The 283,725-nt window shown below is 40.1% G+C and overlaps 3 protein-coding genes, 2 long non-coding RNA genes and 2 other non-coding genes across 12 annotated transcripts in view; 4 read left to right on the top strand and 3 right to left on the bottom strand.

Annotated features, from left to right (window-relative positions):
* The window catches only part of LOC132539460 (uncharacterized), a 10,081-nt gene extending 874 nt beyond the window's left edge, over nucleotides 1-9,207 (bottom strand). The window contains exon 1 of the long non-coding RNA XR_009550761.1: nucleotides 9,084-9,207. This is a non-coding gene — a long non-coding RNA (uncharacterized LOC132539460). The remainder of the gene's footprint in view (nucleotides 1-9,083) is intronic.
* RCBTB1 (RCC1 and BTB domain containing protein 1) overlaps nucleotides 1-57,681 on the top strand; it is a 77,882-nt gene extending 20,201 nt beyond the window's left edge. Inside the window, exons 3-14 of one of the 3 annotated variants that reach the window (XM_060194862.1) lie at nucleotides 9,189-9,358; nucleotides 10,269-10,419; nucleotides 18,250-18,416; nucleotides 22,447-22,605; nucleotides 27,734-27,841; nucleotides 28,221-28,363; nucleotides 31,692-31,882; nucleotides 36,031-36,157; nucleotides 42,058-42,209; nucleotides 43,551-43,681; nucleotides 56,112-56,275; nucleotides 57,381-57,681. In XM_060194862.1, the coding sequence (XP_060050845.1) occupies nucleotides 9,233-9,358; nucleotides 10,269-10,419; nucleotides 18,250-18,416; nucleotides 22,447-22,605; nucleotides 27,734-27,841; nucleotides 28,221-28,363; nucleotides 31,692-31,882; nucleotides 36,031-36,157; nucleotides 42,058-42,209; nucleotides 43,551-43,681; nucleotides 56,112-56,252 (1,596 nt within the window). In that variant the 5' untranslated portion in view covers nucleotides 9,189-9,232 and the 3' untranslated portion in view covers nucleotides 56,253-56,275; nucleotides 57,381-57,681. Of the gene's footprint in view, nucleotides 1-9,188; nucleotides 9,359-10,268; nucleotides 10,420-18,249; nucleotides 18,417-22,446; nucleotides 22,606-27,733; nucleotides 27,842-28,220; nucleotides 28,364-31,691; nucleotides 31,883-36,030; nucleotides 36,158-42,057; nucleotides 42,210-43,550; nucleotides 43,682-56,111; nucleotides 57,163-57,380 lie in introns of those variants that run through there. The other 2 variants (XM_060194863.1, XM_060194864.1) reach the window with 2 other exon arrangements.
* Nucleotides 13,128-13,259, bottom strand: LOC132539697 (small nucleolar RNA SNORA17). Its single transcript, XR_009551025.1, has one exon. It is a non-coding gene; the product is annotated as a small nucleolar RNA SNORA17 (small nucleolar RNA).
* Nucleotides 57,682-63,633: 5,952 nt separating the features above from the next.
* On the bottom strand, nucleotides 63,634-155,162 carry SETDB2 (SET domain bifurcated histone lysine methyltransferase 2). The gene is made up of 24 exons (XM_060194869.1): nucleotides 154,844-155,162; nucleotides 148,996-149,355; nucleotides 142,547-142,672; nucleotides 127,023-127,088; nucleotides 121,067-121,163; nucleotides 113,438-114,001; nucleotides 108,759-108,875; nucleotides 108,022-108,191; nucleotides 104,184-104,391; nucleotides 99,950-100,049; nucleotides 97,777-97,870; nucleotides 94,315-94,667; nucleotides 91,824-91,912; nucleotides 90,991-91,073; nucleotides 80,576-80,697; nucleotides 73,901-74,014; nucleotides 70,121-70,254; nucleotides 69,528-69,568; nucleotides 68,481-68,549; nucleotides 66,534-66,586; nucleotides 65,737-65,791; nucleotides 65,339-65,470; nucleotides 64,946-65,017; nucleotides 63,634-63,747 (listed from the first exon to the last, which is right to left on the bottom strand). The coding sequence occupies exons 2-24, from the start codon at nucleotides 149,009-149,011 to the stop codon at nucleotides 63,635-63,637; spliced, it is 2,988 nt and encodes a 995-aa protein (XP_060050852.1). The 5' UTR covers nucleotides 149,012-149,355; nucleotides 154,844-155,162; the 3' UTR covers nucleotide 63,634.
* Nucleotides 76,228-110,021, top strand: LOC132539461 (uncharacterized). The gene is made up of 3 exons (XR_009550762.1): nucleotides 76,228-78,008; nucleotides 78,053-78,163; nucleotides 109,175-110,021. It is a non-coding gene; the product is annotated as an uncharacterized LOC132539461 (long non-coding RNA).
* Nucleotides 155,163-155,280: 118 nt separating the features above from the next.
* On the top strand, nucleotides 155,281-264,867 carry CAB39L (calcium binding protein 39 like). Of its 4 annotated transcripts, none has more exons than XM_060194865.1 (12): nucleotides 155,281-155,359; nucleotides 170,038-170,111; nucleotides 189,356-189,578; nucleotides 199,940-199,999; nucleotides 200,732-200,873; nucleotides 204,087-204,251; nucleotides 216,391-216,509; nucleotides 225,434-225,602; nucleotides 234,806-234,865; nucleotides 236,237-236,302; nucleotides 242,131-242,274; nucleotides 262,488-264,867. In XM_060194865.1, the coding sequence occupies exons 4-12, from the start codon at nucleotides 199,977-199,979 to the stop codon at nucleotides 262,665-262,667; spliced, it is 1,068 nt and encodes a 355-aa protein (XP_060050848.1). In that variant the 5' UTR covers nucleotides 155,281-155,359; nucleotides 170,038-170,111; nucleotides 189,356-189,578; nucleotides 199,940-199,976; the 3' UTR covers nucleotides 262,668-264,867. The 4 variants fall into 4 exon arrangements, with proteins under 4 accessions (XP_060050848.1, XP_016042803.1, XP_060050849.1 ...); XM_060194866.1 differs by lacking the exon at nucleotides 155,281-155,359 and adding an exon at nucleotides 164,708-164,846; XM_016187317.2 differs by lacking the exons at nucleotides 155,281-155,359; nucleotides 199,940-199,999 and adding an exon at nucleotides 155,427-155,586.
* Nucleotides 214,234-214,383, top strand: LOC132539563 (U12 minor spliceosomal RNA). Its single transcript, XR_009550913.1, has one exon. It is a non-coding gene; the product is annotated as a U12 minor spliceosomal RNA (small nuclear RNA).
* Nucleotides 264,868-283,725: the final 18,858 nt, after the last annotated feature.

Here is a 283,725-nt window from a genome sequence, read left to right as displayed (position 1 = left end):
GGGGTATGGTGTCACAATGGGAAAAAGGACTAGAAAGTTGGATCAGGGAAGAGAGTAGCTCCCAAACATGGGGTAAGTATACAAATATTGTTAACTGATGTGGTCCAGTGGGTGGCACAGTAGATAAAACACTGGGTTCTCAAGCATGAGGTCCCGAGTTCAGTCCCTGGCAACGCATGTTCCAGTGTGATGGCTAGTTCTTTCTCTCTCTCCTCCTATCTTTCTCATTAATAAATGAATAAAATCTTAAAAAAAATAAATATTGTTAACTGTAAACCCCATTGATCTGATCTGGGGCCCATAGTCAGCACAAGGGCCTATGTAACCTCTGCATCCCTGTAGGTGTGAGCTCACATTCCATGGTCACAGCTAGGAACATTCCAGGCTGCGCCAATTTCAGGACTCATCATCTTTAGGTGATAGGCAGAGTATGCTTTTGGAGAATGGAATATTCCCTACCATTATTGATTCACATTGAGGGCCAGGTCCAATAGGGACTCACAGAGGGTCCCATTATGTTGTTCCTGATGGAGATGACCAGTGACAGTGGTGAGAGGGATCTGTTAGATTTCTAGGCCCATCATGTCTGTATGGGAATCCCAAGACTCCCAGACTAGTGCCCCAGGTGATGGGGTGGACTTCTTTTTCTCTTATTGAGCTTTTAGGTCAGCAGAAGACAGGTGGGGAGGTATAAAGACCCTCTGGTGTCATGAGTCTTTGTATCAGGTACATTCTGGCTAGAACGGGCTTGATAAGTGTGAAGGTCTGTATGGAAACCACATGCTTATAAGTTAACCTTGAATTTCTCTTCTTTCTTTCTTTTTTTTTTTTTGCTTACAGGATTATCATTGGGGCTTGGTGCACTAGGAATACACTGCTCCTGTAGGCCCTTTTCCCCATTTTCGTTGTACTTGTTGTTATTGCTAGATAGGACAGAGAGAAACCGAGAGAGAAGGGGATGATGGGGTGAGAAAGACACCTGCAGAACTGCTTCACCGCCCATGAAGCAGCCCCTCTGGTGGGAAGCTGGGGGCATGAACCTGGATCCTTATCTGGTCCTTGTGCTTTGCACCATGTGCACTTAACCTGCTGCACTACTACCCACACTGCCCCTTGAATTTCTATTTATAGTATTATTTGATATTGAGAGCATTACTTCATCAATAACAGTTTTCCTGTATTTTAAAAATTGTTATTTTTTAAAACATTTATAAACATGCTCAAATACATTTTTTGCTAGGCCAATAAAACAAAACCTCTCATGTTCCCTTAATACTTAGTTCCTAGGGAAAGGAAAAAAATGTGCTCTTAAAGGAATCAAAAGATCAATTGCTAAATTTCTTCTCCAATCTTACAGTTTTTAATGTAGATTTCTAAAATTGGAAGACCTATGTTTGTCTTTTTAAGTACACTTTCAGAGTGTATGTCACTAGGAAAAAAAAAAACATTTCAGGTAATGGGATATTGATTCTGTAATGGACACAGAATAACTCCATGGGAATATGACTGTATTTTCCAGTGTCAAAGAAAATATGGAGATCTAAGGGGGTTAGCATAATATCTTCTAAAGGTGTTAAACTCATTTCTAATTTCTGTTATACCCTTGCTTTTTTCTGTGTATAGAAAAAGTTCCGTGATTAAACTACTAATACAGAATGAGTGATAATTCAGGTTAACTATTTAAGTGCTATTTATGAGAAACTTACTTTCTAAACAAAATAATAGTTTATAGAATGTTGTAAAAATGTACAATTACTGGGTTGCCTCATGACACTTTTTTGCATCGAAAAACAGGAAAATAAGTCATGATTTTTTGAATAACCCAATACTTTACAAGTATCTATTTAATACAACTGACATACTATTTGCAACTTATTAAAAATATTTATTTTGGACAGAGACAGAGAAACTGAGAGGGAAGTGGGAAGAGAGAGAGTCATCTGTTAACACTGTTTTACTGTTTGTGTGTGTGTGTGTTTACATGCACACTCAGTGCACCACCACACAGCCCCCACAACTTATTTTTATGATTAGTAAGCTATAGAAGGGTCTATCTGGAGTCAGGTGGTAGCGCAGCGGGGTAAGCGCACGTGGCGCAAAATGCAAGGACCGGTGTAAGGATCCCGGTTTGAGCCCTGGCTCCCCACTTGTAGGGGAGTCGCTTCACAAGCTGTTAAGCAGGTCTGCAGGTGTCTATCTTTCTCTCCCCCTGTCTCCCCTCCTCTCTCGATTTCTCTCTGTCCTATCCAACAACATCAGCCACAATAATAATAACCACAACAAGGCTAAAAAAAAAAACAAGGGCAATAATAGCCTCCAGGAGCAGTGGATTCACTGTGCAGGCACTGAGCCCCAGCAATAACCCTGGAGGCAAAAAAAAAAAAAAAAAAAAGGATCTGTTTTCATAGCAGTTTGTTTGGTCTAGTTTGAATATCTGTATATGCTGGAAAATTTTACAAAGGCTATATATATATTTTTAGACATTGCTGGAGCTCCACTGCTACATACCAATTTCTTTAGATGGAGACAGGAAGACAGAGGGAGAAAGGAAAAGAGTACAGTTCCAAAGCTTCTCCAGTGTGGTGGTTTTTTTTTTTTTTTTTACAAGAGCAGTGCTCAGATCTGGCTTGTAGTGTGGGTGATTGAACCTGGGACCTTGGAACCTCAGGCATGAGAGTCTCTTCACATAACCGTTAGGCTATCTACCTTTGCCCAGTGCCAGTTCTGAAGTTGGGTCATACACATGGCAAAGTAGGCACCCTCTCGTAACTGTTAAAGCTATCTCTCCCATACTCATTAATTTTGGAAGCATCATATGTTTTGTGACCTATAAGTGATGTTATAACTTAAGTTTAGCTGAACTATGCTTACTTTCCTCTAAATGAAATTCACACAATTAGGACAAAACTATTTACTTAATTATTAGATAAATTGAGACTATCTAAATATCAGTCTTCTTGCAATAGATTATGTTTCTGACTTAGTGCTTGTCACAGGATTCTTAAATCTTATGTAGATTTTAATATTTTAAAAAATATTTTTACTTTATTTTAATGAGAAAGAGATATTATAGATGGAAAGATACAGAGAGGGACAGACAGACCAGAGCACTCTTCAGCTTTAGCATATGGTGGTACTGGGCATTGAACCTGGGACCTCAGAGCTTCAAGCATGAGGATCTTTTGCATAAACTCTATACTATTTCCTCAGCTCAAAAATTATGTAAATTTTATAATAGACTAAATCTAATGTCTAGTGATTCTAGCTGTTTTCTATTTTTGGAATTGTAGTATATATACTTTATAATTTTATGATTGAAGGTTAAATGTTGTGAAATTGTTAGTATAACATTCTTTAAGATTTCTTTTATATTTATTTATTCCCTTTTGTTGCCCTTGTTGTTTTATCGTTGTAGTTATTATTGATGTTGTTGTTGTTGGACTTTTTAAAAAAAATTTCTTTATTGGGGAATTAATGTTTTACATTCAACAGTAAATACTATAGTTTGTACATGCATAATATCCCCCAGTTTCCCCGAACATTCTTTTTTTATATTACTTCTTTTTTAAAATTTTATTTTTGAGAGAGATTCAGAGAGAGACACACACAGAGAGAAACACCAGAGCACTGCTCAGCTCTGACTTCTGTTGGTGCAGGGGATAGAACCTGAGACTTAGGATCCTCAGGCATGAGAGTCTGTTTGCATAACCATAATGCTATCTCCCTTACCCCTTAGTATAACATTCCTTTTAAAAAATATTTATTTATTCCCTTTTGTTGCCCTTGTTTTATTGTTGTGGTTATTGTTATTATTGATGTCGTCTTTGTTGGATAGTACAGAGAGAAATGGAGAGAGGAGGGGAAGACAGAGGAGGAGAGAAAGATAGACACCTGCAGACCTGCTTTATAACTTGTGAAGCGACTCCCCTGCAGGGGATTCAAACTGGGATCCTGACGCCTGTCCTTGGGCTTTGTGCCACCTGCGTTTAACCTGCTGTGGCTTACTGCCCAACTCCTAGTATAATATTCTTAACACTAACAAAAGTGTTGCCCTCTCTTCCCCCAGGTAAATTGAGGAAGTAAGCATCTCACTATAGTAACTAGTGAGGATAGTGGCAATTTTGAGTTTATTAGAAAATTTTGTTAGTTATTACATTGTGTTATTTTAGTAACACATGCTGAAGTTCAGGACTCTGTTTTTTTTTTTTTTTTTTTTTTTTAAATCTTTATTTGTTGGATAGAGGCAGTCAGAAATTGAGAGGGAAGGGGGTGATAGGGATGGAGGGAGGGAAGGAGGGGAGAGAGAGAGAGAGAGAGACAGACAGACAGAAAGACAGACACCTGCAGCCCTGCTTCACCACTTGTGAAGCCTTCCCCTACAGGTGGGGACTGGGGGCTCGAACACTGGCTCCTTGTGCCCTCAACCAGGTGCTCCACCACCTGGCCTCAGGACTCTGTTCTGTGTGGCACATACATAGCCTATCTAGGTTTTAACATGGCCACAGAACTTCTCAGAGACCTTTTCTCAGTGCTAAGGAAACCCTTCATGTCATCAACTCCCCAGACTGAGTACAATGTAATGAAGGCATGGTTTGTGCCTTTGCTATCTCTATAGCACAGGGGTTCACTTACATGTACTTGTGGACTCTGTGGGGAAAAGTAATATTTGATCTCTGGAACCTGCCTCTCACTGTTTTTTGGAAGAGTAGAGGATTAGATGACGTTAGTTTTTGTTTGTTTTTTTCCTCTAGGGTTATCTAGGCACCTTTTTTTTTGCACCTTTTTCTAGGGTTATCTCTAGGTACCTTTGGTACCTTTGCTACAAATCTACTGCTCCTGGAGACCATTTTTTCCTTTTAAAATTTTTTTTTTTTTTATTATTGGATAAGACAGAGAATTTGAGAGAGGAGAAGATAGAGAGGGGGAAGAGATAGACACTTATGGATCTGCTTTACAGCTTGTGAAGCGACCTCCCTGCAAGTGAGGAGTTGGGGGCTTAAACTTGGATCCTTACATTTTGTACTATGTGTGCTTAACCTAGTGTGCTACTGTCCCCCCCCCCATTTATGAGTTTTTTTTTTTTTTGCCTCCAGGGTTATTGCTGGGTCTCAGTGCCTGTGCCATGAATCCATTGCTCCTGGAGGCTATTTTTTCCCCTTGTTGTTTATTGTTGTTGTTGCTGTCATTGTTGGATGGGACAGAGAGAAATTGAGAGAGGAGGGGAAGAAAGAATGGGAAAGAAAGATAGACACCTGCAGACCTATTTCACTGCTTGTGAAGCAACCCCCTGCAGGTGGGGGGCTAGGGACTCAAACCCCTGCTCTGGTCCTTGTGCTTCACACCATGTGTGCTTAACACTCTGCTCTGCCTCCCAACCCCCTTATGAGCTTTTTTAACCAGGCAAGTATAGATGAGGCATATTGCAGAACACAATTTTTTAATTGTCTATTTTTAAATTTTAAAAAAAATTTATTTTCCCTTTTGTTGCCCTTGTGTTATCGTTGTTGTAGTTATTGTTGTTGATGTCGTCATTGTTAGATAGGACAGAGAGAAATGGAGAGAGGAGGGGAAAATGGGGGAGAGTAAGATAGACACCTGCAGACCTGCTTCACTGCTTGTGAAGCGATTCCCCTGCAGGTGGGGAGCCGGAGGCTCAAACCGGGACCCTTATGCTCGTCCTTGTGCTTCGTGCCACATGTGCTTAACCCGCTGCACTATCACCCGACTCCCTAATTGTCTATTTTTAAAAGTTAGAGGTGAGGTGTATTGCATCAAAGTAAAAGACTTTGGGGTGGGTTGGGGGAGATTTCAGGTCCTAGAACATGATGGCATAGGAAGACTAGAGGTGGTTGAATTGTTATGAGGAAAATTGAGAAATGGTCCAGGAGGTGGTGCAGAGGATGAAGCATTGGACATCCCAAGCATGATGTCCTGAATTCAATCCCTGGCAGCACATGTACCAGAGTGATGTCTGGTTCTTTCTCTCTCTCTCCTTCTATTTTTCTCATTTATTAATAAATCTTTTAAAAAATAAACTGAGAAATGTTACACATGTACAAACTACTGTATTTTACTGTTGACTGTAAGCCATTAATCCCCCAATTAAAAAAACAACAACAGGGGTGGAGAGAGCATTTAAATTTTTTAAAATTAATATTGGGTAGAGACAGATTGAGAGGGAGGGAGAAATAGAGAGGAGGGAGACAGAGACACCTGTCATTCTGTTTCACTATTCATGAAGTTTTTCCTCTGCAGATGGGCACCAGAGGCTTGAACCTGGATCCTTGTGCACTATAATGTGTGCGCTTAAAGAGGTGTGCCACCACCTGGCCCCCTAATTTATTTTTAATTGAGAGAACCAGAGCGCCACTCTGACATAGGGGATGCCAGGAACTGAGCTTGGGATCTCTTGCTTCCATGCCAATGCCCAACTCAGTGTGCCGCTCCCCAGGCCCCTTAAAATTACTTTTAACATTTGAATAATTTTAAAAACGTGGTGGGAGTTGGGCAGTAGCGCAGCTGGTTAAGTGCACGTGGCATGAAGCGCAAGGACCGGCTAAAGGATCCCAGTTCGAGCCCCTGCAGGGGATTCACAGGCGGTGAAGCAGGTCTGCAGGTGTCTTTCTCTCCCCCTCTCTGTCTTCCCCTCCTCTCTCCATTTCTCTCTGTCCTATCTAACAACAATGACATCAATAACCATAACAATAATTACAACAACAAAAACCAAGGGCAACAAAAGGGAAAATAAATAAATAAATATTAAAAAATAAAATAAAAACATGATGTACATTTGTAGGGCAAAATAAAATTAGAGAAGTTTAGCCATTAAAGGGAAGGGTTAGTGTTCTTTGTGAGAAAGATGGGCAAGAGGGTTGAATCTTGACTGCCAAATACTGCTTTGTAACCTAGGGAAATCATTTTTTAAATATTTTATTTTAATTCTAATGAAAGCTACAGAAAAAGGCACAGAGAAGGATCAGAATACTTTTCAACTCTGTCTAGTTGTAGACCCTCAGGTATGAAAGTCTTTTTGTAGGGGCCCAGGCGGTGGTGCACTTGGTTAACTGCGCACACATTACAGTGCGCAAAGACCTGGGTTCCAGCCCCTGGCCCCCACCTATAGGGGAAAAGCTTCATGAATGGTGAAGTTGGGCTGCAGGTATCTCTGCAGTTGTTTCTGCAAGTGTCTCTCTCTGTCTCTTTCCCTTTTTTTTTTTTTTGCCTCCAGGGTTATTGCTGGGACTTGGTGCCTGCACTAGGAATCCACTGCTCCTGCAGGCTATTTTTTCTCTTTTGTTGCCCTTGTTGTTTATTGTTGTTATTGTTATCCCTGTCATTGTTGTTGGATAGGACAGAGAAATCGAGAGAGGAGGGGAAGACGGGGGTGGGTTAGGGCTGGGGAGAAAGACAGCTGCAGACTTGCCTCACTGCTTGTGAAGCGATCCCCCGTAGGTGGGGAGCCGGGGGCTCGAACCCATATCCTTACGCCAGTCCTTGAACTTGGTGCCATGTGTGCTTAACCTGCTGCGCTACCACCCGGCTCCCATCTCTTTCCCTCTCTATCTCCTCTTTCCCTCTCAATTTTTCTAGCCAATAATAAATAAATAAATAGAAGTATAATTTTAAAATAAAAGTCTTTTTTGCAGAACTACTATGCTCTCTTCCCAGCCCTCTTGGGAAACCATTGTAGCTTTGAATTTTGTTTCTCATCTACTAAGAATGGATTATGATCTTTTCTTTACAACAGTACTATATTGTGAAATGAATGAAATGTGTATGAAGCAACTCCAGCACAGCATACTAAAGATCAATGTTAGTTTCTTCTTCCCTGCACTGTATTTCCTTTGCTTGATTGTGTTGCTAGAAGTAATTACTTGCTTTGTTAGCACTACTGCTTTTATTCTCATTCAGATGTTGTCTTTATTACATCTTGGACATAAAATTATATATTTTCATACAACAGATTTTTGCGAAACCCAGGCTCAAGTAGGCAAGTAGTGTGCCACAGTGGTTGATTAAAAATAGACGTGTCAAGCCTTCAGCGATACTTTTTCTTTTATGATGGGTATGGACTTGTACAGTGTATTCTGTGGTTTTTATATTAACTCTTAAATTATAAGTCTTTAGAGAAAGAGCTTACAAAATAAAGCTTCAAGTAATTTAGCAGTTAGTAAAACAGTTTATATAATGAGTCATCATTATGAAAGTTAACTTGATTTTATTTATGTTTTTCCTTTAGGAGATTAACCAATTAATTCAGTTACAGAATTGCCTGTAACTGAATAAGTGTACTGTCTGTAAATTAATTGTATGATTTTGAATGGTATTCTCCCTGTACATTATAATCTGAATTGTGGTAAATCTTATACTTCTAGCTAATTTAATGATTGTTCCCTTTCCCTCTTGCCCTTTTAAATTCAGATTCTTTTTTTAAAATTACTATTTATAAAATGGAAATATTGGCAAGACCATAGGATAAGAGGAGTACAATTCCACACAGTTCTTAACCACCAGAACTCCATATCCCATCCCCTCCCTTGAAAGCTTTCCTATTCTTTATCCCTCTGGGAGTATGGGCCCAGGATCATTCAGATTCTTTATAGGATAATATTGAATTTTGAGGGGTTTGGGTGGTAGCGCAGTGGGTTAAGTGCATGTGGCACAAAGCACAAGGACCCTGGTTTGAGCCCCCAGCTCCCCACCTGCAGGGGAGTTGCTTCACAAGCGCTGAAGCAGGTCTACAGGTGCCAATCTTTCTCTTCCCCTCTCTGTCTTCCCCTCCTTTCTTCATTTCTCTCTGTGCTATCCAATGATGGCAACATCAATAACAACTACAATAAAACAAGGGCAACAAAAGGGAATAGGTAAATATTAAAAAATAGTAATAATTAAAAAAAAAAACTTGAGTTTCACCCAGTTAGCTCGTTTATGCCGAATTATCTGCTATTTGGCTGCATTTAAGTGTGTATGCAACAGTTAGGCACCGACTTATTGTGGGCAAAATAAACAACTGGTTCTAATAGAGCTTTCCTCCTATTACAACAGGTCCAAGTATGGTGGTAGAGGAAGGATTGGATACTTACTGGGGAAATCATGCAGTCCATTTAGTCAGAGGTGGCATAGCATGGTGTAGGATCAGCTTTTGCTGAGTGGCATTGACTTTTTTCTTGAAATCCTCTTTGTTACAGCGATGATATTGGCTTGCTTATAGGAGTTGCTGGAATCCATAGTCATGGTGGATGTGGGAAAGTGGCCTATCTTCACTCTCCTCTCACCTCAGGAAATTGCATCCATCCGGAAAGCATGTGTCTTTGGAACCTCAGCCAATGAAGCTCTCTATGTTACTGACAACGATGAGGTAAGTTTGTTTGCTTTGAGGGCTTATTTTGGAGTTGGGTGTTAAAGTGTGTAGTTTGAAAATGAAGAAAATTTGGGGGATAAAGAGAAACTGCAACTCAGGAAGACTGCATTTTTATTTTTGCTTTTTCAGTTTCTTGATTTAATGCCTCTTTACTCCTTTAACCCTTTGAATTTCATAGTAAAGCTAAATCAGTCTTTCTCTCTCCTTCCTTCTTTCCTACCTCCTTCTTCCTTCCTTCCTTTACTTTATTTTTTAAATAAATTTTTTATATTTATTTATTAATTTTCCCTTTTTGTTGCCCTTGTATTGTTGTAGTTGTTATTGATGTCATCATTGTTGGATAGGACAGAGAGAAATGGAGAGAGGAGGGGAAGACAGGAGGAGAGAAAGATAGACACCTGCAGACCTGCTTGACTGTGAAGCAACTCCCCTGCAGGTGGGGAGCCCAGGGCTCGAACCGGGATCCTTATGCTAGTCCTTGTGCTTTGTTTCACTTGCACTTAACCACTGCGCTGCCGCCTGACTGCCACCTTCCTCCCTTTTTATTACTCCCAGGCTTATCCCTGGGTCTCAGTGCCTACATAAAGAATCCACTACTACTCCCAGGGGACAATTTTTTTCTTTTTTTTTTAACTTAAAAAAATTGATATGATAGAAATTGAGAGGGGGTGGAGGAGAGGTAGGGAAAAAGAGACATTTGGAGTGCTGATTCACCCACCACCTGTGATGCTTCTCCCCAGCAGATGGGAAATAGGTTTGAACCCAGGCCCTTATGCACAAAAAGGCTGAATTTTTCTGAGCAACTTTGTCAATCTCATTCCAATCTCCTGAGCTGACAAACTGAACTTCAGTGTATATTCTTTTCAGGGCAAATTAGGCTGAATGATTCGGAACTTTTGTTTTCTAGGTCTTTGTAATTGGACTGAACTATAGTAATTGCCTAGGAACTGGAGATAACCAGAGCATACTTGTACCCAAAAAGCTAGAAGCCTTATGTGGAAAAAAGATTAAAAGCCTTAGTTATGGAAGTGGACCACATGTTCTTCTTAGCACTGAAGGTAAAGGGAGTGGGCAGGAGGACAAAGCCTTCTTTTTAGTTTGTGGGGAATGCTAACCTTGAACCTCGGGCCTCTGTGACTCAGGCATTGTGCTATCTCAAATGGAATATACTTCTTTAAAAAAAATTGTGTGGGTCAGGTATAGTTGTATAGTGCACTAGCTACCATGTGTGAGACCTGGGTACAAGCCCCTAGTCTCCGCATGCAGGGAGTGAAGCTCGAGATTGATGTGTTTGTATTGCTACTTCTGAGTTTTCAATTTTAGGTTATCCTGACCTTTTATAAAGGCAATTAACTGAACCCTTTTCTCCATTGTCTTTCCCCTTATTCTTTGAATACAGTTGTATTTACACCTTGTAAATATTATTACTTAAAACTATTGTAGCTGAGTCATCTCCTTTCTTGAATAGTTATTAATGTTTTCCTGAGGTCCATTGACATCCATCTCTTTCCATCTGTCATTGATGTATGCCCAAGTCTTCTGCAGAGCAGTATTGCTTCATGGTGCATTGTCTCTGGGCCTCTCTGCCCTGTTTCAGGCTGGCCTCATCACTCTATACTCACTGAACAGGAGTCAGTCTAGAACTTCATCATAGTCCAACTCCTTTTTCTTTTGTCCTTTTTGGATTCTGTTTTTTGGATCTTATGACTTTGTCCTTAGATTAACCCTCATTGTATTGCACGCATCCTAAGGAAGGGCATGTGGAATAAATCTTTAAGACCCTGTCTTAAACTGTCTTTATTTTCCCTTGAAATTGATCAGTGGTCTAATTGAGCTTAAAATTTTGGCTGGAAATCATATTTTCTCAGCATCTTGAGGATATCAGATTTCTAGCTTGCTATTGGGCCTTGCCATTTTAGAGATGCTTTTTTTTTTTTTTTTGTCTTTAGAAGATTTAAGCATCTTTGCCACTCCTCTCTGTCCCTCTGCATGGCTTCACTGGGGCTATAGCTATATACCTACAGAATGCCACTGCTCCTAGCACATTTATTTTCTCCAGATAGGGTGACAGACATGGTGAGTCTGATAGAGAGGAAAGATAACTACAGAACTACTTCACCACTCATGAAGCTTCTTCCCCTTACATATGGTGTTCCCAAGTGTGACCAGGGGCTCAAATCTAGATCTTGTGCATGGTAAAGTGTGTACTCTACCAGGCAAGCTATCAGTATTGGCCCTTCAATCTAGAAATTGTTTATAATATTTTATGGATAATTTACCTTTCATCTCTGTTCTCTTTGGATTTGTGTAGAAGGAAGTTAGAGATTTGGGACTAGTCTTTCAGTTTTTATTTTTTCTCATATTTGCTGTCTAACATAATTTCCTCCAACTTTAGCTTTGTTGCTCTTGCTGAGGCGTCACTGTTTCAGGCTGACTTTCTTAAGTAGAGAGAGAGAGACAAAAACAGAGGGAAGGATAACACCACCACAGTACTGAAGCTTCCTCTGGTGTCGTGGGGACTGGAGTCAAAGCTGGGTCTTGCATAAGGCAAATCAGGCACACTATACAGGAGAACTGCTGGCCCTCTTCAGCTTTATATTATAACCCTTTTGTCAAGTGTTATATTAGCATTTCTGTTGTTGCAGTTCCAAGTGATCTCTTTCCAGACCCTACCTTTATTTCAAGGATTGAACATCTTTTCTTTGAGGCTGTTATAGGTGTGTCTAAACCCCCACCTCCCACCCCCAAGCCCTCCAGAGCATTACTTAGCTCTGGCTTGTGGTGGTGTCAGGAATTAAACCTGGAGCATAGGAGTCTTAGGCATGAAGACTTTTTGCATAACCAATTATGCAATCTGCCCCAATTATAGGTTATTTAAAAAATATTTTTATTTTCCTTTTTATTCTTTTTAAATAATATTTGTTTGTTGATTTTCCCTTTTGTTGCCCTTGTTGCTTTATTATTGTTGTAGTTGTTGTTGTTATTGATATCATCGTTGTTGGATAGGACAGAGAGAAATGGAGGAGGGGAAGACAGACGAGGAGAGAAAAACAGACACCTGCAGACCTGCTTCGTTGCCTGTGAAGCAACTCCGCTGCAGTTGGGGAGCCAGGGGCTCGAACCTGGATCCTTATGCCAGTCCTTGCGCTTTGCACTACGTGTGCTTAACCCACTGCCCTTTTTTTTTTTTTTATACAAGTCGAGTTTATTTTCAAGTTTTACGAAGTCACTTTACGTTTACTTTTGGGGACCAAATACATCCCCTCCCTCCCAAATTCATGAACTAGGAGAGTAATGGGGGAGTACACAGTGCTGTGAGGCCCTGAGTTTGATCAGCTGTGGATCCCCATGATTTGCATGAACTCCTCTGGAGGATGCAGAGGAGCCTTCCAGCATATTCCTGGTTGGACTCTTGGCATCTGCTACAAGACTGAGGATGGTGTACTGGTCTGTTTGGTAAGGTCACTGTACCATTTGGTGATCAGATCTCTTAGATGATCTACTAACACCATCTCTGGATGCTGGGCTGGTTGGTAACCTGGGTGTGGACAGAGGTCAGACATTCCATAAGGTCATTGTCACAGTCACTGTCGCCTTGAATAGTGAGCCATCACTCTTCATACAACAGAGATAAACACCAGACTTCAGGTCACAGGGTCACTGTGAGATTTGAGGACAGATAGGAACTAAGGAAGAATGAGAGCTTTTATAAAACAGGATTCAGGTCGCCAGTAAACACACAGTAACAGGTGGGGGTGCTGTGTTGAGGGTCAGACTGTCAGTCCACCCAGTGTCTCATAAGTCAGAGCACTGGACGTAGACAAGCCTCTCTTCTCTCTGCCACCTAATGACACACATGTGACACAGCAGTCACATCTGTAATGCCTCTAGGGGCAGGTATTTTTATTTTCTTTATTATTGGACAGAGAGAAATTGAGAGGAAAAGGGGAGACAGAGAGAGGGAGACAGAGATACCTGCAGCACTGCTTCACCACTTGTGAAGCTTTTCCCCTGCAGGTAGGGACCAGGAACTTGCACTGGGATCCTCGTGCAATGTAATATGTGCACTTAACCAGGTGCGCCACCACCTGGCTCCTAGGTTATTTTTTATTTATCTTCTGATCTCAGAGTATTGTCTTCCCGCTCCTTCCCCCAGGCATTTTGCTTCTCTGTTTTGTGACTTATATGTTAGAGGTTTTCTTTCAAAATTTGGTGATCCTTGGTTGGCTGTTTATTGGTAAAAGACTGGCCACAGTATGCCCATTTTTAAAAATTTATTTTTATTAGTGATTTAACACTGGTTTACGAAATTACTAGATTGCATAGCTGTAGTTTCATCACTCTATGTGTGTATATCTCACCATGCCAGCCACCCAAGTTGCTATGTCCTCCACCCTTCCCTCTTCTTCTTCTAGCGTTTGCCCTTCTTTCGTAGCCAGTCAACAGCGTCAGGTTGAGCCTGATGTAAAGTTTCGAGACCTCCTTTGAATCTGGAGAGGTGGCAGTCGTTGACGAGTTCCATCGCTGGGGAGCCAGAGACGACCCGAACTGCCCCTGTGGCTACAGACAGACCCTTCCCTCTGATAACCATCACAGTAAAGTCTAGGAGACAGTATGGTTATTTTATTTCTGTAATTTTATTTGCTTTAGGTATATCTTTTCCACATGAGCAAAGCCACACAGATTTTTTCACCTTTTTCCTAGTGCAAAAGCTCTAGTTCTATCAATTTTGACCCTAACAATATAATGCCATCTTTTTGAATTGCAGAGTAGTATCCCATTGATTGTATATCCTGCAAATTTTTAAAATATATTTTAAAAATATATAACAGAATATATTTTAAAAATATATAACAGAGACCAGAATGCTGATCAGTTGTGGCTTATGGTGGTGCTGGGGATTGAACCTGGGATTTAGGAGCTTTTGTGACTAATCTAGCTAAGAACATTACCTTCCCATACTTCCACCGGGACTCTGCGTCTGCACTATTTCACTGCTTCCTGTGGACTATTTATTCTTTATTTTTGTTCCAGATAGAACATGAAAAACAGGGAGAGAGACAGAGGAGGTGGAGAGACACAGCACTGCTTCACTGCTCATGAAGCTTTTCCTTTTTGTGATGTTTTCATTTGATGGCTGGGGCTTAATTCCAGATCCTTATACACATTAAGGTGTACGTTCTGCTGGGTGAGCTCTCTACTGGACCGTTATGTATTTTTAAATTAATGTTTTTGTGCCTTCTATGTATATAGTATGAGTAATATTCCTGGGCCACAAGATATTTCTGTTTTTATTTAAAGGTTGTCCATAGTGTTTCCATGTGTGTGTGGGGGTGTCCCATATGCTACGCTCACACGTGGAAAAGATATAACTAAAGCAAATAAAATTGCAGAAATAAAATAGCAACCATACTGTCTCCTAGACTTTACTGTGATGGTTATCAGAGGGAAGGGTGGGGGACATAGGACCATGGGTGGCTGGTGTGGTGAGATAAATACACATATAGGAGTGATGAAACTACAGCCATGCAATCAACCACCAATGTAACAAAGTTCCTTTTTCTCCATAAACATCTGCCATTTCCTATGTTGTTGAAGTAGGCCATTCTCAAAAGTGTGAGATATGGTATCTTGTGGTTTTAATTGGTGTATCTCTAGAGGTAAGTGATCAACTTTTTTTTTTTTTTTTTTTTTTTTTTTTTTTACATGTTTCTAAGCTTTTGTATGTCTTCTTTGGAGAAATGTCTATTCAGATCGTTAACCACTTTTTTATTTGGTTGCTGATTCTTTTTTTTTTTTTCCTTTTGTTTCCCTTGTTTTTATTTTTTGTTGTCGTAGTTATAATTGTTGTTGTTGATGTCGTCGTTGTTAGGACAGAGAGGAGTGGAGAGAGGAGGGGAAGACATGGGGAGAGAAAGATAGACACCTGCAGACCTGCTTCACTGCTTGTGAAGTGACTCCCCTGCAGGTGGGGAGCTGGGGGCTCAAACCAGGATCTTTACTCTGGTCCTTGCGCTTCACACCACATGTGCTTAGCCCAGCCTGCTGTGCTACAGCCCGACTCTCGGTTGCTTATTCTTGTTGAGATGTTTCTTTATGTATGTTTTCTGTCAGTACTCTGTCGGTATACTGTTTTTTTCTTCAGTATATTTTTAATTATTATTGGATACAGAGAGAAATTGAGAGAGGGAAATGGAAAGAGACAGAGACATCTGTAGTCCTGCTTCACCACTCATGAAGCTTATCCCCTGTAGGTGGGGACCAGGAGCTTGAACCTTGGTCCTTGCACACTGTACTGTGTGCACGTAACCAGGTGCACCTCCAGCCCAGATGTGTGTTCTGTTAAGTATTTTTTTCTTAAAGTTTTTATTGGGAGTCGGGCTGTAGCGCAGTGGGTTAAGCGCAGGTGGCGCTAAGCTCAAGGACCGGCGTCAGGATCCCGGTTCGAGCCCCCGGCTCCCCACCTGCAGGCAGGTCCCTTCACAGGCGGTGAAGCAGGTCTGCAGGTGTCTGTCTTTCTCTCCCCCTCTCTGTCTTCCCCTCCTCTCTCCATTTCTCTCTGTCCTATCCAACAGCAACGACATCAATAATAAGTACAACAATAAAACAACAAGGGCAACAAAAGGGAATAAATAAATAAAATTAAAAAAAAAATTAAAAAAAAGTTTTTATTATTTATTTATTTTAATGAGCCATGCATAGACACCCACAACACCTGAGAGCACTGATGAGCTCTGACCTGTGGTGGGGCTGGGATTTTAACCTCTGACCTCAGAACCTCAGGCATGAAATTCTTTTGCATAAATGTTATGCTGTCTCTCTAGCTCATAATGTTTTCTAATTGCTAGGTTACCTTTATTTTTTTCTTTGTGGAAGTTTCTTTTGCTGTTAAAATATTTTAAATTTGATGTCATTTTGTTTTAGTTTTGCTTTAGTTTTCACTTGCCAGTGGAGGTGAGTCTCCAAATATGACTCTAAAGTTATGGTCCTAATATATTTTAATATACTTATTTGGATCTTTTTAATTAAAATTTTTTCCCCAGTTTGTTGCCCTTGTTTATTGTTGTTGTTGTTGATATTATTGTTGTTATTGTTGCTGTCATTGTTGGATAGGACAGAGAAATCTAGAGAGGAGGGGAAGAGAGGAGAGAAAGATAGACACCTGCAGACCTGCTTCACTGCCTGTAAAGTGACTCCCCTGCAGGTGGGCAGCCGGGGGCTCGAAACGGGATCCTGATGCTGGTCCGGGCGCTTTGCTCACTTATTTGGAATTTTGTGCTCATGAGTAGGTCTTGATAAGTGCTGGATTTCACTTTAGGGAGATAAGAACTGTTTGTGGAGCTGGGTGGTTGTGTACCCTGTTAAGCACATGTGTTATTTATGTGCAAGGAACCAGGTTCAAGACCCCAGTCCCCACCTACAGTGGGGAAGCTTTATGACTGGTGGAGCAGTGCTGCAGCTATTCTCTCACACACACATACTCTCTCCCCCTTCCTTTCTCTCTAACTCACCCTCCCCTCTTGATTCCTGTCTATCCAATGAAGAAATAAGTATGTAAATAAATAAATAAAACCTGTTGGTGATGCTTCCAGTTGCAAGTGTGCCAATTTCTGTAGGATGAATAGTCCATTTTTGTCCTTCTGCCTGTGTATCTCTCTGTATCTACCTGCCTGTGTATCTCTCTCTCTGTATATCTATTTACATCTATATCTGTGTCTACATATTGTTTTTTTCCTAGGAGGGAGGGACAAAGATAAAATAAATGGGCTTCCCTCCAGTTTTCCACTCACTACAATCTTCACTGTTCCTTTCAAAGCCTCTGTGAGCTCAGGGCCTTCTGGCCTTTTCTCTTTGTTGTGTTACGTAGGGGAGGAGAGGGACACAGGTTTAAGTGAAGGGGGAAGCTGGAGTTCAGTGCAGTTACAATAAGGAATTCACAACAAGCAAATGTTTTCTATGAGTCCTTTGTCGTACCAGGGTTGGACTGGTAAGACACGTGGTGTTTTCATGTGGTAGCTGGGGGCTTAATCTCAGGTCTTTGTACACAGTATAGTGTATGCTGTGCTGGGTGAGCTATCTACTACATATGAGCCCTTTCTATATATTTTAAAAATTAGCGCTTTTGTGTCTTCTTCATATATGCTGAGTGGTATTTCTTAGACATTATAGTTGCCATGCTTGCATTAGTAAGTTAAGGTATTTCATTCCCCAGAGGAAAATATGAGAACACATGACTTTGGGATTTATACTCTTGGATCTTAGGCATGCTTTAAGGAGAAAATGATACATACAAAGATAACTCACAATAGAAAAATCGCTTCCATCAGAATTCCAAAAGGATAGTCTTTAGAAATTTTCAGCCTGATTTCATACCATTAAGTAGTCTTGTTTGGGAGAAACTCAGATTTTCATATGTAGTGTATACAAAACCTATACCTCTTTCCTCTTGCAAATAGTATATGTGCTTTTTGAACTTATCTCTCTCTCCCTTTCTCTAAAGGGCTACATGAGTTAGTGTTTTGGAAGGAATAAATTTTGTACAAATAAACTTTGACTTCTGAACTTGCTAGTAACAAGTCCATTTTTTTATACTTTGCATGTGTACTTTTTTTTAAATCCATCAATGATTATTTTAATAGGAGGGCGCATTGTGAAAGAAATCACAATTGGTGGGGGGGTAGATAGCATAATGGTTGTGCAAAGAGACTCTAATGTATCAGGCTCCAAAGTCCCACGTTCAATCCCCCACCAGCAGTTCCCTGGCAAAAAAAAAAAAAAAAAAGGAAATCACAATTGGAAAACAAGTTGTGCAAAAGTCTGGGGAAGAAAGAACAGGGGTTACCATTTCTTCTTGGAGTTGATTCTGTGTGTGTGACCATCTTGTGTAGATGGAGTTGTTTATGCCTGGGGCCACAATGGATACAGCCAGCTTGGGAATGGGACAACTAACCAAGGCATTGCTCCCATTCAAGTCTGTACCAATCTCTTGATCAAGCAAGTGGTTGAAGTAGCTTGTGGCTCACATCATTCAATGGCTCTGGCAGCTGATGGAGAGGTAAGTGCCCCACTTTTATTGTCTATTTTTAGCTTGTGATGAAATACACATAAAACTTCAGTGAAATCAAACACATTTATATTGTATGACTGTCACAGCCATCCAACCATAGAACTGTACTCATTTTACAAAACTGGAAGTCATCAAACTCATCTCCTCCTCACCAGTGCCTAGCAGCCACCACTTCTACTGTCTGCCTGGAAACTCGACTGTTCTAGATACACCACTAGAGTGGAATCATACAGCATTGCCTTTTTTTAAAAAAATCATAATGATTATTTCATCCATTCAATAAAAATTCATAGAGCATCTACCATATGCAAGTTTTGTGGTAACTATAGATGCCTAGCTATTAAAAAAGAAAGAAACAAATTGGAGGGTGGGGGTAGATAGCATAATAGTTATACAAAGAGACTTTCATGCCTGAGGCTCTGAAGTCCTAGGTTCAATCCCCTGCACCACCATAAACCAGATCTGACCAGTGCCCTTGTGAAAAGAAAAAAGAAGAAACAAATTGGATTTGAATCTTTTTTTTTTTTAGAGCTTTTTTTTAAAAAAATTATTAATGGATAGAGACAGAGAGAAACTGGGAGGGGAGGTAGAAATAGAGAAGAGAGACACCTGCAGCCCTGCTTCACCACTTGTGGAGCTTTCTCCCTGCAGGTGGGACCATTGGTTTGAACCCCTATCCTTGTGCATTGTAATGTGTGTACTTAACCTTGTGCACCACCACCTGGCCCTGGATTTGAATCTCTTAAGAACTGCAAACATCAATTAGTATTGTCTATTTTTTGTGTCTGTGATATGCTTATTTTACTTAGAATGTTTTCAAGGTTCATGTTGTTGCATGTGTTGGAATTTTCTTCCTTTTTAAGATTATACTTTGCTTATTGTGAGTATAGTAGTTTAAGTGTGTAGGTAAAAACGTAGTGAGGTGGCCCAACGGTGGTGCATCTGGTTGAGTGTACATGTTAGTGTGCAAGAATGTGGATTCAAACTCCCAGCCCCCACCTGCAGGGAGGAAGCTTCATGAGTGAAGCAGGACTGTAGGTATGCCTCTGTTTCTCACCCTATTACCCCCTCCCCACTCAGTTTCCCTAGGTCTATCCAAAATAAATAAGTTATAAAAAAAAAGTGAAAATAGTGTCTTTGTAACATATGGTTAGTACCACTTGAAGTGACAAAAGATTTCACTCAAGATAGCTGAGGCTTCTTGTTTGTTTGTTTGGTTGGTTAGGTTTTCTCTTTGTCACCTAATTTCTCTCTGGTTCAGTAAACAGAACCATAAAATAGGAGTAGAGCAGATTAAATTAGGGGTATTTGTGTGGGAAGAAGGTAGGAAGTCTATTTTATGTATGTTCTAAGGTGCCTATGACTTCAGTGATTTTTGCCTGAGCCTGATAATTAACATGCAGGTGGATGAAAAAATAATTGTCTGGGTATATGGTGTCAGAGTTGAAAATAGGGCTAGAAAGCTGGATTAGGGCAGAGTATCTCATAAACATGAATAAAGTATAAAAAGACCATTGACTAACCCCATCAATAAGCATAGTTTTATTTATTTAAAATTAAAAAAATTTATTTATTTTTGAGAAAGATGTAGACACACACACACACAGAAACACCAGAGCACTGCTCAGATCTAGTTTATGGTGGTGTGGGGGATTGAACGTGGGATTTAGGAGCCTCAGACATGACAGTCTATTTGTATAACCATTATGCTGTCTCCCCCACAGTTTTATTTTATTTTATTTTATTTTGCCTCCAGGGTTATCGCTGGGGCTCAGAGTCATATCCACTGCTCATGGAGGCCATTTTTCCCATTTTGTTGCCCTTGTTGTAGTTGTTATTGTTGTCAAGCTGTTGTTGTTGCTGCATAAGACAGAGAGAAGTCAAGAGAGGAGGGGAAGACAGGAGGAGAGAAAGACACCTGCAGACCTGCTTCACCGCTTGTGAAGCGACCCCCTGCAGGTGGGGAGCTGGGGGCTTGAACTGGGATCCCTAGGCTGGCCCTTGTGCTTTGTGCCATGTGCGCTTAACCCACTGTGCTACCACCCAGCTCCATTTTATTTATTTATTTTTCAATTTTTTAAAAATTTAATCCCTTTTGTTGCCCTTGTTTTATTGCTATAGTTATTATTCATGTTGTTGTTGTTGGATAGGTCAGAGAGAAATGGAGAGAGGAGGGAAAGATGGGGAGAGAAAGATAGACACCTGCAGACCTGCTTCACTGCTTGTGAAGCAACTCCCCTGCAGGTGGGGAGTCGGGGGCTCGAACTGGTATCCTTATGCCTGCGCTTAACCCGCTGCACCACCGTCCAACTCCCCCGTTTTATTTTTTTAATAGGATAAGTCTTAGCTTTATCACATTATCCATCCCATCACAAATTCTGTTTTATAATTTTTATTTATAAAATAGAAATATTGACAAGACTATAAGATAAAAGGGGTACAATTCCACACAATTCCCACCCCCAGAACTTTGTATCCAGTCACCTCCCTTGATAGCTTTCTATTCTTTATCCCTCTGGGAGTATAGACCCAGGATAATTGTGGGGTGCAGAAGGTGGAAGGTCTGGCTTCTGTAATTGCTTCTCCCCTGAACATGGGTGTTGGCAGGTTGATCCATACTCCCATCCTGGGGCAGGGATTTGGGGAGGCAGGACTCCAAGACACATGACGGGGTCCTCTGCCCAAGGAAGTCAGGTTGGCATCATGGTATCATCTGGAACCTGGTGGCTGAGAAAAAGTTAACATATAAAACGAAACAAATTGTTGACTAATCATGAACCTCAAGGCAAGAATATTGCAGATGAAGATTTGGGGGTCTCCATTTTTGGAAAAAGCTAGTAGGTCTATTTCAAGTATATTCCAAGGAGCCCATGACTTTACTAATTTTTGCCTAAGCCTGACATCTAATATGCAGGTGGACCAAAGTTATTATCTGGGGAGATCCTGTCATAGTTAGAAAAAGGAATAGAAATCTGGATCAGGGAAGAGAGTAGCTCTCAATTATGGGGAAAGTAGATAAATATTGTTAACTGTAAACTCCATCGATTTGATCTGGGGCCCATATTCAGCATAGAAGCCTATGTAACTTCTGCATCCTTGTAGGTCTGAGCTCACGCATTCTGTGGTCACGGCTAGGAACATTGCAGGCTGCACTAATTTCAGGACCCATCTTCCTCAGAGAATATGCTATCCAACCTCCCTTTGGAGGATGGACCATTCCCTACCATTGTTGATCCACACTGAGGGCAAGGTCCTATTGGGGCCCACAAAGGGGTCCATTATGTTGTTACTGATGGAAATGACCAGTGACAGTAGCGAGAGGGATCAATAAGCATAGTTTTAAAAGGCTTGGTTTTAAGAGACTTCCATAGAAAATAAAATATTTGTGTTCTAAGAGTTAAGCAAATTTTTCATATCAGCATTAATTTATATATCATTTCCTACTGATGCAGAATAAAAAATATAATTGCTATAATCATAGAGGCAACTGAGCATACTGGGGAAGAACACAGCTAGATTGGGTTCAGTTCCACTCTCCTTGCTTATTATTGTGGAACTTCAGACAAGCCACTTAACACAAAGTGTTTCTACATTGTACATAAAATGGGGATGATGACTGTATGTACTTTGGTGTCACCATATAAGATTACTATGAGATTTAAATAGGGTAATGAATGTAGAGCACTAGAGCCCTTTATGAATGTTTTTTAAAGTTTTATTTATTATTAGAGACAAAAATTGAGAGGGAAGGGGGAGATAGGGAGAGAGACACAGACACAGGCAGCTCTGCTTCACTCATGAAGCTTTTCCCCTGCAGATGGAGACCAGGGGCTTGAACCTGCGTCCTTGCACACTGTAGTGTGTGCGCTTAAACCAGTTGTGCCACTGCCTGTCCCCACCTGCCCCTTATACCCCCATGAAATTCTAAACTCTGGTTAAGTAAGTCAATCATTTTATGATTGTTTCTTTCTTAAGTATCATTTTTCACACCTCCTGTAACCCCCCTTCTCTTTTGTAGGTTTTTGCCTGGGGCTATAACAACTGTGGTCAGGTGGGATCAGGATCTACAGCAAATCAGCCAACTCCTCGAAAAGTTACAAACTGTTTACATATTAAGAGGGTGGTTGGCATTGCCTGTGGTCAGACATCCTCCATGGCTGTACTGGACAATGGTGAGGTAAACTGTCTCTGTATTCCCTTTTTCTCTTATTACCTCTTCTTTCATGAAGTGTGTGTATTAGATCACGAAGGATGTTTATTCTTCAGCATAAATTTAATAGCTTGTTTCATTTTTCTGAGAGAGAAAGATAGAACAATGCTCAGCTATGGTTTGTGGTGCTGTGGGGATTACGCAAGACATTTGAGCCTTAAGCCTGAAAGTCTTTTTGCGTTACCATTATGCTATCTCCTCCGTCCATTGGGAGTTTCCAACCCTTCAGCATAAAAATTTTAAATTCCAAGATTTAAAAGCAACTAAAGATTCTGGTGTAAGTGTTTAATGTCTAAATAATCTGACAGTTGTAGTTATTTGTGATTTAATGTAATGGAGTAAAACATTTGATACAGGGGCTGGGCAGTAGTGCAGCGGGTTTAGTGCACATGGCGCAAAGCATAAGGACCAGCACAAGGATCCTGGTTTGAGTCCCTGCCTCCTCACCTGCAGAGGGTCACTTTGCCAGCAGTGAAGCAGGTCTGCAGGTGTTTACCTTTCTCTCCCCATGTCTGTCTTCTCCTCCTCTCTTGATTTCTCTGTCCTATTCAACAACAATGGCAATGGCAGCCATAGCAGGACTAACAAGGGGAACAAATTGGGGGAAAAAAAAGTGTGTGTGTGGGGGATCAGTCAGCTCTCTTTAAACTTAGCTGATAATGTTTATAAGTGGTCAGTGACTCTAATGGATGTGAAGTCTCTGTGTCTACCTACATCTGAAATGCTTTTTCCTGAGAGGAAAAACAACTTACACAGGCAAAGATGGTAGTTACTTAAAAAAATAAACAAATAAAAACTTTCAGTAGTCTGCAAGGTGGCGTAGTGAATAGGTGTTGGACCCCCAAGCCATGAAGTCCAGAATTTGATCTTTGGCATTCAGTGTGCCAGAGTGATGCTCTGTTCCTCTTTCTCCCCCACTTTTATTAATAAATAAACCTTAAAGATAATCTCACCGCCCCTCTAAGGACTGGAAAGGCACTATAATGGTTATACAAAAATATTCTCACTAGGGGTCGGGTGGTTAAGTGCAGGTGGCGCAAAGTGCAAGGACCAGCGTAAGGATCCCGGTTCCAGCCCCCGCTCCCCACCTGCAGGGGAGTCACTTCACAAGCGGTGAAGCAGGTCTGCAGGTGTCTGTCTTTCTCTCCCCATCTCTGTCTTCCCCTCCTTTCTCCATTTCTCTCTGTTCTATCTGGCAACAATGACAACAATAAAAATAATAAGGCCAACAAAAATGGGGAAAAAAATGGCTTCCAGGAGCAGTGGATTCGTAGTGCAGGCACTGAGCCCCAGCAATAACCCTGGAGGCAGAATAATAGTAATCATCATCATCATCTCACCTTTTAGTGACTTCTGTTAAGTGGTCATCTTTGAACTGGTAATAATTCCTGTAAAACTACTTGGAGTTCAGCTTAAATGGACCTGTGACTGTCATTGTGTCTTCTCCACAAAAATCAGAGATACTACTTTGGACATTCTGCATTGGCTTCCTGGGGCTCCTCTGCTCATTGGTGTTGTTGCTTTTTTTTTTTTTTTTTTTTTTTTAGTTATTTATATGAGAGGGAGAACGGGAGAGGGGGGAGGAAGAGGGAAAAGGAGAGGGAGAGGGAGAGAAAGAAAAAGAAATGTGCCAGAGCACTGCTGAGCTTTGTCTTACATTGGTGCTGGGGGATTGAACTTGGGACCTCAGAGCCTCAGGCATGCAGGTCTTTTGCATAACCATTATGCTCTCTCTCCCCACCTCCCTTAACTTACTATTTGAATCAATGCTGACATCATCTTTGACTTGAGTCCTTGGGATGGCCATGGAACAGCCTCCATTTCAGTGTTGTTCACGTCTCCATTATTATTTTTTCATTTAAAAATAACTAGACCTTTTAAGAAAGGGAGGAAAAGAAAACATGTAAAAAAGCAAATATCTTCTTTCCAGTCTTGTCAATAGCTTGATTTTACATCCTTTTGTATATTTCTCTTTTTTTAAATTTTATTATCTTATTTATTGGATAGACAGCCAGAAATTGAGAGAGGAGGGAGAGAGACCAAGAGACACCTGTAGCCCTGTTTCACCACTTGTGAAGCTTTCCCCCTGCAGATGTGGACTAGGAGCTCAAACCTGGGTCCTTGTGCATTGTAACCTGTGTGTTTAACCAGGTGCTCCACTGCCCAGTCCCTTGGATATTTCTCTACAAATAAGGATATCAGGGTGAGAATAACATCCTTTACAAAAAAAAAAAAGGATTATGAAAAAATGTATTACTGTACCTGGTTTTCTCTGCTATTTTGCACCTTATTCTTAAGCACCTACTTACAAATATATGTTTCGCCTGAGTTCTCACACCAGTTCTAACTGCTTCTCATATCATGGCTGCTTAGTTGTTCTTGTTTGACTCATTTCTGAAATTCTACTGAGGGGCATTGCAATTTAAAAAATTTTTGTTTTTTTGCTGTTATATACAGTGTTGCACTGGTTTTCTGTGTAATAGTTTGACTTATCTTTGTACACTCATGCAAGTGTTTCTACAGAGTAGATTTCTAGAAATAGGACTTCTAGATCAAAGAGTATGCTGTTAGAATTCCTGATATTAGTGCTAGGTGGAGAGCACACATCCATTTTTGTTTTATTTTTTTAACCAGAGCATTGATCATATCAGGTTTATGGTGGTGCGGGAAATTGAACCTGAAAATTTGGAACCTCAGCCATAAGAGTCTCTTTGCATAACCATTATTCTCACCAAGAGCACACATATCCATCTATGCATGAGTTTCCTGGTTTAAGCCGTTGACCACCATATGAGAACACATGCAGGGAGTGCATGAGTGGTCAAGCAGTGCCGTGGTGTGTCTCCTTCTCTCTGTCTCTCCCTCTTGATATCTCTGTCTCTGCATTTTCTAAAAAGAAAAGGACCACCAGGAGCAGTGGACTCATGCCAACACCAAGCCCCAGCAAACTTTTATAGCTATTGCCAAATTTCTGTACAGACGGTTCAGATCTGTTATATGTTTGACATTGAAAGGACTTTAGCTATTTCTTGCTAGTTTGTAGTTCATGACCCTTTTTTCCTGCTGTGGCATTGCCTATGAGACAGGGTGCTACCATACAGCTGGGTTTCTCCTTTGAATTTTACCTTTGCTCTCTTCCTGGTCAGTGCTCTTCCCTATGTACCACACTGGTTCTTCTAAACCTTTTAACTTTCCTCTACATTAATATCTATGAGCTTCCACATCCTCTTTTCATCTTTTTCGTATTTTTCTTCTCATTCTTTACTATCTTGGCCCTGCTGTCACTACTTTGGTGTGAACCTTCACCAGAGCTCACCCATTTATTGATGAGAAGTAAATAAATTTATGTCCTAATTGTTCTCTGGCTTCTAATCTTAACATTTATTTACTTACTTACTTGTAATGAGTGTGAGTACTGGGGCTCTGTGCCTACATGATGAAGCAACCACTCCTGGTGACTGTTTTTTCTTTCTTTTACTTGATAGGACAGGGGAAAAAATTGAGAGAAGAGAGGGAAAAGAGAAAGAGAGACACCTGTAGCATTGCTTCATTGTTCATGAAACTTCCCCCTGCAGTTGAGACAATCTGTACTCTCAACAGGTGTGCTTAACCTGCTACACCCAACTCCATCAATCTGTACTCTCAACTGGATCTACTACTGCTTGGCCCAGGCCTCTAGTCTTACATAACGTATTTACCCTTCACTTTGTGGCCAGTTTGATTCTTTCAAAATACAAGTCTAACCATATGACTTTTTATTTGGAAATATTTTAGTGGACGCTTTGTAGATGTATTCTTCTCTTCCTGGTGTATTTATTTTTATTCCCCAGGACCTTTGCTTCATTGCTTCATGGCATCTACTTTCCAAAATTTGTGCTGCTGGGCCCATTAATTTTCTTTTTCTTCTTTTTTATCTTTTACTGTCCCTCTTCCTCCTCCTTTTTTCCCAAACCAGGTTTATCACTGGTGGTCAGTGCAGGCACTATGAATCTGTGGCTCCCAGGGGCCACCCTCCTCCTCCATTTTTTATTGGATAAAACAAGGAGAAAACTAGTCATCTGCAGACCTGCTTCACTACTAATGAAGTGTCTCCCCCCCCCCCCTTTTTTTTTTTTCTTTTACCAGAGCACTACTCAGTTCTGGTTTATGGTGGTGTGGATGGATTGAGCCTCAGGCATGATAGTCTTTCTGCTTAATCACTATGCTATCTGCCCTTACACCCACTCATTTTCTGAACCTACCTTCAACACATTCTGTGCCCTCTACCTGAAGTACCTTCACCTCTGCTTATCTGTCAGTCCTGTTCAAATGTCTGTTCCACTTTCTGAAGTTTTCTTGCCAAGGCTTTCCTCCCAAAGATAATTCCTTTCTCATCTCTGCTTCTGTAGTTCCTCAGTTATATCTCTGTTTTAGCATTTGCCACCAGGCTGCAAAAAAATTGTAGGTGTTTTTCTTCTGTTGTGACCAGGTCTTTTACTATATCAGTGTCCTGATATATAGTAAGTACTTTATAATTTCATAATTATTAGTGACCTTCAGTTTCTCATGTACAAAACAAGAATGAGTGATCTTCTCAAAGTTATATACTTTATAAATTATTGAATAAGAACTGATGCTACAGGGTTGGGGAGACAGCATAGTGGTTATGCAAAAGACTTTGATGACTGAGGCTCCAAGGGCCTAGGTTCAATGCCAAGATGCTACCATAATCCAGAGTTGATCAATACTCTGGTAAACAAATAAGCAAAAAGTTATCTACATTCTGTTATTCCCAACCCCAAAAATTATCGGTATGGAGATCAGCGGTAGGTTCATGTAGGTTTGGGAAGTGAAAAAAGTATCTGGTTTGTCTAGAGGGCTGCATTTTTTTGATCTCTTGCCCATTAGTAGCCCTCTTAAAAGTCCTTTCTTGGGTGGGGGAGATAGCATAATGATTTTGTAAACAAACTCCCTGGTTATAGGTTTAGGCCCCCTCACTATCATAAGCTAGAGCTGAGCAGTGCTGTGGTAAAAAAAATAAATAAATAAAATTATAACAGTAATAATAAATCAGTAAAGTTAGATTTTAAAATAAGAGTTTCTTTTTCTCTCTAAGGTGTATGGCTGGGGTTACAATGGCAATGGCCAACTTGGCCTGGGAAACAATGGCAATCAGCTGATTCCTATCAGAGTGGCAGCTTTGCACAGAGTGTGTGTGAACCAGGTATGTGTGCTGAGCTTCTAGCTGGTGGTCCCCATCTTATCCTTTCCTTTACTGCCATGGAGGAATATGAAGAGATTCATTCCTCAATAAGTCTTTTCCAATGATACCCTGTGCCTTCATTGTACACACTGAATACTTCATTCTCTAAACTTCTATGGTGGGAAGGAACACCACGGTGGTGACTTGACAAGAAAGAAGGTGACTGGAAAAAAATCCAGGAGTTCCAGATTTAGGCTCTTCTAATGCTTTTTTAATGTTCCAGAAAATTTCAGTCCACATCTGATGATGAATTGGCACTCAGCAGAATCTGGCTGTAATCTTTAAGTAGATGTTTCCCCCGCCCTTCCTGTTTGTGGTAACCATTTAAATTTACTTGCAGATTGTCTGCGGCTATGCACACACTCTAGCACTAACAGATGAGGGCTTGCTCTATGCCTGGGGAGCTAACACATATGGGCAGTTGGGAACTGGCAATAAAAATAACCTGCTAAGCCCAGCACACATCATGGTGGAGAAAGAAAGGTAACGTGGCTACACCATGTTTGGGAAATGTTTTGAGTGTTGTGGGTTTGGGAATGTGTATGCTATAGCTGCTGGCTGTATTGTGTTTGGGATTGTGTAGGTGTTGTAGGTTTGGGACTGTGTATGCTAGAACTGTCGTGTTTTGGCTTTGTAGCTTTTCTGTTTATTAACATTCTCATTTTTAACAAGAGTTGAGTGCCTGCCAGAATGAACATGAAGTAGACATGATTCCTAGGCAGCTTTCTAAAACAACCCCCTGAAATTGATAAGCAGTGATGGCATCCTAGAATATATCTTACATTTTTCCTGTTGCTTACTTAGTAGGCAAGTAATATATGCAGGCTGTAATCATGTGGAAATTCAAAGTGTAGCATAAGCTTTTCCTTTTAGTCAACAACTTTTAAAGAAACAAAATCTGCTCTTGGAAGCATATTTTACTGATTAGACTTAATGTGTGTCACTGGGATAGAACCTTAGTGTTTTTTTCAACCAAATTGTGAAATCTTTCACTTTATTTTAGAGTGTTGAATTCTGATTCTGGGATCCTGCTTAGCAGGCATACTGTGAAATTCAGTAAGTTTGACTTTATATCCACTGTGACTGATATGTTCAGAGTTCATCACTCCTAGACCAGTGTTTACCTATCCATTGAGTGTCCAGAGCTCTGGCAGGGGATGGCAGAAAAAAAAAAAACTGTTAGAAAATGGTGTATATATACATGTAAATGTATTATATATAAATATATATTTTAAAAGAATAGTGTCTGAAGACTAATTTTTTTTCCTGCTATTTTCTAATCTCCCAAAACGGCCAGGGCATTTTGTCAGTGTTTACTTTCCTCATTTACTTTTGTGTATCATCCCCTTTTCCAAGTTCCTCAAGAGTGTCCACTCTATGCTAACCCAGAATGCATGTAAGATAAGAACTAGTTCAGGCATGCAAAAGGGAGGGACACTCTAACTCTGATCTTTAAGTTTTGTCTGCATAACACTTGGCAACTGATATTCCTTAGTCTATGGCTATTTTTTTGTGTGTTGCAAGTATAAAATTTTTTTATTGGAGGGATTAATGGTTTAAAGTAAATACAGTTGTTCATACATGTATAAAATTTCTCAATTTCTTAATAAAAGAAAAAACTCTTACTCCCAGCCTAGGTCCTCATCCACCATAATGTACCAGAACCTGAACATTGCCCTCCCCCTCTGAGTTTTTTAATTTGGTGAAATACACTAAACCCAGCCCACATTCTACTTGTGTTTTCCTTTCTGTTTTTATTTCTCAACTTCTGTCCATGAATAAGATCATCCCATATTCATTCTTCTCTTTCTGGCATAAGTCACTTAACATGATTCCTTCAAGCTTTGTTCAAGATGAAGTGAAGGTGACTTCATCATTCTTTTTTTTTCTTTTAATATTTGTTTATTTATTCCCTTTTGTTGTCTTTGTTGTTTTATTGTTGTTGTTATTGATGTCGTCATTGTTGGATAGGACAGAGAGAAATGGACAGATGAGGGGAAGACGGGGGAGAGAAAGATAGACACTTGCAGACCGGCTTCACCACTTGTGAAGCGACTCCTCTGCAGGTGGGGAACCCGGGCCTCAAACCTCGATTATTACTCTGGTCCTTGTGCTTTGTGCCACCTGTGCTTAACCCACTGCGCTACCACCTGACTCCCAGACCTCATCATTCTTTTTTTTTTTTAATATTTATATTTATTTTTCCCTTTTTGTTACCCTTGTTGTTTTCTTTTGTTGTACTTACTATTGTTGTTGATGTTGTTGTTGTTGGATAGGACAAAGAGAAATGGAGAGAGGAGGGGAAGACAGAGGGGGGGAGAGAAAGACAGACACCTACAGACCTGCTTCACTGACTGTGAAGTGACTGCCCTGCAGGTGGGGAGCCAGGGGCTCAAACCAGGATCCTTATGCTGGTCCTTGCACTTTGTGCCACCTGTGCTTAACCCTCTGTGCTACCGCCCGACCCCTGACTTCATCATTCTTAATAGCTGTAGTATTCCATTGTGTACATATACCACAGCTTTCTTAGCCATTCATCTGTTGTTGGACACCTGTTGCTGGATATTACAAATTGTACTGCTGTGAACAAAGGTATTCACGGGTCTTTTTGGATGACTGTTTGCTTCCTGAGGATATATCCCTAGGAGAGGAATTACAAGGTCATAGTGTAGGTCCATTTTTAGCCTTCTGAGAGTTCTCCAGACTGCTCTTCACAGGGATTGGGCCAATTTACATTCCCACCAGCAGTGCAGGAAGGTTTCTTTACTCCCCAACCTTCTCCAGAATTTGTTATCATTTCTGATGTATGATATTCTTTTCCTCCAGGGATGTCACTTGGGCTTGGTGCCAGCACTATGAATCCACTGCTCCTGGAGGCCATATTTTTCCTTTTTTTTTTTTTTTTTAATAGGATAGGACAGAGAGAAATCAAGAGAGGAGGGGAAGAAAGGGGGGGGGAGAGAAAGATAGACACCTGCAGACCTGCTTCACCGCCTATGAAGCAACTCCTCTGCAGGTGGAGAACTGGGGGCTCGAACCAGGATCTTTGTGTAAGTCCTTGCTCTTTGTACTACGTGCACTTAACCTGGTGCATTACTGCCCAGCCCCATGTGTGACATTCTCAAAGGAGTGAAGTGTTATCTCATTGTTTTTCTTTGCATTTTTGATAATCAGTGACTTGGAGCAATTTTTTTCATATCTGTTAGCCTTTTGATCTCTTCTTAGTGAATATTCTGTTCATATTCTCTCCCCACTCTTAGATGGGGTCATTTGTCTTTTTGTTGCTGAGTTTGGTGATACATACATGCTTTTTGTCTGATGTATGACATATAATGTTTTCTCCCATTCTGTAAGGAGTCTCTTTGGTGGTGGTTTCTTTTGCTGGGCAGACCTTTTCAACTTGATGTAGTTACATTGGTTCATTTTTTAAAAATTTTGTCTTCCTTGCAGTTGGTTTTTGTCATTGAAGATACTTATAAAATTTAGATGGAAAAGAGCTGCCAATATTTTCCTCTAAGTTTTTGATAGTTTCTTGTCTAACATCCAAGTCCTTGATCCATTTGGAGTTTACTTTTGTGTGTGGTGAAATGTAGTAGTTCAGTTTCATTCTTCATGTTCCAACCTACTTTTCTCAACACCATTTGTTGAAGAGACTCTCCTTTCTCCATTTAATAGTTTGAATGCCCTTGTCAAAAACTAATGTTCATAGGTGGGGAGTGGGCAAGCATGAACTTTTAATTTCCCTTGTGTGGCATTCTGTGGTCTTCTTTGAAGAAAAGAAGTGATGTGATTTTTCCTTAAAATTTTCCAGGGTTGTAGAGATTGCAGCCTGCCACTCCTCACATACCTCTGCAGCCAAGACGCAGGGCGGCCACGTCTACATGTGGGGCCAGTGCCGGGGCCAGTCAGTCATCCTGCCTCACCTCACCCACTTCTCTTGCACAGATGATGTGTTTGCCTGCTTTGCCACCCCTGCTGTCTCCTGGCGCCTCCTATCTGTAGGTAAGGAAACTCAGGGCTGTGTACTGCCAAAAGTACCCATTGGTACTAACAGCATATCACTTTGCCTGTTATTTGCTAGCTTTGGGTTCTTGTAGATATAGAATGTTTTATTTTCTCCATTAGCTTTTATAAATTCCCCATTAGGTCATGCAATTTATTAACTATTAATGTCATGAAATATTATATGGACTATTAAATGGGAAAAGGGGAGTCTCTTCAACAAATGTTGGAAAAAATGGGTTGAAACATGCAGAAGGATGAAACTGAACCACTATATTTCACCAAACACAGAAGTAATTCTAAGTGGATCAAGGACTTGGATGTTAGACCAGAAATTATTAGATACTTAGTGGAAAATATTGACAGAACTCTTTTTTTTTAAAAAAAATTTTATTTATAGAAAGGACACACCGACAAATAACAAAGGATAAGAGGGGTACAACTCCATACAATTCCCACCACCAGAACTCCGTATCCCATCCCCTCCTGATAGCTTTCCTTAGGCAGGTCCTTGCGCTTCGCGCCACATGCACTTAACACACTGTGCTACCGCTCGACTTCCTCCCTGATAGCTTTCCTGTTCTTTATCCCTCTGGGAGTATGGACCAAGGGAAATTATGGAGTGCAGAAGGTGGAAGGTCTGGCTTCTGTAATTGCTTCCCTGTTGAACATGGGCATTGACAGGTTGATCCATACTCCCAGCCTATCTCTCTTTCTTTCTTTCTTTTTTTTTTTTTTTTGCCTCCAGGGTTATTGCTGGGGCTTGGTGCCTGCACTACGAATCCACTGCTCCTGGAGGCTATTTTCCCCATTTTGTTGCCCTTGTTGTTGTGTTTGTGGTAGTTGTTATTGTTGTCATAGCTGTTGTTGTCGTTGTTGGATAGGACAGAGAGAAATGGAGAGAGTAGGGAAAGACAGGGAGAAGGAGAAAGATAGACCTCCTGCAGATGAGGAGCTGAGGGCTCAAACCGGGATTCTTACGCCGGCTCTTGTGCTTTGTAGCCTGTAGCCTGTCTCTTTCTTTCCCTAGTGATGCAGGGCTCTGGGAAATTGGGGTTCCAGGAGACATTCTTGCCCAGAGAAGTCCGGTTGACATCAGCTTAGTATCTGGAACCTGGTGGCTGAAAAAAAGAGTTAACATATAAAGCCAAACAAACTGTTGACTAATCATGAACCTAAAGGCTAGAATAATGCAGATGAAGAGTTGGGGGTCTCCGTTTTGTAGGTAGTAGGCCTATTTTAGTTATATTCCAAAGGGCCCATGACTATACTGTTTTTTTTTTTCTCCCTGAACCTGATACTTCATATGCAGGCGGATCCAAGTTATTGTCTGGGGAGATGATGTCATGGCTGGAAAAAGGACCAGAAAGCTGGATCAGGGAAGAGAGTAGCTCCCCAATATGGGAAAGGTGTATCAATATTGTTGACTGTAAACCCCATCAATTTGCTGTGCTCTGGGGCCCATATTCAGCTTAGGAGCCTATGTGACCTCTGCATCCCTGTAGATCCAAGCTCACATTCTGTGGTCATGAGTAGGAACATTCCAAGCTGCCCCAATTTTAGGACCCATCTACCTCAGGTGGAACATAGAGTATGTTGTCCATCCTCCCTTTGGAGGATGGAACATTCTGTCAGATCTCTTTTTCCACATAAATTTTAAAGACATCTTCAATGAAATGAGTCCAATTACAAAGAAGACTAAGGTAAGAATAACCCTATGGGACTACATCAAATTAAAAAGCTTCTAGGGGGTCGGGCGGTGGCGCAGTGGGTTAGGCGCACGTGGCGCAAAGCACAAGGACCGGCGTAAGGATCCCGGTTCGAGCCCCTGGCTCCCCACTTGCAGGGGAGTCGCTTCACAGGCGGTGAAGCAGGTCTACAGCTGTCTATCTTTCTCTCCCCCTCTCTGTCTTCCCCTCCTCTCTCCATTTCTCTCCTATCCAACAATGAACAACATCAACAATGGTAATAATAATAACCACAACGAGGCTACAACAACAAGGGCAACAAAAGGGGTTGGGAAAGCTTCTGCACAGCAAAAGAAACCAATACCCAAACAAAGAGATCCCTCACAGAATGGGAGAAGATCTTTACATGCCATACATCAGACAGGAGTTTAGTAACCAAAATATATAAAGAGCTTACCAAACTCAACAAAGAAAACAAATGACTCCATCCAAAAATGGGGAGAGAACATGGACAGAATATTCACCACAGAAGAGATCCAAAAAGTTGAAAAACACATGAAAAAATGTTCCAAGTCTTTGTCAGAGAAATGCAAATAAAGAGAACCATGAGATACCACTTTACTCTTTTTTTTAAAGACTTTTTTTTTTAAACTTTATTTATTCCCTTTTGTTGCCCTTTTTTATTGTTTTTATTGATGTCATCATTGTTGGATAGGAAAGAGAAATGGAGAGAGAAGGGGAAGACGGGGAGAGAAAGACGGACACCTGCAAACCTGCTTCACCTCTTGTGAAGCGACTCTTATGCAGGTGGGGAGCGGGGGACTCAAACCGGGATCCTTATGCCAGTCCTTGCACTTCGCGCTGCATGCACTTAACCCGCTGCGCTACCACCCAACTCTCACTACTTTACTCTTGTGAGAATGTCATACATCAGAAAAGGTTGCAGCAACAAATGCTGGAGAAGTTGTGGGGACAGAGGAACCCTCCTGCAGTGCTCGTGGGAATGTAAATTGGTCCAACCTCTGTGGAGAACAGTTTGGAGAACTCTCAGAAGGCTAGAAATGGACTTACCCTATGACCCTGCAATTCCTCTCCTGGTGATAGATCCTAAGGAACCCAACATACCCATCCAAAAAGATCTGTGTATACCTGTGTTCATAGCAGCACAATTTGTAATAGCCAAAACCTGTAAGCAACCCAGGTGTCCAACAACAGATGAATGGCTGAGCAAGTTGTGGTATATATACACAATGGAATACTACTCAGCTAGTATACTACTCAGCTGATTTCGGGAGTCCGGCAGTAGCACAGCGGGTTAGGCGCACGTGGCGCAAAGTGCAAGGACCGGCATAAGGATCCTGGTTCGAGCCCCTGGCTCCCCACCTGCAGGGGTGTCACTTCACAGGTGGTGAAGCAGTTTTGCAGTTATCTACCTTTCTCTCCTCCTCTCTGTCTTCTCCTTCTCTCTCCATTTCTCTCTGTCCCATCTAACAAAGACAACATCAATAACAACAATAACTACGACCACAATAAAAAACAAGGGCAACAAATGGGAAAATAAATAAATATAAAAAATATTTTAAAAAATGGTGATTTCACCATTTTCAGCTCATCTTGGATAGAGATTGAAGAAATCATGTCAGAAACAGAAGGATGAATATGGGATGATCTCACTCAAAGACAGAAGTTGAAAAACAAGATCAGAAGAGAAAACACAAGTAGAACTTGAACTGGAGTTGGTGTGTTGCACCAAAGTAAAAGACTCTGGGGTCCTGGATAAGGATGACAGAGGATCTGGGGGGGGTGTGTGTGTATTGTCTCTCTCCCTCTCTCTGTCTCCCCCTTCCTCTCAATTTTTGGCTGTCTCTGTCAAAGCAATAAAGATATTAGAAAATTAAAAAAGGAAAGTTGTATTTGGCTTTTCCAAATATTTTCTTTTTAATACTCTGAAATTAATTTTTCATATAAATTATCTCTTTAATAAAATTATAATAGGATTGGGAGTTGGGCGGTGGTGCAGCGGGTTTAGCGCAGGTGGTGCAAAGCATAAGGACCAGTTTAAGGATCCCGGTTCAAGCCCCAGGCTCCCCACCTGCAGGGGGAGTTGCTTCACAAGACTCTTTCTCTCCCCCTCTTTGTCTTCCCCTTCTCTCTCTATTTCTCTCTGTCCTATCCAACAACAAAATCAATAACCATAACAATGTTAAAAAACATTGTTAAAAAACAACAAAAGGGAAAATAAATAAATATTAAAAAATTAAAGTTAACAAAAAGAAAAAAAAGAAAAAAAAGAAAATGTCATGACACATCTTTGCATACAAAATCATAAAGAAAAATGTCATGACTTAAAAAACATATAATAGGATTATCTGTTACACTATCAATGATATTTTTGAAGTATTTCAAGGTGTTAGTATGTTTCCTGGGTTTTTATATTAATAGTGTATTCATTACCTCCAGAGCATGAAGACTTTTTAACAGTTGCAGAATCACTGAAGAAAGAATTTGACAGTCCAGAAAGTGCTGACCTGAAGTTTCGAATCGATGGGAAGTATATCCATGTGCATAAAGCAGTTTTGAAAATCAGGTATTTTTGCATGAGCTTTGAGGCATCAATAACTTTACTTATTTGCAATCTGCATTTCCTTTTTAAAAAATATTTATTTATTCCCTTTTGTTGCCCTTGCTGTTGTAGTTATTATTGTTGTTGTTATTGATGTCATTGTTGGATAGGACAGAGAGGAGGGGAAGATAGAGAAGGGGAAAGAAAGACACCTGCAGACCTGCTTCACTGCTAGTGAAGCACCTTGTGCTTTGCACCACATGCACATAACCTGCTGAGCCCAACTCCCCCCTCCTTTTTTTTAAAATTTTTTTATTTAAGAAAGGATTAATTAACAAAACCATAGGGTAGGAGGGGTACAACTCCACACAATTCCCACCACCCAATCTCCATATCCCACCCACTCCCCTGATAGCTTTCCCACTCTCTATCCCTTTGGGAGCATGGACCCAGGGTCATTGAGGGTTGCAGAAGGTAGAAGGTCTGGCTTCTGTAATTGCTTCCCCGCTGAACATGGGCGTTGACTGGTCGGTCCATACTCCCAGTCTGCCTCTCTCTTTCCCTAGTAGGGTGTGTCTCTGGGGAAGCTGAGCTCCAGGACACATGGGTGGGGTCTTCAATCCAGGGAAGCCTGGCTAGCATCCTTATGGCATCTGGAACCTGGTGATTGAAAAGAGTTAACATACAAAGCCAAACAAATTGTTGAGCAATCATGGACCCAAAGCTTGGAATAGTGGAGAGGAAGTGTTAGGGAGGTACTCACTGCAAACTCTAGTGTACTTCTGCTTTCAGGTATATATTTTGCAGTAGTTTATGGATACGTGTGAACATAAGCTCTCTCTCACAGAAACTGGTGTATATCTAGGTTTTGGGACTTTGTTAGAAAGTGAACCACCTGAGATGAAATTAGAGTGTACTATGAAAGGAAAGGTCTCACCCGAGTAATGAAGCTGAAGGGTTGTCATTCCACACGTGAAGTGTCTGGACACAGTCTGAGGTGAAGCATGTTGAGGAGGCAATCGTTGCGTTGGTTAGGTTGTGATCAGCGGATGCGATATTATTTGATATGGATTGGGAGACGCATACAGGAAAGTGGGCCCTATCCAAGGGTTCCAGGACTGGGGGAAGTAGGGGCTATAGAGTGGAGATGTGAGGTTCCTGCTGTCTTAGGGTTCAAAAAGACAATGGATAGTTAATGTTATCATCACATTATTTGGTAATTGGGTTAACTTTGAAAAGTCCTTTTGTTATGGTTTGCTGTACAGTACCCAGTATCTTGTATATAGCTGTGCGATTGGATGCTTCTAATCTACTTGGCCTAGGCTGGGAGTGGGTGGGAGGGATGGGTCACAGTCTTTTGGTGGTGGGAATGGTGTTTATGTACACTCCTAGCAAAATGTAGACATATAAATCACTAGTTAATTAATATGAGAGGGGGAAAATCAATTGTATGTCTCAAAGTTTTTCAAAACACAAACTGAATCTTTTTAATATTATATAGGCTGTATTTGATTTGCGGACTCTCTCAAAAGCCTAGACCAAGTGGATTTTTTTTTTTTTTTTTTTAACCAGAGCACTTGCTCAGCTCTGGCTTATGGTGTAGGGGATTGAACCTGGGACTTCGCAGCATCAGGTATAAATCTCTTTGCATAAGCATTATGCTATCTATATTTTACTTATACTTTGCATAAGCATTATTCCCTGTATTTACTTGTTATTCCACAAAATGGGAAATGATAAATACCCTAGGCAGTGGAAATAGCACAGCTTAATACTTTTTTTTAACCCGCTGCACCACCCAGCTTAATACTTTTATGAGTAGTATCAATCCATTTATTATGAGGGAATTTGCTTCTGTGTGTACCCTTTACCTCCAAAAATGTACCTTTCAAATAAAAGGATAATGGATAGTATAAGTGCTTATATTGTTTTTGAAATGAAGGATGTTGTGAATACTGATTTCTAGTAAAACATTTGTTACATAATCAAAAAAAAAAAATCACAGAAGATTGTCTAATGAAATGGGTCTGTTCCGGGAGTTGGGCAGTAGCACAGCAGGTTAAGCGCACATGGCACAAAGTGCAAGGACTGGTGTAGGGATCCCGGTTCAAGCCCCTGGCTCCCCACCTACAGGGCAGTCGCTTCACAAGCAGTGAAGCAGATCTTCAGGTGTCTCTCTTTCTCTCCCCCTCTGTCTTCCCCTCCTCTCTCCATTTCTCTCTGTCCTAATAATGACAACATCAGTACAACAACAATAATAACTCCAACAACAATAAAAAGACAAGGGCAACAAAAGGGAAAATAAAATAAAAAATTAAAAAAAGAAATGAGTATGTTCCCAAGCAGAAAACATTAATAGGAAAGCTGGATTTCTGCAACAAGAGATAACTAATTCTCAAACAAAGGAAATGTTCTGCAGGTAGAATATATAGCAGGCTTTCTTTGTGAGAATATGTGAAAACTGTACTTATTAACTGGATTGTTACTCATTGAGGCAGTCATTCCATAGAAAGAAACTCAAAAATCAGGACGTAGAGATTAAGCTGACCATTTACTTGTCTTAGGGCAATTTAGGTAAATGACTTTGTATAAAACATTTTTGGTAGCCTGAGCACCCAGTGGTTAGAGTACAGAACTTACATGTTTGGGGCTCTGGATTCAGTCCCTGGTATCGCATATATTGGAGTGATGCTCTGGTTCTCTGTCTCTTTTTTCATAAATCTAGTTGGAGAGTCATTTAAAAACAAAAATGTCTGAAGGGAACTGAAAAGCCATATGCTGTTCTTTTTTTAAAAAAAAATCTTGTTTGGGAGTCGGGCAGTAGCGCAGCAGGTTAAGCGCAGGTGGCGCAAAGTGCAAGGATCGGTGTAAGCATCCTGGTTCGAGCTCCTGGCTCCCTACCTGCAGGGGAGGCACTTCACAAGCGGTGAAGCAGTTCTGCAGGTGTCTGCCTTTCTCTCCCCCTCTCTGTCTTCCCCTTCTCTCTCCATTTCTCTGTCCTATCCAACAACAATGATATCAATAATAACAACAATAACTACAACAATAAAACAAGGGCAACAAAAGGGAATAAATAAATAAATATTTTTTAAAAAGTCTTGTTTATTTTAAACTTACACAGACACCCAGAGCACTGCTCTTTCTGGCTTATAGTGGTGCTGGGGATTGATTTTGTAACTCCAGAACCTCAAACATGAAAGTCTTTTGCATAACCATTATGCCCTGCTGTTTATTCTTTTTTTAAAATTATTAATTTTTAAAAAAATTTATTTTCCTTTTTGTTGCCCTAGTTGTTTTTCCTGCTGTTTATTATTATTATTTTTTTAAGATTTTATTTATTTATGAGAAAGGGGAGAGAGAGAAAGAACCAGACATCACTCTGGTACATGTGCTGCCAGGGATTGAACTCAGGACCTCATGCTTGAGAGTCTAGTGCCTAAGCCACTGTGCCACCTCCTGGACCACTCATGCTGTTTATTCTTAAGTGAATAAAATGTCTGCTCCAACTTTAACTGAAAAGATACACTTGAAATGTTTTTATCCCTGTTTAGTTTTCTGATGTTTTTTATCTGCTACTCCATGACTAGCCAACTATTTCTGTCTAATTCTCAAATCAAGTAAATTCTTAATGTGAATGAAACCATTCTTTCTTCTGGTTGGATTTTGAAAATGGTGTATGTGTGTGTGTTTATTTTATAGACCAGAGAAATTGAGAGGTAGGGGGAGATAGGGAGAGATGGAGAAACATCTGCAACACTGCTTCATCACTCACGAAGTGTTCCCCCTGCACATGAGAATCAGGGCCTTGAACCTGGGTCTTTGTGCATGGTAATATGTGCACTTAATCAGGTATGCCACTCAGCCCCTTGTGTCTATTTTAAAAGGATTTGAAAAGATGCATTTTTTCCCTTAAAATTCATTTTTTAATTCTTTTTTTTTAAAGTTTCTTTTTAAAAATTATCTTTATTTATTGGATAAAGACAGAAATTGGAAGGAGGAGGGGAGATAGGGAAGAGACAGAGACACCTGCAGACCTGCTTCACCACTCGCAAAGCTTTCTCCCTGCAGGTGGGGACAGGGGGCTTGAACCCGGTTCCTTGTGCACTGTAATATGTGTGCTCAACCAGGTGCACCACCACCCGGCCCCCTTAAAACTTATTTTATTAGATAGAACAGGGAAATTGAAAGGAGATTGGGCTGGTAAACAGCATAGTGGTTATGCAAAAAAGACTTACATGCCCGAGGCTCTGAGGTACCAGGTTCAGTCCCCACTAACAGTACAAGCTACAGCTGAGCCATGCTTGGGGGTCGGGGACTGTCTCTCTTTCTCTTATTTTACTTTACTTTTCTTTCTTCTTCTTTTTTTTTTGCCTCCAGGGTTATTACTGGGGCTTGGTGCCTGGACTACAAATCCACTGCTCCTAGAGGCCATTTTTTTCCCATATTGTTGCCCTTGTTGTTGTCGGTATTGTTATTGTTGCCAGTAATGTTGTTTCATAGGACAGAGAGAAATCGAGATAGGAGGGGAGACAGAGAAGGGGAGAGAAAGACACCTGCAGACCTGCTTCACTGCTTGTGAAGCAACCCCCCTGCAGGTGGGGAGCTGGGAGCTCGAACAGGGATCCTTACGCTGGTCCTTGCACATTGCACCATGTGTGCTTAACCCACTGTGCTCCTGCCTGACCCCTCTCTTCTATTTTTCATTGAAATAAATAGACTATTAAAAATAAAAAGAAATAGAGGGGGAGAGAGATAAACATCTGCAGCACTGCTTCACCATTCATGAAGCTTTCTTGCCCACTGCAGTTGGGGACTGTAGGCTTGTGCTTGAGTCCTTGCACATGGTAGTGTGTGTGTTCAACCTGGTGTGCCACTCCCCTAGTCTGAAAAAAACTAAAAACAATCTATATACTATAAGGAAATCTAATATTCAGAAATCTCTCATGCAAGTGGATTTATAGTTGTGAATACAATATAAAAAGCATTATTATTATTTTTTGGAAAGTGTTGACTTTCCAGTGAAAGTGGTTTTGTAGAGGAATGGGTTTGGGAGGAGAGAAAAGAGCACATGGCAAAGCTAAGGATCAAGATATAAGTGATGATTACTTGGAAGATGCATAAAAAAAGAAGAAAAATTGTCATGTGATGGAGCCCAGTTCACATTCAAAATAGTTGTAAAAATACGTTGATTACATTAAATAATAAAATCATTTAGGTGTAAATGATGCTAATATTGGGTTGTCAGAAAAATGATGTATTTTTTTACGCTATAATGTATTATGACTTTTTTGACAGCCCAATATATAGTCGAGTTTGAACTCTTATTTCTGAATTTAATTTCATTGTTTAAAACACGAAGCTGTAGCCAAGAAGATAGTCTAGTGGTTATGCAAAAATTTTTCATGCCCAAGGCTCCTCAGTCTGAGGTTTTATCTCTGGCACCACCATAAATCAGAGCTGAGTTGTGCTCTGGTTAAAACAGAATAGTAAAATGGATTGCTGTACAAATCTTTATTATGGAGCTAGTCTGTATCACACCTGGTTGAGTGAAGTATACAAACAATGTGTGTTTATCTGATTTTTTAAAAAATTATATTTATTTATTTTCCCTTTTGCTGCCCTTGTTTTTTATTGTTGTTATTGATGTCATCATTGTTAGATAGGACAGAGAGAAATGGAGAGAGGAGGGGAAGACACAGAAGGGGAAAGACAGACACCTGCAGACCTGCTTCACCGCTTGTGAAGCGACTCCCCTGCAGGTGGGGAGCCGGGAGCTCAAACTGGGATCCTTATGCCGGTCCTTGCGCTTGGTGCCATGTGCGTTTAACCTGCTGTGCTACCGCCTGACTCCCTATTAATCTTTTTTAAAATCCGTGTTTATCTGATTTTTATCAACTTCAGCAATTTATTCTGTTCTGCCTTAGGTGTGAACACTTTCGATCTATGTTCCAGTCTTACTGGAAGGAAGACATGAAGGAGGTGATAGAAATAGACCAGTTTTCTTACCCTGTGTACCGTGCCTTCCTCCAGTACCTCTACACAGATACTGTTGATCTGCCACCAGAAGATGCTATAGGTACCAGAGCTACCTGGTCAGAAATATTGGATTGTCAGAAAAGTCATGACATTTTTCTCTTTTGCCTCCATGGTTATTGCTGGGGCTTGGTGCCCACTATAGAGCCACTGCTCTTGGTGGCCATTTTTTCCATTTTTTATTGGATAGGACTGAGAGAAGGGAGATAGAGAAAAGACACCTGCAGACCTGCTTCACCCCTTGCGAAGCGACCCCCCTGCAGGTGGGGATCCGGGTTCTCGAACCAGTATCCTTGTGTGCGTCCTTGCACTTCGTACTTTGTGCACTTAACCCAGTGTCCCCATGTCATATTTTTCTGTTTTTCAAAGCAAAAGTATGACATGACTTTTCCAACAATACGTGTTCTTATAGTCTTACACTGTTGAAATTTAAAACATTTCAGGGTTATTGGCTGTTGCTTGGCTTTAGAAAAAGACCTGAACAAAGTTTCTTTAAAAATAGTATTGCATAGTTGTCATGGTTAGTAATTATGGGCATAAGTTTATTTTTCACTGTGGACATACCTTTATTTATTTACTTTTGTTATAAATCCAATGCTCCTGGCAGCCAATTTTCCCCTCTTTTTTCCTTCTTTATTTGATAGGACAGAGAGAAATTCAGAGGGGAGGGAGATGTAGAGAGGGAGACACCTATAGACCTGCTTCACTGCTTGTGAAAAGTCCCCCCTGCAGGTGGGAAGCAGGAATTTGATCTCAGGTCCCTGCACATGATAATGTGTGCCACAATCCAGCCGCTCATACCTTAAATTTTAATACTGAAGTTTAAGCTGCTTTTGAATTGAGTATATCATTTGGAAACGAGGGGAGTATCCATTTCCTATTTACTATGTAAGAAGTTAAGTAAAATGCATATAACATGTTTTTTAAAAATTTTTTAAAAATATTTATTTTCCCTTTTGTTGCCCTTGTTATTTAACATTGTTGTGGTTATTGATGTCGTTGTTGTTGGATAGGAGAGAAATGGAGAGAAGAGGGGATGACAAGGGGAGAGAAAGACAGACACCTGCAGACCTGCTTCACCACTTGTGAAGTGACTCCCCTGCTGGTGGGGAGCTGGGGGCTGGATGCTGGGATGCTTATGCCGGTCCTTACGCTTTGCGCCACGTGTGGTTAACCCGCTGCGCCATCGTCGGACTCCCATAACAGATGTTTTGGAGATTAGGGAGGTAGGGAGTGAAAGAGAATTTAATAAAAATCAGTCATATTCTCCAAGAAACTTGCTGACTTATCTATGTCACTTCAGCTACCAAATTGAAGTGTTTATTAATTGTTAGAAATTATTTGTCTTAACTTGATCTAAACTTCCCACACTTTTTACTTTTAGGTCTTCTGGATTTGGCAACATCTTACTGTGAAAATAGACTGAAAAAACTTTGTCAGCACATTATCAAGCGAGGAATTACTGTCGAGAATGCATTTTCATTATTCTCTGCTGCAGTGAGATATGATGCAGAGGTAACATAAAACAACAAAAACCCAACTACCCTTAGCTCCCTGTGTACTTGTTTCCCCTTTTTTCTTGCATGAAGCCACTTCTATGCAGGGAATCAGTGAATTTGAATGATAGTTAAAAAAAAAAAAAGGTAGAAAAATCTGGTTTTACTTTGCAAAACAGTTGTCCTCTACTTTCATTTTTTACTACGTTAAACTGAGGTTCTAACAGCTATATGGCCAGTTGAAATAAAAAAATGCCATGCCTAATTGGACTAACAGGCAGTATATTGTAGTTTCAGGGATTTTTTTCAGGGTTGTGTAGATTAGTTTTTAAGACCCAAGTCTGTCACAAGTTAAGGATGCTATATGATTTATATAGTTCTGCTCTGAAATTCTGTCATAACTCAAAACTACTCGTGGAAGAACTTGCTCTCGAACTTTTTTTTTTGCACTGGGTGAAATTCTTAATCTGGATTCACTGGAGAGACTATGAATGGATGGAATTCTGGGAGTCTGAAATTTTGTATTTTGATACATGCACACGAAGTTAAGAAAGAAGTATCATATTGTAATATCCCACTGAACAAGAATTGTGTTCATCTGTGTATGCTAAAGTTCCTGGAATGTAGAAGGCACTGAGTGATGAATGTTTGTTGAACTGAATAAAGATTATACTACCTGAAGGGTGCATTAGGATAGTGAACTAAAGACTGTTATGGTGCGTTTCAAAAACTAACAGAGAATAAAAGGTGGAGAGATAGTTAGCTTTGGGGTGATAAGGATGTCTAGCTGAGGTTAAATGGCACAATCTGTTCTTACAGGTATATTGTTACTATTATGAGGAACAATGCTTGATCTTAGGGGGTTTATGAAACATTTACAAAAATGTAAAGTTGTGAATCATTGAGTGTGGACAGACTTCTTCTTTACTTGAGGATCAAAATCAACCACTAGGTTTTGCATTCTCAAAATATATCCTGTTTTTATTTGATATTATCAATATAAATAATTGGTAAGATCAAATTTAGCTGTTTTTGTCTTTGGTGGCCTTTTCAACAGATGGAATGGTGAACAAAGTAAACTATTTTTTTTTATTTTTAAAAACAAAAAAATATTTATTCTATGATTATTGGGTATAATCTACATATATCAAATAGGTCACATTTATTATGTTGTTCAGATCTATATTTTTTTTCTTTTCTTTTTTTTAAAGGATTAATTAACAAAACCATAGGATAGGAGGGGTACAACTCCACACAATTCCCACCACCCAATCTCCATATCCCACCCCCTCCCCAGTAGCTTTCCCATCTCTATCCCTTTGGGAGCATGGACCCAGGGTCATTGAGGGTTGCAGAAGGTAGAAGGTCTGCCTTCTGTAATTGCTTCCTCGCTGAACATGGGCGTTGACTGGTCGGTCCATACTCCCAGTCTGCCTCTCTCTTTCCCTAGTAGGGTGGGTCTCTGGGGAAGCTGATCTCCAGGACACATGGGTGGGGTCTTCAATCCATGGAAGCCTGGCTAGCATCCTGATGGCATCTGGAACCTGATGACTGAAAAGAGTTAACATACAAAGCCAAACAAATTGTTGAGCAATCATGGACCCAAAGCTTGGAATAGTGGAAAGGAAGTGTTAGGGAGGTACTCACTGCAAACTCTAGTATACTTCTGCTTTCTTACTTTGGTGCCATACTCCAAACTCAGTCAATTTCTGCATTGTGTTTCTACTTCTTCTTTTTTTAACATGCATAACATTCCCCAGATTCCCATTTAACAATACAACCCCCACTATTTCATTCATCATTTTTCATGGACCTGTATTATCCCCACCTACCCACCCACCCCAGAGTCTTTTACTTTGGTGTAATACTCCAATTCCATTTCAGGTTCGACTTGTGTTTTCTTTTCTAATCTTGTTTTTCAACTTCGGCCTGAGAGTGAGATCATCCCGTATTCATCCTTCTGTTTCTGACTTATTTCATTCAACATGATTTTTTCAAGGTCCATCCAAGATCCGCTGAAAACGGTGAAGTCACCATTTTTAACAGCTGAGTAGTATTCCATTGTGTATATATACCACAACTTGCTCAGCCACTCATCTGTTGTTGGACACCTGGGTTGCTTCCAGGTTTTGGCTATTACAAATTGTGCTGCCAAGAACATATGTGTACACAGATCTTTTTGGATGGATGTATTGGGTTCCTTAGGATATATCCCCAGGAGGGGAATTGCAGGGTCATAGGGTAGGTCCATTTCTAGCCTTCTGAGAGTTCTCCAGACTGTTCTCCACAGAGGTTGGACCAATTTACATTCCCACCAGCAGTGCAGGAGGGTTCCTTTGACCCCACACCCTCTCCAGCATTTGCTGCTGTTATCTTTTCTGATGTGTGACATTCTCACAGGAGTGAAGTGATATCTCATTGTTGTCTTGATTTGCATTTCTCTGACAATCAGAGACTTGGAGCATTTTTTCATGTGTTTCTCGGCCTTTTGGATCTCTTCTGTGGTGAATATTCTGTCCAAGTCCTCCCCCCATTTTTGGATGGGGTTATTTGTTGTCTTGTTGTTGAGTCTGGCAAGCTCTTTATATACGTTGGTTATTAAACTCTTATCTGATGTATGGCATGTAAAGATCTTCTCCCATTCTGTGAGGGGTCTCTTGATTTGGGTAGTGGTTTCTTTTGCTGTGAAGAAGCTTTTTAATTTGATGTAGTCCCATAGGTTTATACTTGCCTTAGTCTTCCTTGTAATTGGATTCGTTTCATTGAAAATGTCTTTAAAATTTATGCGGAAAAAAGTTCTTCCAATATTTTCCTCTAAGTATCTGATACTTTCTGGATCAAGTCCTTGATCCACTTGGAATTGACTTTTGTATTTGGTGAAATACAGTGATTCAGTTTCATTCTTCTGCATGTTTCAACCCATTGTTTGCAACACCATTTGTTGAAGAGACTCTGCTTTCCCCATTGAATAGTCTGGGCCCCTTTGTCAAAGATTAGATGTCCATAGGGGGCCTCATTTCTGGGCTCTCGATTCTATTCCACTGGTCAGTGTATCTTTTCATGTTCCAGTACCAAGCAGTTTTGATGACAATGGCCCTATAATACAGTGTGAGATCTGGGAGTGTGATGCCTCCAGTTCTGTTCTTTTTTCTCAAGATTGTTTTGGCAATTCTAGGTCTTTTCTGGTTCCAGATAAACATTTGTAGCATTTTTTCTATTCTCCTAAAAATGTGCTTGGGATCTTGATGGGGATAGCATTAAATTTGTAGATGGCTCTGGGTAGTATATTCATTTTGATGATGTTAGTTCTTCCAACCCATGAACATGGAATATCTTTCCACTTCTTTGTGTCTTTTTCAATTTCTTTGAGTAGTGACTCATAATTTTCAGTATACAAGTCTTTCACTTCTTTGGCTAGGTTTACTCCTAGATATTTTATTGTTTTTGTTGCTATAGTAAAAGGAATTGATTTCTGGATTTCAATTTCTTCTAACTTAGTGTTTGCATAGAGGAATGCCACTGACTTTTGAATGTTAATTTTATAGCCTGACACCTTACTGTATTTCCTGATGATTTCCAAAAGCTTCTTGCTGGATTCCTTAGGTTTTTCCATGTATACAATCATGTCATCTGCAAATAAGGAGAGTTTGACTTCTTCTCTTCCAATCTGTATGCCTTTAATTCCTTGCTCCTGCCTGATTGCTATGGCAAGAACTTCCAACACTATGTTGAATAGTAATGATGATAGTGGGCAGCCCTGTCTAGTACCTGGTCTGAGGGGAAATGCTTCCAGTTTTGCACCATTGAGTATGATGTTGGCTGTAGGTTTGCTATATATAGACTCCACTATCTTCAGGAATTTTCCATCTATTCCCATTTTTTGTAGTGTTTTGATCATAAAGGGATGTTGTATTTTGTCAAAGGCTTTCTCTGCATCTATTGATATGACCATGTGGTTTTTGGTCTTGCTTTTGTTGATGTGGTGGATCACATTGATTGATTTACGTATATTAAACCAACCTTGCATGCCTGGGATAAACCCCACTTGGTCTTGATGAACAATCTTTTTGATATACTGCTGTATCCGGTTGGCTAGAATTTTGTTCAATATTTTCACATCTATGCTCATCAGAGATATTGGTCTGTAGTTTTCTTTTTTGGTTGTGTCCCTGTCTGCTTTTGGTATCAGGGTGATGTTGGCTTCATAGAAGCTGGCAGGGAGTATTCCAGTGTCTTCAATCTTCTGGAAGACTTTTAAAAGTAGAGGTATTAGTTCTTCTTTGAAAGTTTTGTAGAATTCATTTGTAAAACCATCTGGTCCAGGACTTTTATTTTTGGGAAGATTTTTGATAACTGTTTCAATTTCATTAGCTGTGATGGGCCTGTTCATGTTATCCACTTCCTCTTGACTTAGTTTTGGAAGTTGGTAGGTATCTAGGAAATCATTCATTTCTTCCAGGTTCTCTAGCTTTGTGGCATATAGTTGTTCATAGAAGCCTCGCATGATACGTTGAATTTCTGCAGTGTCTGTTGTGATTTCTCCTCTTTCATTTACTATCCGGTTTATTTGGGTCTTCTCTGTTTTTTGTTTTGTGAGTCTGGCTAAAGGTTTGTCAATTTTGTTTACTCTTTCAAAAAACCAACATTTACTTTCATTGATCTTTTGTATGGTTTTCCTATTCTCAATGTTATTTATTTCTGCCCTAACTAGTGATTTCTGTCCTTCTGGTTGCTTTAGGATTCCTTTGTTGTTGTTCTTCTAGGTCTTTAAGATGTGCAGTCAGCTCAACAATTTGTTTGGCTTTGTATGTTAACTCTCTTTTCAGTCACCAGGTTCCAGGTGTCATCAAGATGCCGGCCAGACTTCCCTGGATTGAAGACCCCACCAATATGTCCTGGAGCTCAGCTTCCCCAGAGACCCACCCTACTAGGGAAAGAGAGAGGCAGACTGGGAGTATGGACCGACCAGTCAATGCCCATGTTCAGCGGGGAAGCAATTACAGAAGCCAGACCTTCTACCTTCTGCAACCCTCAATGACCCTGGGTCCATGCTCCCAGAGGGATAGAGAATGGGAAAGCTATCGGGGTAGGGGGTGAGATATGGAGATTGGGCGGTGGGAATTGTGTGGAGTTGTACCTCTCCTACCCTATGGTTTTGTTAATTAATCCTTTCTTAAATAAAAAAAAAATTAAAAAAAAAAGATGTGCAATCAGGCTGTTTATTTGTGCCTTTTCTTGTTTCCTAATGTGTGCTTGTATAGCTATGAACTTCCCTCTTAGGACTGCTTTAGCTGTGTCCCAAATATTTTGATAGCTTGTGTCTTCATTTTCATTGAACTCTCAAAACATTTTGATTTCTTCCTTGATTTCCTCTTTGACCCAGAAGTTGTTAAGAAGTGTACTGTTGAGCTTCCACATTTTGGCACTGTTACTAATCTTTTGTTGATTGTTAAGTGTTAGTTTAATTCCACTGTGGTTTGAGAAGATGCTTGGGATGATTTCAGTGCTCTTGAATAGGCTGATGCTGTCTTTGTGGCCTAACATATGGTCTATCCTTGAGAATGATCCATGTGGATTTGAGTAAAATGTGTATTCCAGTTTCTTGGGATGAATGACTCTGAAGATGTCCAATAGTTCTAGTTTATCTATCTCTTCATTTAGCTCCCTTATGTCTTTATTGATTTTCTGCCTGGATGATCTGTCCAGTTGAGAGAGTGGGGTGTTGAAGTCCCCTACTATGATTGTGTTACTGTTAATATATTGCTGTAGCTCTTTCAGTAGAAGTTTGATGTATTTAGATGGCTTCTCATTGGGTGCATATATATTAATAATTGTTAAGTCCTCTTGATTGACTGATCCTCTGAGCATTAAGTAGTGTCCATTCTTATCTTTTTAAATCTTATCTATTTTAAAGTCTATCATGTCAGTTATGAGAATAGCTGTTCCTGCCCTTTTTTGTGGGCCATTGGCTTGAATGATAGTTTCCATCCTTTCACTTTAAGTCTGTGTTTGTCTTGTTGCGTTAGGTGAGTTTTCTGTAGACAACATATTGTTGGGTTGTGTTTTCTGATCCATCTTCCTACTCTGTATCTTTTAATAGGTGAATTCAGGCCATTGACATTTATTGATATCAAAGATTGAAGATATTTTAACGCCATTCTTGTAGAGTTTTAGAGTGTTTTGATATATGTCCTACTTGTGGTGGTCTGGTTGTTTATAGGAGACCTTTCAGAACTTCTTTCAGGGCAGGCTTGGTGATGGTTGCTTCCTTCAACTGTTGCTTGTCTGAGAAGGTTTTGATGCTTCCATCTAGTCTGAATGACAATCTAGCAGGATATAGTATTCTTGGCTGAAAGCCTTTCTCATTGAGCACTCGATAGATATCTTGCCATTCTCTTCTGGCCTGTAGTGTTTGTATGGAGAAGTCTGCTGCTAATCTTATGGGTTTTCCTTTGTAGGTGACTCTTTGTTTCTCTCTTGCAGCCTTGAGGATCCTTTCTTTATCCTTATTCCTTTCCATTCTAAGTATGACATGTCTTGGTGTCTTTAGGTCTGGGTTAATTCTGTTTGGGACCCTCTGGGCTTCTTGAATCTTTGTCTTTGGTGTTGTCTAGACTAGAGAAATTTTCAGCTATTATGGCCTGGAGAATGCTTTCTTCCTCTCCTTCTCTTTCTTCCTCTGGAATGCCAATAATGCGTATATTGTTTCTTTTGAAGTCATCCCATAGGACTCTGTTGTTGTTTTCAGCATCTCTTTATCTCTTTTTGAGGTCTCTTACTTCTTTTTTAGTTGTCTCTAATTCATCCTCAATCTTTCTAATTCTGTCTTCAGCCTCATAGATTCTATTTTCTCTGCCCTCTACTGCTTTCTGGAGTTCATTTATTTTGTTGCCCTGCTCTGATACTGTTTTAGCTTGTTCAGCTAGTTGCCTTCTTAGCTCAGCGATTTCAGCTTTCAGCTCTCTAATAACCATGAGATAATTAGAATTTTCTTCCATATTCTCATTTGTTGTTCCTGCATTTCTGATTACAATTTCAAATTCTTTACTCACTCCTGTTATTATTTCCTTAGCTAATGTTTGGATGTTGAACTCGTTGTTTTGTGCTTCACCCTCTGGAGGACTTTTAGCTGGACTCTTGTCCTGGTTCGAGTCTCCAATATTTTTTCTTGTTGTTTTAACCATTTTATATATTATGTTATGAGTTCCCTTTATCAGTACTTTTCAAATTATTGATCACTATTGCCTGGATTGACTTGTGTCTAAGTAATTTAATTAAAGGGTTTACCGTGGTGGAAGTTAACAGTTTTTTTCAATCCCTGAGTTGGAGCTCAGTGGTGTAAAAGCCTCTTTTTTTTTTCTTCCCTGTAGGCTATGGGTGCCTGAGGGCTTTTAAACTATCAATAGGCTTCTTCGCTTAATCACTGACTCCTGACCAAGAGATAAAGCAGGGGGTGGCAGAGATAATCCAGTGGTTATGCAAAGAGACTTTCACAGCCCCTCAGCTATGCCATCGAGGTATAGATCTTCTCCTGAGTTTCCCGGTTAGATCTCTGTCCCCTGGTGTCTCCCTCCCTGTTGCTGCTCCAGATTCTGAAGGTAGTAGCAATGGAGACTCAGAGTTGCACTTGGTGAGTCTCTGGGGAGTCCTGTCCTCCCATAAGCTGTCCCCTTGTTGTGGAGCATACTGGAGGTGGTGTCTCCACTGATAAACTGTTGAACTGTAAGCAGTCACTTAATCTCTCCTTATGCCCCTCTCTCCTCTCTGTCACCAGCCACGCGTGTTTGTACTCACGGGTGATTTACTGGGTTCCTGTGGTCATTCTAGTCCTGTCTTGTTTAGGTCCGGATGGTCTCCTTTGGTATTCCTAGTTGATCCGGGAGAGGAGAGGAGAGGAGAGAAAGCGATCTGCTGCTCGTAGCTCCGCCTCCGGAAGTAGAATCCAGATCTCAAAGTAAACTATTTCTGATAGAAAGTGGAAGTACAGTTCTCTTGGATGCTGTGAACTATATTGGAAATGCTAGTACACTAGATCACATCTCTAATCTATGACAACATTTTAACATGGTCAAGACCAGTTCCCTCTATTTGGTGATTTTTACACTCTTCTCTGTGTTTGTCCAGAATCTCCTCACCAAGAACAGTCTCCATTTTCTTGAAGTTAGGATTTTACTGACCAGAACGTTTCAAAACCATCTTGCAAAAACAAATACCTAATCTCTCTAGCTGCTTGAAAAAATTTTCACTTTCAGCTAAAATCTACCTAAGAAATCCTACCAACAAAGTCTTAAGCCACTTCTATCTATGCCATCTCTTCATTTCCTTTACTAGTTTTCTTTTCCTTTTTTTTTTTTTTTTTTTTTTGCCTTCAGGGTTATTGCTGGGACTTGGTGCCTGCACTACAAATCCACTGCTCCTGGAGGCCATTTCTCATTATTATTTTTTTTGTTGCCCTTGTTGTCATTATTATTATTGTCATTGCATTGTTGGATAGGACAGAAAAATAGAGGAGGGGAGACAGAGAGAGGGAGAGAAAGACAGACACCTGCAGACCTGCTTCACCACCCGTGAAGCAAGATACATGGGTTTTAACCGGGATCCTTATGCCAGTCCTCACGCTTTGTGCCATGTGCACTTAACCCACTGAGCTACCGCTCAACCCCCAGTTTTCACTTTTTTGGTACTTAAAAGTTCTTTTTTAAATTTTATTTATTTATTCATGAGAAAGAGAGAGAAAGAACCAGACATCACTCTGGTACATGTGTTGCCAGGGATTGAACTCAGGACCTCATGCTTGAGAGTCTAGTGCCTTAGCCACTGCGCCACCTCCCGGATCACATAAAAGTTCTTGATTTGAGACCACAGATGTAGTTGACTCTCCAGAACCACACCAGTGTGAGCATTTATAAATATATGTTGAATGAATGCATTTGAAACACCTCATATAAAAGTATGCTTTTAAAAAATGTTTAAATTTTTTAAAGATGCAAACATGTAAATCAGAAAACCACACAAAAATCCAGTCTAGAATCCCTCAAATATTTCACATTAAGGTATAAAAATTGGAAAACATAAAACCCAAAGAAAACCACTTTATTTCTAGACAGAACTGATGGAGGAGGTTCTGGTTATTTTCAGAATGTGCATACTGATTAGAATAAATTAAACATCTGGATTGAGTTTATAAGTTATTTCAGAATAGTAGTTTTTTTATTCTGATCTTCCTGGATAATTATTGCTAAATTTGATATTATGATTTGTCTCCAAATCACTTTATAACAGTTACACCAAAAAAAGTTGTAGACATCTTTAATTTCTAAAATACTCATTCTTGATTTTACATCCTACTTAATTATTTCATGGACCTTGAGGATACACATTTCTGTGAGGAAGTTGTTTTTCTTTCTCCAACTAGTCAGTTGGCCATTCTCGTGCTTGGAAAAGATTTGTACTGGCAGAATAGCTCACTAGGTTAGTGTGCAGTTTGTTGTGTATGACCCAGACTCATGCTCAGCCCCCAACACATTGAAGGGACTTTTGGTGCTGTGGTCTCTTCTTCTTCTTTTAATATTTTAGTATTTGTTTTATATTAATGACAATACAGAGAGAAAGACCAGAGCACTGCACAGCTCTGGTCTATGGTGGTACTATGGATTGAACCTGGGACTTTTTTTTTTTTAATTTCTTTATTGGTGAATTAATGCTTTACATTCAACAGTAAATGCAATAGTTTGTACATGCATAACATTTCCCAGTTTTTCATATAACAGTACAACCCCCACTAGGTCGTCTGTCATCCTTCTTGGATCTGTATTCTTCCCATCCCTCCACCCCAGAGTCTTTTACTTTGCTGCAATACGCCAATTCCAGTTGGAACCTGGGACTTTTGAGCCTCAGGCTTAACCACTATGCTGTCTCCCTAGTCTCTTACTCTCTATCTAAATAAGTAAAGTAGAAGAAAATATTTGTTTCAAGTCCAGCAGTTCTGTTATCATTGTTTTATTGAGTAATGCTGCATTTTCTTTTCTAGCTAAAAATCTGATCACTTACAGAATGAAGTGAATAGATCATGCAAGATCTTAAAGTATTTAAGAGTTTTCTGAAGAATGCTTTTCTAATTCCTACAGAACAGGCAGGCAGACTCGGGGCATTGGTTGCTAAATATGAATCAGCTTTGGCTTTGCCATTCTAGGGCTTATAAGAACAAATTAGTAAATTCAAGTTTCTCTTTCAATGCTTCCTTTTCTGTATTTCAAACCTTAATCCAAGGTTGAATCAGATAATTCAATCTTAGATTATTTCCAGTATTCTTAAGACTTTTAGTGTTAAAAATTATTGAATACTGAGGAATGTTATTAATTCCAACTAATTGGAGGAAAGGGCAAGGCAGCACGATAGAGCTAATTTTATAGGTAGTGGAACTGACTGGTAATTGGAAGAACCATTTTTTTGGTTGTTGGAAAAGTCATGACATATTTTTCTATGCACAAAAGCACCATGATATTTCCAATAGCACAATATACACTTGGACTATTAAAAAAGTATTATGGACTACTTAATATTTTAAAGTTCTCACCTGATACATGCATTAACGTCCATCACCCTTCCCCCTATGCTACCTACCTCCTGGGTCACTGTTTTTTATTTCTGATAATTAAAATTATACTGACTTTTCTCTAGAACAGTTAGCCATTTGGTTATAACACCAGCTGTGGTTTTTCTTTGATATTGTGAGGAATATTTGAATTTAACACTTTATCATACATAGAACATTCATCCCACTGGGAATGTCTTTTTGAAAAAATAAGGCATCCAAGCCAGGGAAATGGTTGGAGTTTACACATGGACTTTTATGCCCAAGGCTCAGATGTCCCAGGTTTAATCCCCAAGACCATGATAATCAGAGCTGAGCAGTGCTCTAGTCAAATGAAACCCCACAGGGTCAGATTGTGCTAACCTTTTAAAGTCATTATTTATTTATTTATTTTTTGTCTCCAGGGTTATTGCTGGGGCTTGGTGCCTGCACTACGAATCCACTGCTCCTGGAGGCTATTTTTTCCCATTTTGTTGCCCTTGTTATTGTGCTTGTTGTAGTTGTTATTGTTGTCATAGCCATTGTTGTTGAATAGGACAGAGAAATGGAGAGAGGAGGGGAAGACAGAGAGGAGGAGAGAAAGATAGACACGTCCAGACCTGCTTCACCACCTGCAAAGTGACCTCCTGCAGGTGGGGAGCCGGGGGCTCGAACTGGGATCCTTACACCTTACATCGGCCCTTGTGTTTTGCGCCATGTGCGCTCAACCCACTGCGCTACCACATGACTCCCTAAAGTCATTTTTAATGATCTGAAAACTGCCGGCAGCTGACACACACATTAGCTGTGATTACCTCTTCTTGATTAAATTCCAGTCATCTTTCAGCTAGGGAACAGGACCCTGTATGAGTATTTGTTTGCAGTGGTCTGTACTGAAGGAGCAGAAAAGGGCTGTTTTTATGCTTGTGTTGACCTTTCCTATGCTACCAAAAGTTCTCACTTCATGATGATTGGAAATATAGAACTGAAACCCTACAGATCTAAGTGCTGAGTTTTTGCTTTGACAGAACCTTGAGTCTTGACCACTGTAGCCAGCCAAGTTATAAAGCAAGCTACTTGTGAGAAAAGCTTTGTGCGATTGGTTTTTACACACTTGTCTTTGTATACAGTCCAGGTACTTGACTGATTTAATGATTATGTCCCAGCATTTGAAAGAACAAACTGCTGTGGAGTTTTGGGGATGTGTTGACAGGCAGAAATAGATTGGTTGTTATGATATACCACATATATTACTTTCCTTCTGAATTTTGATATTACTTCTATTTGTCTGGTTGGAAAACCCAATCTCTGGATGTTCTCTGGATTGAGTGAATCACAGTAATGAAAGTTGTGTTATTCTTTAGAAATGTAGGAACTTTTTATTTGTGAGAGCATGAAAGTGAATTTATGATCTTTAGGCATTTTGTTAATTTTTTTTTCTTTTTTGTTAATTTTTTTTAATGTGCCACATTAAGGTGATCTTTTTTTTTTATTTAGGTTTCTCTCTTCTCAAACTCAGTAGCCTATATTTTAATTCTTTTCTCCTTAATATGGTAAAACATATGATAGGGACTAAAGTTGCTTTAAGTGTTTTAAACACACCCTTTTAATATGACTATGATAACCATGAGGAACCTTTCCCCCATAGACTGTATGTAGAGGAATCAGATTTGAGGTAGGAGAACCAATGTTTTTACTGTGTTGTAAATGGTATATATTTTACTGATGTCTACTTGCAGTTACTTGCTAGTCTGGTCTGAGGTTTTGGGTGTCAAATAGTCTTTTCTTGGGGAGGGGGAAGGGTTTGGAAAGAAGTAATTCAATCAAAGTTAATAAAAAAAGGCCTCTTGTTTTTATTTTTGTTGTGTATGTCCAGGATTTAGAAGAATTCTGCTTTAAGTTTTGCGTCAATCATTTGACAGAAGTTACACAGACTGCAGCATTTTGGCAAATGGATGGTCCTCTGCTAAAGGAATTCATTGCTAAAGCCAGTAAATGTGGAGCCTTTAAGAACTGAAGCCCAAAGCTGCTGGGGTTTGTGTGAGTGCTCTGGGGCAAGGTGAAGGGTGAAGGTCTGTCCTTTACCCTCTCCCAGTAATGTAATTCTGCAGGTAAAATACAAAAACAAATCAGGTTCTCCTCCCTGCCCCCCCATATCTGAGACACTGGATCTATTACTTTCCTGAACAACTTGTTCCAGATGTGTGTATTTAAAATATGACCGTAGCTTTGGCTGGAGGGTTGTAAATGGGTGAGTGTTTAGCTGGCTGGTATTTTTGGCTTTGATTTTTACTAGTGGAACGTAAGAACTTGAAAGGAGGAATTTGTGGCTACTCTCCTGATGTACATGGCTACAAGCTTTTGATGCCAGAAGTTGGGATAGTCTGAGTTGTGAGAAGGGAGACCCCCACCTTGAATTAAAAATGCTGACTTGGGGCTTGCATTAGTTGCTTAGTTCAACAGCCTTACTGTGAAGGAATAATTGTGGTGACTTAAAGTTTTTGTTTATGCATTTGCACTATTGATGTCTTTTTATAGCTTCAAGATGTATCAGAATACTCAGTATCTGTCAGGATCCCTAATAAGAGCTAAACTGATTGAAATAATTATGTAAAGATGAATTTCTAGATTAGCAAAGAATTCTTTTAAAACGTAAGTGCATAAAGAGTAGTAATTTAGTACTTTGAAAAGTTGATAAAGTCTATTTGGATAAAGGTGAATATTTTATAAATATTAGAATCTCTACTATCCAATAGTGTTAAGATAAAATATGAAAACTTAAGTTAAAATTTAAAGTTGTCCCCCTTTCCCTTATAAATACTAATCATGAGAGGAAAATGATATATTTTGTATGTTCCTGCCTTCCTAAGTTAATGATTACTAAGTCATCAGGTTTGGTGTGTATTAAAAGCAATTTTCTTATAGGATTTAGTGGGATTTATCTTATTAGCTCCTTTATCTAGGCTGGAGACCAGTCAAAGATTAGTATATTTTAAATCTTACCAACTTTCTCCTTCATTTTTCTTCTTTTAGTTGTGCTAGATCTAATATCCAGTACAATAAAATTTTAAAAATATCAAAATTATGATTTCCCTAGGAAATTCCCATTTAACAGCATCTTTTCAGGGTGTTTTTTTTTTTTAAGGGTGAAGTGGTCTGTTTATGCAACATGGGAGGTTAGAATGCCTGCGAGTTTCATGTGCACACATGGAGCTTGCTATAAGAACAAAGATTTGCTCTGCTCCAGTTCCCAGTTTGATTTCCATTTTTGAATCCTCCTTTAGTGAACTCTTCTCTGCTTGGAAGTCTCACATACATAATTAAAGAGGAGGGGAGAGATGCTCTAGCAGTGTTTTAAAATAAGCTTGGAGTTGGGGGTGGGGTGGTAGTGCAGCAGGTTAAGTACACATGGTGTGAAGCACAAAGACCAGCATAAGGATCCTGGTTCGAGCCCCTGGCTCCCCACCTGCCAGGAAGTCACTTCACAAGTGGTGAAGCAAGTCTATAGGTGTCTCTTTCTCTCCCCCTCTTGAGATTTCTCTCTGCCCTATCCAACAACAACGACATCAGTAACAACAATGATAAATAACTACAACAGTGATAAAACAACAAGGGCAACAAAAGGGAAAAAAAGTTGCCTCCAGGAGCAGTGGATTCATGGTGCAGGCACCGAGCCCCAGCAATAACCCTGGAGGCAAAAATAAAATAAAATAAAATAAAATAAGCTTGGAGGGTAGGCAGGAGTGAAATGGTTATTAGAATGAGGGTCCAAAAGATAGGAATTCCTTGGTAGGTGAAATACTGTCCTTCAAATCCTAGTCCTCCACTCTCCTGCAGTTTTTTTTTTTTCCAAACTATGTTGCCAGAGGGCTGGGTGGTGTCCCACCTGATTGAGCACACACACTAGAGTGCGTAAGGACCAGAGTTCAAGCCCCACTCCCTACCTGCAGGGGGAAGCTTCATAAGTGATGAAGCAGTGTTGCAGGTGTCCTTCCCTCCCTTCTTTTCGTCCCCATATTCCCTTCCCTCTCAGCTTCTCTGTCTTAAAAAAAGTTTTCAGGGAGTTGGGTGGTAGCGCAGCGGGTTAAGCGCACGTGATACCAAGTGCAAGGAACAGCGTAAGGATCCCAGTTGGAGCCCCCAGCTCACCACCTGCAGGGGAGTCGCTTCACAAGCAGTGAAGCAGGTCTGCAGGTGTCTATCTTTCTCTCTCCCTCTGTCTTCCCCCTCCTCTCTCTATTTCTCTGTGTCCTATCCAACAACGATGACAACAATAATAACTACAACAATAAAAAACAAGGGCAACAAAAAGGGAAAATAAATAAAAAGAAAGGAAAAAAAAAAGTTGTCATGATGAAGCCCAGTTAGTTACTAGACTAGAATGAGTTCTGCAAAAATACCTTTTCTTTTGGTTGATCACTGTACATTAATTTATTAGCTGTGATGGGTTGTACTTGTAATGACTGTGCTGTGCACTTACAGTTCTGGCAAGACAGGAACTTCAGTAATTTACTGATGGTCTTACTTGAAAAAACTTTACCCAAAAGCACAAAGAAATCATCTCTATAGATGATTTATTGACTCAGTAGATATTTACTGAATTGCTAATAGCAGTAAAGAATCAACCCTCGTTAGATAAATGAATCATTTATCTAAATATGTATATAGTAAAGAACATAGGAATAAGTACTTATCTTTAATACTCATATTTTTCTATTTTAAGATTTTTATTTATTGATTTATTAGAAATGATAAAGAACCAGACATCACTCTGGTACATGTGCTGCCGGGGATTGAACGTAGGACCTCATGCTTGAGAGTTCAATGCCTTATCCACTGTGCCACGTGGTTTTGTTTTCTAACAATACCAAGAAATAATGAATACTATTCTTAGAATTGCTTTAATTAATCTGGTGTAATAATGAAAACCAGAGCATTCATATCTCTTCAACTACTCCTACTTTTGAGCTCCTTATTGGAACAGTGCTTGATAATCTAGAAAATAGGCTGTATATATATATATATATTTTAAATAATTTCTTTATTGGGGAATTAATGTTTTACATTCAACAGTAAATACAATAGTTTGTACATGCATAACATTCCCCAGATTCCCATTTAATAATACAACCCCCACTATGTCATTCATCATCTTTCATGGACCTATATTCTCCCCACCCACCCACCCACCCCAGAGTCTTTTACTTTGGTGTAATACTCCAAAAAATTAGGCTGTATTTATATAGTATTTAGAATAACATGTTAGTAATCTGTTAAAAGTCATATAGAGGTTTCTCCCCCATAAAAAAAAATCAGTAATATGTATCCTTAAGGAAAATTAGGGCAGGGAGATAGCATAATGGTTATGCAAAGAGACTGTCATTCTCATGCCTGAGGCTTAGATGTCTCAAGTTCAATCCCCTGCACCACCATAAGCCACAGCTGAGAAATGCTCTGGTATAAAAAAAAATACAAAAATAAAAGTAAGACATACACAAAAAAGTAAGAAAATTATAGCAGATGCTGCACTTGGGTGAATTTTTCAGGTGTTATGCTAAGTGTATTCATCAAATCAGAAATACTGTATGATTTAATTAATATGAGACTCCTAGAGTAATTAGATTGAGACCATGTAGATAGTTGCTGCTAGGAACTGGAGTTTGGGGGTGGAAAATGGAGACAATGTTAGCACAATACGGTAAATGTACTTAATGCCAATGGAACTGTACACTTAAACATGCTTAGTATTGTCAACTTTTTTGATAGGACAGAGAAATTGAGAGAGGAGGGGAAGAGAAAGACACCTGTAGACCTGCTTCATTTGTGAAGTGAACCCCTTGCAGGTGGGGAGCCGGGGGCTCGAACCAGGATCCTTGTGTGGGTCGTTACAGTTTGTACTATGTGCACTTAGAAAAACCAGTGCTGTGATTTTTATCAGGTAACATACTAAGAAAATAGGTACAGCCATAAACATGTCAACTGTTTTCTAGCTACACACATCATAAAAGTACTCTGGCTTTGTTAACTGTTGAAAAATTGTACAGTAGAAAGAAAAGATCTGGAACTTTTGTAATGCTTATAAATGAAGGGACCAATAGAGTTCCTACCATTAAGGAATGTATAATTAGGAAAGATAGGTTTAAGCATTACAACTATTCAAAATAGAGAAAACCTGCTAAAGTCAATGTGAAGCAGTTCTGAATTTGTTTCAGTGATGTTGGGGAAACAAAGGGTGCTTTTTAGCTCATTTATAATACTAGGTATGTGGCACAAGAACAGAATTGGAGGGGTATAATGGTATTTCTAGAGTTTACCATAGTCATGCTTGTTCACCAGAGCCATATTTTTATTATCATCATAATGTCACCATTGTGATAGGACAGCTTTTTTTTTTGTACAGAAAGACAGAGGGAAAGATAGAATAGTAGTGAAACTTTCTTCAGTGCCATGAATACTGGGCTAGAACCTGAGTCATGTGCATGGCAAAGCTTGTACCATATCCAGGTGAGCTATTTTGCCAGTTCATAATCATATTTTGTTTGGAGAAAGCAAATCAGGCTTCTTTATAAGTGACAAGGGAAGGAGGGTATGTGTATTTGAGAACATTTATTTTCCATGGTGCTCTATACTAAGAAGTACACTATCTTTCTTGGTGTCCACATTTCGTACTAGAAGGCAGGCAGAATTAGGCTAAGCTACATTGAGTAACTAAGGCATGGGTGGGGAACATCCAGCTTAAGGGCCCACAGACCATGAAATTATTTTGTCTGGCCAAGGAAACCATACATAAGATTTTATTTTACTGGAGCTGCTCAACTCTGGTTTTATGGTGATGTTGGGGATTGAGCCTGGGACCTTTGGTGCCTCAAGCATTAAAGTCTTTTGCATAACCATTATGTTATCTCCTGACCTACTTTTTTTTTTAAATATTTATTTTATTTTATTTATTCCCTTTTGTTGCCCTTGTTGTTTTATTGTTGTAGTTATTGTTGTTGTCGTTGTTGGATAGGACAGAGAGAAATGGAGAGAGGAGGGGAAGACAGAGAGGGGGAGAGAAAGACAGACACCTGCAGACCTGCTTCACCGCCTGTGAAGCGACTCCCCCGCAGGTGGGGAGCCGGGGCTCGAACCGGGATCCTCATGCGGGTCCTTGTGCTTTGCGCCACCTGCGCTTAACCCGCTGCGCTACCGCCCGACTCCCCTGACCTACTTTTTTAAAATTAAATTAAAGATTTTTTTAAAAAGTCCTACTTTTAAAGTTTTTTTTATAATTATTTTCCCTTTTGTTGTCCTTGTTTTAGTTAATATTGTTGATGTTGTTAGATAGGACAGAGAGAAATGGAGAGAGGAGGGGAAGACAGAGAGGGGCAGAGAAAGATAAGACACCTGCAGACCTGTTTCACTGCCAGTGAAGTGACTCCCCTGTAGGTAGGGAGCCGGGGCTCGAACAGGGATCCTTACGACGGTCTTTGCACTTAACCCTCTGCGCTACCTCCTGACTCCCAAGTCCTACTTTCTGTTTATATTTATTTTCCCTTTTGTTGCCCTTGTTTTTTATTGTTGCTACAGTTATTATTGTTGCTGTTGTCATCGTTGTTGGATAGGACAGAGATAAATGGAGAGAGGAGGGAAAGACAAGAGGGGAAGACAAAGTTAAGACACCCGCAGACCTGCTTCACTGCCTGTGAAATGACTCCCCTGCAGGTGGGGAGCCGGGGGCTCGAACTGGGATCCTTACGCTGGTCCTTGTGCTTATTGCCCTCTTCCTCCTCAATTTCTGTCTCTACCCAAAATAAATAAATAGGGGTCGGGCAGTAGCGCAGTGGGTTAAGTGCACAGACCGGCGTGAGGATCCTGGTTGAGCCCCCGGCTCCTCACCTGCAGGGGAGTTGCTTCACAGGCGAAGCAGGTCTGCAAGTGTCTTTCTCTCCCTCTGTCTTCCCCTCCTCCATTTCTCTCTGTCCTATCTAACAACAGTGACATCAATAATAACTAGGGCAACAAAAGGGAAAATAAAATTAAAATTTTTTCCTTATCCTATATTGAAGTATTTTAATACAGTGAAAGTACCTGCTAGCTCCATTGCAAATTTGCCCAATATTACTTATAACTGCCAAATAGACTACAATGAATGACTGAATAAAGTCAAGTCAAAAGTTAGGTAGGGTATTCTTTAAGTGATCTTGACATCAGAACTGTTGTTCCAGGTAAGCTTTTGCTAGATGTCACATCAGCAGGAAGCAGGAGTTACATTACTCATTTAGACTAGGGAAAACATTCAGTAAGTCTGGTATGGAATCTTTGTTTCTGTAGTTTTTTTATTAGGTGTCCCAGATGGTTTGAATGTATATTTTTGTCCTTCATATTATGGCTTGGACTGTCATTAAGACAAGAATGGACATGTTCTTTTTAATCTATATTGTATTCAGCATTTTTTTTTTTTTTACTTTGTGCCAGATAGCATGCTGGGGACTAAAATCAAACTCATTTTGAAATCCTTGTATTATCACATAATTTACTATATCACGATAATCAGTACTATGGTAAAGTATTAGAAATGGGGCAATTTTTAGGAGTAGGACATATTATTGGGCATAAAAACTTAAATGTGTATTAAATTTAGAAAAGTTATTTGAGCTATCTTTCCTTTCATATTCCAAGTCCAATTATGATTTTGAAGATACTGTGCTGGATAGGTCACGTATTTTGTCATGTATACATGGTCCATGAGGGGCAAAGGAAAAAATCTTTGTGACAAGAAGGTAGCTAAATCTGGCACAGAATATTCAGACAATATTACTGAGGCATTGTGGGCTGAAACTAGTCTCAAAAGCTATAAGAACAGCATATGCATTTGTTGAACAAATACTTAGAGATGTGCTCAGGGCTGGGATTGTGATGCTTAGCTTGTGCTTTGGTCAGGAGTGATGTAAACATGAGACAACAGGCTGTACTGAGAAGTGATACATAGGGAGAAAGTGTTCTGATAGGAATAGGAGCAGTGAGTGATGTGCAGGGAGTCTGGGTACAGGAGCACCTGGAATCAGCATGGAAGAAGAATGGAGTCAGTGCACCAGCAAGAAGACGGCGGCGGTGGGGGGGACTTAGAGAAGACTGGGAGAGATATGATTGATTCAGAGAATATGAGAAACATTTTACTGGGGAGCCAGCATAACGGATACAGAAATTAACATCCCTGGTTCAAAACCTCTAGCACCACCATAAGCCTCAACAGTGCTCTGGTCTCTTGAGAGAGAGAGAGTAAAGGAAAGTGGGCATGAAATGGTCAGGATGAATGAGACAAGGAAGTGCTAGTCTTGAATGTTTCCTTCAAGGCTGCTTGCTGCTATGCCTCATTCAGGAAATAGTAATTTGTTAGACGACAGAAGATGTAGACATCTAGCTATTTCCTTTAATAGAAGACAAACTATGTTGTATGTCCTGAAGTAGCTCAATCTCTTCCTCCAGCTGCTGTTGCCTTTCTTTAGATTGATGGATTTTATTATTAATTGCTATAGGAAAAAAAAATCAGATTTCAGGTTATGCTGTTTTATAAATCAGAACTATTTCTCACCCTTTCTATGTGCAGGGGCTGTGGAGGCAGCATAGTGGTTCTCCAAATGACTTTTCTGCCTGAAGCTTTGAGGTTCCAATTGCCAGAGCTGAGCTTTGTACTAAAATATATTTATTGGATATAGAGAGACACCCACAGCATTGCTTTCCCCTTGCAACTGGGGACTTGAATGCGGGTCCTTGCACAGTGTAACATGTGCTCAACCAGGTGCACGACCACCCCTACATATAAAATCTTTACCATCATTCTGTATTCAGCTATAACTTTTTCAGAGTCTAGCATTATCCATTTATGGTCAGAATGTCAATGGTAAGGGCATAAATCTTTCTTAAAAATCGTCTTTATTGGATAAAGACAGCCAGAAATTGTGAGGGGAGGTTTCTCCCTGCCCCCCATAAATCTTTCATTAAAACTTTGTATCTGAAAACTTAGAATATAGTGAAAACAGAACCTCCCTTTATAAAGTTTAAATTAGTGGTCTGGGAGATGGCATAGTAGATAAAGCATTGGACTCTCAAGAATGAGGTTCTGAGTTCACATACTAGAGTGATGTCTACTTTTCTCCTCTCATTAGATAAACTTTTAATTTTAGTCTTCATCTAATGCTAAAAGCAGGCACTATTTCCGCTAGCACCCTTCAGGCATGAAAGTCTTGTACAACCATTATGGTCTCTCCCATTTAATGAGGTACATACAGTGGTGTCAAAAAGCTCACTTCACAAGCTTTTTGTGCCTTTGAATTTGATGTTTAGAACTGCATTAGTAATGTGTAATAACAACAAATCACACCAGTTTATGTGAAGTTCCCACTCCTGGGCAGAGGATTTGTGGTGCAGGCACTGAGCCCCAGCACCAAAAAAGAAACAACATATTTTGGAGGCATCTTTTTAATAGTGGAACTGTCACTTAATAAATAATAATTGCTACTTGATAGAAAGTTGTGTGTCTTTTAGAGTGGTATATTTCCCACCAGGGTTATTGCTGGGCTATGGCACATGGCAATATTTGTATTCTACTGGTGAGCTACCACTGGAACCTTGTTCTTATTTTTAATGAGTTTATCATTATAAAATAGTGCAGTAAAGACAAATCACTAATTGAACTACCTGTAAATGACTATTCTAAATAGTACTGACCTGCTTGAAGATTTGCAAACGTGTCTTCAAATAGTCTATATTCAAAAATTGAAGTCCAGATTTCTTCATAGTCTAGAAGAAAAGAACTTTGAATAACTTAAATAGGCAGACACACCTCATAGAAAGTAAGGAAAAATTGAGCAGTCTTCTGAAGCCTGAGTGTCAGACAGCAGACATCAACCAAACATTAAAATTACATCTGTACTTGTAGAGACTTATAAAGATAAAGGGTACACTTTACTAAGTTGGTAATTCATGTTACCTTAAATAAAATGTTCTATAAATAACAGAAAACTTAGATTTTTGCATCTTAGGAGGTAGCTAAGATCGAGCTCTAGCAACAAGTATGAGTGATGCTCCAATAAATATCAAGAGAAACATGTATTTCAATACCTGAGTCAGAAGCAGTCTCATCCATGAGTCTTTTCTGAGTTAAATGAAGTTTGTCTAATATTTCTTCAAATAAAACATCCAGAAGTCCAGCTTTCTTACATTTTTTAAGAAAGTCAGCTTTCACAGTAGTGCCTATGAATGAAGAAATGCCATCTTATGCTATCTTCCCCAGCCCTGGCTTCTATATTAAGAACAGTCTTTGTAATAAGGGAACAGCCGGTGGCACTCAAGTTACCATAAACAATACCTGGGTTCAAGCCCGCAGTGCTGCAGGTTTCTCTAATAAAATGAATACATTAAAAAAAAAAAGTAATAGGAACACCCCAAATTTAGAAAAAGAAATTTAAATAACATAGGTCGTTTTTTGTACATCATATATGTAAAACTTTATAGCAAACCTGCATGTCTTCCTTCCTCTAATTTCTTAGAACATCTGTTAGCTGTAGCAAACTGCTAGGAGAGAAAAACAAAATTGCATGACATTTAGTTTTGCATAAAATGAAAAGCAAACTAAACTGCTGCCCTACATTCGTATGTAGATATCTACAATGTAGTTTTTTTGTAAACAGTAGTAGGTGGGAGTTGCTGAATCATATCAATATGGTTTCTATAAGATAGGCCTGTCAAGAGCAGTGGAATTGTGTAGATAGTAAGCCCTAGTGGCAAAAATGGGGCAGGAAGAGCCACCTAACAGTAACAGATTGTATGGTGGCTGGGCTCACACATGGTACAGAGTACACTTTCTGGTGCCACCCCCCTCCCTTTTTTTTTTTGCTTTATATAAGATAGTTCTCAAGAAAATATTTGCCTAAGCAAGGACACTTAGCTACACTGTTAGAGAGCCTTAACCCCTGGAGGTTATGTACTTGCTCACCAATGACTATCATTTCACCTGAAATATATAGTACAGTTACATCCATGCATAGATAGCATTAAGACGTTCATGTTTGAGAGACCACGTTCTAGCCAGAACTGACTAGTGCTCTAGTAATAAAAAATTTAAAGGGCCAGGCAGTGGTGCACCTGGTTAAATGCACAAAGACCCAGGTTCAAGCCCCTAGCCCCAAGTGGTGAAGCGATTCCCCTGCAGGTAGGGAGCTGGGGGCTCAAACCTGGATCCTTGTACTGGTCTGTATGCTTAGCCCACTACGCTACCGCCCAACCCCCATTATTAATGAATAGTTAAGTCAATTACCCATATATGAGTGTCTGGTAAAAATGTTTTTCTCCTTCCTCTTTTTCTCACTCCTGAAAAATGAGATAAAATCATTTCAACATCTATAAAGTAAAACACTGATGCTTGATCACATAAAATCTTATATGTTAAAAGTTATTACAAAGACTGGGGAAAGGTAATAATGTAGTACTTAAGACAGTCTTACAAAAATGAGCAATTGAGTCTAAAGACTCAATGAATTAGCATATTAAAACAAAGGACTTTGGGAACATGGTACATAATCATACTCATATGTGCACTGTAAAGCATTAAAAGAAGCCTCTGGAGAGCAACAGGAATGAAAATACAATAGGTCAAAACAAAGGAGTGGAGCCCAAGTGGTGGTTCAGAGAGGATATGCCTTCCATGCATGGAGCCCTGGCTTCCCAGTACTATGAGTGAAACCAAGGACCAAAGTGTGTGGCACTACACAGATACTCGGTGTCTCTCAGAGTGTAGAGGGAAAAGCGGACCCAGGAAGTAGCTCAATTACATTGCTTATGCATCAGGCCTTAGGTTCTTTTTTCTAGAGCTGCATTAATAAAGGAGAAAGGGATACACTTAATTTCACTTGCAAAATAAATATATACCCATCAGATTACTAAAGACAAAGCATTACAAGGTTTGGGTAATGTGTCCTGCTTATGTTGCCATTTGGGGAAATATGATTAGACAGTGTATTATCATTCATAATCTTTGACCCAGCAGTGTTACAGAACATACTTGCATAAATGCACAAAGATGGAGAAAAAGGTTACTACAGTTAAATGTGCTACACAAATAACCTATGTCTGACATATAGATATTAGTTCAATTGTGATTCAAACATAAAATTAAAAAATATGCATCAGTAAGATGTTTCCTTATCAAAATGCTGATAAATGCTACGATTTAAAAATAGTATTTCCTAACAAGCCACAAGAATAATTACTGTTGCCTGAGGTCAAGTCAGTAGTGCATCTGGTAGACAGTAGACAAGACAATGTACAAAGACCCAAGTTCAAGCCCTTAGTTCCCTCCTGTAGGCAGGAAGATTCACAAGTAGTGAAGCAGTACTGCAGCTGTCTTTCTCAATTTCTTTCTAAAAAAAAAAAAAAAAAGAGGTGGGGGGGAGTGTTGGCTATTACCATAAAATGACAGAGAATTAAGTCTTTTATTTTTATTATGTTTATTTATTTATTGGAGAGAGACACCTGCAGCCCTGTTTCATCACTCCTGAAGCTTTCTCCCTGCCAGTGGGAGCTGGGGGCTTGAACCTGGGGGCCTTGCTTATTGTAATATGTGTACTCAACTACGTCTACCACTAACTGGCCCCAATTTAAGTCTTTTCTAAGATTCTGACTTCAGTCCATATGGAATAGTCCTGCTGCTGGCAAGACACTGCTGTTCTACAGGTATACAGAGGCCATTCATGAATGGATATGTATCTTAGGTCCAGTTAGCCAGTGCCAGTATAGCTTTGTGGGCAGGAGAGAGACGACCAGGAACTCATGGCTGAGCTGGGATGCAATTCAGTCAATCAATCTCCATTCATTAGAAAATCCTTTCCTTTATATCTCCTGAGGCAGAAGTGTCAGGAAAAGGAAGTACATAGGATAGGGGGTGGGGAGAAGGAAAAAGAGTGCGAACTAGTGGGGATTAAACAAGTGTGGGTCTCAAACAAAACAATGATTATGTAAATAGACCACAACGTTAAGCAATGCAAGCAAACCTAGCATGATGATCAAAACAGAAGGGGTATTAGAAGCTGACCAACATTAGCCAGGATCCAATTTCCTTAATTAGAACTAGAAAGCAAATCATGCACTTTTAGGGAAACTGAGTCTAGGGAATGTGAATCATTTTATCAGTTTTTGCTTATGGAAAAAGCCTGGCATTCTCTCAAAAAAGAAGCAGTTACAAAAGTCAGTTTTGTTTTTTTTTTACCGTGTCTTCTTGGTTCTGTCTTCTGACTTCTATGAAGATGGAAGCTATCAGACGAAGGCTCTGCTGACTCTAGTTCACAAGACAAGTTAGTTTACTACATTGCACACAGAAACTAACCATTTCGTAAGTATATAAAAATTTTAATTCAAAGATTTGTATTTTAACTCAGTGAGGCTAGAAAATTATACCATGTTTTATCTAAATGTTTACCTTTATTTATACTTATACTTATTTTACCAGAGCATTGCTCAGCTCTGGGGATTTAATCTGGGCCTTTTGGTGCCTCAGGCATGGAAGTCTTTTTCCATAACCACTAAGCCATCTCCCCAGCCTAATGTTTGCTATTTTTTATATGCATAACATTTCCCAGTTTTCCACATAACAATACAACCCCTACTAGGCCCTCTGTCATCCATATCCAGGACCTGTACTCCCCCCACCCCCCGCACCCCAGTCTTTTACTTTGGTGCAATACACCAACTTCATTTCAAGTTCTGCTTAGTGTTTTCTGATCTTGTTTTTCAACTTCTTCCTGTGAGATAATGTTTACCTTTCTTGAAACTCACTAAATAACAGGCCAGGATGTAGCTCACTTGGTAGCATACACCTAGATGCATATGAGTCCTTGGGTGGTGGAATGTTGCTGTGGTTCCTTCTCTCGCCCACAAAAAAAAAGGGGGGGGGCAGTGGCATATCTGGTTGAGTACATGTTACAAAATATATGGAATTGGGCTCAAGACCCCAGTTCCCACCTTCAGTGGGAAGCTTCAAAAATGACTAGTGCTGCAGCGTTCCCTCAGTTACTCTCTAACCTATCAAACGAATAGAATTAAAAATAACCTGGGATGACAACAAAATAACTATAACAAGGGCAACAAAGAGGGATAAATATTTTTTAAAAAAAAACCTGGGAAAAGAAGTTGCTCAGAATAACATATGCCTGAGGCCCTGGGTTATTCCCCAAGCACCACATTCAAAACAAAACAACACAATAAATGAAATATTACAAATATAAAGATTAAAAAAAGCTCATTTTTAATGACTTACCATTTTGAGTGTCTTCTGGAGCATGGGTTGGACATAATATGCTGAAAATACACAATTTAAAAAATTTTAACTAGAATAAAATGTCATGCATTGATTTGTACAGTAACAGTTTTCTTTTTTAAACGTTATTTGATAGAACAGAGAAAAACTGAGGGGGGAGAAAGGGAGAGACACCTGCAGCATTGCTTTATCTTCCATGAAGCTTTCTCCCTGCAGGTAGGGACCAGGGTTTTGAACCTGGGTCCTTGGGCATAGCAATATATGCACTTAACTAGATGTCCCATCACCTGTGTTCCCTCCCCCACCACCCCATAAGTTTTCTAACAACCGCCAACTCCATAGATCTTAAGATTTGATCTGTATGAGCCTAGAATTATCAAGGTCCTAGGGAAAAAGCCTATGGGAAGATTAAAACCAAAGTCAACCATGTTTATTTTCTTCCTATGTTTAGGGAAGGTGTGAATTCAAGCTCCTAGCCATTCACCAGCACCACCTTCCAAATCACATTCCTACTTGAAAATTAGTTGTTGTTTTTTTTAATTCCACCCCTTCCCACCTCCACCACAAGTAACTTTGAAATTGTTATTTAATACTTATAAATTCCTCGATATCTATCACATTGTAGAACTGCGCAGGCTTTCTTGGCACAGAAATAGTGGTAGCTCCTAGGGCAAACTGGCACATCACATCCCACTGTGGCTCCTTTCATACCACAAGATGAGCATCTCTGCAGAAGAACGGAGTTTACTGATTAAGTACTTGCTTTCCATAAACTCTGTTCAAACTTTAAGTTAAACAATGATTAAATGCTATTTTAAAAAGTTTTAATGTCTTCGGCTATGCACAGTAGGCTCTTATATTTGGCCACTTATTTTGGTGTGGATAGTTTTATAATGAGTTGATAAAAGCAGAAAAAATTTAAAATTAATCTCTCTGTTAAGGGAGATAACATAATGGTTATACAAAAAGACTTTCATGATTCAAGGTCCCAAGTCAATCTCTGGCACCACCACAAGCCAGAGCTCAGCAGTGTTCTGGTGAAAGGGGCAGGTGGGGAGGGAGAAACCTTTCTAAAAAGTAGGATTGGCAAAATTGTTAGTGACAGTGCCTGAAGTAAGGGCAGCACCTAGCAGTGCCAATAAGAGCTGTGTGATGGAAAGGCATTCACCTCCTTTCAGACCAAGATTCCTCTCTGGGGTAGATAGTGATTACTTTATAGAATCCTTGTTGAGGTAAAAGTAAGATGACATGTCTAAAGCCTCTTAGAATGTATAGTGATAACTTTACAGAATCCCTATCGAAGTAAAAGTAAGATGACATGTCTAAAGCCTCTTAGAATGTATGGTTAAGTGCACAGACTGCAGTGCACAAGAACCCAGGTTCAAGTCCCTGGTTGCCATCTGCAGGGGGAAGGCTTCATGAGTGGTGAAGCAGGGCTATAGATGTCTCTCTCCTCCTTTTCAATTTCTGTCTGTCTCTATCCAATAAAAATAATAACAGGGGGTCGGGCCGTGGCGCAGTGGGTTGGGCGCATGTGGCGCAAAGCGCAAGGACCGGCGTAAAGATCCCGGTTCAAGACCCCGGCTCCCCACCTGCAGGGGAGTCGCTTCAAGGCGGTGAAGCAGGTCTGCAGGTGTCTGTCTGTCTCTCCCCCCTTTGTGTTCCCCATCTCTCTCCATTTCTCTCTGTCCTATCCAACAATGAACAACATCAAAAATGGCAATAATAATAATCGCGGCGAGGCTACAACAAGGGCAACAAAAGGGGGAAAAAATGGCCTCCAGGAGCTGTGGATTCATGGTACAGGCACCGAGCCCAGCAATAACCCTGGAGGGGAAAAAAAAATAATAATAAAAGCTTTCTGAGAATGTGTTTTGGAGCCAAAAAAAAAAAGTCCTGAATGACAGCTTTTTTTTTTTTTCTTGTTTCAATGTATTTGATCCATTATAGTGACCATTAATCTGGTATTTATATAGGAGAGATGGTGGGGAGTCTAAGCCACAATCAAGCATGACCTGTCTCAGGCTCTGGCAGAATATTCACAACTATAAACTGATGCTTGAGGGGCCAAAGTCTCAGGTTCAAACCCCTACACCACAAGCCAGAACTGAGCAGTGCTCTAGTAAATAAATAAATAAAAATAAAGTGAACCTTCATATTCCAAGATCAGCAAAACCAACAATACAAAAAAGTTTTTTGCTTTAAAAAAAATTTTTTTTTATCAGGGCAGAGAGAACAGGAACAGCTTCACCACTTGTGAACCTTCAAGTAAGGACTGGGGGCTTAAACACAGGAACCTGCTTGTGGCAATGTGTATACTCAACCAAATGTGCCACCATACAGCCCCAAAGGTTTAAAAATAACGCCAGAATGGGCAGTACACATCTTACAATGTGTAAGGACCCAGTTCAAGTCAGGGAGCTCCCAACTGCACAGGGAAAGCTTCAGAAGAAGTGAAGTAGTGCTGGAGGTGTCTCCATTTCTTGTTTCTTGTTCCCTTCTTTCTGTCTCTATCCAATACATAAGTAAATAAACACCTCAAAAATAGGAGAAAATTCAGAGTTTTCTAGAGGCAGAATTTCAAATTAGAACTCAAAGAATGGGAGGGCTTGAATCTGACATGTGCACTTAACCAGGTGTGCCACTGCCCTGCCCTCTGAACTTTCTGTTTTGCAAGGTGTATGGCAAAAAAGAAAAAAAATCTTTCGGTGGTGCCAGAGCCTTGTACATGAGACTCCACTGCTCCTATGTTGAGTATTTTGTTTTTAATTTTTATTATTGGATAGAGACAGAAATTGAGAGGGGAGAGGGAGAGAGGAAGAGAATCAAGACACCTGCAGCCCAGCTTCACTCGTGAAGCTTTTCCTCTGTAGGTTGACGGGCTTGAACCTGGGTCCTTGTACACTTTAATGTGAGCATTTAACTAGTGCACCACTGCTTGGCCCTGGTTGAATTTTTTTTCTACTGTTTATTCCCTTTTGTTGCCCTTGTTTTATTGTTATTGATTTGATGTCGCTGTTGGATAGGACAGAGAAATCTAGAGACGGGGAGAGAAAGAGAGACACCTGCAGACCTGCTTCACCACCTGTTAAGCGACCCCTCTGCATGTAGAGCTGGGGCTCAAACCGGGATCCTTATACCAGTTCTTGCGCTTTGCACCACATGCGCTTAACCCGCTGTGCTACCACCCGACTCCTGGTTGAGTATTGCTCCACTATCTGTGACACTTCTGGTATTATGATGGCCCATTCGTTGCCAGGGCTCACCCCAGGACCCCATAGATAGTAAGACAATCTCTACCAGGTGAGCTATCTCCCAGTCAAGAGAATAGCTGATTTTGAACACAGGAGGACATAATGGATGGTGGAACCTTAATTATGCAAATGACACTTTTAAGCTATGGAATCAACCTAACTTTAAGCCGGTTTTCCCTCTGAGTGAGAAAATAGGTTATTTTGTTAAAGCCAGCCTAAGCTAGGATTCCTTCTACTTACAATAAAAAGTATTCTAGTGGGAACGGGGTAGTAGGTCAGTAGGTTAAGCACACATGGCACAAAGTGCAAGGATCCCAGTTTGAGCTCCCAGCTCCCCACCTGCAAGGGGGTTGCTTCACAAGCAGTGAAGTAGGTCTACACAGGTGTCTTTCTCTCCCTGTTTCTGTCTTCTCCTCTCTCTGTTTCTCTCTGTTCTATCCAACAACAGCAGCAATAACATTAACAACAAGGGCAACAAAAATGGGGAAAAGTGGTCTCCAGGAGCAGTGGATTAGTAGTGTAGGCACGGAGCCCCAGCAATAACCCTGGAGGCAAAAAAAAAGTATTCTATCCATATCTCTTCACTGAAGAAGTATGTTACTTTAAAGTCTTAAATGAGGGCTGGGGAGACAGCATAAAACCCATGAAAAAGAATTGATTCCTGAGGTCCTGAGGTTCCCAGGTTCAATCCCCAGCGCCACTGGTAAACCAGAGCTGAGCAGTGCTTTGATCTGTTCTCTATGTATCTCCCTCTCATACACACACTATTGGATAGACACAGAAATTGAGAGGGGAGGAGGGAGTAGAGCGATACAGAGAGACACCTGCAGTTCTGCTTCACCACTTGTTAATCTTTCCCCCTGCAGATGGGGATCAGGAGGCTTGAACCTGGATCCTTTTACACTGTAATGTGTGTGCTTAACCAGGTGCACCACCGCCTGGCCTCTTATTAAAATAAAAACTTAAGTGTTTGTGTAATCCTAGTTTTCAATATAAGTCCTCTAATTCTTTTGGCTCTCCATGACACATTTCTATTCCTACTTTATCAAATAGATTCTTCAAGCTAACCACTGACATTCTGCTATTCTTGTATTTGTAATAAAAATCATTTGTACTTACCAGCTTCCTTCCTCTAGAGATTTCTTTCTGTACAGATTTCACATCAAAATTTCGGTCATCAGTACTGCTGGGTTCAGCACGGTCGTCACATTCCACAAGTGCAGAAGAATACAGCTGCAGGTTGGGGAAAGAAAAGACTCAAGAATTTGTATAAATAACCATGCTCTGAGTTGCAAGTCAGAAAGTGCTACCAAATGCTACTTACCAAAGATGCTTTCAGCTTGAGGGAAGGACAGCTGTGGAGACTGAGGAGACCACAAACCACCCAGCTTTTCTCTGGCAATGAGTCCAGCCCCCCATGTTTTATACTGTACAAACCTAAGCCCCAATGGCTAAATAGTCCCAGCTGGGGCCTGGTATACATGTTACTAGCAATTAAACTCAGGTCCTCATGATTGAGTTTACAGTGCTAGTAGGACTTCCTGTGAATCCTGATAAACTGATTCTAAAATTCCAAGTGTATGTCCAGTGAAGAAGCAATTACAGAAGCCAGACCTTCCACCTCTCCACTCCATAAAGAATTTTGGTTCATACTCCCAGAGGGATAAATGTTAGGAGAAGATGAATAGAGGGTACTGAACTCCAATTCTATCAAGACCTGGACAGAGAAGACTGGGGGGGGGGGGGGGAGATAGAAGAAATAGTAGGTGTGACCTAGGAAGAGAAGAGGGTTCGGGTGATAAAGTTATTGTGGGAGACGGGCGGTAGGCGGTAGCGCAGCAGGTTAAGCGCAAGGACCAGAGTAACGATCCTGGTTGGACCCCTGGGCTCCCCACCTGCAGGGGAGTCGCTGCACAAACAGTGAAGCAGGTCTGCAGGTGTCTATCTTTTTCCCCCCCTCTGTCTTCCCCTCCTCTCTCCATTCCTCTCCGTCCTATCCAACAATGACAACATCAATAACAACAACAATAATAATTACAACAATAAAACAAGGGCAACAAAAGGGAATAAATAAATATTAAAAAAAAAGATATTGTGTCCTTGAGACAAAAATAGAACTGGAGATTATGCTAAGTGAAATAAGTAAACAGATGAAAGATAATTACTGTATGGTTTCACCAGTGTGTGTGTGTGTGTGTGTCCATGGTTATTGCTGGGGTTCAGTGCCTACACTATCCACTGCTCCTGGAGACCATTTCCCCCATTTTGTTGCGCTTGTTATTACTGTTGGATAGGACAGAGAGAAATGGAGTGAGGAAGGGATGATAGAGAGGGGGAGAGAAAGATAGACACCTGCAGACCTGCTTTATTGCTTGTGAGGTGATCCCCTTCAGGTGGGAAGCCGGGGGCTTGAACTGGGATCCTTACACCAGTCTTTGCGCTTTGTGCCATGTGTGTTTAACCCAGTGCATGTGAAATCTAGAACTGATATACATTAACTTGCAAACAAAGAAACACAACAATAAAAAAAAAACTTTCTAGATTTTTGAGAAATATGGTGGTTATCTTTGGAAAGTAGTAGGGTAAGAACACAGAACCTTGATGGTGAGTGTGCTGTGGAACTATACCCTATAATCTTACAATCTTGAAACCTACTATTAATCACAATAAAAAATGAGAGGGAAAAAAAACACAAAACTATGGTCTGGGAGATGGCACAGTGAGTAAAATGCTGGACTCTCAAGCATGAGGGCTAGAGTTTGATTCCCAGAAGCACAAGTACTAGAGTTATTTTTATCCCTCCCCTATTTCCTTTTCTGGTCCAGACTGAAGATTGAAGCATGATTTCTTCTTCCTCCTTAAGCAATCTAATATGTATCTTAAACTCTCTATTATTATTACTATTATTACCTCCAGGGTTATCACTGGGGCTCAGTGCTTGGCACTACAAATCCATGTCTCCTTGTGGCCAATTTTTTTTTTTTTTCCATTTTCTTGGATAGGACAGAGAGAAATTGAGAGGGTAGGGGAAGACAGAGGCGGGAAGAGAAAGACACCTGCAGACCTGCTTCAACCACTAGTGAAGCAACCTCCCTGCAGGTTGGGGAGCCAGAAGCTTAAACCAGGGATTCTTGCACAGGTCCTTGTGCTTAGTAAACAAACAATTAGATCCCTTCCTAGGAGGTTGACTCTGGCGTCAGGCACAAAAAGAAGAGTTCTGACCGTATAGGCATATCTCAAAAAGTGGGCATCTAAAAGCTTTCCTATTCTACCCCCAAGACCAAGAGTTTTTCTCTGGCAAAAGTTATATTTTTAGGCTTAAAGATGATAGAGGACTGGAGTGATGCCTGATTCTATTTCTCTCCTCCTATCTCTTTCATTAATAAGATTTTTTTTTTTTAAAACCCAGAGCGCTGCTCAGCTCTGGCTGGTGGTGGTGTTGGGTACTGAACCTGGGAGCTTCAGGTAAAAGAAGGATCTGTTTGCATAACCATTATGCTGTCTCTCCTACTCAAAATCTTAAATATAGAAAACAGTTAAAGCAATTAAAGCAGTGTTCTACCAGGTCAGGAACATACACAGTGGTCAGTAATGTGTGCACAACAAATCATTAGCACAGTTAAGTGTGATATTTCCAGATAGCCTAGGTGTTTAATACACTACCCATCTTTCTCATTCTATCCATTGTCCTTCAGTGGGCATCAACTTTGTAATAATTGCAGTTTATGGATTTTTTTTTTTTTTGGGACCAGGAGGTAGCACAATAGTTATACATATCCTATACCACTGGAAGGTAGAAAAGAAGGTACATAGTAGAGAGACTTATAAAAGATGGGCTATTAGAGCCCTGTGTCTCCTTATAATACACCCATACTCCAGGTCTGGAAAGCAGATGGCTTTTATTGACTAGTGAAAGACTTAAGAACCAGATTGTGGGAGTTAGATGGGTTAAGAAGTGCAGGTGGTGCAAAGCGCAAGGACCGGTATAAGGATCCTGGTTCGAGCCCCTGGGCTCCCCACTTGCAGTGGAGTTGCTTCACAGGAGGTGAAGCAGGTCTGCAGGTGTCTTTGTATTCCCCCTTTCTCCCCCCCCCACACTTCTCTCTGTCCTATCCAACAATGACAATATCAACAATAACTACAACAACAATGAAAAACAATAAGGGCAACAAAAGGGAAAATAAATAGTAATAAAATAATAATAAAAAAACAGATTGTACAGGTCTGTCTTCCACAGTGCTGAATAGTTATTCAGCAGAATCTATGACCATTCATGGCTCAGTGGCATAGACCTCAAGGATGCTTTTTGGGCTTGCCCCTTTAATTCTTATTGTTTGGATCTATTTGCTTTGGAGTGGGAGGACCTGGAGACGGGTGCAGATACAGTGCAGATGGACTGTATTCCCACAAGGTTTTGCCGAGTCACCCAACCTATTTGGACAAGTTCTAAAGGAAATTGTAATCAGTTTCCAACTCCACCTATTAGCCAGTTGTTAAAACATGCAACTAATTGCTAATTTCAGGCTTAGGGAAGAACTGGCTCACTGAAGCAACAATTCTATTGCCTAGTTTCTTGGGAGAGAAAGGATTGAAAGTGTCCAAAAATGAATTATAATTTCTAGAAAAAGAAGTCAGATACCTCAAGGTAGTCATCATTCAAGGAAAACAGAAAATAAACCTAGAAAAAATTTTTTGGCATAGTAGATCTCTCCCTCCCCAAGATAAAAAAAGGGAACTTAGTTTCTAGGGTTAATTTGATACTACAGAATTTGGATAGAAGATTATACAAACAAGATTAAACTGTCATATCAAAAATTGCTAGAAGATGAGCCAGATGACTCCTGATGAAATACAGGAGTAAAGATTCTTAAACAGGACCTAATAACTGCCCCAGTTCTATCCTTGCCCTCCCTTGAAAAACCGTTTCACTTGTTTGTGACTGTCGACCTAGGGGTTGCATTTGGAGATCCTTACTCAGATTTGTGGAGGACAAAAAAAGCCAGTAGTTAACTTGTTGAAGATTATGGACCCCTTCTCAGGGGGGTGGGCAGAATGTGTACAAGCTATTGATGCCACCACCCTCCTGGTCAAAGAGGGCTGTAAACTCACCTTTGAAGGTGTGCTGGTGGTTAGTAACCCTCACTATGTTAGGTTTATGCAAAACCAAAAGGTAGGCCAATGGTCACTGACAATTGTGGGGGGATGAGCAGTAGCAGTAGTGTGGCGGGTTAAGCACATGACTGGCTACGGAAGAAGGGCAAACGCTAGAAGAAGAAGCACATGTGGCTTGAAGTGCAAGGACTGACAAAAGGATCCCAGTTCAAGCCCCCAGCTCCCCACCTGTAGGGGAGTCACTTCACAGGTGATGAAGCAGGTCTGCAGGTGTCTATCTTTCCCTCTCTCTGTCTTCCCCTCTTCTCTCCATTTCTCTCTGTCCTATCCAACAACAACAACAACGACGGCATCAATAATAACAATTAAAAAAAGAACAAGGGCAACAAAAAGGAAAATAAATATTTAAAAAAAAAAAAAGAAAATTGTGTAAGTGCAGCTCACTTGCTATGGAAGGGGGACCAGACTGAAACCCTAGACCTGACACATGACTGGCTAGATGTGACAGAGTACCAGATCAAAGTGAGACTGGATCTGCATTAGGCTCTGTGGGGCTGGGAGGAAAGGACACAACAATGGTATATGGATAGCTCCTCCAGGTGGCTGAAGGGAGAAGACACATGGTATTGCATGGTATCTCTCAAGCAGAGGGATTACCCAGCCGTTGAATGAAAAGAAGTAAATTGCCCCACACCTATGGACATCTAATTTTTGACAAGGGGGCCTAAACTGTTTTAAAAAGGAATTTGTTGTTGCTATTATTATTTTTCTTTTTTTTTATTGGGGAATTAATGTTTTACATTCAACAGTAAGTACATTGGTTTGTACATGCATAACATTCCCCAGTTTCCCATATAACTATACAACCCCCACTAGGTCCTCTGAATCCTTCTTGGACCTGTATTTTACCCACCCACCCACCCACCCCAGAGTCTTTTACTTTGGTGCGATACGCCAATTCCATTTCAGGTTCTACTTGTGTTTTCTTTTCCGATCTTGTTGCTATTATTTTTAACCACAGCACTGCTCAGTTCTGGCATATGGTGTTGTTGGGGACTGAACATGCTACAGTAGCACCTCAGGCTTTATAGTCTCTTTGTATAACCATAATGCTATCTACCCCCGGGGCCTAAACTAGTAAATGGAGAAAAGATAGTCTCTTCAACAAATTGAGAAAAGTGGGTTGAAACATGCAGAAGAATGAAACTGAACTACTACATTTCACCCCACACCAAAGTAAACTTCAGATGGATCAAGGACTTGGATGTTAGATAAGAAACTATCAAATACTTAGAGGAAAAAGTTGACAGGAATCTTTTACATCTAAATTTTATAGGCATCTTCAATGATATAAATTCAATTGCAAGGAAGATTAAAAACAAAAATAAACCAATGGGACTACATTAAATTGGAAAACTTCAGCAGAGCAAAAGAAACTATCACCCAAACAAAGAGACTCCTTATAGAATAGGAGAAGATCTTTATATGCCATACATCAGACAGAAGGCTATTAGCTAAAATATAAAGAGCTCACCAAACTCAGGGACAAGAACAAAAATGATCCCATCCAAAAGTGGGGAGAGGATATGAACAGAATATTCACTAAAGAAGAGATCCAAAAACATTTTTAAAAAATGCTCCAAGTCATTTATTGCCAAATTGCAAATAAAGACAATAAGATAATACATTTCACCCCAGTAAGAATGATGTCACACATCAGAAACAACATGAAGGCAAAGAATCCCTCCTGCACTGCAGGTGGGAATATAGATTGGTCCAACCCCTGTGGAGAACAGTCTAGAGAACTTTCAGAAGGCTAGAAATGGACCTACCCTATGACCCTGCAATTCCTCTTCTGGGGACAAATCCTCAGGAACCCAACACACCATACAAAAAGATCTGTGTATACCTATGTTCATAGCAGCATGATTTGTAATAGCCAGAACCTAGAAGCAACCTAGGTATCCAACAACAGACGAGTGGCTATAACTCAGCTATCAAAAATGACGAGTTCACCTTCTTCACCTCATTTTGGCTGGAGCATGTAGGAATCATGTTAAGTGGTATAAGCCAGAAAGAGAAGGATGAATATGGGATGATATCACTCATGGACAGAAATTGATAAATAACAACAAAAAGAGAAACACAAAGGTAGAACTTGGGTTTGGTATATTGCACCAATGTAAAAGGTTCTGGCGTAAGATGGTGAAGGAGGACTCAGGTTGGTGGTAAGAGTGCTTTTTAAAAACTGAGAAAAGTGGGGCCAGTAGTGGCGCACCTGGTTAAGCACACACATTACAGTGTACAAGGATCTGGGTTCAAGCCCCTGGTCCCCACTTGTAGGGGGAAAGCTTCATGAGTGGTGAAGCAGGTCTGCAGGTGTCTCTCTGTCTCTCTCCCGCACTATTTCCCCCTCTCCTCACAATTTCTCTGTCTATTCAAAATAAATAAAGATTTAAAAAATTAAAAAAAACAGAAAATTGTACACACGTACCAATAACTATTTACTGTAAACCATTAATCCCAATTAGAAAAAGAAACTTGCCTTACTAATCTATTGTTGTCTACATGTCTTTCCATTTTGGCAGATGGCCCTTTTCTAATATTTTGTACTCAAAAATACCTTTTATATATCTTTATTATGTTTTCCCCTACAAGTACCCATGGTTTCAAGTAACTTACCAAACAGTTTTCATGAGCAACTACATTCTCTGATTGTGCAAAGTACAGAATACCACAGTCGAGGCCTTTGGGGCAGAATGCACATGTCTTTTTTACCATCTTTTCTGTAACCTGAAAGACACCTGTAAATAACATCTCTGATGAAAAATGGAGTTTCTTGATTGTCATAATTCTTCCACCAATTTTTCCTTTTATTTATATTCATTTTTAAAATATTTATTTTCCTTTTATTGCCCTTATTTTTATTGTTGTTGTAGTTCTTATTGTTGTTATTGATTGACATCATTGGATAGGACAGAGAGAAATGGAGGGAGGAGGGGAAGACAGAGAGAGGGAGAGAAAGATTCCTGCAGACCTGCTTCACCGCATGTGAAGCAACTCCCCTGCAGGTGGGGAGCCCAGGGGCTCGAACCAGGATCCTTACACCGGTCCTTGTACTTTGCACCATGTGCGCTTAATCCACTGCGCTACCACCCAACTCCTCTTGCACAAGTTTTAAAGAAAGCATGGTACTTTTTTTTATGAGATTATCAACTTCCTGGAAAAAATAATCAAAATCCAAGTAGAAAAGCAACTATATTTTTAATGGCTTAAGAGAAAATAATTATATTAAATACCTAAAAATTGTATTGCTATGTGGAAAACTGAGAAATGTTATGCATGTACAAACTATTGTATTCACTGTCAGATGTAAAATGTTAATCCCCTAATAAAAGAAAAAAAGAAAGGAAGAAAGAAAGAAAAAGTCAGTTGGATGTAGTGAAATCAAACGTGTGAGACCTAGGAGATGGAAAAAAAGGTGTGTGTTGGGAGGGTGGTAATAGCCAAAATTTTTCCAAAGAAGTGGAAAAAAAAAAAAAAAAAGAAAAACCCTAAATATGAGGAATACCTTTAAACAAGAAACATGAATAGGAATTTAAACACAAGACTCTCAGAATACTATCCTGTTAGTATTAACTATCTATAGTTAGAATACTATCTATAGTTAGCTTTCAATAGCTACAATTATTGTTATTATAAATTAGAAAAAACAAATAATGGTGTATTCAATAAGTAGTGTTTCTTAGAAATGGACTACTTGTGGGGCCAGGCAGTAGCACAATTGGATGAGTGCACACAGTACAATGCACAATGAACTGAGTTCAAGCTCCTGGTCTCCATCTGTAAGGGGAAAGTTTCTCAAGCATTGAAGCAGTGCTACAGGTGTTTCTCTTTTCCTCTCTACCTCCCTCATACCTTTCAATTTATCTGCCTTATCAAGTAAATAAACATAAGAAAATCGGTGGTTTGGGAGATGTTGCAATGGATAAAGCATTGGCAAGAGGCTCTGAGTTCCTCATAGCACATATACCAGAGTGATATCTGGTTCTTCCTCTTTCTTCCTGTCTCATTAATAAATAAATAAAATATTAAAGAAAAATGGACTGCTTGTTTCTTTTCACTCATCTCCCAAAAACTATTTGGGAGTATTTGTATAAAAATCATTGAGCTGTGCACTCTAAACCAGAGCTGTCCAACAAAAACAGAATGTAAGTTGTGGGCCCTCATAAGACCTTGCACCCAACATAGATCAACAATGGCAGAGAATGTTCCATCCTCCAAAGGGAGGATGGACAACATACTCTATGCTCCATCTGAGGAAGATGGGTCCTGAAATTGGGGCAGCTTGGAATGTTCCTACTCATGACCACAGAATGTGAGCTCAGATCTACAGGGATGCAGAGGTCACATAGGCTCCTAAGCTGAATATGGGCCCCAGATCACATCAAATTGATGGGGTTTACAGTCAACAATATTGATATACCTTTCCCATATTGGGGAGCTACTCTCTTCCCTGATCCAGCTTTCTGGTCCTTTTTCCAGCCATGACATCATCTCCCCAGACAATAACTTGGGTCTACCTGCATATCAGATGTCAGGCTCAGAAAAACAAACAAACAAACAAAAAAAAACAGTATAGTCATGGGCCCTTTGGAATATAACTAAAATATGTCTACTATATACAAAATGGAGACCCCCCCCCCCTCAACTCTTCATCTGCATTATTCCAGCCTTTAGGTTCATGATTAGTCAACAATTTGTTTGGCTTTATATAATAACTCTCTTTTCAGCCACCAGGTTCCAGATGCTACCATGATGCCAACCGGACTTCCCTGGACAGACAACCCCACCAATGTGTGCTGGAGCCCCGCTTCCCCAGAGCCCTGTCCCACTAGGGAAAGAGAAAGGATGGGAGTATGGATTGACCCGTCAATGTCCATGTTCAGCAGGGAAGCAATTACAGAAGCCAGGCCTTCAACCTTCTGCACCCCACAATGACCTTGGGTCCATACTCCCAGGGGGATAAAGAATAAGAAAGCTATCAAGGAAGGGGATGCGATACGGAGTTCTGATGGTGGGAACTGTGTGGAGTTGTACCCCTCTGATCCTGTGGTTTTGTCAGTGTTTCATATATATATATATATAAAGTAAGTTGTGGGTAAAGCTTAAGCATTTTTTCCCCCCTTCTGTTTAACCAGAGCACTGCATAGCTCCCCATTGGAGCTGTGGTACAGAGGAACTGAACCTGGGTTTTTGGAGTTTCAAGCATGACAGTCTTTGTATAATATGCTACCTACCCCCCTACCCAAGTTTAAACATTTCTAGGAGGGGCTGAGGAAATAGCATAATGGTTATACGTACAAGATTTTCAAGCCTGAGGTTCCCATATCCTAGATTCAATCTGTAGCCCCACCTAAGTCAAAGCTGACCCATATTTTGGATTAATAAATGAAGGGGGAAAAAAAAGTGAAACTAGTTTTAACAGTTTTGTTTTTTTGTTTTTAAAAGGAGCTAAGTTTGGCACTGACTGATGATTGGAATAGAACTTGAGACCTCAAAGCCTCAGGAAGGAAAGTTTTTTTATAACCGCTATGCTATCTCCCCACCTGAAATTATTTTTAGTAATTCATTCAACCCAAAATATTGTCATGTCAAAGTTTAGTCAGTATAAAAATTAATTCATTCTTCGCACTGCCTCATTCTCAATGCAGGAGGTGACATTCTGACAGGATGTTAGAATGCTGTCAGTTCTACTCCAGAGTGGTTTAGGTTTCCTGTCATTTCAACTATAGTCCCAATAAGTTTACTATTATTAAATTTATTTGTTTTGTGGAGTCAAGCATGACTGTAATACTCTGGGTCCCTTTTTCACTTAGACAAGAGAAGGGCGGAGGAGAGGAGACACCACAGCATCAGTATTTCCCTCAGAGCTATACATACAGCACCTCCCTTGTGGAGTTGGGGCTCAAACCTGAGCTGTAAACATGGCAAATCAGATATCCTATCTAGTGAGTTAACTCTTCAATCCAAGAAGAGTATTTTAAAAAACTCAATATATTAGTTGGGAGAATAAATGGGCATTTACAGTAAGAAAATACTGTAAGGGGAAAAAATGAGAAGATCCAACTTAAAACCATAAAGGCATAGCTAGGGCAACACATTAGATGGCCACTTCAAAAGAAAGATAAAGTGCAGAGAAGTGGCTTATAACCTATGATTATGACTATGTAAAGTGGCATTTGCACTTCTCTAGTACTGATGTCCCTCATCTATTTTTCCATTGGGTTAATCACTTAAAAAAAAGATTTTAGGTTCAATCCCCTGCACCACCATAAGCCAGAGCTGTGCAGTGCTTTGGTATTTCTTTTTGTCTCTCTCTCTCTCTGTATCTCTCTCAAAAATAAAATAAAAGATTTTATCTACTTCATATGAGAGCAAGAGAGAGAGAAGCCAGAGCACCACTCTAGTTCTAGTAGTACTGGGGATTAAACCAGGTCATTCATTACTTACTGATTTAAAAGAGCCTTTCATATATTCAGGATATTAATCCTTTTTTTAGTCATATAAGCAGTCTCTTTAAATATTTTATTTGGTTAGAGACAAATCAAGAGGGAAGGGTAGATAGGCAGAGACAGAAGTCTGCAGCACTGCTGCACCACTTTTGAAGCTTTCTCCTTGCATTTGAGGATTAGGTGCTCAAACCCAGGTTCTTGTACCTGATAACATGCTCTCAACAAGGTGTGCCACCACCATCTGGCAGCTAGGCACTTTTTAAAAAAATAATTTTATGTTGTTATTTTTTAGTATCTTTATTTATTGGATAGAGACAGCCAGAAATCAAGAAGGAAGGGGAGATAGAGAAGGAGAAAGACAGACCCACACCTGTAGCCCTGCTTCACCATTTGTACAGGTGGAGACCAGGGGCCTGAAACCGGGTCCTTGCGCACTGTATTATATGTGCTCAACCAGGTGCGCCACCACCCGGCCCCGGCAGTCTTAACTTTAGTGCCATCCACAGTGCTCCCAAAGTGGTGCTGAGTCTCAACCCCAAGGCCTGGTACATGGTAAGACACACCTTCGACTGAGTGAGCAACCTCTCAGTTCCCTAGTCTCTTCTCCTTTCCTTCTCAGTTCTAGCTCATGGCAGTATAAGGAATTGAACCGAGGACCTTCCATACCTCCAGCCCCTAACTTATTTCATAATTGTTACCACTTACTTAAATTCTCCTTTCTATGTTTAATTATTACATAGATTCTTGGGCTGGGGAGGTGGCATAATGGTTATACAAAGAGACCTTCCTGCCTCAGGCTTTAAGGCTCCAGGCTCAATCAACTCCAATACCACCATAAGCCAGAACTGAGCAGTACTCTGGTCTCTGTGTATCTTATCTTTCTCTCTGTATCTCTCATTAAAAAAAAGTGCTTATTTAAAAGTTCTTTTTCTTTCTTTATTGGGGGGATTATTGGTTTACAGTCATACAGTAGTTTGTACATGCGTAACATTTCTCAGTTTTCCACATAACAATCTGACCCCCTCCTCCCAGGTCCTCCTCTGCCATCATGTTCCAGCACCTGAAAACTCCCCCCCAACACATTATTATTATAATGGTGCAGTACATTAAAAGAACTTTCAAACTGGATGTTAACATTTGTAGTGGATGTGAAGAAATGTGAAGTTGGACTCCCCAAATTCTACGGTATTGTTAATCAATGTAAATCACTAAATTTTAATTGAAAATTGTAAAGCACAGGTTAGGTAGCATAATGGTTATGCAAACAGACTCTCCTGCAGGCTCCAAAGTCCCAGGTTCAGTCTCCTGTAACACCATAAACCAGAAATGAGTAGTGTTCTGGTAAACAAACAGCACAGGTTAAAAAAATTAAAGCACTGTGGTCCAGGAGGTGGCGCAGTGATAGAGCTTTGGACTCTCAAGCATGAGGTCCTGAGTTCGATCCCCGGCAGCACATGTGCCAGAGTGCTCCCGGCAGCAGGGGAAGCGCCACAGATGGTAAAGTGGTGATGTAGTTATCCACCCTTCCTCTAGAATAAATAAAAGTTCTTGTATTAAGTATGCGTGAGGTCCTAGGTTCATTCCTAGTACATTAAAAGAGAGTGAAAATGGCACAAAGGTTGACACACCTTGTTGAGAGCATCTTATCAGGCACAAGGATATCAGACATAGCAGTGTGAAAGGAGACTGCCCTGCCTTCATTGTCTTTTACCTGATCCATTTTTTTTGGTAATTTCATTTCTCTACTAGGACACTACTCCATTCTTCACATTGCTGCCATAGTAATGGATCTAAAACGAACATCTGCTCATGCTTTTCTCCTGCTAAAGATCTTTCTTCGTTATCTATAGAATATAAGTCATGGTCCTTAGATATTTAAATAAGCATATACATTTCTTCTACAAATGAGAAGACTGTATATTGTTCAAGAAATACAGCAGAGAATGAGAATTTCATACCCCAGTAGTAAAGAGATCTCAGGTTTTATTTTTTTTCCAGGTAGTAAGTGCTATAAAGAAAAATAACCCTGCACCACAAGCCAGAACTGAGCAGTGCTCTAGTAATAAAAAAGAAAGAAGGAAAGAAAAAGAAAGAAAAGGAAGCAGAGTAATGAGGGGCAGGAGATACTATTTTAATAGAATGGACAGGCAAGGCTGTAGAAAATACCTTTAAGTAGAGATTTGAATATGGTGAGGAAGTGAAGAATGCAATGCAAATAAAGACCCTGGAGTGGGCACAGATGTAACTCTGAAAGTAATGAGAAACCAATGGAGGATTTTGAGAATCACACTTAACCTTTTACTTCTCAAAGGTGATTTTGGCTGCCATCTATGATTTTTTTTTTTTAAATTTTTTATTTAAGAAAGGATTAGTGAACAAAAGCATAAGGTAGGAGGGGTACAACTCCACACAATTCCCAACACCCAATCCCCATAACCCACCTCCTCCCCTGATAGCTTTCCCATTCTCTATCCCTCTGGGAGCAAGGACCCAGGGTCGTTGAGGGTTGCAGAAGGTAGAAGGTCTGGCTTCTGTAATTGCTTCCCCGCTGAACATGGGCGTTGACTGGCCATCTATGATTTTGCCTGTCTGTATGAGAGGCTAGAATAGAGGTCAGGAGACCAAGAACCCATTCAGAAGATACTGGAGGTGTGAAGTGATCAAGGTGGAGATATATTCTAAAGATAGAACTCACTGGCCTTACCAAAGCATTGAACAGAAATTAGGAGGTAGGAGAAGCACAACAGGATGAATGGAAGATGATAGGTGGGTTTACAGTAGGGAAAACCAGTTCTCTTAGGGACATATTTGAGATCCTTTTAGGCACTGATATAGCTGGTTTATGGATCTAAAGTTCATAAGGTAAAGATCAGTATGCAAGTTCACTTGTAGTAACTCATCTTGCATTTCTGCCCTGTGGCTGTTCCCTTTTAACTGCATCATCAGCCTATTCTGGAACAACCTTTTATGCCTTTTGACTTCTGGAAGACTTTTTTTTTTTAATCGTAACAATGCTCAGATCTAGCTGAGGATTGAACCTGGGCCTCTAAGCCTCAGGCATTAAAGTAATTTGCATAATCATTTTATGTCCCCGGCTCTAGAGTTTTCTTTTGAGAGATTAGATTACTTTGCATGGTGGTGGAGGAAGACCTAGGCTAGGGGGTGAGTGTTTTGCAGAAGATGGAGATTTTACATATATCAATAACTATTTACTGTAAACCATTAATCCAAATAAAATGTTAAAAAATAAAAATTAAAAAAGATTAGAGCATACTGATATCAATGCCATTTGATATCTCATTGATATTAAAATCAATCAAAAGATGTTGCTATAAATGTTTTGTTTTGTTAAGGATGACTGGGTTTGAACGTAGGGCATGCAAAGCATGTTTTACACCAAGGTACTGACTCAGGTATAGCCCTCAGAGCCCCTGTGGGATTGTCCCCCGGGGTAACAGAGGGAGCACTGCAGGTTTGGGAAGCTGTTAAGAGTGGTTTAGGGTGTTCCCTAGGCTTTCCAGCCCCTAAGTCACAGGAACTACAGACCCACCCCTTCCAAGAGGAGCAGGTCTTCCGCCCGCCCTCAGGCACTTACCAGTAGGGTAGGGGAGATTGGGTGCGTCCTGGAGCTCTTCCTGGAGTTCGTTCCTTTTGCTGCAATGGCTCAGCTCCAGACTGGATGGAGGCGGCGGAGGCCCCGAGGAATCCATGAGTATGCTTAGGCCTCCAGGCTGCTTCCGAAAGTTCACTCTCAGCTGCAGTTTCGTTTTCCGAGAATCTGCAAACTCGACTTTCCCCGCCCAGGTGAAAGCCCCAGCCCAGGCGCATCCGGGTTGGCTGCCGACAGAGCTCTCCTTTTAAGGGGAGCCAGCGGTCAAATCTTGCGACTCTGAAGCCCCGCCCCCTTTTAAACCCTGCAGCTTCCCCACCAAACTTCCAATTTCCCTCTTCCATTGGGATCAGCAACGAAATAATAGCTCTTCTGAGGATTTACCCACTATTTTTCAAAGCTATCACACTGGGTTTGGAAAATATGTGTATGAAACGGACAGATTAAAACAATTCTAGTCGCCAACCTTTACTTAGAATCCATGGGGTACATAGCACCATACAAGACAAGGTTTTCAGGGTAACAAATAATGCATGTAGATGAGGTGGTATAAATGTATACAAATTACAGTTAAAAACAAGTCATCCTGGAGAAAACATATATAATAGCAGGTGGTAAGGTTGGCGCCTGAGGCTCTGAGGTTCCAGGAGTTAAACAGTGCTCTCATTAAAAAAAGACAGAGTAAAAGAAATAATACCACCTCCCTAGCCATGATTTTAAGGTTTTAAAGAAAAAGGCAAATTTGGGACAGCAGAAAAGAAAAGCCTGAAAAAGAGCATATCAGGAGCTATCATAGCATGTGGGGTGCTGGACTTGACAAGCTTGTGGTCTAGTGTGATATCCTGGGCACTGAGTGTGCCAAAGTGAAGCTCTGATTCTCTTTCCATTACTAAACAATTAAAATTATATATATAGAGAGGCAGAGAATGAGTGAAATGGCTCCAAGCTTCCTTCACTGTGGGGGTGGGAGGTGAAAGGTGGGCTTGAACCTGTTGAACCTGGGTAGTACACATGGCAAAGTAAATAGCACTAAGTGAGCTATTTCACTAACCCCCAAATTTTTTTTTAAAAAGAATAATTTGATAATCTTGACAAGTACAAAAATATACTACAGAAGCAAGTCTACATATGTGTGTGTGCGCGAACACACACACACACACACACACACACACACACACACACACACACACACACACACACACACACAGTGGGAGACTGACCGACATGCAGAACTTGCTTCACCACTGCAGATGGGGGCCAAGGCTTGAACCAGAACCCTGCATCTGGTAACGTGTGCTTGCTAATGTGTGTACTCAACAGGTGCACTACCATCTGGCTTCAAAAGATAAAACATTAAATGAAAAGTATGAAAAAATTTCCCTGAACTGATGGACAGTTTTTAGATTGAAAAATTTTGCCAGGCACCTAATATAAGGGCTGAAAATGGATTCTTCCCAAACAACTAGGACAAAGACAATGCTGTAAACTTCAACAGAGATAATGATTATATATACAAAAGACAAGAAGGAGTGGGGTAGATAGCCTAATGGCTATGCCAACAGACTCTCATACCTGAGGCTCTCAGGTCCCAGGTTCAATCCTCCACACAATAAACCAGAGCTAAGTAGTGCTCTGGTGAAAGAAAGAAAGAAAGAAAGAAAGAAAGAAAGAAAGAAAGAAAGAAAGAAAGAGAAAACAGTATCATATCTAACTTCCAGCAGCCAAACTAGAAGCCAGAACAGTAATCCAGTAAAAGTGTAAAATAACATTTCAAATATGCAAGGTCTCAAAAATCCCTCTCATATTTCATTTTCAAGAGGAAAAGAATGTGCCTTATCAACTGTGGGCATAAACTAAGGGAAAGGGAAATAATGAGATTTAACTAGAAACAGTTTCCAGATCAGAGGAACAAAAGGAATCTCTAAGATGCTGACTGAAGATGAAGTGCTGCTGGTCTCTCTATCTATGTATCTTTATCTATACCTATATATATATTTTTCAGTGTGGTGGGGGCTGCCAGGCCTGAACCTGGGTCAGATATATGGTAAGACAGAGCACTATCAAAGTGAGCTATTATGCTAGCCACTATTTTTATTTAACTTTATGGGGGTGGGGGAGAAGCACTGTTCAGCTATAATATGTGGTGTTGGGGATAAAACTTGGGGCTTCAGGCATACATGTCCTGTACTCCACTACTTAGCTATCTCTCCACAGATTACTGGGTTACAAGTAATAAGCTTTTCTAATTTGTATTAAAATATTTAGAAGGGAGAGTAATTCACAGTGGTAGCAAATGAGAGCTGCATGAGAGGTCCAAGACATGATCCCTGACACCACTAATAGCCAGAGCTTATGGTGCTCTACTTTTTATTTTGTTTTTAAATAAGAAAACTGTATTATTTTTAAAAAATTCAAAAAATTTAAAACAATATGCATGAAGTTAGTTTTTACATATTCCTCAGGCAGGCACTGTTGCCTACCTTATGGCTCATAAGGGTAAATTATTTTCCAGTAGCTAGCATAAGTTTTGTAGGTAAAGATGTGGAGTTTGACCCTTTCAGGGCATGAATTCAAAGATAGTTACAAAATCAATTAAAAAAAGCTGAATTCTATCATGACATTTGTCTCTCTTAATATCTATTTTACAAATAAGTTACAAACTTTATAGTGTCATTTCTTATAAGATATACACTTTCATCCTACTCATGTAAAGTTAAATAGAATTAAGAACAAAGATAGCCTAAGCATATGAAAATGCCCTTATTTTGTTTCTAGCATTTCTGGAGTCATGCAAATAAAATCCCCTACAACAAGAATAAACTGAGAGGAATTCTCTTAATGGCTCACAACCAAAATTAATCCACTGAGAATGAGATTTTGTAGGGTTCTTATTTCAGCCTGATAAGTTAATTTCATGAACAGGCATCAAGTATACAACTATAATGTTTTTTTCCTGCACTTATTAACCCCACACTGGCAGAGAATCTCTTTTTCAGGTACAGTTCCAGCTTCATAACCATAATCCCATGTTAGTTCTGTTCTTGCTTTCACATACCTATAAAGCAGAAATTTCATATTAACACTGATCATTCTCACAAATATGATTCTTTTCCCCAACACCCACCAACTACTAAAATCTTAAGAAAGAAGAAACCTATTAAGACCCATGCAGAAGGAAGTACATTTTGTAAACAGCAGAACCTAGTGATGTGATGAGGCATTCACTGTGGTAATTCGGGGTAGTTCTACCTTTCTTGTTCTTTTCCTTCACCTTCTCCCTCTCTCTAAATATTTTATTTGTTGACTGATTTTTAGATAGAGACAGAAGTTGAGAGGGAATGAGAAGATAGAGAGGGAAAAGGAGAGATACCTGCAGGATTGCTTCACTGCTTGTGAAACTTCCCCATGCAGGTGGGAACTGGAGTCTTGAGCCTGGGTCCTTGCACATTATAACGTGTGCTTACTCATGTGGCTCCTCTTTCCCTACCCCCTCATGGTTTTATTTATTCAGTATTGAGAGAGAAAGAAGAGAACCAGAACATGATTCTGGCTCATGTGACAACAGGGATAGAACTTGGGACCTCATGCTTAATAGTCTAGTGCTTTATCCACTGCACTATCTCCTGGCCACAGTTCAAACTTTCTAAGAGGAACTAAGAATTGAGGATTCACTACAAATAGTTTGAGAAAATTGGATATTCTAGGGGATACCAAATATTAAGAGGTTATACTGTTTTGCATTTTTCTACTGTTATTTTGAAAGTCACAATTTAAAAATTATGTTATATAAAAAAAGAATTCAAACCTGTTGGTGAAGAACGCAACCAGTGGAAATTTCCTGTCATGTGTTTCTACAAACACATTTTGTACCAAAAGATTTGGGCAACAACTATGCTGTTTAAAAAAAAAATCAGAAGTCATATATTAGATAATATATACAACTTTGATGTCTTAAAAAAAGATTTATTACAAAAGAGAGAGCATGCAAGAGGAAGTAGTGAGAGGGAATCAAAACAATAACCCTACTTTGGCATAATGTGGTGCATTATAATGTAAAAACAAGCTAGGGACTGGGCAGTAATTAGCTCAGCGGGTTAAGCACACATGGCATGAAGCCCAAGGACCCCTGTGAGGATCACAGTTTGAGCCCCTGGTTCCCCACCTGTGGGAGGGGTCACTTCACAAGTAGTGAAGCAGGTCTGCAGGTATTTCTATCTTTCCCCTTCTCTGTCTTCCCTTCCGCTCTTGATTTCTCTCTGTCCTATTCAGCAACACAATAACAATGACAACAATAAACAAAAAGGGTAAAAAATAGCTCCAGGAGCAGTGGATTAGTAGTGTAGGCACTGAGCCCCAGCAATAACCCTGGAGGCAAAAGAAAAAAAAAAGCACCAGAGAAATTGCATCAGACTTGCATCCACACTGTCTCTCTCTCATACACACACACACACACACACACACTCTCTCTCTCTCTCTCTCTCTCTCACTCTCTCTCGCTGACTCACTCATACATAATAGGAGTTAAGATAGTAAAAGTAGACAATAAATTGGATCCACTTGCATATCAGATGTCAGGCTCAGGAAAAAAAAAAAAAAACTAGTATGGTCATAGGCCCTTTGGAATATAATTAAAATAGGCCCGCTACCTACAAAACAGAGACACCCCCCCCAACCTCATCATCTGAACCATTCCAGCCTTTAGGTTCATGATTAGTCAATAATTTCTTTGACTTTATATGTTAACTCTTTTTTCAGCCACCAGGTTCCTGATGCTAAGACGATGTCAACTGGACTTCTCTGGGTAGACGACCCCAACAATGTGTCCTGGAACCCTGCTTCCCCAGAGTCCCACATCACTAGGGAAAGAGAGAGACAGGATGGGAGTATGGATCAACCTGTCAATGCCCATGTTCAGCGGGGAAGCAATTACAGAAGCCAGACCTTCCACCTTCTGCACCCTATAATGTCCATTGGTCCATACTCCCAGAAGGATAAAGAATAAAAAAGCTATCAGAGGAGGGGATGGGATACAGAGTTCTGGTGGTGGGAATTGTGTGGAGTTGTACACATCTTATCCTATGGTTTTGTCAGTATTTCCTTTTTATAAGTAAAAAATTTTTTAAAAAAGATAGTAAAAGTAAAAATAAAAGGGAGTCGGGCAGTATAGCAATGAGTTAAGTGCACATGGCACAAAACGCAAGGACCAGTGTAAGGATCCTGGTTCGAGCCCCCAGCTCCCCATCTGCAGGAGAGTCACTTCACCAGCGGTGAAGCAGGTCTGCAGATGTCTATCTTTCTTTCCCGAGTCTTCCCCTCCTCTCTCCATTTCTCTGTCCTATCCAACAATGATGACATCAGTAACAACAATAACTATAACAATAAAAAAGAAGGGCAACAAAAGGGAAATATTTTTTTAAAAAAAGTAAAAATAAAAATATTCTGATAAATGTATTAGGGTTTTACAGAAAATCACTGAAAACACAGTAAAGCACAAAATTTTTTTTTTTTTAACAGTAAGAGGCATTTCAGAGTAAGACCTATTATACTATTTAAATCTCAAAATAAAAACTTATTTTATGTTTCATTGTGATTTTCTGGAGATAACAAATCTAAAAAGACCTTTCAATAAATAATTTCCTTATATACCATTTTTGTGAGATTTTTTTTAATTTAAATTTATTCACTTACTTGATAGAGGCAGATAGAAAGAGGGATGGGGGAGATATGAAGAGACAGATACCCACAACATTTTTTCATCACTTGCAAAGCTTTTCTCCTGCAAATAGGGTCCTGGTGCTTGAACCTGGGTTCTTTTGCATTGTAACATGTGTACTCAATCTGGTGCGCCACCACCTGGCCCCTAAATATCATTTTTGTTTATTGTGTGTTAGGGTATCTGTAGACAATTTATATATTTCATTTAATCCATACAACATCCTATGAGACAGTCATCATCTCAACATCATAGAGGTCCTATCCTTCTAATACATGGAGAGGGCAAGATTATACAAATGGAGGACCAGCATTCTAAAACACAGATTTTGTTAAGAAGTATAGGGGGAAAAAGTTGTTAGGGGCTGGGCAGTGGTGCACCAGGTTGAGTGCAAACACTACAATGCACAAATTCCCATGTTCAAGCCCCCAGTCTCTTCTTGCAGTGGGCAAATTTCACTAGCAGTAAGGCAGTGCTACTGTAGGTGTCTATGTGTCTCCTCTCCCATTCTCTGTACTATTAAATAAATAAATAAAAGTTAAAGAAAGTGCTTGGAAATGTGAATTTTAGCCCATATACTCACATTAAGGAAGCGACCCACATTTCCTTCTTTTCTAGCATCCAATAAAAATACATTCTCTTTACTAAATTTTTCTGGAGAATCAGATGAATTATTCTTGTTTTTACTGAACAACTCTTCATCACAAAAGGCCTGCTGGTTTTGACACACTGGAGACTTTTCATCTTGGAGGCTTTGGACTTGAATTTCAAATTCCTTTTCAATATTCTGATTACTCAGTGTTGCTTGGCTATTACACCTGCTCCTTGGAGGAGTCTCTTCTCTACATTTAGTTATGTCTATAACATTTGATTCAATCAGCAGGCTGGCTTCACAATTTTCAACTTGATTTGAGTTAGTGTCCACTAATGAACATTCTGGAAGAAAAGATTAGTAAGCATACTTGGCTGAGGAATAGAAGTGAGATTAGCAGTACTTATTAAATGTTATTGATAGTAGTTACAATTATGAAGTTAAGATATTCACCTGACCCATGATAAAACAAGTGGGGTACAAACTCAGAATTGCCTGCTTCTTTGGGTGGGGATTAATGGTTTACAGTCAACAGCAGAATACAGTAGTTTGAACATGTGTTAACATTTCTCAAACTTTTCCCCATAACAATTTAAGTCCCTCTAGTTCCTCCTCTGCCATCATGTTCCAGGACTTGAACCCTCCTCTCCCTCAACCCCAACTCCAGAGTCTTTTACTTTGGTGTAATACACCAACTCCAGTCCAAGTTCTGCTGTGTTTTCCCTTTTGCTCTTGTTTTTTAACTTCTGTTTTTGAGTGAGATAATCCCATATTCTGCCTTCTCTTTTCTGGCTGATCTCACTGAACATGATTCCTTCAAGCTCCTCCAAGATGAGGTGAAGAAGGTGAATTCATATTTAATATCTGAGTAGTATTCCATTTAAAAAAAAAAAGTGGTCCAGGAGGTGACACAGTGGATAAAGCACTGGACTCTCAAGCATGAGGTCCTGAGTTCAATCCCTGGCAGCACACGTACCAGATACCTCGTTCTTTGTCTCTTCACCTATCATTTTTCATGAATAAATAAAACCTTATTAAAAAGAAAGAAAACAATGCCTTTTTATAACCTACCTTCTTTTCAATTTCAATCTGCAATTAATGTATATTCAATTCAGGTGTAGTAGGATGTGTACTTAGGAAGTGCTTCAGAAGCTTAAGACACCAATAAAAGGTCAGAGAAAACTTTCAGTGGCAATAACTGACTATTGCCATGAGTTTGTTTTTTTATATTTATTTTTAATTTATTTATTCCCTTTTGTTGCCCTTGTTGTTTTATTGTTGTAGTTATTATTGTTGTTGTTGTTGGATAGGACAGAGAGAAATGGAGAGAGATGGGGAAGACAGAGAGGAGGAGAGAAAGATAGACACCTGCAGACCTGTTCACTGCCTGTGAAGTGACTGCCCTGCAGGTGGGGAGCCGGGGTTCGAACCGGGATCCTTATGCCGTGCCATGAGTTTTTATACACATTAGTGACTTTTCCTTTTTTTGACTACAGGACTAACAAACATTTACAAACAATAATACTTCAGGAGAAGAGGAATTATTTAAACATTTTATTATCTGATAGTGGATTATTTAAAAAATATTACTATGTCAGGTGGAGTTTATGAGATATTTATTGATTTAATTTTTTTTTTAATTTAATTTTTGCCAGAGCACTGATCAGCTCTAGCTTGGTGGTGGGGGGACTGAACCTGGGACTTCGGAGCCTTAGACATGACAGTCTCTTTGCATAACCATTATGTTATCTACATCCACTCACAAAATCACTTATTTAAAAATGTTAATTGTGCCACACTGAAATATTATTTCTTGTGATCGGGGAGATGGCTCACCAGGTATTGTGCAGGGTGGACTTGGATATGGGAAGACCTGAGTTGAATTTCCAGAAAAGCATATGCAGGAGTAATGAATGTTCTGGTCTTTCCCTCATATGCACACATGAAAAAAAAAAAAAACTTAAAAAATTTAAAATTTATTTTTAGGCGTTTTATTCACTTTAATGAGATACAGAAAGGGAGACAGATCAGAGCACTGCTCAGCTCTGGCTGATGGTAGTGTAAGGATTGAACCTAGGACCTCAGAGCCTCAGGTATGAAAGTCTTTTGCAGAACCATTATGCTGTCTCCCCAGCACTACCCCCAATCTTAAAACATTTCTTTAAAATTAGTATTCTTGACTTAATCATGAGTATAGGAAAACATTTATATCATCCCCTATAACACATAAAAGTAAATCACACATAATCTCCTTTCTCAATAGGCCTTTACTGCCTTGAATTCCCCTTCATCTATCCTTTGAGACCAGGTAAAGTGTTGTGGGAGTAGATGCAAAGGCAGGTCAATTCTTTAAAGAGTCATCTCTTAGTAATGCTTCCCCAGTGGTTTATATAGAGAAATGCAAAAGTACCAAAATCTCTATTTGTCAGGTTATAGTATTATCTATAGTAGAATTGTTAACACTAACAGACAAGTACTCACTCAGGGTAGTAGGATTTTTTATTTTTGCTTTGTCCTCTGAAGCAGCCTTGCCTAGCGTACTGTAGAATGATGGGTCTAGATTTCTACTTTATTTATTTATTTTTTCCTCCTCCAGGGTTATTGCTGGGCTCGGTGCCTGCACCATGAATTCACCGCTCCTGGAGGCCATTTTTCCCCCCGTTTTGTTGCCCTTGTTGTAGCTTCGTTGTGTCTACTTTATTTTTTTAAGCAGAGTACTGCTTGCCTCTGGTTTATGGTGGTGTGGGGCTGAACCTGGGTCTTTGGAGCCTTAGGCATGAGTCAGTTTGTATAACCATTACACTACCGATACCCCCACCTCACCCCCTGCCTATTTTTCTAAAGTAGTCCCCCAAAAAGTTAGAAAATGTCTGCTTTGGAATATGTTTTCCAAGTCACAGATACCACTGTGGACTGTGTAGATTCAGCTATCCACCACCTCCACCTCCATTCCAACCATCTATCAGATTACTATTAGCGGGCAGGCCAGGGGCCATCAAAATGCTTTTGCAATGGAGCCAAATAGTAAATATTTTAGGTTCTGCGAGCCAGATTGTCTCCTGTTGTGACTGTTCAGTGCTGTTACTATATCATGAAGTATTCACAGGTGATGTGTAAATATGAGTATAGTGATGTTCCAACAGGTCTTTATTAAAAGATACTGAAATTATAATTTTACAGAAGTTCCAAATGCCACAAACTATTCATCTCATCTTTTCCAGTTATTTAAAAAGGTTAAATATTCTCTCATCTCATGAACCTTAAGTAAATAGGTAGTAGGTTGGATCTGGCACACAAACCACAGTTTGACAACCTCTGGTCTAGATAAATAATGAGATTTGGAGTAAATGAAGGATGTTTATTATGAAGTCACAGATAAGGAGTCACTAAATATTGAGCAAGAGGTAAAAAGAGTAGAATATGTAAATAATAACAGAGAAAAAGAAAGCCTACTTTTCATTTCCTTGGCTCTAGGATTCAGATATACTTGCACTGGTTTAAATCCATCATAATCTTCTGAGGGGACAGAATCAGAGGAGCAAAATTCCTTAAAAGAAAACAAGGAAGAGGGCTTTACTTTTTATAGGTTAAAAAAAAAAAATTAGCAACTAGGTCTCTTTCATTTAGTGTTAGTCTTTATAATCTGTAGCAACCAGTTTGAGAAAATCTCAAAAGTGGTACAAGGCCTGGTCCAGGAGGTGGTGCAGTGGTAAAGCTTTGGACTCTCAAGCGTGAGGTCCCAAGTTTGATCCCTGGCAGCACATGTACCAGAATGATGTCTGGTTCTTTCTCTCTCCTATCTTTCTCATTAAAAAAAAAAAAAAAATTAAAAGAATTTTCTCTTAAAAAAATGGTACAAGGAATCTTTGGAATGATGAGACCTTTCTTTCTAGGTATTTTAGTAAGCTATGACTATAAAGACTATAAAAACTGTTGAAACATTTAGTCATAAAATTCAAATATATCTGCATTTATCCCTCAATTCTGATACCAGAATTTATATTTAGCTTCACCCAGAAGATATACAAAGCTAAAACAGCCTTTGGCTAGTTTTTATTTATAAAAAGATTAAAGAAGTTACATATTTATATTCATTCTAGGCAGTAACGTCACTTTCAATGGCTATAAGTTCTAAAAAAAGGAATTTGAGCATAATGCTTATCATACAGTAACTGGCCAAACTATTGGCTTGTCAGAAAAGTTATGATGTAGTTTTATATTGAACCCAATCTTAACCATTATTACTATTATTATTATTCAAGTACTTAAATAGTAGACACTTATTGAGCATTTAGTTGGATGTCAAGCATTGTTGCTACACATTTCTGATGTTTATCTCACTTATTCTCAACTCTGACATAAATACCATTATCCTCAATTTTATAGAGAAAACAAAACATGATGATGCCACTCAGCTAGTAAGCAGCAAGCTGGAGGTTAATTCCAGGTTCTATATGCCCATGACCTAAATTTTTCAAAATTCTGTGACATGTTAAGAGGTACCTACTATACCTTACTAGAAAGAAGGCAAAGTCTGCATATTACCTAGGGCAGAGTTTTTATTTTTCATCAGTAAGATTGGTTGTGAACTGCCATTTGATTGCCTCTGTTTTCTGTCCTGCCTCTAAATTACTAGCTGGTCTCTTCAGTTCAAGCGGAAAAAATTATCTTCAGAGACTATTATTAAAATGTTGCTTTCTGGAGTCGGGCAGTAGTGCACTGGGTTAAGCTCATGTGGCGCAAAGTGCAAGGACAGGCATAAGAATGCCGGTTCGAGCCCTCAGCTCCCCTGCAGGGGAGTAGCTTCACAAGTGGTGAAGCAGGTCTGTAGGTGTCTTATCTTTCTCTCCCCCTTTGTCTTCCCCTCCTCTCTCCATTTCTCTCTGTCCTATCCAACAAAGAAAAAAAATGCTGCTTTCTGGGCATGGGTGGTGGCACACCTGGTTGAGCACAAACATTACCATGTACAAGTTCATGAGTTCAAGCCCCTGGTCCCTACCTACAAGTAGGGAAGATTCATGAGCAGTGAAACCATGTTGCTGATATCTTTTTGTCTCTATCTCCCCCTAAACTCTTTAATTTCTCTCTGTCTTATCAAATAACAATAAAAAAACTGTTGCTTTTTGGATGACTGGTTTCATTAGGCTTTATCTCTCTTACTTAATTTTTTTATTTTTTGCCTCCAGGATTATCACTGGGGCTCAGTACCAGCACTACAAATCCACTGCTCCTGGAGGCCATTTTTCCCATTTTGTTGCCCTTATTGCTGTTATTGTTATTGCTGTTGTTGTTGGATAGGACAGAGAGAAATTGAGAGAGATGGGGAGTCAGAGAGGGGGAGAGAAAGACACCCGCAGACCTGCTTCACTGCTTTTGTGAAGCTACCCCCCTGCAGGTGGGGAGCTGGTGCTGGAAGCGGGATCCTTACGCCGGTCCTTGCACTTGGCACCATGTACGCTTAACCTGCTGCACTACCATGTGGACCTCTTATTTTATTTTTAAAATTGTATTTATTTTTACTGGACCACTGCTCATTTCTGGCTTATGATAGTGCAGGGGACTGAACCTGGGACTTTGGAGCCTCTGGCATGAGTGTCTCTTTGCATAACTGTTATGCTATTTTTACCATTTTTTCCCCATTGCGTTGCATATCAGTTGTCTTGGCTTTTGAGCTTCTAATGACTGAATGATACTGAACTCCTGAAATGGGCTTATATTTCATTTCTCTGCAAAGGAAAAAAAAAAAAAGCTTTATTGTTATTAAAATTTTTCTTTACCAGACCTTTAAATACAGATATTTAATTATTAGTTATTTACACATAACAAATCACTAGAATTAATTTTTTTCCAGAGCATTGCTCAGCTCTGGCTGATTCAAGGGACTGAACCTGGGACTTTGGAGCCTCAGGTATGAGATTCTCTTTGTATAACCATTATGCTATCCACCTCCCCCCTACCACCACTAGAAATTAGCCAAAGTAATAATATCTATTTCTGCTACCCAGGAGGTGGCACAGCTGATGAGGTGTTGGACCCTCAAGCATGAAATTCCAAGTTCAATTTCCATTACTAAATGTGCCCGTTTCTGGTTTTCTCTGTCCTTGTCCTCCTTGCTCTCATTAATAATCTTCAAAAAAAAAAAAACAAAACAAACCTATTACTGTGTTTCACTAGAAATAAAATTATACTTTAAAGATAGTGAGGGCTTGATGAAGGAATCCCCACGTGAAAGGGGAAAGCTTTATAAGTGGTGAAGCAGTACTGTAGGTGTCTCTTTTTCTCTCTCCTTATCACTACCTGTCTGTTTATCTCCCATCAAGTACTAACCAGGCCCAACCCTGCTTAGCTTCCAAGATCAGATGAGGTTGGACATGTTCAGAGTGGTATGGCTGTAGATCCTTTCTATCAAATAAGTAAATAAAATTAATTAAATATTGTTTTAAAAATGAAGGAAGTCTATTAGAAGCTATTTAAATAAGTGATAGAAAATACCAGGGTGCCGAAAAGTCATGTTACATTTTCCTATGTAGAAATACATCATGACTTTTCTGACAATCCAATAAAAATAAGTGCAGATGTCACTCATAAAGAGGCAGTGTTTGGGGCTAGGTGGTGGTGCCCTGGTACAGTGTACATGTTACCATGCACAAGTACCCAGGTTCGAGCCCCTGGCCTTCACCTGAAGGGGGAAAACTTTGTGAGTGGTGAGGCAGTGCTGTAGGTGTCTCTGGCTCTTATCACCCTCTTCCCTCTCAATTTCTGGTTGTCTATATCCAATAAATGAATAAAAGATAATAAATTTAAAAAAAAGAGCCAGTATTTATCCAGTAAGTGGCTGATACCAAATGTCTATACAGAACTGGTATAGATCTACAAAAGAAGCATAATGGTTATGCAAACAGGCTCCAAGGTCCTAGGTTCAATTCCCCACACCACCATAAGCCAGGGCTGAGCAGTGCTCTGGTACAAAAAAAGTCAAAGAACTAAACAGATTTTTTTTAATTTAAATTTTGTTTTTAGCATTTTTTATTATATTCATTTATAGAGAGACACCTGCAGCACAGCTTCACCACTTATGACGCTTTCTCCATGCAGGTGGAAACCAGAGGCTTGAACCTGGGTCTTTGCACATTGTAACATAGTGCTCATCTAGGTGCGCCACCACTTGCCCCCCATTTTTTAAAAAATATTTATTATTGGATAGAGACAGAGAGAAATTGAGAGGGCAGAGGGAGATAGAGAAGAAAAGAGACAGAAAGACACCTACAGTCCTGCTTCACCATTCATGAAGGGACCAGGAGGCTTGTACCTGGGTCCTTGCACACTGTAATGTGTGCACTTAACCAGGTGCACCACCACTTTGTCCCCAGATTGTTTTCTTTCCCTCTCTCTCTCTCTTTCTTTTTTAAAGATTTTATTTATTTATGAGAAAGATAGGAGGAGAGAGAAAGAACCAGACATCACCAGAACCAGACATCACTCTGGCACATGTGCTGCTGGGGATCTAACTCAGGACCTCATGCTTGAGAGACCAAAGCTTTACCACTGCGCCACCTCCTGGACCACCCAGGTTGTTTTCTGAAGAAGAAATATAGTGGCCTGGTAGAAGGCACAGTGGATAAAGCACTGGACTCAAGCATGAGGTCCCAAATTCAATCCCTAATAGCACATGGACCAGAGGAATGTCTGGTTCTTTTCTCTCTCTCCTTTCTCATTAATAAATAAAATATTTTAAAAAATAGAGAAGAAATATATATGGTCCATAGACACAAATGGAGCCACAGCTCCATTTCATGAATCATTAGAGAAATGCAAATTAAAAGTATACTGAGATTCTATCTCACACCTGAGAGAATAGCTTATATCAACAGATTAGGAAATGACAGATATTGGCAAGGTCTAGAGAAAAAGGGACTCTGATATATTGTGGGTGAGAATGCAAAGCGGTCTATACCTTTTGGAAGACTGTATGGAGAGTTCTTAAACAAATATAAATGGGGAGTCGAGCAGTAGCACAATGGGTTAAGCGCAGGTGGCGCAAAGTGCAAGGGCTGGCGTAAGGATCCCAGTTCAAGCCCCCGGCTCCCCACTGCAGGGGAGTTGCTTCACAGGCGGTGAAGCAGGTCTGCAGGCATGTCTATCTTTCTCTCCCTGTCTTCCCCTCCTCTCTCCATTTCTCTCTGTCCTATCTAACAACGGCAATATCAACAACAACAACTACAATAACAACAAAAACAAGGGCAACAAAAGGGAAAAAAAAAAAAAAAATATATATATATATATATATATATATATATATATATATATATGGAATTATCCTATGAACTAGCAATTCCATCGCTGACTTCCTCAAAGAGTGGAAGCAGCCTAAATACCCATCAAAAGATGACTGGCTAAAGAAGTCCTGGGATACATATTCCATGGAATACTACTCTGCAATAAAAACAAACAAAAAAAAGGTATTTTGTCCTTTGGGACAAAATGGATGGAAATGATGTGATCAGGCTTAGTAAAATAAATAGATGAAAGACAAATACTGGATGGTTTCACTCATATGTGGAATCTAGAGAGCTGATATATATATGAACTTGGGAGAAAACAAAACAGAAAGAAGTAAACTGTTTCAAAAACTTGTGAAAACTGTTGTGGTTATCTTTGGGAGGTGGAAGGGTAGGGTCACAGAACTTTGGTGGTGTGTATGGTGTGGAACTATACACTGTAATCTAACAATCTTATAAGCTACTATCAATCTCAAATTGCAAAAAAAAAAAAAAAAAGGACAGGTATTTTCAAAATACTAAGGTGTTGGGAGTTAGGCAGTAGCGCAGTGGGTTAAGTGCAGGTGGTGCAAAGCTCAAGGACTGGCGTATGGATCCCAGTTCCAGCCCTTGGCTCCCCACCTGCAGGGGAATCACTTCACAGGCGGTGAAGCAGGTCTGCAGGTGTCTATCTTTTTCTGCCCGTCTTCCCCTCCTCTCTCAATTTCTCTCTGTCCTATCCAAAAACAGTGACAGTAACAACAACAATAATAACAACAATGATAAACAACAACAATAACAACAACGATAAACAACAAGGGCAACAAAAGGGAAAAATAGCCTCCAGGAGCAGTGGATTTGTAGTGCAGGCACTGAGCCCCAGCAATAAGCCTGGAGGCAAGGAAAAAAAAAAAAATCAAACAAACAAAAAAGCCCCTAAACAAACAAACAAAAAGAACCCAGAGGGCTGGGTGGTGACGTACCTGGTTGAGCACACACACATTACTATGCATGAAGACCAGGGTCTAAGACCCTGCTCCCCATCTGCAGAGGGTATATTTCATGAGAAACACATCTGCAGGTGTCTATCATTCTTTCTCTTTCTCCTCCCTCTCAATTTCTCTCTGTCCTATCAAATAACAGACAGAAAAAAATAAATAAATAAAAAGCAACACCCCCCCACACAATATAAGACTATAGTCTTAAAGCAGATTAACTAGATTGTAAAATCTAAGTGTTCTAGATTTCTTAGTGTTAAATGTAAGATTGTCAAATAAGTTTATTGGTGTATTGCACCAAAGTAAAAGACTCTGGGGTTGGTGGGGGGAGAATACAAGTCCTGGAAAAGGATGACAGAGGACCTAGTGGGGGTTGTATTGTTATGTGAAAAACTCAGAAATGTTATGCATGTACAAACTATTGTATTTGCTGTTGAATGTAAAACATTAATCCCCCAATAAAGGAAAAAAATTTAAAAAATAAGTTTATAAAAGATGGAAAGTGTAAAAAAATGGAAAGAAGTAAGAAAGCAAGAGAGGAAACAGAACTACTCTTGATCAATAATATAATGAATCTTGATTTGGTTCCTAAGATTTTACTTACTTTGGAGTGCTATTGAACTTATGTACAGACTCCTCAATTTTAGTATCTCTCTGTTGTGTTTCTAATCCCAATGAGATAACTTCAACTTCACAATCTGCAACTTCTATTTTCCTCTTTTTTGAAACAGTCTTTTCCATAATATTCTCTTCTGTTCCATTTTTATCAATAGCATCAGGTTTCTCAGTGTTGGATCTGCTTAGTAATCTTCCTAAAAGAAAATGTAAGAAGTTAGATTTGTACTGGGTTTGGTGCATTGCACCAAAGTAAAGGACTCTGGGAAAGGAGGGCAGGGAGGGGGTTTAGGGTGGGTTTTGCAATCCTGGTACATGATGGTGGAAAAGGATCTAAGCTGGCGCTGAGAGTGTTTTGCAGACACCTATCATGATGAGAAATTTTAACCATGTGTCAACAACTGTACTGTAAGCCATTAACTCAGCAATTAAAAGTAAAATGAAAGAGTTTAAAACCAGGATTAGGAGAGTAATATAATAATGACTTGGATGGTGCTGTTTTGCCATGTATGCAACCCAGGCTTGATCCTACCCCCACTGCACTGGAGAAAGGTCTGGTGCTACGAGTTCTTCCCCCCTCTCTGAGATAGTCAGCCCAGAGCAGCGAAGCCACAGCAGCAAATAAAAGAATAATTGTTAAAGCAACAAAAGGGTTCTTTTAGCAAATGTATACCTATAAAGTATATACTATTTCTAGAATAGATAAACTGCAAAAAATGGTTCATAATATGATGTCATATTTGCCAATATGTGGGTTGGGGGAGGCATTTGAAAGAAGCCACTTTTTCTTTCCTTGCCACTAGGGTTACTGCTAGGGTTCAATGTCTGACAATGAATCAGTAACCATTTTATCTTTATTTTTCTTTCTTTTTTCTTTCTATCTTTCATTTGATGGGACAGAAAGAAAATGAGAATGAAGGGGGAGATAGGGAGAGAGAAAGAGAAACATCTGCAGCACTGCTTTACTGCATATAAAGCAGGTGCGGTCTAGAGGCCACAGTCTAGAACTGTAGCCCTTGTGCCTGGTAGCATGTGCAGTCTACCAGGTGCACCATTGCAAAGTAACATAAAATAAAAATATAGATCAAGGGTGGGGGTAGACAGCATAATGGTTATGCAAAGAGACTCATGCCTGAGGCTCTAAAGTCCCAGGTTCAATACCCTGCACCACCATAAACCAGAGCTAAGCAAAAATAAATAAATAAATAGTAAATCACTAATAAAAATAAAAAATTAGGTGTTTTTGGTATCAATCAAGAAAATTAGAGAGGCAAACTCTACAAATTACATCCCCCCCCCCCCCAGTGCAATGCTCAGCTCTGTCTTCAGTAGTGCAAGGAATTGAACCTGGGACCCTCAAGCATGAGAGTCTGGTTGCATAACCATTATGCTGTCTCCCCCAAATTGCAGATTTTATATCCAATTAAAACGGTTTTCACAATTTAAGATCTATGTTCTTTATATAATGTGACTTATTTTTTATAACATTTATTTTATGAAAGAGAATATAAAGAGAGACAGAGCAGAGTACTATTCTGGCATGGCTGGTGCTAGTGGTTGTCTCTGGGGCTTCAGGTATGCAAGTTCTGTGCTCTAATGGACTAAAATAGCTCCCTGGCCCTAAAGATGTTTATATGTTCTAGTCTATATTTTATGTATTTTCTTAAATTCTTTTAATATTTACTTATTCCCTTTTGTTGCCCTTGTTTTATTATTGTAGTCGTTGTTGGATAGGACAGAGAGAAACAGAGGAAGGGAAGACAGAGGGGGTAGAGAAAGATAGACACCTGCAGACCTGCTTTACCGCCTGTGAAACAACTCCCCTGCAGGTGGGGAGCTGGGGGCTCGAACCGGGATCCTTGAGTGCTTCCTCGCGCTTTGTGCCACGTGGGCTTAACCCGCTGTGCTACTGCCCGACTCCCATTTTATATATTTCCTTTCAAGGTTTCAGCTATCAAGTTAAAATCAGCCATTGGCTCAGGGATACCCTAAGTACATTTTCTAATACATAAGGTAAAAAAGTAAACAAACAAACAAACAAACAAAAACAGTGAGTCCGGCGGTAGCGCAGCGGGTTAAGCACGGATGGTGCAGAGCGCAAGGACTGGAGTAAGGATTCTGGTTTGAGCCCCCGGCTTCCCGCCTGTAGGGGAGTCACTTCACTGTCGGTGAAGCAGGTCTGCAGGTGTCTATCTTTCTCTCCCCCTTTTCTCTCTGTCCTAACAACGACGACATCAGTAACTACAACAATAAAAAATAAATAAATAAAATAATGATATTTCCTGAACACCACCTGGCATTTTAGAGGAAGCTGACATTCATCAAAGATTCTGATAAAGACAGATGAATATCTAGGCAGGTTATATAGAATCTATATCTGTTAATTGGCATGTGGCAAGGATTCAAGTATGACTACCATGAATTTTGAAAATTCCTACCCTAAGTGAACCTGAATTTGAAATGAGGATGGTTGCTCTGATCCATGTTCTCTACTTGCCAAGACTCAGTCCAACATGCTTCCTTTTTTTTTTTCCTTTTAAAAATTATTTATTTATTCATGAGATGGATAGGAGGAGAGAAAGAACCAGACATCACTCTGGTACATGTGCTGCTGGGGATCGAACTCAGGACCTCATGGTTGAGAATCCAATGGTTTATCCACTGCGCCACCTCCCGAACCACAACATGCTTCCTTTAGGGGGGCTCTAACAGTACTGTTTCTCTAGTCTTTTTCACTGGTTGGTGTACTAGTAAAGATAGGATTTTTGGGAGCCAGGTGGTGGTACACCTGGTTAAGCACAGACATTAAAGTGTGAAAAGTCCTGGGTTCAAGCCCCTAGTTCCCAAGTGCAGGAGGAAGCTTCATGAGTGTTGAAGCAGGGCTGCAGGTATCTTTCTATCTCTTTTCCCTCTTCCCTTTCAATTTTGTCTCTATCTAAAAGTAAATAAATAAATTTTAAAACTTAAAAAATTTTTTTTTTTTTTTGGCTAAAAGTCTAGGGGAAAATAAACAAAACTATTCAAGTCTGAAGTTATTCAGCTTGGGAAGTATGGCCCGAAAGACTGAGTAATGCAGAAGTGAAACACAATGGTTATGAAGTTTCACTTAGAATGTGGGCTTTCTTGAGTTCCTGAAATGGACTAAGCAGTTTAAAGTCATTGTCTAAATCAACACAAGCAGGTAGTAATTAATAAATCAACTTGTTAAATTCTCATAGTTCAGAAAATGGAATTAAAAAAGGGGCTTTCTGGCGGTGGTACACACATTACTATGAGAAAGGTAAGGGGTTCAAGCCCCTGTTCCCCACCTGAAGGAAGGAAGCCTCATGAATAGTGATGTAAGTATGCCAAGTTTCTCTCTCACCCTCCCTCCCTCCTTATCTTTGCTTCCCCTCATAATTTCTCTGTCCTATCCAATAAAATAGGGGAAAAAGGGGGGGGGGGCACTGGGAGCAGCAGGTTTGTGGTACCAGCACCAAAAACCCAGCAATCTTTACCTTAGCAAGTTACCTAGTCTTCACACACACACTATATATATATATATATACAGAAAGAGAGAGATGGAATTTATCTTACTCTAAAACATCTATAGTTGTGGCAACAACAACAAAAACTACCCCAAAAGTACCCCACACAACAACTCAAGTTTTATGTATAAGCTTTTCTTTTCTGGACTATCTGGTACCTACTAAGGCATTTCATTCCCAGTCACTTGCTTTTCTTTAATGCAACTGTGTGTCGTTGTTCCGATTCTTGCTATGTTAATGTCAACTCAAAATTCATAAACGCAGACTTTACTGTAATTTGAAAATAAACCTTTGATTTACCTGAATAAATGCAAACAAATGTTCCCCTGTCAATGTCATCTAGGCAGCGCACTCCCCATCCTTTCTTCTCAGTTTTGAATACCTGAAGCCTCAGTTGAGGTCCATGCTGAACAACTCGGTTTTGACACATCTGTCGATTACATTTGCACAGCAGGCTGCATTCATAAATACTGCCAATAAAATATGCAAGAGAAAAAAGTCACCCTAAATTAAAAGCAAAAACAGTTTATATTGCTACCTCACTAATAATCACCAAGAGTGACAGAATTAGAGTGAAGGGTCTTAATGCTACGTTACTAGGTTCTCATGTAGTTTCAGTATTTATAAGCTACATGATCTTGAATGAGTTACTTAACCTCTCTATGCTTTAAGTTTCCATTGAAAAGTGGGAATTACACAATCGGGCTGGTTTGGTGAAGATTAAACGAATCTACATTTACAAAGTGCTTGAGACAAAGTCAGGCACATACTCACTTTTGAAATATCTAGGAATACCTAGAAAAATATATCTATGGAGAAAAGTGATAGAGGGGGAAATTAATGTGTACATTCTATATGATATGTGTGCTATCTGATTTCTATTTGGAAGAACAAAATGCAAGTTCATATTTCTTTTACTCCTTTTGAGTTTTGGTCTAAGGAATTAAGACTTAGCAACACAGATAATAGTCCACAAAAATAAATTATGCACTTGCAAAAATACAAGTACCCTACAAGAAACCCTCAAAGTTACTTACCCAGATGGTACATGTCTCTGTAGTCTTTTATATTTATATCCAGTGGTTATTTCATTATTTGACAGAGGGCAATCCTCTGCATTTCTTAATGTCATTTGAAGACATGCACATTTTGTTCTAGAAGCAAAACAATAGATGGAGAAGTCAGAATAAAAAAGTTCTAAGAGTGGAGGCTAGGTGGTGGTGCACCTGGTTGACCACACATGTTACAATGCATAAGGACCCAGGTTCAGGCTTCTATTCAACAAATAAATAAAGATAACTAAAAAAAAAAAAAAAATTGGGAGTCGGGCTGTAGCACAGCGGGTTAAGCGCAGGTGGCGCAAAGCACAAGGACCAGCGTAAGGATCCCGGTTCGAACCCCGGCTCCCCACCTGCAGGGGAGTTGCTTCAAAGGATGTGAAGCAGGTCTGCAGGTATCTATCTTTCTCTCCTCCTCTCTCCATTTCTCTCTGTCCTATCCAACAACGACAACAACAATAACTACAACAATAAAACAACAAGGGCAACAAAAGAGAATAAAATAAATATTAAAAAAAAAGAAAAAAAATTAAAAAAGAATTCTAAGTTAATGTCTGTTTTCTTTTTCTCCCACCAGTATTATTGCCACTGTTTCTTCACATTCCTCTGCTACTAGCAGACTTTTTTTTTTTTTTTGCCTCTAGGGTTATAGCTGAGGCTTGGTGCCTGCCTGCACTACAAATCCACTGCTCCTGGCGGCCATCTTTTTGCTGCTATTGTTGTTGTTGGATAGGACAGAGAGAAATTGAAAGAGGAAGGGAGGAGAGGGGGAGGGAGACAAAGATAAGACACCCACTTGTGAAGTGATCCCCCTGCCGGTGAGGAGTCAGGGGCTTGAACCGGGATCCTTGTGCTGGTCCTTGTGCGCTTAATGCGGTGCACCACCACCTGGCTTGCAAGTTTCTCTCTCTCTCTCTTTTTTTTTTTTTTTTGTCTTCAGGGTTATTGCTCTGGGGCTCAGTGCCTGCATCACAAATCCACTGCTCCTTATAGTCATTTTTTGCTCTTGTGGCTGCCGTTATCATTATTGTTACTGCTGTATTTTTTTTTTTTTTGCCTCCAGGGTTATTGCTGGGGCTCTGTGCCTTCGCTATGAATCCACTGCTCCTGGAGGCCATTTTTCCCATTTTGTTGCCCTTGTTGTTTATCATTGTTGTTGTTATTGATGTCGTTGTTGAATAGGACAGAGTGAAATGGAGAGAGGAGGGGAAGACGGAGAGGGGGAGAGAAAGATAGACACCTGTGGACCTGCTTCACCACCTGTGAAATGACTCCCCTGCAGGTAGGGAGGCTGGGGATCCTTATGCTGGTCCTTGCACTTTGCACCACGTGCACTTAATCCGCTGCACTACCGCCCGGCCCCATTATTGCTGTTGTTATTGTGGGATAGGACAGAAAGAAATCGAGAGAGGAGGGGAAGACTGAGAGGGGGAGAGAAAGACACCTGCAGACCTGCTTCACCCTCTTGTTTAGCGACCCGTGGGGAGCCAGGGGCTCAAACCCGGATCCTTACGCCAGTCCTAGCGCTTCACGCCATGTCTGCTTAACCTGCTGCGCTACCACCCGTCCTCTGTTACTCCTCTTTATACTTTTTAATTTCTCTTATCTAATGCAGCAGCAAAATTTGTCTTAAATATGTATATAGTACAACTTGACTATATATGCATATCTGCAAATACATGTATAATATATCCTCAAAAAATTTTTTGAGGGCTAGAAGATGACTCAGCAGTAGAATGCATGCTTTGTGTACATGAGACACTGGATAAAAATATACAAAAAGGGGACAGAACAAATAGGACATCATATATAGCAGTAAAAGTGCTTTGGTCTCAAGAAGAAAAGAAAGAGAAAAAAGGTGGTGAGATTGGGGAGTCAAGGCAGCAGCACCTCAGTAGAGAACACACCTTGAATACATAGGAACCTGGGTTTGCAGTACATTGCTTAATAACAAAACAAACACTAATAGAACAAACACATAAATAGTGGAGTGGTTCTCTGGCCCTACCTCAATCTCTCTCACTATCTGAACCACAAGTCAAAAAATAAAGAGTTACAGAAGGTTAGAAATGACCCAGTAGTTTCTCTTCTGGGGATATATCCTAAGGAACCAAGCATATCCATCCAAACAGATCTCTGTGTACCTATGTTCATAGCAGCACAATTTGTAATAGCCAAAACCTGGAAACAACCTAGGTGTCCAACAATAGATGAGTGCATATTGGACTACTCAGCTATTATAAATGAAGAATTCATCTTCTTCACCTCATCATGGATAGAGTTTGAAGGAATTATGTTAAGTGAGATAAGCCAGAAAGAGAAGTATGAATATAGGATAATCTCACTTGTAGACAGAAGTTGAGAAGCAAGAACAGAAAGGGCAAATACAAAGTAGAACTTGCACTGGGTTTGGTATATTGCCAAAGCAAAATTGGGGGGGGGGGGTTGCTTCAAGTCCTGGTGCATGATGGTAGAGGTGGACCTAGGCTGGGGGTGAGAGCGTTTTTCAGAAAACTGTTAAATTTTATACATGTACCAACAACTGTATATACTATAAACCATTAATTTCCCCAATGAAAGTTTTTAAAAACTTAAAAATTTTTTCAGTGATAGCTTTGGCAATGGTGCACCTGGTTATCATGCAAAGGACCTGGGATCAAGCCCCTAGAGCAGTGCTGTAAGTTTCTCTCTCCCTCTCTTCCCCTGCCCCATTTGTTTCTCTACCAGAAAAACAAACAAAAAAAAAACAAAAAACAAGGCCACTAGGAATGGTCATGTAGGCACCAGTGATAATCCTGGTGGCAATAAATTTCAATGATTTTCAAAGTCTTAATATATTGGAATATGTTTTAATTTTTTAAAATGAAATGCCAATGTTATGATCATGGGAATACTAATTACAAGCACCACGAGCTTTCTAAATAAGAAGGAAATGTAAGATCAAACTATCGTACCAAAGTAGTTAAGACATCAATTCAAATTCCAGCTATTTAGTTTGCTATGACCATACAATTGGCTGCCCAACATCCTCTTTTGTGACACTGATATACTATTATCCACTTCATGGATTTTTGATAAGATTAAGTAAGAATGACACCTATGATCTCTGTATTTGATCGCTGCATAACAAACACAGAGTGGTGTGCCATTCACAACACCTCCAATTCAAAAGACACTTCCTAAAGCTGAGTAAAGTAATAGCTCTGAAGAAAACCGATGAACAAGAGAAACATTAAAATAGCAGTTATTGATGGAAAATTAGACGTGAAGTGGAAAACTGACCCCAAATTTAGTGTCATAGAATTTTGCAATATTGCATTTACAAATATTTGAATTAGAGACCTAAAGAAGAATGTTCTAGTCATCAATGGGCTGTTCTTTATTCTCTGTGCATCTTTCTTTATCTGCAACAAGGAGCTCTGCAACAAGCTTGGTAGTAAGAGCTGTTCTTTGTGAACAGAGAGCACTGGAAACAAAATTCACTTTTAAGGAGATTCTCTTCTTAAAGTGTATTATTCCCATTTTAGTTTTTTTTAGTTGCTGTCACAAAACTTTACTAGGAACACTGCTTAAGCTGAGAATAGGTTCTCAGAAAATGTGTAGCCCCAATATGGAATAGACATTGTATACCACAACCCTAATATTACCCTCAACCAACAGGTTCCAATTCTCCTTCCATCACCATTGCTAACCTTTGTCAGTCTGCATCTCCTCTGGTGATAGACAGATTACATAACTTTACCAACAACCCACTGTTAACCACTCCTAATACTCTTCCTCTGTACAACTTTCTTTCCACCAGACTTGGTTTTGAATGGAGTTTTTCTAGCAACTCCGATTAGAGCAGTCCAATGAATTGTTCTCCCAGCCAAGACTGAAACCATTTTTCAAAACAGATCTGGAGACCAACCTTGGGTAGGAGACATACTACCCTGCCTTTATCCTTCCTTCCTCATGTTCTTTATTTTTATTTTTTGTTTTATTACCTTTATTTATTGAATAGACAGGCAGAAATTGAGAGGGGTGGGGGAGACAGGGAAGGAGAGAGAAACACCTGCAAACCTGCTTCATCACTTGTGAAGCTTCCCCCCTGCAGGTGGGAACCAGGGGCTTAAATCTGGGTCCTTGTGCACTGTAATTTGTGCACTCTAGCAGGTGTGCCACACCCAAGCCTCTGTCCTCATGTTCTTTAGTTATTTATTTCAGTATTATTTCTTTGATCTTATTGTGAATAATTACTGATATTAAAGTTTGTTCTAATTTTTAAAAAATATTATGTAAGAAGATGTATATATAACATTTGTCATAATGTCTGGCACTGTTTTATGGCATTGGCCATAATTATTGAAATACAATTATTAAAAAAAAGGAAACAGTCATCCTTGGAAGACATAATTTTCAAATAACTATAGCATCTGACAAAAAGTCTTTTCCCTCCCAGAGCAAAACTCAACTCTGGCTTTGGGTTGTACTGAGACCTCTAGCAGGCAAGTATTATGTGTACTGCAACCCCTTGTCTATTGCTAGCCGAGGGTGCATTTTCGTTTTAGTTTTTTGGTTTAACAGGTTTTAAACAAAGACATAAATTGACACACAGCAGGACAACTACCACAACATTCAGAAGATTGTTTTTTAATGCCATGTCTTTTTCTACTCACATGTCTACGCAGCCCTCAGAACAGTCACATGAATCATTAAACATGTTGGAAAAGCTGTTTAGATAATATGATCGCGGCCACATGGTCTTTCTGTACTTAAATTGTGGAAGCTTTCTATTGTCAACTTCATTACAGAAAGAAATGGGTACTGATTCCACTCCATTGCTGATATCCACATCAGAAACAATTTCTTCTTGCTTTGGGTAATTCCGAGTCAATTGGACATAAGTATTGAATGAAAAATTATCTGTAAATAAAAAGTTACACTCTGTCTCAAGCAGATAACGAAAAACTTCCTCCATGTTTCGTAGACTCTTTCCACAAGGGGTTTTATAACTCACATGGAGTGCTAAAGAATGAGAGTTTGTCTTTGCATGTCTTCTTTGGAAGTGGTATTTGATTGGTAGCTGCAGAGGGTTTTCTTCCTTAAAGGTTACTGGTATTTTTATCAGACAGGTAGCAGCACAGTCATGACTTTGGTAAGATAATTTCACAGATGATTCTTTTCCTTCAAAGTTTGCTACTTTATATTCCAGAGGAGGAACTTCCTTACTTTTTGTAGATCTGTTTAAAATTGATTATTTATTAGTATCTAAAATTTATGTTACAAATTCCAATTTAAAAAGCCACTGCATACTAAGACAAAAAATTAGTTCCTAATTTTAAGAAGGAGTTACTTATTAATGAGAGACAGGAGAAGAGAGAAGAGAAAACCAGAGCATCACTGAGGCACATTTAATGCCTAGGATCAAAGTCAGACCTCATGCTTGACAGTCTAACTCTTTTATCTGCTGCACCACAATAGTTATTTCCTATCTTCTTCTTTGACGACACTATAATAAACCAAATCCCGAAATAAACATTTTACCCTGTTGTAGAGCCATATATGTCCCCATCTCCATTCCTGCCATCAAATGTGGAATTTTTTTCTAGCACCACTTCTTCAACTCAATTTTGACAGTATCTACCTATAGTCAGCACCAGATATAACAAGTAAAAGGGCTTAGTCCCGTAACATTGTCCCACTTCAGGTGCCAAATACAAATCCCAGGCTATTCTTTTTTTTGCCACGAGGGTTATGGCTGGGGCTTAGTGCTGGCACTATAAAGCCACTGCTCTTGGTGACCATTTTTTCCTGCTCCCTCCCAATTTTATTGTATAGGACAGAGAGAAAATGAGAGGGGAGAAACAGAGCGAAAGATAGACATCTGGGGCAGGGGTAGATAGAATATAGTTATCCAAAGAGAGCTTGCCAAAACAAATTAAAAAAACCAATCCAAGTGTTTGGATTTCATATTAAATTAAATATTTAAAGGAAATACCTTGAGACCAGGTAGTGGTATATTCAGTTGAGTGCACACATTACTATACACAAGGACCTGAGTTCAAGTCCCTGGTCCCTGACCTGCACGGGGCAAGCTACAGGAGCTACAGGTCAGTCAGTCAGCCAGTCAGTCTCCCTCTCTCTCTCCCCACCTCTCAATTTCACTCTGTCCTATTGAATACAAGAAAAATAAAGTATTAAAAGGAAATACACTGAGTTTTATCAATGTATAGAATGTGGGTGCTGAGGGCTGGGCTGTGGTGCACTTGGGTGAGCACCTGTGTTATATATAGTGCACAATGACTCAGGTTTGAACACCCAGTCTTTACCTGTGGGAGGAAAGTTTCATGAGCGGTGAAGCAGGGCTGCATATATCTTTTTCCTTCTCTACCTTTCCCTCTTAATTTCTGACTCTATCCAATAGATTTTTTTTTTTTAATTTTTTTTAATATTTATTTATTTATTCCCTTTTGTTGCCCTTGTTGTTTTATTGTTGTAGTTATTATTGTTGTTGGATAGGACAGAGAGAAATGGAGAGAGGAGGGGAAGACAGAGAGGAGGAGAGAAAGATAGACACCTGCAGACCTGCTTCACCGCCTGTGAAGCGACTCCCCTGCAGGTGGGGAGCCGGGGTTCGAACCGGGATCCTTATGCCGGTCCTTGTGCTTTGCGCCACCTGCGCTTAACCCGCTGCGCTACAGCCCAACTCCCAGATATATATTTTTAAAGGTGGGTGTTAATTTGAAAACTATTCTCTACCACATTCAAAAGTAGTTGGTATTGATTTTTTCCCCCTTGCCATGGTTTTTTTCCCCTGGGTCTTTGAGTCTGTGTGAATCTACTGGTTTCTACAGACTTAATTTTTAGATAAAGAGATACAGAGCGGAGAGACATCACAGCACTGTTCCACTCGTTCTGAAGCTTTCTCCCTTTGTGGTGCTTTCAGTGATGCCCAGGCCTCACAAATGTACAAGTGTGTGCTCTATTAGGTAGATCATTTCCTCGTCCTCAGTCCTATTTTGAAGAGCTGTTTTTTTGGGGGGAGGCAAAAATGGTTGCACAACTGGTTAATACAAGTTGCAAGTATACAAGTATACGGACCTGAATTTAAGTTCCCAGTCCCCCACCTGGGTCCCCACCTACAAGGGGAATGCTTCAAGAGCAGTGAAGCAATGCAACAGGTGTCTCTCTCTCTCTCTCCTTATTTCTCCCTTCCCTCTCGCTGTCTCTCTGTCTCTATTCAGTAAATGATAAATTAATTCATTAAAAAATATTGTTTGGTATGTGTTAAGTTTTTTTAAATCTCTCATTGACCTATTTCTTTCTGCCAACCGCCACCCTGTGATCTATTTCTATAAAATAACAGATATCTTAGGGAGTCGGGTGGTAGCGTAGCAGGTTAAGTGCATATGGCATGTAGCTCAAGGAATGGCATGAGGATCCTGGTTCCAGCCCCTGGCTCCCCACCTGCAGGGGAGTCGCTTCACAGGTGGTGAAGCAGGTCTGCAAGTGTCTTTCTCTCCTCCTCTCTCCATTTCTCTCTGTCCTATCCAATGACAACAACAATAATAACTACAACAATAAAAAAAACAAGGGCAACAAAAGGGAATAAATAAATATTTAAAAAATAATAGGTCTCTTAATACTCTTGACTAGTATAAAATTTTTGATTCATATCATTTTAATAATAGCTCTCTTGACTAGAATTGCTAAAAATTTAGTTAGCATTATTATCCTCAATAGTAATATTTAAACATAGCATTATGAAGCATGAACTCTCTCTTTTTTAAATGATTATCTTTATTTATTGAATAAACTCATGAAAGCTATGAATTTTCTTCCTTAAGGCATACTATCAATGGGGACAAGTGGTGGCACACCTGGTTGAGCACAGATGTTACAGTGGGTAAGGATCTGGGTTCTAGCCCCTGACCCACCTTCACCGGTAAAGCTTTGCAAATGGTGAAGCAGGGTTACAGGTGTCTCTCTCGCCCTCTCTATTACCCCCTTCCCTCTTGATTTCTGGCTGTCTCTATCCAATAAATAAATAAAGCTTAATTTTTTCTTTTAAAAAAGCATACTATTAACATAATTAACTCTCTATATGTATATGTGTTAAAATATTTTTATTTTTTTTTTACACTATGTCTTCCCCAATCTTAAGCTCAAATTTGGCTCATCTTTTGGACAACAAGAAAATGTTTAAGAGAATTTTCTAGAAAGGTACTTGAATTGGCAGAGCATAAAACTAGTGCTGGGGGGTTGGGCGACAGTGCAGTGGGTTAAGTGCTCGCGGTGGAAAGCGCAAGGACCGGCTTAAGGATCCCTGTTCGAGCCCCCGGCTCCCCACCTGCAGGGAGTCGCTTCACAGGCGGTGAAGGAGGTCTGCAAGTGTCTTTCTCTCCCCCTCTGTCTTCCCTTCCTCTCTCCATTTCTCTCTGTCCTATCCAACAACAAACGACATCAACAACAACAATAATAACCACAACAAGGCTACAACAAGGGCAACAAAAAGGGGGAAAAATGGCCTCCAGGAGCAGTGGATTCATGGTGCAGGCACTGAGCCCCAGCAATAACCCTGGAGACAAAAAAAAAAAAAACCCAAAAAACAAAAAACTAGTGCTACTACAATTTATGTTGTTTCCTTTTTTACTTAATACAAAGTAGTTATACCATAGCTTTTTAAAAGCTAGTTCAACTTTTACAATAAGTAGAATTGGGAGTCGGGCGGTAGTGCAGCTGGTTAAGTGCACATGGCGCAAAGTGCAAGGACTGGTGGAAGGATCCTGGTTAGAGGCCCTGGCTCCTCACCTACAGGGGAGTCGATTCACAATCATTGAAGCAGGTCTGCAGGTATCTCTCTTTCTGTCCCCCCTCTGTCTTCTCCTCCTCTCTCCATTTCTCTCTGTCCTATCCAACAACAATGACATCAATGACAACAATAATAATTACAACAATATAAAACAACATGGGCAACAAACGGAAATAAAAAACTGAGAAAAGCCAGATTTAAAAAATATATATGTAGAATCACAAAACATGATACTTATCTTAAAAAAAAACAGGCAGAAAATTCTGAATTAAAAAATGTCTTTGAAGAGTTAGATACAACAGGAAAAGCAAAAATACTTAAAATTTTTTTTTTATTGTTGTAGTTATTGTTGTTGTTACTGATGTCATCATTGTTAGATAGGACAGAGAGAAATGGAGAGTGGAGGGGAAGACAGGAGAGAAAGACAGACACCTGCAGACCTGCTTCACAACCTGTGAAGTGACTACCCTGCAGGTAGGGAGCTGGAGGCTTGAACTTTGCTCCATGTGCGCTTAACCCGCTGCACTACCGCCTGACTTTCCAATACTTCTTTTCCTTTACAGAGTACTGTTCAGTGCTGGCTTGTGGTGCAGGGGATTGAACCTGGGACATGGAGCCTCAGGCATGAAAGTCTGTTTACATAACCATCATGCTATCTACCCTCCGCCCAAAATATTTTTTAAAAAAAAAACAAAAACATTAAGACAAACAAACAAAAAAAACTTGTGGTCTGGAAGGTGGCACAGTGGATAAAGCTTTGAACTCTCAAGCATGAGATCCTGAGTTCGATCCCTGGCAGCTCATGTACCAGAGTGATGTCTGGCACTTTCTCTCTCCTCCTATGTTTCTCATTAATAAATAAAATCTTAAAAAAAAAAAAAACTTGCAGTATACACACACACACACACACACATATATATATATTCTTAGTTGTGAAAAAAGGTAGTCTTCTCTTGCTACAATTGGGATGAAAATGGAGGGAAACATGGTTAAGTGAAATGAGCTAGAAAGAGAAGTGTATGATCTCACTCACAGGTGGAACTAAGAAACAAAGGAAAAAAATACAGTGAAACTTAAGACTACTGGTGCTGTATTGTATCGGAGCTAAGAACTCTAAAAGGGGAGGAACTAGGCTGGGGGTTAAAGTGTTTTGCAGAAAACTGAGATTTTACCCATGTACCAATAAGTGTATTTACTGTGAACCATTAACACCCCCCCCAAAAAAAAAAAAAAAAAAAACCTCTAAAGGAAGGGTAAGTTAAGATGACCTTAGAGGAGTGTGGGGTGGAATAGACAGTGGCAACTTGGGTGGGTGTATATTATCATGTGAGAGGACCTAGGTTCAAGCATCAGGTCCCCACCTACAGGAGGAAAGTTTCACAAGCAGTGAAACAGTGCTATAGGTCACTTTTTATCCTTATATCTCCCCTCTGTCAATTTCTCTGTGTCCTATCAAATTAAAAAATATTAAATATTTGAAAAGAGGAATTTGCGGACCCTGTTCATAATAGACTTTAGTTAGCAACAAGAGTGGTGTACAGATACCAATCACAGGGAGATAAATAACTGTACCCATGGGGAAGTTAGTATAATGGTTATGTAAGAAGATATTAATACTTGAGGCTCCAAAGTCCCAGGTTCAATCCCTCATAAACCAGAGTTAAGTAGCACTCAGCTAAAAAAGGAAAAGAAAAAAAAAAAGAAAAAAAAGGGAAAGTAAAAGTCAGTCAAGTTTTGGGGAGCTGAGTGGCAGCACACCTGGCTGAGTGTACAAGCCCCTGGCACCCACATACATTGGGGATGCTTCAAGAGTGGTAAAGCAGTGCTGCAGTTGTCTCTTTCTATCTCCTCCTCCCTTCTCATTTTTTTCTATCTCTACCCAAAATAAAGTAACTGCACTCATGTGACAACTACTGTCTTATAAATCATTATTTTCCCCAATAAAGTGGCTAGAAAAAATATCTTTGATCTTTAGATTTGTTTTCTTTGTTGACTATTAAAAAAGAAGTTTTCCCTCTATGATTCTAAGTCTCTTTTGTATCTGTATAATGCCTATCATATGGTGGCTGCTCATAACAGAAAAAGTACAATAAATTAATTTGGAATCTACAACTTTAAAATTTTTTTTTTTAATTTTATTTTATCAAAGCTGGCTTATGGTGGTGGCGTAGGGGATTAAACCTGTGACTTTTGGAGCCTCAGACATGACAGTCTCTTTGCATAACTATTATACTATCTATCCCAGCCCTTTACAACTGTTATTAATATAACTGTGTTTGTGTGCCTCAATTAATAACATAAAAAATTCCCACTTATATTCATTACACAGGCAAAATATGTTCATTTCAAGCCCATTTTATGGGTAGGAGGAAGGGTACCTTACTTATACATATGAAGATACATTACTTCAGAAATTAGTAACTAAAACAAAACTAAAATTACTACTTTTTTTTTTTTCCATTGGAACTATGGCTGGGGGGCTCTGTGCCTGCTCAAGGAATCCACTGCTTACTGCAGCAATATTTCTTCCTTATTGATTGCAAGAGAGAAATGGGTTGCGGTGTAGAGGGAAGAGAAACATCTGCAGCACTCTCCATCACTTATGAAGCTTCCCTTCTGTAGGCAAGGACCAAGAGCTTGAACCCAGGTCCTCACATATGGTAGGTAATATGCATACTCTATGGATGCACCTCAGCCTGGCACCTAAAATCTGTAATTTCTAAAACTTTTGATAGAAAAGGATCTTCTAAAGAATTTATCTAGGGGGTGGTAGATAGCTCATTCAGCACTGAGAAGAGTCCACACTTTACTATGTATGAAGACCAGAGTTTGAATCCCTGGCTACCACATGGGAGCATATGCACAGAGGAAACGTCATCAGCTTCTTCTGCATGTGAACATGTAGTAGTGCCTCTCCTCCTCTCTCCCTCTGCCAAAAAAGGAAATTAGGGGTAGTGGAATTGTGTAGATGTGGAACCCCAGTGAAAATGCTGGAGGCAAAAGCAAAACCAAACATAACACCCAAAGATATTAAGCAGTTTACCTACCCTTTTATGAAATGACTATAAAAAGCAAATCTCTTCCTGGGAGTAAAAGAATTTACATTTCAGACAAGCTGTCTAGAATACAGCATGTATTCCTTGCATGGATGAGACTTTTGAGTTTGAACTCTGGCACTAATGTGGCAAGTAATGCTCTGATCTCTATCCCATAAAATGAAAAACAAAACTAACAAGAAAAGTTTTAAAGAAGTGATTAAAGCATCAAAGAAAAGGACTCTGGGAAAGGAGGAGAAGGGAAGGGGTGGAGAGGAGAATGGGGTCCTGGGACATGATGGTGGAGGGATACCTAAATTGGGGGTAAGAATATTCTGCAGACACCTATCAAGGGAAGATGAGATTGTATCCATGTGTCAGCAATCATACTGTAAGCCATTAACCCAAGAACATAATATATATAAAAGAACATATATAAATTTAATTTATATACATACATAAATACACGTTCTTCTGGAAAGGAATCTTTACATGATGTAGAAGGCAATGAACTTGCTATGTCTTCCTGTACATTCTGGGCCACTGAGATATAATCTACATGGAAAAATACATGAACATGAGTAATAAGAACACCAATTAAAAAATCATTCACTGCAACATAAATAGTATGTTTATCAAACAGAGATACATGAAGCTCTTAGATCTACAAATATGTTGAGTCAAGGTTGAGCCAAATAAAACCTGATATATCTATATCTACACACGCATACACATATTTCTTTCTTCTCCTTTTTTGTCCTTTTCCACATGAGCACTGCACAGTTCTGCCTTATGGGGTCTCAGACATCAGGCATGGAAGTCTTTTGCATAACTATTATGCTATCTTCCTCAACCCTGATATATTTTTAAAACTATTAATAAAATAAGGAAAATGCATTAAAATAACTTAGGATAAAAGATATTACTAGCAGAAGCTAACATAGTTTGACTTCATCTGAATTAGGTAAACAAATATTGTTATTTCTTATATTTTACAGAAAACATACCTTTCAAAAATATGTATTTTATTTACTACTTATTGGATAGAAACAGAGAGAAGTGGAGAGGGAAAGAAAGAGAGGGTGGGAGGAAAAGACAACTGTAGCACTACTTCACCCCTTGTGAAGCTTTCACCCTGCAAGTGGGGACTAGAGGATTAAACCTGGGTCCTTGCTTATTGCAACATGTGTGCAAAACTAGGTAGGCCATTTCCCATTCCCATTCCCCAATTTATTTTATTATAAAGGCAGAGACAGAGAGAGTGAAAAAGACCACAGCACTGAAGCTTTCTTCAATGTGGTTGGTGCTGCATTCAAACTTGGGTGGAGCACATGGCAAAGTCTTTTTTTCCCCACATCCAGAAAATATAACTCTTAAAATTCAATAAAAGGAACAGGGTTGTTGCTAGTAGAGCACATACAAGGACACAGGTACAAGCCCCTGCTTCCTACCTGCAGGGGGCTTCACGAGTAGTGAAGCAGTGCTATCAGTATCTTTTTTTTTTTTTTCTCTGTCCAGCTCTACCACCCCACCCCTTTCTCTTAATCTCTATCAAAAAAGAAGAAAGTAAATAAATGGTCACCAGGTGTGGTGGAGCTATTGCAAAGGCACTGTTGTCATATACAGTGCTACTATTCAAGCCCAGGGCCTTATGTCTGTTAAGCATGTGTTTTACCTTCTGAGTCACGTCCCTGACTGGCTTACATTTATTTTAAGTTATTATAAGTTGAAGTGACATAATTAAGGCTGCCTTGCTTAAAAATCAAGAAATTAAAGAATACTGCTGGTAATAAAATAAGTAATTCAGTGAAAGGGCAAAAAATGGACATTTATGAATCCTTTATTTTCTCACTGTTCTACTACTGTCTGTTTTGGGATAGATGGGAAGGATAATTGGGAACTTCTTGTCTTTTCATATTTCTGAGTGTTTCCTATATCTTAAATTTAATATAATTTTACTAGTGATTTAATAATGATTTACAGGCTTATAAGATTACAGGGAACAATACCACACCAACAAAATTCTGTGGCCTCTCAGTCCCATCACCTTCATAATACTCAATGATTGCTCCCTTTTTTTCTTAAATTCATGTTTCAATTATTTCACTCATATTGAACATATGAGTGAAGCCATCAGGTGGTGTCATTCACCTCCTTATTTACTTTACTAAGCATAATCAAATCCAGTTCCAGGCATTTTGTCCCAAAGGACACTATATCATTTTTTATAATGCTATACTTAATTATATAATTTCTTATCTCTTCCTTTTGTGGCTATTGTTACTTGATAACATGGCTAGAATACAGAAATAAGCTGAAATTTAATGAAGAAAGATTTCCTGGGGGCTGGGTGGTAGCACACCTGGTTGAGTGCATATTTTATAATGTACAAGGACCTGGGTTTGAGCCCCGGTCCCCACCTGCAAGGGAGAAGCTTCACAAGGAGTGAAGCAGTGTTACAGGTGTCTCTCTGTCTATCTCCCTATCACCCCCCCCCCTTAATTTCTGGCTGCCTCAAACAAATAAAGAAATACAATAAAAAATAATAAAAGATTTCTTGTTCTCACTATGAAAAAAAAAAGGATACAATATTCTGTTTTAACTTAAGGAATAAAAAAAAGAGAAAGTCAGAAGACATCATTTTGGCACATATGACATATAAGATGGAGTTCAGGACCATATCATTTTAACTCCAGTGCTTTAGACACTGTGTGAACTCCTGGGTCATTTGCCTTAGATTTTTCTTTTCCCCTCCAGGGTTATCAATAGGGATCAGGGAGAAAAACAGACACCTGTCAACCTGCTTCATTAATTGTGAAGCATTCCCCCCTGCAGGTAGGGAGCCGGGGGTTTGAGCCGGGATTCTTGTGCGGGTCTGAGCTCTGTACTATGTGTGCTTATCCCAGTGTACTACCACCTGGGCCCCATTTTTTTTTTTTAATATTTTTTTTATTTTATTTATTTATTCCCTTTTGTTGCCCTTGTTTTTTTATTGTTGTAGTTATTATTGTTGTTGTCGTCGTTGTTGGATAGGACAGAGAGAAATGGAGAGAGGAGGGGAAGACAGAGAGGGGGAGAGAAAGACAGACACCTGCAGACCTGCTTCACCGCCTGTGAAGCGACTCCCCTGCAGGTGGGGAGCCGGGGCTCGAACCGGGATCCTTAGGCCGGTCCTCGTGCTTTGCGCCACCTGCGCTTAACCCGCTGCGCTACAGCCCGACTCCCCCATTTTTTTTTTAATGTGTTTTTCCAATAAAAGGATTGACCTTAATTTAAAAAAAGTGATTCTTACTCTGCCTTGTATTACTAACTTCACAGACTAGTCCTATTAAAAAGAAAAAAAAAAAATCAATGATGACTCCCCTAAAAGCAAAAAAAAAAAGAAAAAGAAAAAAAATAAGCCAAAGGACAGTTTCAGTTATAATCCAAGATTACCCTGGCTAACAGCAAATATGTTTGATTTCAACTGAAGGATACAGTGAAAAGTTGGCTTAGAGAAAAGATTTGGGGGTGGGGGTAGATAGTATAGTGTTTATACATAAAGACTCTCATGCCTGAGGCTCCAAAGCCCCAGGTTCAATAGATTAGGTTGGTGTATTGCACCAAAGTAAAGGACTCTGGGGTGAGGGTGGGGGAGTGTTCAGGTACTAGAATTGGAAGAGAACCTAGGTGGAGGGGTTAGACTGTTATGTGAAAAAATGAGAAATGTTACACATGTACCAACTACTGTATTTTACTGTTAACTATAAGTCATTAATCTCCCCAAATAAAGGGGAGGGGGAAAATAGATTTGGGGGCTGAGTGGTGATACATTTGGTAGAAGCACACATAACCTGAGAGGACTCAGGTTTAAGCTCCTGATCCCCACCTGCAAGGGGAAAAAACTACAAGAGTGGCGAAGCAGTGCTGCAGATGTCTCTCTCTCTCTCTTGTTCTATCTCTGTCACACCCTCTATCAAAAAAAAAAAAAAGAAAGAAAAAAATTGTCACTGGGAACAGTGGAGTCTTCCTGAAGGCAGCAGGCACCTGAAAGATAAGCTTGGTGGCAAAAATACATATTATTTTAAAAAATTATACGTGAAAATAAATTTTGAACAAGTTTCTTTTAAAAGAGACTTAAAATTGTCAATATTTAGCAATATTCACTAAAATTTAGCAAATGTTTTACTATCTAACACTTTAGAAAATTGCTGATCGATTACAAATTATAGGACAGTGATTCTCACAATGTGACTCCAATTTTTATTTTCTTTTAAAAATGTACAATATCATATGGTCTGTTTATTATCACTTCCACACAATTCCCCATACTTATCTATACCCTATACTTTCTCAACTACCATGCAAGAATGGGACACTTCGTGCTTCAGTAACATTCTGCCAAGTTTGTTAGTACTAAAGAAAGCTGATATCCAGTCACTTTTAGTATTCCTTCATTTTTTTCTTTAAGTCTGGTATATTATCTTTGTTCCCATACTTCTAAAATAAATTTGTGAACAGTCTATATGAGTGGAAGCTTAGCAATAACTGGGAAATTAAAAAAAATCCCACTGAATATATTCTACTAAAATATATCATCTGGGGCCAAGTGGTGGCACTCCTGGTTGAGCACATGTTACACTGTTCAAAGGACTGTGGTTCAAGACCCTGGTCCCCACCTGCAGGAGGAAAGCTTTGTGAGTGGTGAAGCAGTGTTGCAGGTGTCTATCTGTCTCTCTCCCTCTCTAATACTCCCTGACCTCTCTATTTCTGGCTGTCTCTATCCAATAAATAAATTAAGATAATTTAAAAAGGAAAATTGAAAAAAAAAGTTTTTTAGTATTGTTCCTTACATAATGTGGGTTTATAGTCAGGTTTGGATTTTAAGAATTCTATTTGTCCTTTTAATAATATTTTGTATTTACTTATTTATTGGATATAGAGAAACAGAGGAATGTGGAAGACAGAGATGGAGAAAGAGACTCTAATACTGTTTCACGATATTGAAACGTTTCCCCTGCATGAGGGATCAGGGGCTTGAATCTGGATCCTTGGGCAAGGTAATGTGTACACTCTCACAAGTGCACCAATTCCTGGCCCCTATACTTGTCCGTCTAAAGGAGAATATGTTTTATTTAATTTTTATGTTTAATTTATTTTAATTTCTTTATTGTTAGCAGGGTTACTGCTGGGGCTTGGTGCCTGAACAACAAATCCACTGCTCCTGTCAGCCCTCCCACCCTTTTTTTCTTTATTTGTTAGGACAAACAGAAACTGGGAGGGAAGAGGGAGATAAGAGTGGGAGAGAAGCAGAGAGACACCTGCAATATTTGGTTCACTGCTTGTGAAGCTTCTCCCCTGCAGTTGGGGAGCAGGGGCTCAAATTGGGGTCCTAGCACATGGTGATATGTGCATTTAACAGGGTATGTCACCACCAGGGTCCTTAAAGGAAAATATATTTTATTATTATTATTTTGTTTCATGGTTATTGCTGAGGCTCAGTATCTGCACTATGAATCTACTGTTCCTGTGACCATTTTTTTCTTCTCTGATATTTTGGGGAAAAAAAGAGAGAAATTGAGAGAGGAGGGGAAGATAGAGGGGGATACATAAAGATAGAAAGACATCTGCAGATCTGCTTCACCACTCGTGAAGCAACCCCCTTGCAAGTGGGGAGCCAGAGGCTCAAACTGGTATCCTTGCACAGGTCCTTGTGCTTCATACTATGTGCACTTAACCTCGTGCACCACTGCCCGGCCCCAGGAAAATCTATTTTAAAGAAGACACAGATTTATTTATTCTTTCCTATAAGTCTTAGTATGATGCATATTTCCTATCTCTGGACTTTTATTTAATTTTTTTACTTGTTTGTTTATATGATAGAGACAGAATAGTTGGGGGGGGTTGATAGCATAATGGTTATGCAAAGAGACTTTCATGCCTGAGACTCTAAAGTCCCAGGTTCAATCCCCTGTACCACCATAAACCAGAGGTGAGCAGGGCTGTGGTAGCGAGGTAGAGAGAGAGAGAGAGAGGGAAAGACCTACAGTCCTGCAGTCCTGCTTCACCACTTGTGAAACTACCCCCACTGTAGATAGACTGGGGCCTTGAACCTGGGTCCTTGTATACTGTAACATGTGTGCTCAACCAGGTGTGCCACAACATGGCCCCTAAAATATTTTTTTAATGACTGATTTATTTAGTTTGTGAAAGAAAAAGAATGACAGAAACCAAGCACTGTTATCATATACAGTGCTACTATTCAAGCCCAGGGCCTTATGTCTGTTAAGGCATGTGTTTTACCTTCTGAGTCACGTCCCTGACTGGCTTACATTTATTTTAAGTTATTATAAGTTAAAGTGACATAATTAAGGCTGCCTTGCTTAAAAATCAAGAAATTATAGAATACTTTAGACTGGGTTTAAGTGTACATACCTTTTTTCAGTGTGGAACTGTTACCTATCGTTGCTTCCTTCACTAGAATCATTGCTTGAATGTATTCTGTTAAATGAAAAACAGAATAACAACAATTAGCATCAGTATCACCTTTATTCACTGTGCTAAGCATCTTATCTAATCTATCTCAATCTGATGTTTACAACTCTGAGAAGTTCTTATGATTATCTACACTAAAAACAAGAAATTGAGGATTCTATGTTAAACTACTTATTTCATGTCATTCTGCTAGTAAATGGTAGAACCAGAATTAAACAAGATATTTAGGGTGGAAGAGATAGCATAATGGTTATACAAACAAGACTCTCAGACCTGGGATTCTGAGGTCCCAGGTTCAATCTCCCACACCACCACAAGCCAGACCTGCACAGTGCTTTGGCAAAAAACAGACAAAAAAAAAAAAAACCTTGAAATATATCTGACTCATAAACACATAAAGGGAAATATTAAAATGAAAAATAGTGCTAAATTATTAGAAAAACATACCATAGATTAATATCATAAAATATTCCAAAAGTATTAAGAATAGTCTGGGAGCAATCAGGCAGGTGGCTCAAGAGGTAGAGACATGGATTTCCTTGCCTTATGAGGTTCCACATTTAATTCCTGGTACAACATATTTCAGAGCTGTGCAGAACCCCGGTGTTTCTATCTTTTAGCAAAATAGCTCACTTGGGTAGTGTGTCTGTTTTTGCCATACCTGTAACCCATGTTTTAGTCTGGCCCTTACCATGCCAGAGACTATGCCATTATACCTCTTCCCCACTACTTCCTACCCCTATTTCTCTTTCAAGCTAAAAAAGTTGTGCAGGAACAGTGAAACTCCAGTGACAACAACATTTTATAAGTATTTTTAAATTTAAAAATTTTAAAGTACTTTAATAATTTTTCTATTTTATTTTTCCTTTTTTGCCCTTGTTGTTTTTTATTGTTGTTGTATTGTTGTTGTTGATGTCGTCATTGTTGGATAAGACAGAGAAATGGAGAGAGGAGGGGAAGACAGAGAAGGGGAGAGAAAGATAGACACCTACAGACCTCCCCTGCAGGTGGGGAGTCGGGGGCTGGAACCCGGATCCTTAAGCCGGTCCTTGCGTTTTGAGCCACGTGTGCTTAACCCGCTGCGCTACCGCCCGACTCCGAGTACTTTAATTTTTAAAGTATTTTAAAGTATTTTTAAAAAGCGATCTCCTTGAGAAGATGTAGCCAGCTGGCTGGAGAGATAGCATAGTGGTTATGAAAAAAAAACTTCCATGCCTGTGGCACTAAATGTCCCAAGTTCAATCCCCACCACCACCAAAAGCCAGAAAGGAGCAGTGCTCAGGTTAAATAAACTTAAAAAAAGGGGTGTGTGTCTGTGTGTGTGGCTATACAGTAGCAACAGCCACGTTTTCTCTCATCAACTAGGAAAAGCAACGAAAATCACCTGAAAACTCAAGAAAATATGACCAGGATCTCTCCAAAAACTCACCAAGCCACAGCTGAGTACAGACACATGTGGCTTGTGGACAGAAAAGGGGTGAGGGAGTCAATTCCAGGATTAACAGCCATACTCACAGATAGCTGGCACCAGACTGGGACTTTGGTAGGTGCACCACTTCTGGATCCAAGTTAAAGAAACAAATATTTAAAAAAAGGAAAATCATCTAAGCTACAACTGAGTACAGATACGTGTGGCTTGTGGACAGAAAGGGAGTCAGTGATTCCCAGGACTAAAAACTACGCGATGACAGGCACCAAATTAGATCTGCGGCTGAAACACACCATTTCCAGGTCTGAATTTTAGCAACAAAAACATTGTTAAAAAGAAAGAAAACCGGGAGTCGGGCTGTAGCGCAGCGGGTTGAGCACACGTGGCGCGAAGCTCAAGGACCTGCCTTCATTAAGGCTCCGTTCGAGCCCCTGGCTCCCCACCTTGCAGGGGAGCCGCCTCACAAGCGGTGAAGCAGGTCTGCTGATGTCTTTCTCTCCTCCTCTCTGTCTTCCCCCTCCTCTCTCCATTTCTCTCTGTTCTATCCAACAACGACATCAATAATAACTACAACAATACAATAACAAGGGCAACAAAAGGGAATATCTTTTTTTTAAAAGGCACAAAAAAAAAAAAAGATCTCCTAAAAACTCACCAGTTTACAACCATGACTTCTCCAGTCTCCATTGCTGTTATTGCTGTTGCCCCAGAGAGGGTGGAACAGCAGTAGGGAGACCCTGTATTGACATCAAGGTCACAGAGCCTGCTGGTAACTCAGGATAAAGTCTCCCCTGCCCTATCAAGATATACAAGGAGATCAAACACTTTAGCCACAGCACCTCCTGCTGGCACAATAATAATAATGTCCACACTAAATGAGGAAACAGAAATACAGACAGCAATGACAGGACCCCCAAATGACCAGACAGACTCAGATCTAGAAAAAACAAAAAGATGGAGATAAGAGTTCAGAAAACTTCAAGAAAGTAAAGTTAAGCTTCAAGAACTCAGCAAGTATTTTACAAGAAAATTATAAAGTACAGAAAAAAAAAATCCAAACAGAACTGCAGGACCTAAAAGGACACTTTGAAAACAGTTCAGGCTGAGGTAAGACCTTGAAAGTAGACTTAAGCTGGTAGAGAAAAGAACAGCAACCCTAGACACAATCACAACACTGTGAATTTAAAACTCTTGGAGAGGAAAGGTTTAAGAAAAAATGAAGCGGGAGTCAGACGGTAGAACAGCAGGTTAAGCGCATAGCACAAAGCACAAGGATCCCAGTTTGACCCCCAGGTTCCCCACCTGCAGGGGAGTCGCTTCATAGATGGTGAAGCGTCTCCCCCTCCTCTATTTCTCTGTCCTATCCAACAACAATGACATCAATAACAACAACAATGACATCAATAACAATATAACAATAAAATACAACAAGGGCAACAAAAGGGAATGAATAAATAAATATTTAAAAAAGAAAAATGAAGCATTACTCTACAAAATAGCAGAGTCCATCAGAAAGATGAAATCAGAGTTATTGTAATCTCTGAGGGAGAAGAGAGACAGAAAGAATTAGAGAATATAGTAAAAGAAATTTTAGCAGAAAAATTTCCATATCTGAGCAATGTTAAAAATATAGAAATCCGATAAGGTGAATGCACACCTAAATGTATGAGTCCAAAATGATTCACACCAATGATATATAAATGTAAAACTATACAAAACCAGGGACAAAGAAAAATTACTGCAGGCAACCAGGGAGATGAAGAAAGTCACATACAAAGGTAGAACCATCAGGCTTTCATTACAAATCCTAGAGGCAAAGAGGAAGTGGAATGGCATATTTAAAGTACTAAAAGGTAAGAATTGCCAGTTATTGTTATGTGATTGTTATGTGGATTGTTATGTGAAAAACATAACAGAGATTGTTATATGGAAAACTGAGAAATGTTACACATATACAAAGTACTTACTGTATTTTTACTGTCGACTGTAAACCATTAATCCTCCCAATAAGAAAAAAAAAAGAATTGCCAGTCACAAACTTTGTATCCTGCTAAACTAGCCTTCAAATATGAGGGAGAATATATAATATATAAGTTTTATTCAAGCATTCAGAAACTGAAGGAATTTGCCACAACCCTGCCTAGCAAGAGTTACTACAAGGAGTTTAACATGAAGAGAAGCAGCAAAGGAATCCCAACTTTTAAAATTATTATCAGTATTAGAATAGAACTAGGAACACAACAACAGGTAAACCGGACTCAGGAAAGGGAAGAGCAAAATAGAATGACACATACCAATGTTGGTTCACCAAGGCCAAATTGAAAAAGGCTTTTGTAGATACCGTTGTTTTTTTTTTGCCTCTAGGGTTACCACTGGGGCTCGGTGCCTGCACTATGAATCCACTGCTCCTGTGGCCATATTAAAAAAAAATTTTTTTTTGGATAGAACAGAGAGAAGCTGAGAGGGGAGGGGAAGATAGAGAGACAGAAAGATAGATACCTGCAGACCTGCTTTACCACTTGTGAAGCAACCCCCTGCAGGTGGGGAGCAAGAGCTTGAATGAGGATATGAACCTTATATGAGTTCTTGCACTTTGAATTATGTGCACTCAACCCAGTGCACCACTGCCTGGCCCCTGACTATTCTAGGTATTGTAAGTTAGACATAATATTCAAGATAACAACAAAACTAAATATAGCACAAAGACAAATAGAAAAAAATGTACACAATAGATAAGACCATTACAGAAAATCATCCACAAAATAATAAATAGAAACAAACAGAAAAAGAGTCAACAAGAACATAAAGCAACCTTGAATCAAAACCTTGAACGGCTATAGGCAAACCTCTTTTATCAATAATCACCCTAAATGTTAATGGCTTAAATTCACCAGTCAAAAGATTCAGAGTCACTGAGTGGAATAAAAAGCAAGACCCATCTATTCTGTGTCTCCAGGAAACATACATCCAAAAGAAAGACAAACAGAAGCTCCAGGTGACAGGCTGGAACAAGATATTCCAAGGCAATAATGCAAACAAAGGGCAGGAACAGCTATTTTAATATCCTCGATTCCAAATTGGGTGGTGCACCTCCTAACAAAGCCACAGAACCTAGATATACATCAGGGCCCATGAGACAGAACACGTGCACACATACCCACAGTTAGTGGAAAATATACACCTAAAAGCAAAAGTTTACAGTGATCCAAAACAGCAAGCAAGTAGAAAGACCTAAAAAAAAAAGACACCATAAAATGATATTTACATATACTTTTCCCATATTTGGGACATATTCTCTGCCCTGATCCAGCTTTCTAGTCCTATTTCCAACTCTGACACCATCTCCCCAGACAAGACCTTTGGTCCACTTGCATGTTAGCTGTGAGACTCAGGCAAAAATTAGTAAAGTCATGGTCCCTTTGGAATATACCTAAAATATACCTACTAGCTTTTTCCAAAATGGAGAGCCCAAAACTCACCCACTATATTCTTGCCTTTATGCTTCTATTAAAAAAATTGTTCTGCTTTATATCTTAGTGCTTTTCCAGACACCAAGCTGCAGATGCTACCATGATGTCAACCTGATTTCCCTGGACAGAAGACCTCACCAATGTACCCTGGTGCCCCACCTCTCCAGAGCCCTGCCCCACTAGGGAAAGATAGGGACTGACAGGGAATATGGATCAACCTGCCAATGTCCATGTTCAGCGAAGAAGTAATTACAAAAGTCAGAACTTCCACCTTCTGCACCCCATAATGATCCTGGGTCCATACTCTTAGAGGGATAAAGCTTTCAAGTGAGGGGATGCGATACAGAACTCTGGTAGTGGGAACTGTGTGGGACTGTACCCCTCTTATGCAATGGTCTTGTCAATATTTTTTATTTTATAAATAAAGTAATAACAATAAAAAAGGAAATCAACCACCAAAAGAAACAAAGAAATACATCCAAACTATGGAGACTAAATAAATAGTACACTTCTGAGTAATACTTGGGTCAGTGAAGAAATAAAAAAAAAGTAAATAAAAATTACTTGGAGGGGTGTCAGCAGTAGCACAGCAGGTTAAGTGCAGGTGGCGCGAAGTGCAAGGACCGGTGTAAGAATCCCGGTTTGAGCCCCCGGCTCCCCACCTGCAAGGGAGTCACTTCACAAGCAGTGAAGCAGGTCTGTAGGTGTCTGTCTTTCTCTCCCCCTCTGTCTTCCCCTCCTCTCTCCATTTCTCTCTGTCCTACCCAGCAACGACAACATCAATAACAACAATAATAACTACAACAATGAAACAAGAGGGGCAACAAAAGGGAATAAATAAATAAATATTTTTTAAAAATTACTTGGAGAACAATAAAAATGAAGAGATCAACTATCAGACCCTGTGGGACACAGCAAAAGTTGTCCTAAGAGGAATGTTTATAGCAATACAAGCCCATATTAATAAACAGCAAAGATCTCAAGTAAACTACCTAACTTCACAACTGAGCCAACTAGAAAAGGAGCAACAAAGAGGTCCAGAAGTCAGCAAGAGGAATAGTCAAAACGAGAGCAAAAACTAATGAAATAGTACCCAAAAGATTAATGAAACAAAGAGCTGATTTTCTGAAAGAATAAATAATAGAAGCAAATTACTGGCTACACTCACAAAAAGAAAGCTATGATAAAAAACAATCAGGAACAAGAGAGATGAAATTAAAACTGAAGATGGGGGGATACAAAGGATCATACATGAATATTATGAGCCTCTCTATGGGAGTAAATTGGAAAACCTAGAAGAGACAGATGTACTTCCACTCATACCACCTGCCAAGCCTAACCCAAGAGGAAGTGGATAGCTTAAACAAGCCAAACTAAACTAGTTTAGAAATTAAGTAAGTAATAAAAAAATCTACAAAAGAGTAAAAGTCCAGGCACAGAGGGCTTTACTAACAACATTTCTAACACTTCCAAAGAAGACCTAACACCTGTTCTCAAGGTATTGCAGAATACTGAAGAAGGGCAACACTACCAAATATATTCTATGAAGCAAGCATCACTTTGATCACCAAAGCAGGAAGGGATTCTATCAGAAAAGAAAACTATAGACCTATACTCCTGATGAATATTGATGCAAAAATCCTGAACAAGACAAATCAAATCCAACAACATAGCAAGAGAATAATTCACCAAGGCCAAGTGGGATTCACAGCTGGGAAACAGAGATGGTTCAATATCTGCCAATCAATCAATGTAATTCATCATATCAACAAAAAAGAAGATAAAAATCATATGGTCATATCAATTGATGCCGAAAAGGTATCGAACAAGATCTGACACTCATTTATGATAAAGGCCCTCCAGAAACTGGGAATAGAAGGATCATTTCTCAATACACTAAAGACTATTTATAATGACAAACATACAGCTAACATCATTCTTAATGGGGAATAGCTGAAAGCTTTCCACCTAAAAATCAGGAGCCAGAAGGATGCCCACCATCTCCACTGTTATTCTACATTGTTCTTGAGGTCCTCGCCAATGCAATCAGACAAGAAAGAGGTATGAAAAGTATCCAGACTGGAAAAGAAGAAATCAAACTATCACTTTTTGCTGATGACATACCTAGAGAACCCCAAAGACTTCACCAAAAAACTACTAGGAATACTAAATTCAGTAGAGTAGCAGGATACAAAATCAATACACGTAAATCTGTGGCATCTTTGTATACAAACAAGGAGTCAGAGGAAAGGGAAATGAAAGACTCAATCCCATAGGACCCCAAAGTGATAAAATACCTTGGGGTGAATCTTATGAACAAGGTGAAGGACCTTTAGAACAAAAACTATTAAGACATTGCTAAAAGAAATAAAGAAGGACACACAGAAGTAGAACATTCCTTGTTCCTGGATTGGAAGAATAAACATTATTAAAATGACCATTCTACCAAAAGTAATCTATAATTTCAATGCAATCCCTATCAAAATTCCAACGGCATTTTTCAAGCAAATTGAACAACTTGTCCAAAAATTTGTGTGGAACCACAAAAGGTCAGAGACTGCCAAAGCATTTCTGAGAAATAAGGAAAAATATGGAGGTATCACACTACCCAACTTCAGTTTATACTACAAAACAACAGTAATCAATGCATCATGGTAATGAAATAAAAATGGTTAATTGGATCAATGAAGCAGAATCAGAGGCCCAGAAATGAGCCTACATATATACAATCACCTAATATATGACAAAGGGGTCCAAAATCATTCAATGGGATAAAGAAGGTCTCTTCAACAGATGGTGCTGGTGAAATTGGACAGCCACATGTAGAAAAATGAAACTAAACCACCACCTAACATTATAGATATACCAAAGTCAAATCAAAATGGATCAAAGATCTAGATATTAGGCCAGAAACACTTAAAATTTAAAGAAGAAAATATTGGTAAAACTTTGCAGGGACTTTACATCAAATATATTTGGAGACTCAACCTCCTGGGCATAGGAAATGAAAACAAGAGTAAATAAATTGGATTACATGAAACTAAAAAGCTTCTATACATCAAAAGCAAACCACACAAGGTTAACTAGGCAACCAAGTACATGGGAGAAGATATTTGCATATCACAATCAGAGAAATGACTGATATCAAACATCTACATAGAATTGGTACAGAGCTACAAAATAACCCAATAAAAAAGTGGGTCAAAGAACTAAACAGTTTACTAAAGAGATACGCATGGCCCATATACACTTGAAGAAATGTTCCACTTCACTTATCAGAGAAATGCAAATTAAAAACTACATTGAGACATCATCTCACACCTGAGAGAATGGCTTACATCAACAAATCAGGAAATGACAGGTGCTGGAGAGGTTGTGCAGAAAAGGGAAATCTGCTTCATAGCTGGTGGGAATGCAGACTGGTATGGCCCCTTTGGAAGAGTGTATAGACAGTCCTTAAACAATTAAAAATGGAATTACCTTATGACCCAGCAATACTATTCTTAGGCATTTATCCAGTGGACACTCAAAGCATTAATTTGAAGGGACATATTCAACCCTATGTTTATAGCTGCATTATTCACAATAGCCAGAGTGGAAGCAGGCTAAATGCCTATCATCAGATGATTGGCTAAAGAAGTTATGGGATATACATTCCATGGAATATTATTCTGCAATCAAAAAAGATATTGTGGGGGTCAGGCGGTAGCGCAGTGGGTTAAGCGCACAAGGCGTGAAGCACAAGGATCGGTTCAAGCCCCCAGCTCCCCACCTGTGGGGTAGTCGATTCACAAGTGGTGGAGCAGGTCTGCAGGTATCTATCTCTCTCTCCCCGTCTCCCCTCCTCTCACCATTTCTCTCTGTCTTGTCCAACAATAACAGCAATAATAGTAACCACGACAAGGATAAAGCAACAAGGGCAACAAAAGAAAAAAAAAAGAAGACTCCAGGAGCAATGGATTCAGGCACTGAGCCCCAGCAATAACCCTGGAGGCAAAAAAATAAAAAAATAAAAAAAGATGATATGTGTTCTTTGGGACAAAGTAGATGGAACTGAAGGTGATTATACTTAGTGAAATAAGTAAAGAGATGGTTTCACTCATATGTGGAATCTAGAGATCTGATTTACATGAACTTGCCAAAAAAATAAAAATCTAAACAAACACAAGCAAGTGAACTCTAAGACTTACAAAAACTATGGTGGTTATCTTTGGGAGGTGGGAGGGTGAAGGTACAGAACTCTGGTGGTGGGTGTGGTGTGGAACTATAAATTGTAATCTTACAATCTTGTAATAAACTATTAATAACAAATAAAAAAATAAGGTTTCTATTTTTAAGTCTTTTAACTTTTTTTTTAATCTCCAGGGTTATTGCTGGGGCTCGGTGCCTGCACTACAAGTCCACTGCTCCTGGAGGCCTTTTTTCCTATTTTGTTGCCCTTGTTTTTATTGTTGTGGTGGTTATTATTATTATTGTTGTTACTGATGTCATTGTTGTTGGATAGAAAAAGAGAAATCGAGATAGGAGGGGAAGACAGAAAGGGGGAGAGAGAGGAATCCAGCAAGAAGCTTTTGGAAATCATCAGGCAATACAGTAATGTGTCAGGCTATAAAATTAACATTCAAAAGTCAGTGGCATTCCTCTATGCAAACACTAAGTTAGAAGAAATTGAAATCCAGAAATCAGTTCCTTTTTCTATAGCAACAAAAACAATAAAATATCTAGGAATAAACCTAACCAAAGAAGTGAAAGACTTGTATACTGAAAATTATGAGTCACTACTCAAAGAAATTGAAAAAGACACAAAGAAGTGGAAAGATATTCCATGTTCATGGGTTGGAAGAATTAACATCATCAAAATGAATATATTACCCAGAGCCATCTACAAATTTAATGCTATCCCCATCAAGATCCCAAGCACATTTTTTAGGAGAATAGAAAAAATGCTACAAATGTTTATCTGGAACCAGAAAAGACCTAGAATTGCCAAAACAATCTTGAGAAAAAAGAACAGAACCGGAGGCATCACACTGCCAGATCTCAAACTGTATTATAGGGCCATTGTCATCAAAACTGCTTGGTACTGGAACATGAACAGACACACTGACCAGTGGAATAGAATTGAGAGCCCAGAAATGAGGCCCCACACGTATGGACATATAATCTTTGACAAAGGAGCCCAGACTATTATATGGGGGAAGCAGAGTCTCTTCAACAAATGGTGTTGGAAACAATGGGTTGAAACATGCAGAAGAATGAAACTGAATCACTGTATTTCACCAAATACAAAAGTAAATTCCAAGTGGATCAAGGACTTGGATGTTAGACCACAAACTATCAGATACTTAGAGGAAAATATTGGAAGAACTTTTTTCCGCATAAATTTTAAAGACATTTTCAATGAAACGAATCCAATTACAAGGAAGACTAAGGCAAGTATAAACCTATGGGACTACATCAAATTAAAAAGCTTCTTCACAGCAAAAGAAACCACTACCCAAATCAAGAGACCCCTCACAGAATGGGAGAAGATCTTTACATGCCATACATCAGATAAGAGTTTAATAACCAACATATATAAAGAGCTTGCCAGACTCAACGACAACAAATAATCCCATCCAAAAATGGGGGGAGGACTTGGACAGAATATTCACCACAGAAGAGATCCAAAAGGCCAAGAAACACATGAAAAAATGCTCCAAGTCTCTGATTGTCAGAGAAATGCAAATCAAGACAACAATGAGATATCACTTCACTCCTGTGAGAATGTCACACATCAGAAAAGGTAACAGCAGCAAATGCTGGAGAGGGTGTGGGGTCAAAGGAACCCTCCTGCACTGCTGGTGGGAATGTCAATTGGTCCAACCTCTGTGGAGAACAGTCTGGAGAACTCTCAGAAGGCTAGAAATGGACCTACCCTATGACCCTGAAATTCCCCTCCTGGGGATATATCCTAAGGAACCCAACACATCCATCCAAAAAGATCTGTGTACACATATGTTCTTGGCAGCACAATTTGTAATAGCCAAAACCTGGAAGCAACCCAGGTGTCCAACAACAGATGAGTGGCTGAGCAAGTTGTGGTATATATACACAATGGAATACTACTCAGCTGTAAAACATGGTGACTTCACCGTTTTCAGCGGATCTTGGATGGACCTTGAAAAAATCATGTTGAGTGAAATAAGTCAGAAACAGAAGGATGAATACGGGATGATCTCACTCTCAGGCCGAAGTTGAAAAACAAGATTAGAAAAGAAAACACAAGTCGAACCTGAAATGGAATTGGAGTATTACACCAAAGTAAAAGACTCTGGGGTGGGTGGGCGGGTGGGGAGAATACAGGTCCATGAAAAGATGATGAATGAAATAGTGGGGGTTGTATTGTTAAATGGGAATCTGGGGAATGTTATGCATGTAAGAAAAAAAAAAAGAAGTAGAAACGCAAAGCAGAAATTGACTGAGTTTGGAGTATGGCACCAAAGTAAGAAAGCAGAAGTATACTAGAGTTTGCAGTGAGTACCTTCCTAATACTTCCTCTCCACTTTTCCAAGCTTTGGGTCCATGATTGCTCAACAATTTGTTTGGCTTTGTATGTTAACTCTCTTTTCAGTCACCAGGTTCCAGGTGTCATCAGGATGCCAGCCAGACTTCCCTGGATTGAAGACACCACCAATGTGTCCTGGAACTCAGCTTCCCCAGAGACCCATCCTACTAGGGAAAGAGAGAGGCAGACTGGGAGTATGGACCGACCAGTCAACGCCCATGTTCAGCGAGGAAGCAATTACAGAAGCCAGACCTTCTACCTTCTGCAACCCTCAATGACCCTGGGTCCATGCTCCCAGAGGGATAGAGAATGGGAAAGCTATCGGGGGAGGGGGTGGGATATGGAGATTGGGCAGTGGGAATTGTGTGGAGTTGTACCCCTCCTACCCTATGGTTTTGTTAATTAATCCTTTCTTTAATAAAAAAAAATTAAAAAAAAAAAAAAAGGAAATAAATATTTTTAAAAAATTAAAAAAAAAAAAAAAGAAATTGACTGAGTTTGGAGTATGGCACCAAAGTAAGAAAGCAGAAGTACACTAGAGTTTGCAGTGAGTACCTCCCTAATACTTCCTCTCCACGTTTCCAAGCTTTGGGTCCATGATTGCTCAACAATTTGTTTGGCTTTGTATGTTAACTCTCTTTTCAGTCACCAGGTTCCAGGTGTCATCAGGATGCCGGCCAGACTTCCCTGGATTGAAGACACCACCAATATGTCCTGGAGCTCAGCTTCCCCAGAGACCCACCCTACTAGGGAAAAGAGAGAGGCAGACTGGGAGTATGGACCGACCAGTCAACGCCCATGTTCAGCGGGGAAGCAATTACAGAAGCCAGACCTTCTACCTTCTGCAACCCACAATGACCCTGGGTCCATGCTCCCAGAGGGATAGAGAATGGGAAAGCTATTGGGGGAGGGGGTGGGATATGGAGATTGGGCGGTGGGAATTGTGTGGAGTTGTACCCCTCCTACCCTATGGTTTTGTTAATTAATCCTTTCTTAAATAAAAAAAAAATAGTAATAATAATAATAATAATAAAAAGAAAGGGGGAGAGAAAGATAGACACCTGCAGACCTGCTTCACCACCTGTGAAGTGAGGTCCCTGCAGGTGGAGAGCTGGGGGCTCCAACTGGGATCCTTAAAACACCACATGCACTTAACCTGCTGTGCTACCATCCGACCCCCTTAAGTTTTATATTCTACAACCAACACAAACTGAAGACAGAAGAGGAAGGAAAAAAAAAACCTCTTGAATTGTTGAACCAAATGTCTTTATTGAATGTGTAAAATTGAAGACTTTTATTTCCAAGGTATTAATATATAAAGAATCAGAATAGGACACATATTATATTAGTGTTTCATCCCTACTCGGCTGACCCCCACCAGGGGCGTTCCAGAAAGAGTGGCCAACAAATATATACAAAGAGCTTAATCTCACAATAAAAAAGTCCCTACCCATTATCCACCAAACTCAGACAGAACCCCTAAGAGACAGAGAATGATCTCTATCAATAACTAAATAACTAAAGAATGATGAAAGATTGCTGGGAAATTGTGCAGATGCAGTTACATCTGCCATGGTGTCCCCTCAGGCTATTGCTAGTTCCAGCGAGAGTTGGGACATTCTCGGAGTGCCTGTTCCGCCATGCTGTGCCCTCAGGGCATTGTCTATTCCCTGGCAATAGTTGCAGTGCTCTGGTTACTCCTCCCCCTTCCCATTCTCACAAGTTATTATCCTACCCTGGAGTGCTATGGTTACTCCTCCCCGTTCCCATTCTCGAGAGAGCTACTCCCATAAAAGCCCTTCTTTTTCTGCACCTCGCTCTCTGCTGGCTCTGCTCTTCACTTCGGTGTTTAGACACAGGAAAGGTTACTGCGTGAGGCGGCCATTTTTGCTACCTCCATGTGACCCAACCTGCTTCTCTCTCACCCAACTCTGAGGTGCCAGCGCAAATAAAGATTTGTGTCCCCTCTTCGCTCTGGATCTCCTCTCTCTCTTCTCCGCGGCGCAGCACGACAAAAGATGTGTTTGAAGTGTTGTTTTTCTGTTGCTACACACCTAGACAAGATTGTGACCTTAAGAGTATCCGGCCAATGAAGAAACTGAGTAGGAATTTTACATTGGAGAATATCTACTTGGTTGTTGTCTCCAGCCAGTGTAAGCCAACATGGTGGACCCAGGCTGATTCTGATTTTGCAGAATCAGAATGTTTTGCTTCTTGCCTTTCCTTCCGGGTTCTTGGGGGTGAACAAGTAAACTTATTTCTAACAAATGGAAGCCTTGTGTTCAGAAGATTGGTAGGGCAAATGCTATTTTTTTGGTCTTCAGAACCTTTTTATTTATCATCTAACCAATAGAGCAAGCTAAATTCACTTTAAAGGCCCACCTCATTACAACACAACAGGTTAAAACCTGAACATAGGACTGAGGTTAGTCTGTCCTCCGAGTTGACCAAACAAGTGTTTACACACAGGTGACCCATTAAAAACTGATTAAGCAGTGGTCTGGGAGGTGGCGCAGAGGTAAAGCTTTGGACTCTCAAGCATGAGGTCATGAGTTCAACCCCCAGCAGCATATGTGCCAGAGTGACGTCTGACTCTCTATTTTCCTATCTTTCTCATAAATAAATAAAATCTTTAAAAAAAAACAACTGACTAAGCGTGCTGCACCACCTGCCTAGAGTCTTCATAGAGTCTGGTGGAGCAAATGCTATTTAAAGCAGAAAAAAACTTATTAATGGGGGGCCAGGTTAAGCGCACGTGGCGCAAAGCACAAGGACCGGCATAAGGATCCCGGTTTGAGCCCCCAGCTCCCCACCTGCAGGGGGGTCACTTCACTGGCGGGGAAGCAGGTCTGCAGGTGCCTATCTTCTTTCCCCCTCTGTCGCAATTTCTCTCTGTCCTATCCAATAACAGCAATGACAACAATAACAAGGGTAACAAGGGCAACAAAATGGGAAAAATGGCCTCCAGGAGTAGTGGATTCATAGTGTAGGCACCAAGCCCCAGAGATAACCCTGGAGACAAAAAAAAAAAAAAAAACCCAAACGTAGTAACAAATAATTACATGTATTTTTATATTAAGAAAAAAAAAGTGGGGAGAATATGGGAATGTTATGCATGTTCAAACTATTGTATTTACTGTTGAATGTAAAACATTAATTCCCCAAAATTAATTAATTAAAATTACTTAATTTTAATTAAATAAATTTAAAAAAAAGAAAAGGAAAAAAAAAGGCAGACAGGGAGGGGGAGGTAGATAGCATAATGGTTATGCAAAGAGACTCTCATGCCTGAGGCTCCAAAGTTCCAGGTTCAATTCCCCCACACCACTATAAGCCAGAGCTGAGTAGAGTTCGGGGGGGTGGGGGTGGGGGGGGAAAGGAAGTCTATTCACATAAAAAAAAATTAAAAAGAAAGGAACCAATATTAATGCTGGGGAGACAACAAAATGGTTATGCAAGTGACTTTCATGGCTGAGACTCTGAATATAAGGCATAATAATGGTATGTAAAGAGACTCTCAAGTCTGAGGCTACCAGGTCACAAGGTTAAATCTCCTGCACCACCATAATGCAAAGATGAGCTCTGTTAGGAAAGTTTAAAAAAAAAAAAAAAAGGAATGCAGGCAGGCGCAATGTCTAGGGCAATACATAAAGTCCCAAGTCAAAACCCTAACATCACATCTGAGTTATGCTTCATTCTCTCTCTCAATAAAACCATTTTGAAGAAGAAAAACAAAAAAACACTTTTTTCTCTATATAGAAGCAGAGCACATAAAAAAGTATTTTTAAAAAGTATTTCTTTATTATCTTTATTTATTTATTGGATAGAGACAGCCAGAAATTGAAAGGAGGAGACAGAGAGGGAGAAAATCAGAGAGATACTTGCAGCCCTGCTTTACTACTTGTGAAGCTTTTCCCCTGCAGGTGGGGACCAGGGGCTTGAACCTGGGGCCTTGCACAAGGTAACATATGTGCTCAACCAGGTATAAACAGAACTTTTCTATCAGTAGGTGACATACCTTTACTTGTGGCAGACCCATCTTTAATTTTTTGTTTCAGTGACCGCAACACATTTTGTACTTGTTCAAAAATAAAATCTATTTTTCCATCATCTTCCAGTTTCATCCAGAAAGTTTTTGCATCACCTGAAAGAAAAATAATTGAGCAGTGTAGAAATTCACTAGTTTTTCCAAAACACATGACAGAAAACCTACTTGATTTCTATATGAATTCAAGATTTAATAGGTCTATTACTTTCCTTAAGGAAAAATATTTTAGCCATTAATTCCTTAAGATATTTAGATACTGAGAACATGAGCTAAGCATCTCACTTATTTCTGCAAATTGAAAAACATGTTGAAAACTTTAGTGACACTTGACTTTCTTTTTTTTATATTTATTTTCCCTTCTGTTGCCCTTTTTTTTATTGTTGTTGTTGGATAGGACAGAGAGAAATGGAGAGAGGAGAGAAAGATAGACACCTGCAGACCTGCTTCATCACCTGTGAAGCGACTCCCCTGCAGGTGGGGAGCCGGGGGCTCAAACTTGGATCCTTATCCTGGTCCTTGCTTTTGTGCCATGTGCACTTAATAGTGACACTATTTCTTGACTAGAAAACTGAAGAATGACTATTTCTACCAACTGGCTGGTAGAAGGCATAAGTATACATGCCCCCACCCTTTGAAATCTGAGGAATTTAAGTTCCACTAAGCATAGAAATAGATGGCCTTAGAATAAAACATCTCAAAATTACTAAAACAAAAATCTAACAACATTTTTAAATGTTTTACATTAACTTTTATTTTTTTGTTGTTGCCCTTGTTTTTATTGTTGTAGTTATTATTGTTGTTGGTGATGTTGTAGTTGTTGGATAGAGAAATGGAGAGAGATGGGAAAGACAGAGAGGAAGAAAGAAAGAGAGACACCTACAGATGTTTCACCACCCGTAAAGCGACTCCCCTGCAGGTGAGGAGCCGGGGGCTGGAACTGGGATACTCACTCCAGTGAGTATCCTTGCGCTTCGCACCATGTGCGTTTAAACCACTGTGCTGCCGCCATCCCCACACACATTAATTTTTAATAACACAGAACAAAATGTTTATCTTTCACAAGTCATATATATGAGCCTATATCAAACAGGCCATGGCCGGTGCGCCGCTATGTTCCATCACTGGGGAGCCAGAGACGACCCGAACTGCCCCTGCGGCTACAGACAGACTATGACCCACATAGTCAACGACTGCCACCTCTCCAGATTCAAAGGAGGTCTCAAAACTTTACATCAGGCTCAACCTGATGCTGTTGACTGGCTACGGAAGAAGGGCAAACGCTAAGAAGAAGAAGAATGCCTAGCAAGTTAAGTCAGCCCCTTAGTCAATACCTTTTAAGAAATGTAATCCTTTCAAAGATGAAAACAAAAATATGATGAGGCAAAAAAATAAAATGGCAAAACTTAAATATCATACTTGGATCATGCTTAAAAGTGACAAATGTTTAATTATTAGAGCCTTTTATTACACTTTAGGAGCTACATTTAAGAAGCTACTAGGAGGATTTAAGTAGAGAGCTCAATAAATATTTTAAAATATAATATATATAGTAAAATATATATGTTATTTAATAAAGATTAAATCCAAAACCTCTGCATTTGGCAATAAAATGAAAATCTTTGTAAGTGGCTTAGGCTGGGCCTGGGGAATAGTGCAACCAGTTGAGTGTACATTATCATGTGCAAGGGCCCAGATTCAAGCTCTAGCTCCCCATCTGCAAGGGAGAAGCTTCATGAACAGTAAAGCAGTGCTGCAGGTGTTGTTCCCCTCCCGACGCCAATTCCTTTGTCTTAATAAAAGAGAAAGGAAGTTAAAAAAAAAAAAAAGGCCACTGGGAGCAGGCAGGGATGAAGCCCCAGCCAGCCATAACCCTGATGGCAATAATAAGAAAAGAGGCTTAGGCCTCAGAGTCCTAGCTCTTCCTGGCAAAATCACCTTAACCAAAGGGGACCACTAACTAATTAGGGTTACTGTGACTACAACAGTCTCAGGAGAGACTGTTTCCCTGCTTACACTCTGGTCTGCTTTGCGCTGCACAAGACTAAGTTTACTTTTAATTCTCTTTATAAAATTCACACAACTTTCCAGCTATTAGAATAAATGCAATGTAAGAGAAAAAGAGATGTCAGTTAGGTGCTATGACATAGAAGGCCTGTGTGCCACACTAAGCAATTTCTTTTTTTTTTTTAATTTATTATCTTTATTTTATTTATTCAATAGAGACAGCCAGAAATTGAGGGAAAGGGGGGTGATGGATAGGGAGAGAGACAGAGAGACACCTGCAGCCCTGCTTCACCACTTACAAAGCTTTCTTTTTCAGGTGGGGACTGGGGGCTCAAACCCAGATCCTTAGACATTGTAACATGTGCACTCAACCAGGTGCACCACCACCCAGCCCCAAGAATTTCATTTATATAAGAAAGGCTATTGGGAGTCTCTCAAGATTTTTAAATATTATTTATAATGTGGTGAGATTTCTTAGATCATCCAGTGGGAAGGAGGAGGCTGAGAGAGATTTCTAAGTTTCTTACTCGGGCAACCACGTGTCCAGTAATGGTATTCACTGGTGTGGGGAATAAAGGTAGAGGGGCAGTGAGAAATTCAAACAGGTGAATAATCTGGATACAAAGACTTCTGAGTAACAGCAGGTCTAGATATACAAATTATGAATTTAACTTCACACAAATACTTGCTGGAACCACAGAATATGTATATATATATATATATAGCAAGAAGAGGGTATTCTGTAGATTAACAACATAAACTTAAAGCAAAAAATACAACTGATTGTTATAAAGATAACTTACCGATATATAGCTGTCTTCAATCTTACTTGGAATAAGTCTTTATAAATAGGTAATGCTTAAAGCATGAAAAGGTAGGAAGAAGTGGATAAAGGATGTAAAGCAAAGAATGGTATGACAATAAGTTTTTAAAAAGACTCTCTTAGATGCATTTATATAATTAAGTAAATGTAGATATCCTTTTATATATAACACATTTAAAAGTATACAGTTCCCTTTTTAAATAATGCTATTTTCTCTCTAGTACTTTTTGTTTTTTATAAATTTTCTTTATTTCTTTATTTGTCCCTTTTTGTTGCCCTTGTTGTTTTATTGTTGTAGTTATTGATGTCATTGTTGGATAGGACAGAGAGAAATGGAGAGATGAGGGGAAGACAGAGAGGGGGAGAGAAAGACATACCTGCAGACCTGCTTCACCGCCTGTGAAGTGACTCCCCTGCAGGTGGGGAACCAGGGGCTTGAACCAGGATCCTTACACCGGTCCTTGCATTTTGTGACACGTGTGCTTAACCTGCTGCACTACCACTCAACTCCCTCTCTAGTACTTTTTAATCTTTGCTACATAGTCTTGCTTTTCTCATCCTCCTTGTCCTATAAAAAGGATATAAAGACTTGAGGTTAGGGGGCCAGGAGGTGGCGCACCAGTTAAGTGCACACATTACAGTGTGCAAGAGCCCGTGTTCTTTTATAAATAAATAATAAAAAAAAATGTGTTCAAGCCTCTAGTTCTCACCTGCAGGGGAGGAAGCTTCATGAGTGGTGGAGCAGGGCTACAGATGTCTGTCTCTTTCCCTCTCTCTATCTTCCCCTCCCCTCTCAATTTCTGTCTCTATCCAATAATAAGTAAAGATATTAAAAAATAGGTAATGCTGGGAGTCGGGCGGTAGCGCAGTGGGTTAAGCGCAGGTGGCGCAAAGCACAAGGACCTGCCTAAGGACCGGCCTAAGGATCCCGGTTCGAAGCCCGGCTCCCCACCTGCAGGGGAGTCGCTTCACAGGTGGTGAAGCAGGTCTGCAGGTGTCTGTCTTTCTCTCCTCCTCTCTGTCTTCCCCTCCTCTCTCCATTTCTCTCTGTCCTATCCAACAACGACAACAACAACAATAATAACTACAACAATAAAACAACAAGGGCAACAAAAGGGAATAAATAAATAAAATAAATATTTAAAAAAAAAATAGGTAATGCTTATCAAAAACAATGATCTAAGTTCATTTACTAGATGAAAATTTATGAAGCACTTAAATACACTGACAATGACCTGGGTATGTAAATATAATCCTTGGGAGTGTGGCATCTTTTTAAAAATATTTATTTACTTATTTATTTATTTCCTTCTGTTGCCCTTGTTTTATTGTTGTAGTTATTATTGTTGTTGTGGGATAGGACAGAGAGAAATGTAGAGAGGAGGGGAAGACAAAGAGGGGGAAAGAGAGACACCTGCAGACCTGCTTCAACTGTTTCACCGCTTGTGAAGCGACTCCCCTGCAGGTGGGGAGCCCAGGGCTCGAACCAGGATCTTTATGCTAGGCCTTGAGTTTTTGCACCACGTGCGCTTATCCCATTGCACCACCTCTGGACTCCCTATAGATCTTTTCTTTTTTTTAGCTGGTCTGTAACAGTGAGTCCCTGGTGAAAAGAAAAATAAACTAGCTTGATGTAGTGTATTCTCTGAAAGAAAGTGCCACACTCCTAAGGATTATATAAATGCATCTACAAGAGTCTTTTTAAAAACTTAGTCACACCATTCTTTGCTTTACATCCTTTATCCAATTCTTCCTACCTTTTCATGCTTTAAGCATTACCTATTTACAAAGACTTATTCCAAGTAAGACTGAAGACAGCTATATATCAGTAAGTTATCTTTATTAACAATCAGTTGTATTTTTTGCTTTAAGTTTATGCTTTCAGAGAATACATGGAAAGAAAGAGACAGGCAGAGAAGAGACATCACAACACCAAAGCTTCCTCCAGTGCAGCAAGTACTGAGCTCAAATCTGAATCACACACAAGGCAAAGCAGGCATACTTTCATGTGAGCGGCGAGGCGGTTCAAATCTTTATTCCTCCAAATGCCCCAGAGTAGGGTGGTAGCACACCTGGTTAAGCCATAAGGCGCCAACTGCAAGGGCTGGCGTCAGCCTCCTGGTCCACACATGCTCCTCAAGGCCGGAAACCAGAAGCCCCAAGTCAGAAAACAAGTGGCTTGACAATGCCATACATGGTTAGGAAAGGGGTGGAGAAAGGTAAAAGGGGGCTGAGAAAGGTAGGGACTTCCTTAACAACTGTTGCTAGGGGCTTAACTGGTAGGATTAATAATATACTATGGGGAAATAGGGAGGAGACCTTAAGTCATTTGTTAGACAAATCAGAAGATTGTTATGTAGATAATAAAAGGGCAGGCCATAGGATTAAGGAATGCAGGGTGGAGCAGGGGTAGCTGGCTTAATGTTTTAAGGAATGCCGGGCTCCTGGAGGCAAAAAATGCAGGGTTTCTGGAGACAGAGAGTAGCTGACAGGGAAGTGAACACTGGGATCTGTATTTTCTCCCCAGCTCTACCTGACAAGAAGGAGTCTGACAGGGAGATTCGTTTCCTCAATTACCTATTTCTCAATGGGAAAAGCCTCACCACGCTCAACCTGGTTCTCACAGTATTCCCAGAAGACAGTGAATACAACAGCAAACTATTCTTAATATACTGAGACATAACTTTTTTTTTCCTCCCTCTATCATTGTTATCTGATGATAAACAAGCATCGGTGAGTTAAAGTGGTGAAGACCTGCAGACCTGCAGGTGCCTATCTTTCTCTCCCCCTCTCTGTCTTCCCCTCCGCTCTCCATTTCTTTCTGTCCTATCCAACAACAACAATATCAATAACATCAGCAACAATAAAAACAAGGGCAACAAAAGGAAAAAAAAAGCTTATTAAACACTGATTTAATAGTTGAGGCAAACAATCATATGTCAGGAAATTGTGAGGAGCCTCACAAAGCACCCTGCATTTTTCTGCCTCCTGGAGCCTGGCATCCTTAAAACATTAAGCCAGCTCCCCCTGCATTCCTGATAATATGGCCTATCTACATAATCATTTTTTTGCCTGAAAGATCCCCACCCATTCCATTCCTTTGATCTATCTTCTTTCTATCCTCAAGACCCTCCCTGCTTGCAGGGTATTATTAATCCTACCAGTTAAAACCCTCGCAACAGTTGCTAAGGAAGTTCCTACCTTTTCAGCCCCTTTTGCCTTTCTCTGCCCCCTTCCTAGCCATTTCGTTTCCAACTTGCCACTTCCGGGTCTGCCCTTTAAAAGCCTTGGCTCGCTGATCAATAAAGAACTGCATTGCCTCACTGCCACAAGTCTGTTCCTGAGTGAGTAGCAGCCTAGGCTGGCTCCGGTCAAGTTCTCTCCAACCCAGAGAGTAAGTGCCTGGGAAGAGGCACCCTCACACTAGCCCGGCAACCATAAAGATCGTGAAAATAGTTGGCTACAAGAGAACACTAAATTCTTTCTAATTTAGAAAAGTCACTTGCAGTAGAAACCTTTAAAATGTCATAATTCAACTCCGTTAAGTATATTCAATCTTTTAAATAAAATTTAACAATAGTTTTCAACCTACCACTTTTTTCTCCCATCTTTTGGTGTCGTTTATGAACATAAAATTCTTCAATATTAATTTATCAAAGAACTGAATGACTCTGATTGGAGAATATATGTGTGAATCCAACTGCAGCATCTATGAAAGCTGTAGTGCTCAGAGAAAATACATCACCGATACCATTAAACACCCAGTATTCTTTGATGAGTTTTCAAATAGGAACTGTGGCTGACGAAACTTTCAGAAATGATTATTTGTCCAAACTGTAAGATGTCCATGTATCTTCATCAAGTATTTATAGCTGTATGAGATCATTGATAGTATCTTTTTGAAAATAAATAAATCAACTTCATCTTTTGGTCCATAAGTACATGAAATATTCTGTAAGGAAAACAGCAAAGAATGGTATGTATTTGTATAGAATGAAATATATAAGAAAATGAGATTGTTATAACCATTGCACTTTTAAAATGAAAAATACTTAAAACTAAAGTAAAATGAAACACTTATTATTAAATATTATGAGAATTAAGACTTAAGACAGTGCTTGTCTCATACAAAACTCTCAATAAATGGTTGTAAATATTATTTGATATACAGACTTAAATTTTTTGGATTTCAGCAAATATAATTTTCATTAACTTTATTGATAGCATATGCAGCAATCTCCAGCAGCAATTTCCAGCATGTAACATATTTTCTCTAATATGATTTTTAAATGTCGGTATAATGTACTTTATATATTAAAGATATACCATTGGACATTACTGGATCTATTTTTTTCTTATAATAAAAATGTTGGAATACACTTTATAAAATCTGATTATTTTAATACAGACACTTGGAGGAGGAATAAATTGGTCACAACTACCTCAAGATGTTAATGCATGGGGGTTGAAGAAATAGCATAATGGTTCTGCAAAATGTTTTCATGCCTGAGGCTCCAAGGTCCCAGGTTCAATCCCCAGCTCTACTATAATCCAGAATTGAGTAGTGTTCTAGTCTTTCTCTCTGCATCTCTTTCTTATTAAAATAGAATAAAACAAATGTTTAAAAAGATGCTAAGATATGACAAATTCTGCTTCCATTATTATACCAGACCTACAGAAATGTTTTAAGATTTTTTTAAAAACTAATAATATATAGTTACACTAAAAAAAAGAAAAAGAATTCTCTATGGACTGAGTTTATGTGTCCTCTTTAGGGAAAGGAAATAGGTAGGAAGCTCGCCAGATAATGTCAGCCATCATCACAACATGGCTAAAGGAGGAGCAAAATCCTCTCTTAAGAGAGGAGTGCATAACCAAGTCATCAACCATCTGGGAAAAACTACATCACAGAAGAGACTTAAGGCCAACAAACTAATGAACTTACACACTTAAGATAAAAATTCACAGCATCCTGAAATAAATTTGTTATTGTTTTTAATATCCTCAAAGAGTTAAAGAAGAAATTCTCATTCATGAATGAACATGCAATTTAGAAAATAACAATTTAGGCATTTTGTATATAAAAACATTTGGGGGGGCTGGGTGGTGGTATCCCAGGTTAAGCACACATGCTACAATGCTCAAGGACCCAGGTTTGAGCCCCCAGTCCCCACCTGCAAGGGGAAAGCTTTGCAAGTGGTGAAGCAGTGCTGCAGGTGTCTCTATCCTTCTCTATCACTTCTTTCCCTCTTGATTTCTGGCTGTCTCTATCCAATAAGTAAATAACAAAAAAAAAAAAAAAAAGGTTTATTTAAAAACATTTGGCGAAGGTCCAGGAGGTGGCACAGTGGAGAAAGCATTGGCTTCTTAAGTATGAGGTCAATCCCCAGAAGCACATGTATCACAGTGATGTCTGTTCGTTCTCTACTCTTTTTCATAAATAAAAATTTTAAAAACAACAGCAACAAAAAGGAAAAGTTAATCTAAAAACATTTGGCGAATAAACTCAATAAACTACAGGAGCCGGGCGGTGGCACACCAGGTAAGCACACAAGGATCCCAGTTGGAGCCCAGCCCCCCACCTGTAGGAGGGTCACTTCACAAGCAGTGAAGCAGATCTGCAGGTGTCTGTCCTCTCTCCCTATCTTCCCCTTCTCTCTCAGTTTCTCTGTCCTATCCAAAATATCAAAAACAAACAAACAAAAAAAAATGGCCGCAGAAGCAACAGATTAATAGTGTAGGCACTGAGCCCCATCGATAATCCTGGAGACAAGAAAAAAGAAAACTCAATAAATCACAGATTTAGAATAAACTGAATAGATAGCAAAGCAAATGTAGAAAGACCCAGTTTGGTAATCTGGAAGACTGAATTGAGATGTACAGTTAGAACACAGAATAAGAAATAGAAAGGGAGAATGGAGGAAGACTACATAATGCTTATACAAAGAAACCCTGACACCTGAGTTTCCAAAGGCTCAGGTTCAATCTCTGCACCACTATAAACCAGAGCTGAGCAGTGCTTTGAGGGGAAAAAAGAAGGAGAGAGAGAGAGAAAGAAAGAAAGAAAGAAAGGAAGAAAGAGAGAAAGGGAGATAGATAAAACAGAGAATGGAGAGGTAAAAATAACCAAGAATTTCTTAGAACTGGAAACACATTTTATTAGAGGGGCCATCCCCTGAAGGCTAAGAATTAAATAACAACTCTAGAGTCTCAAGGATATGAGAGCCCACTGTTCTTTTAAATCTCAGATAAAGATAGACAGATGAGAGAATTTATTACAGAAATATTCACAAAGTTTAATATTCAAACAGTTATCAATTTAAAATTCTAACTGATAAATGGAATAATTATCTCAGCTGCAGAAAAACTACAGTCATTTCAATAAAAATGAACAACTTTGCCTGGGCAGCAACACAACTCAGCTGAGAGCATGTTACCATATGTAAGGACCCAGGTTCAAGCTCCAAGTCCCCAACTGCAGGGTTGAAGCTTCCTTAATAGTGAAGCAGTGATGCATGTCTCTCTCTTTATCTCCTCCTTTCCCTTCTCAATTTCTCTCTATCCTATCAAATTAAAAAAAAAAAAAGAGAGAAAAGGAAGGAAGGAGGGTTAACTGCTAGAAGCAGTGGATTTATTGTGCAGACACTGGTGGCAAAAAAAAAAAAAACTATTGGTGGTGGTAAGGGAAGGCACTTAGGTTAGAAATAAAACAAAACCTTTATATATATATATATATAATTCAATAGGACAGAGAGAAACTGAGAGGGGAAACGGAGTGAGAAAGACATCTGTAGACCAGCTTCACTGCTTGTGAAGTATCCCCCTCGCAGGTGGGGAGTGGGGGCTCAAACCAGGCTCTTGCACATGGTATGTGCACTTAACTGGGTGCATCCGGCCTCATAACACTTTTTTAATATGATAAAGACTTAAAAACCTAACAACAGAGGGCTGGGTAGTGGCACAATCAGTTGAGTGCATACATTCCTGTTCAAGGACAGGGTCCTGGGTTCGAGTGGTTGCTCCCAACTTACAGGAGGGAAGCTTCAGAATACACTAAAGCAGTGCTACAGGTGTCTCTTTTTCTATCCCCCTATCTATCTCCCTGTCCCCTCTCCATCTGTCTTAATTAAAAAAAAAAAAAAGGAAAAATGGCTGCTAGGAGTGAATTCACCCTGCAGGAAGTGAACCCTGTCAATAACCCTGGTGGCAATAAAAACAAAAACATAGGGGGGCAGGTTAAGCACACATGGCACAAAGCACAAGGGTTGGCATAAGCCCCCAGCTCCCCACCTGCACGTGGTCACTTCACAAGCGGTGAAGCAGGTCTGCAGGTGTCTATCTTTCTCTTCCCCTGTCTTATTCAACAACAAACAACGATAAACAACAAGGGCAACAAAAGGGAAAAAATAGCCTCCAGGAGCAGTGGATTCCTAGTGCAGGCACAGATCCCCAGCAATAACCCTGGAGGAAAAAAACAACAACAATAAAAAAAACCACCAACCTAGCAACAAATATTATATAGTCAATAATGAAACATTGAAAGTATTTTTAAAAAATTTTTATATTTATTTTCCCTTTTGTTGGCCTTGTTTTTCATTATTGTAGTAGTTATTATTGTTGTTACTGATGTCGTTGTTAGATTGGACAGAGAGAAATGGAGAGAGGAGGGGAAGACAGAGAGGGGGAGAGAAAGACAGACACCTGCAGACCTGCCTCACGGCTTTTGAAGTGACTCCTCTGCAGGTGGGGAGCCAGAGGCTTGAACCGGGATCCTTAAGCCGCTCCTTGCACTTCGCATCATGTGTGCTTAACCCTCTGCGCTACCCATCTACAATGTGCAAGGACACCAGGGTTTGAGCAGTCCCCATCTTCTGGGGAGGCTTTGCAAGTGGTGAAACAGTGTTGCAGGTGTCTCTATATTTCCTACTTTATTACCCCCTTCCCTCTCAATTTCTGCCTGTCTCTAGACAATGAATAAAGATTATAAAGAGATAAAATAAAAAGTATTTATTAAAGTCAGACAGAGGACAAGAACACTTGTCACATCTGCACCTGCTCTGTATTTTAGTTTTAGAGAGGAAAATCTATAGGATAAACAAAAACTAACAAAAACAAAGTGGAGAAAATATAATACAATTTAAGTAACAGATAGTCAAGGAATGACGATGGGAGAATTGCACTGCAGTTTATGGAACAGACACCAAAAAGGGTCTATAGGTTCAATCCCTGGGACCACCTTAGCCAGAGCTGTGAAGTTATGGTTTAGTAATATATTTGGGGGGGAGGGCTGGAGGAAGAAAGTGAAAGGGGCCAGGTCAATCAATGTGGTGGGGGCTAGGCTCAAACTTGGGTCACACACCTGGCAAAGTAGCACACTATCCAAGTGAGACCAGATCTATAAAAAAAAAGTGAGGAGGCAGGTGGTGGTACATCTAGTTAAATGCTTACATTAAAATCCACAAAGACCCGGGTTCAAGCCCTGGTCCCCATCTGCAGGGGGAATGTTTCACAAATGGGGAAGCAGGGCTGCAGGTGTTTCTCTGCTTCTTTCTCTCTCTACCTCCCCATCCCTCCCAATTTCTCTCTGTCCTATCTAATAATAAATAAAGGTTAAAAAAAGATTTTAAAAAAGAAGTGAAAAGAAAACTACATAAAAAGGCAGCGACAGACACTGGAGTTTTTTTTAATTATGTAGATTATATAACATGAAAAACACATAAAGGGTGCCTTTGGTCATTAAGAATAAAACCAGGTGGTAGTGCAGTGGGTTAAGCGCAGGTGGAGCAAAGCACAAGGACAGGCATAAGGAGCCCGGTTAAAGCCCCTGGCTCCCCACCTGCAAGGGAATCGCTTCTGCAGGTGTCTATCCAATGTCATCCCAAAAAATTTTTAAACCGGTCCAGGTTAGTGGGGAGTTAACACAGAAGTTATGCAAAAAGACTTTCACGACTGAGGCTACTAAATTCCAGGTTCAGTTCCTAACTATACCAGTATCGCTCTCAACCATGAGTCAGACGCACTTATAAATACTTTTTAAGTACTGCAATTAATCTGACAAACGTGTGGGGTAAATTAGCAAACCTTTCTCCTAAAGGAGAAGCTAGAGGATGTCACATTGCGAGTGGCTGGCGTAGTGGGGGAGGGGAGACCAGGCAACCCAGTTTCAGAGTTTTAAATCATCCCATTCTATCTTCTCAAAGTTCTCTGTTCTCTGGTGTCAACTTATTAACATACAAAATTCACAGCGGGCTTCCACCTGGCGAAGAGCAGCCACACGCCCTTCGCTATAAGCACACGCAGACCTAGCGCAGGGCCCCGGTCGCCGCTCCAGGCAGGAGTGGAAGGGGGGAGGGAGGGGAGTGCGGGGGGCCGGGACCACCGGCTCGGGCGGCCTCGCGACTCCCGGGTCTCGGCCCGGCGTGCGGCGGAGCACCACTCACCGCTGCGTCTCGGCTCTCCTGCCCCGCTGCGCCTTCCGCGCCTCCCGCCCGACCAGAAGGCGGAGTTCAGGCACCTTTTCCCCGCCCGCCGACGCTCCGCCACGAGACTCCACCGGGGGCCGAAGGTGCCTTCAGACGGGCGGCCCTTCACCACCTACTAGACCTCACGGACCAGTAACCGCAGAACTTCGCCTCTACCGGGGAGGAAGCACAGCCCGGCCGACGACTAGGCCTAGCTAACCTGAGCCCCGCGAGGGAGGAGTCAGGCCCCGCCACTCCCCGCCCGCTCTGGCCCGGAGCCCATTGGCTGTACCCACACACACCTCCCCCCGCCTCACCCAACTCTCAGAGATCTCGAGCGCGTATTGCCCGCTACGCTGCGGCACGGGAGCGCGCTGCCTCCCCGATTGGCTGTCAGCGTTCTCGGGCTGTCTCGCGCTCTCTAGCGGGGCCAATGGGAATGTCCGCGGTCCAGAGATCGCCTTCGCTGGAGTGGTGGCGCAGCTGTTTCCTCCGGTAAGTGTTTGACTCCCATGTTGTGTGTGGCTGGGGGCTGAGAGGCTGGGCGACTGGAACCTTCCTTGGTGGCTCCAGGTGTGAAAGGGATCCTGCAGAAAGAAACTTGGCAATTTCTCACTTGCCTGGAAGGGAAAGGTCTCCCCGGCCTGAGTCTCCTCCCTGCCTGGAGGGAGTGATGGACTGTGGTCGTCATCTCAGGCTGTGGTTTGGTCGTCGTTGTGGGGGTGAGTGTCTGGGGTCCAGGGAGCTGTTGCGATCATCTTGCTCTTAGAAAGGTCCCGGCCGCCAGCGCCTCTTTATTGACAAAGGAGGTTGGCTCGTGGATCGCCTGACTGAGAAAGGGACAAGACGGGCAGTGGAGGGGGGCTGGGAGGTGTCTCGTCGCTGACTCCGGGTTCGACCTCGATGTCTTCCTTTTCTGTTGGCAGCGGGGAGGCTACCGGTGCTCTCTGTGGGCGGCCGTGACCCTCGGGCTGGGCGGGGCCGGGCCGGGCTGACGGGCGTGGAGCTCCGCGCCGGGCGGTTCTTTCACCTGTTCGGAGCCAGTATTCCTGAGAGGGGAAGAGGCGGTCTTTGCTGAACCCTGGAGGTGAAGCAGATTTAGTCTAATCTTGATTTTTCTGGTTATGACCTGTTGAAAACAGAAATACCCAGGTCTGTCGGCTTGTTTCGTCATGCGGGGTGTGGGGGGGAGCTCCCTAGGGCCTATGATGCTGCAGCCCGAGACCTCATGAACGGAATAGTGCATGTTCTATTGAGTGAGCTATATATTGGCCACTGAATTTTTCCCAAGACTTATTTATTTATTAATATGAAAGAGAGAATGCCACATGGGAACATGGTGCATGACACATACTGTGATGTCATTTACCCCGTCTCTCTCATCATTAAGCTTAAAAAAAAAAGTCCACAAGGAGCGTTGTAGTCTCGCAAAGCTCCGATGGCAGGGAGAAAAAAAAAAATATATATATATATATATATGAACAAAACTACCGCAGTTTATGGTATTCAGCTAATCAGTGAGACTGAATGCCTGAATCAAGAAAATGTCCTTTGTTAACCACAGAATGCGTGAAAGAAAAATAGGGCATTAGTTGGCTTATTTTACAATCTTTTTCATTCCTGCTGCTTAAACTGCCCTTTTTTGTGTGAGTGAACACCAGTAAAATTTGTCAAATTCTACTCAGTCATTTACATCTTTCTCAGCTTCTCCCCCACCCATCCCCTTCTTTCTAGAGCGTTACTCAGCTCTGATTGGTGGTGGTAGAGAATTGAATCTGGAGGTTTGGAGCCTCAGACCGGGAAGTCTTTTTGCATAACTGTTATGCTACCTCCCTGACTCCTCAGTCTTTTATATAGTAAGACCAACCCTTTTTGGTTAAAGTTGGAGTTGGGGAGACAAGCCTCAGGTTCTGAGGCCCAAGATTAAATTCCCCAGCACCACCATAAGCCAGAGCTGAGGAATGCTATGGTGTATCTATCTATCTATCTATCTATCATACAATTAAAAAAAAAAAAACCCTTTGAAAATTGGTTAAATATAGTTATCTTCTTAGTGACTCAGATTTAAAACTTATTTTTACCTCCTCCTTTGTCCAAGTATAAATAATTCCTACCTTTATTATGACTTTTCATCATTCTATTCTTGCTGTCACTTTGTGAAGACCCTTCCCTTTACTTTTTTTGAAAAACAAATTATGTTATTTTAATGAAAGAGAGAAAAAGAGGACTAGAGCACGACTCAGTTCTGGCATATGGTGGTGCTGGGGGTTGAACCTAGGGCCTCAGGGTCTCAGGCATGAAAGTCTTTTATACATTCTGATGTCAGCCTGACCTCTCCTTTACTTAAAATGTTATACCTACAATTAGATTCTTGTCAAAATTTACACTCCAGGGTCAGGCAGTGGCATACTTGGTTGATTGGAGGACCTACCATGTTTAAGTACCTGATCCCTACCTTCTGGGGAAAAGTGTCTCAGGTATCTCTCTCTCAACTTCTTTTTTTTTTTTTTTTTTCCCCACACAATTCCCACCGCCCAATCTCCATATCCCACCCCTCCCCCGATAGCTTTCCCATTCTCTATCCCTCTGGGTCTCTCTCAACTTCTGTCTCTATCCAGAATAAATAAATATTTTAAAAGTTGAAAATATTCACACTCTAATGAAAGTTCATGCCACTTGGAATTTATTAGCATACAAGTTTGGTCACTGTGAAAAGAACTGAAAAATAATTATAGCTAAATAAAAATAATTAAGAGGTTTTTATTTAGTGTTGTTTTGGTTTTTTTTTTCCCCTATGTAAAAGTAAGGGCTGATAAGGTGATTTTATTTACAATTAGAGACAGAAATTGAGAGGGGAGGGAAAAATAGGGAGAAAGAGAGATACCTGCAGCCCTACTTCACCACTCATGAAGCTTCCCACCTGCAGGTGGGGGTCAGGGGCTTGAACCCTGGTCCTCCAATAGTGTAATGGGAGCACTTAACCAGGTGCACCACCGCCTGGCCCCCTGGGAAGGTAATTTTGATGCATAGTTGTTTGGTGCCCAAGTTCCTCTCATGGTCATCATGCAGCTCCCTCTTGTGGCAGAAGGCTTCACATCCTGCATATACTTTAATTACAGGCTGAAATGTAGAGGGCACAAATGTTTTCATTATAGTCGGAGTAGGATTTTATTCCATACCTTAATTATTTATTTTTTTTACCAGAACACTGCTATCTTCCCCACCTCATACCTTAATTATTCAAGTTATCTTTATATTGTCAGAAAAGTTTTTGATTGACATTATCATTATTTCTATTGTGATTTCATGAACTGTTGATCCTTTTGTTATGTTCCTGCAGATATATTTGGGAGGAAAAGGTATGTAGCTTGTGATGCTAAAATGCTATGTGTATGGCTTATAATGCCATTGGGAGACCAAAAGACTACTTTGTAACTTCCTTTTCCCTCAAAAAGAAATGATTCACACTAATCCAAATTATTTTCTTTTGAAAACTTCTGATGTCTAGCTCAACTTCTGCCATCTTGAATAATAGGTTTCATTCAGCCACAATCTAGTCTGACTCTATATTTAAATTCTTTGTTTATATTTACTTTGTTTCTCATAGTCCTTAAAAGGCAGGTCATCTTCCTGAGTCTGGTAACACATATTTTCCTGCAGTTAATATTGGATAAACGTTTATTCATTTGAAATATAGTTCATACTTAGAATAAAGAGCTGGAGGCTAGGGGAGACAGCAAATGCCATTCATTTCTGAGGCTCTGAGCTCCCAGGATCAATCTCTAGCACTACCATAAGCAAAGCTAAGTATTGCTGTGGTAAAATAAAATAAAAATAAGGAATGATAAGCCAGAGCTGAGCAGTGCTCTGGTGTTTCTCTCAGTCTCTCTCTCAAAATAAATAAATAAATAAATAAAATCGTTAAAAAAAAAGTAAATAAGGGGCTAAGTGGTGATCACACAAATTACCATGCACAAGAACCTGGGTCTGAGCCACCAGTCTCTACCTGCATTAGGAAGCTTTATAAGAGGTGAAGCAGTGTTTCAGTTGTCTCTCTCATTCCTTATCTTCCCCTTTCCTCTAAATTTCTCTTTCTATGCAAAATAAATAAATTTTAAATAAAATTAAATAAAAATTACTATAATTTGGAAAAAAAGTGAAAATAAGGAACTTAGTGGGAATGTCAGAAGTATACCTATCTTGTTTTACATGTAGAATTTGACTTTTGGTGCTAGGAAAGCTCCAGTGCTGTTATGTTCCTGTCTCTTTTTCCTCTCGTTCTTTCTTGTTCTATCAAATAGAGACAGAGGCAAAGAGAGAGTATTAAGAAACCTTGGCACCAAAGCTTCCTTCAGTGCAATGTGAGGTGAAATTGAACCTGAATCACACACATGGTGAAGCAGTGCACTATTTTTTCTGGCGCTGAATTTCTGTATCACCCATGTGAGACCCTTGCTTGACAAAAATAAAGAACAGGGGAGATAGCATAATAGTTATGCAAACACACTTTTATGCCTGAGGCTCCCAGGTCCTAAATTCAAACCCCAAGACCACCATAAGCCAGAACTGACCAGTGCTCTGGTAACAAATAAATAAATAAATATTAAAACATAATGTGTAAATTAATTGAGAAATATTTTGATGCCTGGAAAACATTCCACTTTGCCAAGTGTGTTACCCAGGTACAAGCCCAGCTTCTACTACATTGAAGGAAGCTTTGGTGCTGCGTTTTCTTTCTTTGTCTCTGAAATGGGTCAGCTCAGGGTAATGAGATTTACCATTGGGTAGTACATTCATCATTTATAATTTAACAATTAAAAAAAAATAGTGGCCCAGGAGGTATAGATCACTGGTTAGAACATATAATGTTTAAGTCCATGATTTTGGACTTAAAAAAGCATGAGGTCATGAGTTTGACCCCTGGCATCACATGTGCCAGAATGCTGCTCTGGTATTCCCTCTTTCTCTCTCATGTTAATAAATAAATTAAATGAAGAGGCACCAGGTGGTGGTGCACCCAATTAAGTGTACATCACCATGCCCAAGGACCATGCCCCTGCTTCCCACATGAAGGGGGTACACTTCACGAGTAGTTAAGCAGTTAACTAGTTAAGTCAATTTTTCTCTGTCCTATCAAATAAAACAGGAAAAAGAAAATACAGGAAAGTAATGGCCACCAGAAGCAGTGGATTAGTAGTGTAAGCACCGAGCCCCAGCAATAACCATAGTGACAATAAAAAAAATAAGTAAGTTAATAAAATAAAAAATGAATATATACATATATTTACATGTATAGTAAATATATAGAGACAACATGAACAAAGGACAAACTCATCAAGAAAAAGAGTGTACAAATGATTTACATGAAAATATTTAACTTGTAATTAAATATTTGAACAAGGCAATTTGTTGAAATGCCTCAAAAGATAAAAATTTTGAGCCCTTCTAAGAAATGTCTGTGGAAATGAAGTAAAATTTTTACCACTGTGTCATTTTTTATAAGTGAAAAAGGGTTGGGGAGACCGCATAATGCTTATGCAAAGAGACTTTCATGCCTTCAAGGTCCCAGGTTCAGTTCCCAGCACCACCATAAACCAGAGCTGAGATCTGATCTCTCTTTCTCCTCCTCTCTGTATCTTTCATTAAAATAAATAAAATACTTCTTTTAAAAATCCAATGGTAGAATCATGTTCTGTGCATAGTCAGTAACAACAATAATAATAACTACAACAATAAAAAAACAAGGGCAACATAAGGGAATAAATATTTAAAAAATTAAAACAAAAAACACACAAGATATTTACAAAAATCTTAACATAGGGGCCAGGAGATAGCTCATCTAATAGAGTGCACACTTCAGCATGCTGCTAGACTCCAGCTCAAGCCCCAGGCCACTACATGGGAGCACCATGCATGCACAAGGGAAGCTCATAAACTATGAACCGGTGTTAACAGTGTTTCTCCTCCTTCTCTCCTCCTGTCTCTCCTCTGTCTGGAAAAAAAGGGACAAAGTGTCCATAGGGATTAGTGGGATCTCACAGGCTTGAAGCCCCAGGGAAGCACTGGAAGAAAAACAAACCTATTATCTATTAGACCACAAAGAGAATATACTTTCAAAGAATAGAAAGTAAACGTCGGGAGCCAGGCAGTAGTGCAGCGGGTTAAGCAAAGGTGGCACAAAGCACAAGGACTGGTTTAAGGATCCCAGTTTGAGCCCCTGGCTTCCCACCTGCAGGGGAGTCACTTCATAGGCGATGAAGCAGGTCTGCAGGTGTCTGTCTTTCTCTCCCCCTCTCTGTCTTCCCCATCTCTCTGCATTTCTCTCTGGCCTATCCAACAATGATGACATCAATAATAGCAACAATAATAACTACAATAAGGGCAACAAAAGGGAATAAATAAATATTAAAAAGAAGAAGAAAGTAAACATCATCCAGACCACATGGAGAAACTAGAAAAATAGAGGGAGAAGGTCAAGATGAGGGACTCGACTGGAATGCTGGAGTTGCTTCTTTCTCAAAGGCATAACCTGCATCTGTAGTGAAGCAGTGCTCTCTAAAAAGAACAGACAATTGGAGTATCAATGTCCTCACAAGGAAAAGTGACAGACACCATCAGAAAGGTTAGGAGAGACTGAAACACAGTCCTTCTAGGAATAGTATCAGGGTATGGTGACCCAAGGTTGGAAGAAAAATCAAGGGCATATAATTCTCCCCCAGGGGAGTTAAAGGCCTGCTCCTGTGTTGGGTCCCCAGGCATCTGGGAATTGCACCAGAGAGGGGAACACACACTCATTGTAGTTTGGTAAAGTGAAGAATTTTCCTCTGAAGAACAATGGAACATAGGGGGCACAGATCCAAGATCTGAGCACAAAGAAAGTATACTGAAGAAAGGGTGGGGTGGCGCACCTGGTTGAGTGCACATGTTACAATGCGCAAGGATCTGGGTTCGTGCCCCCAGTCCCTACTTGCAGGGGGAAAGCTTTGCAAGTGGTGAAGCAGGGCTTTGGGTGTCTCTCTCCCTTTATCCTCTCAATTTTTTAAATCTATTTTTTACTGTCCAATAAGATGCCTGACATCTCCCCCTTTTTGTCTAATGGCCGTAGTATCAGGAATGCACGGTGCTTTGTGAGGCAGGGAGTCTGATAGGACAAGGCAGACCTTTGGGGTTACTACTGTCCCTCCTTGGTCAACCTCTCGGTAGAGAGAGACACTAACAGGATTGACACGCTCCTCAGGTTCAAACCCTGCCAAGCTCAACCACATCCTCACAATTTCCCCAACATCTCCCTCTTTCTAATGGCCATATTTAAATGGGTGAATGTCTGTAAAAGACTCTATTTCTGTCAGAGGAATACCAGTGTAGGGGTGAACAGAAACCTATGTCACGCAGGCATTTTTAAAAGAATACCAGTGTAGGGGTGAACAGAAACCTATGTCACGCAGGCATTTTTAAAAGAACTGGAATAAGACAGGGAGCGATAAGTAAGAGTAGCAAGGGACAGGGTGAGACTGAAGAGAGGCCTGGTAGGCAGAGAGGAGCTGCCTGATGGGCAGAGAGGGTGGGGTCTAAACGTGAAGGGGCGTTTCCTGCTTCCGAGCAGCAGGTCCTGGCAGCAAGGGCGTGTTTCCTGCCTCTGAGGGCAGGGCTTGGCAGTGAGGGGTCGTTTCCTGCCTCTGATGGCAAGGCCTGGCAGTGAGGGGGCATTTCCTGCCTCTGAGAGCAGGGCCTGGCAGCAAGGGGGTGTTTCCTGTCTCTGATGGGCAGGGCTTGCAGGTGAGGAGGGGGCATTTGGCCTGCCAGTCGAAGGGGCTATTCAGCGCTGTAGAGTCCCAAGACAGCTGGCTGCAAAGTCCATGGACTAATGCAGTCAGTCCTTGAGAAGTCCAGCAGTGTAAAGGGAGTGTCCAAGAGCTCCAGCAGCAAGTCCAATAGAAGTGTCAGTCCAGCATAACGCACCAAAGTAAAAGACTCTGGGGTGGGTGGGTGGGGAGAATACAGGTCCATGAAGGATGATAGAGGACCTAGTGGGGGTTGTATTGTTATATGGGAAACTGGGGAATGTTATGCATGTACAAACTATTGTATTTACTGTTGAATGTAAAACATTAATTCCCCAATAAAGAAATAAAAAAAAAAAGAAAAAAGAAGTGTCAGTCCAATGCCAACTACCAGGGGAAGAAATGCTGCATGTCCACCTTGATGCGGGAGGACAGCCACTGGAATCTTGCTTTTCTGTAGAGAGTGAGCTGAAACTGCCAAAAGGTGACAGGTGAAGCAGAAGCAAGAAGGGCAGACAGCGATGGGCGAGAGAAAGGCAGTAAGAAAGTTCTGTCCTTGGAGTCTGCGAATCAGGTTCTTTAGATCATGTCAGGTCACATCATTGTTTTTTTTTGGGGGGGGGAGGTGCTGTAGTAGTGCCATCTAGTGGGCTATGTCAGAGTGTGGAGGGGGTCCAGATGGTTTTCTGGGGGTTCCATATGAGCACATGTTTTTTATGTGAAGACTTGACAGCTGTAATTCACTTGTGAAAAAAAAAAAAAAACTTGTAACAAGTTAGAAGTTTACTATAATTGATAACTCGATTATAATTGGTTTAAGTATCTTTATAATTCTGTAAGGCCTTTCTACTATGATTTTAAGGCTGTTTAAACAATTTGAGCACAATAAAATGTGGTCAGTTAAAGAGAAGAACCATTGTTAGAAGCCTCAGGCATGAGAATCATTAGTGTAACCATTGTGTGATCTGTCATTCATTCTGGCTGGTTCTACCTCTTTAATTGAGAAGGTATATGAGAGCTTTACAGATCAATAGCATCTTTTCTACATTTTGTTAACGCCCATTTTAGATGGAGACACATCCTAGGTGTGTGCAGGATCTTCAAACCAGATTTTGTTAAAATATATTGATTTTTAACTAATTTTTACCTTTGACATTTAACACACTCAGGTTACTTAGAGAGTTAACACATGTTAGTGCCAATTTTTTTTTTTTTTTTTAGAACATTTTCAATGTCAGATTGATGCCAGATTTGTTGTGGATTAATTTCCACGAGATAGTTCACAGGGCACTTTTGGGGGCCCTCCAAAAGTGTCCTGTATAGAGAATTTGTATTTTAATTTTGGAGATGAATTGACACATTAAATATTTAGACTTTTACCTTAAATACTCAGTTACTTTAGCAAATTAATTTTACCTTTATGAAAATCGTGTTGAAAACTCCTTCATTTAACTCTGCCTGGTAAGAATGTAGCTTTAAAGTTACACTTTTAACCTTAAAGTTAATGTTTACCAAACTTTAAGCAAACACATAAACATGTAGTCTTTAACACAAAAAAGGGGAAAAACTTTTGTTATGAAGACATTATCATTTCAAACACAAATTTACATCTGTACTGTCTTATTTGAACCATTTCCACTCATACAGTTTAAGACTAAATGTTTCACATTTATTCCAAGACTCAACAAAAAAATCAAAAGAGGAAAAAACAGATTTTTTGTACTGTTTCTGGATGTCTCCAGAAACCACGGCTGCATCCAGCATTTTTATATAAAGTCAATTAAGTTTCAGAGTACTCGGAGCAAAAATTCAGTCATTCAACTTACTCATAAAACACAACTGAAAGCAGAGGGGGCAGACAGCAAGCTTAATATATTCAGAGAGAACGAGTGGGTGTTATGAAATCTGAATGACACTCTGGGGTTCCTTTTGGACGCCGACCTGAGGACTGTCCTGCTTCCAGTAAAGGCAGGGGGCATGTACCATTTTTATGAAACTTAGACCAACAATCTTTCTGTATGAAAACCTTTCTGGCATCTAGGACAAGATGTTTGGGGCCTCTGGTTCCCTGACTGGAAGTGGGGGCGCAGTTTATTTTCTGAACATTGGTTACGCCAATGCCCTTGGCAACTGCACTGGAAGCAAGCCCCCTTTTCCTTATCTAGGACAGCTGCAAAGGCCTGCGTCATAATGGTTGTCTGGTAAGAGCTTGATCCAATTTCCTGTGTCGTTATAATCCAGGTGTCTGGGTGTTCGTTTTTAAGACTGATTCATGCCTGACTGAAGTTAGGAAGCATGCCATCCCAGACAATAGAATGCAGGAGGAGAAAAATGGGCGTCATGATCATGAATCTTTCCAAACCTGATTGGACCCTGATAATGAATTTAGCTAGGGATTCATCAGGTTCTTGGTGAAGGGAGAGAATGGGAGCTGAGGCCACTCCCGTGGGGGGTGTTAATCGCTCCCATGCTTGTAATGCACAAAGGCGTGCCTGATCAAAATAGCTGGGGAGAAAATTCCCATCTGCTTGCTGAAGTCCTGTCTCCCAGCATCCCACCCCAAAAAGGGCCTCAAAATCCCTGTTATGCTGGTTCTAACTGTTCCTGCAGGATTGCTGCAGGCATTCGTCTCTGAAAAATGCTTCCCATTGAAGGAAGAGCGGGCCTGGGAGTGTAGCGTGAGCTACGTCCCTCCAGTCTTGGGGGGTTAAGGTACTGGAGAAGGTCTTGTAAAACGGATCTGGTCCATGGAGCATGAACTCTATCCTCAATTGCCTGGCGAAGTTCTTTAAGATCTGTGGAGGAATATGGGTACCACGCCTGAAGTCTCTTGTCTATTGGAGGTAACGTTTACCGGGAATTTGTGGACTTGTTGTGGAGGAAAAGCTCTGTCACAAAGCCGGCAAAGATATTCTATGTCCGATAGCGGTGTAGCAGCCGGGGGTAGAGCCACAGAAGTGGCGGCAGCAGCCAGAGACGTATCTCCCAAAATGGGAGCCTCTGGGCGAAATGCAGAGGGCTTAGGGTGGGTCACGATCAGGTCAGGCTTTGCTTTCTCTAGAAAGCATGTATGGTGCTGGGTAAGAAAATGACCATCTCCTTTAACTCTTGGATCGCAGCCTCAAGGTCCCTTAGAATGGGGCCATTTCCTGAATTAGAGTTGCCCTCAGTCCTTTTGGGAGGGAGCCCTGCATATCTCCTAAAAGCTGTGACCATGGTCAAGAGGAACTAAGGTGCAGTCCAGAGAAAAATGTCCCAGAGATAGAAAACCTGTCTCATGAAAAAAGAATAGAGGGTTTGGGAAACCTCTTAATAAGGAGGAAGGTTGCCCATGGTGGAGGGGTCTCAGAAAAATAAGAAGAGGGAGAAAAGGAACTGCAGTGCCTTCGTTAAACACAAGGCTACAGAGAGCCAAGGCTGTATACTTATCTGGGGCGCCTTCATATGTCTGCCGCTTGTGTGGAGCTGGTGGCCCAGTGTTCGGGTGCCAGAATGCGGGGCTAGTGTCGCTGGAGAGAGAGATGAAGAACTCGTGGTGGTGTGGCAATACAGTTCTTTATTCATGTGGGAGCTCCAGAGTCGGGTGTGAGCACAGCAGGTTAAGCCACATGGCACCAAACTGCAATGGCCACCTCCCACTGTGCACGCCAGCCCTTCTCCAGGTCGGGATGCAGGAGAGAAAAGAGAGAGGAAGAGAAGAGAGCGAAACCAGGTACAGAAGTGGGCATTATAGGGTAAAACTGGAAGTGGCAACTTGGGAACGGAGATGGCTGGGAAAGGGGGTGGAGAAAAGGAAAGAGCGGGAAGGTAGAAAGCTTCCATAGCAACAGTTGCTAGGGTTTTAACTGGTGGGATTAATATACCCTGCAGGCAGGGCAGGTCTTGAGGTAGAAAGAAGATAGAGCAGGCAAAACAGTGATTATGTAAATAGACCATAGTGTCAGTAATGGAGGATGGAGCAGGAGGGCTAGCGGACACTGGTAGTGGGGTGCTCTTAGCTGCCTCCTGGCACTTACTTTCACTAGCTTCCATAATGCACTGGGATCTCTAAGCTTTGGGGCAGTCAGCCTTCTAGTAGCAATGCAGCTACTTGTGGCATCTGCCTTTCTGGAGCCCATGCAACTTCCAGCTGCTCTGCTGTACCTGAGCTTCTTCAGTAACTCTGCTGAGATCAGAGGAGACTGCAGCTGAGAGAGCAGATGCTAGCCTGAGGCTTCCGGGAAAGCTAGACCAGTGAGATTTACCTTGTGTGCTTGCAGTTTGCTCCATAACTCAAGCAGCTCTACTATCCTGCAGTCTTCTTTCTGCCTTTGGTACTCTATTATTTCCTCTTTCTTAGCCCTACACTGTCCTGTGCTGACCTTTGAGTGCTAATCATCCTAACCTAGTTCATAGATATGAACCCAGTACCAGGCATGATGAGGAGACAGGAATTAACCCCAATTGGTGGATCATTACAAAGTCCTGAGGAAAAAAAATTCCATTGCAACAGAACTAAGTACCTGAAAATGACTTCAATACAATAATCTTAATGATACTCACTGAAATTAGGAGTGCAACAGATGAACAGAATGAAAACTACAGTAAGGACAGAAAGTTCCCTATCTTGGGGAAATGTAAAAACTATACCTTGTGATAACAAAATAAAACAAAAAATCCTGCAACTTATTTTCTCAATAAATTGACACAAGTAAAAAAAAAAAAGAGAGAGAAGACTTTCATGCCTGGGGCTTGGAGTTCTCAGGCTTAATCCCTGACACCACTAAAAGTTTAAGATGAGCAGTGCTCTGGTATTAAAATAAGAAGAGGGAGTCGGGTGGTAGTGCAGCAGGTTGAGCACAAGGACCAGCGTAAGGATCCCAGTTCGAGCCCTCCAGCTCCCCACCTGCAGGGGAGTTGCTTCACAGGTGGTGAAGCAGGTCTGCAGGTGTCTTTCTTTCCCCCTCTCTGTCTTCCCCTCCTCTCTCCATTTCTTTCTGTCCTATCCAACAACGATGACATCAATTACAACAATAATAACTACAACAATAATAAAAAAAAGGGCAACAAAAGAGAAAATAAATAAATATTTAAAAAATAAATAAATAAAATAAGAAGAATGGCTGGAGAAATAGCAAAGTAGTTACATGCCAGACTTTCATGCCTGTGGCCCCAGAGGTCCTTGTCCCTAGCACCATAAAAAAAAAAAAAGGGGCTACTCATGTATTAAAAATGGTGATTTAACCGTTTTCAGTCCATCTTGGATGGAGCTTTAAGAAATCATGTTAAGTGAAATATGTAAAAAACAGAAGGATGAATATGAGATGATCTCATTCACAGGCAGAAGTTGAAAAACAAGATCAGAAGAGAAAACGCTAAACAGAACTTGGACTGGAATTATTGTATTGCACCAAAATAAAAAACTCTGGGGTGGGTTGGGAGTGGGGGAGGCTTCAGCTCCTAGAACATGATGGCAGAGGACCTAGTGGGGGTTGTATTGTTATATGGAAAACTGTGAAATGTTATGCATGTACGAACTATGATATTTACTGTCGACTATAAAACATTAATCCCCCAATAAAAAAAAAAAAAATATATATATATATATATATATATATATATATTTTTTTTTTTTTGCTGTGCAGAAGCTTTTTTTTTCATCCTCCAGGGTTATTGCTAGGCTCGGTGCCTGCACCATGAATCCACCGCTGCTGGAGGCCATTTTTCCCCCCCCTTTGTTGCCCTTGTTGTAGCTTCGTTGTGGTTATTATTATTGCCCTTGTTGACGCAATTCGTTGTTGGATAGGACAGAGAGAAATGGAGAGAGGAGGGGAAGACAGAGAAGGGGAGAGAAAGATAGACACCTGCAGACCTGCTTCACTGCCTGTGAAGCGACTCCCCTGCAGGTGGGGAGCCGGGGCTCGAACCGGGATCCTTACGCCGGTCCCTGTGCTTTGTGCCACATGTGCTTAACCCACTGCGCCACCGCCCGACCCCCAATAAAAATATATTTTAAAAAATTTGAGCTAGTGGTGATACATTCAGTTAAAATCACATTACTGTAATGTGCAAGAACCCAGGTTCAAGCTTCTGGTGAAGTAGTGCTGCAGGTGTCTTTCCCTATATATCTCCCCTTTCAATTTCTCTGTCAAGAGAAATAAAAGGAAGAAAGAAATGCCCACCAGAAGCAGTGTATTTTCTTTCTTTCTTTCTTTTTCTTTTCTTTTCTTTTTTTTTTTTGAGCAGAGAATTTGCCGTGCAGTTACCAAGCCACAGGAATAAATCTAATGGCAAATATATATCAGGCTGGGGAGATAGCACAGGTTATTGTAATCACCTTTGATCCTTGAGCTTTGAGTGCCCAGGTGCAATTCCCAGTACTACCATAAACTAGAGCTGAGCAGTGTTTTTATATAGGAGGTTCTTTGTCTAGCTGAACAAAGTGGAAATGAAGTACAAAATTACAAAGAAGGACAACTAACAGCACACATTATATATTAGGCACTGAGCTAAACACTACATATGTATATGCTGTCTTTTGACTCTTGAAGGTACCTACTGACAACTGATGTAATGCTGACATTCTTGAGAACTTGTCTGGAGGTTCTAGCACAGCTATGGGTTTCTCTGTCTCATAGAAAGTTGTCCTCTTAGACAAACTGGTCTAAAGGTCTCCAATTCACAGCTGTAGGAGGGACATACATGGAGCAGTAATGGAGGGAAGGGGCATTCGCCTAGCCTGCTAGGTCTACAGAATGAACCCTGGGTATTAATGGGCTAACAGATGCCATAGGTAGGTCACCCTCACATCCCTTATGCTGACATTCTTAAGGGGTTCAGAGGGATTAAGTAATTTGCTTCAGATTAGGTAGTTCATAAATGGGGAATTAAAGTTTAAGTCCAGAACTCTGTGAATCCAAAGCCAGTGCTTTTTATATTTGATGGGAAAATGTAGATACACAGCATTACATAGATGTTGAAAACAAAACAAAAAAATCTTACAAAAATTGCCAATAATGACTGAAATTAGTAAAAGATGCAAACTAAAAGTTTGCAGATTAGAAGAGGGGAAAAAAGCTAGTAGTCATTAGTGTCCATAATGCTGTTGGAGCTCTTTTTTTTTTTTTTTCATTTCTTTATTGGGGGAATTAATGGTTTACAGTCAACCGTAAAATACATTAGTTTGTACATGCATAATATTTCCCAGTTCTCCACATAACATTCAATCCCCACTAGGTCCTCCTCTGTGTTGAAGCTTTTCTGTTTTTTATTTAGCTTACCTATTTTTTGTTATATGGAAATTTAATTTATAAATTTTATATATGTGATAGTAATAATATATTAGGCTTGCTAAAGATTTTTTTTCCTATGAGGATTTTAAAAATTTAATTTTGAAGCTTTTATTTTTGTCAGGAGCTGTGCTAATAAATGACTGTTGACATTTGGGAATGTTGAAACAAGGTTGCAGATGATTCAAAACTTGTAAGGTAAGCAAACATGATTCAATCAAGATTAGAAGTGCTTTTGACAGACCTGTAGACTACAATAACACACTAAGATCAAATTTATCAGGAATAAATATACTTGACCTAAATTTTCTGAAGAAATTACATAAATAGGGAGTTGGGCAGTAGCGCAGCAGGTTAAGTGCACATGGACTGGCGTAAGGATCCTGGTTTCGAGCCCCGGCTCCCTACCTGCAGGGGAGTCGCTTCACAGGCAGTGAAGCAGTCTGCAGGTGTCTATCTTTCTCTCCCTCTCTCTGTCTTCCCTTCCTCTCTCCATTTCTCTGTCCTATCCAACAACAATGACATCAATAACAATAATAATAATAACTACAATAAAACAAGGGCAACAAAAGGAAGTAAATATTTAAAAAATTACATAAGTATTAAGTAAACTTCAATTTCTGTTAACATGAAAAATAAAAGATTGCTAATCCTTCCATTAGCATGTAAAATACTAGACTCGCTATTAGAAAAAGAAAAGAAAAAAACCACTTTAAAATAAATGGATGAACTTATATAAAAATAGGGGAAATTTTCAAGGACTAGAAATAAAACAAGTCGGGCAGGGGTAGATAGCATAATGGTTATGCAAAGAGACTTATTCCTGAGGCTCCAAAGTGCCAGATTTAATCCCCTAGTACCACCACCATAAGCCAGAGCTGAGCAATGCTCTGGTTAAAAAAAAAAGAAAAGAAAAAAAAGAAATAAAACAAGTCCATCCTGTGAGGTAAGCAATGGCTTTAGGGCCTTCATGAATGTCAATTGGTACAGAAACTTGTACCTAGATGAAGACTGGGGAAAATTCTTTGGGTTTTTTACAGGCTAGGAGTCTTGATTAGAGAACATCTTGGAAATGCTTACAGCTCTGGAGGGAGTTCAAAATCCTCCCTAATAATTCCTGGCTAGCACAACCTGTTTATATGGATTTGAGGCCAGGTGAATCACCACCCAATTTCAAGAAATACAATTCTAAAAGGTATACTTCAAAAAGATAAAAAGTGGTCTGAAATGATGGTCTGGGAGGTGGCACAGTGATAAAGCTTTGGACTCTGAAGCATGAGGTCCCGAGTTCGATCCCTGGCAGCGTGTGTGCCAGAGTGATCTCTGGTTCTTTCTCTCTTCCTATCTTTCTCATAAATAAGTAAATAAAATCTTAAAAAAAAAAAATTGGTATGAAATGAAAGAAGTAAGGAACAAAGAAAACATGAATGGGGGTAGGAGGGCGATGATGGCATACCTGGCTGAACACACACTTTACCATGCACAAAGGCCCTGGTTCAAGCCACCAGACCCCACCTACAGAGGATAAACTTCATGAGTGATGAAACAGTGTTGTACATCTCTCTATCTATCTGTCTCCCCTTATCCCTTCAATTTCTGTCCTATTGAAACTTTTTTTTTTCTGTTGAAAGTTTTTGATTAAGCAGATCACCACTCAGCTCTGGCTGATGCTGTGGGTTGAATCTGGGGCCTTGGGCCTTAGGCATGAAAGTCTTTTTGCATAACCATTATGCTATCTCTCCAGTCATAAATATTTTTTTAAAAAATTTAAAAAGAAGAAAAGAAACTACTAGGGTCTTCAAAATAGCTCACTTGGATAATGTATTGCTTCACCACATGCACAACTCAATTTTCTAACCCTCCTACCTCATCAAAGGAAGCTTCAGTGCTGTGATCTCATTCTCTCTCTCTCTCTGCTTTCTCTGTCTATAATAAAATAAAATAGACTAGGGGGTCGGGCGGTGGCGCAGTGGGTTAAGCGCATGTGGCGCAAAGCGCAGGGACCGGCGTAAGGATCCCAGTTCGAGCCCCCGGCTCCCCACCTGCAGGGGAGTCGCTTCACAGGCGGTGAAGCAGGTCTGCAGGTGTCTATCTTTCTCTCCCCTTCTCTGTCTTCCCCTCCTCTCTCCATTTCTCTCTGTCCTATCCAACAACGAATTGCGTCAACAAGGGCAATAATAATAACCACAACGAAGCCACAACAAGGGCAACAAAAGGGGGAAAAAAATGGCCTCCAGGAGCGGTGGATTCATGGTGCAGGCACCGAGCCCAGCAATAACCCTGGAGGAGGAAAAAAAATAAATAAATAAAATAAAATAAAATAGACTAAACCAACATAGGTGGAAAGGAATAGTAATTATAATGATGTGCAATGTTAACAGTAAACTAGAACTCAAATACTATATTGGCCTACAATGGCTTCCAAGCTGGGGGAGGGTGCTGATGAAAATTTCATTGCTTTAAGATCCTTCTATTGTGTGAACTAAGGGTAAAGGTATATTTCAAATGTAATCACTAAAAGAGTATTCTTTTAAACAGAGAAGGAAAATAATGAATTAAAAGAAGGCAAAAAATGTTTTTGTTTTCTCATGCTTAGCTTGTTTGGAGATTCATCTATGTTGTTGCATCCATCAGTAAGTATAGGTTCTTGTTGATAAGTCATATGCTGTTTATAGATATGTCACAATTCATTTTACCCATTCATATATGGATGGAAATAGATTGCTTCTCACTTTGAACAAATACAGGTAAAGATGCTATGAATGTGTAAGCCTTTATATGGACATTAGATTTATTTTCTTGTGAGTGAGTATCTAGGAGTGAAGAGCTGCAACATATAGTAGGTGAGTCCCCAGCTTCAATTCCTAGGACCATATATCTCAGTAAGAACATAGATACATACTATCTTGGCCTTACAGAAACAAGGCAATCCTTGCCTGACATAGACACAGCTGAATGGAAGCTAATACAGCTGCTGTTACAGTTCAGTACCAGCAGGGGACAGAGTAGTACTTCATAGCAAGAAAGAATGACATTCTTGGTTTTAAGAGACTGTTCTAGCATTTCAGAAACACAGCCAGTGAAAGCAGTGGTATCACTTAATTTTAATTTTCTATCTCTCCCTCCTTATCTTCCCTTCCCCTCTAAATTTCTCTCTGTCTCTATCATATAAATAAAATATTTTTTAAATAAAAAAAGATAAGAAAGAGCAATAGAACAGTGGGAGAACAAAACCCCAATGAAGCCCTGCTTTTGGGAGGTGGGGGGCAGTAAATAGTTCTTTGCTTTTGGGCTCACTTTTTGTCATAAGATTTTTGAAGGATAAATCTAGTGTTACTCCTGAAGATACAAATGTGATGTTTCATTTGTACATGGTGGTCTTTATAGGTAGCAAAACAAAAGTGTGAATTGGAAGGGAGGACAAACCTTATAACAGGTCCACATTATTTTTAGTATACACACATACATATATTTTTTACAATGATAAAAGTAAACTTCATTTTTGCTACAGTGTTTGTTTTGAAAACACAAATTTATTGATATGGGAGGTTGTGTGTTGGGTAGTATGCCAGCTCCCCCTGGCTTCTGCTTAACCAAGCACCGGTATGCCTGTATAGGGATTGGTTTGATCCCATTCAAAGCAGTCTATTTACATAAATCACTTTTACATTTACATAAAGCACCACACTCCCTCCAGGGCATTAGTGGTTCAGTGGTAGAATTCTCACTTGCTCCGCCCCCTCTCCTTGTCACACCCTGATTTTCACCAGTCACTTTTCTCTCCACCCTCTCTATGTCACATCCTGTCCCCATCCTACTTGGCTAATATATATATATATATATAAGATTGTTTTCAGTTTAGTTTAGTTTAGTTTAGCTCGGCTTAGATTGTGCTGTGTCCTGCATGAATAAAGAGATACTGCGTACAACCCAACCATGAGTCCCGGGTCCTCTGTCTCCTCTCGAGAAGCCAGCCCGACAGTTGTGGATCCAAGGTCCTAGGTTCAATCCCTCATACCACCATTAGTCAGAGCTGAGGAGTACTTTGGTTAAAAAAAAAAATCTACATTTATTATTTAGCATCCTTTTTAAAGAGACTTATTTATTGATGAGAGAATACATGTAGTATAAGGCAGGTCAGACTCAGGACCCCATGCTTACCAAATCCTATGTTCCTCTGTTCTGCCACTTCCTAGATGGCTTAACAGATGGTCTTATTTATTATTTTTTAACAAGCACAGTTTGTTTAAATGGATGGGTAAAAATTACCAGAGAGGATGACTGTAGGAAAAGCTTTTAGACCCAGCATCTGGGAGCTAACTGCAGAGAAGGTTGTTGGTATGCTTCTGAGACCTTCTGTTTTAATCATCACATTGGGTTCGCTTTGTGTTGCTTGCAATGTGTTCTGTTTGCATGTCCACTGTTGGCTGCCCCCCCCCCCCCGCCTCCGGTATATTGGTTTGGTCCTCGCTCCTCCTGCCTCCGAGACATTGGTTTAATCCTCACTGGTTTGCGCTTTTTCCTTCTCCCTGCCCCCTATCCTATGTACTTCCTTGTTCCTGACTCTTCTGCCGGAGGAGAGAGATGCAGGACAGAATTGTGTTGTGATTAGAAGAGATTAGATTTTTGAACCGCATCCCTGTTTGTCAATAAAGAGATACTGCTTCCTAGCTCAGCCGTGAGTCCCTGGTTGTCTCTCTCTCCCGCCTGCAAAGCTAACACGGCAAAATGGTGCCTGAACAGGGACAGAAATCTCGGCTCCACACACATGCAGCAGACCAAAGGAGACCAGATAAGTATAGCCGCCATGGCCTGCCTTTCTACTTATGAAGAGGTTTCCAAAAGCCTCTGCCCTTTCTTCATGAGACAGTTTCTCTGTCTCTGGAACATTTTGCTCTGGTCCGCCCGCCGCCCGCCCGCAGGAGCCTGCTCGCCGCTGCAGGACGCGGGGTGCTGGGCACGGGCTCCCTCTGTGCTGCTCGGCCGCCGGGAGCAGGTCAGCGGGCATGGCGGGCAGGGCTGCGACCCATCATGGCCCCTGCCCTGGGGCACCTCAGCCCACCTCTTCTACTTGGCTGGCCCGCCTGGCCGTCCTGCAATGATGCCTGGGCAGATCCTAGACCCCTCAGTGACCGCAGGCTCCCTGCCGGGACTGGGCCCCCTGGCCTAGATCCCCAGCTCGGCTCTGACTGCAGAAGAGCTGAAATACGCAGACATCTGTGCAGTGATCGCACCCCTGCACTTCCTGGAGGTGAAGTTGGGCAAGAGGCCACCGGTGGACAACGCACCCCCCAAAACCAATGATGTGACCTGGCACAACCTAAAGAAACAGTTTCACAGACTCCAAAGCTCACTCTCTACAGAAAAGTGGAATTCCGGTGGCTGACCTTACCCATCGATACAGACGTGCAGCGTTTCATACCCTGGTATTTCATCCATGGTCATCTACTTTGGACTGAGACTTCTATCCGACTTACTGGCACACCTCTTGGACACTTTACACAACATTACAGCAGCTTCCCTTTACGCTGCTGGGTTTCTCAAAGACTGACTGCAGCCAGCTGCCTTGGGACTCTATAGGCCACACACACACACCCTTGCTAGGTAATGCCCACAGAAGCAGGAAACGCCCGTTGAGGCATGAAGTGCCCCCAGAGGCAAGAGATGCCCACAGAGGCAGGAAATGTCCTTTAGCCTGATAGGCCTTGCCCAGAGAGGCAAGAAACACCCCCTCAGGCCTTCCCTTGGCATCACACTGGTTCTTGCTGCTCTCTTACTTGTTCCTCCATGTCTTGTGCCAGTTTTTTTGAATATGCCTGTACGACATAGGTTTCTGTTCACCCCACACTCCTGATACTATGGCCACTAGTTAAAAAGAAGGGGAATTGTTGGTATGCTTCTGGATTCTGCTTCTGAGACCTTCTGTTTTAATCATCACATTGGGTTTGCTTTGTGTTGCTTGCAATGTGTTCTATTTGCATGTCCATTGTTGGCTGGGCACCCCCCTGCCTCCGGGATATTGGTTTAGTCCTCGCTTCTCCTGCCTCTGAGACATTGGTTTAATCCTCACTGGTTCCTGCTTTTTCTTTCTTCCCGCCCCCATCCTACGTACTTCTTTGTTCCTGACTCTTCCGCCGGAGCAAAGAAATGCAGGACAGAATTGTGTTGTGATTAGAAGAGATTAGATTGTTGAACCGCATCCCCGCTTGTCAATAAAGAGATACTGCTTCCCATCTCAGCCATGAGTCCCTGGTCGTCTCTCCTGCCCGCGAAGCTAACATGGCAGAAGGTAGTGGGAGAAGTCCAACCCTCTGACGGGAGGGAGCTACCCATTACCCCTTCCTTCCTCTCACTGCCTGGTTACACCCAGTACTACTAATGTGCTCGGAATAAAAGACTTCGATTTCAGTAATTACGGAAAAATGAGATATTATATAAAAAGTTAAGGGCTAGGGGATAGTGCGCTAGTTATTCAAAAAAGACTTTCATACATGAGACTCCAGTGTCCCAGGTCCTATCCCCTGCACCATTACAGGCCAGAGCTTACCAGTGATTGGGTATTAAAAAAAAAAAAAAGTCAGGTTAAAATGATTTTTTTTTTCCTCCAGGGTTATTGCTGGGCTCAGTGCCTGCACCATGAATCCACCGCTCCTGGAGGCCATTTTTCCCCCCTTTGTAGCCCTTGTTGTTGTAGCCTCGTTGTGGTTACTATTATTGCCATTGTTGATGTTGTTCGTTGTTGGATATGACAGAGAGAAATGGAGAGAGGAGGGGAAGACAGAGGGGGAGAGAAAAATAGACACCTGCAGACCTGCTTCACCCACCGCCTGTGAAGCGACTCCCCTGCAGGTGGGGAGCCGGGGGCTCGAACTGGGATCCTTATGCCGGTCCCTGCGCTTTGCGCCACATTTGCTTAACCCACTGCGCCACTGCCCGACCTCCTAAAATGATTTTTTAAATGATTACAAGGGAGCCAGGTGGTAGCGCAGAGGGTTAAGCACACATGGCTTGAAGTGCAAGAACTGGCTTAAGGATCCTGGTTAGAGCCCCTGGCTCCTCAGCTGCATGGGGTGGAGGTGAGGGTCACTTCGCAAGCAGTGAAGCAGGTCTGCAGATGTCTGTCTTTCATAGTGCAGACACTGAGCCCCAGTGATAACCTGGAGGCAAAAAAAAAACCAAAAAATTCTAGGGGCCAGATTCTAGGGGCTGGGTGGTGGCACACCTGGTTAAGAGCACATGGTACAGTGTGCAAAGACCTGGGTTCAAGCCCCTGGTCCCCACCTGTAGGGAGGAAGCTTTGCAAGTGGTGAAGCAATGCTGCAGGTGTCTCTCTGTCTCTCTTTCTCTCTATTTCTCCCTCTCAATTTCTGGCTGTCTCTATCCAATAAATAAAGATAACAATTTAAAAAAATGATTCTATGGTTTTGTTTTGAGGATATAGTTCTGGGACACACTGGTGAGGTCTTCTGTCCAGGGAAGGTCAGAATGGCATCATAGTAGCATCTGTAACTTGTTGGCTGAAAGGCATCATATCACGCAAATTGTTTATATAATAAACAGCCATATAAAGGTGGGAATAGAGCAAATGATACTAAGGGTCGGGTCTTCATGTGGAAGGAAGCTAGGAAGTCTTTTTTAGGTATGTTCCATGTAGCCCATGAATTTAGTAATTTTTGCCTGAGCCTGATAGCTAACATTCAGTTGGACTAAAAGTACTGTCTGGGAAGATGGTGTCAGAGTTGAGAATAGGACTAGAAAGATGGATTAGGGCAGAGAGTAGCTCCCCAACCATTTAATTGTATAAAACTATGCTACTAATTTTACTAGGCTAGTACTTTAAGAAGAAAAAAAAAATCACTGAAGACATGATTATGTAAAAGGATAAAAATTTTAAGCACAGGAGTCAGGCGGTAGCGTAGTGGGTTAAGCGCAGGTGGTGCAAAGTGCAAGGACTGGTAGAAGGATTCTGGTTTGAGCCCTCGGCTCCCTGTCGGGTTGTGTCACGGGGGAGAGAGAAGAGACCAGGAACTCGTGGCGGAGCAAGAACGCTTCTTATTCACGTGGGCGTCCCAGAATTGGGTGTGAGTACAGTGGTTCAGGCCACATGGAGCTAGCAAAATGGCCGCCTCCCACTGTGCCCACCAGCCCTTCTCCGGGTCAGGTCACAGAATAGAAAAGAGCGAAGAGAGCGAAAGCAGAAGCAGGAGAGGCTTTTATGGGAGAATTCTGGAAGTGGCAAGTCAGGAAAGGATTAGCTAGGAAAGCGGGTGGAGAGAGGAAAGAGGCATGTTGGGAAGGTGGAAGCATCCTTAGCAACTATTGCAATGGTTTTAACTGAATTAGCAATACCCTGAGGGGATAATGTGGTGGATATCTGTAAATAATACTTGCATGGAAATATAGTAGTTTGTGGGCCCTGCCAATGTTCGACCACATCTGCACAATTTCCCAACAGCTCTTCACCTGCAGGGGAGTCTCTTCATAGGCAGTGAAGCAGGTCTGCAGGTGTCTTTCTCTCCCCTTCTCTATCTTCCCCTCCTTTCTCCATTTCTCTCTGTCCTATCCAACAACAACAACATCAGTAACAACAACAATAATAACTATAACAATAAAACAACAAGGGCAACAAAAGGGAAAATAAAGTTTTTAAAAAAAACTTTAGCACTTTCTTTTTATTTCAGTTTTAATGTGTATATGTATACAGCTCACTATACACATGACCAAAGTTCCTATGTCATCATCCCAAATGGAGCCCTCCACTCCCACTCCCCTGTTCACTACTGTCGTCTTTAGAGTCTAATACTCAGTTTGGCTATTAATGGTTTTTTTGTTGTATGTTTACTTGTTTGTTTTACCAGAGCACTGCTCGGCTCTGGTTTATGGTGGTGCAGGGGATTGAACCTGGGATTTTGGAGTCTCAGGCATGAAAGTCTGTCTCTTTGCATAACCATTATGGTATCTACTCCCTCCCGCAAGTTCATTTTCTTTAAGTGTCTGTCTTCCACATGTGAGTGAAACCATCTGCTATTTGTCGCTCACTTCTTTACTCATTTCATTTATTACCATAATCACCCCCAGTCCCATTCACTTTGTCTCAGGTAACCCAAAATAATTTTTTAATATTTATTTTCCCTTTTGTTGTTGTTTTTTGTTTGTTGTTTTGTAGTTATTGTTATTGATGTCATCATTGCTAGATAGGGTTTTTAGGGGCTGGATTGTGGTGCACATATTACTTGTGTGTTTATGGGCTTGTCTGTTTCTTGAAAGACCAGGAGGTAAGTGTGGGAATACATAGAATAAGGACCTTGAACACATCAAGTTATCTGTTCTCCTGGAGTATTGTGGACTTTCTTTGTTCTTTCTTCTTTTTTTTTTTTTTCCAGGAAATAAAAATTTTGGCTCATTCATGGGGAGAATTTTTTTAATTGTTGTAGTTATCATTGATGTCGTTGTTGGATAGGACAGAGAAATGGAGAGAGGAAAGGAAGACAGAGGGAGGGGGACTGAAAGACACCTGCAGACCTGTGTCACTGCCTGTGAATTGACTCCCCTGCAGGTGGGGAGCCGGGGGGTTGTTTTTTGTTTGGCTTTGTCAGTTTCTCTGCTTTCTTTCTTTTTTTTTAATTTTTATATTTATTTATTTATTTTCCCTTTTGTTGCCCTTTTTTATTGTTGCTGTAGTTATTATTGTTGTTGATACTGATGTCATTGTTCAATAGGACAGAAGAGAAATGGAGAGAGGAGGGGAAGACAGAGAGAGGGAGAAAAAAACACCACCTGCAGATCTGCTTCACCACTTGTGAAGTGGCTCCCCTGCAGGTGGGGATCCGGGGGCTCGAACCAGGATCCTTCCACTGGTCCTTGTGCTTTGCGCCACTTGCACTTAACCCACTGTGCTACCGCCTGACTCCCTGATGGATTTTCTTTCATTGCAATTGATCTTAAACTCTGCTGTTTGCCCTGGAGGCAAAGACAAGCAGGAACAAGGTAGGGTATGAATCTTTAGACCATCAAGTCATCTGGCCATTCTGCATCATGAATAGTTTTCCTTAACTTTGCACAACAGTTTCTGTAAACAGTGCAAGAGAGGTATTATCTTTTGCATAACCCAATTTATCAATGTCAGGTCACCATGTTAGGATATTCTGTCACTTTGGGGCCACAGTTTCAGTCTTAATTAGAATTTTGTAGGAAAGTTGTAGGAGGATTTTCCCAGACACTAGAGAGACAACCAATTTGGTAACTGTGGAACCTGTAAGGGCTGACATATTTGCTCTTTGTGAGTGAGTGTGTGTGTGTGTATGACTTATGACTGCTATATTGATATCTTCACCACCCTTTTGTATGTGGGAGTACTTATTGTCATTGTTCTGCTTTTCCTTTTACCCTTACATATTAGCTGTCTTGGGGTGTGCATATTAAATTTGTAATTAAGCCATAGAATGCTTGATCACAAGGAACTACTTCATACTTGATTGAGAAACATTTAACCAACAGAAATCTTAGAACTTAATGCAGTGAAAACATGTTTGAGCAAGGATGAGTGCACTGTTATTCACATTTGGAGAACTTGCTAGATATTAGACAGGACCATTCTTGAGAGTATAGATGTGGGAAAGGGATAGATGTGGATATTGAGCAATTCCAGGTTGGATTCTAGAATGGTATTATATAATATCCAGATGTGACTGATGTGTCCAACTAAACATGTGTGCATTTAAGTCATAGTGCATGTAATCTGACCCAACATTTCACTTCATGATTCTAAATGAGCTTTATAGAATACTTGAGCTGCTCTTTCATAGTCTCACTGTGCTTTCCCCCACCTCACTAGCCTACCAATTCTTTAGCACACTCAGCAGCCAAACAGGTTACTGAGAAACCCATTTCTTATAGTTAGTTCACAGCTGGTAACATGAGTTGGCAGGACTAGAGTCATTTTTCCAGAGTTTAATATGACTATAAAGAGAGAGAGAGATGTAGTGGCCTTTCTTCTTGTGAAATCTGTGTAATCTGTCAGAGTCATCAATGCCAACCTATAGAGGGAGCCCAACAGTGAATGATGGCAATAAAGAAAGCATTACAGGGGCTTAGTGGTGGCACACCTGGCTGAGCACACATTATAATGTGCAGCTTCAAGACCCCAGTCCCCAACTGCAGGGGAAAAGCTTCATAAATGGTGAAGCAGTGCTTCAGGTGTCTTTCTGTCTCTTTGCCTATCTCCTTCCTCTCAATGTCTGGCTGTCTCTATCCAATAAATAAATATAGATAATAAAAAACGTTTAGGAGGTTGGGCCGTAGCACAGCGGGTTAAGTGCACGTGGCGCAAAGCGCAAGGACCAGTGTAAGGATCCTGGTTCAAGCCCTCAGCTCCCCACCTGCAGGGGAGTCGCTTCACAGGCGGTGAAGCAGGTCTGCAGGTGTCTGTCTTTCTCTTCCCTTCCTCTCTCCATTTCTCTCTGTCCTCTCCAACAACGAATGACATCAACAAAAACAATAATAACCACAACAAGGCTACAACAACAAGGGTAACAAAAGGGGAACTAAAATGGCCTCCAGGAGCAGCAGATTCATGGTGCAGGCACTGAGCCCCAGCAATACCCTGGAGGCAAAAAAAAAAAAGAAAGAAAATTAAAAAGAGAAGAAAGCATTGCAAAACAAACAAAAAGCACTGAAACTCTCCTAATGACATTAAGTGTAGAATGAAGTTAACTTTTATACTGGCTTCACTAACCTTGGCACTGTTGATTTTGGGAGCTGGATAATTCTTTGTGGGAGAAGAGCATGTTCTCTAATTGTAGGATGTTTATGGTCTATACCCAAAAATACTTCCTCAGCTGAGAAAAGTTGCTTTATGCCCTAGTCTTTTTTGGATACCTGAGCCTAAAATTATTTGCTTTAGTTCCATTACAATCCAAAGAATTTTAATTAACACTTTCTACTACTGCTTTTATTTGATTAAATGTAAAGTTATGTGATGTGCTTTATAGGAATTCAGAGGACAAAATATATTTCTTGTGCATAATTGGTTTTTATTCACTATTCCTGGCTTATAGCTGCCTAAAGCCTTGGAACTGTCAAAGTATTGAGTGATAAGAGTCTCTTGTTACCTTAATAAGTTGACTCTGTGGGCTGGTGAGATATTTTTCTTGGAGATTGTGCTGGTCTGCAGTGTGCATGATCAAGGTTTGAGCTAGGCCCCCAAGGCATTAAAGGAAGCTTTGGTGCTATGGTCTCTTGGTCTATGTCTGCCTCTCTGTCTTTATCTACAAAAGTAAAAAAATATTTTGTAGAAGCATGTAAGGATGGGAGCTGCTTGCCAGGGGAACTTATAGTCATACCCCTTTGACTTACAGGGTGGAGAGAGGAGTTGTAGGTTAAGTGCAATTATCAATGGCCAGTGAGCTAGTCAATCATGACTATGTATTGAAGTCTTCTAAGAGCCAAAAAGGAGGACTTCCAAGTTGGGAGAGAATGGCATAACCAGTGAGAGGGCATGGGAGCTTATTTTCCTCATACCTTGCCCTATGTATCGTTTCTGTCTGACTGTCCTGTACCCTCTGGAATAAATGGTTGATCTATTGAGTAAATGGGTTACCTGAGCTCTGTGAATCATTCTAGCAAATTAACCAGACAGAGAAGCATGCCCTGGGAACTTCTGATCTATAGCTAGTTGATTAAAAGCACGTGTAACAGTCTGGGTTTGTGACCGGTGTCAGCAGTGAAAGGTGGTCTTGGTAGACTAAGCCCTTAGACTGTGTAATCTGATACTGTCACTGGGAAGATAGTTAACATTCATTTAATCCAATATTAAATTACAGGTGTACTTGTAACTTACTGTATATGACTAAAAATTACAGATGTAACACTCACATAATATGCATTTATGTTTAGTATTTTACATCTTAATTTTTTATTTTGATTATAAAAAATCACTTTTGTGTCATTGTTGAAAATTGAAAGAAATTAAAGTTTAAAAATTGAAAAATAATCTTTTTTTAAAGAATAACTTTTTAAAATATTTATTTATTTACTTAATTCTCTTTTGTTGCCCTTGTAGTTATTATTATTGTAGTTATTGATGTCATCCTTGTTGGATAGGACAGAGAGAAATTGAGAGAGGAAGGGAAGACAGAGAGGTGGAGAGAAAGACACCTGCAGACCTGCTTCACCGCTTGTGAAGCGACTCCCCTGCAGGTGGGGAGCCGGTGGCTCGAACCTGGATCCTTACACCGATCCTTGCGCTTTGCGCCATGGGCGCTTAACCCACTGCACTACCGCCTGACTCCTAAAAAATAATCTATTTTATAAATAGAGACAGAGAGAAATAGGGTAAAAAGGGGGGGAGACCAATGGAGTATGAAAGAGAGACCTGTAGCACTGCTGTAGCACTTATGAAGCTCCCCCACCACCATACAGATGGGGCTCGTGGGCTTGAACCCAGGTCCTTGTGAATGGTAACTTGTGCACTTTACCGGCCCCTCTAAACCATTAGCTTTTTTTTTTTTTTTTAATATTTTATTCATTTTTTAAAGTATTTATTTTATTTATTTATTCCCTCTTGTTGCCCTTCTTGTTTTATTGTTGTAGTTATTATTGTTGTCGTTGTTGGATAGGACAGAGAGAAATGGAGAGAGGAGGGGAAGACAGAGAGGAGGAGAGAAAGATAGACACCTGCAGACCTGCTTCACCGCCTGTGAAGCGACTCCCCTGCAGGTGGGGAGCTGGGGTTCGAACCAGGATCCTTATGCCGGTCCTTGTGCTTTGCGCCACCTGCGCTTAACCCGCTGCGCTACAGCCCGACTCCCTAGTTTTTTTTTTTAATAGTACTTTATTTCAACAGACTAACCATCGTTATGACACGAAAAAGCAGTGTACTGAAATACATATATATATACACTGGTGTGTGTTTACATGTACACACACACAGACATGATAGGATCTAAATCTTAAGTACTCAATAGTGTGATTATTACTACAAGAGTGGAGGAGAGAATTTGGAATAATCATAGATAATATCACATATAGTGATAATTTCCCCACCACTTTTCTTTTTGTATTCAGATGATTGTAGAAGCATTTTTTATTTAGCAATACAATGATGCCATTTTATTTTTGTTGCCACCAAGGTTATCACTGAAGGTTGGTGCCTGCACAATGAATCCACCATTTCTGGTGGCCATTCCCTGTCCCCCTCCCCTATGCTATTTGATAGAAAAGAGAAAAATTGAGAAAGGAGAGGGAGATAAAATGAGAAACACCTTCATTACTGTTTCACAACTTGTGAAGCTTCCCGCTTGCAGATGGGGACCAGAAGTTTGAACCTGGGTTCTCAGACATAGTAACTAAAGTATGTGCTCAACCAAGTATGCCACCAGCTGGCCCCTGTTATTTTAAAATTTATATTTTAAAGATTTTATTTATTAATGAAAGGGATAGGAGGGAGAGAGAACTCAGAGCATGTGGTGCTGGTGATATAACTCAGGGCCTCATGCTTGAAAGCCCAACACATCCACTGAGCCTGGACCACTTAAAATTTACTAAAGGGTGGGGGTATATAACAATTGTGTTTTTTTTTAAATTTTCTATTATCTTTATTTATTGGATAGAGACAGTCAAAAATCAAGAGGGAAGGGGGTAATAGAGAGGGAGAGAGACAGAGATACCTGCAGCCCTGCTTCACCACTCATAAAGCTTTCCCCCTGCAGGTGGGGACCAGGGGCTCAAACCCATGTCCTTGTGCACTGTAATACAGGCGCTTAACCACCCGGCCCCCTAGATAACAATTGTTATGCAAAGACTCTCATGCCTGAGACTCCAAGGTCCCAGCTTCAACCACCACCACTATCAACCAGAGCTGAGTAGTGCTCTGGTTAAAACAAGGAGGAAGAGAAGAATAGCACTATTATAGAGTGTATTTGTAATAGTTGTTTTAATGTGTTCTAATTCTGTTATTTATGTCATATCTAAGTTTTTTTTTCCTTCTAATTTATTATATTTATTTATTGGATAGAGACAGCCAGAAATCTAGAGGGAAGGAGGTGATAGAGAGGGAAAAGAGAAAGATGCGTGCAGCTCTGCTTCATCACTTCCAGAACCTTTCCTCTACAGGTGGGGACCAAGGGGCTTGAACCTGGGTCTTTGTGCACTGTAATGTGTGTGCTTAACCAGGTGCACCAGAACCCAGTCCCTCTGTCTTTCTTTTTTGCCTCCAGAGTTATCGCTGAGGCTCAGTACCTGCACTACAAATCCACTGCTCCTGGAGGCTATTTTTCCCTTTTTGTTGTTGTTATTGTTATTGCTATTGTTGTTGCCAGTTAGGACAGAGAGAAGTTGAGAGAGGAAGGGAAGACAGAAGGGGAGAGAAAGATGCACCTGCAGATCTGCTTCACCACCTGTGAAGTGACCCCTGCAGGTAGGGAACAGGATGCTAGAACAGGCATCCTTCTGCTGGTCCTTGTGCTTTGCACCAACCCGCTGTACTACTGTCCATCCCCCTCTATCTTAGTTTCTATTGATAGATTTCCTTCACCTTTTTTGCATTTTAAAGATTTTTTCCCCAGTTATTTTATTATTTTTTTAATTTTTTTACCAGAGTACTGCTCAGCTCTGGCTTATGGTAGTGCTTATGGGGGATTGAACCTGGGACTTTGGAACCTCAGGTATGGGAGTCTCTTTGCATAACCATTATGCTATCTATCCCCACCCTATCTTTATTATTATTATTATTATTATAAGAGAGAGAGATGGGTGGAGAGAGCATATACCTCGCAGCTCTGGCATATTATGGTGCCTGGTATTAAACCTGCACCTTCAGGGTATGCAAGTCTTGTGCTATAACATGATAAGCTACTTCCCCTGGCCTTGCATGAAAACTTTGAAAATAACTTCTAGTTTTACAATATAATATTCAAAATGAATTTTTACCATTATTCTGTTGGAAAATTATTGATTACTCTGTTACACTGCTTTAAACACCTTTTCTTTATTTTGTGCCTTAGAAAAGACTGATATAAGGAGTTGGGCCGTAGCACAGTGGTTAAGCACACATGGCACAAAGCGCAAGGACCGGCGTAAGGATCTTGGCTCGAGCCCCCGGCTCCCCACCTGCAGGGGAGTCGCTTCACAGGTGGTGAAGCAGGTCTGCAGGTGTCTATCTTTCTCTCCCCCTCTCTGCCTTCCCCTCCTCTCTCCATTTCTCTCTGTCCTATCCAACAACAATGACATCAACAATAGCAACAATAATAACGACAGCAATGATAAAAAAAAAACAAGGGCAATGAAAGGAAAAAAGTAGCGTCCAGGAGCAATGGACTCCTGGTGCAGGCACCAAGCCCCAGCAATAAATCTGGAAGCAAAAGAAAAGATAAGAGAAGACTGATATAGTCTTCCAATTTTAAAATTACTTTAAAAAAAAAAATTGACCTTATAGTTAATACTTAACATCACCCTGGCAAATTCTGAATTTCTTCAGTTATATCAGAGTTTTTGGAGTTTACTCTTAAGACTCAGAGTAATAGACACTTAACACCACTTGTGATTAGGGGTAATTTGCACCTAGTAGTATTTCTTTAAAAAATAAGACATAAAGCTCTACACTAAAAAAAGAAAATGTTAATTAGTTCTAGCCCAAGTTGGAATTTTATGATTATTGCTCATTTTTAAGAATTTTATTACCTTGTTTCTTTGTGCAGGATAAACATACTGTTTTTTCTTTCTTTGGTTTTTTTTTTTTTTTTTTTTTTTTTGGTCTCCAGGGTTATCAATGGGGCTTAGTGCCTACACTACAAATCCACTGCTCCTGGAGGCCATTTTCCCCATTTTTGTTGTCCTTGCTATTGTTATTATTCTTGTTATTGGATAAAACAGAGATATTGAGAGAGGAGAGGAAGACAGAGAGGGAGAGAGAAATATAAACACCTGCAGACCTTCACTGCTTCTGAAGCAACCCCTCTGTAGGTAGATCGGGATCCTTAGGCAAGTCCCTGCACTTTGTGCCATGTGTGCTTAACCTGCTGCACTACCACCCAGCCCTCTAAGCATATTATTTTTAAAATAATCAAATTTTAGGGGGCCGGGTGGTGGCATACTCAGTTAAGTGCCCATATTACCAAGCGCAAGGACCCTAGTCCAAACCCCTGCTCCCCATCTGCAAGGGGTCCACTTCACCAGCGGTGAAGCAGGTCTGCAGGTGTCTAAGTTTCTCTCTCTATGTCTATCTCTTCATCATCTCTCAAGTTTTCTCTGTCCTACCTAATAAAAACTAGGAGAAAAAAATGGCTTCCAGGAGCCATGGATTTGCATTGCCAGCACCAATCCCCAGCGATAATCCTGGAAGCAACAACAACAAAAAAAAATCAAATTTTAAAAGTCTAAGTGAATTATATTAAAAAATTTAGATATACATTTATACATTATATTTTATATAAAGGTAAACAATGAAATTATACTGAATAAATGAAATGAAAATAAAGCCATTTTATTTTTCTTACAGATTACAAATTTACAGATATTTACCCTTCAGTTTACATTCATAATTTTAGAGTTCATAATTTCAGTTCTGTAGATAATAAAATTAATAATAGGTCTAATAATCACTTTGTCAACTCTGTAATTGAAATTGTATTCAGATGAGTCCTAGAAAATTGAATGGAAATACATGGTTAGAGACTGAGAGAGACTAAAAGTCTTTTAAGCTAAGAAACTGAACCAGTGTGGTCCGGGAGGTGGCGCAGTGATAAGGCTTTGGACTCTCAAGCATGAGGTCCCAAGTTCGATCCCCAGCAGCACATGTGCCAGAGTGATGTCTGGTTCTTTCTCTCTCTTCCTATCTTTCTCATAAATAAATAAATTTAAAAAAAAAAAAAAAAAGAAAAGAAACTGAACCAGGACTCTAAAACTGGCTCTAAGTAGCATCCTCATAGAACCAGCACATATTCCAAGCTAAGTATATCCTAATCCCAAAGAATCCTATAGATGCCATCTCTAGGCCTATCACTAGCCATCCACTTAGCTTTCTACCCAATTCTTTATCCCCAAACTTTGTAGAGACCAGTAATTTAAAATACTGTATAAGAAGAGAAAAAGTTGGCCAGATAATGACACACCGGTAGTGCACATGTTACAGGGCACAGGATCCTGGTCAAGGTCCCCACCTGCTAGGGGGAAGTTTCTCTCCTCCTCTCTATCTCCCCTTCACCCCTCAATTTTTCTCTGTCCTGTTCAATAAAATGGGGGGGGGGGATGGTTGCCAGGAGCAGTGGATTCATAGTGTCAGCACTGAACCCTAGCAATAACTCTGGAGGCAAAAAAAAGTCAAAAAAAGGAAGGATGGAAAGAAAGAAGGGCCATTAGGAGTGATAGATTCATTGTGTAGGCTCCAAGCCCTAGCAATAACCCTGGTGGCAGTAAATGAATTAATTTAATTTAAAAAAAGGTACAGCAAAAGGGGACCTGAGGAGATTGCATAGTGGTTATTCAAAAAGACTTTCATGTAGGCTCCAAGGTCTCAGGTTTAGTTCCCAGCACCAACATAAGCCAAAGCTGAACAACTGCTGTGGTAAAAACAAACAGAAAGAGTCTTGACAAAATAGTTCATTTCACTTGGACAGTATGGTGCTTTGCCATATATACTTATTTAGCCTTTTAAGGTCTCATTGAAAAACTACACATATATATATTGAATGGCATTGGGGTGGGGGCCTTCTAAATAATATAATTACAATTGGCTTGCACATAGATGACATAAGTGACTTCAGTATTTTTAGTGTAAGCATTTTTATGTTCTTCATAATTTTTCCTTTTTATAACTGTTTTCTAAGTTTCAAGATATGCCACATTAAAATGCATTAAATTTTCACAAACTTGCATTTAACATTAAAATTATGAATAATTTAACAATCTTCCTTGTTTCTTAAATCTCATGATTAAATTTATATTTGGTGTTTACTTGCTACATTTTCTTATTATGACTGGAAAAAGCATCTTCTCTGAAGAATTAATATCAATTCATCTTTGTTATAAATCTTTATTTACATTTTTTTATTTACATTTTTTAAAACAAGATAATCATGCCCATTTAATCTGTTGACAAAATCTATGCAGAGGGAATAAAACAGGATGAGAAACAATTTTTGTTTTTCCTGTTCTTTTTAAGCCAAGAATTAAATTTGTTTCAGCTTAATGATTTTAGACACATTCTTCTGACGTTGCCTGATTGGGAGGGGAAGGAAAGAAGGAACTGTGACTGTGGTATGTGGCTAACAGAGAATGTTAGAGAGGGAGAGAGCTCATAAGCAAGCTGGTTTGACCAGAAACAGAACTGCCTGTGACAGATTAAGAGACAAGCAAGGCTTGGAATCTGAGAGCAAGCAAAGAGAGTGGAAATTTACAGTTGCCCTGTGTGAATGTTCAAAGTGATCGTTTTCTGCTAACGTTTTCAGGTCGTAACTGCTACTCTTCAAAGAGACAGAAAGTCAAGACGGGATTGTGGAAACTCTTCTCTGCCATGCTCTGGTAATAGGAGGCACCCTCAATATATTAAATGGAAGATAAAGGCTACTTCATCTAAAGTGCTTTTGAGCCTTGGAGAGAGCTTTCTTCAGCACCTCACCATGTGTCTATTTTTTGCTGCTTAGACAAGCCTGAACATTTCTGTAACATTTGGTGAGTATCAACTGGGTTGTCTCTGCTGATTTATAAAATTATAGCTACTGTGGCAAGCTTTAGCCTTAGTTGGAGTTTTACAGTTGGTGCTTATATATTCATTTTGAATCATGTAATTACCTTGTTTCTTTGTGCATGATGAACTGCTGTTACTAGGAGAGGCTTTGGAAAAAAAAAAAACAGCTACAAAACAATACTTCTGTTGCCTAAGGCACTTGAATCATTACCAACTATTCTGTATCATGGACTATCTTAATATGTTTTTTTTTTTTTACAAAGCATTTCCAGAAATAAAATAGTAGCAATATACCATCATTTTGCATGTTTCTTTTTCAGCTTCATGAGAATTCAAAAGTCAGATCTTTCTTCTCTCAGTAAATTTAATATTATCATTGTGATGTTTGAAGCTATTGGTTCTTATGAATTTCAACATTCCATCACATCATAATTCCAATAGAGATATTAGTAATAACACTGTTAATGACAAAGTTTGAATGTTGAAGCCTGTTGTTATATCTAGTAAGTGATACATGATTTTTTGAAAATTCTATAATGAAAATAAAAATTAGACAATTTACTATAAACTTGCTATTTTATACAAAATGAATTTCAAGTTAAGGAACAGAGCCGATATTTTACTTATAGCTGATGCAAGCTTATAGCTAATACAAGCTATCATATAATATTATTGTTTTGCTGACTACTATAGCTGTGTGCATATGTATGCACTACAGCAGTGAAAAGAAAAATTCTTTTTTTAAAGAAAAATTCTTAAAATAGTAGATTCATATTCCAGTAAAAACTTTATTTTTATAACCTAACATAGGCAAGTATTTGTTAATTTTATATGTCTGTAAAGGGACTCATGGAAAGCATATAATCATTCTTCTGTGGGAGGAATTATATACTTTTAGCTGCTAAATTGAGTTATTGCATCAAGATTCATCATTCTAAGGAAAGTTTTTAATCTACTTCCTGCCAGCCTCAAAAATGTATATTCTTAGTTACTGATTTAAGTGAGTTTGCTAAAGTAGGAAAACTTAGCTGAAAAAGAAAAATTCAAGAAACTGTCAGTGTGTTACAAAGATTTATGTTTTCTGCCCTACCTATAATATAAAATGGCTGTGTTTTCCCTAATATTTCCTCTATGTCCTGAAGCTTGTAGAACAGGTTTTGTTTTATGGGTTGTTTTTTTTTTTATTTGTTGACCTATGTAAAAGAAGAAACTCAACTGATCTGTGGAAAACTTTTGTGTGGAGCAGTATCTTGCACTTAAAATCAAAAGTAAAGACAATACAGACCCATTTGTAGATAAAACACTAAGAAAAAATATGGATTAAGTCCCCCACACCATCATAAGCCAGAGCTGAGCAGCACTCTGGTTTAAAAAAAAAAAAGAAGGGTGGCAGTAGATAGTATAATGGTTATGCAAAGAAGACTCATGCCTTAAAGTCACGGCTTAAAGTCTCAGGTTCTATCCTCCACACCATCAAGCCAGAGCTAATCAGTGCTCTGGTACAAAATAATAAATAGGGAGTCGGGTGGTAGCACAGCGGGTTAAGTGTACATGGCGCAAAGCGCAGGGACCGGTATAATGATCCTGGTTCTAGCCCTCGGCTCCCCACCTGTAGGGTCGTTGCTTCACAAGTGGTGAAGCAGGTCTGCAGGTGTCTATCTTTCTCTCCCTTGTCTTCCCCTCCCCTCTCGAGATTTCTCTCTGTCCTATCCAACAACAATGACATCAATAACAACAATAAAACAACAAGGACAACAAAAGGGAATAAGTATTTTTTTTAAATTTTGAAAAGAAAGTCTAAAAAATACTACTACCAAGTCCCAGCAATAACCCTGGAGGCAAAAAAAAAACAAAAAACAGTATTAAAAACACACTTTTATATTATGGTCATACTTAGTATTATTCTGGTTATTAAAACCATGGTTTTACTGAAACTTTTAAAAATAGTTTATTTATTTTTCTTTTTTGTTGCCCTTTTTATCATTGTTGTGATTATTATTATTGTTGTTGCCAGATAGGACAGAGAGAAATGGAGGAAGAAGGGGAAGACAAAGATAGGGAAAGATAGACACCTGCAGACCTGCTTCACTGCTTGTGAAGCGACCCCCCTGCAGGTGGGGAGCTGGGGGCTCGAACCAGGGGCTTGAACCGGGATCCTTACACCGGTCCTCGAGTTTCATGCCATGTGCACTTAACCCACTGTGCTATGGCCCAACCCCCTACTGAAACTTTTAATGCTTATAAAAGAGATACTTTTTAGCTTTATAGATGATACATGTTAAAATTTTAGTAATTCATCTTTTCTAATTTTGGAAAGAGGAAATATCCAGTAAAGGTTTACAAACCTGGAAATCTATAGATTAAGACAACTTCAAGTCCCCATCTGAGGTTAAATCACTTTCAGCTGAATCACTTCGATTTCTCCCATGTTTTTATGGATAATATATGTGTCATAGATTAACAATTCATAGACTTAGGGATTTACTGAAGCTATAAAATAGTTCTGTTTCACACTATAACTATAAACCTTATCTAAGAACCACTAACAGTATCAAACCATAATTTGATGAGTATTATGCATTACATGTTTATGTTTATAGGAGAGACTAAAAATGAATTTTGAATTTCCTCTCATAATATGTTTTGGAGTAATAATTTCTAGGTTTTAATAAGATCTGATATCTTGATTGAAGTTACTGTTTTTCTGAGAGTACTGACCTACTTGTAGATCTCTGTTATAAACTGAGATGGGAAATTTGAATATAAAGTTATTCTTTGGCAATCACTAACAGTTAATAGATGTGGAAAGTTTTAGCTCGGACAAATGACTGGAGCTGTTAACAAAAATATTACTGTGAGTCTACTGAATGAACTTACTAGCTGTTTTTTTCTGGAACAGAAGTCAAATAAGTTTTTATTTACAGCATAAATTAGTAGTGTGCCTTCCTAACTTCATATAAATTTTTTTTTTTTTGTCTCCAGGGTTATTGCTGGGGTTTGGTGCCTGCACTATGAATGCACTGCTCCTAGAGGCCATTTTTCCCTTTTTTTTTTTTTTTTTTTTTGCCCTTGCTGGATAGGACAGAGAAAAATCGAGAGAGATGGGGAAGGTAGAAAGAGGAAGATAAAGATACCTGTAAACCTGCTTCATCGCTTTGTGAAGCAACCCCCCTGTAGGTGAGGAGGCGGGGGCTCAAACCGGGATCCTTACCTGTGTCCCTGTGCTCAGCACCATGTGTGCTTAATCTGCTGAGCTACCACCAGACTCCTGCACATAATTCTAATTTAAAATTATCTCACTTCTCACAATACATTAAGGTGCAATTCTCAAGGACATGAGGTTCTTTTAAGAGTTATTATTGCAATGTAAATTTGATCAGAGCTTCCAGATGATTAAGGATACATAGAAGAACTTTTCACAATATTTGCATTTATTTCTTCCTTTTTTACTTTCCTTCTTTCTTTTTTTTTTGATAGAGACAGAGTAAGATAAAGAAAGGACTGAGAGAAAAATGAAAGAGAGCCATCTGCAGCATTGCTTATGAAGCTTCCCCTTTGCGGGTGTGATCCCAGGTCCTTGCACATAGCAATATGTATGCACTACCCAGGGTGCCACCTCCTAGCCCCTAGGTTTTCCATTTATCTGTAAATTGTCTACTTTCAGAAAAAGTCTCTACCTCAAACTCTTAAATAAAACACACACACATACATATTCACACATAATTTATATAAACAAAGTTGTTTTTAAGCATGAGAAAAAGGATAATCAATGAAAATCTTTATATATTTTTAACTCAGTTTCTGTGCTGTACAACAACAATAGCAGCAGTAACAATAATAATAACAGCAACAACAACAATGGAATAAAGATGGCCACCAGGAGCAGTGGATTCTTGGTGCAGGCACCAAGACCCAGCAATAACCCTGGAGGGAAAAAAAAAGTCATTGAATTAGCATAGCTGAATGTTAGACATAAAGACCTGTAAATCCTCATTAGCAACCTAAAGCCTGAAAGTAATTAGCCTTTAAAATATTTCTGGGAGAATGTACATGTTAGCATGCACAAGGACCTGGGTTCAAGTCCTGGTCCTCATCTGCAAGGGTAAAGCTTCATGCACAGTGAAGCAGTGCTGCAGACGTCTGTACCTCTTTCTCTCCCTCTCCCCACCCCCCATTCTGTCTCTCTTCTGTCTTGATTTTTTTTCTCTATCCAAAAAATACATAAATAAAATTAAAAATGTTTTAGAAAAGGAAAAAAATTCAAAGGTCAGTAGTAAGGGTATGTGATGCCCCAAATGACTTTTCCCAGCTTCTTTCCTACTTCACCCTTCAAACACTCAGTCTGACTTATGCCACTGAACATACTCAAATGACTCACTGAAGTGACTAACTTTGCACCATATTTAATGATGCTTGCAATAAGAATATGAAATAATTTACTGTTACTAGGAGAAGGAAAACTGCCAAAATCTACTGCAAAAATCTACAGGGTATGAGTTCTCTGGGAACGGAGCTGAATAATCTTTTTTGGCTTTCTCTTCAGAATTTGGGCCAAGTACGTACTGATCTTTATGAAACTTCATAGTCAAAGTAACGCAAATCATATGTATTTGATTAATGCTTTGAAAATACATGATGGTCAGATATTTGAACTTTAAAAAATGTTTTTTATTCACTGTAAATATCATTTATAAGCTTCTTTTCATTATATAAGCATTTGTATGTTCTGCTAAATAAAGTTTGGAAATTTGAAGAAAATTATTAAACATCCATAAGCCAACTATCCAAAGGCAGTGAAATAATTTTTTTCTGTATAGAGACAGGCAAGGGGAAGAGAGAAAGAGACCACAGCACCAAGATTTCCTTCAATGTGGTGGGACAAGCTGAGTCATGCACATGACAGAGCAGTGCACTATCCAAGTGAGCTAGATCACCAGCCCAGTCATACCACTTTTGAAATTTGTTTTCAGTGTTTATGTTTTGTGTATTTGATTTTACACAATTGTGATTATGTTCTGTAATATGAAGTGCTGTGTCCTGACATTTTGTTTATGATTTTCTTATTCATTTTAAGAGGTCTTCTTTCACAATGTTGACTTTTGTCTTTTTTTTTTCTCTCCCCAGGGTTAACACTGGGGCTCAATGCCTGCACTACAATCTAACACTCCTACTGGGAATTGTTTTCTTTTTTTTTTTTTTTTTTTTTTTTTTTTTTTTTTTTTTTTTTTAGTGTTGTAATCGTTGCTGGATAGGACAGAGAGAAATGGAGAGAGGAGGGGAAGACAGAGAAGGGGAGAGAAAGATAGACACCTGCAGACCTGCTTCACCGCCTGTGAAGCGACTCCCCTGCAGGTGGGGAGCCGGGGGCTCGAACCGGGATCCTTAGGCTGGTCCTTGCGCTTTGCACCACATGCGCTTAACCCGCTGCGCTACCGCCCAACTCCCCTGGGAATTGTTTTCTTTTTCCTCCCATTTTTTTTTATTCAATAGGACAGAGAGAAATTGAGGGGGGCAGGGAGAGAGAAAGACACCTGCAGACATGCTTCACTGCTTGTGAAGCCTCCCTGCTGCAGGTGAGGAACAGGGACTCGAACCCATTAACAATGGCTTAACTACATTCCAAAAGCCTTTCTGTGAATACACACAGTTAAAAGGATGACTCCAAAGTGCACATAGTGTGAAGCACAGGGACCAATGCAAGAATCTTGGTTTGAACCCTTGGCTCCCCACCCACCTGCAGGGGGTCATTTTGCAAGCGGTAAAGCAGGTCTGCAGGAAGAATTTAATCCATAAACACATCTTTGATAATAAGTTTGTCTTTGATTTGTTATTTTTTCTGTTTCAGAAGCAGTAGTTATCCCTTTTTAATGATAAGAACCCTATCTCTTTCTCTTTGCCTTCTGACAGCCCTTTGTTTCAAATGTTGTTTCTTCATTTGTTTTAGTTTTTTTACTGGTTTTTATTGGTGGAATTAATGGTTTGTAGTAAACACAGTTGTTGATACATGTGTAAAATTTCTCCGTTTTCTGCAAAACACTCTCACCCTCAGCTTAGGTCCTCCTCCACAAACCATCATGCTCAAGGACCTGAAAGCCCACCCTAGCCCCCCACCCCCAGGAGTCCTTTACTTTGGTACAATACACCAACTTGATTTTCTTGATGGTTTCCTCTAATTTACCTTCAAGCCCATCTAGAATATCTACTGACAGAAATGGGAAAAGGAGGGGCCTGGTGGTAGCACAGCGGGTTAAATGCAGATAGTACGAATTGCATCGGTTTGAGCTCCCAAACACAAGCAGTGAAGCATGTCTGCAGATGTCTATCTTTCTCTCCCCCTTTCTGTCTTTTTTTTTTTTTTTTAAGAAAGGATTAATTAACAAAACCATAAGGTAGGAGGGGTACAACTCCACACAATTCCCACCACCCAATCTCCATAACCCACCCCCTCCCCTGATAGCTTTCCCATTCTCTATCCCTCTGGGAGCATGGACCCAGGGTCATTGAGGGTTGCAGAAGGTAGAAGGTCTGGCTTCTGTAATTGCTTCCCCGCTGAACATGGGCGTTGACTGGTCTGTCCATACTCCCAGTCTGCCTCTCTCTTTCCCTAGTAGGGTGGGTCTCTGGGGAAGCGGAGCTCCAGGACACATTGGTGCGGTCTTCAATCCAGGGAAGCCTGGCCAGCATCCTGGTGGCATCTGGAACCTGGTGATTGAAAAGAGAGTTAACATACGAGGCCAAACAAATTGTTAAGCAATCATGGGCCCAAAGCTTGGAATAGTGGAGAGGAAGTGTTAGGGAGGTACTCACTGCAAACTCTAGTGTACTTCTGCTTTCAGGTATATATTTTGCAGTAGTTTATGGATACGTGTGACCATAAGCTCTCTCTCACAGAAACTGGTGTATATCTAGGTTATGGGACTTTGTTAGAAAGTGAACCACCTGAGATGAAATTAGAGTGTACTATAAAAGGAAAGGTCTCACCCGAGTAATGAAGCTGAAGGGTTGTCATTCCACATGTGAAGTCTCTGGACACAGTCTGAGGTGAAGCATGTTGAGGTGGCAATCGTTGCGTTGGTTAGGTTGTGATAGTGGAGATGTGAGGTTCCTGCTACCTTAGGGTTCAAAAAGACAATCGATAGTTAATGTTATCATCACATTATTTGGTAATTGGGTTAACTTTGAAAAGTCCTTTTGTTAGGGTTTGCTGTACAGTATCCAGTATCTTGTATATAGCTGTGCTATTGGATGCTTCTAATCTACTTGGTCTAGGCTTTTGAGAGAGTCCGCATGTCAAATACACAGCCTATGTATTAAAAAGATTCAGTTTGTGTTTTGAAAAACTTTGAGACATACAATTGATTTTCCCCCTCTCATATTAATTAACTACTGATTTATATGTCTACATTTTGCTAGGAGTGTACATAAACACCATTCCCACCACCAAAAGACTGTGACCCATCCCTCCCACCCACTCCTATCCCCCACTGTCCCAGGAAGCTGCATGTCTACCCCTCACCACAGGGTTTTTACTTTGGTGCCCTACTTACAATTTGATCAGGTCCTGCTTTTAGTTTCCCTTTCAGATCTTCTTATTAAACTTCTGTTGATGAGTGGGATCATCCCATACTCATCTTTATCTTTCTGACTTAGCTCACTTAACATAATTTCTTCTAGCTCTGTCCAAGATGGGTCAGAGAAGGTGGGTTCATTGTTCTTAATAGCTGCATAGTATTCCATTGTGTATATATACCACAGCTTTCTCAGCCACTCATCTGTTGTTGGGCACCTGGGTTGCTTTCAGGTTTTAGCTATTATGAATTGTGCTGCTATGAACATAGGAGTACACACCTCTTTTTGGTTGGGTGTTATGGAGTCCTTGGGGTATAAACCCAGGAGAGGAATTACTGGATCATATGGAAGGTCCATGTCTAGCCTTGTGAGAGTTTTCCAGACTGCTCTTCACAGAGGCTGTACCAATTTACATTCCCACCAGCAATGTAAAAGGGTTCCTCTGTCCCCACATCCTCTCCAGCATTTGTTGCTGCTGTCCTTTTTGATGTATGCCATTCTTACAGGAGTGAGGTGGTATCTTAGTGTTGTCTTAATTTGCATTTCTCTGACAATCAGTGACCTAGAGCAGTTTTTCATATGTTTGTTAGCCTTTTGGATCTCCTCTGTAGTGAATGTTTTGTTCATATCCTCTGCCCATTTTTGGATGGGGTCATTTGCTTTTTTGGTGCTAAGTTTGCTGAGCTCTTTATATATTTTGGTGATTAGTTTCTTGTCTGATGTATGGCATGTGAAGATCTTCTCCCATTCTGTGAGGGGTCTCTCTGTTTGTTTAATAGTTTCTTTGGATATGCAGAAGCTTTTCAATTTGATGTAGTCCCATTGGTTTGTTTCTGCTTTAGTCTTCCTTGCAATTGGGTTTGATTCATCAAAGATGTCCTTGAGGTGTATGTGGGAAAGTGTTTTACCAATGTTTTCCTCTAAGTATTTGATTGTTTCTGGTCTGACATCTAGGTCTTTGATCCATTTGGAGTTGATTTTTGTTTCTGGTGAGATAAAGTGGTTCAATTTCATTCTTCTGCATGTTACAACCCAGTTTTCCCAGCACCATTTATTGAAGAGAGCCTCCTGTTTCCATTTAATCCTTTGGGCCCCCTTATCAAAGATTAGATGCCCATAGGTGTTGGGATTTACTTCTGGGCTTTCAATTCTGTTCCACTGGTCTGTGTGCCTATTTTTGTTCCAGTACCATGCTGTTTTGATGATGATGGCTTTATAATATAGTTTAAGGTCTGGGAGTGTGATGCCTCCATTTCTGTTTCTTTTCCTTAAGATGGTTTTGGCAATTCTAGGTGTTTTCAGGTTCCAGATAAATGATTGTAGTGTTTGTTCTATTCTCTTAACGAAGCTTGGTGGAACTTTGATGGGTATTGCATTAAATTTGTATATGGCTCTGGGGTGAATATTCATTTTGATGATATTTATTCTTCCAATCCATGAGCATGGGATATCTTTCCACTTCTTGGTATCAGTTTCTATTTCCTTGAGTAGCAACTCATAGTTTTCAGCATACAAGTCTTTCACTTCTTTGGTCAACTTTATTCCTAGGTATTTGATTGATTTTGCTGAAACAGTAAATGGGAGTGATTTCTGGATGTCTCCCCTTTCTGTCTTATCTCCATTTCTCTCTCTCAATTTCTCTCTGTCCTATCAACAACAATGTTGTCATTGCTGTCCTATCAACAACAATGTTGTCATTGCTGTCCTAACAACAGCAATGACAACAATAACAACAAAGGCAACAAAATGAAGAAAATAGCTTCCAGGAGCAGTGAATTCGTAGTGCAGGCAGAAAGCCCCAGCAATAACTCTGGAGGCAGAAGAAAAACAAAAAAGAAAAGGGAAAAGGAATTAGTAAGGAAGTGATCAAAATTATTTTCAGTTTAGTTATCATCAGTGTAGATGCTAAGTATAAGTGTTGCCAGTAAAGTCCAAGCTGGTGATCTAGGAGGTGGCACAGTAGATAAAGCACTGGACTTTCAAGCATGAGGTCCTGGCAGCATTATTACCAGAGTGATGTCTGGTTTCTTTTTTTCTCTCTCTTTCTATCCTTCCCATTAATAAGTAAATAAACAAAATATTAATAATAATAATAAAGTCCAAGCTGTACCTCTGTCTTTGATCCATTTTGAGTTAACTTTTTTTTTTTCTTTTTTCTTCCTCCAGGGTTATTGCTGGGCTCGGTGCCTGCACCATGAATCCACCGCTCCTGGAGGCCATTTTTTTCCCCCTTTTGTTGCCCTTGTTGTAGCTTCGTTGTGGTTATTATTATTGCCCTTGTTGACACAATTCGTTGTTGGATAGGACAGAGAGAAATGGAGAGAGGAGGGGAAGACAGAGAAGGGGAGAGAAAGATAGACACCTGCAGACCTGCTTCACCGCCCGTGAAGCGACTCCCCTGCAGGTGGGGAGCCGGGGCTCGAACTGGGATCCTTATGCCGGTCCCTGCGCTTTGCGCCACATGCGCTTAACCCACTGCGCCACCGCCCGACCCCCTTGAGTTAACTTTTGTACACAGCAAGATGTGGTGTTTCATTCTCCTCTATATTTTGACCAAATTTCCCCAGTACCATATTTTGAAAAGATTCCTATTTCTATTTAATGTTCTGGGAGCCCCATCCATAAGTATGAATTTGCCATTTATTTTGTTCAACTTTGGGGGGCTTGATTCCTTCTTTTTTTTTTCTCCTTCTTCAGTGCTGGGGAATGACTTTTTAAAAAATATCTTTTTATTTATTTATTCCCTTTTGTTGCCCTTGTTGTTTTATTGTTGTAGTTATTGATGTCGTCGTTGTTGGATAGGACAGAGAGAAATGGAGAAGCGACTCCCCTGCAGGTGGGGAGCCGGGGGCTCTATCCGGGATGCTTACACTGGTCCTTGAGCTTTGTGCCACGTGCGCTTAACCTGCTGCGCAATCACCTGACTCCCCAGTGCTGGGGAATGAACCCAGTACCTCAAGCATGTGTGATACTGTTGAGCCACTTCCTGGCCTAGGTTATTATTTCACCTCTAGAGCAGGGGTGGAGTTTAGGGCAACAAAGTGGGAAAGAAAAGTCACAGCACATCCTCTATCTGTGGAGTTTTTTTTTTTTTTATTTAAGAAAGGATTAATTAACAAAACCATAGGGTAGGAGGGGTACAACTCCACACAATTCCCACCGCCCAATCTCCATATCCCACCCCCTCCCCCGATAGCTTTCCCATTCTCTATCCCTCTGGGAGCATGGACCCAGGGTCATTGTGGGTTGCAGAAGGTAGAAGGTCTGGCTTCTGTAATTGCTTCCCTGCTGAACATGGGCGTTGACTGGTCGGTCCATATTATGGAGTTTTCTTAATGCTTCTTAAGCCTCTGGGGCTTAAGCCTATCTGTGCTTCTGGGGTTGATCCTAGCATCTCACACATATACTACTTGCTGATCTCTGAAAATCATATGTACTAATGTCTAACATGAAAACTTTGAAAGACTTATTTTATTCTTAATGTTTCCAATAACTTCATTAAGGTTATTAAAAACAAAGTATTTTTGGTATACCTTATAATTCATAATTTTAATGCTTTTGTTCTTAGCATTCCATATTGGAAGAAGAGATTTCTCCAGATGAAGAAAATGCCTTTGTTTAGTAAGTCTCACAAAAATCCAGCAGAAATTGTGAAAACACTGAAAGACAACATGGCCATTTTGGAAAAGCAAGACAAAAAATCAGACAAGGTATGAGCTAAAACAATAGCATTATTAGTAAAATATTCATATTTCAAGACCAATGCAAAAATTTCATGAAGAATTCTTAATATAGGGAAGCCAGGCAGTGTTGTTCCTGGTTGAGTGCACACATTGTAAGGACTCAGGTTCAAGCCCCAGTTCCCTACTCCAGGGGAAGCTTTCAAGAGCAGTGAAGCAGATCTTCAAGTTTCTTTTCTTCTTTCTTTTTTTCTTACCTTCATTTATTACAGCCAGAAATCGAGAGGGTGAGAGACAGAGACACCTGCAGCCCTACTTCACCACTTGCAAAGCTTTCCCTCCATAGGTAGTGATGAAGTTCTAGCAGTGACAAAAAAGAAAAGAAATGGTTATCATCAGAGACATATAAAGATTTACTTTTCAGCTGACCAGGGAGATCCAGATGGTTTCTGGGGAAATATGTCTGTGCATCTTGTGCATATATACAAGAATATCTCTTGAGTGTACAGCTAACAGAGGAACATCAGGGTTTTATTACATCTTCATATTTAACAGTTGATACTAAACTGGTTTCCTAAGAGTAATTCCAATTTGTACACTTTCACAATCTACAGAAGTTTTCATTGTTCTCCATCCTGACCAACAATCATTATCATCAGAGATTTTTCATTTTTGTCAAGATAAGAGGGTGCAATATTAGTGTGTTGTGATTTTAATTGACCTTTTCCATATTCCTAATGAAAATGACCATCTCACCACCACCACTAGGGTTAATGCTGAGGCATCATGCCTATATGATTCCAATATTTACAGCAGACTTTCTTCTTTTATTGATAGAGGATGAGATATAGGGAGAGAGAGGCAGAGAGAGAAAGGGAGAGGGATTGAGGAGGGGGGCGAGAGAGCGAGAGAGAAAGAGAGACCGGCCACAATGCTTTTCTACCACTTGTGCTCCCATGTGGTAACCCCAAGCTTGAACCTGAGCCTTCACACACAGTTCTAATGGTGAGGTATCTTCTGGACCCTGTGTCTTTTTTCTTGACCTGTGTTGTGTGTGTGTGTGTGTATACACACACATACATATATATGTATATATACATATATGTGTGTGTGTATATATATATATATATACATATATATATATATATATACAACTATATTTCTCTTAAGATATTCAGCAAGGGACTGAGAAGTAGGTCACTCAGTAAGGCATGTAACTTGCCATGTGTGTGACCCAGATTTGAGCCTCATGACCCACAGTACCTGAGGAAGCTCCTGTGCTGTGCTGTTTCTCCCGTTTTCTTTGTATCTGACTGAAGTAAAAAGCTAGTCTAAGAGTGTTGAAGTAGGCTGGGGAGACAGCATAATGGTTATTCAGAAGCCTTTCAAGCCTGAGGCTCTCAGGTCCCAGGTTCAATCCCCAGCACCACCATAAACCAGAACTGAGCAGTGTTCTGGTCTCTTCCTGTCTCATGGTATCTTTCCCTCTGTATCTACTCTTTCTCATTAAAATAAATAAAATATTTTTTTAAAAAGAGTGGTGAGGAGGGTCGGGTGGTAGTAACACAGCGGGTTAAGTGCACGTGACACAAAGCACAAGGACTGGTGTAAGGATCCCGGTTTGAGCCCCCAGCTCCCCCACCTACAGGGAGGTCGCTTCACTTGTGGTGAAGCAGGTCTGCAGGTGTCTATCTTTCTCTCCTCCTCTCTTGTCTCCTCTCTTCTCTCCATTTCACTCTGTCCTATCCAACAACAATGACATCAATAATCACAACAACCATAAAACAACAAGGGCAACAAAAGGGGAAAAAATAGCCTCCAGGAGCAGTGGATTTGTGGTGCAGGCACTGGGCCCCAGCAGTAACCCTGGAGGCAAGAAAAAGAAAGAAAAGAAAACAGAATAGCAAAAAAAAAAAAAAAAAAAAAAATGGTGAAGTCATGTATGCATGAGTGAGATAAGTATTCAGCAAATCAAACTTAACTATATTAACTTTATTTATTTAAATTTTTATTTAATTTATTTGTTAAGGCAGAGAAATTGAGAGGGGAGGAGGATAGAGAAGGAGAAAGAGATACCTTCAGACCTGCTTAACTGCTCATGAAGCTTCTACCTTGCAAGTGGGGGCTGAGGGCTCTAACCCAGGTCTTTGCACACATATACTTAACCAGGTGCACCACTACCCAGTCCCCTATTAACTTTAAAAACTACTGAGTATGATTCACAATAACATTTAAGTTGTCATTTTAAAGTATATAATACAGTGGGGTTTGTTTTATTTTGGTTTAGTATATTCATAAGGTTGTACAATAATCACCATCAATTTCAGAAGATTTTTCACCACCCTGAATAAGACACCCTATACCTGTTCAACAGTCATTCCTCAATTTCACCTCCCCAAGTACTAGAATCTACAACTTTAAATTTTACTTCTATGAACTTGCCAATTCTTTGAAATATAGAGCTTTAAAGCTTTATTTATTCCATTAGAGAAAGAAACCACAGTGTTGCTCTGGCATATGTAGTGCTGGGGAATCAAACCTATGACCTCATGCTTACAAGATCTGCTTTATCTGCCCAGCAACCGTACCTGCTGAACACCTCCCAAGTTTCTATAGGTTGTGTGTGTTTGTTTGTTTATTTTAAATTTTAGAGACAGAAAAAAGGGGGAAGTGATTACATGTGATGGATAACTATTGACAACTGTATAGGTTTTAACACATATTGAGTATGGGTATTACACACATACTGAGTCTGTTAATAAAACATAATAAGGATTTGTTGAAAAAAACAACATGCTTTCAAAGACTGTTAGCTACTGATGAGTATTCAAAATGAAGTCAATTTAATTTTCAGGAATAAAACATATAGCTAATGACTAGCAAAGTTAGTGTCTGAGTATAGTTTTAAGAGATTATTTTAATTATGTGGACTAAGTAAAGTTTAATATTTCCAAAATTAAAAAAAAAGCAGTTTACTGATAATCTTTTTGTTTGTTTATACTGGTGTAGTATTATTTGATCATAAACTGAATTGAAGAATTGCTTGTTTTATTTGTTTTATTTTAATGAGAGGGAGAGAGACCAGAGCACTGCTCAGCTCTGGCATATGGTGATGCAAGGGAACCTGGGACTTCGTAGCCTCAGGCATGAAAGTCTTCTGGCATAGCTCCCCCCCAACCCCCAACCTTTTTTTTTTTTTAATAGCATACAACTTTTTGTTTTGTCATACTTTTTGGTCCCTAGGCTTCAGAAGAAGTGTCGAAATCACTGCAAGCAATGAAAGAAATTCTCTGTGGTACAAATGACAAGGAACCCCCAACAGAAGCTGTGGCTCAGCTAGCACAAGAACTCTACAATAGTGGGCTGCTGGTGACACTGATAGCTGACTTACAGCTGATAGACTTTGAGGTAAATTACCTGTAAAAAGTTGACACCTGTGTGACCCAGATTCATAACTGGCCCCCACTGCACTGAAGGAAGCTTCAGTTTTATGGTCTGTCTCTGTCTCTCCCTCCCTGTCTGAAACAGTTACCCTAGAACAGTGAAGCCCTTTAGATAATAAAATAAAAATAGCTGGGGACCAAGCAGTGGCACAACTGGTAGTGTGTACATGTTGCAATGGTCAAGGACCTGGGTTCAAAACCCCAGTCCCCACCTGCAAGAGGGAAGCTTCAAGAGTGTTGGACCAGTACTGCAAGTCCCTCTTTCTTTCTCTCTCTATCTCTCTCTCTCCCCTATCCCTTCCCCCTCCATTTCTCTCTGTCTCTGTCCAAAATAAATAAATTAAATGAAGGGGCTGGGCAGTGGCATACTGGGTTAAACACACATATTATCATGTACAAGTACCCGGGTTCAGCCCCCCCCCCCACCTGCAGGAAGAAGCTTCATGAGCAATGAAGCAAGTACTACAGGTCTCTGTCTGTATCCCTTTCTATCTCCCCTTCCCCTCTCAACTTCTCTCTGTCCTATCGAATAAAGAAATAAAAAAAGAAAAAGAAACAAGTAGCTGCCAGGAGCAGAGGATTTGTCATGGAAGCACTAAGTTCTAGTGATAATCTTGGAGGCCATAAATACGTGAATAAAGAAATATAAAATTATCTTTAAAAGTCATTTTAAAAGTTGGCACCTCTGCTTTTTAATTTTTTAAAATTTTTTAAATGTTTTAATTGCCTTTATTTATTTGATAGAGACAGTCAGAAATTGAGAGAGAAGGGGGAGATAGAGAGACAGACACCTGCAGCACTGTTTCACCACTTGTGAAGCTTTCCTTCTGCAAGTGGGGACCAAGGGCTTGAACCTGGGTCCTTGTGCATTGTAATAGGCACAATCAATCATGTGTGTTACCACCGGCCCCTGCTTTTTATTTTAATATATATGACAGTATATGACTTTAGTTCTTATTCCTGTTCACATACTTTTTTTTTTTTTAATAAAGCAGTTTTCTTTTTCTTTTCTTTTTTTTTTAAGATTTTTAAATTTTTTTACCAGAGCACTGCTCAGCTCTGGCTTATGGTCGTGTAGGGGATTGAACCTAGGACTTGGGAGCCTCAGGCATGAGAGTCATTATGCTATTTACCCCTGACCCATATTATTTCTTTTTTATATATTATTTCAAAATCCAGTTTTTTACCTAAAAGTTCTAAAATCACTTTAATCTTTTTTAAAATAGGTAATGCTATAGATAAGGTGTTTTTTTTGTTTTGTTTTTTTTTTGCTTCCAGGTCCTTGCACTATGATTCCACAGCTACTGGAGACCATTTTTCCCCCTTTTTTAAAAAAAATTTCTTTTGTTGCCCTTGTTGTTGGATAGGACAAAGAGAAATTGAGAGAGGAGGGGAGGACAGAGAGAGGGAGAGAAAGACACCTGCAGACCTGCTTCACCTCTTGTGAATTGATCCCCCCTAAGGTGGGGAGCCAGGGGCTCGAACCAGCGTCCTTACACTGGTCCTCAAGCTTTATGCCATCTGCACTTAACCCCAATGCTATATGTAAGTTTTATACAGCTCAGTAACAAGATTATTGGTTAATATTAACAATAATAATACATAATACATGTCATGCAATTCTAAGCATTCATCTTATTTCATTCCTGAAACAACTTGTGTGTTTGGTGCAATGTTACTAGCTTTGTTTTATAGATGAAGAGTCTGAAGTCTGAAGTTCAGAGATACTGAGTAATTTACCCAAAGTCATTCATTTATTAAAAACCAAAGCTGAAATTCAACCCAGTGTCTCATAAACCTCTGTATTAAAAAAAAAATTTATGTGAGATTAATTATGCATTACAGGGGCCAGGTGGTGGTGCACTTGCTTAAGTGCACACACTATGGTGTTCAGGGTACCAGGTTCAAGCCCCCTGCCCCCATCTACAGGGGGAAGTTTCACAAGTGGTGAAGCAAGGCTGCAGATATCTTTGTCTCTTAGCCTCTCTATTTCACCCTTCCCTGGCAATTTCTCTCTGTCTCTATCCAATAATAAATAGATAAAGTAAAGGTATTTTAAAAAATAATGGATTAAAAAAATAATGCATTACAAAATTTTAAGATTACAATGGATAGTTCCACACCATACCCACCACCAAAGTTCTCACAAAGTCTTAGAGACAGTTTGACAAGCTCACCCTTTAACTATTTTAATTAAAATATTATGCTGGTGTCTGATAGACTCACTGGGCAGGACTTATGCCTTGCCATACACCAAGTCCAGGTTCAAGCTCTGACAACAAATGGGAAAGAGGTACTATGGCTTTCCTTCTCTCTCTGTCTCTAGCTGAATGAAAAGAAGACTGGTGAAATCCCACGTGCATAAGACCTCAAGAGTGTACACAGACACAAACACCACACACACTAAAATATAACAATGATTTAAGAAGTCTGTTTAATGCTAATAACATAGGATATTTATCTCATTCTGACAGCAATTAGATCTAATTTACCTAAACACTGAATTAAATCAATAAAATCAAAAGCTAGAAACATGTTTAATTTTGTATAGTGTATCTCACTTAGCACAATATTTTTTTTTCTTCAGTGAAGCTATGTAACTTGAGCCAGCTTTGGTTGGTTTGTTGTTTTATTAATACTATCAGACTTTGATACTATGAGATAAGTGTTTTGGTCTTAGTAGTCAGAGATTAAAAAAAAAAGATGCAGATTTCTGAAGTCAACTGCCTTCAGTTTGTTATTGAGGAAGTAAAAGGACCTAATTATAGTGACAACAGTGATTAGAGGGAAGATAAGGTCAGGGCCCTGGGGATCTGTAGAAATACTAGCCCACAACTTTCTGAACCTCTTAGATGGCAAAGATTTTTGACTGGCTAGAGCCAAGGAGCAGGAGTGGAGCAAGACTTCCCTAGAGATGTGAAGTTTTTTGTATTAACTGGAAGCAGCACAGAATAAGGGCCAGAAAGGGCCTAGACATCAATTCTCTCTTTCTCTCCCCCCTCCACCCCCCTCTTTCCCCAGCTATTCCCTTTCTTTGCTTTCTTTCTTTCTTTCTTTCTTTCTTTCTTTCTTTTTTTTTTTTTGCTCAATATCTTTTCTTACTCTTTCCTCTTCCTAACTCTCCTGGTTCATCACACCCCAATTATTTTTTAAATCAATCAGATCTGGAATTAAAGCATAACTTTTTCATGTATACATCAGTGTTCATCATGCTTCCTTCTTTTTCTTTCTTTCTTCCTCCCTCCCTCCCTTTCTTTTTTTCTTTCTTTCTTCTTCCCTTCTTCCTTCCTTCCTTCCTTCCTTCCTTCCTTCCTTCCTTCCTTCCTTTCTTTCTTTCTTTCTGAGGTGCCGGAGCTTGTGTGGGTTGACTCTCAGCTAGAAAGGTAAACTTACCGAGTTCCCATCACTAGTTCCAGAGACTATATGAAAAGAAAGATTCTGAAAAGAGGATTCTGGTACGAACACACTGGTTTATTGGGGGTTGGGTTTGGGTTAATATAGAAGGCTAGACAAAGAACAGTTTTCACAGGTTTCTTAAAGGTCAGCATGCTCCTATGGCAGGGGCTGGTATGATAAGAGTTGATACATAAAGATCAATACAATTAGTCTCCTGATGCAGGCATTTAATTATTCAAAGGCATTTGAGAGAAGAATAGGGTTGAATCAGTAAGGTGAGATAGAGAAGGAAGAACAAGGCTTTAAAGACATCAAAGGGGCTCCAGGAAATAAGGTCTTGGGGGGCTTTTCACTTGTCTGGTGTTAGGAGTGTGTGACAGGATGTGCTCTTCCTTTGATCAAAAGGTGAAGTGGAATGTGTGAACTTTGAGTGAGCGCAACCATTTGGCTTGACAGCAGGGGAGAGAGAAGGTAGGCTCTTTATGGATTTCGGGAGTCTTACAGAGGCAAGCTGAGTCTGATAGACTTTTCTCTCTTGGCTCATCTCTATGGAGAGAAGCTAACAAGAGAGGTGTCTTTTCAGACCTCCATCCGTGAAGATGGGGGGAGCTTCCCTAAGCTCTACCAAACTTCCACATAGTCCCACACTGAGGGAGAACCATAGCATCACTATGACACATGCTGTGCTGTGGATCAAACCAACAACCTGATACTTGAGAGTCCAACACCTTATTCACTGTGCCAACTCATTGGCCACTAATATCCTTTCATATTTCTCTAAGGTGAGATAACATTTATGAAAGCTATGCATAATGGAAAAACACTAGACTGGGAATTATAATTGTTTAATTTTGTCATCTTATAGCAGGAATAATATGAACATAACAGGATCTGGGAGAAAGCTGACATAACAGAGCTAACAATTTACCATACACAGGGACCCATGTTCTTGCCCCCAGCACCATGTAATTTGCAGTTAGATACTGGAAGGAATCTGAGTATGAATGATTATGTTTCCAAGTTAAGATTCAGGCACAAGATGTAGACAGGTCTAGTGGTCAGGATAGACTTGAGTAGGCAGAGTTCAGAATATATAAAAGAAAAATATTTGGGCACCTAACAACTTGGCTTATTCTTGACTTAGATAACAAAAAAAAAAAAAAAAAGGAATAGTAAGAAAAACTTATATGGACCGGGTGGTGGCACACCTGGTTGAGCACACATATTACAGTGCACAAGGACCCGGGTTCGAGCCCCCGGCCCCCACTTGCAGGGGGAAAGCTTTGCGAGTGATGAAGCAGTTGTGCAGGTGTCTCTCTGTCTCTCTCCCTGTCTGTCTACCCTCCTCCTCACAATTTCTGGCTCTTTATCCAATTAGTAAATATATTTTTAAAATGTTTTAAAAAACCAATTAAAAAAAAAAACTTACACAAGTTTCCCATGTTTTATATGGTATACTGAAATTAAATAAGCTTAGAGAGGAAGTTTACTTTTTAAAGTTATTTTGGGGGTTAAACATTAAGTTGTTAGGAATAAGGCTTATGTGATAAGAGTGCATCCTTTCTGTATGCAGGGACCTGTTTCAAGTCCCAGCCACCACATGGTAGCATGAAGCAGAGGGGATGCTTCATAATCAATGAAACAGTGCTGTGGTACTTCTTCCTCTTCCTCCTTCTCCTCCTCCTCCTCCTCCTTCTTCTTCTCTCTCTCTCTCCTTCCTTCCCTCCCTCCCTCCCTGTGTCTGCCTTTTATCCTCTGTCTGGGGAAAAAAAAAAGTCCATTGAAAGTACTGGACTCATGCAGGCAAAAATCCCTAGTGAATCCCTGTTATCAAAATAAAGACATTCACTTGCCTAAAAATAGATTTATATATTACCAAGTAAACTTTTATTCTCAGTAATCCTTGAAGGAAAGAAGTATCTTTCTGAATATCTGAATTCCATGTATCTGAAGGTTAACTCTTCAAATGTAGAGTTAGATTACTTGGCAGATTGATTTTCATTTGCTTTATAAAAATCATTATCTACTCAGTTCTCCTTCAAAATAATACTATACAGTAATTTTTTTTTAATGTAAATCTTTACTGATGACCCAAAACTGTTATTCCAGAGATCTATTGTGATAATAAAGCAGCAGTTTTTCAACTTTATAGAGATACAGTTGGTCAGATAGTTCTTGACTTTGTTTATTCAACTGAGAGGGATAACAAGATTCCTAAAACAGTTACATGTGAATATGATATTTTATAGATGATGATGTTCTTCTCAAGCTCATAAAAAATAAATACTTAGGGGCCGGGTGGTGGTGCACCTGGCTGAGTGCACATATTGCAGTGCACAAGGACCCAGGTTCAAGCCCCCGGCCCCTACCTACAGGGGGAAAGCTTTGCGAGTATTGAAACAGTGCTGCAGGTATCTCTCTGTCTCTTTTGCTCTATCTCACCTCCTCCTCTCAATTTCTGGCTGTCTCTAGCCAATAAATAAAGATAATAAAAAAAAAATGTTAAAAAAAAATGAAAGGAAATACAAATGCTTATTGAATGAATGAATAGCATTTAAAAAAAAAATCCACCAGCCATATACTTGGTATTTTCATGAAGGACAGAGTATTACTATCAGCTTACTAGCAAAAATGTGCTATTTGTCACAACGAGCTGAAGGTACTACATTAAAGATCAGCCTGTAGGCAAGTTTCTCAAGCCTCAGATATGCATATTAACTAGTGAGATGTTGTTAGAGTGGGGGCTTCAGCAGGCCCGGCTAGCTTCGCGGCAGTAGACAGAGACGACCAGAGACACACGGCTGGGCTGAGAAGCTGCAGTTTAATCTTTATTCACGAACGGGCAAATCACCACACCATGTGCTTCCCCATTATTCTCCTTTCGCAGCTGCTGCTGGGACTCTGTATGTCCTTAGCATAGGGGGCGGGGAGAAAGCGGGTGTGAAACTAGCAAGGGCCAAACCAATTCTCTCAGAGGTCAGGGGGAAGGGGTGCTAACTAATATGAAACATACCAACAGTGAGAGCTTAATAAAATTCCTCTTAACTTCTAAACTCAGCCTGATCACACAAATTCCTACTCTCTTCATCTCTTGGTACAACCTTTGCTGATTCCTTCTTCTTTCTTCCTTCCTTCCTTCCTTTTTTTTTTTAATTTCGCACACATACTTTTTTTTTTTAATGAGAAAGATAAGAGGAAAGAGAGAACGAACCAGAAATCACTCTGGCACATGTGCTGTCAGAGACTGAACTCAGGGCCTCATGCTTAGGAGTCCATTGCTTTATCCACTGCGCCACCTTCCAGATCACTTATTGTTTCTTGAGTACTATGAAAGTGTTTCCCTGTTTGTTGGCTGAGTGAATAAATTAATGAATGTAAGAATGAGAATAAAGTAACAGATCAAAGCAGAGATAAAACAATTAGACCAAAGTAAGGTGTCACAAGATATAGCAGTAAGCCACCTTTCTTGAAGAATTAGTATGTTGTTTTGAAGATAATTAATTCAAGAGTGATGATAATATCATTCTTGTAAGGGAATGGTTTCCTGTGGGGTTCTTTGAGGAGTACAACAGTCATTTGACTATAAAATTTCTGGCATGTTTTTGTAACAGGAGAAAATATTATTTTAGGGATGACCTGTAGCTTTTGCCACATAATTTAAAAGAATGTAGTATTTCTTACAGAGAAAAAAAAGTGAACTTCTCTTGAAAAGGCATTTGGCTGGGTCTTTTTTTAGTTGTCAAACAATGTCTCTCTAGGCAGGATCTGGAAGGAAAAGACAGGAAGAAAGAAAGAAAAAGAAAGGAAGGAAGGAAGGAAGGATAGACTTCTTTTGCAGAGTAAGGTGACTGAAATTTGAGAAATGCTCTCTCTTTGACTAACGCTGAGGGTGGTATAAAAAGAGAAGAGAGATAGGAGAAACATGTGGAGTAACGGAGAAAGAAAAACCATGACAGAGGGGAAAGAACTTAAGGAGAAAGATGATCAAGAATGCTGAAGGAACTTTTTTTTTTTTAACAAAAACCAGAATATTTATGTAACAACTACAACCAAAAAAAAAAAAAAGTCAAAATGCTCAAGATAACATCATTCATACACAGCTAGTGCAGTTGGCATCCTGGAGAAAGTGGGACCCAAGGTGCAGTTGTCCAAGGGAGCAAATAAATAAAATCATATTGTCTAGAATTAGAGAGTGAGTTTAGAAGCAGCACATGTGCAACTGTTCCCCTAATCACCTCTTTTGTCTGTCAGCACAAGCCATTACTTGGTACAGTTCTCAGCACCCTAACCCAAGAATGGGGGCATGAAGAGAGGAGGTGTGAAAAAACCCTGCTTATCTCTGAAGAGATGCCTTCCCACAGAATGTAGTGGTTTCAGGTTTACCCTTTGTGCTGTAGCATGAGACATAGTTGCATGTCCTTCTTTAAAAGGAAACCAACTTCCCATTCTAAGGCGTTTTCCAAAAGCTGGTGATTCTGGGGATAGCAACTCTGATAAAGCTTGCAGGGAGCGATTTCCTTCAAAGCCCTCACATGCATTTGGATAGAGCAGGGTTGGGAGTTCCTGAAGGAACTTTTTAATAAAAGTAAGACATAGAATTCAATTTCAAATGGTTTCTGCACTGAGCTACAATTGCCCTCTGTTACTGTTACACCTTTGTTAAAATAACTGTACTAGTAGTACATGTTGAGTAGAAGAAGAAGAAGCAGTTTTCTACATTTGCGATAAACAGATTATGAGAAAATAAGTAGTTGTAGGATACAAGATAATGAACAGAGTTTGAAAGGAACCAGCAGCTGACAGCAAAGGCAGGGTCCCAAGCCAGTGGCTCACACTGGGTAGCAAGGGAATGATTTGGGAATATGTGAACTATTTTCTCCTTTTCTAACCTGGAGGAAAGTGACCCACTGGAACATGGAAGGTACTGGAGGACTATTATGTGAATAGAGCTAGTGTGGAGGCAGAACTTCTGGCTGAAACTGTTTTTAAAAAAGAAAATCTCAATACTTTGTAGCCATAATTCTTAATCTAATCCTATAAGCCTAAAAATTGCTGACAGAAAAGAATCACTTCAGTATATTATTATGAGATTAAACAAAAGAAGGCTTGTGGTTGAGATTGCAAAGCTTCTGATTTTTTTGGGCTAAGGATCAAACTCAGAGCTGTGTTTTTTGAGAGTTGGCTGCTATTCAAAACACAGCTTTAGATTTTTTGATGTTTTGAAACACAATGTGACAAGAGATCAAAGAATGAAAATTTACTGCATTTAAGAGTTAATGTGTTCATTTTAAAGGCAAGTATACGTTGCAAAATTATGGTGGGTGAAAGTGAACTTTTCAGGCAAAATTAGAAAGCAGCTCAAGAAATAGAAAATTCTACCATAATTAGTATCTAATGATTATTTCTTCCTACATTAAAAGAATATCAACCAAACACGTTCTCCAAAATCAGCTTCTTGATAAGCCTTTTTGTGATTCTTAAGTTTTTGAAAATTTCTGTCCCCTAAAAATTTTGGGGGTGACCAGGCAGTGGTGTACCCAGTAGGGTTCATGCATCACCATGCTCACAGACCTGGGTTCAAGCTCCTGTCCTCACCTGCACGAAGGAAAGCTCACAAGTGGCAAAACAAGTGCTGTAGGTCTGTTTTTCTCTCTCTTTATTTCCCCTTCCCTTTTTATTTCTCTCTGTATCCAAGAAAAGAAAGGGAGGAGTCGGGCAGTAGTGCAGCAGGTTAAGTACATGTGGCCAAAAGCACAAGGACTGGCATAAGGATCCCAGTTTGAGCCCCCGGCTTCCCACCTGCAGGGGAATCTCTTCAAAAGCGGTGAAGCAGGTCTGCAGATGTCTTTCTCTCCCCCTCTGTCTTCCCCACCTCTCTCCATTTCTCTCTGTCCTAGCCAACAACGATGACATCAGTAACAATAATAACTACAACAATAAAACAAGGGCAACAAAAGTGAATAAATAAAATATTTTTAAAAGAAAGGGAATGAAAAAAAGACAAAAGAAAGGTAAAGAAAAGAGGGAGGCAGGTGGTAAAGCAGCAGGTTAAGCGCACGTGGCACAAAGCACAAGGACTGGCATAAGGATCCCGGTTCAAGCCCCCGGCTCCCCACCTTGCAGGGGAGTCGCTTCATAGGTGGTGAAGCAGGTTTTCTAACTCAAGTCACAACTATGATAAAGATCTCTGTGTTTGAAACTTTTTTTCTGCATTTTGGATTATTTTCTCAGGTTAAAACCTCCAATTTGGGACTCTAGGACATGAGTCAGTTATTACTATTGAAAGACTTTTATTTTTTTTTTTTGATAAGACAGAGAAAAATTAGAAGAGGAAGGGGAGTTAGAGGAGAGAGAAAGAGAGATACCTGCAGCACTGCTTCACCACTAGTGAAGCTTTTCCCCTGCAGTTGGGGACTGGTGGATTGAACTTGGGTCTTTGGACATGGTAATGAGTGCTCAACAAGGTGGCCTGGCCCCATTAGATTGCTTTATACTCTCACCAACAGTATGAAACATGACAAAAAAAAATTACTACTTAAATAATTACTGGGATGCCTTAAAGTTGTGAGTAAGAAAAATAACAATTTGGGGTGATACCTGAATCCTCACTGCTAATGTGAGATGAAATTTTGAGCAGGTATAGGTTGCCCCTAAGGTGACCCACCTACTTTGCGGGATGTGTGGGAGCTGCAACCTACCCAACCCCCCCATTTAAAAAAAGAAATTACTAGGTCTCAGGGTCCTGGTGGTGCACCTTAGTGAGCTCACATTATAGTGTGCAAGAACCCAGATTCAAGCCCCCAGTCCCTACCTTCAGGAAGAAAGCTTTGCAAGTACTCCTAGTATTGGCATGTTATGTTACCCAGAGAACTTTCCAAACAAGTACCCAAAATTCATCTGATGTCTGAAGAGGAGTGGAGGAGATTTGGTGTCCAGCAGAGTATAGACTGGGTTCATTACATGATTTATGAACCAGAACCATATATTCTTCTCTTCAGATGACCTCTTCCAAAAGATCAACAAAAATGAAGTATAGGAGACCATCAGTTAAATCTTTTTTAAACTTAATGTATATGTGTATATAAGGTAGTATTCAGAGAATACTTGAAAAAATGTACAAATTTTTCATCCATACCTGCGCATGAACTGTATTCTTCACAGCAACAGAGCCCAGTTAAATGCAACTGCAAGTAGTTCTTGCAAGATGTTTAATACAAAATTTCTTCTAGTCTGTTTTTCTCTCTTAATATTTAGTACCTGTTTGACTTTACCTGTTATGTTTTGTTAAATAAAGTTTGTATGTTGCATTTATTTAAAAAAAAAAGAATAGTATTTCATTCTTGCCCTTACTTTCCATATAATAAAGTAGTTCAGTCTGATCTTCATGTAGAGGCAGACTAACCTCAGATTGTTAGGTGTTTGAAAGTGGAAGCCTCTGATTCATAAGGACTCTTAAGAAGACTTACGCAACACTGGCTATTGTTTCTCTGGCTGAGGCTGCTATAGTCACATCTATTTGATGAAGTTAGATTTGATTCTTATAACTTAAGTCAAGTATATACATCAAAAAGAAATTCACACTCCTTTCCCCTACTCATGCATGAAGGTGAAAAGAAATTACCAAGGATTATATCTTTAAAAAATTGAGTGGGAGTGGGGACGTGGTAGTACACTCGGTTAAGTGCACATAGTATGAAGCGTAATAATCCCAGTTAGAGCTTCACAAGTGGTGAAGTAGGTCTGCAGGTGTCTCTCTCCCTATCTCCCTACCTCTCTCAATTTCTCTCTGTCCTATCCAATAAGAAAGAAAAAAAGAAAGAAAGAGGAAGTGGCTGCTAGGAGTAATGGATTTAGTGCAGTGCCGGCACTGAGCCCCAGCAATAACTCTAAAGGCAAAAAAATTGAGCCAAACAAACATTTACTAAATTTTAATTTTCTTTATTGTTTTTCTTCTTTATTTAAGAATATTTAATCAGAAGAGAAAACACAAGTAGAACCTGAACTGGAGTTGGTGTATTGCACCAAAGTAAAAGACTAGGGTGGGTGGGGGGAGAGTACAGGTCCAAAAAGGATGACAGAAGTCCTAGTGGGGGTTGTATTGTTATGTGGAAAACTGAGAAATGTTATGCATGTACAAACTATTGTATTTACTGACAAATGTAAAACATAAATCCCCCAATGAATAAATTTAAAAAAAAATAGGAAAGCATCCAATGGAGGGGATGAGATACAGAACTCTGGTGGTGGGAACTGTGTGGAATTGTACTCCTCTTATCCTAATGTCTTGTTGATCATTATTAAATAAATTAAAACAAACAAAAAAAGATTTAAATATGCTAATCATGGTTGTCTTCATATTTAAATATGCTAATCATGGTTGTCTTGAATAGAGAGAGAAAATCACACAGGCTAAAATATTACATTTACTACAATTTTTTTCTTCCTTTAGTCTACTACTATGAAGAAATACGTTCAAATGTCTCACCGTGCAAATCTTGTGGAAAAGAATTCTATCCATTTTGTAGATCCTATTTAAATGTCTGATTAAAGATAGATGAAAAGAATGTTTTTACATTTATACATAAATAAGGACAATGACATTATTGTATGTGTATACAAATAACAGTATAATTCAGATGCTGTAAGTTTAAAATTTAATCTCATCCATTTAAAGTATACAATTTAATGGATGATGGTTTCTTTTGCAGGGGAAAAAGGATGTGACCCAGATATTTAATAACATCCTGAGAAGACAAATAGGCACCCGGAGTCCTACTGTGGAGTACATTAGTGCTCATCCTCATATCCTGTTTATGCTCCTCAAAGGGTAAGTGCCTCTTTTCCTTTAAAGTTTGAGTTTAGAATGATTGTTCAAAGCATACAGCATTTGTTTCATTTGAGATCATCTTGTAGAATCACAGTAAAGGTATTTGTCATGCTGAAGGTCAGTCCTCTAAAACCAACATCTTCATGTTTGCTTAGGTCACAGGAAAATCATTATCTTTACATCTTTAGGTTTCTTTTTTTAAAAAAATATTTATTTATTTTTGTTGCCCTTGTATTTATTTATTTATTTATTTATTTATTAATTATTTGAAACATAGAAGGAGAGAGAAAGAGCCAGACATCACTCTGGTACATGTGCTGCCGGGGATTGAACTCAGAACCTCATGCTTGAGAGTCTGATGCTTTATCCACTGTGCTACCTCCCAGACCACCGTCTTTAGGTTTCAAACACTCTTCTGTTTATTTCTATTACTTTCCTTTCATCTGTCTCTTCCTATTACATTATTATTGCGCTTCTCAATTAGCTGCTCAGTTACTCTTTTCCTCCCTTCCTGAGACCTCTAAATTCCCCATTCTAAACATAACATATACACACTGTTCTTCTAATGTGAAATGGTTAGTATCTGCCAATGTGACATATGTCCATGTGGGATTAGAAAAAGTATAACTCATGTCATATGTACTATGCATATATTGGAGTCAAATACCAAACCACTAGCCAGATAATAGAATTCTCATTTCTATACCTGTAGTAGGTAACTCGTTTAAATGGTGGGAGACTCCATGGTAGCTACAATGAATTGAGGGAGGGCTGAGAGTCGGAGAAGTGATACTGTATGCTGTAAACAATTTTGAGAGACATACAAAGATCAGAATCTCTTTAACAACTTTCTAATGCTGTATGATGCTTCTTTATATGTGACTCTGTTAAAGTTGTGCAGTACTGGCTTTTAAAAATTAAGTCCTGGGGGGCTGAGTGGTAGCGCAACAGGTTAAGCGCACATGGTGCAAAGCACAAGTGCCGGCGTAAGGATCCCAGTTGGAGCTCCCTGGCTCCCCACCTGCTGGGGGTCGCTTCATAAGTTGTGAAGCAGGTCTGCAGGTGTCTATCTTCCTCTCCTCCTCTCTGTCTTTCCCTCCTCTCTCTGTTTCTCTCTGTGCTATCTAACAACAACAGCCATGACAACAATAATAATAACAACTACAACAAGGGCAACACAATGGAAAAATAGCCTCCAGGAGCAGTGGATTCGTAGCGCAGGTACCGAGCCCCAGCAATAACCCTGGAGGCAAAAAAAAAAAAAATTAAGTCCTTATGATTATCAGTATGTGGGAGGGAGGGGGGCGGCATAGAACTTTGAGGTGGGTATGGTGTGGACCTCTACCCCTGTAATTTGGTAATATTTAAAGTACTACTAAATACTAATACAAATTAAAGTTTTCATATAAAGTTTATTGAGTATGAGTAATTAGTATATATATTTAATTACTTGAAAATAAGTCTATGTCATATTGGTCAACATTCTGATAAATTCACATGACCTCTACTTTTTTTTTTTCTATTGAGACAGAAATTGAGAGGGAAGTGAGAGAGATGGAGAGAGAAAGAGAGACACCTGGAACATTGCTTCGCTATTCATGAAGCTTCTCTGCTATAGGTGGGGATCAGGGGCTTGACCATGGTAACTTGTGTGTTCTAGTGGTTGTGTTACCTTCCAGCCCCCACATGACTTCTGTTATACAAATTATTTGAAACAACAAATCCTTACAGTTTCTAGATAAGTAGTATATTGATCTAAGATTAAATATTTCTTATATGGGAAACACAAACTCTTCTGTTCACTATTAGCTATAATCTATAATAGTTAAACACCATTTTAATTTTTTCCATTTTTTTCTCAATTAAGAAAATGGGTTTCTGGGTGGGTAGGTAGGGAGGATACAGGTCCAAAAAGGATGACAGAGGACCTAGTGGGGGTTGTATTGTTATATGGGAAACTGGGGAATGTTATGCATGTACAAACTATTGTATTTACTGTTGAATGTAAAACATTAATTCCCGAATAAAGAAATAAAATAAATAAATAAATGAGTTTCATTCATTTTTCTAATGGTATGTGATAAAGTACTTTTGCATTGTTTAATTTAAAGCCACTTTCTCAAAATACATATTTATTTATTTTTTATTTTTTTATATTTACTTATTTTCCCTTTTGTTGCCCTTGTTTTTTATTGTTATTGTAGTTATTGTTGTTGTTATTGATGTTGTTGTTGGAAAGGACAGAGAGAAATGAAGAGAGGAGGGGAAGACAGAGGGGGAGAGGAAGATAGACACCTGCAGACCTGCTTCACTGCCTGTGAAGCGACTCCCTGGCAGATGGGGAGCTGGGGGCTTGAACTGGGATCCTTACACGTGTGCTTAACCCACTGCGATATCGCCGGACTCCCCAAAATACATATTTTTATTCTAAGAATCCACTGACATACACAATAGAAAAATATGGTTTTAAGTGTAACCCTTCAAATATGATTCATTAGTAGAGTTTCACAAAATATCTTTCCATTTCTTCTGAAAAAATAATATTTAGTTTGTAAGATTTAACAGAGTTTTTTAAGGTCATTAAGGACTATTTATAAAACTTTGATTCAACATTTATTGGATTAATTTTTACTGACAATCTGATGTATGTTAGTAACTAGGGAGAAAACAGTGGTTCCTCATGGTCCCTGCATGTGGGAATCATCCATTGCAGAATATATTAAATGAGAAAAATACTGATCCTTTCCCAAACCCAAGGGAATTAGTGTTATTGGGACTTTATTCACTGCACCACCTCCCGGACCACAGTGTTAATAGAATTTTACATTTAAGATAGGACTAATTTATGGCACACTTCTTTTTAAAAAAATTTTATTATTGAATAGAGACAGAGAGAAATTGGGAGGGATGGGGAGATAGACAGGTGGGGACCAGGGGCTTGAACCTGGGTCCCTGTACACTGTAATGTGTTCGCATAACCAGATGTACCACTGCCTGCTACCAGGAGCACTTGTTTATACATTGGGCAATAAACCATCAAAGTCTAATATCCTAAAATGAAACCAGTGTTGAAATAGTATATATGAACTAAATTAACCTTAAATGGTACTGAATAAAATTAGGACATTCTGCATATATAGCTAATATAACTTTAAGAAGTTGTCATCTCGGGAGTTGGGCGGTAGCGCAGCAGGTTAAGTGCAAGGACCAGCAATAAGTATCCCAGTTTGAGCCCCGGCTTCCCACCTGCAGGGGAGTCGCTTCAGAAGCGGTGAAGCAGGTCTGCAGGTGTCTGTCTTTCTCTCCCCCTCTCTGTCTTCCCCTCCTCTTTCCATTTCTCTATGCCCTATCCAGCAATGACATCAATAACAACAACAATAACTACAAAAATAAAACAAGGGCAACAAAATAGAATAAATAAATAAATAAATATTTTTTAAAAGAAGTTGTCATCTCAGAAAAATAGTTTTTTTACACAATACCCGGGTTCAAGACTGGCCCCCCACTGCAGTGATCCAGTGCTATGGTGTTTTTCCCTCTATCTCATTCTGGGAAGTGGTGGGGGAGGCAGAAAAAGAAAAAAAAAAAAAGCCAGCCCAGAGCAGTGAAGCCATGAGGGAGAGGGAGAAAGAGAGAGATAGCGTGATTTGTACCCTTCGACTCAATCTACTAGGATGGAATTTTTAAATGCTTTCTTGTTTCTCAAGAATAAATCATCAGTGCCTCACAGATGGTTCCAATAAGCCTTACCAAATGAAAAGAAAAAGAGAACTAATTGTACATAAAAACTGATTTTTATAGATAGCCTCAATTTGGAAATTGAATTAAGAAATAAGAAAACACTGATGAGGTCATACAGCTTTTATATAAGTAAAGTTTAAGTTTCATTAGATTCCTCCTATATTAAGTGCTCTGGTGTTTCTGTGTGTGTGTGTGTGTGTGTGTGTGTCTTCAGCTTTCTCAAAAAATGAAATTAAAAAAAGATTCCTCCTGTATTAAGAATTTTACAGTTGGAAATACACTAAATTCATGATATGCCTACTTGCTAGAAAACATTTTGCTAGACAGATACTCTTTAGAGACTGGGGTACACATGAGGGACAGTAACTAAAATAAAGACACATACGGAAATGGGAAGAGGAGAGAGGTTAACAGGATAAATAAATCATACCCCAGCACTTAATTTATAAAGAGGTGAAAAATGGATTTAAATATCATATGGAATGAGAAAGGTGCTTAAAGTGGTAAGAACAGGAACAAGGAAGAGAATAATTCTAAATTGCAGGTGACTGGCTCCATGAGGAGATAGCATTTGAAAATTCAGAAACTGAGTAATCTGGGTTTAGAGAAGACTACTACAAGGAACTAAGAATGTTCTGGGGATTGGGCGGTAGTGCAGTGGGTTAAGCACATTTGGCACGAAGCACAAGGACTGGAGTAAGGATCCAGGTTCCAGCCCCTGGCTCCCCACCTGGAGGAGGTTCGCTTCACAGGAGGTGAAGCAGGTCTGCAGGTGTCTATCTTTCTCTTCCCTTCTCTGTCTCCCCTCCTCTCTCGATTTCTCTTTGTCCTATCCAACGGCAATAACAATGCTGACAACAATAATAATAACTACAACAAGGGTAACAACAAGGGCAACAAAATGGGAAAAATGGCACCCTGCAGCAGTGGCTTCGTAGTGCAGGCACCGAGCCCCAGCAATAACCTTGGAGGAAAAAAAAAATGTTATAGGAGATGGATGAAGTTGAGAAATTAAGTGTATGGCTAGCTAGTCTATGAAAATTCATAAATATCTTACCAGTAAGTTAGACTTTTACCAAAAATTCTCAAGTACTCTCTCAATGAGTGTTTGTGTTTTCAGACAGTTGATTTTGCTCAACTATTCACTTCTGTGTTCAGTTTTCTTTTTTTTTTTTTTTTTTGCCTCCAGGGTTACCACTGGGGCTCAGTGTCAGCACTACAAATCCACTGTTCCTGCAGGCCTTTTTTTTAAATTTATTGGATATGACAGAGAGAAACTGAGAGAGATGGGGAGATAAAGTGGGAGAGAGACAGACACCTGCAGACCTGCTTCACCGCTTGTGAAGTGATCCCCCTGTAGGTGAGGAGCCGGGGATTCGAACTTGGATCCTTACACTGGTCCTTAAGCTTAGTATGTGTGCTTAACCCGGTGTACCACCACCCAGTCCCTTCTGTTCTCATTTATTCAGCAGGCATTATTACTTTGAAAATAACTTATTAGAATTTTGTAATTTGCAGAATTCAAATTTGAAAGATTTACACAGTTCTTTGTGGATATTCTTTCTTTTCCTGTTCCCTGCATCACAGAAAATAATTTTTTTTCAATATTTAAGATATTTGAATTTTTCCCAGTGATATCTTTTACAAGAATCATAAAACAAGTATTATATTCAGTTGAACTATTAAATGCTGCAAGATTTTCTTTCTGAATATACTTTGCTCACTTCCCCGTCTTCACAATTACATCTTACATCTAGTCTCCCAATATTTAACCACATAGTTGCATTTCAATACTGGAATGTCTTACTTGAGCTAATTACTGCTTATTTTCTTAAAACCTTTTTTTTTTTGCCTCCAGGGTTATTGCTGGGCCTGGGTGCCCACACTACAAATCCACTGCTCCTGGAGGCCATTTTTCCGGTTTTGTCGCCCTTGTTGTTTATCAGTGTTGTTACTATTATTGTTGTTAGATGGGACAGAGAGAAATGGAGAGAGGAGGGGAAGACAGAGGGGGAGAGAAAGATAGACACCAGCAGACCTGCTTCACTGCCTGTGAAGCGACTCCCCTGCAGGTGGGGAGCCGGGGGCTTGAACCGAGATCCACACGCTGGTCCTTGAGCTTTGCTCCACGTGCCCTTAACCCACTGCGCTACTGCCCAGCCCCCTCAAAACCTTTTTATATACTGAAATGTATCTCAAACCAAAATCTTCTTTTGCTATTGACTTTGACATTTGAAAGATCAGTAAAACAGATTTTTAAAAATTTTTCATATTAACAGTTTGTTATAAGATTACAATGTGTAGTTCCACACCACACCCTGTATCCCCACCCTCCCACTGCAGTAATAGAACAGATTTATCAATAGTATTCTAATTTTTGTTGCCTGCAATAGACATTGTCTTCATAAGTATAGCTTTTGCTATGAGCTGTAATTCCACTTTATTACATATCAGACATTTTTTTTTAAACCAGTGCACTGCTCAGCTCTGGCTTTTGCTGTAGGGGGATTGAAGCTGGGACCTGGAAGCCTCAGGCATGAAAGTTTGTTTGTATAACCATTATGCTATCTCCCCCACCTAGACATTAACATATCAGAAACAAAGTTTTTATTCATTAACCCTGCTCCTCTACCACACTATATCATTAGTCATTTAAACCAAAAATATAAAGAAAAAAAACGGAGAATAATTGCTATATTTGATAGAGATAGAGTGAAATTCAGAGCAGGGAGGGAGATAGAAAGAGAAAGAGATATCTGTAGTACTGCTTCACTGCTCATGAAGCCTCCCTCCCTACAAGTGGGTATTGAGGACTTGAACCCATGTCCTTGCATATGATAATGTGTATGCTCAACCAGGGATGCCACCACCTACCCGCCATTCTCCAGTTCTTAATTTCTTTCAACCAATAATTATATTTACTACCTCATCGCAGCTATATCAGCAAGTCCTGTTAACTCTTCTTCCCAACAGTATGCATGGTATTGCCCCAGCCCAGCCTCTGTCATCTGTGGGCTTCCCCGCCTTCTTAGTCTTCCTGCTTCCACTCTAGATCCCTAGTCCATTCTTTCCTGCTTTACAATAGATCTCCCCCCCATTTAAAAAAATATATGATTAATAGTGAGTTACAAGATTATAAGATCACCATGTATAGTTCCATACAACACCCACCATCAAAGTTCTGTATCCCCACCCTCTCACCTCCCAAAGATAACTGCCATATTTTTCACAAAGCCTTAGAAACAGTTTGCTTGCTTTTGCTTTTGTTTGTTTTTGCAAGTTCATGAGTATTAGTTCTCTAGATTATGAGATATGAGTGAATACATCTAGTAATTGTCTCTCATCTCTACTTATTTTGCTAAACATAATCACCTCCAGTTCCATCCATTTTGTCCCAAAGGACACAAAATTGTCATTTTTGATTACAGAGTAGTATTGCAATAAATTTTTATAGGTAGCCAGAGAGTTTTGTAAAGCATATATTAGACCAAGTTAATTTCTTACTTTAAACTCCAAAGATGTACCTACAAAATCGCTTGAAATAGCTCAGTTGGATCATATGTTCCTTTGTCATGTGTACAACCCAGATTGGAGCCCAGCCCCCACCACACTGAAGGAAGCTTTGGTGCTGTGGTCTTTTTCATATTCTCTCTATACCTCTCTACGTCTGTTTCAAACAAAAATTAAAAGTAATCAATAAAAAACTCTCCACAGATTTCTTACCACACTTAAAAACCAAACTTTCTACCTTAATTCTACAAAACTGTATATGATACATTCCCTGCCTTCCTCTCTACTTACCTCATTTCACTTCTTTCGCTATTTCTCCCTGTACATTCCAACCACACTGACCTTATTTCTTCTCTAATATACCAAACTAGTTCTTGCTTTGAAGCCTTTGTACTGTTAGTTTCCTTTGCCTGGATGGCCCTGTCCCTCCCCTGACCACTTATCTAAAGTAAAGTAAATTAAATAGTGGAGGTTAGGTGTTGACACACCCAGTTGAGTGTACATGTTACCAAGCACAAGTACCTAGGTTCAAGCTCCTGGTTCCCACCTACAGAGGGAAGCTTCACAAGTGGTGAAGCAGTGATGTAGGTGCCTTTCTCTCTCTCTCTCTCTCTCTCGCCTCCAGGGTTATTATTACCAAGGCTTGGTGCCTGCACTACAAATCCACTGCTCCTGTGACCATTTTTGGATTTTTTTTTTTTTTTTTTTTTGAGATACGACAGGGGTGCATAAGATAGGGAGAGAAAAAGATACCTGCAGACCTGCTTCACCACTTGTGAAGCACCCCACCCCCCACAAGTGTAGAGCCAGGCACTCAAACCAAGATCCTTATGTGGGTCCTCGTGCTTCATACTATCTGCACAGAACCTGGGTAGCCACCACCCGGTCCCCTTTATCTCCCTCTCTATCTCCCTTTTCCCTCTCTCACTTCCTTCCTTTCAATTTCTCTCAGTATCTATCCAATAAAGTGGTTTTGTTGTTGTTGTTGTTTTGCCTCCAGGGTTATTGCTTGGGCTTGGTCCTAGCACCAACAATCCACAGCTCCTGGAGGCCATTTTTTTCCCATTTTTGTTGCCCTTGTTGTTGTTATTACTGTTGTTATTGTTGTTGGATAGTACTGAGAGAAATGGAGAGAGGAGGAGAGAAAGACACCTGCAGACCTGCTTCACCGCTTGTCAATGAACCCCCCTGCAGGTGGGGAGCCAAGAGCTCACCCAGGATCCTTACGCTGGTCCTTGCACTTTGCACAACATGCACTTAACCCATGCACTACTTCCCTGGCCCCCAATGTAAATATTTTTTAACAAGTAAATTAAGTAGTCACCGTCTATAATGCAACTGTTTTCTTGTCTTCAGTGTTATATCACATTTCGGTATATGACATTATCTATTCATTGTTTCTCCCCCATCAGACACACTCTCACTAAAATATGAAGATAGGAAGGCAGTGACCCTGTCATTCTTATTATTGTATCCCCAGCATCTGGAATGCTGAACACCAGGTGTATCATAGATATGCAGTAGGTATTGTATGAGTAAACTGTTAAAAAGTTTGGTTAAACGGTTATAGTGATATCAATGCTTCCCTTAATAGTGGCATTAAAATTGAAAGAATTAATGCAATTAATATCATGATAACAGAGTTCTCCGTTTCTCCCTTGTTTATGTTTTAGATATGAAGCCCCACAGATTGCCTTACGCTGTGGGATTATGTTGAGAGAATGTATTCGACATGAACCACTTGCCAAAATCATCCTCTTTTCCAATCAATTCAGAGATTTCTTTAAGTATGTGGAGTTGTTAACATTTGATATTGCTTCAGATGCCTTTGCTACTTTTAAGGTAATATTTTTAATCAACTAGGTCATTTAGTTTTAGCATTTTGTAACAGCTCACTTCTGGAAAGGCAGTTTTATTTATTTTTTTTTAATAAAATTCTGTTTCTTAGAGTGTAGCCAATGATGTGATGTAAAAAGGTGTCAGTAATAGAATACAATTGTTAATTCATCCTATTGAATTGTGGAAGCAACTCAAAATACTCATCACAAGCTCACACGAAATGAACCTCAGTATATAAAGGAGAGAAGGAATATGTGGTACTGTGCATAGGATGTTTTCATTTATGTTAAAACCAAAGGGTATAAACTGTCACTTAAGCTACCTGGTCACTGAATGCCTTAGAAATATGCTTGAGAAACTCAAACAGTGGTTGTCTCCAGGGAAAGGAACAGGGTAATGAAGGAGAATTATATAACCTCTTTGAATATAAAGGGATCACATTTTACTGGTGTGGAAAAATTTTAATTCCAATATGGTGAAACAAAATACTGGTTATATTGTTTTTTCAGCATAGACTATATAATTATTAATGTATTATTACCTTATTATGTGGGAAATACATTTTTGAAATTTTAAATTTAATTGTAGTAAAATAGACATAACACTATCCTTACTATTTTTTAGCATGTAGCTCAACAGTGTTAAATATATTCATATTGTTTTAAAACCAATTTCTAGAACATCTTTTGTTTGTTTTGTTTTTCCTTTTGTTGCCTTTTTTTAAAAATTGTTGTTATTGTTGTTATTGTTGTCGTCGTTCGGTAAGACAGAGAGAAATGGCAGGGGGGGAGAGAAAGACAGATATCTGAGATAGATATCTACAGATATCTATCTTTTTCTCCCCCTCTCTGTCTTCCCCTCCTTTCTCCATTTCTCTTTGTCCTATCTAACAATGACAACATCAATAACAACAATAATAACTACAACAATAAAAAAACACAAGGGCAACAAAAGGGAAAATAAATAAATATTTAAAAATAAAAAAAACAAGTCTATTCAATCCTTTACATAATTAAAACCTACCTCTTCTGTTTTAAATAATATAAATATGTAATTTTTGCTTAGTTGTCATCCATATGTGACTTTTAATTTTATTTTTACCAGAGCACTGCTTGGCTCTAGTTTATGGTGAATTGAACCAGGGATGTTGGAACCTCAAGCATGAAAGTCTTTTTGCATAAACATTATGCCCTGTTTGTACATATTACCTTAAATGCATATTTCAGCAATATTGTTATAAAGCATGATAGCCTAATATTAACAAATACTTTAACTGTATTATATTATGTAAATTACTTGAAAGTTACCTATGACCTAGATTATAGTTCTTTTTAATAGTTTTCCAGAAGTGAGAAAGGTGAGAGCAATATTTTACTATGCATACTATATTGAAAACATTATGTTCTCTATAGACCATAGAGACCAAGTCTGTTCCACTTCTGAGATTTCATCTGTTAATCTTAGTTCACATGGTGGCAGGAAGTGCGACAGTATAAGGAAGCAGAGTCAGAAAGGGCAAGATGTAGTAGCAGAAATGGGGGAACCTCAGGAGAAAAAGAAAATCTGGACAGCGAGAAAGTGAGAGAGAGGACAGACAGACAGTGCGGTTCCAGTGAAGGCAGGGACTATAGGCTGGGTAGCAAGAAAGGCTTGCTATGACCAAGCATAAGGGGATAAGGTGATCTTCCACCTTGAAGATAACCTGCTTAAGGGGTAGGCAAGGCTGGACATCTGTAGGAACACAAAGAGGAGAACTGAATTGGCAGGAAGCCCTGTGTAAAGAGAGCCCTCACTTTTGTGTAAGCAAATGAGATATTCCAGTTTAGGAACACAGTTGAATTACCTGAGGCTGGAGGAAAGGATTTCTGTTCCATCACTCCCCAAAAGCCTCAGCTGAGCCTGAAATAAAAAGCAAATCAGTCCCCCTCAGGTCTTTCTCTACCTTCATGCTTGAGGCGCTGAGAGGCTGTACCAATAAGTTAACAACTGTTCTGCAAAGCATTATTTTCCTAATAAAATACATTTTTTAAGTTTTTTAAAAAAAAATTTGGAAGTTGGGCGGTAGTGCAGTGGGTTAAGTGCAGGTGGCGCAAAGAGCAAGGACCGGCGGCATAAGGATTCCAGTTTGAGCCCCCAGCTTCCCACCTGCAGGGAGGTTGCTTCACAGGTGGTGAAGCAGGTCTGCAGGTGTCTTTCTCCTCCCTCCCTTCCCCTCCTCTCTCCATTTCTCTCTGTCCTATCCAACAATGACATCAATAACAACAAATAATAACAGCAACAATAAAACAAGGGCAACGAAAGGGAATAAATAAGTATTTTAAAAAATATTAATTTTTTACATTTATTTTGGATAGAGACAGACTGAGAAAGGGAGAAGGAGTTAGACAAAAAGAGATAGATGATTACTGCTGACTGTAAACCATTAATCCACCAATAAAGAAAAAAAGAGATAGACAGATAGATACATATATACATAGATATCCACAGCATTGCTTCACCATTGCTGAAGCTTCCTTCTGCAGGTTCTTCTTCTAGCGTTTGCCCTTCTTCCATAGCCAGTCAACAGCATCAGGTTGAGCCTGATGTAAAGTTTCGAGACCTCCTTTGAATCTGGAGAGGTGGCAATTGTTGACTATGTGAGTCATAGTCTGTCTGTAGCCACAGGGGCAGTTCGGGTCGTCTCTGGCTCCCCAGCGATGGAGCATAGCGGCTCACCGACCATGGCCTGTTCGATAGCGATTGAGGAGAGCCCAATCATAACGTGCTAGGTCAAAGCCGGGTTGACGTTTGCAGGGGTCTGTGATGAGGTGTTTGTTCTTTATCTCAGCTGACTGCCAACTCTGTTTCCAAGAGACTGGAACAGAGAAGTTCAGTGTAGGCGTAGGGGACCAGATTGGGTGACGAGATGTCAAGCGTTGAACAGGGTGGGCGAAGATATCCGCGTATATTGGCAGGTCCGGTCGAGCGTAGACGTGGGAAATGAACTTAGATGATGCCGCATCCCAACGAATATCTGGCGGGGCGATGTTGCTAAGAACTGGCAGCCATGGAACCGGGGTGGAACGGATGGTTCCAGAAATTATCCCCATGGAGGAATATAATTTGGAATCAACCAAGTGGACATGGGGGCTACGGAACCATACTGGGGCACAGTATTCTGCAGTGGAATAGCATAATGCCAGAGAGGATGATCATAGTGTGGAAGCGCTTGTGCCCCATGAGGAGCTGGCCAGTCTTGCAATGATGTGATTCCTCGCGCCCACCTTTGCTGCAGTTTTTATGAGATGTTTGTGAAATGACAGAGTGCGATCGAGAGTAATGCCAAGATAGACTGGCTGGGCTTCATGCCGGATTCTCGTATCGCCAAGCTGCACCTTAAGCTCACGCGAGACCGAGGCATGGTGTAGATGGAAAACAGATGATACCGTTTTTGCAGTGCTAGGGATTAGTCCCCATTTTTTACAGTAATCAGATATCAGAGACATGTCTTTCGTGAGTGTTTCCTCGAGGATGTCGAACTTGGATGCCTGAGTTGCACAGCAGATGTCATCGGCGTAGATGAACTTCCTTGAAGAAGTTTCTGGGAGGTCATTGATGTAAATATTAAATAGCGTAGGAGCCAGAACAGAGCCCTGGGGGAGACCACTTGAGACAAGTCTCCATCTGCTAGACTTGTCACCCATATGTACCCGGAATCTTCTGTTTTGGAGAAGAAACGATATAGTGTTGGCCACCCATGGAGGCAGGCATCTTGAGATCTTGACTAGGAGACCACGGTGCCAGACCGTGTCATAGGCTGCTGTGAGATCAACAAAGACAGCACCTGTCTTTAAATTCTTCTGGAATCCATTTTCAATGTAAGTTGAGAGGGCCAGGGCTTGTTCGCAGGTAGATCTTCCTGGGCGGAAACCAGCCTTGACGGGTGATAGGAATTTCTCTGTAAGATGAGAAATACGTGACAGAAGCAGCCTCTCAAGGAGTTTGTAACACACGGAGAGGAGAGAAATTGGTCTTCTGCAGGTGATGACTAGCGACTTGAACATGAGTCCTTGAGTACTATAACATGCAGGCTCTACTGGGTGCACCACTGCACAGCCCATTTTAGTTTTTGTTTTTATAGGGTGCCAATCTAGAATCTGGGTTTCAAGGGAACACAGTTCTCTACAGCTCTTTTCAGTATTGCCTGCCTCCTAGACTCTCCCTGAGGAAATGAGGAGTAAAGATCCCAGATCTCTATATGTACGATACACAGAAAAGGCACATGAAAGAAAGAGAAGAGAAGGGGTTATTAAGGTGTATGGAGAAGACAAAGATATAGAGTTAAGAAATCAGCAAGTACAGCAAAGAGAGATAGGAAGGACTAAGGGGGTGGGGGGCAAGTGCACATGGCCCGAAGCCCAAGGACCAGCTTAACTATTCCGGTTCGAGGCTCCAGCTCCCCACCTATAGAAGGGTCACTTCACAAGCGGTGAAGCAAGTCTGCAGGTGTCTATCTTTCTCTCCCCCTCTCTGTCTCCCTTTCCTTTCAGTTTCTCTCTGTTCTATCCAACAACAACAGCAAGGGCAACAAAATGGGAAAAAAATAGCCTCCAGGAGCAGTGGATTCATAGTGCAGGCACAGAGCCCCAGCAATAACCCTGGAGACAAAAAAAAAAAAAAAACCAACTATGCGCCAGTCTCTAAAGAGACTTCACTGGTGGAGGGAAGGTGTTAGAGGCAACAAAAATACATAACAAAGTACTGTGAAACACCAGGGGCCACTCCCATTTCCCAGGATACTCACATGGTAAAACAAAACTTTCTGGTGGCTACAGATGAACACCATCTTCCCTCAACATACACACACCTAGAGCAGCACTTGGTGAGACCTTGTACATCAAATATGAAGAATGACATTTACCAATAAGGATGATTCATCCTTCCCACAAAATATCTGTCTAAATAACTTAAGCTGTTTTCTATTAATAGATACTGTAGCCCCATTTTTTTCCTCCTTTGTTACCAGATGACCTTTTGCTGTCATGGAAACCTATTAGTTATTTTAAAAATTTCACAAGTAACTATAAACATAGGACAAACTCTAGTGGAGGGAAAAGACAGAAAGCCAAACAAGGGACTGAGATATAACTCCCTCAGTAGAGCACACACTTTACCACGTGGCAGGACCTAGTTTAAGCCTCTGGCCTCCACATAAGAGCACCAACATAGGGAAGCTTCACAAGAGGTGAAGCAGCGCACCTCCTCCTTTATCTACTCTGTCTTTCATCATCTATCTCAACAGTAAGAGTCAGCTGGAAGCAGTGGAATTGTGTGAACTACAAGTCACAGGGAAGCCCCAGCAGTAAAAACAAAGAAACAATGGAAACAAATAAATTGGATGTTTTTTTTTAATTCTCTAAAAATTGTTCAACATTTAGTAAAATAAACTCTACTTGATAAAAATGTATTGTTATATGTTCAGCTCAATTTAATCTTCAGCACTGTACTGACATATAAAACTAGAAGTTTTTTTTGTAGCCTGGGAGGTAGCAAAACATGCACATTCAAGTGTAAGACTGTGTCAGAGAGACAATATGTCTCCCCCCCTTTTATTTATTTTAGATAGATACAGAGAGAAATTGAGAGGGAGACAGGAAGGGAGAAGGGACTAAAAGATACAGCATTGTTCACTGCTCCTGACACTAGAGTGCTGGACTTAATAAGAATGAGGTCCCAAATTCAGTCCCTGACAACACATGAGCTGAAATGATTCTCTGCTTCTCTCTCTCTTCATAACTAGTCTAAAACTAAAATATCAACATTATGATTTTTTAAAACTTTTTTATTTTTTCTTTTGTTGCTCTTGTATTTTTATTGTTATTGTAGTTATCGTTGTTATTGATGTCCTTGTTGTTGGATAGGACAAAGAGAAATGGAGAGAGGAGGGGAAGACAGAGAGGGGAGAGAAAGATAGATACCTGCAGACCTGCTTCACCACCTGTGAAGCAACCCTCCTCCAGGTGGGGAGCTGGGGGTTTGAACCCGGACCCTTAGGCCGGTTCTTGCCCTTCGTGCCACGTGCACTTAACCCACTGTGCTACCGCTCCCTACATTATGATTTTTAAGCTTAATTCTTAGACTATAAAATGTAGTCCTAAAAAAAAAAACTAAACAGGATTTTTTGGATGTAGAATGAAAGAGAAGTATTTCAAATATTTTAAAAATTATGTTTTATTGTAATTTGTAATTTTCTGCTTTTTCTTTTTTGGGTAGGAGTCTAGTTTTTTTCATTTTTTTCCCTCTCAGTTATATGAACTATAGTAGCTCAGCAGATATATTTGTCTATGTGGCATGTGTAGATATATACATGCATGAGCATGGAGATAAAATTCCTTTAATTGTATGCATACATTTATTATGTACATAGATGTGAGGGCATGTCTATGTATAAATAGCATGCATACATTCAGGTGTAAGACTGTGTCAAAGAGACAACATGTCTTTTTTAATTCATTTATTTTCGATACAGACAGAGAAATTGAGAGGGAAGTGGAAGGGAGTGGCAGCTAGGGACCCTGCAGCACTGGTTCACCACTTGTGAAGATTCTCCCTACTGGTGGGGACCATGGGCTGGGATCTAAATCCTTGCACACTGTAATATGCGTGCTCAACCAGGTGTGTCACCATCTGGCCCCTTCAGAGACAGCATGTCATTTATGGGCTGTATCCATTATATACCTGTGGTGAAGGAATTCTCTCTCTCTTCTCTCCTTCTATTGCTGGATATTTCAAGTTTTTTCCCTTGAAATTTGATACTAATAAAATTCCCTTTAAATTCCTTTCATTGATGTAACACTAATATAATGTGAATAGAAAACCTTTCCAGGAAGTACTCATCCACCAAGGGCAAAGACAACTATTGCCTGTGCTGAGTGTACAGGCCTGAGGCAGGGGGAGAGCACATTCTTCTTCTTTTTTTCTTCAAACATTCTTCTTTAGAATATTTATTAATTAGATAGAGACAGAAATTGAGAAGGGAAGGGGAAATAGAAAAGGAAAGAAACAAACACCTGCAGCTCTCTTCACCACTTATGAAGCTTTTCCCCTATACAGGTGGAGAACAGGGGTTTGATCCAGGTCCTTGCATACTGTAATGTATGTGCTTAACCAGGTGTGCCACTGCTTGGCCCTGAGAGCACACTCTTGACTCCATGGTGATGCCCACTGTAACAGATGGAGAATTCTTGCAGGTGCAGCAAACCACTGCCCTTCCTAACCTGATCAACTCAAGAAATCACTGGCACTTCCCAGGAGATTAGGGGCATGGCTGACTGAAAAGGAGACACCCAAATATCCACTTAGAAAAATAAAAATAGGATCTCTAAAGGGTGCTATGGAGCTGCCTGATTGGGGGTCTATTTTTAATTTTCAAACAAGCCTGGAGGACTTTCTAATTCAACCATTTTAGTTTCAGAACATAACTGAGTGTTCTACTTGGGGAGGGAATTACCGTATGTGCTCTGATGGGCCCAATGGTCAATACTAGATTGCAATTATAAGTAAAATGAAATAAAATTAATTTTAAATTATTTTTCAACTTACAGTGCAAAATGCTTTAAATATTGTATTTATTAAAATAGAAATATTTGCTTTGGTTTGTTTTTTAATCATTGCTACTATCTGCTCTTTTCTCTCTGAGGTTATACTGTGTATCTTCTATATGCTTTTAGGAAGTTTTAATTAAATATGTATTAAGGCATAAGGAACTTATTTAAAAATTTTAAACCTTTGTTATATTTTTAATTAAATTCTGCATAGTACCTAGATGGGGTATTTAGCCGTAGCATATAAAAGGATTAGGTGAGGCTTGTTTTCTTTCAACATTAAGGCAAATTAAGGATATAATTTGGTGTGAGGTGAAGACAGCCTTTATGAGTTTGTTCAGTTTTCCGAGTTTATGTCTGTAATAAGATAGAGCTACTTGTCTTTAACTGTGAATGGGTGCATTGTACTACTTAGCAAACTACACAACACCTCACAGCCCATTAACCCAATAATGGGATAAACTTGAGTGTCATTCTTAAGTCTCCAGGGCCCTGGGCACCTCTGTTTTATTTCTCTTGTAATTTATTGTAAACAGTGCTATGGTGATGAGCATCTCTGCATAATAATCTTCAGGGACTTGATTCTTAGACGTTTCTTTATTGTTTGTTTGTTTATACCAGAACACCCCTCAAATCTGGCTGTGGTGGTCCTGGAAATGGCATCTGGGACCTCTCACATAGCACATAAAAAGTCCTATGTGTTACTGCTGTTTATCTTCCTGGCCCAGAAGCTTCCATTTAATTTTTTTAATTTAAAATTCAGTACCACTTTATTGAGGAAATGTTGATTTACAGGATCGTTGTTGTTATGAGGATACTTATATATTTCCCAAAGGTATTATCATCTCCCTTTTAAAAAGTGGTTAAGGGAAAACAAAGAAAGAGGTTAAGAAACAAAACTAAAGGTCAAAATCCTTGAAACTGCTAATTTGTGAGATAAGAGTTTAGGCCACTTCAAATTAATGATTTGTTTTTAAAGATTGCCATAAGCTTTATTTTAATTTTACTTATATCATCACAATATGGAGTTATGTCTTGAAAAAATAATGTAAATTTATCTCTTCAGTATCATTTCACAAAATTATTTCTTTTTTTTAATTTTTTTAATTTATTTATTCCCTTTTGTTGCCCTTGTTGTTTTATTGTTGTAGTTATTATTGATTGTCGTTGTTGTTGGATAGGACAGAGAGAAATGAAGAGAGGAGGGGAAGACAGAGAGGGGGAGAGAAAGACAGACACCTGCAGACCTGCTTCACCGCCTGTGAAGGGACCTGCCTGCAGGTGGGGAGCTGGGGGCTCAAACCGGGATCCTGACTCTGGTCCTTGAGCTTAGTGCCACCTGCGCTTAACCCGCTGCGCTACAGCCCGACTCCCCACAAAATTATTTCTATTAGAAAGTTGACAATGGCAAATCTACTAACTGTTGTTTTAACATAAAACAGATTTGTACTTTGTATGTTAAAGAATGGAAATTACTTTGTGATGTAAATGAAAATATTCTTCTGAAACTTCTATGTATTTCAAACTAGTGGCCTTATAAAAAGCTCTAGAGGAAAAGACAAACTTGTAAAAATTTATTAGGTAATATAGTCTTGTTTAACTTGGCTTTTATTTTTTTTCTAGGATTTACTAACCAGACATAAAGTGTTGGTAGCTGACTTCTTAGAGCAAAATTATGACACTGTAAGTAGAAGTCATCTTTAAGATTTTGCCTCATGTTCTCTTCTGCTCTTTTACCTGCCCCCTTAGGTCTATAAGCACTTACTTATATTTCTGATCCACAGTAAAAACCAACCATACTCAGTCATGTATTAGAGTTGTCTATTACCTAGGATTCAGGTCCTCTAGAAACTTTGTGAAAAATTGAGAATGACACAAAATCAGAACTTTCTCTTCTTTCACATCTCTTCCCATTTCAGTGCTCTGGAGCTTCAGTAAACAACTAGCACCTAATCACTTTGACTTCTACTTAACATCCATGTTCACCCCATAGAAAGTACATATTACTACCCATAAGGACCCGGGTTCAAGCCCCCATCTCCACATGCAGGGGAGAAGCTTCATGAGTGGTGAAGCAGTGCTGCAGGTGTCTGTCTCTCTCTCTCCCTCTCCCTCTCCCTATTTCCCCCTCCCCTCTCAATTTCTCTCACTCTCCCTTTTTTAATTTATTTTATTTATTTGTTTTTAATAATGAGAGTAAATGATATAAGACACTTTATATACTTTAAATACTTTCCTGTTTTATTTTCTGCAAATGGGACATTGAATAGAAAAAAAAAAGATTCCTCCCAATAAACATTTTTAAAATACAATTTATTTAGAATAGAAATTTTTTAAAGACAGAGAAATTGAGAGGGGGTGGGGGGGAGATAGCATAATGGTTATGCAATGAGACTCTCATGCCTGAGGCTCCAAAGTCCCCTTGTACTGTCATAAGCCAGAGCTGAGCAGTACACTGGTAAAAACAAATAAATAAGAGAAATTAAAAAAGGGAGAGTGAGAGAAATTGAGAGGGGAGGGGGAAATAGGGGGGAGGGAGAGAGAGAAAGAGAAGAGAAACCTGCCGCACTGCTTCACCACTCATGAAGCTTCTCCCCTGCATGCGGAGACAGGGGGCTTGAACCTGCGTCCTTGTGGGTAGTAATATGTACTTTCTATAGGGTGCACAAGGATGTGTCTTATATCACTTACTTTCATTATCCTCCCATGTCTTTTTTTTTTAATTTTTTATTTATAAAAAGGAAACAATGACAAAACCATAGGATAAGAGGGGTACAGCTTCGCACAATTCCCACCACCAGACCTCCGTATACAACCCCTCCCCTGATAGTCTTCCCATGTCTTTATGTGTAAGTGATGAAGGGGAAATAGGGAAACTGCCCTGTGTATAATCATGATCAGCTTAAAGTTAAGCATAGACAGATACAAAACTCAACAACTGGGCTACACTGGGCTAGAAGGTTAGGGAATTACCTGTGAAGCAAGATATAACCAAACCTAATGCAGAGAAATCACTGCTGGATATAGTTTAATCCTTTCTTTTCATTTCATTAGATTTTTGAAGACTATGAGAAACTGCTTCAGTCTGAAAATTATGTCACAAAGAGACAATCTTTAAAGGTAATCAAATTTCCTTCCATAAAAGAGTTTCCATAAGTTGATATCTTGTTAGTACACTATTGATCTGTTAGTAAACAAGTAAATACAGACAAATTAAAGTAACCTAAGAATAATTTTTTAAATTATATTAATTATCTTTATTTATTGCATAGAGACCACCAGAAGCAAGGGGGAGATAGAGAGGGAAAGAGACAGAGAGACACCTGCAGCACTGCTTCACCACTTGCAAAGCTTTCCCCCTGCAGGTGGGGATCGGGGGCTTGAACCTGGGTCCTTGAGCACTGTAACGTGTGCTCAAGCAGGTGTGCCACCATCCGGCCCCAGAACCTTTTTTTTTTTTTTTTTTATCATATTTTGCAGTCAAACAATGTAAGTGCCCTGCCTCAAATTCTTTTTGGTAGTAACAAAATAAATAATAACTACATGATAAATATACCATAAAGAAATAACAAAAATAATATGATTAAATTATAAAGTACAGGACCTGGAAGTTGGTATAGTGGCTGGTATGTTTTGACTTAAAAGCATGAGTTCCTAAATTTGATCCCTGGCATTGCATGTGCCAAAGTGATGTTCTGGTTTACTGTGAGTGTGTGTATATGTGTGTGTATGTGTGTATGTCTATGTGTGTGTGTGTGTGTATGTGTGTGTGTGTGTGTGTCTATATATAATTTTATGGAGGTGAGGGTGTATGGATTACAGCACATTTGTCTATACATGTGTAAGGTTTTCCAGTTCTGCATAACAGGTGTTTGCTATATACTGTTGTTCACCACTCCAGCCCCCCACCCCCATCAAGGACTCTAAGCTCTGTCTCCGCCTCCTTTTCATTACCTCCCCCAGAGGTAATGTCTCCTCCCCTTGCTTTGGTGCAGTGTACCACCCCCAGTCCAATTTTCTAACTCCGTCTTCCAAGTTCCACCTATATGTAGAGTCACCCAGTGTTCACTCCTCTTCCTGACCTATCCCACCCAGCAGTTTTCCTTCTGCTTCCAGGAAGGTGAGGCAGATTGAGATTTTAGAGATGTTCCGATGTTCATATATGTTTGCTTTTCTTATTGCTGTTATTTGAGTTTCCATTTTTATTCCTACAGATTACCTCATTTGGAATTAGAGTTCCTTTCCTTCTTTTCCTGTAGAACTACTTTTAGTAATTCTTGCAAGATTGGGTTGTTGATGGTGAATTCACCCCAAACTGTCAAGGCCAAAACACATAATAGTAACATTTTCCAAAAGTAAGGACAAGGGGGTGGGAATAGATAGGATACTAGCTATACAAAGAGACTTTCATGCCTGAGACTCCAAAATCCCAGGTTCAATCTCCCACACTACCATAAAACCAATGCTTTGATTAAAAGGAAAAAAAAAAAAAAGTAAGAACATGGAAGAAATATTTCAGGCTGCAAGGGAAATGAAGAAGCTGACATACAGAGGCAGAACCATCAGGCTCTTACTAGATTCCTCAGCACAAGCCCAAGAATCAAGAGGGGAATGGAATGACGATTTTACAGTAGTAAGAGATAAGAATTATCAATCATTAGTATTCTGTCATGTCAAACTAGCTTTCAAGTGTGAAGGGGAAATCAAAAGCTTCTCAATAATACAGAAACTGGTTCTCTCTTGTGTTAATAAATTAATCTTAATTGTAAAGATTACAGAGTACATATGTGTGTCATCACATTTGTGATTTGAAATGCTATTCTCTATGAAACACCTGTGAGATGCTGCTGTTCCTCTTCAGACAGGGAGCCCAGCAGAGTGGGGCCACTTCTGTCTGCCAATGGCCTTATTCTCCTCAGTGAAAAGAAACCTGGAAGCAGCCATTTGACCAAGAGCAGAGGAGTCAACTCCAAGGGAGTGAGATGTTAGCTCGAGTTACAAAGTTCTATTCTTCAGATACCACTCAGATATTTACAAGAAAGTTTTTAGTGACTAGGAGAACACAGAACTTGTATGCCTAAGGCCCAGGTCCCATCCATGACACTTCATCTAAGGACATGCTGCTCTTGACTCTTTCTCACACTGTCTCTTACTAAGTAAATTTTTTAAAAAGAAATTTTGTGGGGGGTGTATTGTTATGTGGAAAACTGGGAAATGTTATGGATGTACAAACTATTATATTTACTGTCAACTGTAAAACATTAATCCCCCAATTTAAAAAAAAGATAAAATAATTGGCAGACAATAATTGATATGTCTTTGTCAAACAATCTGTATAACTGAGCTTCCCACCCCCCCCAACATTGCTTACTTAGTCTTTTGTATAATTCCTATGCTCTCCCTGGTCCAATAAATATCAATGTTGAGATGACATATATAGTACAATGAATTTGTTCCTAAATATTAGATAGAAAGCTAAAGTATTAAATTTATTAGTTATAATTTTTTTTTTTTAGTTACAATATTTTTGTCAATTGATTTTACTCACGACCTACTTTTCCCTATCATTGTGCCCTTGCTGCTCCAACTTTATCTGTTGATGACAAGGTCAACCTACTAATAACAACCAGTCATTCAGCACTCTTTATTGAGTTTTTCCATGTGTGGAGGCCCATACAATGTGATTCATGTAGGGAGAGGAAAAGGAAAAAAGTACAAGTATGTTTTTCTGTGTGCTGGAACCTGGAGTGAAGGCATCAAGCTCCAAACAAAGACAGTGCAGTTAATGCTATGCTCTCCAAAGTATAGAAAGCTTGTTAAAAGCTTGTTAAAAGCTTGTCATAGCCACAGACCTAGAGAAAAGAAGTCCTGATTTGAGAAGGGTTCCACAAGGACAGCCAAAATAAGGGGAGGTTTTCCTTTTTACAGAGATAGTCACCTATGCAGTGAAGAAGAAACTGGAATAGTACCAGGTAGCAATGCTTTCAAGAACCAACACAGGATATTGTTAACAAAGTGTTCTCAACCCTTCTCTTCAGTAGGAATCTGTCAGCTATTGGACCTAGTAGAGAGGCTGGTATGACTTAAGGTAGCTCATCCCAATCAGGATAAAAAGCTGAAGGTGATATAATTTATCTCTGTACCATTTTATTTATTATTTATTTATTTATTTTCATTTCTTGTTATTGATATTATTAGTATTTTGCCTCCAGGGCTATCGCTGGGACTTAGAGCCTGCACCATGAATCCATTGCTACTGGTGGCCATTTTTTCACATTTTGTTGTTGTTATTATTGTTGTTGTTGGATGGGGCAGAGAGAAATCGAGAGAGAAGACAAAGAGGGGGAGAGAAAGATGGACACCTGTAGGCCTGCTTCACCACTTGTGAGACAACCCATCTTTAGGTGAGGGGCTTGAACCAGGGTCCTTACACCAGTCCTGCCCAGCCCCCAAATTCACCATTTTTAATAGCTGAGTAGTATTCCATTGTGTATATAATCACAACTTGCTAAGCCACTCATCTGTTGTTGGATTCCTGGGTTGCTTCCAGGTTTTGGCTATTATGAATTGTGCTGCTGTGACCATAGGTATACACAAATATTTTTGGATGGGTGTGTTTGATTCCTTCAGCTATATCCCCAGGAGGGGAATTGCAGGGTCAATAGGGTAGGTCCATTTCTAGCCTTCTTAGAGTTCTCCAGACTGCTCTCAACAGGGGTTGGACCAGTTTATATTAACACGATCAGTGCAGGAGGGTTCCTTTGTCCCCACAACCTCTCCAGCATTTGTTGCTGCTACCTTTTCTCATGTATGACATTCACACAAGAAAAGTAGATAAAGAAATAAAAATTGACACCAGAAACAGTAGCCTGGTAGAAGCACTGAGCCCCAGGGATAATCCTGGTAGCAAAAAGAGGAGATGGAGGAATGGATAAGATGTTGGACTCTCAAGCATGAGGCCCCAAGTTCAATTCCTGGTATCACATATGACAGAGTGATGTTCTCTCTTTTTCTAAGAATTTAATTAAAATAATTAAAAGTATTAATTAAAATTTAATTAAAAATTTAATTAAAATTATTTAAAATTTTTTGAAAATCAAAGAAATGTGGAGAGTCAGGAAGATAGCACAGTGCTTGTGTGAAGGCCCCAGGTCATCACAAGCCAGAGTCATGGGGTGCTCTAGGAAGGAAGGAAGGAAAGAAGGAAGGAAGGAGAGGTAGAGGGAAGGAAGAAACGAAGGATGGATGGATAGATGGAAGGTATATTGGAGATACATGACTCAGCATTAGAGCTCATACCTTGCATATAGGAGGCCCTGGGTTTGAACCTTAACACCACATAAATCAAAACCCAGCAATTACCAAAACAACAAATGTGAGTGTAGAGTTTAGGAAAAGCATTAAGACTATAAAAACAGATTTGAGCAACATCTTTTAGATGTTACAATTGAAGCCATGGGCATTGGTGAGGCTGTTGGAAGATAAGAAATTCAAGTATGCAGCTTGGAAAATTCCTACATAAGTGACACAGAGAGAAGGGGAACCAGTAACAAAGGCAGCCAAGAAACAAGCTACAGAGAGGTAAAACACCAGAAGAATGCATAAAGAAAATTTCCAGGGCTGGGTGGTGGTGCACCTGGTTGAGTGCACATGTTGAGCTCAAGGACCTAGGTTCAAGCCTCCAGTCCCCACCTGCATGGGGAAAGCGTCACAGGTGGTAAAGCAGGGCTTCAGGTGTCTATCTCTCACCCTATCTCCTCATTCCCTGTCGATTTCTGGTTCTCTACCCAATAAATAATAAAGATAATAATAAAAAATTTTTTAAAAAAGAAAAGAAAATTTCCAGATGCTGAAGAGAAATTATTTTTTCTTACCAGAGCACTGCTCAGCTGTCTTGTGGTGGCAGGGATCGAACTCAGGACCCCTGAGTCTCAAGCATAAAGTGTTGGATAAGCCACTGTACTGTCTACCACCACCCCCATAACTATTAAGCTCTCTCTCCAGCTTAAGAAAAATTCTTTAGATGCAGCAAAGAGATAAAGGAAAATGAAGAGTAAAATTTAATATGTTTGTTTTTCATATGTTCAAGACTACCTTTTGATGAGTTAATAATACCAGCTATAGTCTTCATTTGTTGTTAGCAAACACTATATTCTTTTATACCAAAATAACCTTAAGGCAGATAATTCTTATTTGTTTAAATAGACAAAAGATCATCAGAGTGGGGTGGTTGTTTACTGGCAGGTTTTGGGTCTATGATTTTTTTCTTTTTTTTTTTTTGCTACATACCAGTTTTATAATAAAAGTTTGGAGGAAAATACCTATCACTGAGCCCTTACCTTTATTCAGGTAAGGGCTATATTATAGTAGAGTGAGTTCTGTTATTCTTATTACAGTTTGTTATTTGTATTATCTTATTAGATTAGTAGAGCTTGTTATTGTTATCACCTTAGTGCTTAGGAAGCAATATGTTACTGGGAAGCAAAATTAAACTTTTGCTTTCCTGCCTCTACTATAAGAAGCACTTCAGGACTCTTGTTTTTATTTATTTTCCCTTTTTGTGCTCTTGTTGTTTTATTGTTGTTGTAGTTATTATGTAGTTATTATTATGTTGATGTTGTCGTTGGATAGCACAGAGAGAAATGGAGAGAGGAGGGGAAGACAGAGGGGGAGAGAAAGAGAGACACCTGCAGACCTGCTTCACCACCCATGAAGTGACTCCCCTGCAGGTGGGGAGCCCGGGGCTCGAACTGGGATCCTTACACTGGTCCTTGTGCTTCATGCCATGTGCGCTTTACGTGCAGCTCTACCGCCCCACCCCCAGGACTCTTGTTTTTTTCATGTCAACATCTGTAGCTCACATTTATATTTCAGCGAGAAGTGATATACATATTGAATAGGATGAGTCTGAAACAGTGTATAGCTTAGATTTTTATGTTTTCTTGTAGCTGCTAGGTGAGCTGATCCTGGACCGACACAATTTTTCGATCATGACAAAGTACATCAGCAAGCCAGAAAACCTCAAACTGATGATGAACCTCCTTCGAGATAAAAGTCCCAACATTCAGTTTGAAGCCTTCCATGTGTTTAAGGTAATGTGCAAGCTCTGGAGATCATGTGGGCATTTGTTTTCCACTTTGAAACGGAAAACTTCCAGTTTTTCACTTTACCAAAGAGAGTTGAGAAAAAACTAAATAGGCCTTTTGTTTCATATGACTTAGATGAAATTTTAGAGTCATTTTAATTATTGCTGTTTGTAAAAGGGTTATGAACTAATCCATATCTCTAAACATTTTCGCTGAGAAAATAGGCGGATTTTGTTTCACACAAGCTACTAAAACAATCACTGATTCAGCTAGAATCCAAAGTGTCAAAATTTGAAGGTTTTGCTTCCTGCCAGCTACCTTCTTTGAACCTTAAGTGAAGAACTGAAGAAACAATTGGGTGCTACTCACTTTATTACTTGGTTAGAAATATTTTATCACTTTATGCTATGATACTTGGTTTTCCTAATTTTGTTTTATTACATAAAAGTAATAAAATCAGGCCAGGAAGAGAATACAGGTTTAGGAAACAAAATTTCATGCCCAAGGTTTGGAAGTCCTAAATTCATACCCAACACCACAGAAGTGAGCAATGCTTGGCAAAAAAAATAATAAAATAAAATAATAGAATCACCTTAATCACCCTATAGAAACACTAGACAATAGATTTTTTTTTTAGTCTATGGCCGTACCACCATGAACACACCCCATCTCACCTGATCTCAGAAGCTAAGCAGGGTTGGGCCTGGTTAGTACTTGGATGGGAAACAATAGATTTTTTTTTTCCCTTTTGTTGCCCTTGTTTTTTTTTATTGTTGTTGTAGTTATTGTTGTTGTTGATGTCATCATTGTTGTATAGGACAGAGAGAAATGGAGAGAGGAAGGGAAGACAGAGAGGGGAGAGAAAGCTAGACACCTGCAGACCTGCTTCACTGCTTGTGAAGTGACTCCCCTGTAGGTGAGGAGCCAGAGCTCGAACCGGGATCCTTATGCTGGTCCTTGTGCTTTGCACCACGTGTGCTTAATCCGCTGCACTACCACCCGACCCCCAATAGATATTTTAATATATTGTTATTATTATTATTTTATTATTTTATTTTAATGAGAGATGAAGGGGAGAGAGGGACCAGAGCACTGCTCAGCTCTGGCTGATAGTTGTGCTAGAGACTGAATCTGAAGGCTTGGTACCTGAGGCATGAAAGGCTTTTACAGGACCATTATTCTGTTTCTCCAGCCCTAGACAACAGATTTTTTTTTTCTAAAATCCTATTGGTTTATTTTGGTTTTCCTTATGAATGGATTTGAGTCATTGAAGATGCCTATAAAACTTATATGAACTGGGGAGACAGCATAATGGTTCTACAAAACTTAGAAAAGAGTTTTGCCAGTGTTTTCTTCTAAATATTTGATGGTTTCTGGTTTAATGTTCAAATCCTTGACCCATTTGGAGTTTACTTGTGTCCATGGTGAGATGCAGTGGTTCAGTTTCATTCTGCACATTTCCCAGCACCATCTATTGAGAAAAATCTTTCTCCATTTAATACTTTGGGCCCCCTTGTCAAAAGTGAAAAAAAAAAAGTGAGATGTCTATAGGTGTGGGGTATTAATACTATTTTACAGAAAGTTTAACAGTACAGTAAAAAGTATTAAAAACTGCCACCTTAGTGATTCATCAACTATTTTAAATAGAGAATATCCAACTTTATCATGTCTATACCCCATTGTGCCCCTTTACTTACTTAATAAAGTAGTAGATAAAAAATAAAAGTTGTAATTAAGACCTCACATCTTAGACTAGAAAAAATGTTAACTTGGATAGTGCATCCACTTTGTTATCTTCAGGACCCAGGTTTAAGCTCAGACCCCACCAAATTGAAAGAAGCTTCAGTGCTATGGTACCCCCCCCCACCCGCCTATCTCTATATGAAAAAAAAAAAAAAAGACTGCACATCTCTTTTGTACTTTTATTTTTAAGTTTTATTTACTTCATAGGAAAGAGAGAGAAAGAACAAGGAAAAGAGAAAGAGGGAGCATTGCTCTAGCATATGTGTGACAGGAATGTAACTCAGGGCTCTCCATACGCCAAGTCCTGTACTTTACTATTAAGCACTTCCCTGGCCACTAAAATACTTTCCTTGTGAATTTATAAAATATGCCTGAATCTTCAGGTTCAATCTCTAGAACAGTATATGCCAGAACTAACTGGTGCTTTTTTCTCTGCCCCCACCTTGTATCCTCTCTTAAACAGGATTTTTTTTCCTTTTTCTGATCACAAAAAAATTCAAAATATGTCAAAATATTCTAAATGTTATGTTGCTCATATTTAATTCACTGGTATATTGACTCTTTAGAGTAAAAAGATTTTCCTCTACACTGCTACAGAATAAGAAATTGCTCTGAGTAACTTCCATGTAACTATAACAAATCCCAATTTCTATTCCATGTACAAAATATTTCATGGTCACTACTTTGCCTCAAAGACTGTAAGTGTAGCAAGGTAGAAAACTATCTTTTCAATAACTTACCTAGTACAAACTGCCCTTGAAAAAAAAAATTAAATAAATAAATGAATATATGTATAAAACCATGTCTTTTAAAAAATGAAGTCACTTACTAATGAGAGAGAATATTGAGAGGTAGCACAGTGGATGGGGCATTGTACATGAAATTCATTGTGCATGAAATTCTGATACGAATCCCTGGTACTGCATGTTCCCAGTGATACTCTAGTTCTATCTACTCTTTCATGCTTTCTCATTAAAAAATAAATAAGGGGACCAGGTAGTGGCACACCTGGTTGAGTGCACATGTTAAAGTGCTCAAGGACCTGGGTTCAAGCCCCCGGTCCCCACCTGCAGGGGGAAAGCTTTGCAAGTGGTGAAGCAAGGCTGCAGGTGTCTCTCTCTTTCCCTATCTATCTCCCTTACCCTCTCGTTCTGGTTGTCTCTATCCAATAAATAAAGATAATAAATTAAAAAATAAAATCAATAAATAAGGGGGCAAGGTGGTAGCACAGCAGGCTAAGCGCACATGGCGCAAAGAGCAAGGACCTGCATAAAGATCCTGGTTCAAGCCCCTGGCTCCCCTCCTGTCTCATTTTTCTCTGTCCTATCCAACAATAATAACAACAAGGCAACAAAAATGAGGGGAACAATAAACAAATCTTATTGAAAAAGAAAAATACTGAGGGGGAAGAGAGGAGAACTGGAACATCACTCTGGTATATATGACGACAGGAATTCAACTTGGAACCTTACCCCAACAAGTCTTGTGCTGTGCCATCCCTGGCTGCAAAACTTGTGTATTTTTAAATCTTTCATAAAAAGCATTCAGGTTTAAAGTAGTAAAATATTTTCAACTATAAATATCTGATTTGTGGTTATGGTAGTTGCCTTTTTCTGTCATGCTTGAGAATCTCATATAGATCACATTTCTGAGTCATTTAGTGTAACTTAAAGGGTACAGTCACTAAGACTGCATTATATAAAAAAGAGAAATCAGTGGCCTGTGAGATGGCGCAGTGGATAAGGCATTGGACTCTCAAGCATGAGGTCCTGAGTTCAATCCCCGGCAGCACATATATCAGAGTGATGTCTAGTTCTTTCTGTCTCTATCATTTCTCATGAATCAATAAATAATTTTTTTTAATGTTAAAAAAAAAAAAAGAGAGAAATCACAAGTAGTTTCACTGCTTTAACTTGTTAGGGGATGGTCTGAACTTCAGTATTAAAATTTGAAAACAAATTTAATATGTTTAGGTCTCTAATATAGTCTCTGGATTCAGCAGAGTGAGCCAGTGATACTTGTCTGCAAATTCCATTACATTTTACATCTGATTTATATTAATATGGAGAGGCTTAGCTTAACCAATATATTTAATTTATTTAAGAAACAAAGCCTGTTGTGAGTTATTTATATAGTTACCATGAAATGTCAGAAAATTCCTAGCTAAAACTTCACAGGAAGTAACAGTAACCAGGGGAGCCACACATTTGGCTCTAGTGATTTCCTAACACACTAGTAGGTATGAAATAAACATCAGGTATTTTATATAACAATGTAAATGAGCCTGGAACTTTTTGGGGTTTAATTTACTAAAGTAAATTACTACTTTCAAGTGTTATGCTTTAGTGACTTAATACTATCAGCCACTGTCTAGGTCGAGAACATTTTCTTTTTTTTTTTGGCCCTATAATACAGTTTGAGATCTGGGAGTGTGATGCCTCCGGTTCTGTTCTTTTTTCTCAAGATTGTTTTGGCAATTCTAGGTCTTTTCTGGTTCCAGATAAACATTTGTAGCATTTGTTCTATTCTCCTAAAAAATGTGCTTGGGATCTTGATGGGGATAGCATTAAATTTGTAGATGGCTCTGGGTAATATATTCACTTTGATGATGTTAATTCTTCCAACCCATGAACATGGAATATCTTTCCACTTCTTTGTGTCTTTTTCAATTTCTTTGAGTAGTGACTCATAATTTTCAGTATACAAGTCTTTCACTTCTTTTTTTTTTTTAATTTTTTTTTTTATTAAAGAAAGGATTAATTAACAAAACCATAGGGTAGGAGGGGTACAACTCCACACAATTCCCACCCCCTCCCCCGATAGCTTTCCCATTCTCTATCCCTCTGGGAGCATGGACCCAGGGTCATTGAGGGTTGCAGAAGGTAGAAGGTCTGGCTTCTGTAATTGCTTCCTTGCTGAACATGGGCGTTGACTGGTCGGTCCATACTCCCAGTCTGCCTCTCTCTTTCCCTAGTAGGATGGGTCTCTGGGGAAGCTGAGCTCCAGGACACATTGGTGGTGTCTTCAATCCAGGGAAGTCTGGCCGGCATCCTGATGACACCTGGAACCTGGTGACTGAAAAGAGAGTTAACATACAAAGCCAAACAAATTGTTGAGCAATCATGGACCCAAAGCTTGGAAAAGTGGAGAGGAAGTATTAGGGAGGTACTCACTGCAAACTCTAGTATACTTCTGCTTTCTTACTTTGGTGCCATACTCCAAACTCAGTCAATTTCTGCTTTGCGTTTCTACTTCTTTTTTTTTTTTTACATGCATAACATTCCCCAGATTCCCATTTAGCAATACAACCCCACTATTTCATTCATCATTTTTCATGGACCTGTATTCTCCCCACCCACCCACCCCAGAGTCTTTTACTTTGGTGTAATACTCCAATTCCATTTCAGGTTCGACTTGTGTTTTCTTTTCTAATCTTGTTTTTCAACTTCGGCCTGAGAGTGAGATCATCCCATATTCATCCTTCTGTTTCTGACTTATTTCACTCAACATGATTTTTTCAAGGTCCATCCAAGATCCGCTGAAAACGGTGAAGTCACCATTTTTTACAGCTGAGTAGTATTCCATTGTGTATATATACCACAACTTGCTCAGCCACTCATCTGTTGTTGGACACCTGGGTTGTTTCCAGGTTTTGGCTATTACAAATTGTGCTGCCAAGAACATATGTGTACACAGATCTTTTTGGATGGATGTGTTGGGTTCCTTAGGATATATCCCCAGGAAGGGAATTGCAGGGTCATAGGGTAGGTCCATTTCTAGCCTTCTGAGAGTTCTCCAGACTGTTCTCCACAGAGGGTGGACCAATTGACATTCCCACCAGCAGTGCAGGAGGGTTCCTTTGACCCCACACCCTCTCCAGCATTTGCTGCTGTTACCTTTTCTGATGTGTGACATTCTCACAGGAGTGAAGTGATATCTCATTGTTGTCTTGATTTGCATTTCTCTGACAATCAGAGACTTGGAGCATTTTTTCATGTGTTTCTCGGCCTTTTGGATCTCTTCTGTGGTGAATATTCTGTCCAATTCCTCCCCCCATTTTTGGATGGGGTTATTTGTTGTCTTGTTGTTGAGTCTGGTAAGCTCTTTATATATGTTGGTTATTAAACTCTTATCTGATGTATGGCATGTAAAGATCTTCTCCCATTCTGTGAGGGGTCTCTTGATTTGGGTAGTGGTTTCTTTTGCTGTGAAGAAGCTTTTTAATTTGATGTAGTCCCATAGGTTTATACTTGCCTTAGTCTTCCTTGTAATTGGATTCGTTTCATTGAAAATGTCTTTAAAATTTATGCGGAAAAAAGTTCTTCCAATATTTTCCTCTAAGTATCTGATAGTTTCTGGTCTAACATCCAAGTCCTTGATCCACTTGGAATTTACTTTTGTATTTGGTGAAATACAGTGATTCAGCTTCATTCTTCTGCATGTTTCAACCCATTGTTTCTAACACCATTTGTTGAAGAGACTCTGCTTCCCCCATATAATAGTCTGGGCCCCTTTGTCAAAGATTAGATGTCCATAGGTGTGGGGCCTCATTTCTGGGCTCTCAATTCTATTCCACTGGTCAGTGTGTCTGTTCATGTTCCAGTACCAAGCAGTTTTGATGACAATGGCCCTATAAAAAAGTTTGAGATCTGGCAGTGTGATGCCTCCGGTTCTGTTCTTTTTTCTCAAGATTGTTTTGGCAATTCTAGGTCTTTTCTGGTTCCAGATAAACATTTGTAGCATTTGTTCTATTCTCCTAAAAAATGTGCTTGGGATCTTGATGGGGATAGCATTAAATTTGTAGATGGCTCTGGGTAATATATTCATTTTGATGATGTTAATTCTTCCAACCCATGAGCATGGAATATCTTTCCACTTCTTTGTGTCTTTTTCAATTTCTTTGAGTAGTGACTCATAATTTTCAGTATACAAGTCTTTCACTTCTTTGGTTAGGTTTATTCCTAGATATTTTATTGTTTTTGTTGCTATAGAAAAAGGAACTGATTTCTGGATTTCAATTTCTTCTAACTTAGTGTTTGCATAGAGGAATGCCACTGACTTTTGAATGTTAATTTTATAGCCTGACACATTACTGTATTGCCTGATGATTTCCAAAAGCTTCTTGCTAGATTCCTTAGGTTTTTCCATGTATACTATCATGTCATCTGCAAATAAGGAGAGTTTGACTTCTTCTCTTCCAATCTGTATGCCTTTAATTCCTTGCCCCTGCCTGATTGCTATGGCAAGAACTTCCAACACTATGTTGAATAGTAATGGTGATAGTGGGCAGCCCTGTCTAGTACCTGATCTGAGGGGAAATGCTTCCAGTTTTTCACCATTGAGTATGATGTTGGCTGTAGGTTTGCTATATATAGACTCCACTATCTTCAGGAATTTTCCATCTATTCCTATTTTTTGTAGTGTTTTGATCATAAAGGGATGTTGTATTTTGTCAAAGGCTTTCTCTGCATCTATTGATATGACCATGTGGTTTTTGGTCTTGCTTTTGTTGATGTGGTGGATCACATTGATTGATTTACGTATATTAAACCAACCTTGCATGCCTGGGATAAACCCCACTTGGTCATGATGAACAATTTTTTTGATATACTGCTGTATCCGGTTGGCTAGAATTTTGTTCAATATTTTCGCATCTATGTTCATCAGAGATATTGGTCTGTAGTTTTCTTTTTTGGTTGTGTCCCTGTCTGCTTTTGGTATCAGGGTGATGTTGGCTTCATAGAAGCTGGCTGGGAGTATTCCAGTGTCTTCAATCTTCTGGAAGACTTTTAAAAGTAGAGGTATTAGTTCTTCTTTGAAAGTTTTGTAGAATTCATTTGTAAAACCATCTGGTCCAGGACTTTTATTTTTGGGAAGATTTTTGATAACTGTTTGAATTTCATTAGCTGTGATGGGCCTGTTCATGTTATCCACTTCCTCTTTACTTAGTTTTGGAAGTTGGTAGGTATCTAGGAAATCATTCATTTCTTCCAGGTTCTCTAACTTGGTGGCATATAGTTGTTCATAGAAGCCTCGCATGATATGTTGAATTTCTGCAGTGTCTGTTGTGATATCTCCTCTTTCATTTACTATCCGATTTATTTGGGTCTTCTCCCTTTTTTGTTTTGTGAGTCTGGCTAAAGGTTTGTCAATTTTGTTTACTCTTTCGAAGAACCAACATTTACTTTCATTGATCTTTTGTATGGTTTTCCTATTCTCAATGTTATTTATTTCTGCCCTAACTTTAGTAATTTCTGTCCTTCTGGTTGCTTTAGGGTTCCTTTGTTGTTGTTCTTCTAGGTCTTTAAGATGTGCAATCAGGCTGTTTATTTGTGCCTTTTCTTGTTTCCTAATGTGTGCTTGTATAGCTATGAACTTCCCTCTTAGGACTGCTTCAGCTGTGTCCCAAATATTTTGATAGCTTGTGTCTTCATTTTCATTGAACTCTCGAAACATTTTGATTTCTTCCTTGATTTCCTCTTTGACCCAGAAGTTGTTAAGAAGTGTACTGTTGAGCTTCCACATTTTGGCACTGTTACTAATCTTTTGTTGATTGGTAAGTGTTAGTTTAATTCCACTGTGGTCTGAGAAGATGCTTGGGATGATTTCAGTGCTCTTGAATAGGCTGATGCTGTCTTTGTGGCCTAACATATGGTCTATCCTTGAGAATGATCCATGTGGATTTGAGTAAAATGTGTATTCCAGTTTCTTGGGATGAATGACTCTGAAAATGTCCAATAGTTCTAGTTTATCTATCTCTTCATTTAGCTCCCTTATGTCTTTATTGATTTTCTTCCTGGATGATCTGTCCAGTTGAGAGAGTGGGGTGTTGAAGTCCCCTACTATGATTGTGTTACTGTTAATATATTGCTGTAGCTCTTTCAGTAGAAGTTTGATGTATTTAGATGGCTTCTCATTGGGTGCATAGATATTAATAATTGTTAAGTCCTCTTGATTGACTGCTCCTCTGAGCATTAAGTAGTGTCCATTCCTATCTTTTTTAATCTTATCTATTTTAAAGTCTATCATGTCAGATATGAGAATAGCTGTTCCTGCCCTTTTTTGTGGGCCATTGGCTTGAATGATAGTTTTCCATCCTTTCACTTTAAGTCTGTCTTTGTCTTGTTGCGTTAGGTGAGTTTCCTGTAGACAACATATTGTTGGGTTGTGTTTTCTGATCCATCTTCCTACTCTGTGTCTTTTAATAGGTGAATTCAGTCCATTGACATTTATTGATATCAAAGATTGAAGATATTTTAATGCCATTCGTGTAGAGTTTTAGAGTGTTTTGATATATGTTCTATTTGTGGTGGTCTGGTTGTTTGTAGGAAACCTTTCAGAACTTCTTTCAAGGCAGGCTTGGTGATGGTTGCTTCCTTCAACTGTTGCTTGTCTGAGAAGGTTTTGATGCTTCCATCTAGTCTGAATGACAATCTAGCAGGATATAGTATTCTTGGCTGAAAGCCTTTCTCATTGAGCACTCGATAGATATCTTGCCATTCTCTTCTGGCCTGTAGTGTTTGTATGGAGAAGTCTGCTGCTAATCTTATGGGTTTTCCTTTGTAGGTGACTCTTTGTTTCTCTCTTGCAGCCTTGAGGATCCTTTCTTTATCCTTATTCCTTTCCAATCTAAGTATGACATGTCTTGGTGTCTTTAGGTCTGGGTTAATTCTGTTTGGGACCCTCTGGGCTTCTTGAATCTTTATGTCTTTGGTGTTGTCTAGACTAGAGAAATTTTCAGCTATTATGGCCTGGAGAACGCTTTCTTCCTCCCCTTCTCTTTCTTCCTCTGGTAAGCCAATAATGCGTATATTGTTTCTTTTGAAGTCATCCCATAGGACTCTGTTATTGTTTTCAGCATCTCTTAATCTCTTTTTGAGATCTCTTACTTCTTTTTTAGTTGTCTCTAATTCATCCTCAATCTTGCTAATTCTGTCTTCAGCCTCATTGATTCTATTCTCTCTGCCCTCTACTGCTTTCTGGAGTTCATCTATTTTGTTGCCCTGCTCTGATACTGTTTTAGCTTGTTCAGCTAGTTGCCTTCTTAGCTCAGCAATTTCAGCTTTCAGCTCTCTAATAACCATGAGATAATTAGAATTTTCTTCCATATTCTCATTTGTTGTTCCTGCAGTTCTGATTACAATTTTCAAATTCTTTACTCACTCCTGTTATTATTTCCTTAGCTAATGTTTGGATGTTAAACTCGTTGTTTTGTGCTTCGCCCTCTGGAGGACTTTTAGCTGGACTCTTGTCCTGGTTCGAGTCTCCATTATTTTTTCTTGTTGTTTTAACCATTTTATATAAGTTAACAGTTTTTTCAATCCCTGAGTTGGAGTTCAGTGGTGTAAAAGCCTTTTTTTTTTTTTCCCCTGTAGGCTATGGTAGCCTGAGGGCTTTTAAACTATCAATAGGCTTCTTGGCTTAATCAATGACTCCTGACCAAGAGATAAAGCAGGGTGTGGCAGAGATAATCCAGTGGTTATGCAAAGAGACTTTCACAGCCCTTCAGCTATGCCACCTAGGTATAGGTCTTCTCCTGAGTTTCCAGGTTAGATCTCTGTGCCCTGGTGTCCCTCCCTGTTGCTGCTCCAGATTCTGAGGGTAGTAGCAATGGAGACTCAGAGTTGTACTTGGTGAGTCTCTGGGGAGTCCTTTCCTCCCTTCAGCTGTCCCCTTGTTGGTGGAGCAGACTGGAGGTGGTGTCTCCACTGACAAACTGTCGAACTGTTAGCAGTCACTTAATCTCTCCTTAGGCCCCTCTCTCCTCTCTGTCACCAGCCATGCGTGTTTGTACTCACAGGTGATTTACTGGGTTTCTGTGGTCATTCTAGTCCTGTCTTGTTTCAGTCCGGGTGGTCTCCTTTGGTATTCCTAGTTGATCCAGGAGAGGAGAGAAAGCGATCTGCTGCTCGTAGCTCCGCCTCCGGAAGTCGAATCGGTCGAGAACATTTTCACCACCCCTAAAGAAACTGTAATTATCCATTAAACAGTTACTTATTGTGTGCAAGGACCCCGCTTTAAGCCCCTAAGCCTTTGCCTTCCCCTTGCTGCCCCCACGGGGGAGGGGGAGGAGAAGCTTCATGGGTGGTGAAGCAGGGCTGCAGGTGTCTGTCTCCCACTCTTATCTCCTTCCCTCTCGATATCTGGTTGTCGTTATCAAATGAAAGTAATTTTTAAAAATGTTTTTAAAATGTTACCTATTTTCCCCTGCCTCTAGTGCTGGCTATTGTTAATCTGTTTTCTCTCTGAATGTACTTATTAATGCATATTCTGGGAATTTTGTATAAGTTATACAGTATATGGACTTTTGTGTCTAGTTCTTTCATTAGCACAATGTATTCAGGGATCATCTATGTAGCATAATCAATATTTTAATTTTTTATTGCCACTGGGGTTATTACTGGGGCTCAGTGCCAGCACTAGGCACTACTACAAATCCACTGCTCCCAGCAGCCATTTTTTTCCTTCTAATTTTTTTTAATATAGGACAGAGGGAAATTGAGAGAGGACCAGGAGACAGATCGAGAAAAAATAGACACCTGCAGACCTGCTTCACTCCTCATGAAGCAGACCCCCTGTAGGTGCAGAGTGGAGGCTTGAACGGGTTCTTGCGCTTGGTAATATGTGTGCTTAACTGGGTATGTTACTGCCTGCCTCCCCCCAATACAATTTAAAAAAAATTTTTTTCAGTGTAAATGTGGTGGGTTTTCTTTTAATTTCTTTAATGGGGGATTAATGTTTTACAGTCGATAGTAAATACAATAGTTTGCACATGCATAACAGTACAAACCCACTGGGTCCTCTGTCATCCTTTTCCAGGACTTGTACTCTCCCCCCGCCCACCCACCCCAGAGTCTTTTGCTTTGGTGCAATATACCAGCTCAAGTTCCCAATGCAATTTTTATGGCCAAGGGGCCAGGCATTGCACACACATTAGTATGTGTGATTCTTCTTCTAGCGTTTGCCCTTCTTCCATAGCCAGTCAACAGCGTCAGGTTGAGCCTGATGTAAAGTTTTGAGACCTCCTTTGAATCTGGAGAGGTGGCAATTGTTGACTATGTGGGTCATAGTATGTCTGTAGCCGCAGGGGCAGTTCGGTTCGTCTCTGGCTCCCCAGCGATGGAACATAGCGGCGCACCGGCCATGGCCTGTTCGATAGCGATTGAGGAGGGCCCAATCATAACGTGCTAGGTCAAAGCCGGGTTGACGCTTGCAGGGGTCTGTGATGAGGTGTTTGTTCTTTACCTCAGCTGACTGCCAACTCTGTTTCCAAGAGACTGGAACAGAGAAGTTCAGTGTAGGCATAGGGAACCAGATTGGGTGACGAGACGTCAAGTGTTGGACAGGGTGGGCAAAGATATCCGCGAGGTCCGGTCGAGCGTAGACGTGGGAAATGAATTTAGATGATGCCGCATCCCAACGAATATCTGGCGGGGCGATGTTGCTAAGAACTGGCAGCCATGGAACTGGGGTGGAACGGATGGTTCCAGAAATTATCCCCATGGAGGAATATAATTTGGAATCGACCAAGTGGACATGGGGGCTACGAAACCATACTGGGGCACAGTATTCTGCAGTGGAATAGCATAATGCCAGAGAGGATGATCATAGTGTGGAAGCACTCGCGCCCCATGAGGAGCTGGCCAGTCTTGCAATGATGTGATTCCTCGCGCCCACCTTTGCTGCAGTTTTTATGAGATGTTTGTGAAATGACAGAGTGCGATCGAGAGTAACGCCAAGATAGACTGGCTGGGCTTCATGCCGGATCCTCGTACCGCCAAGCTGCACATTAAGCTCACGCGAGACCGAGGCATGGTGTAGATGGAAAACAGATGATACCGTTTTTGCAGTGCTAGGGATTAGTCGCCATTTTTTACAGTAATCAGATATCAGAGACATGTCTTTCGTGAGTGTTTCCTCAAGGATGTTGAACTTTGATGCCTGAGTTGCACAGCAGATGTCATCGGCGTAGATGAACTTCCTTGAAGAAGTTTCTGGGAGGTCATTGATGTAAATACTAAATAGCGTAGGAGCCAGAACAGAGCCCTGGGGGAGGCCACTTGAGACAAGTCTCCATCTGCTAGACTTGTCACCCAGATGCACCCGGAATCTTCTGTTTTGGAGAAGAAACGATATAGTGTTGGCCACCCATGGAGTATGTGTGATGTTCTGGGCTCAGACAAGCTCCCCAGGTCCACACCTACAAGAGGGAAGCTTCACAAGAAGTGAAGCAGTGTTGTAGCTACCTCCCTCTTCCTCTCTCTTATCCTCTAACAAAATAGATAGAAAAAAGATTTTTAAAAAATGGCCATTAGGGGGCCGGGTGTTGGCATACCTGGTTGAGTTCATATGTTATAATGCACAAGGACCCAGGTTCAAACCTCCAGTCTCCACCTGGCAGGGGATAGCTTTGTGAGTGGTGAAGCAGTGTTGCAGGTATCTTATCCTCTCTCTTTCTCTCTCTCTCTCCACTGTTCCTTTTGACTTATGGCTGTCTCTAATAAATAAATAAAGATAATTAAAAAAAAATTAATGGCCATCAGGAACAGTAGAGTCACAGGCACCAAGCCCCAGCCATAACCTTGGTGGCAAAAAAAAAAAAAAGGCCAAATATTCCACTCCATTAAATATATACAGCATTTTATTTAGCTATTTATAAGCTAACAGACTTTTGACTAAAGTGAATAGTGCTGTTATGAACATTCATGTGTAAGTCTTTGTTAAGAGAGAGGTTTTCAATTCTTTTGGTATTAACCTAGGAATGAAATTGCTAGTTTTGTGCTAGTTAAATGCATACTGTATTGAGTTACTGCTAACCTGTTTTCCATAAAAGTTATCCCAACATCCAATTTTTCCTCTTCTTCACAAACACTTATTATTGTTTTTAACCAGAGCTGTGCTTATATTGGTACTAGGGATGGAAACTGGGACCTCAGAGCCTCAGGAACTAAAGTTTTTTTGTTTGTTCGTTTTTGTTTAAAGGTTAGCAGTAACAAAGGAAGCTGTTTGCACCACACTTAATATCCTTTTTGTTGTGGTGGTGCCAGACATTAGAGAACTACATTTGAAACTTTTTCAGTATTTGAATTTCTGGTCATAGTTCAGAATTTTTTGTTTAATTTATTTAAAAAAATGTTTTTAACTTTTTTTTTTTTTTTGCCTCCAGGGTTATCGCTGAGGCTCGGTGCCAGCACCATGAATCCAGTGCTCCTGGAGGCTTGTGGTTGTTATTGATATTGCTGCTGTTATTGGATAGGACAGAGAGAAATCGAGAGAGGAGGGGAAGACAGAAAGGAGGAAAGACACCTGCAGACCTGCTTCACCACTTGCGAAGCAACTCCCTTGGAGGTGGGGAGCTGAGGGCTCAAACCAGGATCCTTATATGGTCCTTGCGCTTTGCACCATGTGTTAAAAATTATTTCATTGCCACCAGGTGGTGGCGCACCTAGTTGAGTGCACACATTACCGTGCTCAAGGACCGAGGTTTGAGCCCCCAGTCCCCACCTGCAGGGGGAAAGCTTTGCAAGTGGTGAAGCAGGGCTGCAGGTGTCTCTCTGTCTCTCCCTGTCTGTCTCCCCCTTCATCTCAACTTCTGGCTGTCTCTATCCAATAAATAAAGATAATAAAAAATTATTTTATTGACTTAACATTGGTCTACAATATTGTAAGATTTTTACAGTATCTTATAATATTGTAAGATTTTAGGGGTAGTGGCCTGGGAAGTGGTCCAGTGGATAAAGATTTTAGGGGTAGAGTTTCATACCCACATGTGTGTATATACAATTCACCATACCTACCACCAAAGTTCAAAATTATACCAAAGTATAATTTTATATTATTCCAATTTATACCATCAAAGTTCCATTGTACCAAAGAGATAATTGTACCCGCCCTCCCATTTCCTTTCCCCTTTTCCTTCCATAACTACCATATTATCTATCTATAGAGTCTTAAGTGTCAATTGTTTATTCTTTTTCCTTTTTTTCATAGTTTATTATTTAATTTATTTTACCAGAGCACTTACCAGCTCTGGCTTATGGTGGCATGGTGGATTGAACCTGGGACTTTGGAGCCTCGAGCATGAAAGTCTGTTTACATAACCACTTGCTGTTGTTTATTATTTTTCTTTGCAATCCAGTTTGTTTTAGTTAGTTATATTCCACAAGTGAAACTATCTGGTAGTTGTCTTTCACTTTTTCTTAAAATATATCATACTTATTTACTTTGAAAGAAATTGAGAGGGAAGAGAGACACCTGCAGCCCTGTTTCACTACTTGTGAAGCTCCTCCCCACCTCCAGAGGTGCAAACTGGGGGCTTGAACCTGGGTCCTGGTGCATTGTGTTATATGTGCTCAACCAGGTACACTACCACCACAAGGCGCCTGCCTTTCATTTCATTTAGAATAATTATTCATTTAGAATAATTAGAATAAAACAAAGTTTTATCTTTGTCTCAAAATGTCTTTTTTTTTTTTTAATGACTGAGAGTTGTATTCCATTATATATTCCAGTTTCTTTTTTTCAGTCATCTGTTAGTGAGCATTTTCTTGGACTCCTTACGTTGAGACCAAACCCTTTTTTTTTTTCCTTTCCTTTTTTACCAGAGCACTGCTCAGCTCGGGCTTATAGTGGTGCAGGGGACTGAACCTGAGACTTCGGAGCCACAAGTCTGGGAGTCTGTTTGCTAACCATTTTGCTATATACCCCTGCCCTCCTTACTTTGCCTATTGTGCATAGTGGAGCTATGAACATAGGGTGCATATATTCTTTTGAATTAGTGTTTTCATAACTTGATTTTTCTTTTCCACCAGATTATTGCTGGGGCTCAAACAATACCCTGATGAATCAGTGGCTACTGGTGGCCATCTTTTTTCCTAAAAAAAAGTTTGTTTGTTGTTGTTGTTGTTTTTGATAGAGACAGAAACAGAGAAAGAGAGTAGCACTGTTTCACTGCTCATGAAGCTTCCATGCAGGTAGGGACTGGGAGTTTGAATCTGGTTCCTCACATATGGTAACAAGCTCTTTTTTTGTTTTTCCTCCTTTTTTTTGAACCAGAAAACTGCTTATCTCTGGTTTATGTTGTTGCCAGGGATTGAACCTGGGATTTCGGAATACCAGTCATGGAAATTTTTGCATAACTACCTTGCTATCTTTTTCGCCTTTTCTGTCCCCAAGTCTTTTAGATGTAGGCTATTCTCACTGATGTGAGCAATATCTCATTACAATTCTAATTTGCATTTCACTAGCAATAGTGTTGAGCTTTTCTTTTTCACATGTCTGTGAGCCATTTGGAGATCTCTTGGGGAATGTCTAGATCTTTCACCCACATTTGATTGGGTTACTTGATTTTTGTTGTCTCTGTGTATCTTTTGGCTACCAACCCCTTGTCAGATGTGCAAATATCTTCCATTTGCTGCGTTGCCTTTTTATTTTTTTTAAAGATTTTTTAAAAAATTATTTCTTCCCTTTTGTTGCCCTTTTTTTTTATTGTTGTAGTTATTATTGATGTCGTTGTTGTTGGATAGTACAGAGAGAAATGGAGAGAGGAGGGGAAGACAGAGGTGGAGAGAGACACCTGCAGACCAGCTTCACCTCATGTGAAGCGACTCCACTGCAGGTGGGGATCCGGGGGCTCGAACCGGGCTCCTTACGCCGGTCCCTGCGCTTTGCGCCACCTGCGCTTAACCCGCTGCGCTACCTCCCGACTCTCTGCCTTTTTTTTTTTTTTTTTTTTTTTTAATTTATTTATTTTCCCTTTGGTTGCCATTTTTTATTATTTTTGTAGTAGTTATTGTTGTTATTGATGTCGTCGTTGTTAGGACAGAGAGAAATGTAGAGAGGGGGAGAGAAAGACACCTACAGACCTGCTTCACCACCTATGAAGCGACTCCCCTGCAGGTGGGGAGCCCAGGCCTCGAACTGGAATCCTTAACACTGGTCCTTGTGCTTCGCACCACGTTCGCTTAACCTGCTGCGCTACTGCCAGACTCCCTGCCTTTTTATTTTGTTTTTTAAAATATTTATTTATTCGCTTTTGTTGCCCTTGTTATTTTATTGTTGTAGTCATTATTATTGATTTCGTCGTTGTTGTTGGATAGGACAGAGAGAAATGGAGAGAGGTGGGGAAGACAGAGAGGGGGAGAGAAAGACACCAGCAGACCTGTTTCACCACTTGTGAAGCGACTGCCCTGCAGGTGGGGAGCCGGGGCCTCTAACTGGGATCCTTACACCAATCCTTGCGCTTTGCGCCATGTGCTCTTAACCCGCTGCACTACTGCCCGACTCCTTGCCTTTTTATTATTATGGTAGTTTTATTTTCATGCATGCATGTTTTATGATTTGATGTTGAGGAACTGAAGTCTTACATAACCATTATGCTATCTACCCAGCGCTGCTCACCAACAGGTTTTCATCAGTTGTTTACTATACCTACCCTAGTAGGTATGAAGTGACATTTCATTGTGACTTTGATAAGCATTTCCCTAGTGACTAATGATGTGTAGAGCATGTTTCCATGGACCTATTGGCCATCTGTATATTTTCTTTGGAGAAATGTTTATTCAGGTCATTTTTAACGTTTGGAGCCCCCGCTCCTCACCTGCAGGGGAGTCGCTTCACAAGTGGTGAAGCAGGTCTGCAGGTGTCTGTCTTTCTCTCCCCCTCTGTCTTCCCCTCCTCTCTCCATTTCTCTCTGTCCTATATAACAACAACAATAACTACAACAATAAAACAACAAGGCAACAAAAGGGAATAAATAAATATTTTTTAAAAAATTTTAAATCATTGCCAAATCCAAGATCAGGAAAAATGTCCCTATATTTTCCTCTAAACATTTTATTAGTTCATAAGTATTTGATTGATTTTGAGTTAATTTCTGTTTGTGATGTAAGTTGAGGGCCCATGTAGATATTTAGTTTACCTATTTTAAATGCCATCCTTCCCCCTGAAAAAGTGTCAAATACTTTTTTCTGTATCAGTTGAGATGATTATGTACTTTTGCTCATTGTATTAATGTGTTATTATATCTTCCTAAAACTGTAAAAGCAAAGGATCACAGATTAAGGGGCTGAAAACAACACAAAGTTATTTTTCTCATAGTTCTGAAGATTGAAAGCCCAAAACCATAGTGTAATCAGTTTAGTTCCTTTTATAAACTCTCAGCAAGACTCTGTTCTATGTCTTTCTCCTAGTTTCTGGTGGTTACCAGTGATTTCTGGCATTTCTTGACTTGCTGATGTATATGTAACTCCAGTCTCCAGCTTCATCTCTATGTGGCATTTCCCTTATAAAAAGATACTCATCACTTACTGAGAGCCCACCTCAACCCACTTAAGATCTCTCGTCAGTTAGATTACATTTGTAAAGCCTTATTTCCAAATAAGGTTGCGTTCATAGGTACCAAGTTTAGGACTTAACTTGGGGGCTGGGAAGTAGCGCAGCAGGTTGAGTGCACATGGCGTGAAGCACAAGGACCAGAGTAAGGATCCTGGCTCCCCACCTGCGGGGGGGGGGGGGGGGGCACTTCACAAGCGGTGAAGCAGGTCTGCAGGTGTCTTTTTCTTCCCCTCTCTGTCTTCCCCTCCTCTCTCCATTTCTCTCTGTCCTGTCCAACAATGACGACATCAATAACAACAATAATAGTAACCACAACAACGATAAAACAAGGGCAACAAAAAAAATTAAAAATGGTCTCTAGGAGCAGTGGATTGTTAGTGTAGACACCAAGCCCCAGCAATAACCCTGGAGGCAAAAAAAAAAAATCATCTTTTGAGGTACAGCTTCCATATATCATATTATATTGACTGATTTTTATTATACTGAACCAGCCTTGTGTTCCATGAATTTATTCCGCTTGGTCATGGCACATAATTTGTTTGCTATAACACTGGACCTGGTTTGCTTATATTTTTTTAAAGAAATTTTACATCTATATTCATAAAGGATATTGATCTGTAGTTATCTTGTAATATCTTCGTAAAACTATAGAATTTATTATTTGAATCATCTGGTTTTCACCTTTAATTGTTGAGGAATTTTTTGTTTGTTTGTTTGTTGTTTGTTTTTATTGCCCCCAGAGTTATCACTGGGGCTCCTGCCTGCATTAGGAGTCCACTTTTCCTAGAGGCTATTTTTCCCATTTTGTTGCCCTTGTTGTTGTTGTTGCCATTGCTGTTGTTGGATAGGACAGAAAGAAATCAAGAGAGGAGGGGAAGACATAGAGGGGGAGAGAAAGACACCTGCAGACTTGCTTCACCCTCTGTGAAGCAATCCCCCTGAGGGGGGGAGCTGGGAGTTTGAACCAGGATCCTTACACTGGTCTTTGAGCTTTGCACCATGTGTGCTTAACTCACTGTGCCACTACCCGGCCCTGTTTTTTGTTTTTTTACCAGAGCACTGATCAGCTCAGGTTTATGGTTGGGGGGTGAGGGGGGGTTGAAACTGAGACTTGGAGCCTCAGGCCTAAGAGTCTCTGCATAACCATTATGTTATCTACCCCTGGGGAGGTTTTTTGGTTCGTTTTTTAATCACTTAGTCGATCAGGAAGTAAAGTTCTGGTTTTTGGTGGTGCAAAGGATTAAGATTAAATATAGGACTTTGGAGCCTCAGGCATGTGAATCTCTTTGCAAAGCCATTATGCTACCTATTCCCACCCCTTATGAAAGTTATATATTGGGGGTGGGATGGTAGTGCAATGGGTTAAGTGCACGTGGCGCAAAACACAAGGACCTGCTGTAAGGATCCCAGTTTGAGTCCCGGCTCCCCACCTGCAGTGGTATCGCTTCACAGGTGGTGAAGCAGGTCTGCAGGTGTCTCTTTCTTTCCCCCTCTTTGTCTTCCCCTCCGCTCTCCATTTCTCTCTGTCCTATCCAACAACGATGACGATGACATCAACAACAATACCAACAATAACTACAACAATAAAACAAGGGCAACAAAAGGGAAAATAATAATAAAAAATTTGAAAAAATATATATATACACAAGTTAGATAATCTAGATGAAATGGACATATCCTTAGGATACAAAGTACTAACTGTCTGATTCATGTATTAGTTCTCATGCCAGCTGCACCCTGAGCTCTTCCTGTTCAAAATCCAAAAATCTAATGCTACTCTTACCCTCCTTTGAACCATTACGGTCTTTTGACTCCTCTCATCAGTCCTTAACATCATCCTTGTGCACTTTTTCTCCTCCATATTCACTGGGTTCAACGAACTTTGAGGAGGAGCCATTGCTCGATATGTAATTATATATTGAATTAGAATTTAAAATGCTTAACTACATATAACTTTAAATATATTTATATTTAATATGTAGAAAATCAGTATGAATGAAAAGTTACTGATCTCCCCCAATAAGGAAATTATTGGGGTTTTCTCTATTTCACTAACACCAGTAACGACCATGTGTGGGATCTCAATTGTCATTGGCTTGCCTGTGCTCCTTGTCTTAAGAATTGTCCTCTTTTTATTTCAGGTGTTTGTAGCCAGTCCTCACAAAACACAGCCTATTGTGGAGATTCTATTAAAAAACCAACCCAAGCTTATTGAGTTTCTGAGCAGCTTCCAAAAAGAAAGGACAGATGATGAGCAGTTCACTGATGAGAAGAACTACTTGATTAAACAGATTCGGGACTTGAAGAAAACAACTCCTTGAAGCTCTTGCTCAATTTCTTGCCACAGCCACCATTTCATTTGATGTTTGTATAAAAAAAATGTCACTTCTAAAAGTAATTGTTCTTGGAAAGGCTTTGGAGGTGCCTATTTTTCTTAATTCATTGTTCAGAGTAGATGGAATATAAGCATTTGAATGAAACAAATAGCCTAGAATATATTATTTTAATCAAATCTTTGATTATGTGAAATCCAAGCCATTGTATTACACATTGATAAAAACCATATTAACTTAATTATGAAAGGCAATAGGATTGTGGACTTATAGACCAAACTCTTGGTCACTATGAGCCACTAAGCAGAAGCCCCAATGATGGGCAGTCATCAAAGAGAATAAATTCTCAGAGAACTTAACATAGATGAGAGGTACAAAATTGTTTTGCTTGTCTGCACTTAGACATAACTAGTTTCTTATGGCATTGAAAGAGCTGAGAAAATAAGATTCATTTCTTCAATCATATTCTTGTTCCCTGACCATATCTTCTGACTACAACTAATTTTCTAGAGAATTATGCCCACTTCCCCACTTAGCTTTTCTTTCTGCTCTCCGTTCTACATTCCATCCCAACAGATCTCCTCAGTATGTCTGATTCCTGGTATGAGTGCATGTGTGTACACACACACACACACACACCCCACTGTGACCTGCAGTCAGGTTAACATGCAGCTGAGTAAGTAAAAATAGGATGAATTAACAAGAGTCATGAGTGCATAGAGGACCCACACATTATGATGATCTTTTACACTTGAGAACTTGGAAAAACTGATTAAGAACCACAGTTCAAACTGTAGTCCCTGCTATTTCACACTTCTGTAAGTTAGCATATGTTTGAAATATTCTACTCATTATTGTCCTTATGGGAAAATATTTCTGTAGTAAAAGTGTGTTTTAGAGTAGGAGTCATTGCATTGGAGTGTCTAGTATATATAAAACTATGGGTCCAGAAAGTTGCACAGTTCTTTAGCCCACTTTTATAAATAAGGGGACATTGCTGTTGGAAGGCAAATGGTTAAATGGATGAAAATATTCTCAAATGAGGTGTTTATTTATTTATTTTTCTAAGTAGCCATCACCCTCACTCTAATTTTCCATCAAGGCTTTCAGTCAAAAGGTTGAAAACCTGTCAGATTTTTGTTCTAAATAGTCTCTTGCACAGTAGGATTTTTAAAGAGTTAATCTGAAGTCTTCAAAAAAAAATATGGAACAAGAATTTTTTAAAAAAAGGTTACATTTTGTTTTTAAACATCAGGTGTATAAAATGGAAGCTGTACTCTATAAGGCACTAGAAGTACAACTATTAATCTGTTGTTTTTTAGAATTGTTTCCAAATCATGGACACTTGCTGCTGCTTTTTTTTTTTTTTTTTTTTAATATTGGTTGCTGTTTTCTTCAGCCAGATATTTCTCCACCCAAAAAGGAAAAGATCCCTTCCCAGGACCCTTCTCCAGGTGCAGTACCCACTGGACATTTTGCATCTGAAAGGTTACCTGGCAGCGTTCTGCCCTTCTTCATTGGGGCACAGGTCTGTGCTCTTTGCCTGGTGTGGCTCCTGACACACATGGTATGGGACCTTCTCAAAGCAGCTCTAGCCAGTGCCTGTGGGAGGCTTGGCCAACAGCCTATCTGATGACCTACATTCTTTACTTACTGGAGTTGGGTTATTTTCATAACATTCCCTGACAGTCTTGAGTCTCTTAGAATTTGACTTTTCTGGTTTTGCTTCTTGGATTAAATGAGAAGTGTAAATATAAAAACCAAAGTAGCAATAACCACTGGAAATTTATTTGGTTGTTCAATACTGCTGTTCCACAACATCATGGGACACATGTTTTCAATTGGAAATTAAGGCCTTGTTATAATTCTTTTTTGATAAGTAAAACATTTTCTTTCCTAAGGGCTTGAATTAGTTTTCCTAGCAACCCCTAATCCTAGTTTAGTACCTGTCAAACAGAAAACTGAGTCTGAGAGGTAATAAAGTAAGTAGTTGAGGTTTTTTGTTGTGATACAGTTTTGGAAATTATTAATGTGAGAGGGTGAGCAAGAAGCCCATAGTCAAAACATGCTTGTACAAAATTCACTGTAAATATTGCTGAGAACTGAATTTTTAAATAGTCCTATTTAATAAGTTCTTTCAAGAGCACACATTTAAATAAGGTCTGACTAAATAAAAAGGTGCCATATACTCCATGGTTGGTTTCATTCCTCTGCGTTTCCCTTGTTTGTGTTGTCACTGCTCCAAACAGGGAGAGCCCCTGCAGAGAATGCTAGCCTAACTGGGAGGGCTGGCCCATGTGCCACTAATTACATGGCCTTGTCACCATCCCATTCTCTAAATGATAGTAAATACCATCAACTGAGTGCTGCCTGCTAGCAATTAAATAATTATGTCACATTACTGATTCATCAGCATACAGTTATTCCCATTTTACACTTATGAAAACCAGAGCTCTGGCTGCTTAACTACCTGAGACTGTGGGGCCTCCACTGTGGTTGGAGGCCATACTCCTGCCCTTCCCCTTTTTTTTTCTTTAATATTTATTTATTCCCTTTTGTTGCCCTTGTTGTCTTATTGTTATAGTTATTATTGTTATTGATATTGTTGTTGTTGGATAGGACAGAGAGAAATGGAGAGAGGAGGGGAAGACAGAGAGGGGGAGAGAAAGATAGACACCTGCAGACCTGCTTCACCACCTGTGAAGCGACTCTACTGCAGGTGGGGAGCCAGGGGCTCCAACCGGGATCCTTAGCTGGTTCTAGTGCTTTGCGCCACGTGCGCTTAACCTGCTGCACTACCGCCCGACTCCCGCCCTTCCCCTTTCATCCTCAGGTTTGGACTAGGAAGGTCCAGGGTGTTGGTACTTCTTCATCCCTTCTCCCCAGTGCTACAGGGCTGCTGGCAGAGATGTGAAGGTCCTAGAATGAAGTTAGCTGGGTTTGAGATCATAATGTTCTTGGATGAGGCTCCTGGTGAAGAACAGGCATCTGCCCAAGTGTTAGGATTAACCCTGGGAGAAAGGCCGAGGGGCACACAGCCCTTGTGCAACTGTTCTGATTGCTGCCCAGTCTCCATGAGCTGTCATCCTTGGAGGCCCTGGGGGAGCAATATATGCTGGGGAAAGGGAGGGAGTTTTTCAAAGCCTCTGTCCTAACTACACTGCTTTGTTGGTCTGAGAAACAGCTGCTCTGAGCCATAGTGCAGTCTGGGCCTGAAAGTGATTATACTATTAAGGATAATTAAACGCAAATGTCACTAGAAAAAATGTAAATGTGAAAAGGTGGTTGCCCCACCTGCAGGGGGAAAGCTTCATGAGTGGTGAAGCAGGGCTGCAGGTAGCTCTCTGTCTCTCCCCCTCTTTGTCTCTCCCTCCCCTCTCTGTCTCTATCCATTAATAAAGTGGTTATTTCAAGACATATTTTAAAATTCTATTTATTCACCTATTGGATAGAGACAAATTGAGAAGGAAAAGGGATATAGAGATGGGGGGAGACCTGCAGCACTGCTTCCCAACTCATTGAAGCTTTCCCTTTGCAGGTGTGGACCCAGGACTTGAGCCCTGGTCCTTGAACACTCAACTGAGTACACCACTACCCCTGAAGATAGATTTATACATATCTCTAGTCTGCCACTATTAGGAAGATTTTATACCTTTTGCTTAGTTTCTGTCTTATCAAAAAACAGTCGTGTATATATGGCTTGAATCAGGTGGGTTCTTTCAGGAAAGGTTTGGATATTTTAGTGGAGGTCCATAAAGATCTAAAATATATAAAGAGACCTTAAAAAACTAGACATGATGAAAGATGAGTATGAATAGATCATGGTTTGGTTTTTGAAATATGGGAAGTGTTAGTATGTAACTAACACCATCAAAGCAAAGTCAAATGAAATTAAAATTCCAGCTGGAACTGAGCGACCTTTCATTCTACTGTCTTAGCCCCTACTTTATGGAGAAGGATGCTGAATCAGAGAGTGAGTGATTTACTCAAATTAAACAGCTGACAGCCGTCAAGATTCAGCTCGGGGTCCGATCCCAGAATCTGTGTCTTTGGAAACACATCTGTGAATCCAGCCACTTCCAAGCCAGCCTGCTCTGGCTCTCTCCCGTGAGCGTGCCTGCCTCACCCATTATGGCACTCACTCCACTAAAAGAGAATCCTGGCTTCCAGTGCTGAAAGATAATCAAAGGAAAGATTCCAAAGGATAGATTCATTTAAAGGGACTGACATTGCTTCACATTGTCATCTGAAGTTGGAAGCCCACCCAGTTTAGACCTGTGTGCATGAGGAGATTCCATCTTAAATTTCTCCCTTGTTTGCAGCAAAATCCTCTGGCTCTACAAAACGATTAATTTCAGACTGAATTTTTTGTACCTGCTTTTTTTGTCTTCTTCGCTACTTTTTTCAGCTGAACACATTAGCTAACATACTCTGATAGGAGTGCTTGCTGGTAGCTGGTCATTCCTCTACTTCACATTCCTCAGTGGCTCGGCACCATGTTGTTACCAAGGGCAGTTCCTGAGGGACACACATGCAGTTTCCACTAGGGTCTCCTAGTCCCTCATCACTGCCTCCCATGGAGGAAAGTGTACAATCACCAATACCCTAAAATAAAGAAACAGAGACCTTGCTGGGGAGATAGCATAGGTGTTAAGCAAAAGACTTTCTTTCAAGCCTAAGACTCAGGTCACTGACCAGCACCCTGGTTTGGGGGTGGGGGATTAGGGGCTGGGAGATACTGCACTGGTGGAGTGCATGCTTCATCATGTACAAGGACCCACCTTTGAGTGACTGGCACCACATGGAGAAGCAACTGCACAAGAGAAGGCCTTGATATCTCTCCCTTCTCTGTCTCTCTGAAATCTAAAAGTCTATTGGAGCCAAGGTGGTATATAGCTCAGCAATAGAGCACATGCCTTACATATGTGAAATCCTGGTTTCAAACAGTGGTGATCTCTCTTTTTCTTTGTTCTCTCTCTCTCGCTCCCTCTCTCTCTCCCTCCCTCCTTTTCTCTCCCTCCCTCCCTTTCTCTCTCCCTCCCTTTCTCTCTCTCTCCCTCCCTCCCTCTCTCCCTCCCTCCTTTTCTCTCCCTCCCTCCCTTTCTCTCTCCCTCCCTTTCTCTCTCCCTCCCTCCCTTTCTCTCCCTCCCTCCCTTTCTCTCCCTCCCTTTCTCTCTCTCTCTCTCTCTTTCTCTCTCCCTCTCTCATAGAAATAGTTGCAGTTGCTTTCATAAGAACGCTTTAAGACATTTTATAATGTTAGGAAGACTAGAAAAAATGAGTTCTCTTGGTTTCACTTCTGGAATCAGAGGCTAAAGTAACCAAAATATTTATTTAACTGCTTATTTATGCACTCACTCTAACATCCATTGATCTCATTGTCTGGGCTCACTGGGGGTTGATCAGGGGAACAGACACACTGGGATTAGATAAATCTCTTGTGGCCAGGGACCTGGGGAGCAGCCTTTGTAATCCATCCCCTCCATCTGGCATCAGGCCTCAGCAGGCTAAGGAGGCAAGACTGAAGTAGGAGCCCCTGTGGAAGCACTGGAATGCAGAGGGAGAGCATCTGCAGCCCACCACACTGGCCTCTGTGTCCCAGCCTCCACCTTGGAGCATGTGGCTGACAGCAAGGTAGACCAGCAGGTCTGCAGCAGCCCTCGTGCCCACCGTCCTAGAAGAAATGTGGCCACCACTTTGCCTCCTCATGCAACTCTAACAACTTTCTCTTGACAACAGCCCTAGCTCATACCATTCAGAATCATGTTCCCACTTAGTTATATGGACACATTCTAAACCCACCATTTACAATCTCTACTAGGGTCATTGACTCCATATCATCGTCTTTCCTTTCCATAAGGAAAGTGACATGAGTGGTTTGGATGACATCTGCTGTGCAACTCAGGCATCAAAGTTCAACATCCTCGAGGAAACACTCACGAAAGACATGTCTCTGATATCCGATTACTGTAAAAAATGGCGACTAATCCCTAGCACTGCAAAAACGGTATCATCTGTTTTCCATCTACACCATGCCTCGGCCTCGCGTGAGCTTAAGGTGCAGCTTGGCGATACGAGAATCCGGCATGAAGCCCAGCCAGTCTATCTTGGTGTTACTCTCGATCGCACTCTGTCATTTCACAAACATCTCATAAAAACTGCAGCAAAGGTGGGCGCGAGGAATCACATCATTGCAAGACTGGCCAGCTCCTCATGGGGCACAAGCGCTTCCGCACTATGATCATCCTCTCTGGCATTATGCTATTCCACTGCAGAATACTGTGCCCCAGTATGGTTTCGTAGCCCCCATGTCCACTTGGTCGATTCCAAATTATATTCCTCCATGGGGATAATTTCTGGAACCATCCGTTCCACCCCGGTTCCATGGCTGCCAGTTCTTAGCAACATCACCCCGCCAGATATTCGTCGGGATGCGGCATCATCTAAGTTAATTTCCCACATTTATGCTTGACCGGACCTGCCAATATATGTGGATATCTTTGCCCACCCTGTCCAACGCTTGACATCTCATCATCCAATCTGGTCCCCTATGCCTACACTGAACTTCTCTGTTCCAGTCTCTTGGAAACAGAGCTGGCAGTCAGCTGAGGTAAAGAACAAACACCTCATCACAGACCCCTGCAAGTGTCAACCCGGCTTTGACCTAGCACGTTATGATTGGGCCCTCCTCAATCGCTATCAAACAGGCCATGGCCAGTGCGCCGCTATGTTCCATCGCTGGGGAGCCAGAGACGATCCGAACTGCCCCTGTGGCTACAGACAGACTATGACCCACATAGTCAACAATTGCCACCTCTCCAGATTCAAAGGAGGTCTCGAAACTTTACATCAGGCTCAACCTGATGCTGTTGACTGGCTACGGAAGAAGGGCAAACGCTAGAAGAAGTGACATGAGTGGTTTGGTTTGTATAAGTCAATGGATACATATGGACTATTTCCTAAACATCAAATGAGAAAAGGAGAACCTTTGTGGCAGAGTGGTTGTGGGCATCAGTAAGATGAAGGATGTGTGGCTCTGGCTCAGGAGATGCTCCCACATCAGACCTCTCAGCTGGGGTTCCCTACCTACCAGTGGCAGAGGAACTTCATGCAGTGTGGAGTCCAGTCAAAGGAGCCACATGCAGTAAGAAATTATGGCTAGAGAATGACAAGGGACTGCCCTGAAGACTGACATGGGACCCAGACAAGGGTTTATCCAATATCATCATCAAAGCAGCTCGCATGTGGGGAGAAAATGGCGTGAAGACGGCATATTTGAGTAGGAGACTCTGTAGGAGACCCAGCGGGATGGGGGAGCTGAGCGGATATGGCTTTTGTGGTATGAGTCTGCTTGTGGCAGGCTCATTGGAGATGCTTTACAAGCACTAAATGCAACCCTGGGATCACCCCACAAGTCGTGTGTGGTTATTTTACAGATGTGGAAACAGACACAGAAAGAGTGACTCAGCCAAGACTGGAGTGAGCATAGGATGGAACAGAATTCCAACCCTGAGCTAGAGGTGGGGAACCTTTGACCTTGAGTGAGACCTTGAGCTGCTTTAGACATGCCAGAAGACCAGGGCAAGGAAGAGGGGCCCCCAAGGTATCAGGTGAAGAGTACTCAACAGTGATGCACTCAACCAAGATCAGACCTGGAATGAGGGTAATGGCTAGAAAATCTCTGGATAAATCACCTTGCCAGTGGCTGGAATACCTATGAGGAAACATCTGGGCAGCAACTGGACCAATGAGTCTGATGTCCAGGAAGGTGTGGGCTGGAGACACTGATTTGAGGGTTACTGAGATTAAGGTGATCAGAGAGATTAAAATGGGGCCAGGTGGTGGCGCACCCAGTTAAGAGCACACTTTACACCGCGCAAGGACCCAGGTTCAAGTCCCTGGTCCCCACCTGCAGGGCTGCTGGTGTCTCTGTCTTCTGCTGTTTATCTTTTCCTCCTTTCTTAATTTCTCTGTCTCTATCCAATCATAAATAAATAAAAATATTAGAAAGGAAAAAAAAGAATTTTTAAAAATTAAAGTGAGGTGAGGGACTGGTAAAAATAGTTCATCTGGATAATACAATGTTTTGTCATGTGAGGGACCCAGGTTCTAGCTTGGTCACCACTGCATAGGAGGAAACTTAAAAAAAAATTTTTTTTAAAGATTTTATTTACTTATTAGTGAGAAAGATAGGGAGAGAGAAAGAGAAAGAACCAGAGATCACTCTGGTACATGTGCTGCTGGGGTTTGAACTCAGGACCTCATGCTTGAGAGTCCAACACTGTATCCATTGCTCTACCTCCCAGATCACAGGAAGAAGCTTTGGTGCTATGGTGTGACTGTCTATTTCTTTGTCTCTCTGCCTGCTTCTATCTTTAAGAAAAGAAAGAAAGAAAGAAAGGAAGAAAGAAAGAAAGAAAGAAAGAAAGAAAGAAAGAAAGAGAGGGAGGGGAGAAGGGAGGAAGGAAAAAGAGATGGGAGTTCTATTCCTTGCCATAATTTGAGTTCTTCCCACCCCTCATACACAAATACCTGCTTTTATTTGTATTTAACCCCATCTGTATCAACTTCCTACTTGAAGATTTTCTCCTCCCTTCCCAGTAGAGGCTCAGATACAAATCACTATGTTCTACACCTCCTTTTACTTAGGGTTGGGAGTTGCTGAGGTCCAGCGAGTTTTTTCTGGGTCTCCACCCAACTCTAACACTATGACATTGTCCCAAAGTCCGTGTCTAATCCTGTCAGATTTACTGGCTGGAGCTGGTCATAAATGACGTGGGAATCCTGGATTTGGGTGTTGGCAGGTCAATCCATATCCCCAGCCTGTTTCTATCTTTCCCTAGTGGGACAGAGCTCTGGAGAGTGTGGGAATCCTGTTACCCCAAAAACTATGTTCAGCAGAGAAGCAGTTACAGAAGCCAGACCTTCCACCTTCTGCATCCCAAAAAGAATTGTGGTCCATACTCCCAGAGAGAGAGCAATGTAGGGGTCGGGTGGTGACGCACTTGGTTGAGCACACGTTACTATGCATAACGACTTGGGTTCAAGCCCCAAGACCCCACATGCGCGGGGGGGGGGGGAGCTTCACAAGCAGGTCTGTCTCTCTTCCAATCTATCTCCCTCTTCCCTCTTGACATCTGGCTGTCTCTATAAAATAAAGATACTAAGAAATAAAGAGAGATATTAGGGAAAGATGACCAGAGGGCTCTGAACTCCAATTCCTTTAGGACCCAGAGAAAAAAAGAAGAAAGGAAGGACATTAGGAAGTAATAATAGGTATGACTTAAAATAGAAGAGATAACAAGATCATAGAAAAAAGGGGGGCAAAATTATAGACGGGGCTGGGCACTGGTGCACCCCAGTTAAGCACACAAGTATCTGCACAAGTATCCAGGTTTGAGTCCCCACACCCCACCTGCAGGGGTAGCTTCATGAGGAGCAAAGCAAGTCTGCAGGTGTCTAATCTTTCTCTCCCCATTCTCTCTCTCCCTCCTCTTTCAATTTCTCTCTGTCCTGTCCAAAAAAAAAAAAAAAAAGAAAGAAAGAAAAAATGGCCACCAGGAGCAATGGATTTGTAGTGCAGGCACTAAGTCCCAACGATAACCCTGGAGGCATATATGTATGTGACCTTGGGAGAACCACTACAGTTTCCAATGGAGGGAATGGGGACACAGAATTCTGGTGGTGGGAACCATGTGGAATTATACCCGTTATTCTGTAATTTTGTAAATCACTAATAAAAAATATGGGGCCAGGTGGTGGCTTACCTGGTTGAGTGCACATGTTACAATGTGCAAGGACCTGGGTTCAAGCCTCTGGCCCCCACCTGCAGGGGGAAGCTTTGCAAGTGGTGAAGCAGAACTGTAGGTGTCTCTGTCTCTTACCCTATCACCCCCTTTCCTCTTGATTTCTGGCTGTCTCTATCCAATAAATAAATAAAGATAATAAAATAAATTTTAAAATGTTTTTAAAATGTCAAAAAATAAATTAAATCTGAGAAGGAAGGGAAAGAAGCCCCCCACACACACCCAGCTTTTTTTTTCCCTTCCCTGTAGTGGAGGAAGAAATCCTGCCTTTTTGTGAGGCAGGGAGCACGACATTCACAAGGCCACAAGCCACTGGCGGGTATGAATGAGGCTCTGTGCTGCCAGCATGGGAGGAGGAAGGAGAGGAGTGTGCCTGCCGGCAGCGCCTGACGGCATCTGGCAGCACCAGGCTGCCCTATGTCTTGACTGGAGATCTGTTTCCCAGAAAAGTGTTTTTTCATAGTTGTCCATTTGCCAAGCACAAACACAAGCAGCCAGGAAATTGGCGCCAGAAGAGAGCCGGGCAAGGAACTCTCAAACCGGCTCCACTGAGAAAGGCTCTGAATCTGGCCCAGGTCTCGCAGTAAGGAGCTACTCTGAACTGAGCACTTGTGGGAGAGCCATGCTGAGCTCCAGGCCGCCTCCCTGGAGACAGTCCCCTGGCGTCCCATCCCTGCAGCCTGGCTCCAGATGGATGTTGTTCCAGTCCTAGGAGGTGAGTCCATTCACTAGAGAGCAGCAGCAGCTCAGGACCCCTAGTTTCTTCTCTTCTCTGGGGTGTTTGAAGGAATGCAGAAAATCCAGGAAGATGTGGCCTGTGATAAGGTCTGCACCCTCACTCCCTGTCATTGAACATGCTGGATCTCTGGATGCGAGTATACCTTCCATCCTTTCCTGGCCCTTTCCCCAATCTTCACAGTTTATACAAATATGCTCCCCACAAAACACTTAAAAGAAACAAGTAAGCAAAATGCAAACTAACATGGTTCATTACAAAGAGACAACTGTCAATATCATTTCAATCCTTCTTTGAAGGAATTAGGAGAAAGACCAGGGTACTATTCATCTCTGGCATAGGGAGTGTTGGGGACTGAACTTGGGACCTACACTAGACCTGTAATCTATCACTGAGCCGTTCATTTTGATGCATTTTTCAAAATGCAATCAATATCAGGAACAGAAACCAGGACCTCATGCATGGGTGAATGTGCTCTACTTCTAAGTCAAAATCCGACTCAACTTCTCAAATTTTTTTTTTATAGACAGAGACCAAAGCACCACCACTCATGGAGTTCTGTTTGTTTTAGTTTCTGTTGCTCTCACATGGTGCAGGATTAAACTCGAGGTCTCAGACAGGCAAGGCTGGTGACCTACTGTAGGTCAGCCACCACCCCAGCACCTGATGTGTATTGTCAATTGACAAAAAGACAGTCATGACATACAACCCAGTAATCAACAAAAACAATTCAATTTAAGGCCTCTAATAAACCTTTATAAATGATATAAAATGGTCAATAAGCACATGAAAAGAGCCTCAGTATCACTAATAATTAAGAAGATACAAATCAATACCATAATAAGATATGCAGCACAACCACAAGAACGACCAGAATAAAATCGTTGGGAAGGATGTGGAGCATGTAGAATATATTATAGGGTGGCTGCCATAAAAAAGGAATCTTGGGAATAGGGCAGTAGCACAGCAGGTTGGGTGCACGTGGCACAAAGCACTAGAACCGGCATAAGGATCCCAGTTCCAGCCCCCAGTTCCCCACCTGCAGGGGAGTCGCTTCACAGGCAGTGAAGCACGTCTGCAGGTGTCTGTCTTTCTCTCCCCCACTCTGTCTTCCCCTCCTCTCTCCAGTTCTCTCTGTCCTATCCAGCAACAATGACATCAATAGTAAGAACAGTAATAGTCACAACAATAAAAAACAAAGGCAACAAAAGGGAATAAATAAAATAAATAAATATTTTAAAAAAGGAATATTGCAGGTCTCAATTATATATATAGCTATCATATGACTCAGAAATTTCACCCCTAGGCATATAAATCAAGAGAAATAAAAACATGTGCACTCAGAAATGGAATAAATGTCCTAATAGAGAGGATGACAGAAGGTACAAGGCTTCTTTTTGAAGCCACAGAAATGTACTTGAAGTGATTATGGTGGTGATGGTTGCATATGTCTGTGAATTCATATACTTAAATTACTGAATTGTATATTTTAAATGAATTGGGTTGCTTTGTTAATTTTTCCAGAGCATTGCTCAACTCTGGCTTATGCTGGTATAGGGGACTGAACCTGGGGCTTCAAAGCCTCAGGCATGAAAGTGTCTCTGCATAACCATTAAGCTATCTGCCCCCCCCCCACAATTATACATTTCAAATGGGTAAATTGCATAGAATATGATAGAATATGGATTATACCTAGTTCTTCATGAAAATTCCCCTTCATCTTTCCTTCCTACTTCCTTCCCTGCCTTCCTTCTTCAGGAGTACTACTAGACTCTGGCTATTAATACACTCACAAGTCCCTTCAAACACAACAGTGGTCACAAAAGGGTATACCATAAAGCAAAGGCTTATAAAATGTGTGTGTAATTACACTCTAAGATCTTCCCACAATGATAAGATCAGCTAACAACACATTTCTCAAAACACATCCTCATAGTTAAATAGCACACAATGGTAATGAATGGGAAGGAAAATAATGGGTAAAAAAAAAAAAAACAACTTTTTTTTAAGGTTGTAGAAGTATCAGTTAGCAACTATAACATAACAAAACTTCTGAAACTCAGTAATGTAAATAAAACCTTTTTTCTTACAAGTTTTTTTTTTTTTTCCTTTTCTTGCAAGAGTTGGTTGGAAGACACCTAATCCAGGCAGGGCTGGTGTCTGATGAGGGTAGAAATGCCAGACACCAAGTGTGAATGTACAAGCCTTCTTGAGGCCTACCATCAGAACCAACATAATGACATTTCACCTCATTCTATTTCTAAAAGACTTATTTTACCATATACATCACATGGGTGGGGAGGAGAGGAAGCAGAGCACCACTCCAGCACACAAGGCAACAGGGACTGATTTCAGCCTAAGGTATGTTACATCCTACATTCTACTAGCTGAGCTATTTCCCTGGCTGCTCACCTCATTCTATTGCACTCCAAATTAAGGGTTGACAGCAACATTCCACTGCTTGCAAAGTCATACCAAAAAAATGTAAGTATAAATGGGTAAAAAGCAAAAATAAAAACTAGGGCCAATGCCCAAGGAGTTGGTTCAGCAGGAAGAAAGCACTGGACTGTCCTGCCTGGACTCAATCTCTGGCACTGCATATGCTGGAGCAAATCCAATCAGTATTCTGGTCTCTCCACCCCCTACCTGCTCATATATATATATGAAATACTAAGGCTGGGGCCAGGGAGATAGAACCATGGTGCTTTGTTCTCTGTCTCATAAAAAATAATTTTTATTATAATTTTCTGTTTTGTTTCACTCCTCTGGGCCAACTTTTTCAGATAGAAAGAAAGAAGGAGAAGGAGAAAGAGGGAGACAGAGATGGGGACAGATACGGAGACGGAGACAGAGAGGAAAATGGAGAGGGAGAGGAAGAGAAACACCACAGCATCAAAACTTTCCCCCATGCTGTGGGGGCTGAAGGCTCCAAACTGGGGAGTACAGATGAGAAGTCAGTCATCTCCCTCCCAAGTGAGCTGGCTAAAAACCAAACCCAAACAAAAAACTTGGGTCACTATACTATCTACCATGGGAGAAGAACAGAGGTGGAAAACAGAAAAAAAGAAGGCACTGGATAAAATTTAGTGAATACTGTGAGAATTGTGATTGGCAATAAATTTGGAGAAGAAATAGACTGATATTCTAGGTTTGCCAATTACTAACAATGGCCTTTGGGTAAGTCATTAAATCTGAGATGCCATTTCATTACCTGTAAATAGAACTGATCATCCTTATATCACAGTATGAAAATTAAATGGTGATATAAATAGCACTTGAATGTAAAATGCAAACTATGTACAGTGAGTGACACAGTTTCCAGGAGAGGTGGGAAGCTGTCATGGGACAACAGGAACACAATGGCACTTTCAAAAACTGAAGGGCATTCATGTGGAAGGGGATGAGACACAAAGAGGTCTGTGTATTGGCCCAGGACTTATGATGGAAATGAGGGTGTGAATGGGAGGGTGTTATGTCATTAAAATAGCAATTTAATAATGAGTAGAATTTACTTAGGTGGTAATTTCCTCATCAGTGGAGATGTGAGGGCAGAGCCTGGCTGACCTGTTACCTTCAGAGAACAGCTGAAGTGCAGCCACTTGTGGGTAGTTAGATTGATCATCTGTTATCAAGGGCAGTCCTCCACCCCAGCTAGCCAAGGGAGCATTTTGTTGTTTGAATTTCTGGGTGATCCAAAAGGCATTTTGTGGGTGTGGGCCAAGGATACTAAATTTTTGGCAATGCTCAAGACAGTCCTAAACAATGGAAAATGTCAACATGCCTCTGCTGATAAATACAGGGTGTGGTAATTTTAGAATTCTAATTCCCCAAATGGGACCCAGCAAACTTTCCTCCTTTTGCCACAATGTCTCACCATCCTAACTGAAGACATAGATGACTTCAGAAGTATCTTAGATATGACTAAGCACATGTATAACAGCAAAGCCTTATAATACATTTCAATTTTAACATTGTATTCAAAGTTATATAAAACAGTGATAAATATGCATGATTGTGTAAATTGTACAAAAGGTTTGTTTGTTGTTTTAACCGGGCTGGCTTCATGGGCGGGTAACAGAGACGACCAGAGACACACGGCTGAGCTGAGAATGCAGTTTAATCTTTATTCACGAGTGGGCAAACATGTGCTCTCCTGTCTTTCTCTTCCGAGCAGAGAGGGACTCTCAAACTAATCACCACACAGACCTGTCCTGCATCCTTCTCCTCCCGCAGCTGTGGCAGGAACTCAGGAAGTACGTAGGACAGGGGGTGGGAAGAAGGGAGTAGCGCGAAAACTAGCAAGGGCTAAACCAAATCTCCTGGTGGGGGAGAGTGCATAGCAACATTTGCTAGTTGTATAAATCAATGATTATGCTACCATGTCAAAAGGGTCAGCTCACCCTGCTTGAAGACACTGTATTAACAGTAAAGTTAGATGAAAAATAAACAGTTAATTAACTATTAAGTTGCTCGCCACATAGAACATATAAAGCCTCTCCAAAGATGTTTGTGTGGATGTTTTTGTTTGTTTTGCCTCCAGGGTTATGTCTGGGTCTCAATGCTGGCACTACAAACCATTTTTTCTATTTTATTGTATAAGACAGAGATAAACTGAGAAAGGAGGGGGTTAGATAGGGAGAGAGAAAGACACCTGTAGACCTGCTTCACTACTTGTGAAGTGTCCACCCTGCAGGTGAATAGCGAGTGCTCAAACCTGGATCCTTGTGCTTAGTACTATGTGCGCTGAACTGGTCCTTGGCTTATTACCATTAGCCAAACATGAAGGAGGTGAAAAGTTCCATTGAAAGTAATGGTCTCCTGAGAGAGACAATGAAAGAAGACAGACAAGTACTCCCAGATGTTAAGAGTCACATAAATGGGGGGCCAGGCAGTAGCGCAGCAGGTTAAGCGCAGGTGGTGCAAAGCGCAAGGACTGGCATAAGGATCCTGGTTCGAGCCCCCAGCTCCTCACCTGCAGGGAGGTCACTGGTGGTGAAGCAGGTCTGCAGGTGTCTATCTTTCTCTCCCCTCTCTCTCTGTCTTCCCCTCCTCTCTCCATTTCTCTCTGTCCTATCCAACAACAAAGCAACGTCAACAATGGCAATAATAACCGCAACGAGGCTGCAACAGCTAGGGCAATGAAAAGGGGGAAAAATGGCCTCCAGGAGCAGTGGATTCATGGTGCAGGCACCGAGCCCAGCAATAACCCTGGAGGAAAAAAAACAAAAAACAAAAAACTGCAGCAAAGGTGGGCGCGAGGAATCACATCATTGCAAGACTGGCCAGCTCCTCATGGGGCACGAGCACTTCCATGTTGTTTTCGACGGGTTATGTTGTTTTCGCCGGGCTGGCTTCACGGGCAGGTAACAGACGACCAGGGACTCATAGTTGAGCTGTAGGCAGTATCTCTTTATTCATGCAGGACGCAGCACAATCTAAGCCGAGCTGAGCTAAACTAAAGGTAAAGTACTCTAAGACTCACAATGCTGTCTTTATATATACTTCCCAAGTAGGGTGGAAACAGGATGTGACATAGAGAGGGTGGAGAGAAAAGTGACTGGTGAAAATCAGGGTGTGACAAAGAAGGGGTCAGGGTGTGACAAGGAGGGGGTGGAGCAGGCGAGAATCCTATCACTGAACCACAAATGCCCTGGAGGGAGGTGGAACTTGTTAACAGTGGTTATGTAAATAGAATAGTGTTAAGCAGGGGGGATTTAAACCAAATGAAACAGAAGGGGTCTCATGCATACCAACACTTCCACACTACGATCATCATCTCTGGCATTATGCTATTCCACTGCAGAATACTGTGCCCCAGTATGGTTCCGTAGCCCCCATGTCCACTTGGTCGATTCCAAATTATATTCCTCCATGGGGATAATTTCTGGAACCATCCGTTCCACCCCGGTTCCATGGCTGCCAGTTCTTAGCAACATCGCCCCGCCAGATATTCATCAGGATGCGGCATCATCTAAGTTCATTTCCCACGTCTACGCTCGACCGGACCTGCCAATATACGCAGACATCTTCGCCCACCTTGTCCAACGCTTGACGTCTCATCATCCAATCTGGTCCCCTACGCCTACACTGAACTTCTCTGTTCCAGTCTCTTGGAAAAAGAGCTGGCAGTCAGCTGAGGTAAAGAACAAACACCTCATCACAGACCCCTGCAAGTGTCAACCCGGCTTTGACCTAGCACGTTATGATTGGGCCCTCCTCAATCGCTATCGAACAGGCCATGGCCGGTGCACCGCTATGTTCCATTGCTGGGGAGCCAGAGACGATCCGAACTGCCCCTGTGGCTACAGACAGACTATGCCCCACATAGTCAACGACTGCCACCTCTCCAGATTCAAAGGAGGTCTCGAAACTTTACATCAGGCTCAACCTGACGCTGTTGACTGGCTACGGAAGAAGGGCAAACGCTAGAAGAAGTACTAAAATACACTGTAAGCCTAGTAAAGTGTTTCTATTTAAAGTCCTTTAAAATATACAAGAAGAATAACGAATGGAAAGGTAGTCAAATGCTATATTGTTGCTGAATACAATTTAATTTTTTTAATTTTTATTTATTTATTATGGAATAGAGACAGAGAGAAATTGAGCCCTGCTTCACCACTTGTGAGGCTTTCCTCCTACAGGTGGGGACAAGAGGCTTGAACTCAGATCCTTATGCGCTTAACCAGGTGTGCCACCACCTAGTCCCACAAAAAAATTTAATTCTTTATCCCAAGAAGTTTTATTTTAGAAAAATCTGATTTTTCAAATACTCCTTATTTCCATTAAATGTTTAAAAAGTCCTTGGCAGTGAGCCGGGTGGTAGAGCAGTGCGCTAATCACAGGTGGTGCAAAGTGCAAAGACTGGCATAAGGATCCTGGTTCCAGCCCCTGGCTCCCCACCTGCAGGGGAATCACTTTACAGGCGGTGAAGCAAGGTCTGCAGGTGTCTATCTTTCTCTCCCCGTCTCTGTCTTTCCCTCCTCTCTCCATTTCTCTCTGTCCTATCCAACAACAATGACATCAATAATAACTACAACAATAAAACAACAAGGGCAACAAAAGCGATGAATGAATAAATAAATAAATATTTAAAAGTATTTTTTAAAAGTCCTTGGGAAAAGAAAATGTACTTATCTAACTATCTTTGGGGCTTGTCTCCAAGGGAAAAAATTCATGATATTATAGGGCAGTTTTAAAGAAAAAATTATTAGTGATTTAATTATTAATTTACAAATTATAACAGGAGTACAATTCTGCATCACTCCTACCACCAGACTTCCATATCCCCATTCCCTCCACTGAAGCTACAATAGTTTTCCCAAGGTTGTAGATATGAGTTAACTATTATTCTTTAACTATTTGCCTATATATATATTTGCCCCTTCCCCCCCCATGGTCCTTTCTCTTCCTTTCTTCTTTTTTTAATATTTATTTATTCATTTTCTCTTTTTGTTGCCCTTGTTGTTTTGTTGTAGTTATTATTGTTGTTATTGATGTCATCATTGTTGGATAGGACAGAGAGTAATGGAGAGAGGAGGGGAAGACAAAGAGGGGGAGAGAAAGACAGACACCTGCAGACCTGCTTCACCGCCTGTGAATCGACTCCCCTACAGGTGGGGAGCCGGTGGCTCGAACCAGGACCCTTATGCTGGTCCTTGGGCTTAACGCCAAGTGCGCTTAACCCACTGCACTACCACCCAACTCCCTGTCTTTTTCCCTATCTCCTCTTCTTGTCTCAATTTTTTCCTGTCTATATACAATAATAAATAAAATTTAAAAAAATTAAAATATATAAAAAATAGTAAAAAAACAGAAAGGAAAAGTCAAAGCAGGAGTTGACTGAATTTGGAGTAGGGCACCAAAGAATAAACTCTGGGTGGAGGGTGAGGGTGAGGGTGAATGTTCAGCTTCATGGGGGGGGGGAGGATGGGACATCTTTTGGTGGTGGGAATAGAAAAAAATTAAAATACAAAAAAAAATTAATATGTAATACATCTTTAAAAAATATTAAATCCACAATAATGGAAGTTCAAGTATTTATTACTATAACATACAATAAAATCACTCAATACATCAGCATGTATAGAATGTGCACTTACATTAAAAACAAAACTGAAAATAAAAAATTCTTGATATTGCTTGATTTAGAGCCTTGAGACATTCTGAACTACTTTCTAGAAAAGCATTTCCTCTTGTAGCCTCTTGTCTTCTTATTTGTAAAAGGAGTATGCAAACCAAATGAGATCTAAGTTCCCTTGATATTGGAGTATATTTAAATGCAGTACACTGAACACAGTTCATACATTTGATGGACCAGCTTCTAATCAAACTATGCACAGGATGACATATTTAAAATAGGTTTTATTTTCCACTGGTACATATTAATGGGGCTTGTTTGACTTAGGAGTGGAATATCCAATAAGTCAGCCTAAGTGATAGAACATTTTTTCCACAACAATACATAGATATGCTAGACTTTTAATGTCAACATTAAATTGCACTACAAATATCAAAGACTTTAAGATACATGGTCAAATGCTGATACAATAAACTAAAGACCTATCTGACCAACTGATGAGATAAAATTTGATCATGTTGAACACTGTGCTCTAATTTTGCAAGATGAACCACAGAGTTTGTGCCAACTAAGGCCAACTGACAGTTCACTTTCCTATGCTAGAATGCAAACATAATTGAATGCTGTGTTCTAGAGAGTAGGGAATCAAGGTAGTTCTATATGACTACAGGTGTGACCAATTCCCACCCCCAAAATGAATTCTGATTGATTTAAAAAAAATTTTTTTTTAAATATTTTATTTATTTATTCCCTTTTGTTGCCCTTGTTGTTTTATTGTTGTAGTTATTATTGTTGTTGTCGTTGTTGGATAGGACAGAGAGAAATAGAGAGAGGAAGGGAAGACAGAGGAGGAGAGAAAGAGTGAAGCGACTCCCCTGCAGGTGGGGAGACGGGGTTCGAACCGGGATCCTTATGCCGGTCCTTGTGCTTTGCGCCACTTGCGCTTAACCCGCTGTGCTACAGCCCGACTCCCTCTGATTGATTTATATATAGCCCAAGCAACTAGAAAATCTTTGATGATACTCCATTACTTTTTGCCAAATTAAAGGTGTTTACAAAAAACAATTTATTAGTAGCCTGAAAAACAAAACTAAGCAAAATCTATAGCTGATGACTCTCCCCCCTTTAAATTAAAATTGGAAAAGTGGAAGATTGCAAACTGCTTTTTTTTGCCTCCAGGGTTATCACTGGGCGTGCCTGAACTACGAATCCACTGCTCCTGTAGGCCTTTTTTTTTTTTTCCCCCGTTGGTATTGTTGTTGCTGTTGTTATTGTTGGGTAAGACAGAGAAAAATTGAGAGAGGAAGGGAAGACAGAGAAGGGAGAGAAAGACAGACACCTGCAGACCTGCTTCATCACTTGTGAAGCTAGGCCCCTGCAGGTGCAGAGCTGGGGGCTCCAACCCAGATCTTTATGTTGGGCCTTGTGCTTCATGCTATGTGCGCTTAACCTGATGTGCTACTGCCCAGTCCCTGCAAACTGCTTTTTAATTAATCAACTCTAAATGATTTAAGACACTTGAAGATGACACAGTAGAATTTGTCACCATCTAACAATGGAACATGATCATAAGACATGCCCAATAAAATGGCCCTTACATCAACTATGTATTGACATGTGTAGAAAAATACACATTAATATTTACTTGCTGGTTTATGTTAATAAACCAGTGGCATTGCCCCATACAGAGCATCTTTGGTTGTGACACAAGTAGGAGAAAACCAGGGATACAGCTAATCATTCTAGAATGCAGAGGACAATACTAGTTCTAAGAATAATTTGGCTCCAAAAGTCAATAATGTTATGGTTTGAAAGACCTTCATAAATATTAATTTTCTTGTGTTACTAAAAACAAGAGAGAAAACTCTAGCAGAGGAAGTAGAAGTATTTTTGATTATTGGTAAACGGTTTTCTAATATATCCATCATTCAGGTAGAATTTTGAATTACTCATAGCTTTATCTTGTGCTAGGAAGTAAAGGTATAATGTCAGCTCTAGAATACAGATTTTTTTTTCCCACTCTGCTACTAAATAAGCCCATTAAGCTCCTCAATATCCAATTTTATGAAATTGGATAGTGAAAACTCAATGTTCTCTATTTTAAAATGAATCCAAAGCAAAATGTATTGTTTCCAGTTTGAGCTAAAAGTCTAGCACAGGGTTTGGCACCTATGTGCTCAGGAACTTAATGGTACACACATCGAAAGGTTAAGTGGAGATAACAGAAACCTCAGTTTTAAGTTATAAAGGTGGCCTGAGTCATCAATTACAATCACTTTCTTAAGCAGCTGAGGTAGCTGTCCCCCATAAACCAAGTTTGGGAGTTTCCTTTTTCACTATATTGCACAATGGGTCACCTTATGCAAAAGGAAGGAGACCAGTCTGCTATCTATAGACTGTTAAGAAAAAAACCTACAGGATCTGACC

This window comes from Erinaceus europaeus, chromosome 7 (genome assembly GCF_950295315.1).
Source record: "Erinaceus europaeus chromosome 7, mEriEur2.1, whole genome shotgun sequence".
Lineage (NCBI taxonomy): Eukaryota > Metazoa > Chordata > Mammalia > Eulipotyphla > Erinaceidae > Erinaceus > Erinaceus europaeus.
The sequence above is the reverse complement of the archived record's forward strand: the minus strand, read 5'-3'. Positions and strand labels throughout refer to the sequence as shown.

What these genes read in the sequence shown, in the direction of transcription:
- SETDB2 (XM_060194869.1), bottom strand. An exon ending in CAGTTCCACACTGAAAAAAG is followed by an intron (nt 121,164 to 127,022) that starts GTATGTACACTT and finishes TTTTCCATGTAG; the next exon opens with ATTATATCTCAGTGGCCCAG. An exon ending in TCTCTAGAGGAAGGAAGCTG is followed by an intron (nt 70,255 to 73,900) that starts GTAAGTACAAAT and finishes GTTCTTCTGCAG; the next exon opens with AGATGCTCATCTTGTGGTAT.
- CAB39L (XM_060194865.1), top strand. Translation starts at nt 199,977, where the DNA reads ATGGAGAAGCGACTCCCCTGCAG. An exon ending in TAGAGCAAAATTATGACACT is followed by an intron (nt 234,866 to 236,236) that starts GTAAGTAGAAGT and finishes TCATTTCATTAG; the next exon opens with ATTTTTGAAGACTATGAGAA. An exon ending in AAGCCTTCCATGTGTTTAAG is followed by an intron (nt 242,275 to 262,487) that starts GTAATGTGCAAG and finishes TTTTTATTTCAG; the next exon opens with GTGTTTGTAGCCAGTCCTCA.